Consider the following 288,358-nt stretch of genomic DNA (forward strand, 5'->3'; position numbering starts at 1 on the left):
GTTAATGAGATAAGGACAGATACAGCATAAACTAACTACAGAATAAAACTTACTCTATCTTGCACTCTCAGGCTAGTGACAGCACTGGTTGGATAACAGCAGTGCTCCCTTTGCACACTCCCATCATACACACTAGGCATAGGTTCAGAATGCAGCTGCTCCCCATGTGCTGAGAGGATTCTGTTTGCAAGTAGGAATCGTGGCTGGGAACCAAGTTCCCACATGCCAGACGATGCCTGCTGTCCCAGGGAAGGCCAGCAAATCCATCCCACCCATCTCCCAAGCACTCATTCATCTGGACAGGCTGTACACATGCTGGGCATTCTAAACTCTGGTGGTGGTGAGGGGGGGTGGGGGAGGAGGGACCAGCACCTTGGGAATGAGGAACAGTTACCACTTCAAGTCCAGGCCCTTCAATGGAACTGCATTCTAACGAAGGGTCTCAAACTTGAAACGGTAAGGGTTTTCGCTCTTCTCTGATGCTGCCCAACCCTTTCAGATTAAGGATTACCTTTATCTGTAACCTTTACATACAGTAACGTGTCTCCTTGTGTCAACGGACAACGCCGACCGAGGACCGTCTGTGGGTGTCGCCATGCTTCCGGTGCCAGCGTAGCACGCCCACGGCTTACTAACCGGAACCCGTCTGTTGTCGGAATGTGGAGGGCCCACGCACTCACGGAAAGAGCGCATCGCCAGAAACTGAACTCGGAACGCCAGCGCTGTAAAGCGTTGCGCTGACCGTCACGCCTCTGCACCCTCTGAGTGTTTCCAGTGCTTTCGCCTCTAATTTCAGAATTCCAGCGCCTGCAGTATTTCGAGTTTCAGGTTCAGAACAGTCTCCCCACACGTCACCTGAGAAACTTCACAGTGTCGGACAGAGTGAAGCTCCAGCTAGCTTGATTAGCACAAGTACAGCAAGCATTAAACACAGCTAGCTTCAGCCATATCAGAATTAGAATCATATGTCATGAAATGTGTTATTTTGCAGCAATACATCAAATGCCATAAGTTACAATGTACTATGTAGGTGTAGGCCTCCGTTAGTCTCGATAGACCATGGATTTGCACCTTGGAAAGTTTCCAGGGCGCAAGCCTGGGCAAGAGTTTTTTTTATGGAAGACCGGCAGTTACCCAAGCTGCAAGTCTCCCCTCTCCATAGGGAAGGACATTAGGACCCATACAGCTTGGCATACCATACTGGTGTTGTCGCAGAGCAATGTGTGGTTAAATGCCTTGCTCAAGGACACACACAGCCTCAGCCAAGGCTCGAACTAGCAACCTTCAGGTCACTAGATGAACACCTTAACCACTTGGCCACGTGCCACAACAAATATATAAATTGTGCAATTAAAAAAAAGCAAAATAATGAAGGTCCATTCATGGATTAAAGATTAAGGAACAAAGATCTGTTGTATTTATCATCTGTTCATTGAAAGATGCAATGAAAAGTGCTGTCTGCATCAACGACCAGCTCTGTCTGAGGACGTGCTGGGGGCAGCCCACAAGTACACCCATACTTCTGGATCCACTTGCTCATAATTTATTAACTCTAACCTGGACGTGTTTGGAATCTGAGAGAAACCAGAGCACCTGGAGGAAACTCACACGGTTATGGGGAGAACGTACAAACTGCTTATGGACAGCGGCGAGAATTGAACCCTGACCTGCGATTGCTGGTGCTGTAACTTCATGTCTGTGTGTGTATTTGCGTTAAGGAACCTTAGTCTGTCTCTACCAATTTATAGACTTCAGTTAAGAAAACATGAATCAGGATCAAATATTAACCCATTATACCTTCAATTCAGGGTCAGGAAGAAATTATAAACCAGGCTTAATGTCATTGTACTTGTTTTGAAATATTTATATAAATCAGCATCCCCACATTTGGGATCCAGATGTTATTCCAGTTTAAACACAGGGGTGAAGGAAAGGTTTCTCTGGCTGCTTCATTCAACTCAAGGAAAGAATTCTGAAACCTTGGATGCAGATTATAAATAGAAATTCTAGCTGTGCCTTTTTCTTCCTTAGTGACCCAGGGCACAAAGGACAATTTTGTGGCTGCCTTGGCATAGGTCAGCTAACTCTGGACAATATGGTACCAAGGTTGGAGTGGGCACGTGCAAACCGTGCCAGGCTGTCCGTGGATTAACCGAGCCACCCAGGACAAGCAGGATTTTAGAAATTCTGACTTTAAGGCTTTGTCAGTGACTGAGAAGGCTGCGAGGAAGAATGGATAGAAGTTTATCACTCGAGCAAGGGTAACTAAGAAGGTGACAGTCATAGTTGTGGAGTGTGTTGGGGATCTGTGGATTGTATGAAAGGTGACCTGTATGAAACCTGTATATACCTATATACCTGCATTGTATGAAAGGATGAAAGGTAACCTGATAGAGGTGTACAAGATGATGAGAGGCATTGATCGTGTGGATAGTTTCAGTGATTGATGTAGAGAGCTGCATTCTCAGGACTACGTGTGGGACTGCGTACTTCACGGGACTGTGTGTGTGTGTGTGTGTGTGTGTGTGTGTGTGTGTGTGTGTGTGTGTGTGTGTGTGTGTGTGTGTGTGTGTGTGTGTGTGTGTGTGTGTGTGTGTGTGTGTGTGTGTGTGAGATTCCAGAACTGTGCACGTTGCTTGTGGAAATGTGAATGGGGAGGTACTGTTATGTCTGGGATTGTGGAAGTTGGGGATCTGTGTTTGGGACTCAGCATTTTGGGAAGCTGTGTGGGCTGTTTAACTGCTCAGCACTCCATCTGAGACAGGGAACTGGTTGTGAATTTTGCCTGTGATTCTGTAATTTGGTTGGGCCTCTGAGACTTTGATCTATTAAGAACTCCGTGCAGGACTGCGGACGTTATTTTGGGGAGTTCGGCGACCCTGTGTCTTTTTAAAAGTACCGACCAGATGTAAAATTAGAAAGCTGAAAAAAAAGAATCGGGAAGAGAGACAAAAACAAAGAAAAAATTCATAAACACTTGAGCACAGATTGTAAAATAGTGGGAGGGTGATAAAAGGTATTTAGCAAGATTCCTATTAATTTAATCCCAGGCACACAAACGACCCCTTGACGGGAAGGGCAGAGCCGTTGCGAAAACATACAGAACTTTAGTTGCTATTCAGCTTTCCTGACGGCAGTTGGGGGGAAGACGGTCCAGGTTGCAACTTTAGTACAAACGAGCCCCCTAGAGCGGAGAAACTGACGTGAAGTTCTCATCTATAAACATATTGGGTAATCGCGAAAGTGTGACGGCTGGGTCCGGCCAGGGCGAGTATAGGGGGCTGCCTTGAAGACGGAGCGTCATTGGACCGACTGATGACGTCGAGTTACTATACCCCGCTTTTTTTTATAAAGTACAGTTATTAGGTTCCAGGATTTATTACAAGCTCTGGGATACAAAGGGACAGCATCACTTGCCAAAGAACTGGACTCTGAGCTTGCAGGAAACTTGAAGCAGAATTAGTCCAACGTTGTGAGTACAGGTTTACTGCCATTGCGAATTACCGCTCTTTCGTTGCACAATGCATTTCAAGTGTGTGGATGTGTAGGTTGATATAAATGCCAACCGAATATGGTTTATCGAAACAAAAACAACTGCAATTTTTTTTCCAGAGGCTTTTACAACTAGAGTGTGTGGGGGAAAGGGATGCAGATCGATAGTTGGTATGAGGACAGAGCGGAATGGGAGAAACGAAATATTCGTTCAGCACTGGGGTCCACCGTGGTTTTGGACAGATAAATCTGCGATTTCATTGTTTTAAAATGCGCGAACCAGTGCGAAAATTTAAACTTACGATGCATTTTCTTTGCAAATTCAGAAAATTAATTTTGAAAGTTTCGTTTTGTTAATTAAAATTATTAACCGAGTCATTCATTTGATGGTAATGAAGGATTGTTTGAAAAATGACTTTTCTGATAAATACAAGCTAAAACGAGAATAGACCGTATATGTATCAGATTGTGTTTAGGTATTTAAAATTTTTTATTACGGGGTAAAATTGTTACGAACTAAGTCTCATATTGCAGAATAAGAAAAAAAACGAGGGCACATGGAGGAAGAATAATCCCTGTTGATAGTCGGTTCGCGGTGCGTCTCAGAGGTCTGTGCGGAAGCGAAGTCCTGAAGTTTCTCAAACTCCAAAACTTTTGGAGGAGATTGAAAGAGTAAACTACTGTCTGCACCGCCCTCTCCTGGCGACACTGCCATACTGCAAGTGCGCCGCTGACGGAAAGAGCTCAGCTCTGACTTTTCTGTAAGGGTATTGAAACACCACAATACACATCGGATTAGTACTTCCATGGAAAAAAAGCAACACCTTCCAAATGCATTCAGGAATATGGTTTCAATTGCTTTGTGTGTGTGTGTGTGTGTGTGTGTGTGTGTGTGGCGTGCGTTGCAAGATTTTGACGGTTCGTTAGCTATTTTCTCCCCGGAGACTTTCCTATAAAGTAACGTTGAGAATCTTTTCACATCAGTTGCAGCATCTGTGTTTGGTTAAAACGCGCACACGCTGACAGCAACTAGCAATTACATTATCGCCTTTAACGTAGCAAAATATCTCAAGGCACTTTCAGGGCGATTAACAAACACAACTTGACCGAGGCAGATGTCAGGGCAACAGGACAGTCCACATCTGGGAACGATACCACGAGATGATTTGTAGTGGGTTAGACTTTCAAGTGGCGAGCAAAACAAAGATAATCTATTTTGGTGTCCAGTGTAAGCAATCACAGGTTTTAACGTGAGGTTATTTACTTATTCTCGAAAAGTTTAACTCAAGTGTACTTGGCGCCGAAGGTAAAGCCACCTCCGGAATCCAGACTGTAATCCACCCTGATACCACTCTGCACCGGGACGAGATGTACCCCCAGAGCTGTGGGCGATAGCGAATCTTGCCGACGAGAAGCCCAGTCCTCTTGGTGGCCTGATCGACATCCGACCCCCATCCAAAACGGCGATTCATTAGCTCCCTGTGGGATCTTACTCGGGAGAAATAGTGGCCCGTTTCCTGACATCGATCGCCTTACACTGGTTGTTCACCCCATCACCCAGGGCACATCTTCTTCTCATTACCACCATCAGGAACGCGATACAGAAGCCTGAAGACACGCTCAACGATTCAGGAACAGCTCCTAACCCCCTCTGCCTTCAGATTGCTGAATGGACAATGAACCAACGCATACAAAAGTCCTGCTCTCTTTCTGCGCTACTTATTTAATTTAATATTTCATACATTTTTCTCATTTTATGTATTGCACTGTACTGCTGCCACAAAAAATCACGACATATGTCAGCGATATTAAACTCGATTCTGTTAATTACAATAGGAGGAGAGTTGCAGCAATATCTCATCGCTTATGAGATGCGTTGTCGGTATAAACATCGTGTTGTTCTCATGTTTATATGTATAAAAACGTGCAAACTTTACACATTTTGCCAGTAAGCTTTTCCTAAGAGCCTCGAGATACTTTACAATGTTCAAATTCCAGTATTAATGTCAGCGCTGTTTTTATGTAGAACTCCCATTTCCTCTCTGGAGTCACGGGAGACTGACTGCAAGCTCTGCGGTCTGAGGCAAGAAACAATCTGCGCAAGGAACGGGTGTAGCGCTTTGACCTGTAATTGGGACAATCCCTCTTCCCCGCAGATGCAGCCCAAACCGCCGAGCTCCTCCAGCGGATGGTTTGTTGCTCCATTTCCCTTCTGGATGGCCCTGGAATTGGGATTAGCTGTTGGGAAGAGGTGTGGATTTTATCATTAGGATGACTCGTTTTTATGGTAACGTTAGCCAAGCTGGGAGGTGGGTCCCAACGGAGGGTCTGAGCACAAAACAGGGACTGTTTGTTCTTCCCCATAGATAATACCTGACTTGCTGAGTTCCACTAGCATTTTGTGTTTTTTTGCTCTGGATTTCCAGCATCCGCAGAATCTCCTGTGTGTGTTGGTGGCTTTGGTGACCTTGATTTGCCCAAAGGGGCAGGACCCAAGTGTTAATATAAGAAATTGGAAGACCTTATCTTCAAAAAGAAAAAATAGTTTGAAGAGGGTATGGGCCTACTCTTATTGAATAGTGGAACAGTCTTAAAGATCGGAATAGTTGATTCTTGCTCTTGTTTCCAATGTTCCTCTTAAAGAAATCTTTTAATTTTGTTTGGATGTGGGCTGGCAAGGCCAGAATTTATTGCCCACCCCTAACTGTCTTGGTTGACCTGCTAGAGTTCTGCCCTGGCAGTGCTGCTGGGGAGGGAGTTCGACCCAGCAGTGAGGAAGGAACAGTAAGGTAGTCCCAAGTTAGGATAGGATAGGTGTGACCTAATGGTAATTCTGTCAAAGGTCTTGACCTTGCAATGGGGGTGCCAACATCTTCACAGCAAGCGCCTGAGGCTGGTATTGAATCTGCTTTGTTGGAGTGATGAGGCACCTGTTGCTCCGCCATGAGCCCCTTCATTCCTTTAACCTCGAGCCTACAGGCAATGTAAGTGGAGCTTGTGACTTCCTTAGACACTGAGGTCGAACATTCCCAGCAGATGTTTGCTCCTTGTGCAGACGACTTATGAAGCTTAGGTAATGGGTTAAAGATCAAAGTAGCAATCCCTCCTCTTTAAAATTACAGACAAAATTTTCTCAAAAAATATAATGGTTGTAGGGTAAATAATAGATCATGGCTGGAGTTGATGCAAAGTGTGTGAACATCATTTATTAAGGACTAAAAATACTTAACAGGTCAGGCAGCAGCTGTGGAGAGAGAACTGAGTTAGTATTTTAGGTTGATATCAATCTTTCACTGAGAAAGTTTAAAGATTCAAAGTGTATTTATTATCAAAGCATGTTTGCAGTATACCACCCTTCCCCACAGACACTCACAAACCAAGAAGAGACATGGAACCTGTTCAAAGAAACACACTGACCCTCCCACAAGCAAAAACCAAATCACGCAAATGGCACCAAGAAGGAGTGAGCGAAACCCGCAGAATATAAAACACAAGATCAAACGGGTGCAGCTGAGTGTTTGTTATCTGCAGACTGCTCTGATTCTTCCAAAATAGAAAAAGGAGTGACCAGGAAGCAGGAACTCCAGAGCCCGATCCACAAGCCACAGACCCGGAACTTTGGTACCGTCCCCCAATGGCATTGAGGGGGTGACTGCCTGAATGCAGGGACCTTTCCCTGTGCGAGGATGGGGGAGAGAGACTGTCACATGCAGGCTCCCTCCTCCTGCAGCGAGCGAAAGGCTGGTAGACACTGCTGAACACTCGCTTGCTTTCAATTCCTGCCTCGATGTTTTCAATCTTCCTTGATGCTTTAATTGGCAGGAAATGGAGTTGATCATGGGCTCGCACCCCATCTCTAAGCTTCTTGGCCTCCAGGCCACTTGCCTCCTGGAGATAGCAAAGTACCAGATACCATCAAACTGTAGATCGCTGGCTCCAACAGTGGCAGAACCACACTTGAAAGAATAGGAAGACATAAAAGAAATGAGGGAAGTAGTTTCGTGGACCATCTGTAGGACGTCGCCTATGGTAACGTTGTTCACTGGCGCCATCTTCTTCTGGCAGACCTTTAGCGTTAAGTAAAAGCCAAAGGCTGCAGATGCTGGAAATCGCAAATAAAAAGAGGAGATGCTGGAATCACTCAGCAGGTCAGATATCATCTGTGGAAATAGAAACAGGGTGAACATTTTAGGTGAAAAACCCTTCTCCAGTTTTGCCAAGTTTTTATTTTAGACCCAAAGCATCAACTATTTATCTTGCTGCACAGATGCTGCCTAACCTCGAGTACGTTCCTCATTTTATGCTTTTATCTCAGATTTTCAGCATCTGCAGTTTTTCTGCTTTTCCAATGCTATCAAAAGTCTGACCATTGGATGTCAAGATATGGTGCTGGTGAGAGTGCCTGAGTGTTATTTCTCAATGAGTCAAGGCTGTACATACAAAAGGTGTTGTCCTTGACTCTGTGACAGTACCCCTACAGATGTCTCAGGCAATGACTGAGTCCAGAGCTCTGAAGTAAGCTCCTCTCCTTGCAGAGATGTTGAACCATCTAAATTGCTATCTCAAGCTTGAAACTCCTTGTTGGTCCACTCTAGAATTATCCAGATGGCCTCACTCTGCTCCTGTAACTTATGGTCTTATTTTGATTGGTCAGGGCATGATGGGATATGGGGAGAAAGGAAGAGATTGGGGCTGAGAGGGAAAATGGATCAGCCGTGAAGAAATAATGGAGCTCTAGCGATGGCCCAAATGGTCTAATTCTGCTCCTGTATCTTATGGTCTTACCCTTCCTTGTCTCTAAATACCTCCTGAGGCTTGTCTTGGGACACCTGGAGTTTGATACGGTGGAATGGTCTGCAATGTGTAAAATTGCTACTAATCTCCAAGTTATCTCATCGTAGAGATACAATGTACTCGGTGCTTTGCTGGGTTGAGTTTAGAAGCACGTGGTTGAAACACAGGAGACACCAAGTAGCAATGGACAGGCTGGCACTGTTAACCCTGGGGTGAAGGAGGATGAGAGGAGTCCTTGTAGGGTTGCACGCTAGCGTAGCAGTCAGCATAATGCTTCACAGTGCACTAGCTGTAAGATTATGGTTCAATTCCCACCACTGCCTCTAAGCAACTTGTCCATTCTCCCCATGTCTGGGTGCTCCGGTTTGTTCCCACATTCCAAAGATTGTGTGTATTCGTGTTCTGGAGTTGTGGGCATGCTACGTTGGCACCAGAAGCATGGCGACACTTGTGGGCTGCCCCCAACACAGGCCGCGTATTCCCCTGTATGTTTTGACGTACATGTGACAGATAAAGCTAATCTTTAATCCTTATCGAGGTTTATAAAGTCACGAGGGGTGTAGATGAAATGCATGATCCCTGGGTATTGAGAATTTAAAAGTAGACAGGGTGGTGGGTTCAAAGTGAGAGGGAAAAACTTAAGGGAACCTGAGATGTAGGTTTTTTTATTCCAAAGGTAGTGGGTGGGAATTTGCTGGAGAAGTTGGTGGAGATGGATAACATTATAATGTTTAAAGGATATTAAGGATGATGGATAAGGAAGGTTTAGAGGGATATGGGCCAAACGCAGGTGAGCCCAAGAAGGCACCTTGGTCAGGATGGAACGTTGTGCTGAAGAGCCAGTTTCTATGCTGTGCAAATCTGTGACGATGATAGTTATCAACATGTGGGGCAACATTAAACGAGTGGACAAGGGTCAGTCAGTTAAAACTGAGGGGCACAGGAAGTCTCTCTTGCAGTGGCTGGTAAATCTTTGGATTAGATAAAGATGAAGATTAGCTTAATTTGTCACGTGTACATCAAAACACCCAGTGTTTGTGTCAATGATCAACACAGTCCAAAGATGTTCAAAGTAAACTTTATTATCAAAGTACATGTATATCAGCATATACACTCCTGAGATTCATTTTCCTGCGGGCATACTCAGCAACTCTATGGAATTGTAACTACAACAGGATCAATGAAAGATCCACTGGAGTACAAAGGATAACAAACTGCGCAAACACTAATATAAATAAGTAGTAGGAAATAATGAGAACATGAGGTAATGAGATAAAGAGTCCTTAAAGTGAGATCGTTGGTTGTGGGAACATCTCAATGGATAGACCAGTGAGCGTAGTTGTCCCCTTTAGCCAGGGGTCCCCACGGTTCTGACGCCAACATAGCATGCCCGCAACTTACTGACCCTATCCCTAATCCAAGCTACTTTGGAATGTGGGAGGAAACCGGAGCACCCAGAGGAAACCTATGTGGTCATGGGAAGAACATAAATCTCCTTACAGATTGCGGTGGAATTTAATCCATGTCGATGGTGCTCTTATAGTGTTACACCAACTGCTACATGACCATGCCACCAACGATGATTCTCTATCATATAGACTGTGGAGAATGGATCTTTGGGATTATTAATGAGGAGGTGGATAACTGTTTGAAGGATCAGGGTATTGAAAGCAATGGGAAATTGGTATAGAGGAGCAGGTAAGATCTGGGGCAGATTACCTATGATCACATTTAAAGGTGGGACAGGATTGAGGGGCTGAGTGGCCTACTGCTTCTAAAGTGTATGCCTTATGAGGTGAGCTAGGGCTTTTCTCTCTGGAGTGAAGGAGGTTCGGAGGTGTCTTGATGGACATGTATAAGATGGTAAAAAGCATCGAGTGGATAGCTAAAGACTTCTTGGATGGCAATGTCTGATACGAGAGGATATAATTTTAAGGTGATTGGAGAAAAGAATAGTGGGGATAGGGCGGTGTAAATGCATGGAATGTCCTGCCAGGGGTGATGGTAGAATCAGATACATTAGGGATATTTGAGGGTCTCTTAGATAGGTAGGCACATGATGAAGATAAATGGTGGGAGGGAAGGGTTAGACTTGCTGAGATTGTAGTGCACCATTAGCACAAGAAACTTTGCAAGTCCTGGAAATCCAAAGCAACACATACAAAATGCTGGAGGAGCTCAGCAGGCCAGGCAGCTTCTGTGGAAATGAGCAAACAGTTGACGTTTCGGGCAGAGACCCTTCCTCAGGACTGAGAAGGAAGGGGGGGAGACACCAGAATAAAAAAGGTGAGAGGATGAGGGAAAGGAAGGTGGTAGGTGAAGCCAGGTGGGTGGGAAAGATAAAAGGCTGGACATGAAGGAATCTGATGTGAAAGGAGGGTGGACCATGGGAGAAAGAGAAGAAGGAGGGACACCAGGTGATAGGAGGTGAGATGAGGTAAGAAGCCAGAAGAAGGAAGGGGGAGAATTGTTTTTTACCGAAAGGAGAAATTGATATTCATGCCATCAGGTTGGAGGTTACCCAGATGGAATGTAAGGTGTAGCTCCTGCACCCTGAGAGTGGCTTCATCATGGCACGACACGTCGGAACGGGAGTAGGAATCGCAACGAAAGTGTTTGGTTACCGGGAAGTTCTGCTTTTGGCAGATGGAATGGGGCTGCTCAAAGAAGCAGTCCCCCAGTTTACAACGGGTTTCACCAATGTAGAAGAGGCTACATCGGGAGCATCGGATACAATAGACTACCCCAGCAGATTTGCAGGTGACATGTTGCCTCACCTGGAGGGATTGTTTGGGGCCCTGGATGGAGATGAGGGAGGAAGTGAATGGGCAGGTGTAGCACTTTAGCTGCTTCTAGGGATAAGTGATGGAGGGAGATTACTGGGAAGGAGCAAATGGATAAGGGAATTATGGAAGAAGTGATCCCCACAGAAGGTGGAAAGTTAGGGTGGGGGAGAGGTAAAGATGTGTTTGGTGGTAGGATCCCTTTAGAAATGGCGGAAGTTGCGCAGAATGATGTGTTGGATGCTGAGGCTCATGGGATGGTAGGCAAGGAGAAGAGGAACTCTATCACTGTTAAGGCAACAGCAAGATGGGGTGAGTGCGGATTTGGGAAATGGAGGAGTTGCGGGCGAGAGCAGCATCTATGGTGGAGGAAGAGAAACCCCATTCTTTGAAGAAGGAGGATATCTCTGATGTCCTGGAAAGGAAAGCATTATCCTGGGAATAGATGAGTTGGAGACAAAGGAAGTGAATAAAACGCATGGCATTTTTACAGGAGACCGGGTGGGAAGAGGTCTAGTCAACATAGAGGTGGAAATTGGTAGGTTTATCAAAGATGTCAGCTGACAGTTCGTCTCCAGAGATGAAGACAGGGAGATTGAGAAAGGGGAGGGAGGTGTCAGAAAAGGACCAAGTGAATTTAAGGGCAGGGTGGAAGTTGGAAGTAAAGTTGATGAGACTGATGAGCATGAAGCAGCCCCAATGCAGTCAGCAGTGCAGTGCAGGAAGTGTGGGAGAGCATTACTGGAGAAGGCTTGGAACATGGACTCTTCTACATTGCCAATGAAAAGGCCAGAAGACCTGGGGCCCATGCATGTGCCTATAGGACCACAAGACTCTAAGACTTAGGAGCAGAATTAGGCCATTCAGCCCATTGAGTCTGCTTCTCCATTCCATCATGGCTGATCTCGGCTCCCACTCAACCCCATACATCTGCCCTTTTGCTATATCCTTTGATACTCTGACCGGTCAGGAAACAATCAACTTCCACCTTAAATATACATACGGACTTGGCCTCCACTGCAGTCTGTAGCAGAGCATTCCACAGAATTACTACTCTCTGGCTAAAAAAAAATCCTCCTTACCTCTGTTCTAAAGGGTTGCCCCTCAATTTTGATGCTGTGCCCTCTAGTTCCAGATACCCCCACCAAAAGAAACATCCTTTCAATATTCACCTTATCTAGTCCCGTGGCTACTCCTCGAATCTGGAGAAAGTGGGAAGACCGAAGGGGAACTTGTTGGGGGTGAGGAGCAGACAGGGGAGGGGAATTTTCATTGAGAAAGAAGAGATCGAAGACCTTGTAGTGTGTGGCAGTCTGACCATGGGTGATGCCTTTGAAGACGAGTTATCTTTTCACTCTACTGCCCTCGTAGTGTGCATGTACAAAGCTAGGCAGGGAGGAGGAGGATCGCCAGCAGGAAGTGTTTAGTGGTGAACACACTGAGTTTTAGTTTGAGGAACAGTTAGCTGCTGGTCTCCCGCTCTCAGTGCAGGAGCGACCCCTCGCTCTGTCCCTCGCTGGTGAGAGAGAGGCTGTCTGAAATACCAGAGTGCTGGGTTATAGACTCTAGATTAAAATCCCTTTGGGGGGCTTTTGCTGTTGCTTGCTTGGTGGTGGGGAGGGGGTTGTTGCTTCTGCTGCTGCTTGTGCATGGGGGTGGGGGCTTTGGGATTCTGACTCTATTGTTATTCATTCCTTGGGGTTTCTTAGTTTTGTGGATGTCTCAATGAAGAGTGAGAATTTCAGTTTTTATACTGTACGATTTTTATTTTATTATATTGAACCATTTGAACCACCCTCTGTTTCTCTGAATGTAGGAGTCAATGGGTCGGAGCACGGAGTGTGGGTATAGACCAGAATCAGGCATGGACCTGATGGGCCAAATGGCCTCCTGTGATTATAAAAAACCTTAAGCTCAGTTGGGCGGTGGGATGGAGATACATCTCTACCAAAGGAGGTGTAAGGCACTCCTTCACTCTGCTAGACTGCAGGTCACTCTTGGGCAAGGTGTACCACCAGCTTAGTTGCCCCGATCAGGATCACATGAAGGCGTGGGAGCTGGTATGAGCAGCTGGTTCACATCACAAGTCCTGGTTATGCGACCACAGACGCCAGGCAGACAATCTCTGAAGAGTATTGGTAATGGGTGGGGCCACCTGTCCTGTAAAGACACTGACCAGAAGAAGGCAATGGCAAACCAGTTCTGTAGAAAAGTTCGACAAGAATAATCCTGGTCATGAGACCTTGATTGCCCAACGTCATACGGCAGGGCACATAATGCTGATGATGGTGAAGGCTCATTGTTGCTCAGGGAGACTGAGCTGATGTTGATTTATATCCTGAGCTAAGTCAATTGATGACCAAAGCTCAAGACAGCCCATTGAGCCTACACTGAAAAATCAAGAAGCTATTTCACTAAATCTGTTTTTATTCTCCCCACTTTTCCTGCAGTTCTTCTTGGAGTATCTTTAGCCAGAGGGTGGTGAATCTTTGGAATTCATGAGACTGTGACAGCCAAGCCGATTTAAAGTGGAGGATGCTAAGCCCTTGATTAGTCTGGGTGTCAAAATTTACAGGAAGAAGGCAGGAGGATGGGTTTGAGAGGGATAATTAATCAACCATGATGGAAGAGTGGAGCAGACACAATGAGCCGATTGGCCAAATTTTGGATTTATGCACCCACCCACACTAAGGGCAGTTTACAGTAGCTGATTAACCTATCAACCTGTACGTCTGTAGGATGTAGGAGGAGACCAGAACAACTGAGGGAACTCACGAGGTCATAGGGAGACGGTGCAAACTCCACACGGATGGCACCAGAGATCGGGATTGAACTTCTGGTGCTTTGAGACAGGATGGTGTACTAGCTATGCAAGAGATTATGCGGATGCTGGGAATCTGGATCAACATGGTGGAGGATCCTCTCCAAATAATCAAAAATGTCAACTTTAAAATTCACCTGCCATAGGTGTAGTGATGCAATAACACACACGAAACGCAGCCGGTCAGGCATTGCAGAATAGGCCCATCCGGCCCTTCGAGCTACGTTGCCCTAGCAACCCCTCACAACCCTGATTAACCCTATCCTATTCTCGGGAGAATTTACAATGACCATTTAGACTGTGGGAGGAAGCTAGAGCACTCGGGGTGGGTGGGGGGGGGGTGAGCCCACACATTTCACGGGGAGGACAAAGAGAGACTCCTTGCAGACGGTGCCGGAATTGAACTCTGAACTCTGATGCCCCGAGCTGTTATAGTTCCATGCTAACCACTGTGCTACCATTGTGACTTACCAGCTTTGCCAGCTCCGGAGGTGTCTACCAGCTGTGCCCACTGGTTATGTAGAGAAGGTTGAATAGTCTTCCACTGATTTTGTCAATGAGTCCACTCTACCAGGAAGCTTTAGTATTACCAAGGGAGGTTCCACCTTTTTTTTTTGTAATTTATTTTTTTATTGAAGTTCATCATCAAGTAAACATTTTCATAAGATGTATTTCAGACATTGTACATATATATCATATAATCATAGATATCACAAATCTCCACGAAGTATTTATCTGAGGTTTCAACAGGAGCGTTGTGGCTGTTGGTGTTCACACAACTGATATCTACTGCCATCTGCTGTTGGACACTAGACATCACACATACGGCAGCTCAAACTTCTCGAATTTTTAAGTTCTTTTTTCGAGTTTATTTTCACTGACATAGTCGTGAAATTTGTTGTTTTGCATCAGCAGCAGTGCAGTGCAAGTCAAATTTACTGTAAGTTTCAACAAATAAATCAAAAAGTAATAGCGAAGTAGTGTTCATGGTTCATGACCTGATTGTGGAGGGGAAGAAGCTGCCCCTAAAACATTGAGTGTAGATCTTCAGGCTTCTGTACCTCCTTGCTGATGGTATTAGTGAGGGGAGGGCATGTCATGGGGCTGAGGGTTCAAGTACTTCAAGTACTTAACAAAGTGGAGCCACTGGTATGCCTTCGTTTTATTGTGTCAATATGTTGGGCCAGAATAGGTCCTTTGAGATGTTGATGCCCAGGAACCTGAAGCTGCTCACCCTTTCCGCTTCCGACCCCTCAATTCTGGTGACTGGGACTGGAGATTTATCATTCTAAATGGGAAATACTTATTTCTGATAGATCTAGTTTAGGCCATCTGTTATAACGCTATTAAAGATTCTCCTAAACCTGTATCTCATATCAATGATACCTTTCAGAGTTCAATAACTGTCCTCCACATGAAAATTGTAAAGAGGCAGAGATGTGCATGCAGAGACTGATTTTTTTTTTAACATCACTTTTCCAGTATTTAATTTCAACCATTTTCGAGGGATTCAATCTGCAAAGCTGTTCTGTTTTCAGGAAAGACCTTGCCTATTCTCTTGGACTGGTGTAGATACTGGAAAGCTCTCTGCAGGTTGTGCAATATATATATATGTATATATATATATGTGTGTGTGTGTGTGTGTGTGTGTGTGTGTGTATATATATATATATATATATATATATATATATATAGATAGATATATAATATAGGGCCAAATAGAACTTCGACCTTTCCATTTCTGGCGCCAGGACCAAAGAGCTTGTTCTTCCTAATATTAGCCACCAGATGGCGAAGATGAGGCCATTCATGGTTCTCAGCAGCACTGCTGTGTGGCCAGAACCAGACATCAGAACAAAGCAGTGTGGTTCCATGCTCGCCACTGTGCATCTGTAGAAATTTGCTGCAGTCTTTGGTGGCATACCAAGTCTCCTCAAACTCTCAATGAAGTACAGCCACTAGCATGTCTTCTCAGTGACTATATCATTGTACTGGGCCCAGGATAGATCTCCGCAACCTCATCGACTCACCATTCCCCTCACCTGGTCTCACCTAACACCCGCCAGCTTGTACTCCTCTCTCTCCCCTCCCACCTTCTTATTCTGGACTCTGCCTCCTTGCTTTCCAGTCCGGATGAAGGTTCTCGGCCTGAAACGTCAAATGTTCATTCCCCTCCATAGATGCTGCCAGCATTGTGTGTGAGTGTGTGTGTGATACCAATGAGAGAAGGCACTACAGTACCACCACCCAGTGAATGCACGTTCATTCGGCAACAGAGAAGAGGTGTTGCTGACTATCTCAGGAAGAAGTCAGCAGGTCAAGCAGCATCTGGAGGAGGGAAGAAAGGGATAGTGGGTTATGTCGCTCATCCCACTGAGTTCTTTCAGCAGAAATGATTGTTGCTCTGGACTCCAGCATCTGCAGTCTCTTGTGACTCCAGATCCAAGGTGTTGTTTGCCTGTCAAGTTTCGCTTTTCCTTGGGCTGTATTGTTTTGTTAGAGTTGTTTCCAGTGATCTTCACTTGCAGAAGGAAAACTACACTGATGACACAGAAAAGTGGGCACGGAAAATACAACATGATTCATTGAGCAATAAAAATATAATGCAGTATTTTTTTACAAATAGCACATACAAATTAAAAATTTTGCAGAGCTGAATCCCTATAGCAACTTGTATTTTGTCAGCCAATGAAGTCAAAAAGGGGAACCTTGAAGCCTCAGAATGATAAGGACCAGATAATTTGTTCCAGTAAGGTCAAAGGGTTTCTCGATACACAGGATGGACTGCACTGCTGATTCGGAGAAGGCAAATATTGGGGGGTCTGTGTTCCATGATAAACTCTTTGTGGTGCTCAACGCAGTGGTCTTGTTGCACTCTTGATCCCCTGATCTGGAACATCTGATGATTAATTGCTGACCCTTCTACTTATCAAGAAAGTACTCCTCTTTGACCCTGACTACAATCTGCTAAAGGCAGATTTAATCAAACACTCGATGTATCGCATGCCGTGGTTAGCAAACAAGAAGCAGTCTACCTCACTGCTGTTCAAATCATTGTCGGGGATTTCAATCAGGGTTGTTTGAAGAAATCTCTGCCCAGTTATTATCAACATATCACCCTGAAGAACCAGGAGTCCCAACACACTTAGCCACTGTTAGACTACGATTACAAATGCCTACTGTTCCATTCCTAGATTATTATTGACTTCAGGAGGACGAAACCAGAGGTCCATGAGTCAGTCCTTATTGGGGAGATCATAGGTGGAGAGGTCAGCAACTTTAAATTCTTCATTGTTATCATTTCAGAGGATCTGTCCTGGGTCCAGCATGTAAGTGCCATTACAAAGAAAGCTTGGCAGTACCTCTACCTTCTTAGAAGTTTGTGAAGATCTGGATGTCATTTATAACTTCTGTAGATATGTGGAGGAGAGTATATTGACTGGTGCATCACTGCCTGGTATGGAAACACTAATGCCCTTGAATGGAAAGTCCTACCAAAAGTAGTGGATACAATGCAGACCATCGTGGGTAAAACCCTCTCCACCATTGAACACATCTACATGGAGTGCTGTTATAGGAAAGCAGCATCCATCATCAGGGAACTCTATCATCCAGGCCATGCTCTTTCTTGCTGCTACCATCAGGAAGAGGTACCAGAGCCTCAGGACTCACACCACCAGGTTCAGGAACAGTTCCTACCCCTCAACCATCAGGCTTTAGAATCCGAGGGGATAATTTCACTCAACCTTACTTGTCCCATCACTAAAATGTTCCCATAACCTATGGACTCACTTTCAAGGACTCTTCATCTCATGTTCTCGATATTTATTACTTATTTATTTACTATTATTTTGTGTTTGCATTGTTTGTTTTCTTTTTCTCATTGATTGTTTGCCCATCCTGTTGGACGCAGTGCTTCATTGATTCTATTGTGTTTCTTCTAGTTACTGTGAACGTCCACAGGAAAATGAATCTTCGTGTTTATATGGTGACAGGTATGTACTTTGATAATAAATTTACTTAGAAGTTTGAACTAGAGTAAAGAGTTAAATGGAACAGAAACAAGCTTATGTATGGCCCGCCCTGTAGATACAGGTAAAGTTCAAAAAGTTTAAAGTTCAAAGTAAAACTTAGTATTGGAGTACATACATGTCACCACATACGACCCTCAGTTCCTTTTTCCTACGGGTATATTTAGCAAATGAATGGAACAGTAACCGTAAAGAGGATCAATGAACAACATCTGAGCAAATGAAAGTATAAATAAATAACAATAAATTATGAAAGCATGAATCAACAAGATAAAGAATCCTTAAAGTGAGACCATCAGTTGTGGGAACACCAGAAATAGAATGAGTGTAGTTATCTCATTTTGTTCAAGAGCCTGATGGTTGAGGGGTAATAACTGTTCTTGAACCTGGTGCTGTGAGTCCTGAGGCTCTTGTACCTTCTACCTGATGGCGGCAGTGAGACAGTTGCATGCATTGTCACTAATCCCTTCTACTTGTGGTGCAGTCATAGCTTTCAGTGCCTTGGTGATTCAAGTTCCCGTCTAGATGCTTTGTAAATGCTGTGAGATCTCTGTCTCCACAACCACCTACTTGGGCAGCTCTGTCCAAATCTGTGTGAACAATACCTTCTCAGAAGCTCTCAAACTCTCGCACGTCTCATCTTCAACTTTTGCCCTCTTGCCTCAGACGTCCCGCAACATGGATAAAAATACTTAGTGTTGAATAGTTGGATTAATTGTGTGCACACTAGGAATAAAAACAAAAGCCTTGATTTTCTGAGTCATTGTCCTACACAACATGGGAACAGGCCCTTCTGCCCGTCTCATCCATGCTGACCAAGGCATCTACCTGAGCTTGCTCCATTTGCCTGCATTTGGAGCCTATCTCTGTGAACCTTTCTGATCCACGTATCAGTCTGGATGTCTTCTAAACATTGTACTTGTACCATCTCTACCACTTCCTTTGAGCTTGTTCCACATAGCTAACCAACTGTGTGAGAATCTTTACTCTCAGATCCCACTTTTATTTTTCTCCCCTCACCTTAAACCTGTGCCCTCTAGTTTTAGGCTCCTTTGCCCTTGTAAAGGAATTATGACTATTCACTTTAGTTATTCCCCCCTAAACTCGGAAGGGTCTACCATCAGTATCCTACAGTCCAGGGGAAAGAGGTCCCAGCCTCTCCAGTAGTAGTGGGATTCCAAGCACTAGAGAGAGCATCAGAACCCACATTAAGATCCCAATGACAAGAAATCACCATTGACTGGGTGGTATGTTGGCAGTCTGGCACCATAGCAGTTAGTGTAACGCTTTTCTGTGCCAGATGTAAGAATGGTTCAATACCTAGCAATGTCCATAAGCAATTTGTATGCTTTCCCTGTAACTGTGTGAGTTTCTTTCAGATGCTCCGATTTCCCTTGAATGGAAAATCCAACCAATATAACAGGTAAATCCTCCCCACCGTTAAGCACATCTACATGAAACGTTGTCACGGGAAAGCAACATTCATCGTCAGAGACCACCACCACCCTGGTCCTGACGAAGGGTCTCGGCCCGAAACATCGGCAGCGCTTCTCCCTATAGATGCTGCCTGGTCTGTTGTGTTCCACCAGCATTTTGTGTGTGATGCTCTCTTCTTGTTGCTGCCATCAGGAAGAAGATACAGGAGCCTCAGGACTCACACCACCAGGTCCAGGAGCAGTTATTACCCCTCAGGCATAAGGCTCTTGAACCAAAGGGGTAACTTCACTTCATCATTGAAATGTTCCCACAGCCTATGGACCACTTTCAGGGAATCTCATCACATGTTCTTGATATTTATTGCTTATTTTTGATTATTATTATTTCTTTTTGTATTTGCACAGTTTGTTGTCTTTTGCACACTGGTTGAATGCCCAAGTTGATGTGGTCTTTCATTGATTCTATTATGGTTATTATCCTATCATCGATTTATTGAGTACACTCACAAGAAAATAATCTCAGTTATATATGATGACATATACGCACTTCAGTAATAAATTTACTTTGAACTTTGAACTTCCACAGTCTGAAGACATCCAGGTTAAGCTTAGTCTTGGGCTTGCTATGTGGGTGTTGGAAGCAAGGTGACACCTGCAGGCTGCCTTTAGTACATCCCAGACTTTTGGTTATTGATGCAAATGACGCATATCACTGTATGTTTCGATGCTTTGATGCACATGTGACAAGTAAAGGTTTTTTCTTACTGCAGTATGCAAAAGAATGTCTACATAGACCTTGTGCTTATTTAAATCTGCAACCCTGGACTTGTAGGGAGAGTGTGTCAACTCGGAAATTGAAATCCCACCCAGTCGTAGGTTGCCTGTTGGGCTTCTAAACCCAAGCTTCGTGTCAGTTTACGACTAACGTCTGAGCCAATTGTTCTTCTGTTGTAGGTCAAGGATTCTCTACAATGAAGTTTACTCTGATGCTGGTGCTGCTCCTACAGTTGATCGGCTTGGCCTTGTGCTTGGCACAGAATGGTGCCTTCTACATCAACGGCAATGGCAACGGGAATGGAAACGGCGAGTGTAAGTATGGCCAACATTGGCAACTGGGCAGCATGTACTTCCTTCCAAGGATAATCAGTGTGAGATGGCTCTGTCTCCAGGCCCTGTATCTTCCGCTGAGCTTTCGCTAATCATGACTGATTGCATTGTGTAGGTTCTGGATTCAAATTGGCGTTGAAAACCCGGCACCCATTGAGAAAGGCCTAACATCCATTAAAAATCTGTATGATAAGATGGACTCTTGACCTCACAATCTACCTCATTATGGCCTTGCACTTTATTAAGACCATGAACCATAAGACATAGCAGCAGAATTAGGTCACTGGGTTTGCACCACCATTCCATCATCCCTCTCAAACCTATTCTCCTGCCATCGTCCCATAACCATTGACACCCATACTAATGAAGAAGCTTAATCAGGAATATTGCCTGCCTGCACTGCACTTTCTCTCATAACTGTAACTCTATATGAGTAAATGGCATTATGATAAGAATTCATCCTGATCTAACATTTGTTCCTCAACACTCGGGGAGCAAGTGGGCCAAAGAAACAAAATAATGGAAGAACTCAGCAGGTTGGGCAGCATCCGTGGAGGGAGATGGACAGTCGATGTTTCAGTCTTGGCCTTTCGTCTGGACTTGTCATTCAGATGAAGGGTCTGAGCCTGAAACAATGACTGCCTGTATTACTCTACAGATGCATTTGTGTATAGGACTGTGCAAAAGTCATAGACACAAATTATACATTAGACTGAGCAGAGTACTGTAAGCTGTTATTTACATCATTTCCTGCATTGGTTAATCTTAAATAGATTTGAAGCACATAACGGAAAGACATCTATCTCCATTCTCCATTTGCCCTTGAAACAGCAATATCCGTGAGTCGTAAGTTTTTGTTAATATATTGGTAAATATTTAGTAGATAGAGTCCTGTGCAATAGTCTTAAGTACCTTAGGTCTATGTATGTGCCTAATTTATAGGCATCCGTTAGTCTCGTGAGACCATGGCTTTTCCCCTTGGAAAGTTTTTCCAGGGCGCAGGCCTGGGCAGGGTTGTATGGGAGACCGGCAGTTGCCCATGCTACAAGTCTCCCCTCTCCATGCCACCGATGTTGTCCAAGGGAAGGCACTAGGACCCAAGCAACTTGGCACCGGTGTCTTCGCAGAGCAATGTGTGGTTAAGTGCCTTGCTCAAGGACACAACACGCAGCCTCAGCTGAGGCTTGAATCAGTGACCTTCAGATCACTAGGCCGATGCCTTATCCACTAGGCCTCGCACCAACCCATGTGGCTAATATTTTTGCACAAAACTGTATGTACAAATATTTGTATTCAGTTCAAGGCTCTTCATAGTCAATGGGCAGCACGATTAAGTTGCGGTTAGCAGAATACCATCACGACACCAGCGACCCAAGTTTAATTCCGTCACTCTCTATAAAGAGTTTGTATATTCTCCCCGTAACTGCATGGGTTTCCTCTGGGTGCTCCAGTTCCCTCTCACATTCCAAAGAAGTACGGGTTAGTAGGCTAATTGGTCACATGGGTGTAATTGGGTGGCATGGACTTGTCAGGTCGGAAGGACTGGTTACCACGTTGTATCTCTAAATAAAGAAAATGCTGCATTCTGTTATTGTTTCTCCTTGCACCTCTTGAGTGCACTGATAGAATGAAATGGCCTGTATAGATGACATTATACGTTGGTAGATGGGACAATAACTAACCCGTTTACCAAGTGAAAAAGAATGATCTAGGATTTATGTCGTCTGTCTTTTATGGCCAAAAGAGAATCCAGCCAATGAAATATTATTACAGAGGAGTAACTGATCTGATTATGGGAAATGCGGCGGACATTTTGCATTTGACTTGCCTCCACAATGGGGTGGTAACTGGCCAATCTGTTGTAGAGGTTTTAAATGAGAGATGGAACAGTGCCAGAGGATGACAAATGTTTAAGCTATCCAGCAAAAGGTACAGTGGCAAGTAGGGAATGGCCATTTGAGACACCAATCTTCCCATGTCCTAGTCTAACAGTTTGTTGTTGAAAATCACAAAACCATTAGACGTATAGTATTGTTCAAAAGTCTTAGGCTCATATATATAGCTGGGGTGCCTAAGACCTTTACCCAGTACTGTATCGGTCAGTGTGGGGCAGAGAACAACTTCGTAACTCTGGCAGGAGCAAACGATGTTGGGGAATGGAGAGGGTGGAGATCCGCAGGGGGGATGTGGGACAGGTGACAAAGACACCAGGCAAGGTTATATGATGTCAAACAATTGGTTTATTGATCATTACAGAATGTCTCTCTGGTGTTTCCTGCTCCCTCCCCTTTCCTCGACCATGATTCACCCCTCCCTTCCCGCTCTTAGTCCACAGTAGAGACCCACATCAGAGTCAGATTTATAATCACTCATATATATCATGAATTTTTTTTGTGGCAGCAGTATAATGCAATACATAAAATTACTACAACACTGTAGCATCCTAGCTATATATGCTTAATATTTTTGCACAGTATGATAGGAGCAGAATTAGGTAATTCAGTCCCTCACCATCCCTTTGGCAGAAGATTCAAAAGCTCGAGAAATCCGCCAAGCTCAGGGACAGTCAAAAGTTTAACGTTGTCATTGGCAAACATACACGGGGCAGAAAAACAGTGGAAATTAACTTTTTCCAGCAGAAGCCCTGTACATTGCAAAGTGAAGACAAGTGTAGTTATAATAAATTTAGATTAAATGGTACATAATTTGCATGGCCACAATGGTTCAAGCTGACAGGAAGGCAGAAGGCAACAGTAACTAAAATGACAGCACTTTACAACAGTACTGTGCTGAAGAGCATCTCTGAACGCACATATTGAACCTTGAAGTGGATGGGCTACAGCAGCAGAAGTCCATGAACATACACTCAGTGGCCACTTGATCATATACAGGAGGTGTAGAATAGTCTTTCATGCAAAACAACAGCTTTCCGCTGTAGCTTGGTAAACGTGGCAATAGTAAACCTATTTGTTTCCTAGATTACAATGGCATCAAGCTGCACATTGAGACCCAGCAAGACCGGCTCTTTGCCTACCGAGGGGAGAACGTAACACTGAGCTGTCGCTACCGCTACGAGCCACCGGTGAACAGCAGCCGCAAGGTCAGGGTGAAATGGTCCAAACTCAACATGGATTTTTCCAAGGAGTGCGACGTGATCGTGGCCATCGGGCTCCGGCACCGAAGTTTCGGGGAGTTCAAGGGGAGGGTCTACCTGCAGCAGCTGGACGAGAGGGAGGTGTCGCTGGTCATCACGGACGTGCGGCTGGAGGACTATGGGATGTACAAGTGCGAGGTGATTGATGGCCTGGAGGACGAGAGCAGCATCGTTGAGCTGGAGCTACGAGGTAATCGGTAGTGCTAATGGGTGGAGTGGAGTGTGCCTCACAGCCATCCTGTCGGAGCAGCTGGGGGAACAGACTCTCATAAAGTAAACTGGTGGAGGAACTCAGCAGGTCAAGCGGCACTTGTTTAGGCAAAGGGATGGTCATTATTCCATGTTGAGACCCTGCGACAGGACCAGCAACCGTTTCCCTTCACAGATGTTGCTCAATCCTCTGAGTTCCTCCAGGAGGTAGTGAATTGATTTCAGAGTTGACTTAAGACCCAGGAGCAGAATGAGGCCATTCAGCCCATCAAGCCTTCAAAGTCATTCCATTATGACCAATTTATTATCCCTCTCAATGCTATTATCCTGCCTTCTGTCTGTGACCTTGGATGCCCTTACTAATCAAACCTCCACCTTCAATGTACCCAGTGACTTGGCCTCCATAGCTGTCTGTGGCAATGAATTCCACATATTCAACAACCTCTGGCCAAAGCAGGGGTTCACGACCTTTTTTATGCCATGGACCAACACCATTAGTAAGGAGTCTGTGGACCCCAGGTTGGAAACCCCTGGGCTAAAGAAATTCCTCCTCAGCTCTGTTCTAATGAGACATCCTTTTATTTTGAGGCCACGCCCTCTGGTCCTATTTCTCCATGTCCACTCTATCTATGCCCTTCAATATCAGCCTCCAATCTGATGGCATGAACATTGACTTCTCTAACTTCCGTTAATGCCCTTCCTCCCCTTCGTACCCCATCCCTGATTTATTTATTTATTATTATCATTAAGTTTTTCCCTTTTTTTTCTCTCTCTCTCTTTTTTCTCCCTCTGTCCCCCTCACTGTAATTCCTTGCGCATCCTCTGGGCTCCCCTACCCCTTTCTTTCTCCCTACGCCTCCCATCCCATGATCCTCTCCCTTCTCCAGCCTCGTATCCCTTTTGTCAATCAACATTCCAGCTCTTAGCTCCATCCCTCCCCCTCCTGTCTTCTCCTATCATTTCGGATCTCCACCTCCCCCCCCCCACTTTCAAATCTCTTACTATCTCTTCTTTCAGTTAGTCCTGATGAAAGGTCTCCGCCTGAAACATCGATTGTACCTTCTTCCTATAGATGCTGCCTGGCCTGCTGCATTCACCAGCATTGTTTGTGTGTGTTGCTTGAATTTCCAGCATCTGCAGATTTCCTTGTGTTCGCCTTTCAATATTTGGTAGGTTTCATTAAGATCTGCCCTCATTCTTCTAACCTCCATTGAGTACTGGCAAAGGTGGTGGACGTGATGAAATGAATGGCCTCCTTTGCGCCGTTTCCATGAGACTTACAGCTGCTTGGACTTTGCCTTTCAGGTGTGGTCTTCCCTTACCAGCCGCGCCATGGCAGGTACCAGCTGAACTTCCACGACGCCAAGCTAGCCTGTGAGCAGCAAGATGCGATGATCGCCTCTTTCGAGCAGTTGTTCCAGGCGTGGGAAGAGGGCCTAGACTGGTGCAATGCTGGCTGGCTGATGGACGGGTCAGTCCAATACCCCATCACGGTGCCTCGAGGGCCCTGTGGCGGTGAGGGGAGCTCGGCCGGGCTCCGGAACTATGGGCTGCGCCACAAGAACCTGCACCGCTTCGATGTCTTCTGCTTTGCTTCGACTTTGAAAGGTGGGCGAACTTGGGGGCTGAGCAGAGCTTGTAATGTGGTGTGTGGGGATGGGGGGGGGGGGTGTAGGCAATGCCTTCAGATCTTGGGGTTGAGTGGGGTTACGGGGGGGGGGAGAGTGGACTGCTCCTGATCTTGCAGAGCGGGCATGAAGTAGATTGATTTTCCAAGGATGGAAAGACGTAGGAGTCATACAACAGAGAAACAGATCTTTCGGCCCCATTGCCAAGCAAGATTCCATCTAAGCTGGCCCCTGTGCACAAGTTTGGCCCATATCCCTCTAAATCAGGGGTTCTCAAAGTCTTCTTATGCAATGGACCAATACTATTAAGCAAGGGGTCCACAGACCCCAGGTTGGGAACCCCTGCTCTAAACCTTTCCTATCCATGTACATTTTAAAAGTTGCTAATGTTCCTACCCCTTCTTGTTGCTACTATCATGGAGGAGGTGGCTGAAGGCCCACGTTCAACAAATTAGGAACAGCTTCTTACTCTAGTGAACAGGTTTCTGAATGGTCCATGAGCTCAGGGGCACAATTTCATTATTCCTCCTTTGTGCAGAAGTCTTATGCTTCTTCCGGTGGTCTTAATGTAGTCTGGACTGAGGTGTTCCTCCGCTGAGCACTGATGGGGTTTGGAGAAGCTGGTGAATCTGTGGTCCCGAGCTGAGGCAGATTAGGACCTCATGGGGTTGCGTTTCAGGGCTCCTGAGATCAGCAATATAAATGCAAGTCTTCTTTTGTCAAATTTATTGTCCAATGCACAGGCGCAATGAAAAACTAACATAAGAGTCACATAGCATTAGATAGGTAACAGTCACAAGCAAAACATAAACTATACATCTTTTTTGTAGACAGAACACAAATGGAACATAAAAAACAAAGTCTGTTTTTATGCAACCTGATCTAAATGGTCACAATGTCGCAAAACTGTAGTGATTAGGGTTTTAAATAAAAACACAAAATGCTGGCAGAACTCAGCAGGCCAGACAGCATCTATGGGAGGAGGCAGTGATGACGTTTCGGGCTGAAACCCTTCATCTGGAGGGTAACCCTTCATTAGGGTTTTGCTGGTTGATTCAAGAAGCGAGGTTTGAAGGGAAGTAGATGTACTTGAAGCCGGTGGTGTGAGACTTCAGGCTCTTGTACCTCCTGCCCCCTGGTGCTTGTGAGAAGATGGCATAGTGCAGATGGTGGGGATCTTTGATGATAAATGTTGCCTTCTTAAGGCAATGCTTCATGTAGATTACATAGTGGTGGAGAAGGATGTCCCCTTGACATACCGGGGCGCCAACACTACTCTCAGCAGCTTCTACATTCCTGCTCATTCAAATTGCCCTACCAGACCATAAAGCAACCAGTTTCAAGGTTACATCTGTATAAGTTCATTAGAGAGTTTGGTGACAAGCTAAACCTCCAAAGAAAACGGGCAAGTTATGGAAGTAGAAACAGAAAAGAATGGAAACACTCAACCAGTCTGCTGAAAGAGGAACAGTTAACATTTCAGTTCGTTGTTCTGACAAAGAATTGCAGACCTTAAAAGTTCACAGTTTCTATTTCTTCATATGCTCACTGCCCTGCTGAGTGCTTCCAGTAATCTCGGTTTTTATCTCAGATTTCCAGCATCTGCAGCTCTTTGGTTTTCACTGGAGACCCAGGAGACTGCAGTTGCTGGAACCTTGACTAACAAACAATCTGCCGGAAGAACTCTGCATCCATGGGAGCAGAGGAACTGTCAACATTTTGGGTTGAAACTGATATTTTGGCCCAAACCGTCAACAGTTCCTTTCCTCCCGCAGATGCTGCCTGACTCACTGAGTTCTTCCATTGATTGTTTTGTTGCTTTGTTTTTGATTTGTGGATCAGGTTATTAAATGGACGCAGGTTTTCCTTGCACACATTTGGTCTGACTGCTTGGCACCTGTACTAACTCAAATTCCACTCATAGCTTTCCTCGTGTCTCGGTCTAGGTAAACTCTACTTCATGCGTCGCCCACTGAAGTTCAATTTTGATGAAGCCGTCAAGGCCTGCCAGGACGACGGGGGCGAGATGGCCAAGGTGGGCCAGCTCTACGCTGCCTGGAAGTTCCTCAAGTTCGACCGCTGCGAGGCTGGCTGGGTGGCCGATGGCAGTGTCCGTTACCCCATCAACTACCCCCGGCCCAAGTGCGGCCCTCCCGAGCCTGGGGTTCGTACCTTCGGCTTTCCCAATAAGCAGATCGGGAAGTTCGGGGTTTTCTGCTTCAAAATGACCTAAGCGGCAAGGGCAGCGGCTGTGTTGATCGCAGGCGAACCTTCCGTATTGTTTATTGAGCCAGTGTTAGTGCTCGTCTTTAAAGGTGAAATCAAGTTATTTAAAAAAAAAATTAAAATATAACCTTCCCTGATACTATCCCAGATCCATTTGAGAAAGAGTTACGTAGCACAGAAAGAGGCTGTTCATTCCATCCCATTTTTGTCCAAGCCAAGAGTTAATTTTTAAAATTTTTATTTAGAGGTACAGCACGGTAACAGGCCTTTCTGGCCCACTGCCCCATGCTAGCCAATTACACCAAAACACCAATATATCTACTATCCTGTATATCCTTGGGATGTGGGAGGAAACCGGAGCACCTGGAGGAAACCCAGGCAGCCAGGAGGAGAGCTTACAGACAGTGGCAGGAATTGAACCTGGGTTGTTGGCGCTGTATTATGTTATGCTGACCGCTATGCTACTGTGCCGCCCTTAACCAGCTGTTTATTCTGCTCCCATCTTTATTCTCACCACATTAACCTCGATCTCTCTCTCCCTGGTTCTACTACTCACCCATACTCCACGAGCAATTTGCAGTGGCCAGCTAATCTACCCTACACCTTCAGGGTGTGGGTGTACACAGAGGCAACCCGCGCAGATTGCAGGGAGATTGCAATCTCCGCACGGTCAGCACTGGAGGTCAGGATAAGACCCAGGTCACAGGGGCTGTGAGGCAGTGGTTCCACAAGCTGCACCATTTTGCATTCCCTTTTTTCTAATCAGTCTGAACGTCCTCATAATCGTCTGTGCTGTCTCTGAGTTTTGAGAGGCTATTAAAATGAAGCAGTAATAAAGCATTTAATACTGAAGGCTGGGATCTCAAGTCACTACACTGTCAGTTAATGTATATATGACCCAAAATGTTTCAGCTAATCCCTTACTCCAATCCTCAGCTCACTGCTTTCAGAAGTCCTTTCCTACTTTTGTTTTGCTATCCATTTTTAATTCCCTGTTAGTTCAGCCACGGTTGTGTCTTCAGCCAAGATTCTGGATAGATTCAGTGCTTCCTGCTACAACAGTAATCCCAGTGACCAGACGTTATTCAGGGGGAATGACCCTACTGTGTTGGAGTGTTGGCCTCAGAATTGGCAGGTACTTGAGCGAGAGTGAATACATCAAGCAAATCAAAGATCTGGGCCGTATCTTAGGATGCAAACCCTGACTTGCATATTTGTGAACTAAATGTATTTAATACACAGTTCTGCAAGGTTGCAGTCCAGGTTTTGACTGCAAATTTTGCATCCAGACAACTAGGCCCAGGCATTGTATGTCTAAATTAGGCCTTAAAATCAACTTGTATATTCAAGCCTCAATGTGAAGGCCCATTGAGGGTTCAATATGAACATTTCACAGATGATCAATCTTATGATAGATAACTTGTTGGGCGTTAGATACACTGAAGGTATTTCTAATCCCCATAGCAAGGTAACACTGGATCACATTCAGATGATTTCCCAACCTTAAACCATTGTACTTAATTGCCGCACGTTCCACCATGCTCAACCGGGATCAGTGCCCCAGCTGTAGTATGCCGCAAAGTCAACAAGGGAGTGTCCAGAGATGTAGAGAGGAACTTAACAAATAGAACAGATGCATGCAGATGCACAGGCGTACTCGCTATGTGTGTGTGCGTTTATCTTGGTCATATGTTCAATCATTTCTGAGTTGGTCTATCTCTGGCCTATTGGAAGTTGTCGTACACCTGCTTCACTCTCATTGATCAGCCTAAAGCAACCAAATCTGGTGAATCCTAGGTTTAGAAGAGCCCAGTTTAGAGTGGATGGAGCCTTTCCTGGCCCCGCTCAAGAGTTTCCCTGCTTTCTTAAGCTGGACAGGCCAGTACGCTCCAGTCTTGGTGTAATAGTAGCCTGAAGGCCATTTTATTGTTCTCCATCACGTTACAGTATGCAAGGAGCTGAGTAAAAAGCCAGTTCTTTACAGTGTTCTCACGAAATGTAGATTCAAATATTGATTTAAATTCCTCTGACTTCTAACACAGTGCTTCTAACTACTAGCGACCAAATGAAATGTACGAATGATATAAAATAGCCGACCTGATGACGAAGGTTAACTGTTTAACAGCATGGCAATAGGTAGTCAACAACAGCTATGAACTTACAAGTAAGCAGCGAGATTTCGTTATTAGAAATAAACCACCAAACCAAATCAGGAAGGACATAACAGAGCCAGTTGAATATTTCTTCTAGTGTTTTTCCCTTTATATCCTGAAGGCCTCAGCTCTGATTTGATTAGACATTTCTTTGGTACACTATTAAGAGATCACTTTCATGTATGAGGTAGAAAATGAGTTTTGGCTATTTAACCACAGGAAGGGGTACCATGGAACCAAATCCTTCCCTCATCCAATTTAAAAAAAAAGATTATAACCTTCTCTGATATCCCAGATCTGTTTGAATTAGAGATTCTTGCAGCATAGAAACAGGCTCTTTGTCTCACTCAGTCAGCTCCAAGAGCTGATATGTCCAATGATCATTGTTCATCGCTGGCCGATTCTCTGAGATCAGGAGCAACAAAGCTGATGGTGAAACTCTTGGACTCTTCCTTGCTTGACTGGTCATCAAGCCTGGACCCTTCAGGCACATCTGCTCCATGAGCCTTGAGGAACCAACGTTCCCTCCATGCTCCAGGTGTGGGACTCCAGGACCAGTTTACATTCAATGCTTTCCCAGAGCAATTTGTGTGATTTCACCTTTAGAGAGCGAGCAATTTGACCATCTGAGAAACCAATGGCTTCCATTGGCCTGTTATCCAGGAAGTAAAGCAGTGTAATGACTAGATATTCAGAGGGACTGCAACATGGGGCTTGTGAGGGTGGGAGTGGGGATGGGCTGGAGAGGGAGGGAAGAAGGTGGGGTATTAAATTTTTTACCAATTTTTATAGATATTTTATTACATTTTATTAGTTCAAAGCAGACTATATTATATCTCAAATCTATTTAGATGCTCTAGTCAACCACCATGCTGTAATGCTATTGAAGAGTACAATATTATTTCTGTCTTCTGACCCGATGCTCGGACACACAGGTATCTTCCAAAAGAGTCAAGAAATGGCAGAGAGAACGAATCCCAACACTTACCAAAATCTCAACCTGATAATGCTGACACCAATGGGGGAAAGGATGAATCATCCCAAGACAGCGTGGGGAGCCAGCTGAAATTGTCCTAGTATAGAGTGGGGAACAGGGTGAACTGTCCCTGTTTGCTGTGGGGACCAGGGTAAAATGTCCCAGTATACAGTGGAGAGCAGAGGTGAACTGTTCAGGCCAAATGGGGGAGCAGGGTGAAATATCCCAGCATACAGAACAAGAATAGAGGTGAGTACCCCAGTACAGAATGGGAACTGGAGTGAACTGCCCCCAGCACAGAGAGGGGAGCAGAGATGAACTGTCCCAGCACAGCACGAGAGCAGAAGTGAGCGAGCTAACCCAGTGCAGAGTGGGGACTGTTGTGAACTATCTCAACATAGAGTGGGGAAACATCACTTTTGGAAACAGTGCAGTTCTGTACAATGATCTGCCAACTGAGGTTGTGCATACTGTATTTGTGTAAACGTGGGTTTGAACGTACATTTGTACTAAATATTTCAAGCTGCCTTGTGGTATTTATTCAGTAATGTCACATCGCTGAAATTAATCTCATAAGGATTTCTAAAGCTGCAACCCTTCTCCACTGTGACACAGAGATCTACTATTATAGCACAGATTCGGTGGAATCTCCAAGAACTGTGTCTGTTTAAAATAAAAGGTAATTACTCTAAAGGGAAAGAACTCTCCACTTCTATTGTTATTTTTAATGCTCCCAGTTTAATTTCCTACAGTAGATGAACAGGTAATGTTAGGATAGTAAGTTCCCTACATTAGAGAGCATGGACTCTGAATGGTCTAGAAGATGGCTATTCCTTTCTACACCCCTGCTGTTCATTACAGCGAAGTGCCCCAACTCCTCTGATGGGTGCTGCCTGTTATCCACAAGACTGTGCTTTCTACACGCATGCCAAGTAGTACTTTACATAGTGTCAAATGCTCTTTTAGCCTTTTGGCTTCAAAGTTCAAAGTAAGATTTATTATCAAGAATACATACATGTCACCACATGTAGCCCTGAGATTCTTTTTCCTTGCGTCATACTCACCAAATCTATAGACTAGTAACTGTAAACAGGATCAATGAAAGAGCAAGAGCATTGAGGACAACAAACTGTGCAAATGCAAATATAAGTAAATAACATGAAATAATGAGATAGAGTCCTTAAAGTGAGATTATTGATTGTGGGAACATCTCAATTGTGAATGTAGTTATCTTCTTTTGTTCAAAAGCTTGATGGTTAAGGGGTAATAACTTCTTGTTTCAGAGGGAGGCATGGTGCTGTTCCTCTGTCCAATAAGCCTACTGCATTGGAATAAATCATTCTCAGAAATGGTGGTTTACTGTCCTTAATGCAAATTAAAAAATTACAACGAATATACTATAATTATGCACTGCAGTGCATATGTTTACTTTTGAAATTCTCGGGAATACAATTCCTGATTTCAGTTCCCAGGGGAAAATGTTTGCATTTGTATAATGCCTTTAATGCCTAACATACACCCAAGCTTTCCAAGAGGGAACACTGTGAAACAAAGATCAACAATGAGCCTCATGAGAAGATTATTTACTTGGTAAAAGAATTAGGTTTTAAAACATATTATGAAGGGAAGGAGAGAGGTAACTAGACAGAGATCTTTAGCAAGGAGGCTATAGACCTTGGAGTCCAGAGCAGTGCTATGGTGGTAGCACTGTTTGTTGAGTGGTGGCAATGGAGAAAAGCAGAATGCAAAGTTCTTAACAACGTGCATTTACACACTGCTTTTAATTATGGAAAATCAATGGTTGCTGTGATTTAATGGAATGTACAAAGAACATCCATTCCTACAAATGGAAAAAAATCCTGTTTCAGAAGCCTTTTTTTCTAATTGAAACCAAGAAATAGGAAATGTGTGGTGACCAAATCCCATTTGTATATTGAAAAGCTACTGAAGTTCACTTGGACTGAATGTAAATAGAGGCACGTGGGGCAAAAAAATCCTCCCGAGATGTCTTCAGATGCATTAGCACAAACCGGCTGGCGGCTTCTCTCGTACGTAACTGACGGCCTATAAACCTACTCACCTACAGGCACCACCAGTGCATAGGTGGAGACCAAGCTAATCTTTAGCTGGTTGTCAAGGAGATCCGCACATAAAGGTGAAATAAGGGTGATGCCGTACACTCAGTGGAAGATATGGATTGTAATCTTAAATTCACAATATATTGGCTGATCAGGGATCTTTCCAATACCTGGTGACTGCACAGAAGTTGAAGTGGGTGAAGTCAAACACCAAAATTCGTCATTGTGAGACCATCTTGGTCATGGTAATGATGTTCTTCATTTGGATCCATAGTTACTCTTCACTTTCCTGTTATCTCATGGTTACTGCATACTGTTGTATTAAGATGTTGCTTTTATTTTATATTAAAAAACATATCTATATACATTGTTGACTCTTTCACTATCTGCCCTTTCAATGACAAGACTTGTCTTCATTGTATAAACATGAAAACCAGCTTTGAGAGAATATACTGATAACAACACTGGTTTTAGGGTTGATTTTAAGCCGACTGAAATAAAATATTTCCACATCATAATGCTTTCTAAAAATTTAGGTAACTTCTGTCAACACACATATTTTCTGCTCATGGTCTCAACTTTAGACCAATACATGGAGTAGTATGGAGGGCTATGGTTCGGGTGCAGGTTGTTGGGACGAGGCAGATTAATAGTTCAGCACAGATTAGATGGGCCAAAGGGCTTGTTTCAGTTCTGTAGCATTCTATGACTATGCCATGTATTTTTACAATAAGAGTTTTCCTCTTTGCTTGATGCTAAGGGAAGTTCCTACTGTGAATGCTAGTGTTTCTATCCTACCATGAAGCATAAAAGTTTTATTAGTTATAACTGACTTTACCAGAGTGTATATTTGCTGCAACAAATTATGCAAATTCATTATCTTCTGGCTAGAGAAATTCCTCCTCATTTGAGTTTTAAAGGGAAGTCCCTTGATTCTGAGGCCTAGTCCTGAGATCCTATACTCTCCTACAAATAGAAATGTCCTGTATACAGTATGTCTAATTTATCTGGGCCTTTCAGTATCTGTAAGTCTTAATGAGATCCACCCTCATGCTTTTGAACTCTGTTGAGTTCAGGCCCAGAGACATAAAGCACTTCTTGTACATTAAGACTTTCATTCCAGCTTTCCCTCTTGTGAATGTTCTCTGAAACTCGTCCAGGGCCAGCACATCCTTCAATAGGAATGGGGCTAGAATGTGTTTTGACCAACACATTCTAAAGTCTTAGGATTACCTAAGATTACCTCATTTTAATGTTATATTCTTCTTGAAATGAATGCAGATATTGCATTTGTTCTCTTCACTGCTGAGTCAACCTGCAGGTTAGCCTTAGTTAAATCCTGAGGTAGGATTCCCATGTCTCTCTGTGCCTTCAATTTTTGAATTCTCTCCTCATTTAGAGAACAGTCCTTTCAATGGAATGGAGAGGAAGGAAGTAGTATTGAATCATTACGTGGGACAATTAGTTCATGTCATTGAGGCCCTCCGTTAGTCAGGGTCAACCATGGATGTTATGTCCTAGCTGTCTACGTGGTATGCAAGCGACTATGCAAGCCAGGGCAGTTCGATATGGAGAGTGAACTGTTGCCCATGTAGCAGGCTCACCCTCTCCATGGAGCTGGTGAATGGCAGAGATGGATACAGCTTTGTACCAGTGGCGTCGCAGGAGTTGCCGGTCACTGTTGACCTCACTGCAGGACTGCCTTAGGGAATCCATCTCCAGGTTTGTCCCTTGGGGTTTACTACTGAAGCCATCCCCATGAGTGGCTATAGCCGCAAGGCAGTGGGGATTTGAGAACAAAGTTTTCCTTCTGGATGAGCCCCATCTGCCGGAGGCGACTGGTTTTACGGCACCAGTAACCTATCTTTGCCCCTTCTTACTGTAGAAAAGATTTCACTGGGTTTTGTCACTAAGCCACATGTGAAGGCCAGGAGTTGGACGTGGTTGTCAGAGGCTATTTGAGATGCACACCATTAGGAGCATTTAATCAGTAGTGGGAGCTTGTCCCCACCACTAAACCCAGCTATAACACCCTTAAGGAACCATGTCATTGATTGTCAATTATATGGGCAATATGGGTATGGGCCAGACATTACTGTATAGAGTCATACAGCCCCTTTAGACACATCATTCAATGTCGATACCCAGTTATACTGATCCCATTAAGCAACTCTTGTCCCATAACCTACGATTGAAGAGTTAATCATCAGAACGATAAACTGCTTAAATTTATAAAGGGTGAGGAAGATTCTTTAACCACTGATGGTTAAATGTACTTGTTTTCTTTTTAAACTGAAATCAAAAGGTGAAAATGTAAGGATGCACATATCCTGTAAGTATTTTGAAAAACGACTGTAGTCCTCTTCACTGACTGTGAACAGAGGCACAAGGAGTGATAAGTCTCCCCCCTCCCCCACCCCCCGACAGGGAGGCAGCTTTCAAGTGCATTAGGATCAATACAGGAGCTTCATGGTACTGATGGCAAGATGTGCTTTCCTCAAGCCGCTCTGCTGAATGATGAAGTGCGGACTCAGGCCTCTTAGGAAAACAGACGATATCTCGGCAGGCTATCATTTGCCGTACCAATGCCAATCTTAGCATTTGCTCGTTATTTTTATATATATATACTTACTTGTTGCTCTTTTCTAATTTTGGTTAAGTTGGAATTGCAAGGTCCTGATATTCTCTCTGCTGAAGAAAAATGCTCATTACGGTGAAATACTTGACACCCCTGGTGTGTCTAACCAAGAGGATGCTAAGGAAGTGAGGTGCAAATACTTGGCATTATATTCTGTGATTAGGCTACTGGGTGACACAAGTGAGACATTATGTTAAAATGGATTGGAAATATGTTATTGCTGATATATAAGGAAAAAATGTAATGTGCTTACAATTAAATAATGGAGTGAAAGCTCTTTTGATATCAGTTTATATTGTCATAATACCCTTTAATTACCATTGATTGTTGGAGAAAGGTGTATTAGGGGGAGGCAGGCTGAAATAAATGCAAAGTAAAACCATTTTTTAGCCACTAACCTCTGGATTGTTAGAAGTCTGACAAAACATACAGTACAAAGTGTCAACTGCGGTATTTACAAGTAGGTCCAGGATTCAGCATTTTGAAGGTGAGTACAGATTAATTCTAAAGAATACATCATACAAGCAAATTACAGTGTGCAACACATGTACAGCATGACAAAGGAAGAATCACAAGAGAGAGATGCTACAACATGACTGACACATGCTATATTCATACCTATATTGTCTGTAGGTACCTCAATGAGTACAATGCAGAGGTATCTTCAACCACACAAAATAATGTATTACTAAATTTTACAAACAGAAGGATATATCTAAAATATTTTTGTATATTTCTTTTAAATTTGAACATTTTATCTACATATTTAACACAATGAAACCCATTTTAGTGAAAGTAGCTTTGGTTATGATAATAAGTAAAAGCAGTATCAATTTCAGGAAATAATCATATAATTTGTTAAATAAATAATCAAATAGTAATAGCGTTTCTCCTCCAGGTAATAGTCATATTAGTAGCATATGAAGTATGATTAAATGGGGGACGACCAAGTAAAGAGTTTCTATACCACTGCAGTATGTTGTTAATCCGAGCCTCCATTTAAATGCAACTTAATTGGATCAAAGAGGTTTTTATTTATTTGTTTGTTTGTTGAGACATAGCGCAACACAGGCTTTTCTGGCACTTCGAGCTGTGCCGTCCAGCAATCCCCAATTTAACCCTTGCCCAATCACAGGACAATTTACAATGACCAACTAACCTACCAACTGGTACGTCTTTTGGCAGTGGGAGGAAATCAGAGGACTCGGTGGGGGGGGGGGGGGGAAGCTACGCGGTTATGGGGAGAATGTAAAAACTCCTTATAGGCAGAGGTAGGAAATGAACCCGGGTCGCTGGTACTGTTAAGTGTTGTGCTAACCACCACACTGAGACAGCTGAATGAATAAAGACATAATGTACTAAAGATACAAACTATATTATACATAAAGCATAAGATAATCTCACACGGAATAGTAACTGATACATGATACATGATACTGATACATGAATTGGAGATGGTAGTTGGTGTGCGTTTGAAAACCTCAATCACCTTGGGCCTGAAGGGGGAAATATTGCCTGAGATTCCAATTCCTGGTCACTGTCCAAAGAAATTTGGAACAAAATTCATTATTTTCCAAGAACTGGACTGGCCGACAATATTTGAATAGCCTAATAGTACTCTCTGCTTGAAGAATAGTCTCTTGGACAAAATTGAGGATGATTCTTAAAGACATTCCGCCACAGGAGCCACAATCACCAGGGATTCTGCAGATACTGGAAATACAGAGAAACTGATACAAGATGCTGGAGGAACTCAGCAGGTCAGGCAAAGGAATAGCTGACATTTTGGGCCAAGACCCTTCGTCAAGACTGGAAAGGAAGAGGGGAGAAGCTAGAATAAGAAGTTGGGGCAGAAGGGAAAGAGTATGCGATAGAAGGTGAAGGCATGTGAGGGGGTCAGAAGATAGCTGGGTGGAGAGGGGCGATGAGATGAGAAGCTGGGAGGTGAAAGGGGGAAGGGCAAGAAATCTGATAGGAGAGGAGAGTGGACCATGGGAGAAAGGGGAGGAGGAGGGGCACCAGAGTGAGGTGATAGGCAGGTGAGAAGAGAAGAGGTAAGAAGGGAGCCAGAGTTGCGAATGGAAGAAGAGGAAAGGGGGAGGGGAGAGAAATTACCAGAAGTTAGAGAAATAGATGTTCATACCGTCAGGTTGGAGGCGACCCATATGGAATATAAGCTGTTGCTCCTCCAACCGGAGTGTGGCCTCATCATCACAGGCCCCACAGGAGCCATGTGTTTTTGGGCAGAGAAGGGAGAGGGTGGAGGAAGAGATACTGTAAATGTTCTTGGTGTTGTCCTTAAACAATAATCCTGCTACTGTGTGGTAGTTCTTTTGGCGAGAAGGACTTAACCAAGAGATGTGCTTGGGATAGAGAGGGAAGGATGAATTCAACACTGCAGTTTAGTCCCCTATATTAAAGTATGTGCCGTACAAAACACTTTGCCAAAAGTACAGTTAGATGCAACAAACTTTTCAATTTGATCCAATGGAATTTATTGACATTTCCAATTATACAGTGAGTGTGCTTGGAACTGAATTTAATTTTGGCATGGACTAGAGGGCAAAGGAATGCAAATATTGAGAGGATGGAATCAACATACCTAACTTCCACTGTGAACAGGAACTAGAAAGCTCAGGTAAACCTACTCTAAAGAACGCAAGAGATTGAAAGGAATGAGTTTCTCCATTGCATCCAAATGTGGAGCAGGCTTCCAGTAAAGACATCTGTGATTCTATGGCTGAAAGAATCAGAGAAAAGAAGAGGAAACATCCTTTCATTCGGACATTGATGGGGAAGTATAATTCATTGCTCTAAGGGAAAGAGGCAGACATTCTCATCATATTTAAACAGCGGTTACAGTATGTGTAATGGAAGATCAGTGAACCACAGCCAAGGCCGGATTAGACTTGGTGGCTCTTTCATGATTAGCACGGATGTAATGAGCCAAGTAGTCACATCTGTACATAACCGTTGCATGATTCTTTTAAGAAAGTCTTTCAGATATCAACTACTCTGTGTCTGGAAGCCAGATCAGAAGTTCTAGGGAAGGCACAACAGTGGCTATGCTATCTGAGGTGCTTAGGGAGAGCTAATCTACCTCAAAAATTGCTGGCCAGCTTTTATCGTTATGTGATAGAGAGCATACTGACATATGGAATGACAGTGTGGTACTCCAGCTGCAGCAAGACAGATCACAAGCTACCAGACCTGCAGACAATCTACAACTTTTGTTGCCTATGGTGCAATCGTAACGTCATTAAAGACCCATTCCATCTCAGACACTGTCTGTCCAATCTCCTGCCATCTGGTAGGAGATACAGAAACGTCTTATTCAAGACAGTAAGACTGAAGAACAGCTTCTTCCCGAGGGCTGTTGTGCAGCTGAATAATGCGACACCTCAGCTTGCCAATGACCTTTGAGTGTTATGGACTATCAAAGTCACATGTTGCATGTAAATATAGGAATTATAAAAAAAATTAACACGTACAAACAAGCTGGATGACCTCAGCAGGTCGGGCAGCATCCGTTGAAATGAGCAGTCAATGGATGCTGGCTGACCCTCTGAGTTTATCCAGCTTGTTTGTACGTGTTGATTTGACCACAGCATCTGCAGTGTACTTTGTGTTTAAAAAATTAAGCTGTTCTGCATGCATTGCAAAGATCTATTTTTGCACGGACTGGATAGCACCACAATCTCATTGTCTTGAGCAGTGGTAACAAAGGTCTGTTCAAGAAATAGACCAAGACTGAATACACTCCAAGCTGAACTGAGAAGTTAAAGATATTCTATGGTGGTTGCACTCTACAGTTCAATCAGATCTGAAAATCAATGGATGGAAAGTCCATCTCCCACCCCCCATCCTCATCACATTCTACAGGGGTTGTATTGAGAGCGTCCTGAGCAACTGCATCACTGCCTGGTTCGGAAATTGTACCAGCTCGGATCGCAAGATCCTGCAGCGGATAGTGAGGTCAGCTGAGAAGATCATCGGGGTCTCTCTTCCCACCATCATGGACATTTACACTACACGCTGCATCCACAAAGGAAACAGCATTATGAAGGACCCCACGCGCCCCACATACAATCTCTTCTCCCTCCTGCCATCCGGGAAAAGGCTCTGAAGCATTCGGACTCTTACGACCAGACTATATAAGTTTCTTCCCCCAAGCTATCAGACTCCTCAATACCCGAAGCATGGACTGACACCTTGCCCTACTGTCCTGTTTATTATTTATTGTAATGCTGGTACTGTTTTTGTGTACTTTACGCAGTCCTGTGTAGGTCTGTAGTCCTGTATAGCTTTCTCTGTGTTTTTTTTTATTACGTAGTTCAGTCTAGTTTTTTGTACTGTGTCATGCAAACCATAGTCCTGAAAAATGTTGTCTCATTTTTACTATGCACTGTACCAGCAGTTATGGTCGAAAAGACAATAAAAGTTGACTTGACTTGTTTTTATTCTGGGAATTTTGGAGAATTTCTTTAGCAGATTTAGTATGTTGAGGAATTCTAAAGTCAGATTATACAAGGGATGTGCCAGGAGTTCGTATGACTATTTAGATTGTGTACCCATATATACTTTCTGATCCTCATTGGAGCACATTATTACCTGCTCCCTTTCTGTAGGCATCTCTTACTTTGGATCTATGAATTACAGTATGAAACACTCACAAGGTATATTTTTAATGAAGTTGAATGCCCTTGTAAGTTTCAAAGTAGTTTAGAAAGGAAGCAGAAAAGGAGAAGCATGTACAAAGATAGTAATGAAGCAGATCAATCTTCAGGAAAGCAAATATGAAACAAAGATATAAAGTCAGAATCAGAATCAGGTTTCATATCACTCCACATGTCACGAAATTTGGTGATGCAATGAACTGCCGCTGCATAACAACAAATTTCATGACATATGCTAGTGATATTAAACCTGATTCTTGTTTCTGCTTCCCTTCTATACTACGATATAACATGATTTTATCATTCTGCATTACAGGAGCTTTTAGCTAGAATCGTATTTTTTATGACTATCTGTTAATTTGAAAATCAGAACTTTTTTGCTTCATCTGCAGGGCCAAGTATGCTATATAGTCACATCAGTATGTTATGTTCTGCCCCATCAGGCCATTTAATACAATCAGCTTCACAGACAAGAGTACAATGCTCTTATGCTACTAAATGTAAATTGATAAATATTTCATCAATTAATTTTGTATACTGGATTATGTTAATTATGTTTAAATGCCCAGCTAATAGGATGGGGGTTGTACTCCAGATCAATAAAGATTAAGGATTAGCTTTATTTGTCGTATGTACATCAAAGCATTCAAACATGCGGTGAAATTCATCACCTTGTGCCAACAGCCAACTGGGTTGTGCGGGGGCAGCCCGTGAGCATTGCTGCTCTTCTGGTCCCAAAATAGCATGCCCACAACTCACTAACCCCAACCTGCACGTCTTTGGAATGTGGGAGTACATTGGAGCACCCAGTGGAAACCCGTGTGGTGATGGGGAAACCGCACCAGTTCCTTCCAGATAGCAACAGGAACCAAACCCTGAATGTTGTTTGCTGGTGTTGTTAAGTGTCTGCACTAGCCATTACTCGACTATGCCACCATCATCATTGTTCAGGGGCTTGTATTATTGGGGCAGTAATATTGGCCATTATTCCACAAAGTCTCTTAAGTCCAAAATGGACCAAGTGTGGGTGGCTTAGAAACTAGAACATAATAAAGAGTCATTGGCTACATTGTAGTAACTTGATTAAGTACCTTACTAGCACATAATGAGGAAGGGCTGCTGAATATTCAAATAACATTTCAAACTGGGGTGGAGTACATATTTGCTTTGGATTATTTTGCCCAAATATTGTGGAATTCTGTCCAGAAGGGTTAAATAATTAAATAAACTGATTTCTTCCTGAATTGTAATACTAGTTGAATGACACTGCAGGTTATATCCATAAGAATAAAATTAATTTATTGTCCAAGTGCCTGAGAACACCCATAATTGCTCTTGTAACTACAGACCCGGGCCTTCATAAAGAGATCACAGAGAACACACTTAATACCTTAGTACTATTACCCATTGCATTGGTCACATTATTGAATAGATTGAATTTTGAGTTTTACGGATGCAGGCTTGATTTTTCATTTTGTTAATTTTATAATATGACATTTTTCTCTGTAGGGAAACTACATATGCATAAAAGAAACAGGGATATCAATGCATCATCGTGTTCAATGGAAATATTTGTGTATGGCCATGAAGTAGGCCATATCCCCAAATACAAAGGAGTCCAAGGAAGCAGCATGGGGAGACAAAAGCAGAATCAACTGTTGAAAGCTACACACTAAGAATAACACACACAAAATGCTGGAGGAACTCAGCAGGTCAGGCAGCAGCGATGGAAAGGAATAAAGAGTCCTTGTATCAGGCCAAGATGCTTCAACAGGATTGGAAAGGAAGAGAGAAGAAGTAAGAGTAAGAAGGTGGGGGGAAGGGAAGGAGAATAAGTTAGGTGAAGCCATGTGAAAGGGAAAGTAGTTGGGTGGACGAGGTGGATGATGAAGTAAGAAGCTGGGAGGTGATAGGTGGAAAACGTAAAGGGCTGAAGAAGAGGGAATCTGATAGGAGAGAACAGTGCACTGTGGAAGAAAGGGAGGGATGAGGAGCACCACAGGTGAACAGAAGAGAAGGGGTGAGAGAGGAGCCAGATGGGGAATGGAAAAAGAGAGCGGGGAGAGAGAACATTACAGAAGTTAGAGAAATTGAATGTTCTCTAAGATCCCAGCAGTTTTCAATCAGATCTGAAATTCCATCTTACAGAAACAAAGATGTCTCAACCACCTTCTCAGGAAGATTTCAAGTGGATGATTTAAGCTATGCTGGACTTATTGGCAACTATGAAGCATAACATGGGTTTATTTTGACATGATATATTGGCAAAAGGTCGGACATAAAAACTGGAGTATCACCATCCACCTATAGTGCACACCTATTCATGGCATATTTAAAATATACCCAGACACTGAGTTGTGGACCAGTCCTTGACAAGAGTGAAACACAACCCTGATTAAAAAGAGACATTGATTTGTAGAACCGTACAACTATCATCCACTGTGTTTTTTATGCTGGGTAACCAAAATAAAGAATCAGTTTTCCTGAATCCATGATATCCACTTTCTTAATCCCAACACCACTGTAAGTCCACAAATGAGTTTAAAATGTTGTTAGGGTAAGTGAGTCAGGAATCAAAAAGACACATGCAATGAATTAGTACTATGACTCTATGTCTGTAGAGTACGGTCCCTTGGTAGAGGGTGAAGGAGGAAGATTGCTTCCTAATCATTGCTATTCCTGAGCTTAATCACACTTCAAAGGATTCATCAACAATATATCCCACAGTATGTCCAGCAAACAACATGGCAGGCACCAAACTTAATACTGGAATCATTGAGGAACAAGAGAGAGCCATCAGAGTTGATTGTGCTTTTACATCCCCTCCCGTGTACACTCACTCTCCAGTACACATACCCTCCCGTGTACACTCACTCCCCAGTAGACATCCCTTCCCGTGTACACTCACTCCCCAGTAGACTTCCCCTCCCGTTCACACTCACTCCCCAGTAGACATCCCCTCCCGTGTACACTCACTCCCCAGCAGACATGCCCTCCGGTGTACACTCACTACCCAGTAGATATCCCCGCCCGTTCACACTCACACCCCAGCAGACATCCCCTCCTGTGTACACTCACTCCCCAGTAGACATCCCCTCCGGTGTACACTCACTCCCCAGTAGACATCCCCTCCCGTGTACACTCATTCCCCAGCAGACATGCCCTCCGGTGTACACTCACTACCCAGTAGATATCCCCGCCCGTTCACACTCACACCCCAGCAGCATCCCCTCCCATGTACACTCACTCCCCAGCAGACATCCCCTCCCGTGTACACTCACTCCCCAGTAGACATCCACTCTCCTGCACATCCACTCCACAGCAGATACCCCCTCCCATGATATACATATTAAAAAGAATTTTCCCTTAAGAGCATAAGTAAACGCAGGAGGAGTAGGCCGCTCCGTCCCTCAGTCCAGCCCCACCATTCAATATGATTGTGATGATTGGCTCCAGGCCACATCTCATCTTCTTTGCCAGTTATCCATCACTCTCTATTCCCCAGTCTTTTCCTAAAATTACCCACTTTCTCTTAAAATATCTCCAGAGATCTAGCATCCAAAACTCAACATGACAGAGAATTCCAGAGATACATCTCAGTATGTCCCAATATGGTAATTGCAAGTGTAAATTTATCTAAGGTTTCACAGCCGTTTGAAAGACAATAGACTGACCTCCTGCACATGTGCTTACAGGAATAAATTTTGGTGAAGGGAAATACGCGATGAAGGAGAATAAGGAAGACTGTTTTGATATTGGGATAGGCAATCAGCAAATGGACTATGAGTTCTTACCCGTAATTCATTGAATTTTCCAATCTGACCCATTCTCACTTTATTTCCAAAGCTATCTTTTCAGTAACATAATTAATGGCCTCTTGCCCTCACACCCTTGAATCAATCTGCTTCAATGGTAATTTGGCACCTAAATCAGGACTGACCAAACATTTTTCTCTGTGGTTGTATAGATGTCAGTGGAGAGCTTCATTGGTGGGACCTGTTTGAATATTGCAATGAAACATCAGCTGGGGGTCTGATGTCTACAAGTCTGAGAGACCACAGCCAAGGCAACCAGAGGTGGTCTTTCCTGGGTTTGGATACCTTTCAGTGTGTGTGAGGGGAGAAAGGATTTTGTTTTTTTTTTTGTTTGGTTGTTGTTGTTGTTGCTGTTGCTTGTGTTGGCCTGCTGAACATTGTAAGATGCTACGTTGGCGCCGGAATGTGTGGCAAAACCTGTGGGCTGTCCCCAGCACTCTGTGAGTTGTTAATGCAAATGATACGTTTCACAATGTTTCGACATACACGTGATATGTTATTGAATCTGCTCCTGAATGAAATGGTTCCTAATGATAACACTTGAGATTAGCAATGTGTCTCTCATAAGGACTGGGTTGCGTAGTTAGTAAAGCCATTCCTGACACCACTTACAATTTAACCAAAATTCTGTGCGTTCCATTAGAGGTCACTTCTGTAAGACTTCAAATGAGTGAAAACAGCTGAGCAAAGTAACTTTGAAGTATTGGAGGTTTTGCTTGTGGACAGATTAGTCTTGCTAAGGTACGTAACAAAGGCCATGGCTATTGTGTGATGGACAATAAATTGGCATTCTGCTTGTCCACTTTGGGATTTCTGATGAAAAGGTCCTGGACCCGTAGCATTAACCCTTTCCTCCAGGTGCTGTCTGATCTTATTTAATTGCATTTTAATTTAGAGATACAGAATGGCAACAGGCCTTTCCAATCCAATGAGAGAGTGCTACCCAATTACACCCATGTGGCCACTACACCCAAGTTACCAATTAATCTACTAACCCATACGTCTTTGGAATATCGAAGGAAACTGGAGCACCTGGAGGAAACCCATGCGATCACGGGAAGAAAGTACGTACTTCTTACAGATAGTGACATGAATTGAACCCAGGTCCTCTGCTGCATGTTTCCAGCATTTTTCATTTTATTACATATTTCCTACATCTTCTGTATTTTACTCTCAGACTGGGTGTTGCTGGGCCAAAATCTTTGGTACTTACCAAAATCTCCCAGCACACCTCTCTCAACTGAATGAGGACAATTAATATTAACTCTGGTTTTGCGCTGGGTAGAACTGCTGACAGAGTCATTGAGTCATAAAGTCATGCAGCACGGAAGGAGGCCCCTTGTACCAACTCAACTTCATGCCGACTAAGATTGTGAGTTCACCCCATTTGCCAGGTATAGTGGCATGGCTCTGTTCCCCCTGGAAACTGGATTGTAACTATTGAAATAAATTTTGTGAGGATACCAGACTTCAAAACAATGGCTGGAGTGAACTGGGAATATATTCTTTGCAATTTTTAAAAATCCTTCATTAGAATGCTCAATTCGCATTTCCAAGAATTCAGCAATTATACGACCAATGTATAATTGTGTAATTTATAGAGTAATTTACATTTGATTGTTTTCTTAACAATAGAAAATTTTAAATTTCACATTGGATTGGCAATGGACTTCAGGTAAAAGATTAGTTGTGCTTTTATTGAAGGTGGAGAACATGGTCCATCATCAAGGTCCCCCACAATCATGGTCCCCCACAATCCAGGCCAAGCTCTCTTCTCACTACAACCATTAGGCCTTTGGTCCCCACTCTACCCGGTTCAGGAACAGTTATCACCCTGCAACCATCAGGCTTCAGAGCTGGTGTGGATAACTTCACTCACCTCAACTCTGAACTGATTCCACAACCTATAGACTCACTTTCAAGATCTTCACAACCCAACAGTCTACAACTCATGTCTCAGTATTGCTCATTTTTATTTACTCAATGTGTTTTTGTTTGTACATTGGTTGTTTGTCAGTCTTTCTTTATGCATCGTAGTCTTTTCATATATTTGATTGGATTCTTTATTTTCCTATATATGCCTGCAAGAAAATTAATCTCAATGTAGTATATGACAACTTGACAGTAAATTTACTTTCACTTTGATCTTCCTCTGTTTGTAAGTGCCTCTAAACCTTTATTCATTGGAGAAAACTCTTCGCTACAAGTGAGGACTTGTTTTGAAATCCAAGTACCCTTATGAGCAATAACCTGTGAAATATTCAGCCGTAGGTTTGTGTTCATGTTCAAAAGTGCGGCTAGGTTTGTATTTGAAACAAAAACGAGAAGTTGGGGGTGGAGAGGTTTGTTGGCACTACACCGTTAAGCTTAACACATGGTCTAATAAAGAAGTCAAAACTTGCATGACTGTGCTCTCAGAGTTTCAGTTCTGTGACAGTGACTTTATTTAAATACATATGTGCACAGTCACAAGGCACATTAGAAACAAGTATTCACTTTCTGATGTTCAGCAGACAAAAGGCCCTTCTGTTGAACAGGCAACAATACACATGCATAACATGCACACAGAACTCCCAATATATTTCTCTCCAGCTGGGATCAGACATGCGGGAAGTCACCAGGTTAGTTGAGAGTTGGTGTCACATGGGATACAGTTTATTGCACACAATTCAATTTATGTGGATGTGCTCCTCATCTTAATACAGGGCCTCGTTCGAATGAACATCTGCATTGTTGGGCTGATGTTTTAAATAAAATAACATCTCTTACAAAATGGCAAAACACATAGATTTGGTACAATCCTATCATGCAGGGTGTACAATCAGTTCCTCTTACCAGCAAATACAATGCTCCGACTACAGACATTTAGAAGCGCTTGATTCAGGCTTGCTTAGAGTGTACATAGAACACCTAAAACAAGGTGTGCATATCCCCATTTCCCTCACAGCTTGCGTTGGAGAAATGATCTAAATCAATTCAAAAGCAGTTTTTACAAATTTGAAATTGGTTTAAAATAAAATTAATTACTATTTCTTAAGGTTGTTTGAATATAATTCCATTTTAACCACTTAATAGACTGGTGGAATCCATGATGCAATATTTCAGTGTTACTATTCAGAAAGAAGCAACTATAAATGCAGGCTATTGAGTCTAAGATTGCTGTGCAAGTGCTGGTGTTTGGTATCTTGAATGAGTTCTATTTAATAAATGAATTTTGACAGAAAGTTGAATGCTAATTTTTAACCTGTTGTCCTCATAATGATACAACAACCACCTAGAGGAATTCTGTTGCGTCATTAAGTTATCTCCAGGTATATTGTATCTGTTAAAAGAGGAAGAAGCAGGTCAGATATATTGCAAGCTGGTGCTGCTGGTGGGGCTCTAGCAGCTCTGGCCACTGAACCCAGCAAGAACGGACCCCCTTAACATCTCTGAGCTGTTTGCGCTGGGTTTCTTCAGTGATAGAACTGAATGGCAGACTTCACCAAGAGTCATCAGGAATGAAGCGAAAATGTGAAACAGAAGTAGCTGAAGAATGCAATGATCTGCAGAATGAAGATGTTTTAGTTTGCAATGCAATCTGGGAAACAAAGCCACAGGGCAATAAACGACTACCGCTTCACGGCTTCCTTTCAGCAATAAATGACCATTGCTCTAGGACTTTCCTTTCTTCTTGTATTCCTATCCCAAGGCTGTTTTTTGAAGAACTGGCACTGACTATCTGATGGTACCCTGCTCACTCCTCGCTTTCCTTTGCCAGCCAATTTTAGTCTGGAGTTGAATATGTCAGAGGGGAGAACTTTTTCACTGTGAGCAAGTTGATCCAGCAACTAACACAGTATTAATGGTGCTTCTGAAATAATGACTCACTCTGAAGGTTTGACTATCTTTTCTCACTGTTGGTGGAATGGGCTGTACCCACGTTGTCAGCACAAAGGGCTTGGAATCCACTCCAGCACAAGCAAGAAGAGACAGAATCCTCTGCACTAAGTTTGCATGAAACTCAATCTCCCGGTATAGGCTGCTTGCTTTGACCGTGCCTTTGCAACTGGCATGGAATCAAACCACTCAGCGCTGAAGACGCTGGCGTAAGATAACGGATGCTTTGAGATTATGGTAAACTGACTTGTGTTCAAGTTAATGAGTGTCAGAAAGAGGTCATGCCATCATTCTGTACCACACATCACACTACCAACTTTGTTGGGCAGGGGGCATTAGACCCTTAATGTGGATTCCTATCTCAGATGCTGTGAATGCATTGGTGGTGTCTAGCATAACCTGTTTCTTTTATACTGTCCTAATATCAGATTAGCTTTATCGATGCCAGTGTGATATTTCTGTTTCTGACGTCAGGATTTCCCGGGAGCATTTTGGGTATAATTCGACTGAAGACGGCCTGTCACCTTTGCATTTTGTTCAAGGAGTCTGGAAAGAGGGTTGAGGTTCATCCCAGTAACCTGGATCAGAGTTCCAGGCAGATGCAAGGATTAGCAGGACATTTCTTCACTTTAATTCTCTCTCAAAAAATTAGGTGGGCATTAAGAAGATCACTGAAGTGTAGATTATTCAATTTCTGCATCTTAAGGGATTTACTCGATAAAAAGGGAAACAGCTTTGTGGCTGCTAATACAGTATATTTCCCTTTAAAACAAAATAAATTCTCTGAGTTTAAGGTTCATATTTGGAAGAACGTCAATTAATCAATTATTTTTCACAAATTTCAAAAGCGGTTTACAGTTTCCAGTCCCCTTGAGCTGGCCAGTGCTGTTAAGGCATCCGCACTGGACTTTGAGGTGAGTGGTCTGGGGTTCGAATCTGGTCGGCTCCTTGCACACTTCCAATCTGTGATGGTCTGATTATCGAGCTGGCAACTTGGCCTCGTTAAAAAAAAGACAGACAAAAATGCTAAAGAAATTGCAAAGGTTGCCGCCCGATGCATCAGAATGCGCGGAAAGGAATAAGAAGAAGAATCTCCTAAAATTTAATAACAGCAAAGTTTCTTTTCCTGTACTTATTCTGGCTGCATACATACACCCTGGCTCCCAAACATTCACAGTTTCATTAAAATACACACAAATACACACACACACACACACACACACACACACACACACACTCTCTCTCTCTCTCTCTCTCTCTCTCTCTCTCTCTCTCCACTGAAATACATTTTTAAAGCTGTTATTGTTTTCTTTACTCAGGATAAAATATAACGTTCATATTTTATTTTACATGTTCAAGGACAAATTCCCCCCCCCTCACAGTTCTCTAAACATAAACCAAATCTTACTTTTTTTTGCTCGTTTTCCAGTTTGAAAGTTATGAAATGTTAGGTTTTTGTGCAACAAGACTTAGACTGGAAACCGTCTGCTGCAACTGACAATGGGGTTAGCACTCCAATTCCTACTACGCACCTCAACAAATAAGAGACCATAACACCATGCACCGCATGGTCCTGGTAGAATAGCATCAGGACAATTGTTCTGTTGCTTTTGTGTTCACAGCATAGAAACTATATTTTCATCTCATTTTGATAACAAATCTGTGAATGTGTTGCTTTTTTTTTGAATGATTCTGTTGGCATTTTACATTCCAACATTGTATTAAACTATGTTGATCTATCTCAGCTGGGAGGGTCCAGCTGTTAAAAGTTGATCCGGTATTCCTTATGACATGTGGCAGGTTGAAAAGAGAATCTTCAGCATCTCATCCCAAAGGCACAGTGACAGATTGAAGAGTTCAACCCAAGTGATAATGCTTGACTTGAAATCGAGAAAAAAAAGGCATTGGATCTAGGGATGCTTTGGTGTTTTATATATTGGCTGGGAAAACAAATCTCTTATCTGACAAAATTATTATTATTTTTTCTTAATATAAATGTTCTGAAATAGAATTACATCTTTTTTTTTTCCACTTAAGGGTCAGAGTTGTACGAAGCAACTGATTCTTTCTGAGGATGTGCCCTACTTGTAGCAACTCTCTTCTGGGGCCTGCGGACATATTTGACAGCTGCAAATAAAGAAATAAAAAGTTAGTGGTTTATCTTTGTATTGACCACACGTGAATTATTAATGGTGAGCATTATCAGTAGCATTTGGGCATGGTTTGTATCAGGTTTTATTGAAGATCAAATTTATCATAAGTACCCAGTTCAGGTTGAAAGAATGAGAAAGTTCGAGGGCATTTTTGTCCAGACCAACATGAATCAATCACTGTCTCTTGCTCTTGAAGCTGGAATACTTACAAAAATCTCAAACGGGAGGCCACCTACCACCACCATAATGGTCATAAAAGCCCTCCAAGACTCCTTTTAATAGAGGTGCACAAAATTACGAAGGTAGAGGTAGGGTAAATACAAGCACAGTTTTCCACAGAGGCTGGGTGAGATTGGAACTAGAGGTCATGCGTTACGGGTGAGATGTGAAATGTTTGAGGGGGTTCTTCACTCAGAATTGGCAGAGTTACTAGCAGCAATGCGGGAGGTGGGCTTGACTGCAAAATTCAAGAGCAGTTTGGTTAAGTACAGGGATGGGAGCAGTGTGGAGAGCAATGGTCTCGATGATAGTCGATGGGACTATGCAGAATAATAGTTCATCATAGAACAGACAGTCCAAAAGGCCTGCTCTGTGCTGTAATGCACTATGACTCTACAAAGAAGGCAAGGCAGTGGCTATATGCTATATTTCATCAGGAGTTTGAGGAGATTTTGTTTGTCACCTAAAGCACTCGAAAACTTTTATAGATGTATTGTGGAGAGCATTCTAACTGGCTGCATCACCATCTGGTAAGGGGGGAGAGGAGCTACTGCACAGGATTGGAGTAAGCTGCAGAGAGTTGTAAAATCGGTCAGCTCCATCATGGGTATTAGCCTCCGCAGTGTTCAAGATATCTTCAAGGAGTGGTGCCTCAGAAAAGAGGCGTCCGTCATCAAGGACCCTCGCCACCCAGGACATGCCCTCTTCTCGTTGTTAATATCGTGAAGGAGGTACTGAAGCCTGAAGACACACACTCAACCATTCAGGAACAGCTTCTTCCCCTCTGCCATCCGAGTTCTAAATGGACATTGAACCTGTGAGCACCACCTCACTACCTTTTTAAAAAAAATCTGTTTTCTTTTGAACTCACTACTGTTCTTAATTTAACTATTTAATCTACATATATGTGCTCACTGCAATTCAGTTTTTTTGTTTGTCATGTTTTACACTGTACTGCCACTGCAAAGATAACAAATTTCACGACTTATGCTGGTGATATTAAACCTGATTCTGACTCTACAACTCCAATTGACGCCCTCCCTAGATTGGAATCATCACCAGTGATTTGTAAACAAATTTGAGAAAAATATCACTGAACATGAAATCAATTTTAAATGCAACGTTCTCAGATTGTTGAATGAGCTAAAGTGGAAAAGCATGCCATTGGGTTCCAGTGAATTATTCCATTCACTAATAAATACCATTTCTTTGACACCTGTGTTTCTGGCAATAGCTTTGCATCCCTTGGTCCTTAATTCCACTAACTGTGACCATCCTACTGTAGAGTAGTTTAATAGATTGATAGACTGAAACTTTTGTTGGTGTTATTTCACCTATTAACTTCATCCTTGTCTGGACAAAAAGCTCTTCTTAGTTGAAGCCATCAGTTCTCAACCAAGGGAATTCTTAGCATAATTTGGTCTTAAATAGTAATTGTTTCCAATGAAAGAATGGAGGAATGGCAGAGCAGACTCAATGAGCCAAATGGCCTAATTCTGCTACTATGCCTTATGGGAAGTGCTCCAGTGGCCAACCCCTGCTTGTAATTTGCTATATTCTTTTCATTTGCTTAAACTAGGTTGCATGTATTATTTTACATTTTGAATCTTCATTCCAAATCTTCTAACAAAGCATACTGAGCTGCTCGATAGGTACAAAGAAACAGCCAATCATATCAGAATGATTGACATAACACACACAAAATACTGGAGGAACTCAGCAGGCCAGGCTATGGAGAAGAGTATAGTCGACGTTTCAGGCCGAGACCATTCAGTAGGACAGGAAGGCCGCAGAGATCACAGAGGGGGAGCAGTGAGAGAGCGTTTCACTGAACTCCCATCGAAAGGAAGATTTAAACTTCTTCAGGGTAGGCATCCCTGGAAGAGACTTCACTGTGTAGTAATCCAGTCACAAACAAGGGAAAATCTGCAGATGCTGGAAATCCAAGCGACAGACACAAAAGGCTGGTGGAACTCAGCAGGCCAGGCAGCATCTATGGAAAAGAGTACAGTGGATATTTCACGCGAAGAGCCTTCAGCAGGAGCATCTGCAGATTTTCTCTTGTCTGTGAATGACTAATGTGTCTCTTTCTTCTAGGAAGCTAGTCAAACCTGACTGAGCAACTGCCAAAGTAATATTTTAGTTCAATACTGGAACCCAAGAGATTCTGCAGATGCTGGAAATCCAGAATAACACATAAGTTGTGCTGGAGAAGCTCAGAAGGTCATGCAGCATGTAAGGAAAGGAATAAACAGACAGTGTTTCAGGCCACTGATGAAGGATCTTGGACTGAAACATTGACTGTTTATTCCTTTCCATAGATGGTGCCTGATCTGCTGACTTAAAATACCGGGGATTTTTTTGTAACATCATCAGAATTAGAATTAGACTTATTATCACTGGCGTATGTTGTTAATTTTTTAAATTTTACTGTAAGATCACTGCAGAACAGGCTCTTCCAGCCCTTAGAGACACACTGCCCAGCAACCCGCTGAACTCCAAACTCTGATGCTCTGTATTAGCATGATATCCACTTCAATGTATCACTGCTACCATGATACTGTGTTTGACGTTTGGTAGCTGCAGAACAGAACAGGACATAAAAACTATGATAAATTCCAATAAACAAATTAATAAATAAATAGTGGTAAGGAGGATTAGTAAAGCAGTGTTCATGGGTTCACGGTCTGTTCAGAAATCTGATGACGGGGTAAAAGCTGTTCTTAAAATGTTGAATGTTTGTCTTCAGCCACCTGCACCTTCTCTCTGTTGATAGTAATGAAAAGAGGGCATGTTCTGCGATGGAATTTAAATAAACGATCACCCTAAATCTCATAGATTAAATGCAACATTTTTGCTGCAGATGCTTGGTAACATGGAATGTTAAGTATTTTCGAATTGATAGCTATCTGGTTTCCAATTTCAGCCTTTTGAAAATGTGATTTTCTTTCTGCATCCCTTCAGGGTGTGGGACCAAGCTATTATGATCACTCGCACCACCTGCCCTTTTAATTTCATCCAAGTGGCAAGAAAGGAATCATGCTGTTGGATTTCCTGTCTGGAATAGAATGGAAAATATTTCCCAGGTATTCTCCTGTATTTGCATAGATCCTTCAGGAGGTTAATTTGGACAAAATGCAAGCACTATCAGAGTGCACAGTGGATTGAAAAGAATGGTGAGATTTATGTTCGTCACATAGGTATTCTTCAACTGCACATATCTCTCACACACAGTGATACCCTGAAGTGGAAGGAAAGGGATCATCTAGGTTCATCTAGGTTACCAGGTTCATAGTAACTTCAGATAGCAAGAGATGATTAAACAAAGTTGGAGCATAGGATAATAGGAACATTGAATGATCCTTCAACCCATTTCCACAGAACCAACCATACAGTCCTCCTATTACATCATCTCCATGACCTCTTTGCTATATTTTTTTTGGTTTATCAGAATTAATTGGAATACGTACTTTGAAGGTGGAGAGTGATGCAGGGAAGTGAGAACAGAGATTTCTTTAGCCAGAGCATGAGGGATCTATGCAAGTTATTGGGTATATTTAAAGCGGTATTTGATAGGTTCTTGATTAGCGAGGTGCCAAAGGTTATGGGCAGAAGGCAGGAGAATGGGGCTAAGAGGCATAATAAATCAGCTATGATCGAAAGGCGGAGCTGACTCGTTGGGCTGAATGGCTTTATTCTGCTCTGATATCTTGTGGTCTAAAAGAGAACATGGAAAAACTGAAGAGCAGTATAATTTGTACTTACTGTCTATGCAGACTATTCTTGGCTTCTCCCATTGGCCATCTGGCTGGCATTTGATATTGGGGAAATGACGCTGTAAGTACCCACTTTTACACTGATACCGTACCAAGGAGTTAATTTCAAAACGATCTTTCTTCTTTCCAAAGGTTTTGGCATGTTCCACCACTGGAGGTTGGCCACAAGCAACTGGTGGGTAGGGGAAGGGGAAAATGAAGACTGTTATTTAAAATGTCACGGATTGTTGATATCCCAAATCCATCTTAACCTATCTAACTCAAACAGCCAACTCATTCTTATTTTGTGCTGAGATGACCCATTGCTGATTACAATGTCTTTCTCCAGGAAAATTCATGCAACCAGACCCTCGGTTCAGATGGATGCTGAAGATCTCATTAACTTAATCTAAAAATTGAGAAACAAGCTCACACAACATTCTTCTCTCAAATTAACACCTGAAGAAAAAGAAATCAAAGATTAATTACTCAATAAACTCATTATTCATTGTGTTACTGGGTCCAAAGTGGCAGCACTGTTGACTAAGTTGTGAGTGATTATTGTGCTCGGATATAATTTGATTTGTGTGAAGCATTTATGAGGTGATATAAATAGATCTCTTTCAATGAAATCATCTGGGCATCTATCCGTATGCCTGATGTTTGCTGATATGTGTATATACTTGGTTAAATTAATTTTGCTTTAAAATATCATAACCCCTGTCTTTAATTTTGAGTAAGTGTCCACGAATGACCTTGGATCAGAAAGTGACTGGAAGTGTTAGTAGCTTTGAAAAGTCTATTCTACTTTTCAGGTAAATAGATCCTGTGTCAATGGTGGAGAGTTTTGAAATTGCCTCAAATTTTTGTCAAACATGCTTTCTTCTTTATCATCATCATCATGTGCCGTGTCATCTATTGTGGGCCATCACAGTCGTTTCATGACCATGATTGTTGACTGCAAATTTTTCTACCATTACAAGACGGGTGACCCCAGCCATTATCAATACTCTTCAGAGATTGTCTGCCTGGCGTCAGTGGGCGCAAAACCAGGATTTGTGATATGCACCAAAGTTCATATGACCATCCATCATCTGCTTCCTTGGCTTCTTGTGACCCTGATCGGGGCGGGGTTTGCTAAGCAGGTGCTACACTTTGTCCAAGGGTGACGTACAGGCTAATGGAGAGAAGAAGTGCCTTATACCTCCTCCACCCTACTGCCCATTCTTCTTTCTAATCTCAAAAAAAGGGAGTGAAAGTAGTATTACAACTATATAACTACCATGGGTATTCATGTGCCTGAATGTGTCCATTTTATTTTTGTTCTCCTACCCATTATGAAAGAGCTGCCTATACTCTAAAATTCAAATAAATCTTCAGGGCATTTATCCTTGGCTTATGGTTTTTATAATGCCCTTGATGGACCAATATTAGATGGCCATTTGCACATTTGCATCCAACCAAATAATCAGATGGATGGTTGTTTATTGCCTTCTTGTATCCTCTTGTTTAAAAAGATTTCTGAAATTGTAACTAACATCATTAAAATGATGCAACAAATTCACCATCTGTACTGTTGTAGGAGTCTAGAATCAGAGGCCACAGCCTCAAATAGGAGGACCCTTTAGAATAGAGATGAGGAGGAATTTCTTTAGCCAGAGGGTGGTGAATCTGTGGAGTTAATTTTGGAGGCCAAGTCATTGGTTACATTTAAAGCAAAGATTGAAAGGTTCTTGATTAATAAGGGCAGCAACGATTATGCGGAGAAGGCAAGAGAATGGGGTTGAGAGGGAAAATTAATCAGCCATGATCAAATGTGTGGTGGGGTGGAGACACCTCTCTACCAAAGGAGGTGTAAAATGCTCCTTCCCTCCACTAACCTACAGGTCACCCTTGCGCAAAGTGTAGCACCTGTTTGGCCTCCGCTGATCTGGGTCATGTGAAGCCATGGGAGCAAGCGATGGACGGTCGTATGAGCAGCTGGTCCATATCACAAATCCTGGTTATGCAACTACTGATGCCAGGCAGACAATCTCTGAAGTGTATTGATATCAGCTGAGGTCACCCGTCTCGTAAAGACACTGCCCAGAAGAAGACAATGGCAAACCACTTCTGTAGAAAAATTTTCCCAGAACAATCATAGCCATGGAAAGACCCTGATCATCCATGTCATATGATAAGGCACATAACAAATGAATGACAATTGAATTGAATTGACTTTATTTCTTACAGCCTTCACAAACATGAGGAGTAAAAATCTTTATGTTACGTCTCCATCTAAATGTGCAATGTTCAATCATAGTAATTTATAATAATTTATAATAAATAGACCAGTCAATGTAATATAGAGTACACGCGGATCAGTGTAAATTCATCAGACTGATGGCCTGGTGGAAGAAGCTGTCCTGGAGCCTGTTGGCCCTGGCTTTTATGCTGCAGCACCGCTTCCCAGATGGTAGCAGGTGGAATAGATTGTGGTTGGAATGACTTGGTTTCTAATGATACTACAGGCCCTTTTTACACACCTGTCCTTGTAAGTATCCTGAATCATGGGAAGTTCACAACTACAGATGTGCTGGGCTGTCCGCACCACTCTCTGCAGAGTCCTGCGATTAAGGGAGGTACAGTTCCCATACCAGGCAGTGATGCATCCAGTCAGGATGCTCTCAATTGTGCCTCTGTAGAAGGTTCTTAGAGTTTGGGGGCCCATACCAAAATTCCTCAGCTGTCTGAGGTGAAAGAGGTGCTGTTGTGCCCTTTTCACCACACAGCTGGTGTGTACAGAGTACGTGAGGTCCTTGGTGATGTGGGTGCTGAGGATCTTGAAGCGGTGCACCCTCTCAGCGGCAGATCCATTGATGTCAATAGGGGTTAGCCTGTCTCCATTCCTCCTGTAATCCACAACCAGCTCCTTTGTTTTTGTGACATTGATGGAGAGGTTGTTTTCTTGACACCACTGTGTCAGAGAGATGATTTCTTCCCTGTAGGCCACCTTGCTATTGTTTGAAATAAGGCCAATCAATGTAATGTCATTGGCAAATTTAATTAGCAGATTGGAGCTGTGGGCGGCGATACAGTCATGGGTATACAGGGAGTAAAAGAGGGGACACAGTACACAGCCCCGAGGAGCACCTGTATTGACAGTCAGAGGGGTGAAGGTGAGGGAGCCCACTCTTACAACCAGGAAGTCCAGGATGCAGCTGCACAAGGCAGGGTCAAGGCCGAGGTCTCTGAGCTTCCAGTCGAGCCTGGATGGAATCATGGTGTTGAATGCTGAACTGTAGTCCAAGAACAGCATTCTCACATAAGCATCCCTCCTCTCCAGATGTGTGAGGACAGTATGTAGAGCAGTGGCTATTGCATCATCTGTCGATCGGTTGTGTCGGTAGGTGAATTATAGGGGGTCTAGTATGGTGGGTAACAAGCTGCAGAAGAAATCCTTGACCAACCCCTCAAAGCATTTGCTTATTATTGAGGTGAGTGCAACAGACCACCATTCATTCAGGCACGTTACCTTGGTCTTTTTGGCACAGGGACAATGGTGGATAACTTGAAGCAGGAGGGCACTCTACACTGGGAGAGGGAGAGCTTAAAAATGTCAGTAAACACACCTGCCAGTTGTGCTGCACACATCCTGAGTACTCGCCTTGGGAGTACTGAATGGGCTGAATGACCTAATTCTGTTACTGTGCCTGAGTGTCTTATCTGCAGTCTCTTGGGCCGTCATTAAAATGATGGCTGCATGTCTACTATTGGCCTCCTCGTCAAGGGAATGAAACACAAATTGAGGCCAATGATTGTTGGATAGTGTGGTATCCTCCTTAGGAGTCAAGCATTATGGAAAAGTATCAAGCTGAAATGGGATTTACGACAGGAAGGCAGACAGTGAAAATGAAGAAAGATCAATGAGCTAAGTGGCCCCAATTGGCATAAAAATCTGTCAGTTTGTTGTTTTCAGATTTCTGCCAGGATCAGTGTGTGGAGAATATGTCTTTTATCAAATAGTTTCAGAGAACAGGATGCTGCCTGAAGGCTGATTTATGTTTGTGCATACGGGCTAAGCCGCAGCCTAAGCTGTAACCCTGATTTTCACTTCTGCGTCGCTCTACGCTGTAGCGAGCATGCGTTGGTGTGCGCCAAAATGCTAGTTGGCGGTGGGGTTTCAATGTCACTGTGTTGAGTTTCTTTGTGAGAGACATGGACGAGGAAATGCATTTCAAACATTTTCACATGTCGGCAGGTAGATTTGACAATTTGATTCATCTACTTCACATCGGTGTACGCACAGCCTACAGGCATGTTGGAGAAGAAGCAACCAGAAATGCGTAGGAAGAAATGTGATGCCACCAAATGGACCAATCACAGTTGTTGTGGTCTGCGTTGCCATGACACGTGAGGAACTTTTCTGGAGAGGTGCACGTCACCCTACAGCATAGGTTACGGTGTAGGTACGGCGTTGATGCAACGCACAAATATATATCAGAGAACGTGTTTTATGAGGGTAGGTTAAGAGAGCAAGGGCTTTTCTCTTTGGAACAAAGGAGGATGAGAGGTGTCTTGATAGATTTATATAAGATGATAAGAGGCATAGACAGAGTGGACAGCCAGCACCTTTTTCCCAGGGTGGAAGTGGTTAATATGAGAGGGCTTAAGGTAATTGGGGAAAAGTATAGGGGGAATGTCAGGGGGTTTGTTACACAGAGAGTGGTGGGTGCATTGAACATGCTGCTTGGGGTGGTGGTAGAGACAGATACATGGGGGATATTTATGAGTCTCTCAGATAGGCTCATGGATGAAAGAAAAATGGAGGGCTATAAGGGAGGGAAGGGTTAGATTGATCTTAGAGTAGGTTAAAAGGTCAGCACAACATCATGGACTGAGGGCCTGAATTGTGTTGTACTGTGTTCTACAGATGTTACAGCACAGGTGGTACCTAACTTACCCGTTCCCTTCTTACAGGTGTACGGCAAGTGGTAATTGCAGGGAACGTCATTCCACTGGCCGTTCTCGTGCCATATCATGACCACGCAATCTTCACCGGATCTGAAGAAGCTATCAGGTTGATTGGGCCGCCAGTTCTCGTATAACTATTTGAGAGAAAGAATGATTGACTGCATCCCGAAATAACAGCTACATAACAACACCACTTCACTACAGTGCACTGTGGGATCAAAATCAAACAAGCCTGAAGATGTTGGAAATAAAAACACAATAGGTTGAAACAGGAAAACTGATGTTGCTGAGTAATTAATGTTGCATATGTCAGTTCATTACTAACATCACTATGATTTTCAGCTCAGGATTTATATTTTATATTCTGGTAATCTTGGACTCTCCTTTAGAAATCTCTTTGAGAAGGTAATTTAAGGACCAGTATAGGTTCAGAAAAGTCCAATATGTGTATCAGAAGATCAGAAATTATGTGGATTGCTGGAATTTCCCTAGATCATGTGCTTCATTTACATAATTGGTAACATACAATATGGTTGAAATTTAACTCCAGGGTCTCCATGACACTAACTTTGCAGAAAAAAAGGACCATGTGAATATTATCACATTTAACATTTTGAACATGTCTGATCAATGAAAATATGACGTGAAATTATTTCTTCAACCATGGCCAGCCATTATTCCAATGTTGCTCTCTGAGGTGACTGCTTCGTCGTAGGGTAAAACAATGGCTTTATTTTGCAGCTGGCCTCTTCAACAATCAATTAAAGGTTCAATCAGTTATTCATTGCTAAATTTTGCTTTTCATTTCCACATGCTTCCCAGACAGTGTTCCTTGTTCTTATTTCTCCTGAGCTAACTTTACTCAGGAAAGCTATGCTTCCTTTTGAAAAATAAAAGATGGCCAGGTGATCTGAGGCCAAAAACTCACCAGAGGGCTGGCATCTGTCCATCGGAAATCTCCTTCTATTGTCTTATCATTCAATCCGATCCATTGGTAATCCTGGGCATAACCTGCAAGATGACAGTAAAAGGATCAGTGTCACTGGGAAAAGCTCTGACAGAAGAAATGTCATGAAATTACTTGCAAAACCAAAATAAACAGCTTGATATTTCTAATAAACTGATATTTCTTGATAGTATCTGAGCTAGTATTTGATCAACTATAGCCATCCAGCTCAACAATTCTCCAGTTTTATACATTGAGAGTTAGGCTAAATAGGCAGACCATCAGAGTACTAAGGAGGAAGAGAGGGGAGGTACATCACAGAACTGTCAGCAGTTGATAAATACACCCAGGTGCCACACTACTAGATACATCCTGTACCTAATAAAGTGTCCTCTGAGTGTACATTCATGGACCTCTGCTGCAGAGGCCCATCCTCTTCAAGGTTTGATGTGCTGTGTGCTCAGAAATGCTCTTCTGCTCACTACTGTTGTAACACATGGTTATTTGAGTTACAGTCGCCTTCCTGTCAGCTTGAACCAGTCTGGTCATTCTCCTCTGACCTCTCTCATTAAAGAGGCGTTTTCGCCCACAGAATTGCTGCCCTCTGGATGTTTGTTGCACCATCCTCTGTAAACTCTAGAGAAGGCTCTACGTGAAGATCCCAGGAGATCAGCAGTTTCTGAGATACTCAAACCACTCTGTCTGACACCAACAATCATTTCACAGTCAAAGTCACTTAGATCACACTTCTTCCACATTCTGGTGTTTGGTCTGAACAACTGAGCCTCTTGACCATGGCTCCATTCTTTTGTGCATTGAGTTGCTACCACATGATTGGCTGATCAAATATTTGCATTAATAAGCAGGTGTACAGGCATGCCTAATAAAGTAACCACTGAGTATGTATATATTTATAAGCAAAGACTGGAGGAGCCGATAGGTTATATTGAATATTAAAATAAATTACAGCAATATTAGTATATCTAAAAGATCCGACGTAGATTGGGAGACCGTTTTGCCGAGCACCTGTCTACCAGAAGAAGCGGGATCTCCCAGTGGCCAGCCATTTTAATTCCACTTCCCATTCCCATTCTGATATGTTAGTCCATTCCCTCCTCTACTGTCGCGATGAGGCCACACTCAGAATGGAGGAACAACTCCTTATATTCCGTTTGAGTAGCCACCAACCTGATGGCATAAACATCGATTTATCCAACTTCCGGTAATGCCCCCCTTTCACCATTCCCCATCCCCTTTTCCCTCTCTCACCTTATCTCCTTGCCTGCCCATCGCCTCCCTCTGGTGCTCCTCCCCTCTCTTCTTTCTTCCATGACCTTCTGTCCTCTCCTGTCAGACTCTTCCTTCTTCAGCCCTGTACCTCTTTCACCAACTTCCCAGCTCTTTACTTCATCCCTCCCCCTCCCGGTTTCACCCATCACCTTGAGCTTCTCTCTCCACTCCACTACCTTTTAAATCTGCACCCTCAACTCTTTGTCCTCCAAACCTGCTGAAGGGTCTCGGCCCGAAACGTCGACTGTACTTTTTTCCATAGATGCTGCCTGGTCTGCTGAGTTCCTCCAGCATTTTGTGTGTGCTGCAGGGCGAAGTGATGTGACTGACTGTAACATAAGGAGTGATCCGTATAAATATATCATATACTCACTGTTGACGAACGCCTGTTCCTCTGGAGTGACGAGACTGGCCAGGTGAGCTCGATGCTTCCTGCACTGGTGCTCCGCTTCTTCCCAGGTCTGTCTGTCAACGAAGTGCTTGTAACAGTGACCCTGAAACTTAGCCCAACCAACTTCACACTTCTCCACATCTACAGAACAAAATTTGTCCATTACACACTGCTCATTAAAACCCTCTACTACTGGGCTCAGCACCCGTCTGAAACATCATTCATGAGTACGATATCAAAAATCCAAATAAGCAGATTACAACACATTTAAGATTTCAGAAGCGCATTCCCTTAAACCCCAGAAGATTTAAAACAATGCTTTGAACAAAATCTTGCTGTGCTGTCACCCATTAACTCACGTGCAGTGCAATGCAAATGTGGTAAAGTTTAAACACTGGTCCAAATTGGACAATTGTCATGTGACTTGTGACATGTTAATTTGAGGTTTGTTCTTTTGAATGTTTTAAATATGACACATTTCATACCATTTCAATGATAGCTCCTACTCAAACAAAGCATATAGAAGAGGCAGCAGACTCTTTTGCTGCTGCACTGGATTTCACTTAATGCGCTCCTGCAGAAAGCTGATTTGCTATAGTGGTCTTGGCCTTCCAGTTCCCCCATACTTCTAAATGGCACACACTTGGTGCGTGTATTACAGTGAACGGGTGCAAATCCTTACCCTCTGAGCTCCTCTGTCAATGAAGCTCCTTCAGTTCCCTGTGAAATATGGGGCAAGCAGGTTGGCAGTGCCAGAACATGGCCTGCACAACGCTGGAGACCGGCAGTTCTTGTTCCATGCTGTCGGCCTCCTCATAGTCTCCTTTTGGGTGTGACGGCAGCTGCTGTATCTCCTCTACCACCATGCTTGTCATGGTAGAAAAATCCCTGGGCTGGGGAGAGCTGTGCAGACAAGCAAACAGCGGTGGAGATAACAGGTTCCATCCCACCCCAGAGAGAGCGAAGGATGTGGGTAGCCTGTCGTTGGAATCAGCTCGGTGAATACCCAGCAATGGCCCACGTTTCATTGCTGAAGGACCTTGACGCTTGTCCCATCGTGACCCCCACCAGGCCTCACTGAGCTGTGAAGAACTCATTGCTGGTTTCACTCCAGCTCCCTAGCAAAGTCAGCAATGCATCTCGGACATATAATACTCTAATAACGCTCCTTAATATTGATTCATTAATTCCTATTTTCCTGGAAATGAAACCCTAGAGCAAAACAACATATTAGAGCATCACGTTGCCCAGAATCATCTGCTTAATTATTTAAATCAGCATATAAAATGACATAAACCCAATGAATGCGGAACACAACTACTAAAATACTGGAGAAAGTTATTATCAACGATGAAAAGAGTTTAAAACTTCAAAGACGTCATCAGATCAACAGTAATATATATTCAATTAACACCACGAACCAGGCAAACCTGCAATAATTGTTAAGATTAATGGCAGAATTTTCACCTTGATCTGGCGTCAGTTCGGACAATATGACGAGTTAAGGACAGCATTGCCTGTTGCCCCTTGAAACCTGAAGCACTGGGAGGTGCAGATGGTTTAATGAAAAGACCACACTAAAATATTTATTTTGCTTGCTACGTGGATCATTGACAGATCAAAATCCTGCCGGAAGATTAGATAAGTGGATGATCTGAAAGCTGACCATAGGTGGACATCTTCAGGAGATGGCAGAAAGAAACAGATTAACTAACAATCTGTGCTGTGTATTTAATATTTTAGTAGTATTGTAAATATATTGTTTGATTAAGCATTCTTGTTTGTTTATATAATTCATTATGGGTTATATGTAAAAATAAGTGAACAGCATACGTCATGACACCACCACATTATATGTGCACACCTAACTTAAAGTAAACATGAAGTTAGATATGTTATTCCAGACATTTTACTTCGATTAGTCTTTATGTTTTGGCGTTACAAGACATAACAATCTGGGTATAAGATTCAAGCAAAATAAGTTGATATTAACACCAAGCAAGCTGTTGAAACCTTCATTCTTACAAACAGTATTATTGAAAGTAAAAGGGAGAGATGAAGATACACATCTGGTCATTAAATCTGTTGTAACATTAGGTATAGATGCCTATTATTTTCTTCAAACATAACTGTTAATTTTCTGAATTTACAATATTCACAGCGGGAATTGTTCACAAAATAAGAGCTCAATTGCTGTCCATAAAAATTGAGGGAAGCAATGCAAGAGCAAACAATAATCTGTCGCCATTTCCTCCTACAAGTTTCAGTGCAGGGTTTATCAAGAAACCAAAGGTACTGTCCCAGTCAGTGCTGGAGGAGAAACCACAGCAACAGCATGAAAAACAGAAATAAAAACTGCCAGTCAAGCAGCATTTCAGGAGAGACAAAACTGTTCTAACAAAAAGCCATCTACCTGAAATGTTAATTTTGTTCCACAGATCCAGTCTATTACCACTTATATTTCTACTTTTTTTAAAATTTCAGATTTTCTGTGTCTGCAGTGTTTTACTTTTGCAAGATGAAGCATTGCCGTTGAATCATGGTGAAAATTTTGCCAAAGGGACTATGAGCAATATTAGATGGAAAAGAAGACAATTGTTATAAAGGTTCAAATTTTAAGCAGCTTTACAAAGATCTAGGTGATCTATGATAGTTTGGCCACAACACATGAAGTGGAAAATGGGACCTTTTATACTGAGGTTGGATCATAAGTGAAGATTTATCCTTGTGCCTCATATCAACATTATAGCATAGGTTCTATTGTCCATTGGTAAAATTCTTAATCTCAATGAGCTAAAGTCTATTTATTTAACACTCTGCCAATGCTGACCAGCGAATTCATTTGCTTCAATTGAATGGAAGTCTCTCTCCTGACATACATCCTGAGCTGAGGCATCTTGTTAATACCCAGCTAACAGCCTTGACTCTAAACTAACTTAAACTTCAGATCCCTAAAATAAAATCAAATGTTTTTGATAAGGTTGATATCAAATTAGAGAGGCAATAGAAAGTGTAAATCACAACTCATAGGACTGTTGATTGTAAACTTTCATTATTGTAAACTTTATTAAAGTTATTCATATATCTAACCCATGCTCAGGATTTTTGTTCCACTGAAAGTTTCAGTTAATATGGCATTGAATGTGGGCTTAGTTGTTAATTTATGGACTAAAGTAAGCATTCAATCTTTTATCATGAACTTGTTAATCCAAGAGCCGAAGCAAAAGGGTATTGTGAGATGAAAATCCCAGTTTACAAAGTATGAATTCCATAGCAATAAGAGAGGGAACTTTGGATGATCAATAATGACAATAATAATGAGGTTGGATACAGTTTTTAAATAGGGATTCACTGGATCACTGACACCATCTTACACAACTTTTTTACACCTTTCTTCCAAACCTACTCATCGATGATAATCAGATGACCATTCTTCATATCTGCAGCCTTTGGTAATCTCAGCTGAGCCCAACCTAATAATACGTGGATGTGTGTTCTTTTTAGCATTATAGCTTCTCTCTGTGTGGAATTTGGCAGAGCAACTCTGAACATACGGTAGTTCGGTTGGAACAGAAAAACTTGGCCTTTCTGTTTATCATTTCTTTTGTGTCATACCAAAAGTACAAATGGGAGCCAAAGTCCCATCGTGGTTAGTGCAATGCTATTACAGCTCAGGCCTTCTTGAGTTCAGAATTCAATTCCAAACTCCAGCATTTTGTGCGTGTTGCTTGGCAATGAGGCATTCACCTTGTCTGAACTAAATAAAGATTAGACAATATCCCCAATGTCTAATCATGGATTGATTGATGGATTGAAATGGATTGATGCACAGAATTATTAGATTTATTGAAGTCTGAGAATGGGAATTTGCTATAATGTCTCAGATTCCCTTGGGTCACACATAATACTTTGCACTATAAAGGCGAATGCAAAGGGTCTTTGCTCCCTCCAGATCCCTGTACCTGACAGGTTAAAAACAAACATGGTGTAGTACAGGGCCATAAATAACAATTTGATTCCAGGTTTTATCTGCTGCATTTTTTTCCAACTTTGAGGATCTCGGTTTGGGCATTTCTGGAGAATTGGCTCAGCGCGTCTGGTCAGAAAAGGAATGCAAAGAAAGTATCAAGTATGTAAAACGGTCACAGCTGGCAACTGAAAGCTGAAGAAGAAAGCACCAATCAGTATCCTCAGGAGAGAGCGGGGAAAATGTATATTGGAACTGAGGAGAGTGGAGATGCAGACTTAAGGTACACTAACTTATCTCCTTGTTGGTCCACCCAGCTTGAATTTCCTTCTGGAAAAATTTACCAATAAAATCATCAGAAATTCATGAATCTGGGAGTCAGATCATTCCTCATTGCATTCTCATTAGCCCAGTGCTGATGTGCTTGAAAACTTGGCAAACTATAGTTGGCTATATTAATCACCACGCCAAAACTTATTTCTTACAAGTTCAAACATTATCGGTAACATATAATAATATTTAAAGTGAAACTTCTTATTTGGATAGAACAAAGTTTCACAGAGTAGTCTTAAGAAGTTAGTGGGCCTATCTTTTTGCCAGGGTATTGCTTTCTTGGGAAAGAGAGGAAGGGTTCCTTGCAGTGAATAGAACCATCTGGTACATTGAGAAGTTTGAGTGATTATTATCATTGTTGTGTACAAACTATCAGAAAAATCACAGTCCCTAAGAATGAAAGCGAAGGTTAATCTGAAACAAAAAGAAATACAATGAAAAGTCAAACCCAGAACAAGTTGCTCTCACGAAGTTGGGCTAGTGTTTGTAAGCTGTTAGTAGAATTAGCTGAAGCCTCTTTCTCGTACCAAATTCACAGAGGTCCCCTCCATAGCTGGGTAGGCACAAGCATTTGAAAGAGTCGATGCCATCGATACAGGTAGCTCCATTCTGACAAGGGCTCGAGTGGCACTCGTCAATGTCTGCAAGAAATCAAGTTCTGCCATTAGGATTTCAAGCAGGGAATACTTCGACAGGGATGGGAGAAAGAGAAAGAGAAAGGGGCTTCCTCTGTACACTTATTCTGGAGGCATCCATTTGCAGTCATGAGTGATGTTTTAGCCAGAGATACATGCTGAACAATTTAAACCTGACTATTTGCTTGAGGGAACCTCCGAATGGAAATGTTACCATTATCAGCTGGTAATCACTTTATTTATCTTTCCACTCAGTTCCCTATTTTTATTCTCATCTTGCTTCAGTTATGCTTGCCTGTTTACCTCCTAGGAATGTGAATTAAGGATTTTAGAACCCAAGTAGGGTGATAGAAAAGTTTTGCCTGGAATAGTGCTGTTTCATCTACTCCACTGGAATATTCACTTGGAATGACCTCTAACCACATATTTTGGAATGTAGAGGTGAAGTTACTGCACGCTATTAAGAAAATAGGTCTGAGCCCACTAATTCAATCGGTGTGGAGTGGGACCAGTTCAGAGCAACTTGTTCAGTCCAGTTGCCAGTTGGATTTTGTAATAATAACACATAGTCTTCAATATCAGTACCCTTAAATTCAAAAGTATCTAAATATCTAAAATTATATAACAGAACAGAGTTCTGAATTTATCAAAATAAGGAAAGCAATTGGGGAAGACGTAATCTGTATTTTTTTATGGAGAGTAAGCACAGACATAACGGGACAAAAGATTATCTTTTCTATTGAATGTTTGTCTACTTGAGGCAGTATTAACTTTTCCTCAGTCAATGGTTAGGCCAAGTCAAATTCCCTCTACAATGCTTCAGACTTGTGCATCATGACCTTTTGTGGAAGAATGACCCTTTGATTAGCAGACCAGTCAGTGGCCTTGTGCAAATTGCCAATTTATAGCCAATTAGTAATGAAGAAACTTTCATTGCATGTGATCTGACAGGAAAGGTTGATATTTGGAATGTGATGCAGGAGAAATAAGTGGAGTTAGATGTAATTTTAAGAGACCTTTCGATAGACATCTCTTTGAGCATAACTCTGGAAACAGTGTCCGTTTGGGGTTGTTTTACAATAATCCATCAGCGAAGAAATTACTGGATGTAACTATCCAGATTCATTCACTGATACCTAAGACAACATGTCATTTGTAGAATTGTTGCATAAGTTAGGATTCCTGATTCAAGGAATTGAAAGCAAAAACAGAACATTTTAAACATTGAAAATAATTGGGATTTTTAGGTGAACGTGTTTAAAGGCATAATCCTGCTTTGTTTGGATGAAGATTGAGGTGCTGGGCTGTATTGGAAAGATCGGGTACAGACCAAATTGAGGTGGCAGGGTGCAGGCCCCAGAGCATATTGAAGCGACTGAATCTGATGTTTGGATGATGATATAGGTGCTGGGCCAGATTGAAAAGGACATGACGTCAGGGCTTGAAGTGAGGGATGGGATGGTTAATCTCACTGCTCTGCTAAGGGTCTGGAGACGGACTCTGTGATCTTTAGTTTAGAACGCTTTTTTTTTGCATTTACTGTTTGCATGCTTTGTCTTTTTTTTTCTTTCTGTACATTGGGAGTTCAATGGTCCTCTTTTTTTTTATGGGTTCTTTCAGATTTCTTTGTTTTGTGGCTGCCTGTTTGGAGATGAATCTCAAGGTTGTATAATCTATACATACTTTAAAAATAAGTGTATTTTGAACTTAGACATTTAACTTTTAAAATATCTAACTTGTGAGCTAAATAGTCTATTTTTTTGCCTTGTTTATATTCTTAAAGCTACAGTCAACATGCATCTTTTCAGCAGTGTCATCACACATGGCTCAAGACGGAGGTCTGTAGAAAAGTACACAAGCGTCCCCCTTTCATTAGTACCTGCTAAAAGCAGAGTGTTACAGTGCTGCGAGAGTTTAGGGCTACAGAAGGTTGGATCAGGAGCATACATAGTATTCAAAATGGCGTCTAGGTCACTTCATGAGTCTGAGAGGTAAATGCGTTAGCTGACTTTAGCCTGCGGCAATGCAACACTGTCTGAAACTGTAAATTTTCAGTGTCTACATGAACCAAACCCTTAAAACCGAATGCAAATTTTTTGTAAAGGTAGAGCAAAATAACTGTTGAACAAACTAGCAAAAGAGTTAGTATCTACAAATACCAGAGCAATACCTTTTTCTTTACAAATGAGGGCAAAGAAACAAATAATTTAATGAGATCTAATCTTCCGGTGTGACAATTGCATTAGAGTTGAATTGACAACAATATAGAATCTTATGTTTGAAACCATTAGGTACTGCAGGCAACCCACATTTCCATTTCACACAAAACTTCATGTCTTATCCTGTAAAAGAACATCTCCAGATAAAAATATAAGACATCTTCATAACTTAATGCAAAGGAAACTGATTGCAGTGGGGAATCCCAAATTTTTTCTAAAAATAAGATGGAGGTTAGACTTTCATTCTTCAACCACCAGTTTTAGACTAACTTCATCTGTGCTTCCAGGCTGTCATTCATCGGAAGACCTTCATCTTCATTGTATAATGGGTATGCACAAAATAATACCGTGGCACTGCTTGTGTGCAATGCAAATAAGTTGGAAACGATGAGCACTGTTTCCTCCTTCGCTCTTAAACAAAAGCTTTGCTGAACATTACATCATGATGCAAAGCACAAAAGGATCATTCCTGAATTCTCAATATCACCAATCTGATCAGCCGGGAGCGCAGGAATTATTGAGATTTTAGGTATCCATACCTTTTGACTTTTAAGTATTCAATGCACCTGCAGACCAGTGTTTTGGTATTGCAATCTGCAATAGGTGCAGTCTTTTAAAGAAGTCTTGTAAACAGTAAAATTCAGGTTGCTATTTCATGAGTTTCCAATGCAGTTTGGGTAAATCTATCCAGAATGATCAAAGAGAACTGTGACTCAAAGTAAACACCACTGTTAGTCATCAATTGCATGCAATTCTGCTGTTAATGTGTTTTTGTTGGAACAATTTAAGCTGTTTCCATTTGATTTGCATATTTTGTGACACAGCAACTTGCAAAATCATTGTAAAGAAATTGCTGCTATTACCAAGAGTCTTAGCCTGTAGTTTAGCTGCTGTGGGGATAGAAATTTTAATACACCCCTTTTCTCAGATGTTCTATTGTCACGGACCTGCTCTGTGTCGGTGTATGCTGCTATATCTTTAGTGGCTTTGGCAAGAACGGAACACAGAACACAGAACTTTGAAGAGTACAACCCTGGAGCAGGCCATTTGGCCCACAATGTTGTGCCAGACCAGCTAAAAAGTGAAAAAAAACTCAAACATTAATCCCTCTTACCTACTCAATGTCCATTATCTCTCCATCTTCCTTAACCCAAGTGCCCATCCGAACATCTCTTAAAATGATGACTTACAGCAACAAGAACAAACTGGATTCTGTGGGGCTTCCATAATTATATTAATGATTTGGATATTTATTCCTTGTTTAGTGTCCATATGGAGCCCAAGATTTAACTCTTAGGTAAAATGTTTCCAAGAAAACTATTGGGAAATTTACCATTAGGTTGGATTGTTATGGTGATTTCCAGTGTTGAGCATTTTACAAAGGGCAACAGGTTGGAGAAAACTCCCCAGGTTCACTTACCCTGGACCATACACTGCGCATAGGCTTCCAGTGTGGTGAAGTGATCTTGTAAACAGACAATTAATTTGCACAACAATAAATTGCAGTTTGTTCAATGTACTATGGCCCACCAACTTACCCACATTCAATAGGAAATAAAAAAGATTGGTGGTAGGAGCATGAAAGGTATGAAGTTCAAATTACCCAAGCAAGTAAATGTTGACAGCGACACTCAACAGCACCATGACAGGCAAAACACAAACTCTCTTCACCACTTCTGTTTTTGCTGACTGTCTGGGCTCTGGCTTGTGATGTTTTCCGGGGCTAGCCTCTTCTGTAGTCAATGGAAAGGGAATGGAATGTTTGTGATGAGAAGGAATGACAACAGCCCATCTACCAATGGTACCTTGTAATATGAAATGGTAACTTTGAACAGCACCAAGATCCTTGAATAATATATCTCTCAAGGCAGAACTGAATCAGTCACAAACTGTGTTGAGCTGGACAATTAACCCGTGTCTTGCTTATACTTTCGAAAAGCAAAATGATTAAACTTTGGTAATAAAAAAAGATTAATTCAGAACAACAGACATCCAGACAGAAACAGATAAAGTTTTGGTATTCTTGAACACACCAATGAAGTGATGGCCCTTGGAAGGAGTAAATAGAAATACACAAAACAGAATGATTGGCAAATGCATTTTATTTTCACTGATATTCTCTTACAATCATTTTGATTCTTTTTTGCTTTTGTTCTTCCAGTAATCCCAATATTTATAATATGACCAAGTGCTGAGAACTAATCTAATGGCTCACAGCTTGGAGTTAGGAACGTTTCACTTTAATCCATCTGGGGCTTGGCACAAGGCTTGGTGCAAGTCCAGTACCTTAGGAATATATCTGTTGACTTCCTCATCCGGTATTATTCTTGTACAATGACGGTGCAATTTTACTTTGAGCTCTGCAGACTCTTCTTAATGCATGAAGATGAGAATGTCGCTGTCTTTGTCTGAGAATACTTAATATTTTCAAAGGGTATGTCAGTAGGGTTATTAAAATGCCTACTGTTCATATGGAAATCCTGGAATTATCCCAGAATGTATCTATAATGAAAATGTGTACATTCAGTATGTTTCCCCTCCCTGTCACTCTGTCTCCTCACGTGGTATACTGCAGGGTTTCCTAACCTGAGGTCCATAGACCTCTCGGTTAATGGTAGGGGTCCAGGGCAGAAAAAATGTTGGGAACCCCTGGTATAGAGATATAATATAGGATCTGAGGTAATCATTAAACATTTTGAACAGGCTGGAATTCTTCAGCAAATGGAAGTTGATAGTTTTGTGTCACTGTCTTGTAGCCAAGGTGAGAATAAGTCGAGGTTATTTCACTGGAGATATTGAATATTTTAGCATCTATTTATTCATCCTATAACCTCCTCCAGCTTTCCAGAATATTCATGTTCCTTCATTTCAGTATGTTACTCAGTTCTGAATTCAATTCTTATGGCCATTGGTGGCATGACTTTGGCTGTTAAACTCAAGAAATTCCCCTCTCACTCCCACTCCACAGTCCACTTTGTTCTCTACATGTACTCCTTAAAACCTACCTGTTTGACCAAGACTTTGGTCATGAGCTTATGTGACTCATTTTCTCAAGATTTTGTGATTCACCTGATGTTATATAAGAACAAGATGGTTTTGTTGTATCTGGTGCTGTATGTCTCTGTCTTTCAAGACTCAGAACCCTAGATTCCTTCAGAACAAACTTACATCTATGAATACCTTCAGAGTTGGAGAATCTCTGATGTTTAGAAGCGGTAAGAAATATTGACTACGCAATTCATTCACTTATAGATGAGAAAGTGCATCAAGTGCAATCAATAAGCAAGCCCAATTAGTGAAATTCAATATTATAGATACACAAAGTCACATAGAATTGAAACAGGTCCTTTGGCCCATTTTGTTCTTTCTGCTTGATAAATCTATCAACACGAATCCCATTTACCCACAAGCTGGACTTCCATTGCATCTGGATAGAACTTAAACTAAATGCCACAAAAAGCCGTCCTGCATGGAATTGAATGGACTTCCCACTTGGCTACGTAACAAAATAACTGGCTCACGTACCTATTTCACAATGTTTGCCTATCCATCCGGTTGGACATTTACAAACAAAGCTGTCGTTTCTCACCACACACGTTCCTGGACCACAGGCGCTGATTTGGCATAGATCATGGACAACTATGGAGAAACCGTTAAAATCACAGAGTGACACATATATTTAATATTGACACAAGCAATACTGAACATCTAAAGAACTATTCATCAATGAAGTTAAAATACACCAGCAAACAGTCTCTTGTGCATGAATTAAATTGCTTCTTTCCAGGATATTACTTTAAGATGAGTTGATCAAAATCTTCAGTTACATTAGTCCAAAAGACCACAAGACGTAGGAGCAAAATTAGGCCATTCAGCCCATTGAGTCTGCTCTGCCATTCCATTATGGCTGATTTATTATTCCTCTCAACCTTATTTTCCTGTGTCCCACCATAACCTTTGATGACTTTACTAATCAAAAACCTATCAACCACTTGTCCTCCACATCTGTACGTGGCAAAGAATTTCACAGATTCATCACCCTCCAGCTAAAGAAATTCCTCCACATCTCTGTTCTAAAGTGACATCCTTTTTTCAGAGGCTGTACCATCTGTCGTAGTCTTACCCACTATAGGAAACATCCTCTGCAGATCCACTCTATCTAGGCTTTTCAATATTTGGTAGATTCCAATGAGAGCTCCCCCTCCATTAATCTAAACTTCAGTGAGTACACGCCCAGAGACATCAAACGCTCTAAAAACATTTAAAAAGCCTGTGTGAAATTTTCCAAAAAATATTTTTTTAAACACGTGCCCAATTTGGAGTGGTTAAGTGCTTAGAAAATGCAGTACAAAGCACTTGAATGCCACCCCCTAAATTACAAGTTCAATTCCCACATTTGCATTTTACAGTAGCTCCTTATTCCCAAATATGGAACTTTGGAAATTCTTACTTCGGCTGCTGGTGATCAAACGTCTGGTAAAATAAGATGGATTTCTTTAAGGGAGGTAAAAATCAATATTAGTCTAGCCCATCTTCCTTGGAGGAAATCTCCATTGAAAAAAATGGTATCAGTCACCTCTTTAGAACAGTGGAGAGTAATTTATTCAGCTAAAGGTGGTGAAACTGTGGAATGCATCGCCACAGATGACCCATATCATTAGGAATATTTAAAGTGAAGATTAATTGGTTCTTGATCAGTAAAGGTGTCAAAGGTTATGGGGAGAATGCTGGAGAATGGGGTTGAGAGGGTAATAAAGCAGTCATAATGGAATGGCGGAGAAGACTCAATGGGCCAACTCTTATAGTCTTATGGCCTAATGGAGATATATAAAGAATGTACAAGTCTTGAGTTGACATGGTGACACTGTTCTCAGATAAAACTTTATAAAATTTAGGCAGTTGTATGACCTGATCATCCAGAAATCAAGGATCAATGCTTTGGAGAAGTATGTGAGAAAATATTCTGTGTGAGTGAAGCGATCAACATTGATGCAAGAACAGGATATGACCAGAACCTAGAATCCGTCTGAGGAAAACATAGCCATGGGCATGCAGTGTATGCTATAACAGTGAATATTTTCCATATTTCCCTACCATACAGGAGACTAATTGGTCCATGGAATTTATGCTGGCTCTCAGTGCAATCTCATCAGTCCAATCCATTCTCTATGTCCTTGCAACCTCTTCTCAGGTCCTCTGCCTCCTGATTCTCCTGCCCTCACCTAAACTAGGGGAATTTTTACAGAGGACAATTGATCTGCTGACGATCTGACCTACCAATCATACCGTAGGTGAAACCACAGTATCGATTGGACAACCACCTGTTTACAGAGTGGGATACGTGCAAACTGCACCCGAGGCCAGGATTGAACTACTGAAGTTTTCAGCAGTACTATGCTTCAGGAAATTGGCACAAGGTTTTAAGATGGGAACAAAGATTGTTCACTAGAATAAAATAGTGGGACTACAAGGAAAATGCTGAACAATGTGTAGGCGGTTGTGATTTCCATTGAAGCTAGATTTAAATGCTGAAACTCCCTATCCAGTAACATCAGTGGAAGTATTTTCTTCAGAAGGATTGCAAAAAACAACTCATTCCAATCTTTCTCAGGACCATTCAGGGCTAACCACAAACACGTTCCTCAGGAGTATTCTGCATATCCAAACCAATTAAATATTTAATAAATAATAAAAAGTTCTATACAGAGAAGCAATTGACCAAGCACCCCATTCAAGTATCTATTCTCAGCATGAGGTAACTGCCAGCAAGTCAGCTGTAAATTTGTTAATCCAGAATGTAAACATGAGATGAAAAGGATGATAAAGAACCGCAGATGCGGAAAGCCTGAAATCAAAGCAGATGACAGTGGAAATACTCAGCAGGTCAGGCAGCATCTTTAATGTTCAAAGTTCAAAATAATTTATTATCAAAGTATGTATATTCCACCATATACTACTCTGAGATTCATTTTCTTGCAGGCATTCACCATAGAACAAAGAAATACAATAGAATCAATGAAAAAAAATACACACAAAGACTGGCAACCAATGAGCAAAAGGAAACAAAGCATTCTTTGGAGAAAATAGAAATTAATGTTACAGGTCGATGACCTTCCCTTGCAAATGGGAAATTTTAGAAAACAGGTGTGTTTCAACTTGCTGAATTTGTTTCGAGTGGATGGTGAAATAGAGACACAGTAGCTTTGTTCCATTGTAGTCCATCCTAAGGCCATTGTGAATGCAATGTTCTGCTACAGCCAGCAGCACAGGAGGAGTATCAGTTTGAGTCACCCAGAGGAGCTGGTGGTCGCAGGACCTTGCATTTGCAGTGGGCATAGGATTGACTTTGATGGCACAAAGCTACTGTGCCATACCAGCGCCTGTTGGGACAGCCTGTTAATGGAAGCCATTGAAATAAAACTAGAGGAAATTTTTCTTTTTTAATCAAAGGTGGAAGTCTTGCTTGAAGAAACAACTGGAATTCGATTGTAAACAAGGTAGGAGAACAGACAACTGTTTGAATGAAGACTACCAATCAGGAGGCATGGACTACAGGGGTATAAATACCAGTGGGCTAGACATGCCAGGCATCAACCCTGATGAAAGATGGTAGAGTTTGCAATCAAAATGCCAGTTATTACCATATCTGTACCTGGCTGGAAGCCTGAGAAGAGTTTATTTGTCATATACATCCGGAAAGCACAAGATCCTTTTTCACTAGATTAATTGCTTTGACATAACACCCTTTTTTTCCCTACATCTCATTTTCTACAATATCTGATTTTTTTCCAATTCTGAAGAAAGATCATTGACCTGAGACCCTTTCTCCCATGCAACTTACCTCGTTGGTTATTTCCAGAATTTTCTGACTTTATTACTTAACCAAAAATGCCTTCTTTAAGATTGAAACTATTCTTGCAAAACTGGCATCAAGCCCTCAACGCTGATGTATGTAGTTCAAAGCTACATGTCAAATCCTGGGTGTCATAGAACCACAGAAACATAGAAAGCCTACTGCACAATACAGGCCCTTCAGCCCACAAAGTTGAGCCGAGCATGTCCCTACCTTAGAAATTACTAGGCTTACCTATAGCCCTCTATTTTTCTAAGCTCCATGTACCTATCCAAAATCTCTTAAAAGACCCTATCATATCCGCATCTCTGAAGATTTGTCCTTGGCCCAACATATTGATGCAATTACAAAGAAGGTACAACAGCAGGTATATTTCATTAGGAGTTTCAGGAGACTTTGGTATGTAACTGAAGACACACAAATTTCTGCAGATATGTCGTGGAGAACATCCTAACTGGTTACATCACCATCTGGTATAGCAGTGCCACTGCACAGGAATGGAAAACTCTGCAGGAAGTTGTAAGCTCAGCCAACTCCATCATGGGTACTAGTCCAACTCAGTACCCAGGACACCTTCAAAAGGCAATGCCTCAAAAAGGAGTCAATCATCATTAAGGGCCCCCATCACACCGGGCAGGCCTTCTTCTCATTGCTCCCATCAAGGAGACTGAAGACACACACTCAGCTTTTCAGGAACAGCTTCTTCCTCTTCACATTAGATCTCTGAATGGACAATGAGCCTATGTACACTACCTCACATTTTTTGCTCTCTTTTTGCACTATATATTTAACTTAATTTCTCCTATGTATTTCTTGTTGTAATTTATGACTTTTGATTATGTATTGCAATGGACTGCTGCTTCAAAACAACAGATTTGATTTCACAATAAATGCCATGGATATCAAACCTGATTCTGAGTAAATACCTTCATGCATTTCTTACTAGTATCCTGTGACACAGTTAAAAAATTTAAAGGTTTATAATCAGTATTTTATGAAGCATATTACTACTCCAAAAACAAATTATTTACTCAGACTCAGTCACTGGGATATTTAAAGTGGAGGTTGTTAGGGTCTTGATTAGTAAGGGTGTCAAAGTTTATGGGAAGAAGGAAGGAGAATGGGTTTGAGAGGGATAATAAATCAGACATGACGGAATGGCGGAGCAGACTCGATGGGCCAAATGGCCTACTCTGCTCCTATGTCTTATGGTCTTATGACCGCACTAGTATTTTTGTTTTAACCATGATGCAATGTCACAAGGCAATTTTGGGATTATAATCATTCAGAAGCATAACTAAGGAATGGAGTTTGTGGAGGAACCGAGGGAAATTTGCTCCAACCTTTCCAATATTTCATTGGAAGTAATCCCTTCCAATACATTCCAGGAGGTTTGACTCTTAACCTGAGGTGGAGCAGAGTTGTGGAGTCACAGAGCTTGTAAAGTGGCCTTTCAGTCCACCGAGTCTGTGCTAACATTCAGGCATCCATTCACAGTGATTCTATGTTTTACTCCCCCATATTCCCATCAATTTCCCCCATATATAAAACCATAAGACTATAAGTGATAGGAGCAGAATTAGGCCATTTGCTCCAGCCAGTCTACTCTGCCATTTCATCATGACTGATCCATTTTCCCTTGCAACTCGATTCTCCTGACTTCTCTCTGTAATCTTTCTTGCCCGGACTAATAAAGAACCTATCAATCTCTGCCTTAAATACACCAAATGACCTGGCCTCCACAGATGCCTTTGGCAAGGGATTCCAACGATTCACTACTCTCTGGCTAAAGTAATTCCTCCTCATTTCCGTTCTAAATGAATCTCTCATCATACTGAAGCTGTTCCCTCTAGTCCTAGACTTCCCCACTATAGAAAACATCCTCTCCACGTTCATTCTATCTAGGCCTTTCAACATTTGATAGGCTTCAATGAGATACGACCCTCATTCTTCTAAATTCCAGTGAGTACAGGCCCAGTGCTATCAAATGTCTCTAATATGATAACTCTTTCACTCACCTGCACACTAGGGCAACTTACAGTGACCACATGTCTTTGGGATGTGGGAGGAAGCCATGAAACAGCAGCTCTACCAATGTGCAGTGGACTAAGAGTTAGGAAAGTCCAGAGAGTGTCTCACAGTTGCTGACAAACACGTCAATGTCTCTATTCACTCTCTCCCTGAAGCAGAGTTGCCAAGAAAGCTGACATGGGAAAGTTCCGGCTGGAACATCTTCTCCATTGGAATATTCACTTGGAATTACTTCTAACCTTGTATTTTGGAATTAGCAGGCAAAGTTATTGCATGGTATGAAGAAAGAAGATCTGCCCGAGCCCATCAGTTCAACCAAAGTGGAGTGGAACCAAATCAGAGCAAGCTGTTCAGTTTAGTTACCAGTTGAATTTTGTAGAAACAACTCATAGTTTGTTTTATCAAAAACTTTAGTTAAAGTATTTAAATATCTAATATATATATATGAAAAAGCATCTTTGGGGGAGATATATGATGCATTTCTTGTGGAGGGCCAGCACAGACATAATGCACCAAATGAATTAGAGCTGCTAATATCTTTGGAACATAAACTCAGAACTGAACATGCTCTGCCATTCATTGTAATCATGGCAGACCCCTGCTCCTCATAATGATTGCCCAAAAGAAATGGATGTTACATTAATGAAAATGATCTAAATTCAAGCAGTGTCGACTCTTCACAGCAATGGGCCACATGCTTGTGAAAAATGTGTATGAACGCAACATTATTTCTTTTAGTGTGATAATAGATCCTTTTTGTTAATCGACAGTCGGATCTCTATGCGTTCGGTTTTGTTTAAGCCAATAGCAGCATATTTGGGCCCATTTTCAGTTAGGTCAGTTTTCATACAGTGAGTTCCTTCGCAAGCAATGTCCATGTAATCTGATATTTCAGATACTGATTTAGGAGTACATATAGAAATAAACAATGAATATACCGCTTACTTCGAGAAGCAGAGGGGTGGAATCTGTTACATTTACTCAAGGGGGTAAGGGGGGCTATTGTATAAAATATCATCTGATACCTAGGATGTATGACAGTGCAGCAGTCCCTCAGTGCTGGAGTGCCAACATGGATTGCGTATGACACAGCATGGGACTTGAACTCACAACCTTCTGACTCAGTACTGCCCACTGGGCACTGCTAGCACAATTGATGTATGACCAGGTAAAGATGGTTGGCTTCTATCCCTAATGGACAATTCCAACAAGAAGACAAATTTACATTTACAGACACTGTCTTTTTATCTCCTTGCTTTCAAATCTGCGTTCAAGTTCTCTAACTGAACTCATGGTCTGAAAGAGAACAGCATTTGAACTGACATGTGGTCTGCCCAATTATTAACCAGTTGGCCTATCTTGATTGGCAGAGGTTAGAAGTTATTTAATCATGGAAACTTGAGGTGAATCAGGACACTGAATAATCCTTACATCCACGGGGATAAATCTCATCTCTTCCTGATAGTGCAATCATAGGGGAAGGATTTTTGATAAAAGATTTGCTCTTTTGGTAACATCCTTTACAAGGTGTATAAAGATTATGCTAGTTCCCTGATAATTTATGCTGAATATTCTGAGAGAAAACCTAGATGGGTTAGGACACTGTCCTCTTAGCTTTAGGGTCTGGTCCTCATGTAACACGCTAAGGTGGGATGGATGGACTGCTATCTTACAGTCTGTGGGTGATCAGGAGGCCTTTGATCACTCCCATGGACCAACAATGGAAGCATTTTTGCCTTGTTCTTAGTAGCTTTGTCAGCTTCTAGTTGTTAGTAATGTCTATTTTACAGATCATGTAACATTGCACCTCATCGAGAGCAGCTACTTCCCTTCAGGCATTCAGTTCTTGAACCAACCTGTGCAACCCTAATCATTACTACAGCATACCAATACTACGACCACCTTGACCACTTTGCACTGCAATAGACTTTGTTATCTTTTATCTTAATTGTGTTTTTTTCTTTTCTAATTTTGCATAATTTAATTTATGTCTTTTTGTGAGCATTGAGCCTCCAATGCAATTTGCCTGTGCTGCTGCAAGTAAGTTTTTCATTGTATCTGCGCATACATCTACTTGTGCGTTCTGTATGACAGTAAACTTGACTTTGACTTCCTCTATTCCCCACTCTGACCTTTCACTTCTTCTCACCTGCCTATTACTTCCCCCGGGGTCTTCCTCTCCTTCCCTTTCTCCTGTGATCCATTGTCCTGCAAGATTCTTTCTTCACCAGCCCTTGACTTTTCCCACATGACTTTCACCTTCCAGCTAGCCTCCTTCTCCTCCCCCCCGATGCACCATCAATAACTCTCGGAGACGTGAGGCGAGATAGGCTTTTGTTAGCTGGAAGGGAGCAGTCAACAGCAAGAGACGATCACACATCCTGGAGACTGAGGGAGGAGCAGTGCCTCCAATTGCCTTTATACAGGGGTCTGTGGGAGGAGCCACAGGAGCAGTCAGCAGGGGGGGCGTGTCCAGACAGGTATATGTAGTTCACCACACCCCCATCATTTTATTCTGGCATTTTCCCCCTTTCTTCTCAGTCCTGAAGAAGCGTCTCATTCTGAAATGCTGACTGTTTACTCTTTTCTACTGATGCTACCCGCCCTACTGAGTTCCTCCAGCACTTTGGATGCCTTGCTTTGGATTTCCAGCATCTAAAGACTTTCTTGTGTGTGTGATTGACTTTGACTTTGGACTTTGAACAAAGACCCACTTTAATGGCAGTTAAACAAAACACAAATTCCCAAGAACCAACCAGATCTAAGAGGTATCTCCCAGTTGAATACACTGAAGACAATTGTGCCAAACCTCAGAGGAATTGTATTTTAGAGTGTTTTGAATAATAACCAGAACCAGAAGCATTATCCGTGCACCTGGGCTAGTTACTTATGCATTTTGTGCATTTTATGATGGATTAAGTGATGAGTTTCTATTCATCTGGGTTAAATACTGGAGAGAGATTTGATGACAATATTCTGGTGTTGCTGCATTTGGAACCATTGAGTTCAAGGAACTGAATGTCAGGATGGGAATAAAACCAGTACACTCATACCTTGGCAACAATTTTGTCCTCGTAATCAGGACATACAGTAAAAGGAAAAGTAAAGTTAACTATTGACTATGGATGCTCTGTCGATCCTCCAGTCATTCTTAAAACAGCCCTGATGAAGAGAATATGAATCAAAATATTTAATACCTTTATCTGGCAGAGGTTCAGTCACTACTTCAGGTGACACTTGAGGTGGGACTGTCGTGATGAGGGCTGGAGTGGCTGCAGTAACTTTCAGCATATCCATAGTCCTAGTAGGTTCTTGAGCTGTTGTACTGTCTACTGGTTTTGAAAGAACCTCATCCTTTTTATGTTGAGATTCTTCTGGTAATGAAACATCTGTAATACCAGGTGTTATAGGCAATGTCACCACAGGGGATTTGCTGGTAACTTCAGGAGATCCTAAAGGTTCTTCAATGTCTTCTGGTTCTTTACTTATGTCAATAATTCTTGATGCAATAATACTTTGGGAAACTTCAGAAGGCTCAACACTGACCTCATGTGGTTTTCCATTGACTTCTGAGTCCCTGCTTATAATTGGAATCCCAGATGGCTCCCCACTTATGTCTGGAATACCAGACGGCACCTCAGTTATTCTAGGAATCCCAGATGGCTCCCCACTTATGTCCGGAATACCAGACGGCACCTCGGTTATCCTGGGAATCTCAGATAGCTCCCCACTTACGTCTGGAATACCAGACAGCACCTTGGTTATTCTAGGAATCCCAGACGGCTCCCCACTTATGTCTGGAATACCAGACGGCACCTCGGTTATTATTGGAATCCCAGACGGCTCCGCACTAATGTCTGGAATACCAGATGGCACCTCAGTTATTCTAGGAATCTCAGATGGCTCCCCACTTATGTCTGGAATACCAGACGGCACCTCGGTTATTATAGGAATCCCAGACGGCTCCCCACTAATGTCTGGAATACCAGACGGCACCTCAATTATTCTAGGAATCCCGGATGGCTCCCCACTTATGTCTGGAATACCAGACGGCACCTCAGTTATTTCAAGAATTCCAGATGGTTCCCCACTTATGTCTAGAATTCCAGATGGCACCTCAATAATTTCAGGAATCCCAGATGGCTCCCCACTAACATCTGGAATTCCAGATGGCATCTCAATAATTTCAGGAATCCCAGATGGCTCCCCACTAATATCAGAAATCTTTGAAATATGTTCCTCAATTGGGCCTTTCCCAACTTCAGCAATTTTAGTTGCTGTTGTTGGATATTCCCACTCTTCTGTAGGTAGCAAGATTACCTGGATTCCAGAAGGTTCCCCACTTACATCAGATATCCCAGAAAGTTCCCCACTTATGTCAGGTATTCCAGAAGGTTCTCCACTAATATCAGGTATTCCAGAGGGTTCTCCACTAACATCTGGTATTCCAGAGGGTTCTCCACTAACATCTGGTATTCCAGAAGGTTCTCCACTAATATCAGGTATTCCAGAAGGTTCTCCACTAATATCAGGTATTCCAGTTGGTTCCCCACTAATTTCGGGAATTTCAGGTTTGCCACTAATATCAGGTATTCCAGAAGGTTCTCCACTAATATCTGGTATTCCAGAAGGTTCTCCGATAATATCAGGTATTCCAGAAGGTTCCCCACTAATATCAGGTATTCCAGAAGGTTCTCCGCTAATATCTGGTATTCCAGAAGGTTCTCCACTTATATCAGGTATTCCAGAAGGTTCCCCACTAATATCAGGTATTCCAGAAAGTTCTCCACTAATGTCAGGTATTCCAGAAGGTTCCCCACTAATATCGGGTATTCCAGTTGGTTCCCCACTAATTTCGGGAATTTCAGGTTCGCCACTAATATCAGGTATTCCAGAAGCTTTTCCGCTAATATCTGGTATTCCAGAAGGTTCTCCACTTATATCAGGTATTCCAGAAGGTTCCCCACTAATATCCGGTATTCCAGAAGGTTCTCCACTAATGTCAGGTATTCCAGAAGGTTCCTCACTAATATCAGGTATTCCAGAAGGTTCTCCACTTATATCAGGTATTCCAGAAGGCTCTCCACTAATATCGGATATTACAGAAGGTTCCCCACTAATATCTGGTATTCCAGAAGGTTCTTCGCTAACATCAGGTATTCCAGATGGTTCTCCACTAATATCTGGTAATCCAGAAGGTTCTCCACTAATATCAGGAATTCCAGAAGGTTCTCCACTAATATCAGGTAATCCAGAAGGTTCTCCACTAATATCTGGTAATCCAGAAGGTTCTCCACTAATATCTGGCAATCCAGAAGGTTCTCCACTAATATCAGGTAATCCAGAAGGTTCTCCGCTAATATCAGGTATTCCAGAGGGTTCTCCACTAACATCAGGAATTCCAGAAGGTTCTCCACTAATATCAGGTAATCCAGAAGGTTCTCCGCTAATATCTGGTAATCCAGAAGGTTCTCCACTAATATCTGGTAATCCAGAAGGTTCTCCACTAATATCTGGCAATCCAGAAGGTTCTCCACTAATATCAGGTAATCCAGAAGGTTCTCCGCTAATATCAGGTATTCCAGAGGGTTCTCCACTAACATCTGGTATTCCAGAAGGTTCTCCACTAATATCTGGTATTCCAGAAGGTTCACCACTTATTTCTGGAATTCCAGAAGGTTCTCCACTAATTTCCGGTAATCCAGAAGGTTCCCCGCTCACTTCAGCTTCTGGTACAGGTGTTACGTCAGCAGATCCTGAAAGAAAACATAAAAAAGGAGCTTAGAGATAGTGTACAGTATTCAGTTTTTACTTAGACAGCACTTTGGGCCCTCTTGCCTCTGAACATTCTCTCTTGCCATAGATCCCACATCCTGTATGTCTCTGTTATTTCAAAAAATGGGCTGCTTGAACAGAGTTTGCAGAACTTATAATGCACCGTTCCTGGACCATGTGTCTGGTTCCGTGCTCTCCACAAAACTATCAGAGAGCTGAGGGAAACATAGGAAAATGAAGAACAAAGCACGTCTGAATGTTCTGGCAGCACTCCTGTTTAGAGGCTGCTTGACCTGCTGGAGATAGTCTGAAGGTCAAGCAGCATTGTTGGAGGGCAATGAACAGCTGACAAGATCATTGCTTTGACCATGTGGATGACCTTTCATTTTCAGCTGCCATTGAGCCAAAATATTCAATGAACAGTTCATTGACAAGTTATAGAACTACGCAGTATAATTTCCTTACTGTGCTCAACGGTGAAGTTAAATAGTTTGGGAACAAATCCTTTGGCCCAACTCATCCATGCCAACCAAGATATCTACCCAAGCCAGTCCCATTTTTGCCCATATTTGGTCCATGCCTTTCGAAACCTGGAGCAGGCTGGAAGATGTGCATCTTTGCGGTGTGGTCCTGTGGATGACCCACTTCATTGCTGATGTTGCTAATTGAAGTGTCGTGGGAGACTAAAACATCGGGATAGCAGGTGGTGTGTACTGCTGTCAGAAGACGGCCCCTGTACTTGACTGACCCTCTCTCTTTTGATGGTGAACAAGAGCCCGTTGGCCCTTGAGCCGGTGGGGGGGGGGGGCCTGGAGAAGTGGCACGGAACAGCAAGCTCTCGCTGTTGCAGGAGCAAACTCTCTTCTCTTTCTCCCTCACTGGTGAGAAAGACCCTATCCGAGTTACCAAAGTGCTGGATCCTGGACTGAAGTTTTTGACGGACTCTAGATCAAGTTGGGGATTTTGGCTATTGCTTGCCTGGTTGGAGGGGCTTCAGTGTTTCTGCCGTTGCAAGTGGCGGGAGGGAGAGGGTGAGGGTCGATGCTTCTGCTGCTGCTTGCGTGTGGGAAGGTAGTGAGGGACTTTGGGGCTGAAGTACTCCTGTCCTTTATTCCTTTGGTTTTTTTGTTTCATGGATGTCTTTGAAGAGTAAGAATTTCAGGTTGCATACTGTATACGTTCTCTGATATGAAATTGAACCTCTGAACCTTTCTTATTCATTTGTCCGTATGACTGCCTTTGAAAAGTTGTTATTCTATTTTATCATATTTTCTTATGACAAAGGAAGGCATTCAGCCCATCGAATCTATGCCAGCTCTCAGATCATCTCTCTCACTTCCCCATTTCTATCTCATTTGTGTCCATCAAATTGCACCTCCCAGCCCCCGGATTTCTCTATCGCCCACCTACAGTAGGGGTAATTTACAACAGCCCAATAGTGCAGCAAGCTACACGTCTGTAAACTGAGAGGAAACTGGAGCACAAGGGGGAAATACAAACACAGCTGTAATAGTGTGAAGGCACCACACAGACAGTACCAAGGCCGAGACTGAACCTGTGTCGCCGCAAGCCCAAAGCCAGCCCAATCACTCAATTCTTTGTCTCCCAATGTAATGCAAGGTTCTCTCTCAGTATCACAACTTGCCAATCATTGTAAATCATCTGAGAGAAGGTGATTTAACCAACTATATCCATGCTAACTGCATGGGATGGTACGATAGTGCAGTGGTTAGCACAACGCTTCACAGTACCAGTGACCCAGGTTCAATTCCCGCTGCTGCCTGTAAAGAGCTTTGTACGTTCTCCCTGTGGCTTTCCACCGGGTGCTCAGGTTGCCTCCCACAGTCCAAAGATGTACTAGCTGGTAGGTTAATTAGTCACTGTAGATTGTCCTGTGACTGTCCTAGCATTAAATCCGGAGTTGCTGGGTAGTGTGAAGGGCCCACTGTGCACTGTTTCTCAATAAATAACAAACTGATTATGTCAATCAGTTTCTTGGCCTATAGGTTAGAACATGCCAAGTGCTCATCTTAAACACAGTGAGTTTCAGATGCCCACCATCAGTGAGTAGAAAGACTCATCTCCCTTTGCCCATTACCTTAAATCTGTTCCCCCAGTGATACAGTCCTCTCTGTTATAAAAATAGGTCTCTCCTGTAAAAACTGTGAATGTCTTCAATGATTTCTCAGTCACGTTTCTCTCCAGTTATTAACATAATGCCACCCGGCATCTTTAGAAATGAAGGGATAACTTTATAAATATATAATTTGCAGCTTTTTAATGGGAAAAAGTTCAGTTGCTCTAATATTTGGTTGCTTGGTTGTCAGCGTCAGTCAGTAACAATTTCCTGCCTTCTTGTCAACAAACTCACCAGGCTCTACTGTAGGCATTGCAGTTGGAAACAGTTCCTTATCCTCTTCGGTTATGGTATATAGATCTGGGATGGATTCAGTGGTGGCCTCAGAAATCTGGAATACTGTAGATAATTCAGGAGGTCGTATCTCCACCCGAGGCACCACCTGGGTTGCTATGGTCTCTTCAATCACACCGATTGTGACGGTGGGCTGCTCAGTAGTCTCCTTGACAAATACATCGGTTTTGCCTAGCTCGGCTTCCTCTGGCCTCACAGTCCTGGCTACCTCGAGCTCTACCACAGGAGTCTGTGTGACTTCACTCACTGGGATCACAGGTACTGTCAGCTTCTCGACCTCGGGCTTCTTCGTCACCACGGGAGTTATGGTATCTGGAACATATTAAAGAAATCAACAAAATCATTTTATTCTGAAGATTCATTTAAAATATTACTGTAAAATAAAAGCTTTTGCCTGTGAGAAAATGCCAAAAAGTACAATGGAAACTTTCCAAAGTGATTTCCCAATCTCACACTTCAACATCCTGTAATGGGTGACAAAGTTGCTTACACCTTTCCTGTGATGCCTCTGCTAATTCTGTACCAACATTATGGGAGAAGAAGAGGATGAATCTTGGGAGAAGTTGCTTTCTATCATAGCTGGTCACTAACCACAGTTAACTAATGCTTCTCAGTTTATGCCCACACTTCCTTTCAGCTCTTGAATCTTTAGGTCCATGGCCGACATCTCTCATAAGGCTTCATAATTCAGATAAAGCCTTTTCATACAAAATGCTGGTGGTGCACTGCATTTTGTGTGTGTTGCTTGAATTTCCAGCATCTGCAGATTTCCTCATGTAAAGCCTTTTCATGCTGTTTTTATCTTTTTGAGTGAGAAATCAGGAATGATGTACACAGGTGTGTTCTCTCTGTTCAAGAGAGGATATACTTACATTGGAGAAACTTGTTTACTACGCTGATTCCTGAGATGAATATGTTATATGAAGAATGGTTCAGCAAACGTATACATATTGGAATTTAAAAACTGAGAAGTCATGTCCTTGAATCTTTTAAAATTATAATACCTAAAATAATAATACTTCATTATTCATTTTTTACCCTGTTATTTATCTTTTGCATTATTTAGTAACTTTTATGTCTTGCACTGTACTGCTGCCGCGAAACAAGGAATTTCACGACATATGTGATGCACCATCAATAACTCTCCGAGACGTGAGGCGAGATATAGGTTTTTATTGACTGGAAGAAAGAACACGTAGCAATTGACCACCATGCTACATCCTGGAGACTGAGGGCCGGGCTCAGGCCGCAATCGCCTTTATACCGGGGTCTGTGGGAGGAGCCACAGGAACAGTCAGCGTGGGGGGGGGGCGGCGTATCCAGACAGGTATATGTAGTTCACCACAATATGTGAGTGACTGTAAACCTGCTACTGATTCTGATTCTTTGGGGCTCAGAAATGCAGATTCTGAGTGGGTGCTTTCCCTAGAGAACAACGCAGAAATAGGGTGCAGTTTCTCAAGATAAGGAGATGCCTATTTAAGACTGAGTTAAGGAGGAATTCTTCTGTCAGAGGGATGTGAATCTTTGGAATCCTCTACACAATAAGCTGTAGTGACTGAGTAATTGAATGTAATGGAATTTTGGACTGTTGGAAATTTGACAGACACTTGGGAACAAGGCAGAAAACTGCAGGCAAAGCCAAGGCCTGCAATCTTATTTAATGGCAGAGTAAGTCTGTGGAGCTATGTGGATTACTCAGCTCCGAATGACTCTGTTCTTGTGTTTTGTTTATTACTATCATGTTGAATAGCTGAGTTAATTGAGCATTTTTTTTGCCAGCATCATAGATACCTTATGCATCATATAATTCCACATAGACAGTCTCCTTCAGTGACAGTATATAAATTTATAATATACTACTATAAATAGTGTACATTTTTACTTATGGCATGGTTGTGTAGTGTTAGCACAATGCTTTACAGTACCAGTGACCAGGGTTCAATTCCAGCCGCTGCTTGTAATGAGTTTGTACATTCTCCCCGTGACTGCGTGGGTTTCCTCTAGATGCTCTGGAGATGTACTGGTTGGTAGGTTAATTAGTCATTGTAAATTGTCCTGTGATTAAGCAAGGGATAAGTTGGGAGATGACTGGGCTGTGTGGCTCGGAAGACTGGAAGGGCGTATTCAGTGCTGAATCTTAATAAACAGGCAAATAAATAAACAATTCCAACTAAACAGTGTCTTTCAGTGACAGTAAACTTATGATAGAATACCAATATACATTCTTTCCTAAAGTTTATCCTACTGCTTTATATTTGATAATTAATGCAGGCTACACTCAAATATAAAACGTAGATAAGGATAAACTTTCGCAAAGAACGTACTTTGGTGGTCTATTATGAATTTGTAAACCTTAGCAGAAGGAAACATTAACGACAAGTCAAAGAAACATTCTTTGACAGTATAGACTACTTTACCAGTGTAATAAGTAGATTGACTACATTAATTTTAATTGTATTTGAAGCTTAAACCTCAAATTTTCTTTCTTTTTTAATGATTTTTATAGCACAAATAAAAATACTTCAGGACTTTAGGCTCGCAAATTTAGTGTCAGGCTCACTCAGATGCCAACATAAATTGGGATAGAAAGAGAGCTAAATTTGCCCCTTCAGTTCTCAGAGACTTGTTACAAGGCACTGGTCCTGAGGATCAGATTCTTGTGTAAAGCAGACTGTACAATGTTCCAGTCACAAGCAACATATACTCAACTAAGGGTATGCGTCATAGTTGTGCAGACTGGGTCTGACCTCTGAAGACAGCTCTACCAGTTTGATCGTAACATTTTGCCATTTTCACACCAAGCATCCTTGTAGAGCCATTTTGCAATTTATGGCTTATCTTTCGGGAATACATGCAGACTGAATAAAATCTGTATCAGCTCCCTTGGAGATGAGTCCTCATTAAATAGTAAGCAGCCTACTAGAGGAAACCCAGTAGATCAAGCAGCAGCTGTGGGGGAATTGATTTGGGTTGAAACCCTGCATCAGTCCTGAAGCAGCATTTTGGCCCGAAACTCAGCCAATTCCTTTCCCCTCCACAGATGCTGCTCGGCCTGCTGAGTTCCTCAAGCAGACTGTTTGTCGTTCCAGAATCCAGCATCTGCAGTCTCTTGTGTCTTCATTCACTGAAGATGGGTGGGGTTATACTGCCCCAATACCATAACTGTTTCATCTTCCACATGTTTAGGAAATGGAAAGGCACTTCCTTCCTACATACCTCTAAAGCAGTAGACATCATAGCGTGACTCTGCGTCAGGGTATCCGGTCTGATCCAGGTTCAGGTACACCGTTCTCACTCCAGCTTGCCCGCTGCCGCAGTACGGTCTTGGAGTTTGGATGGGGTATCTAACACTGCCGTCTGACAGCCAGCCTGCTCGGCACCTATCCATGCCCTGTTTCCACGCTGCGTACAACTGGCCAGTGCTGGCTATCTTCGCGTTATGGCTGAGACAGTAGTCAACTGCTTCCTCGTAAGTGAATCCATCTGCCACAGTTGCGTGGAATACCTTCCCTGTGAAAAGCCGGCAGAGTGACACAAACTTAATGATGCCATTGTTTTGAATAAAGACTCATTTTAACTTTTGAATATATAGTATAATTTTGGAAATAGCATTCACAAAATTTTCAAGAGCTTTTTAAAATTTAAGTGGACAGGTTATATGGTGGTATCATCTTTTACTTTAATAAAGTATAATTTTTTTATAATTGTCTTTTTTATTTTAAAATCCTTTTTATTAATTATTATTGAAGATTAGCAAAAAAGATACATTAAGTCAATATGTCAGTATGTACAATAAGGAATTAAATTAGCAAATAACTGATTAACAAAGCTAAGTGATATATGAATAATAAGAAGAAAAAATAAAGTGTTAAGAATAAAAAATATATCATTGTCATTACATTTAACCAATTTATTAGCATGGAGATTATTATTTAGGATCTCTGGAATAATACTGTTTTGACACAACACAATCTGTCTATTCATCATTTGAAGTCTTTATTGTACACTTCAAGTCATGTGGTGTCTTATGTGCCTACCATTCTACAGCTTCAGCACTCTATAGGGTCATAAAGCCAGAGAGCATGACAGCACCGAAACAGGAACTTCAGACCATCTAATCCACATAGAACTGTTTTCCTGTCTGATCCCACTGGCCCATATCTGGACCAAAGCTCACCATACCCCTCCCATCGTTGTATTTATCCAAACTTCTCTTAAATGTTGCAGCCGAACCGGCATCCACTGCTTCCGCTGATATCCCGTTCCGCACTCGCACCACTCTCTGAAGAAATTCCCTCCCTCAGGTTCCCCTTAAACATTTCACCTTTTACCCTTAACCTATGACCTCTAGTTGTAGTCTTACCCAATCTCAGTACAAAAGGCCTGTTTGCATTCACCCTGTCTGTACCCCTCAGAATTCTGTACATCTCTATCAAATCTCCCTTTGTTCTCCTCTGCTCCATGGAAATAAAATCCTAACCTACTCAACCATTGGAGATCTGATCTATATATCTGATCATTGGAATAATGAAATACATCGTTGTATTCCTCTTGAAAAAGTTACGTATAATCTAAGAAATTAATATGATATATTTTTGAAAATTTGGTTCCCATACTTACAAAGAATAGGATTAAATAAAATAGGATCAAAGTGTCCTTTGAAGATAAAATTATAGTAATTGGGGAAAGTAAAAATAAATATCAAAATTATTTTGAACTCCATGGAGCATGTGGGGATCCACCAATATCCAGGCAATCCTTCTCTTCTTTCCTTTTTTTTTCTTTCTTTCTTTAGATAAGGGTTAAGGGGGGGGGGAGGGTCAATATTATTTTTCTTACTATTTTATTAACATATTTATTCTTTGTAATTTCTAAAATTTAATAAATAAATAATATTTAAAAAGACCTACTCAACCTTCTCCTATAACTCAGGTCCTAAGTTCATGCCAACATCTATGATAACCATTAAAAAAACAAATTAGTTTGTTATGAGGTTGTTGGATCTCTCCTGATATGATAAGATTTAGCTGTGCCTCTTTGATGCCGAGGAGGATAATTTAATCCTTCATTTTATGAGTTGAGATGAAATATATCTGCTTAATATAAAATATTAAACCTGTCACCTTCTCATTATTGGCCTCAAGTTTACTCTGTAAACATTTCCCTGTTTCTAGTTCCTTCATTGTTGCTGGGTCAAAATCCTGGGAGTCTCTCCCTAACAACATCACACATTCATAATATAATAACAGCATAACAGCATTAACACCTCTACTTCCTCAGGAGTCTGTGGAGATTGAGCATGTCATCAAAAACCTTGGCAAACTTCAATCAGTGTGTGGTGGAAAGTGTGATGACTGGCTGCATTATGGCCTGGTAAGGGAACACCAATGCCTTTGAGTGGAAAATCCTGTAAAAGGTAATTGATTTGTCCCAGTACATCATGGGTAAAACCCTCCCAACCATCGAGCACATCTACATGAATCATTGGTATAGGAAAGCAGCATCCATTATCAAAGATCCTCACGACCCAGGCGAAGCTCTTTTCTCGCTGCTGCCATCAGGTAGAAGGTACAGGTGCCTCAGGATTTGCACACCAGGTTCAAGAACAGTTATTACCCTTCAATCATCAGGCCTTTGAACAAAAGGGATAACTACACTCATTTAAGGACTCTTTTATCCTATTATTTCATGCTCATTATTTATTGCTTTTTTTTAATATCTGCATTTGCACAGTTTGCTGTCCATTGATCCTGTTTACAATTACTGTTCTATAGATTTGCAAAGTATGCGCACAGAGAAAGAATCTCAGGGTTGTATGTGATGACATGTAGAGACTCTGATAATACATTTTACTTTGACTTTGAAGTGTATACCCTCACCTCAAGGACCACAGTGGTTCAAGAAGGAAGGGCACCACCACCTTCTCAAAGGAAACTTGGAATGAGCAATTAAGTGCTGCCTGATCGAACGTCCCTTAAATGAATATACACGTGGCGGAATGGAGATACATCTCTACCGAAAGAGGTATAAAGTACTCCTTCCCTCCGCTAGCCTACAGGTCAGCCTTGGGCAAGGTGTACATCTGCTTACCCCCTGGTTAGGGTCACATGAAGCCACGGGAGCAGGTGGTGGATGTTTGTATAAGCAATTGGTGCATATCACAATTTCTGGCTATGCAACTACTGACATCATGTAGCGAATCTCTGAAGAATATTGATAATGGCTTGGGTCACCCATCTCGTAAAGACACTGCCCAGAAGAAGAAAATGACAAATAAGCCCTGCAGGAAAATTTGCCAAGAACAATTTTGCTCATGGAAAGGCCATAATTGCCTATGCCTATGAATGAATGAAAATAGCTAAATGAAGATGAAAATGATAAAGAATGTAAAGAACTGAAAACCCTATGAAAAGTAATGGAGATGGGCCATCATGGATAAAGTCCTCCCCACCATTGAGCACATCTACACCAAGCAGGAAAGCAGCCTCCATCAGCAGGGACCCCCACTCACTGCTGTCATCAGGAAGGAGGTACAGTAGCCTCAGGACTCATACCACCAGGTTCAGGAACAGTTATTACCCCTCAGCCATCAGATTCTTGAACCAAAGGAGATAACTTCACTGAATTTCACTTGCCCCATCATTGAAATGTTTCCACAACCCATGGATTCACTTTCAATGGCTTCTTATCTCATGCTCCTAATATATTGCTTATCTATCTATCTATCTATCTATCTATCTATCTATCTATTTATTATTTATTATTGTTATTTTTTTTTCTTTTGACATCGGTTGAATGCCTGAGTTGGTGAAGTCTTATATTGATTCTGTGATGGTTGTTATTCTATTACAGATCTACTGGGTTTGTCTACAAGAAAATTAATCTCAGGGTTGTATATAGTGACATATAGATATTTTGATAATAAATTTACTTTGAGCCTTGAGGGCATTGCAACAAAGTTGAATTTTTCACTATTGTTCAAATGAATTCTAAATGTTTTATGGCAATAATTTTGGCATCAACACATCATTTACTGTTTCTTACACTTCTTCTGTAGGTCTGCAAACCATGAAATTCAAACTCCTTATCTTTCGTACTTGTATCGATGACCTCTATATTAAGTTTGGGGTCACCCAAGCTATATTTCTCAATATACCACATCTCACATAAGCTGCCTGATTTGCTGAGTATTTCTAACAGTTTTTGTTTTTAACTTAAAGTTTTTTGTTTTTAACTAGAATCTCTGCTTTTACCTCTTATGTTGGGTTGGGGCGTGATTAATAGGATGACAAAGGGATTGGCACTATGGTTCCCAGGTAAATCTGCATACTGTACCTTCTAGAGCTTCAATGTAGCAGTAGACGTCGTAAGTTTCTTCTGGACTGCGAACACCGTAACTCCTTACACCCGGAAAGCCGCCTTTGTCACCAAAGCAACGATCACGAGGGTCAGCCATTGGGTACCTAAGAACAAGGAGTTTGAGATAAGCAAACTTTACAATGTTATCCCTAAGCAATATCAATTTTGCGGACAAAGAAAGAACAGAAAGGCCAGTTAGTAGGCAACTTGGATAACTTACTTCGGGGGATCTTTTGATTGAGAACATTATAGCATGAAAGTGATCAAAGCTGGGAGGAAGGTGAGTGCGGAAGTTATTTCTGTGTCGTCAGTTTTGTTGCATTAAAAAACAAAAACCTACATTTTTTTTGCTGTTCTATGCCACTGGTATTGTAGAAATGTGGACTGCAACAACTTAAAGTGGAGGATCATGACTGTCTTTAGGAATAGGCAATAAATGCTGGGAGAGGACAACCCAGTATGGATGGGAGGTCCAAACAACACACACACAAAATGCTGGTGCTGGTGCAGGCCAGGCAGCACCTATAGGGAAAAGCACTGTCGACATTTTGGGCCGAGACCCTTCATCAGATGGGAAGGCCCACTGTAGCCAGGCCAAAGTGAAGGGCACAATTATTGGCAAAGTCTTTTTCTGTTCTATAGATGTTTTAGATGCCTATTAAGACTGGTAATCTGTGAGGTTTCAGAAGAACGTAGTTAAATTTAGATCTTTGGCTTCTAACCCCTGACACATTGCTGGAATATCATGTCGATGATTCAGGATGAGGGTACTGTTAATAGGTACTCTTGAGGTGCTGGGGGTGTTGTTAGGGACTAATTAGGTCTCTATGTCCTATTTGTAAAGGCTCGTGCCAGGAAGGAAAGGACCCAGGTGTCATGGTAAAGAAGATGTATAAAACTGTAGATATTCACAGACAATTTTAGCTTGAGAGAAGAAGTTCCTCATTCACTAAGCCTCTTTTATAAGAAGATATCCATCTCTAGTTTAGAGTCAAGTTCGTTTTTTTCCTTTATGAAGTATTATCACTCTTGCAATGTACAAAACATGCCACCCAATTTGAGCACAATAACTACTTGTAGGACTGATAATAGACAGATAATTTTTTTATTTCAATGACTTTGGCTGAGATATAAATATGTACCGGGATACGGAGATAACTCCCATAATGCTTTACAGAATATTGGATGGAATCGTTGAGAGATCAGAAGAGAAATTCTCATCTGAAAGGCCCTCACTCTGGGGGAGGGGAGGGTTCTGTTGGAGAACATTAGCTCTCCAAGCTACTTCCAAAGCACCAAACCAGTGGAATCAGGAAGTCTTTTACGCATAAAAGAAAGTAAATAAAAATAAAACAAAATCCGATCACAAGGAAGTCTAGAGCCTACGTTTTTGTTTAATATTAAGGTCATGTAGCTATGGTGTGAAAGTGGTGCCAGGATTAGCCATGATCTAAGAAAATGGCTAACTAGATATGAGGGGCTCAATGGCCTCTAACTCTTATTGCTTTAATTACTTAAAAAATTGTAAATATTGACTTGATTTGCAGCTTAAGGTAGTACCAGCCCAGAGGATATCATCACTAAGTTCGTTGAAATAGAATAGTTATTAATAAATTTATGTTAATTTATGACAATTTATGTTGGTTTATTAATTTATGTTGATACATGTTTGTAGTTCCTCTGCTGTAAAAAAGCAAATTTCCATGACATTTATACCATGTGCAAGTATGCCTACGACAGCAAAAAATTGTCACATAACAACAAGTTTCAAGTCAGTGATAATCAGAATCAGAATCAGGTTTAATATCACAGGCATATGTCGTGAAATTTGTTAACTTAGCAGCAGCAATACAATGCAATAATAATAATAATAATAATGATAATACAGAAATATAAATAAATAAATCAATTACAGTAAATATATGTATATTAAGTAGTAAAATAAACAGTGCAAAAACGGAAATAAGAAAAAAAGAGTGAGGTAGCGTTCATGAGTTTGATGTCCATTTAGGATCAGATGGCAGAGGGGAAGAAGCTATTCCTGAAATGCTGAGTATGTGCCTTCAGGTTTCGGTACCTCCTTCCTGATGGTTATAATGAGATGAGGACATGCCCTGAATGATGGGGGTCCTTAGTAATCAACGTTGCCTTCCTGAGGCACCGTTCCTTGAAGATGTCTTGGATACAATGGAGACTAGTACCCATGTTGGGGGTTGACTAATTTTACAACTTTTACTGAGAGAACTGAGTCCGAACTTGAACATATCACATGATTACATAGCCACTGGGGCCAGGATTTCTAGTTTGCCAAATAAATGACCAAATAGAACTGAGAAGTGGGAAGCTTTACCTGACAGTCTGGTCAGAAAGCCAGCCTGCATCACACTGGTTGTATCCTTTCTCATAGGCTGCCTGCAGCTGCTCTGGAGTGGCAATAAAGGCATTGTTTTCTAAGCAGGCTAGCTGGGCCTGGGTGAAGTTAAAGCTATACCTGCTTGAAATGGCACGGTAATGGAATACAATCCCTGTTAAAGAAACAAATAAACAAGCAATTGAACTGAGCCGTATTAAGTTCAAGGTCAAGTTTATTGTCATTCAACATGTATATCTTCAAACAAAACAATGTTCTTCCAGACCAAGGTGCACAAAAGAGTACGTTTACCTCGCACACAAAACATAAAGTAATATTATGACAAATAAATTAACAGATAATAAAATATGTTCCAGAAGATTGACATTCACAATAATCATGTTGCAATGAAAATAAAGGATGCTGGAAATGCTCAGCAGGTCAGGCAGCATCTGTGAAGGGTGAAAAATAGATAACATTTCAGATTGATGACTTTTCATCATAACTTGAAATGTTAACTGTTTCTCTATCACAAAATGCTGCCTAACCTGCAGAATGTTTCTGGCATTTGCTACACTTCCATTTTGCTTTTAAAAGGAAGCACACACTTTTCCTTTATACTATATACGTATTCCTTAACATAAATGCATCTTAGGATTTCAGTAAGATAGAGATCAGATAAATCTTGTTGTTCATCCTTTGCCATCAAGCAGGGCTCCCAAAGATGTATGATATGGAAAGTTTCACTGTATTTTGAATAGAAAAATTATATAACAATTGTTGCCCTTCCAACTAGGATCACGAGCTCTCTATCATGTGCTCAAGAGAGTACCCAACAAAATTCCTATAATCTCTAGAAATATAAAAGAATATATACTAGATTTTTTAACCTGATAGAAGATGGGGTCACTATGTTTGTTGCAGTTTTAATCAAAAGAATGAGGACAAATTTTGATATTTGCATGTCACTCAACATTTGGATGAAATGAGAGCTATGTTTTGCTCAAAAACTAAATGATCATACCATAAGTGTGAAGTAAATTCCTTTAATTATCTCATCCCTAGTGCCTTAAATGGCACAAACAGTGAAACAGTAAGTGGAGAGCTAAGAATTTAATATGGGAAGCCAGGATCTAAATTTGGAATCCGTACGAGAACCATTAGAGGTTAAAACCAGATAGATCATACACAATAAGTTAAGAGACCTCAGAGTGTACTGCTCGGCCAACACCAAATTCCTAATAAAGGTAAATATATTTGGTGAATAAAGTTGATCCTTGATTCTTAATACCATGTAATTGCTGAAGTCAAGACAATCACAATTTTTAAAAGATAAACGATTCCTAAGAGGGTGTAAAGAAGGGCCAGTGCGATGTGATTAACTTTTGAATGCTTACTGTGTGAGGTATTTTAACTCACCGGTTGGAGCCATTGGGCTGATGGGACATAACGTTGAACTCTCATCCACCTTGATCAGTTTTTCGGTGATGGCTGCCGTAATTGGGGTCACTGTCTCAGGCGGAGCTGCTGTTAGCCCTTCGGGTGGCGTTGCCAGAACTTCTGGAGCTGCTGTTATCTTGGGAACAATCTCTTCTATGGTGTGTGGAGCAGGAGTTGGAATTTCTGTGACTTCTAGTCCTACAGTTCCTGTCAGTTCTTCGGCGGGTACTGAGACCCCGACAGTTGCTACCACAGATACTGGCACTTCTGGACTGGAGATCTCCTCAGGGGTGATCAGATCTTCGGGTAGGCCTGTAACGTTCAGAAGGATAATTCCCTCGGTAACAGGTTCTTCAGGAGGTGGGATTCTGACAGTTTCTGGGCTGAGGGATATGGTCAACTCAGGAGCTTCCTCAGTAGATGGCAGAGTCACTGGAGTGAAGGGACTTAATGTAAAAACGTCTCCCTTTGCTTCTCCCTCTTCAGTAGGCTTTGTGAAGAATACTTCTACCTTTTCAGGTATGGTTTGGATGGTAAAGGCGCTTCCCTCTTCGGTAAATACCTCTTCTGCCTCAGTGGCTAGGTAGGTGAGTGGGGTTTCTGTGATTGCTTCTATAGTAGGCTTTCCTGTTGAGAAATAGCAGAGCGTTGAAGAGATTATCAATGAGGGAGTCAAACAGCCCTGTGCAGGCTACCAACAAACTGAATTCTCTATCAATCAATGCGTGGTCGTGGCCTATCTTGCTTTCCTTATGGATGGTCAGCTCTTCTGTTGAGGTGGGGAACCAGCCACACTTAGACTATTGTGAGCAGTTTTGGGGGCCCCTATCTAAGGAAAGACGTACCTGCATTTGTGTGGGTCCAAAGGAGGTTTCCGGGAAAAAAATGATTAACATATGAGCAGCACATTTTGACGCAAGGTGTGTACTCGCTGGACTGGGAGGATCTCATTGAAACTTAGCAAATATTGAAAGGCCTAAATAGAGTGGATGTGCAGAGGATGTACAGTAGTGGGGGAGTCTAGGACCAGAGGGCACAACTTCAAAATACAAGGATGTCCCTTTAGAACAGAGATGAAGAGGATTCACTTTAGCTAGAGGGTGGTGAATCTGTGTAATTCATTGCCACAGGCAGCTGTGGACACCAGTCGTTGGGTGTGTTTAAAGGTAGGGATTGACAGGCTCTTGATTAGTAAGGGCGCCAAAGATTACAGGGAGAAGGCAGAAGAATGGGGTTGAGAGTGATAATAAATAAAGCATGGTTGAATGGTAGTGGAGACTTGATGAACTGAATGTTCTAATTCAGTTTCAATGTCTTATTTCAAATCCATTAGGACTCATTGGGATTTGCATGCTAGCCTTGAATGCTGGAAATGAAGTTTGAACTTTACCACTCTTGGGGGATGTAACAGATAGTGCGCATGGGGAAAAATAGGATGCTTGAAGATTATGTTTAGCATTGGTTTGGCTCTGAGGGAAGATCACTGGTTCCTTGGCTTCAATTGCATGTTCATTTCACTTTTTGTAGTGGCTGGCGTTTGGCTGCAGTCACCAGTACAAAACTCTAGAGTATGGGCTCTCAACCATTTTTTTATGTCATGGATGACTTCCATTAACCGAGGGGTCTGTGGACCCACGTTTGGAACCCTCAAGTCCCGTCCACTTGTCAGTCACCAAATCAATGCAAATATTCCATACGTCATTGTAACAGGTACCTTAATGTAATTCATTCAGGTGCATGTTACAATGATGTGTAGTGTGTAGGCCTCCGTTAGTCTCAATAGACTATGGATCTGCACCTTGGAAAGTTTCCAGGGCACAAGCCTGGGCAAGGTTTTTTAATGGAAGACCGGCAGTTACCCAAGCTGCAAGTCTCCCCTCTCCATGCCAGCGTTGTTGTCCAAGGGAAGGGCATTAGGACCCTTACAGCTTGACACTGTATTCATGATGATTGCTTTATACAGTCTGATTAATTTAGCTTCTTTGTAGTTTTATCAGAACATAAAAGTGGCAAATGGAATATGATGTTGGAAAATGCATGGTCATGCACTTTGGTTGTAGAAATAAATGTGCAAACGATTTTCTAAATGGGAGAAAATCCAAAAACTCTGAGATGCAAAGGGCCCTGGGAGACCTTGTGCAGAATAACCTAAAGGTTAACTTGCAGGTTGAGTCGTTGGTGAGGAAGGCAAATGCAATGTTAGCATTAATTTCAAGAAGTCTAGTATACAAGAGCAGGGATGTGATGCTGAGGCTTTATAAGGGACTGGTGAGGTCTCATCTTGAGTATTGTGAACAGTTTTGGGCTCCTCATCTTAGAGGAGATCAACTGGCATTGGAGAGGGTCCAGAGGAGGTTCACAAGGATGATTCCAGGAATGAAAGGGTTATCATACAAGGAATGTTTGATGGCTCTGGGTCTGTACTCTCTGGAATTTAGAATGATGAGGTGGGTTCTCAATGAAACCATTCGAATGTTGAAAGGCCTGGACAGAATAGATGTGGAAAGGATGTTTCATGTGGTGGGAGAATCTAGGACAAGAGGGCATAGCCTCATGAAAGAGGGCATCCATTCAAAACAGAGATGCAGAGAAATTACTTTAGCCGGAGGGTGGTGAATTTGTGGAATATGTTGCCACGGGCAGCTGTGGAGACCAGGTCATTGGGTGTATTTAAGGCAGAGATTGATAGATTCTTGATTGTACATGGCAACAAAGGTTGTGGGGAGAAGGCCAAGAAATGGAGTTGAGGAGGAGAGAAAAAAAGAATCTGCCATGTTTGAATGTTGGAAAAGACTTGATGGGCCAAATGGCCTAATTCTGCTCCTACGTCTTATGGTCTTATAAAGCAATATAGAACACAGCAGTGAAATGGGCTGTTTAGCTCAAGATGTCTGTATTGACCATTATGTCAAATTAAACTGATGCCTTCTGCTTGCACATATAACCATATAACCACTTAACAATTACAGCATGGAAACAGGCCATCTTGGCGCTTCTAGTCCATGCCGAACTCACCTAGTCCCACTGATCCGCACTCAGCCCATAACCCTCCATTCCTTTCCTGTCCATATACCTATCCAATTTTACTTTAAATGATAATACCGAACCTGCCTCTACCACTTCTACTGGAAGCTTGTTCCACACAGCTACCACTCTCTGAGTAAAGTAATTCCCCCTCGTGTTACCCTTAAACTTTTACCCCCTAACTCTCAACTCATGTCCTCTTGTTTGCATCTCCCCTACTCTCAATGGAAAAAGCCTATCTACGTCAACTCCATCTATCCCCCTCATAATTTTAAATACCTCTATCAAGTCCCCCCTCAACCTTCTACGCTCCAAAGAATAAAGACCTAACTTGTTCAATCTTTCCCTGTAACTTAGATGCTGAAACCCAGGTAACATTCTGGTAAATCTTCTCTGTACTCTCTCTATTTTGTTGACATCTTTCCTGTAATGCAGTGACCAGAACTGTACACAATACTCCAAATTTGGCCTTAACAATGCCTTGTACAATTTTAACATTACATCCCAACTCTTATACTCAATGCTCTGATTTATAAAGGCCAACATACCAAAAGCTTTCTTCACTATCCTATCCACATGAGATTCCACCTCCAGGGAACTATGCACCATTATTCCTAGATCACTCCGTTCTACTGCATTCTTCAATGCCCTACCATTTACCATGTATGTCCTATTTGGATTATTCCTACCAAAATGTAGCACCTCACACTTATCAGCATTAAACTCCATCTGCCATCGCTCAGCCCACTCTTCTAGCTGGCCTAAATCTCTCTGCAACCTTTGAAAACCTACTTCATTATCCACAACACCACCTACCTTAGTATCATCTGCACACTTACTAATCAAATTTACCACCCCATCATCCGGATCATTAATGTATATGACAAACAACATTGGACCCAGTACAGGTCCCTGAGGCACACCACCAGTCACCGGCCTCCAACCTGACAAACAGTTATCCACCACTACTCTCTGACATCTCCCATCCAGCCACTGTTGAATCCATTTTATTACTTCAATATTAATACTTAACGATTGAACCTTCCTAACTAACCTTCCATGTGGAACCTTGTCAAAGGCCTTACTGAAGTCCATATAGACAACATTCGCTGCTTTACCCTCATCAGCTTTCCTAGTAACCTCTTCAAAAAATTCAATAAGATTTGTCAAACATGACCTTCCATGCACAAATCCATGTTGACTGTTCCTAATCAGACCCTGTCTATCCAGATAATTATATATACCATCTCTAAGAATACTTTCCATTAATTTATCCACCACTGATGTCAAACTGACAGGCTTATAATTGCTAGTTTTACTCTTAGAGCCCTTCTTTGAACAATGGAACCACATGAGCAATACGCCAATCCTCCGGCACTATCCCCGTTTCTAATGACATTTGAAATATTTCTGTCAGAGCCCCTGCTATTTCTATACTAACCTCCCTCAAGGTCCTAGGGAATATCCTGTCAAAATCTGGAGATTTATCCACTTTTATATTCCTTAAAAGCGCCAGTACTTCCTCCTCTTTAATTGTCATAGTTTCCATAACTTCCCTACTTGCTTCCCTTACCTTACACAATTCAATATCCTTCTCCTTAGTGAATACCAAAGAAAAGAAATTGTTCAAAATCTGCCCCATCTCTTTCAGCTCCACACTTAGCTCTCCACTCTGATTCTCTAAGGGACCAATTTTATCCCTCACTATCCTTTTGTTATTAATATAACTGTAGAAACCCTTTGGTTTTATTTTCACCTTACTTGCCAAAGCAATCTCGTATCTTCTTCTAGCTTTTCTTATTTCCTTCTTAAGATTCCTCTTACATTCTTTATATTCCTTGAGCACCTCATTTACTCCATGCTGCCTATATTTATTGTAGATATCTCTCTTTTTCCTAATCAAGTTTCCAATATCCCTTGATACATGATACATATCCTACCATTCCTTGGATATTTATGTCTCTATCTCAAAGGCTTGTAAACAACCCTGTCAAATCTGCTTGAACCACCAACCCTAGAATCACATTTGAGGCACCCACCACTTACTGTGTAAAGAACCTTGCCTTGCACATCTCTTTTTAAACTTTCCTCTTCTCAGCTTAAAGCTATACCCTCTAGGACTCGGTATTTCTACCTGAGGATGTGTAATCTGATTGCCAACCCTATTTATGCCTCTCGTTATTTTATAAACCTCTCTCAGGTCTCCCCTTGGCCTCTGACACTCCAGAGAAAACCGACCTCTCCTTTTGCTCATACCCTGTAGTCCAGGTGTTCCCAACCTGGGGTCCACGGACACCTTAATTAACTGTATGGGTCTATGCCATTAAAAAAAGGTTGGTAGCTCTTGCTCTAATCCAAGCAGCATCCTAGTAAAAGCTTTATGCACCCTTTGCTTGTCGGGTTCAAACATTTCTTGCTCCTGAAAAGAATCATAGAAGCAATGTAGCTTCAGAGGAGGTCACTTATTCTATTAAGCCATGACAACTTCTGGTAAAACCTACCCAGTTTTTTTCCCTCTATTTTGTTAGCCTGTTCCCTGTGGTAATGCATTTATTTTTCTTTCAAGTACTTAACCAATTCTCTTTGGAAAGACATGTCTGACACCACAGGAATCCCATCCAAATCACCATAGCTCAGTCCTTGAAAATGGATCAAGGTGTAAAGCTTGCTAACAATTTTTAACTGGCTTTTCACCAAGTTCCTGACTCTTTGATGTGTGTCAGATGTTTTAAGAGATATAGTTGCACACATCACCTGTTTAACATACACAATGTAAGGGATGAACTCCAATATCTATGCCTATGTGTCCAAACAAAATTAATATTCTTAACATAAAGTTTTTGAAGTTGAAAACTGAAGAGGAATGTATCTTATCACACAGCTGGGCATGATGGAGCCTACCGGACTCAAAACTGGGTTTTTCAGTTTGAGATAGCTCACTCATTCCTTCTATTTGCATCAGAATGATGATTTCTGCCTGTCTTCATTTCAATAATAAAATAAATGACTATTTATATAGCACCTTTCATACATTAAGATGCTGGCTCAAAGTACTTTATACAGATTGTAAAGGTAAATTAATATAGTTATAAAAATACAAAACAAAATTGAAAATCGTAAGCAAAGACAAATACTTTGTAGACTAAAATGCAATTGAATATACCAAATTATATAAATATAATCAACATCAACAGGCATTAAGTAATCCTATAAGTAGGCCACATTTAAAAAAAAGTAGGTTTTTCAAAGTTTTTTGAAATGTTCCACAGTACTAAACTGGAATAACTCAATTGGTAGAGTATTCCAGATTTTTGGAGCATAAGAGCAAAATGTCACATTACTAGTTCCTATGTGCTTGCCTTTAGGAACATTAAGCAAACCAGTATTCGTAGATCTAAGATTACAACTTTGGCTATTTCTATTTCTTTTGTATAGTTGGACTTGTTGGGGATATTCCACAGATTCACTATTAATAATACAATCAAAATAGTGTAATGTGGTGATAACTGCCCCTATTAACCTTTTTGATCTCACTGTATTCAAGATATTTTCTTTGTTCCTCCCATTCTGCCCTAATCTTTGCTGCTACTGAAAGCTAACTAGAGTTTTCCTCTTTACCAGCTCCAAGTCCGAAACATTAACTGTTTCTCTTTACTTAGATCACGCCGTATTTGCTGAGTTTTCCCAGAATTTTCCATTTTTACTGTTGTCGTCCTTGGCTTACCACTGAAGCAGTAGGCATCATGGTGATCTGTGGGGTCAGGATAGCCAGTCTGGTTGATAAAACGGTACACGGTCCTAACTCCTAATAGGTTGCCGCCACAGTTGGGTCTTCGTTTTGAGATTGGGTATCTAACACTGCCGTCAGCCAGCCAGCCTGTATTGCACTGATCCATGCCATCTTTCCATGCCAGGTATAACTGCCCGGTGGTGGCTAACTGAGCTCCCTTGTCTAGGCAAGCTTCTATTGCTTCCCTGAAGGCGTATCTTCCAGTGGTAGTAATGTAGAAGACCTTGCCTAGAAACAAAAGGGCAGAAAGCAGACAATCAATGATCTAAAAATTCAAAAAATGCTCTTGACAAAAACTATTGACATGAAAAAATAAGGAGCTAGACATGGAAATGAAAGAGTATTCCTTTCTTCATTCTTATATAAACATGCGTATAGCTCTTTAGGTCAACCTGTCATTGTTCAATGTGCAGGGAATATCACTCGGAGGCTCTTATCTATCTATCTACCCGTCTCTTTATTTATTTGTTTGTTTGTTCCTATCTTAATCACAGGAACATTTACAATGACCAGACAATCTACTAACTGGTACATCTCTGGAATGTGGGGGGAAACTGGAGGAAACCCACGTATTCATAGGGAGGACATATAAACTCCATATAGAAGCTGCCAGATCCAAACCCTAATCTCCGACGCCCCGAGTTGTAATAGCATCAGGCTGATCACAACACTACCATTGTGCTATAATTTTTTTTGTGACTGTGTGTGCTGGATCATAGCTGCATGTTTTGTGTGTGACTATATGCAATGTGCTTTTACGCCTTGGTCCCAGAGGAATGATGTTTCATTTAGCTGCATACGTGTGTATGATTGAACGACGATAAACTTGAACTTGAATAAGATGGCAGCATCCAAGACAACCACAACTTCAGTAAAGCAGCGCTACATCTGCTTTTCACTATAATAGGCTTTGATTTTTTTTTGTTCCAATTGTATAAATGCGTCGAATGGGTATTTAATTTATGCTCTTCTTGGGAACGTTGTGCATCTGATGCAATGCATCTGTGCTACTGCAGGAAGTAATTTTTTTTCCTTGCACTTCTGTATGCATGTACTTGTGCATATGACAATAAATTTGACTTTGATTTTAACTAAAACACTAGCCCATTTTCTCCGTGAACCCATTTTCTCCTTCCATGCAACCTCATTTACGGATCTCAGAGTGAATTTCTCCAGACAAAAATATATCTCTCACCTTGCAATTCCTCTGCAAAGCAATAAACATCATAAGTTTCATTGGTGTCTCTAATGCCATATGATCTTACTCCTGGGTACTCATCCAAGTTACCATAGCATCCCTCTCGTGGTTTGTGAATTGGATACCTGTGAAAAGAATTTCAGAAATATGTCTCAGGGATTCTGTTAGCATTGTCTCTTTATTCACTGTAAATATTGGACTCAACTGTAAAAGATTAAAAGAAGACATAACAGGAACTAACAGTCTGAGCCCAAACTAACATCCTTCGTCTTCTGTCTCATTCTACGTTTTGGATTAAGACATATTTGGACAAGAAGCATGCTGGAGGAACTCAGAAGATTGGCAAGCATCTGTGCAGAGGAACGGACGGTCCATCAGTCCATGATCTGGGACTAGAAGAAGCACCCGATCCAAGACCTTGACTGTCCATTTCATTTCAGAGATCCTGCTGGACCAGTTGACTCCCTCTGACATTTTCTTTGTTGCTCCAGAATTAATCTTCCTGAGCTCTCGTGGTTGATATTTATTCACTTCATCCGCATGGTTTGTCTTGCCCTTATAGGGCTGAGAACCCTATGTTCAATTCAGTCGGACAATGCTATGGGTCCCATGGAACAGGGTGAGGAGATTTCCTTCCTCAATAACCATTTGCAAACTGCATAAGACCAGAAGATATAGGAGCAAAATTAGAGGATTTGCCCCATCAAGTCTGTTTCACCATTCCATCATGGCTGATATATTACTCTTCTCAACCCCATTCTTCTGTCTTCTCCCCTTAACCTTTGATGCCTTGACTAATCAAGAACCTATCAACCTCTGATTTAAATATGCTCAATGACTTAGCCTCCAGCAGGTTGTGGCCATGAATTCCAATGATTCAGCTTCTCTCTAAAGAAATTCCTTCCCACCTCAGTTCTAAATAGTCAGCTCTCTATTCTGAGGCTCTGTCCGCTCATACTGTACTGGATTCTCCCGCTATAGAAAACATCATCTCCACATCCACTCTATCTAGGCCTTTCAATATTTGATAGGTTTCAGCATTCGATAAGTTTCTTCTAAACTCTAGTAAGTACAGGCCTGGAGCCATCAAACGCTCCTCATACAGTATGTTAACCCATTCAGTCCCGGAAATATTCTCATGAACCTTCTCTGGACACTCTCGAGTGCCAGCGATGGTCAGCAAAATGCTGACCAGTGTATGTTTGAAGGGTAAGATTAGATAAAGATTAGCTGTATTGTCACATTGAAACATCAAAACATATAGTGAAATGCATTATTTGCATCAATGGCCAACATAGTCTGAGGGTGTGGTGTGGGCTGCCTGCAAGGGTCGCCATGCTTCCAGCACCAACGTGGCATGCCCATATCTTACTAACTAGCCCATACGTCTTTTTGGTGTGTGGGAGAAATCCTGAGCACCAAGAGGAAATCTACACGGTCACAGGCAGAACATACAGACTCCTTACAGATGTGAGATCATCTCTCACATGCTAAAGCATAAAGTGAACCACTCACTGTGTTTGTTCCAAAAGATAATCTGTACACTCACTTTCCACCCCACGTTGAAGAAAACAGTACTTTGCCAATGTCTTAGGCACGCATATATGGCTAGGGTGCCTAAGACTTTTGCACAGTACTGTATTTGTCAATGTGGAGCATAAAGCGAGTTGTAAATCCAGCAGGAGCAGTTGGGAATGCTGAGGGTGGAGTGCTACGGGAGGGGTGTGGGACATGTGGTAGAGGAGGAGTGCCAGGGATAGTGGGGGTGGTTGACACATCCAGTTCTGAGACACCAGGCAAGATCGTTTGACTCCAAACAACGGGTTTATTGATCATTACATAACATCTCTCTGGTGCTTCCCACTCCCTCACCCCTTTTCCAAACCACGAACCCCCTCTCCCTGCCCCCTTCCCACTCTCAGTCCACAACAGAGATTCATATTAGAATCAGGTTCATCATCACTCACGTCTGTCACGAAATTTGTTCTTTTTTGCAGCAGTACAGTGCAATACATAAAGTACAGTACTGTGCAAAAGCCTTAGGCACCGAAGATATATATAGATGTACACATAAAGATAAATGGTGACAAGTTCCTTTGGAATTAATGGAGCCTCACAATGCACTGGAAGTTTATGGACTGATTGCTTCCATAGAAGTTTGCTTCCCACTGTAGACCCTTCTCTCACATAGAGCACCCCCATTCCACAAAGGTTATTGAGGCAACACATGGAATCGGTCCAGACCTTACAGTTTGATCAGACATCCAGCCAGCATCACACTGATCAAATCCATCATCATAAGCTGCTTGTAGTTGTTCTGGGGTTGCAATGACAGCGGAGTTTTCGATACACGCCTGCTGAGCTTTGTAGAAGTTGAGGGTGTACCTGCTGGAGATGGCGCGATAATGGAAAACAACTCCTGGAATCAGAAAAGAAAAGACACATAACGACCACCTTCCTGGTTTGAACTATTGCATTTTTAAGAGTAAAAACAATCAAGCTTCTGGAAGAGCTCAACAGAGGGAAAAGGACATAGTACACACAGTACCGTGCAAAAGTCTTAAGGCATACAGTATATATATAGCTAGGGTGCCTAAGACCTTTGTACAGTACTGTATTTGTCAATGTGGAGCGGAGAGCGAGTTGCTAAATCTGGCAAGAGCAGAAGGTGATGGGAATGGTGAGAGTGGAGCAGGAGGGGTGTGGGACGGGTGGCAGAGAAGGTGCTGGGACACAGTCGGGGGCGGGGGGGAGAAGGCTGAGGTGGCGCGGGTGCTGATACTTCAAGCCCTGACACACCAGGCAAGGTCATTTGATTCCAATCTGCCTTATTAAGCCAATTAGTATGGCAAAAGTACCATTATGGTAAAATGGCGGTGCAGTTGTATACTGTGGTTTCCACGGGCCCAACCAAAGGTGTCTTTTTTAAACATAGGTTTTACAATCGCAAGACCCTGCTGGACATTAAGAACTTAAAGTACTGCAGGTCTACCCCATCAGTGAGCTGCTCATTGCCAAGGAGCTAGTCTTGGCGAGGATCGTGCTGCTGCCTGAGTCAGAGAGGCACCGGAGGAATCGGTGCGCGAAGGCGGTGTGCGGTCTAACAGCGAGAGATCTTCTCAGTCACTTTTCTTGTGATCAGACGACCCCACTGGATACTGTTAATGTGGAATGCTGCGAGTCCGACTCATGAACTTGTTGGTGGATGGCCAGAAGAGCCCTGTGATCGTGGTATAGTGAGGACTGGGCCCCAAGCTGCAGCCTTACCTGTTTACAGCCGCCCAGGAGAGGGGCGCTGGAGTTGGTGTGTTCCACCCAAGTGCTGGGGTGGCGTGGCGCAGTGTGCAAGCAGGAGTCGGGACAGCCTACCTGTGTTCACTCGGCAGAAGACAAGCCTTAGCGTGCTCAACTGCAGGCTGCTACACCATTCACAGACTCAGGGTCTTCGATTATATCTTTTTTGTGTGACGGCATTTTACTGATGACTTATATGTGATTGCTATCTCATATCTACTGTACGTGCCTTGTATTGTGTGTGACTACTGGTACTGTGATTTGCACCTTCACCCAGGGTAACGCTGTTTAATTTGTCTGTAGTTATGGGTACTCTCATATGGTTGAGTGACATTTGAACTCGACCTTGATTTAACTCGATGCCTAAAATGCGAGGCATGAGAACAATTAGAGTAACAGTAAATGAAGCTTTTCGTTTACCTTTGACAAGCAACTCTACAACGTCCTGGCTGTCCTCAATACCATGCATCACCTCACAGCGGTACATTCCAGAGTCATGTGACAGCAGTTTATCCAGCTGCAGGGTGGCATCTCCTGGAATTTCATGGTAACTTGGAAGCTGGACTCGCCCTTTGTACTCCTGGTTGATCTTAACTTTTCCGGAAATGGCAACCACGATGACCGTCTCTTTTCCGCCTTCGGTGATTTTGGTCCATTTGATTCTCGGGGAGAGCTGAGACGCCGGGGGAGAGTCCGGGGAGGAGGGTGTGGCGGAGATGAAGTAGCAGGGAATGGTCACGGAGCTTGCAAGCGCAGACTTCACTGGTGACTGCGCCGCAATCTTCACACTCAGTGCCCTAGCATTATCTAGCAAACGGGGAGAAAAGAAGACACTGTCTTACTCTGGGAATGAGCCATAACAGTTACTTCTGTACCTCTGCTGCACCATCAGTAGGAGCAAACTTTAGATTAGCTGAACTTTATTTGTCAGATGTACATCGAAATGTACAGTGAAATGTGGCGTTTTTCATCAGCGGCCAACAGAGTCTGAGGATTATGCTGGAGTGTTGTCATGCTTCCTGCATGGCATGCCCACACTTATCAACCCTAACCCAAATGCCTTTGGAATGTAGGAGGACACTGGAGCAGCCGGTAGAACTCCACCCGGTCACGGGGAGAACGTACAAGCTCCTTACAGTCAGCGGCGGGAATCGAACCCCGATTCCTGCCATTGTAAAGTGTTGCAATAACCACTCTGCTACTGTGCTGTCTTACTCCAAGAATGGACCACACAATACATCCTCCACATGAAACATTCACTCCTTACACTTCTGGCACACTTTTAGTGCATCATCTGTAAGATTCTCTGTAGCAACTTTCCAAGGCTTCCATCCCCAAACTGATATCCTCACCCACTTGGAGGTACAAGATCACAGAAGCAAGTCATGCATCATTCTGACTTGGAAATACATCGTCATCCCTTCACTATTGCTTCATCAATATCCTGAAAACACGCTCTCAACAACACTGGGAATACTCTCACCAGACTGTCAGGTCTTATGAAGGAGGTTCACCCCCAGCTTCTCAAGTGCACTCAGCGAAGGTTTATAAATGCTGGCATCAACAGTGAAGAACTCAAGAATTAAAAAGATGCAGTATGATAAAAATTGCAATCTCAAGTAATATTCTGAAAATTTGTAATGTGTAAATTCCTCAGGGTATCTTGACACTGGTTTGAAACTTTTCCTAGAAGCTTGCGAGCCCAAGTTATGCTGATGGCTTCCCGGTCAAGGCTCAGCATAGTTCATAGGCAGCTGGGTCTAAATATATATTGTGTCTCAGCAATGACTTGACATTAATCCACAGACTAATCTTAAAAACGATGTAGATGAAATTTGAAAAATCCCCATGTGTTTATTTGCACTGATAGAATCACTGCAGCTCCCAGAAATGACAAGTTGAATATCTGTTGAAAGTGTTAGAATTATTACAGATCGAGGTAAAACATAATTTCACAATTTAGATATTAATAAATAATCTTTAATGCATGACTTACCAGAAACTTCAACAGAAACAGTTGCTGCGATGACTCGCAAACATACAAATACTAAAAGCAGAGTGGTCATAATTTACCTAGAAAAAAGAAAGATAAAGAGTGAGTTAATGTCATTAGTCCTGAACAAATATTGATGAATGTCGAAGGGCTTTGTCCGATGGAGCAATAAACAAAGAGTCCCGATTTAGGGTCCCGGTACGAAACGTCGACTGTTTACTCTTTTCTACATATGCTGCCCGGCCTGCTGAGTTCCTCCTGCATTTTGTGTGTGTTGCTCTGGATTTCCCGTATCTGCAGTCTTTCTCATGATAGAAGGTATTGCCCACTTGGTGTATCATCAATTTATACCTCAAGGGAGTTCTAAGCTTGGAATAAGATTGGAAGAAATAGAAATATAGAAAACCTACAGCACAATACAGGCCCTTCGGTCCACAAAGCTGTGCTGAAAATGTCCTTACCTTAGCAATTACCTGGGGTTACCCATAGCCCTCTATTTTTCTAAGCTCCATGTACCTATTCAGGAGTCTCTTAAAAGACCCTATCGTATCTGCAATAAAAGACATGATTAAAGAAATGGCTTTTAACTATACAGTACTGTGCAAAATTCTTAGGCACATATATAGCTAGGGTGCTTAAGACTTGCACAGTACTGTGTTTGCCAATATGAAGCAGAGAGTTTGTTTGTAAATCTGGCGGGAGCAAAGCATGTTGGGAATGCCTAGGATGGAGCGCCATGAGAGGGGTTTGGGACAGATGGCAGAGAAGGAGAGGGTGGCACAGGTGCAGCCACACCCAGCTGTGAGACACCAGCCATGATTATTTGATCCCAAATGATTAGTTTATTGATCATTACATAATGTCTCCCTGGTACTTCCTGCATCCTCCCCTCTCCTTTCCTCTTTTCCCAACCATAATTCCCCTCTCCCTGTCCCCTTCCCACTCTCAGTCCACAATAGAGACCCATATCAGAATCAGGTTTATCATCACTCACATAGGTCACGAAATTTGTGGTGACAGTACAGTGCAATACATAAAATTACTATGGCACTGTGCAACAATCTTAGGCACCCTAGGCATATACATGTGTCTAAGACTTTTGCACAGTACTGTATTGCTCAAAGAAGACAAATGGTTTAAGATGGGAATTCAGAATTCTCCTTGCCCTTCCGTCATGAGGCACACGTGCTCGTCTCATCTGTTAGAGATATTGAGTGCTGCAGATTTGGAAATTCCTGAGATGAAGTAGGATTGGCCTGCTGAACTTAACAAGGAGACCCTGGGGTGTATTGCAGGACCATATCCCCCGTGGGCAGGGCCCAGAGATGGTCATTACACTCAACTTAGTAATGATGCCCTCATTCCTGATGTGCCCCTATGCATGTTTATCAGCTAGACAAGCTTATTTGGTTACTGTGGATATGTTCACCACACAGACTGTCAAAGGAAGTACGCCAGCAACTTCTCCGGGGCAATCAGCGATTGTAAGTATTTGCTGGCTGCACAATGGATGTCCACAAGCCACTCAAAAATGAGAAAAAAGATGCAGCATGATAAAGCTTACTAGGAAATATCCCTGTTATTACCTTGAAGGTATTACTCGCTTTCACAAATTCTACCGTCCGGCAGGAGAATGTGATGCATAAATACAGGAACGGTCAGGATGGGAAACAACTTCTTCCCTCAGGCCATTAGGCTTCTGAGTTCCCCACCACATCGCATGCAAAGTGTCACAGGATAATTTGTACTGTACCCTACAATATTTAATTTATCCACTTTTTAAAATCTATGTGTAATTCATTTGTAGATTTAATTCTTACTTTCTTAAGTTATTGTGTGTTATGTGTACCACTGTGCTTTACTCCCTGATTCAGAGAAATGTTGTCTCATTTGTTGGTATACACGTACATAGTTAAATAACAATAAACTTGACTTGACTTGATCTACGTAATACCAAATGATAGATAAAAGTTGATATGAAGGATAAAAGCAGATACAAACGTTCTGAGTGATCTACAGGGAAGAATACACTGAGTGACTCCTTACTGTGGGAAGTTAAAGCAATAATTGCAAATTCCCCCCCCCCACCCCCTCCTCATCTTACGAGGATGTTGCCTGGATTGGGGAGCATGCCTTATGAGAATATATTCAGTGAACTTGGCCATTTCTCCTTGGAGTGGTGGAGGATGAGAGGTGACCTGATAGAGGTGTACAAGATGATGAGAGGCATTGATCATGTGGATAGTCAGAGGATTTTTTTTTTCCCAGGGCTGAAATGGCTAGCACGAGAAGGCACAGTTTTAAGGTGTTTGGAAGCAGGTACAGAGGATTTGTCAGAGGTGAGTTTTTTACGCAGAGAGTGGGCAATGCATGGAATGGGCTCCCAGCAACGATGGTGGAGGCAGAAATGATAGGGTCTTTTAAGAGATTTCTGGATAGGTACACGGAGCTTAGAAAAATCTAGGGCCATGGGTGGCCCTAGGTGCTTTCTAAAGTAAGTACATGTTCAGCACAGCATTGTGGGCCGAAGGGCTTGTATGGTGCTGTAGGTTTTCTAAATGACACTGAGTATAGAGCATGGTCTCAGCATTCAGCTAAACAGTGAATCATTTATACCGATTATTTGCCGAGGGAGGGGAGGGACTTGTTTTGCTGTTGTTCTTGCTGCTTGTGGTAAATAAATGAATTAGACTTTGAATCTTAAGAAAGGAATAGAATCATTGTAGAAAGCTGGGTCAAGTGGATTCTATTTAGTCATTAAAGATGAGCTTCTGTCACTTAATTCTCCAACACACTCATACTCTGACTATTTTGGCTTCCTACTCTGCTCCAATGGAGGTCAAAGTAACACTCAGTTTACAGACCTGAACTGTTAACTCTGTTAACAGTTAGCTCTCTCCACAGGTTCTGCCTGACCTGGCCTGTATCTCCAACATTTTCTGTCCTAATCTCATATAAGTTATTTAGAATTTCTACTGATGTGGCCAGGTAGATTTTATTCAAACCTGTTCTGGTTTTTATAAACTAGTTTGATTTACAGTCTGAAGATTGACCAAGTGAAGAGTATCATGCAAATGCTCCCTCTAGCGGCTTGGTGTTGACATAGCAGGTCAGGTGGACTCAGCTTCTGTACAATAAGTCATTCTTGGCTGGGTCTGCAGTCCAGAAGATTAAATTCTGCTTCGCATCCCAGGGTTAAAGGGGAGGGAGAAACACGGCCTGCCATAGTTCTTGTCCCTGATTGCCTTCACTTTCAGCACCTGCACAAAATGAACTAAATGCGGATTCAATGGGGAGTGAGGCAGTACGATAAAAACAACAACAAAAAATGCTGGAAGTACTCAACAGGCTGGGCTGCATCTGTGGGAAGAGAAATAGAGCTCATGTTTTCTCAGAACTGGGAAGGAAACCAAAGTAGCTTTTTAAGCTGCAAGGAGTGTGGGGGAGTGGTATGTGTCTGAGAGCGTAAAACTGGGCCAGCCAAGGAGGTATGTTGAAATTAGTGATAGAGCATTGCTCGATTCTTAGGCTGAGTATGAGAGCATTGATGCATCTACATGAATTTGATTTTTACCACAGTAACTAGATTTAAATCCAGGTAATTCAATAAGGTGGCATAGTTGGTTGAACTGTGTCCTGTGGCTCCAGCGACCTGTTTTTCATCCTGTGCTGAAGTCTCAGTGATTGTGTTTTCTGTAGGTGCTCTAGTTTCCTCTCACATCCCAAAGTTGTGTTTGGTAGTAGATTAATTGGTCAATGTAATCTGGTGTGTAGGTGAGTGGTAGAACCACAGAAGGTGTTGATGGAAATATGGGAAGAAAAAAATGAGTTAAAGTGGGATTTGTGTCTAGCATAAAGATAAAGTAATAAAGGTCAACTTTATTTGTCACATGTACTGTACATTGAAACACTGAAACAGCGTCCTTTGTGTCAACAACAAATGTGGCATGGTAGCGTAATGGTTAGCACAATGATTTATAGCACAGGTGACCCAGGGTCATCTTCCGCCGCTGCCTGCGAGGAGTTTCTATGTTCTTCCCGTCACCGCATGGATTTCCTCCGGGTGCTCTGCTCTCCTCTCACCGTCCAAAGTCATACTGGTTGGTAGGTTAATTTGTCATTGTAAATTGTCCTGTGATTAGGCTAGGGTTAAGTTGGGGGGTTGATGGGTGGTGTGGCTCGAAGGGACAGAAGGGCCTATTCCATGATGTAGCTCAATAAATAAATACAAAGCTGAGCTGTGGGCAGCCCACAAGTGTTGCTAAGCTTCTAGAACCAAAGTAGAACACTCACAACTTACTAACACTAAACCATGTGTCAGATGGAAACTGGAACTCTCAGAGGAAACTCATGGGGTCACGAGGAGGATGTACAAACTCCTTACAGACAGTGGCAGGATTTAACCCTGTTGTTCCAGTTGCTGGCGCTGTAAAGCCTTATGCTAACCGTTACACTACCGTGTCGCCATCACAAACTTGGTGGGCCAAAGGGCTTGTTTCCGTGTTGTGTTTTTCTGTGATTCCATATCTGTAATTAAAACAATTCTCAGTAACAATAAACACAAATTTAGCTGATTGCATAGAACAAAAGGACTACAGCCATGTCATAGGGTTTGGAGGCTTGTTTGCCTCAACGACCCGGAGGACTATGTTGGTTGGAGTCAGGGCTTTATGCATTGGCTCTTGGTAGGGTCACCCATGGCAAAGGGTAGAGGCCAGACTAAGAGTGGTCCATTGGTCCTCCAGGTTTGGGGGTTCAGCTCAGGACTAACAACCCTGACTTGCAAAACAAAACTGTTATGGAAACAGCAGTGAAGAATTCTTCTACAACTGAATGGCCAAGGACTGACAGAGATGAAGGATCTTCATTGCTGCCCTAAACACCAGCAGCAGAACAGGCAGTAAGCAAGTAAAGTATTCTTATATTGAATGTTTAATGTAATTGCTGGGATGTGAGATGATTGCCTCTGTGTTTGGCATCAGATGAAGAGGAGGTCAAAGACAGGGTAATGATACCCAACGAAAGCAAATAGTGACTTAACACATCAGAAGCCTTTTGCCAATAGAGAGTCCCCATGCCTGAATAACCAAAGCTCCAAATTCAGAACCTTTGGGGGAGGAGATTTAAAATAGCAGAAACTTGAAAAGTGGTCTCAGCTAATCTCATATAACTATATAACAATTACAGCACGGAAACAGGCCATCTCAGCCCTTCTAGTCCGTGCCGATTTTTTTTATTTAAAAAAAAATATTTTAAAGTTAATGATTGGGGGAAGAATATCATGGGATTTTATTTATATCACTTTGCAGTTCATCACTAAGTTGGTTGCAATTTGAAATGTTGCAATGAGCACAACTTCCTGTTAATCATTTTATAACTCTGATCAACTAGTTACTGTCTGATCAACACCTGGTTCAGTCCACTAAAGCTTTAATTTTATAATCCTCAATCCTTCAATGGCTTTGATCGATCTAACACACTCCTTCAACCCAGCAACTCTCTGAGATACCTGCACCTCGCCACTTCTGACTCCTAAACCCCTTCCTATTTCAATTGCTCAACCAAAGACACCATTACTGCCAACTGGCTGGATCCACACATCGGAATTCTTCAATTAAAGCCAAAAGTGCTGGGAAAACTCAGCAGGTCAGACAGCGTCCGTGGAGATGCTGAGGGTGGTGGCTGAGGCTGATACACTTGAGACATTTACGAGACTCATTGGCATATGGATGAGTGAAAAATGGAGGGTTAAGGGGTGCGTAGGAGGCAGGGAGTCAGTTTATATAGGTCAGCACAACATTCATGAGCTGAGGGACACTACTGTTCTATGATTTATTTATCTAGAGCAGGGATTCCCAACCCTTTTTATGCCATTAACTATCATTAACTGAGGGGTCCAGTTAATCAACATCATCATCACCCATGGACACTAGGTGGGGAACCCCGTATGTAAAGATACAGTGTGGTCCAGGCCATTAGAGCCCAATGAGCCAAACTACCCAGCAAACCATCTCTTTATCACTAAACTATTTACAGGACGATTAACCAGGACCCATTAGCTTACTAACCAGTCAGTTTTTGGATTATGTGGGGAAACCGGAGCACCCGGAGGAAACCCAAGCGGTCACGGGGAAACTCCCTACTGACAACGCTGGGATTGAACTCCAAGCTCCAGAATGTGCTGAGCTGTAATCGCATTATGCTAACTACTATGCTACCACGGTGCCCATGTCCTACGTCAATCTCTCCCTGTTTCATCTGAAGTTCCCAACTGGTTTAAGAAGACTACTATCATTCCAGTATCTAAGAAAAAACAAGGTCACTTGCCTTAATCACTACTGTCTGGTAGTCTAATATTCACCATAATGAAGTGTTTCAAGAGGCTTGGAATGGACATGTGGAGCCAGATCTCATCTGGACCCTCCTAACGCATGCCAGCTTGTCCCCTCACTTCCTTACAATAGCTAGCTCTTTCAGTCTGGATAAAGGGTCTGAACTCAAAATGCTGACCTTTCCTTTCACAGGCACGGCATTATCAGCTGATTATCTACTGCTCCGGATTCTGGCATCTGCAGTGTCTTGCGTCTCCACTTCACACCTGGCCCGGCTTGTTTCTGCCGCACTCCCTTTGTTAGTATGTGCTCTGAAGGTGTCAGTGAGCTAAGCCCCTGGTAACTTCAAAAAACTAATACCATGCTCACCAGGTTATTTGACTGCTAGAGAGATGGCAGTTCAACAAAAACCCATCTTCCTCCTGTTTTCTAGCTCTGAACTATAAAGATAATTAAAACAAAAACAAAGAGAGCCTTGGATAACTTATGTACCTCAGTTTTTACTTTAAACGAGGCATGCATCATGTGGTGACATGATGACGTATGCCATTTACATACTTTTACAGATAATCCGCAAAGTATTATATAAACAACAAAGAATGCTGAATCAAACAACCTATTTACAAAATTACTCAAATATTAGTGAAATATTAGATACGCAACACACCTCCCTTTTCACTGCAGCTGGGACTCATGTGGTTGTGATTAGGGGCAGGTGCTGAAGCTCATTTTCTGTCTCCGAACCTGAGAGTTTAGCATTCAGCTGTAGCTTTGTAATTGCCACTAACTTCGAAGTCAGTCAATTCAAAAATGAGTGTGAATTGGCCTAAGAAATCATACTGTTCTACGTTTAACATAGAACATTACAGCACAGTACAGTCCCTTCAACCCATGATGTTGTGCCTACCTTTTAACCTACTCTAAAATCAATCTAACCCCTCCCTTCAACATAAACCTCCATTTTTCTATCATCTGTGTGCCTAAGAGTGCCCCAAATATGCAGGTATATTTCTCTACCACCACCCCTGGCAGGATGTTCTGGCACCCACCACTATAAGAGCTTACCTCTGACTCCCCCCCCCCCCCACACTTTCCTGCAATCACCTTAATATTAACCCCCCTGCTATAAACCAGTACTGCCCTAGGAAAATGTCTCTAGTTATCCACTCGATCTAAGCCTCTTATCATCTTGTACACCTCTATCAAATGCGTCTAGGACAATAGGGCACAGACTCAGGATAGAGGGGCATCCATTTAAAACAGAAATGTGAAGAAATTTCTTTAGCCAGTGGGTGGTGAATTTGTGGAATTTGTTACCACAGGCAGCTTGGAGGCCAGATTGTTGGGTGTATTTAAGGCAGAGCTTGATAGGTTCTTGATTGGACACGGCATCAAAGATGATGGGGAGAAGGCCAGGGAGTGAAGCTGAGGAGGGCAAAAAAGGATCAGCCATGATTGAATGGTGGAGCAGACTTGATGGGCCAAATGGCCTGATCTGCTCCTATGTCTTATGGTCACATCACCTCTCACCCTCCTTTGCTCCAAGGAGAAAACCCTACTCTCTCATCCTATCCTGATAAGCCAAAATTCATGTCATTCTGTTCCACAGAGCAAAGAACCAACATAGAAAGAACTCTTACACTTTTAGAATATTTCAAAGCCAGTTAAATATGTCCAATATATCGACCGTCACCCTTGTAATGATAAAGGTAGATGACTTGTACAGATTCCATTGAAATAGCTAAAATCTATTGATTGGACAGCCTACTTTCCAAACTATACACCCAATACTGAAGGAATTCAGCATGTCAGGCAGTATCTATTGTGGAGAATAAACAGCTGATACTTTTGTCTGAGACCTTTCATCAGGACCGAAGCATTGACTATTTATTCCACCACACCTCCCCGCCAACCCAAAGGTGTGACCTGACTTGCTGATTAACTCCACCATTTTGTGTGCGTTGCTCAGGATTTCCAGCATCTGCAGAATCTCTTGTGCTTTTGCTTACTGAACTATTGGTTTCCAGTTAAATGTTGGTCAGGATATTGTGGAAACCTTCTTTGCTCCTCACACAAAGAGCATCTAAGACAGGGGATCCCAGCCTGGGGTCCATGGAATAGTAGCAGATAATGGCATAAAAAAGTTTGAGAACCCCTGATCTAAGAGATATAATATCCGAAAATTAATTTTAAAAAGGACTGCAGATGATAGAAATCTGAAATAAAAATGGAAAATATTGGAAACACTCAGCAGGTCAGACAACATCCATGGAAAGAAAAACATCTTATATCACAGAATGTATGGTTTCTTTAGGTACTGCCTGACCTGCTGGGTGTCTCTAGTGTTTTTTTGTATATACTTGAGCTATACCTAGGAGACAAAGAAATATCTCATTTTTATTTCTCATTTGAAGGATTACACATTGGATTATCAGCCTGGGTTAGCACGCTCAAGTCTCTGCACGTTCGGAGTTAGAGGCAAAGCAGTAACCTGCTGTATCAATAGGGAGCACAAGGCTGATCACATCCTTAACAGGTAGCTGGAGGATTAGAAAATAAAACAAAGATGCCCTCTGACCACTAAAGGGCCGAAATGTGCCTGAAGTGAACTTGCACCTCTCTTAAGAATCTTACATCTACATAAGAAGGCTTTATGCATTAGGCTTAGCCCAGAATGAGCATGGCAGGACGGGTTGTAAAATAAATATTTGACGAAGCTACTGTCAGCGTCGTTTCCGCACCTTGGTGCCCTGAAGTACAGACTCAGCGCTGCGAGGGAAGAGAGGTCTCAGGCTGACGGAGAAGAGGGCTGGCATCGCAGGAATCTAAATAAATACTTCTGTGTACTTAGTGTTTTTCCAGCTGTTTTAGGAGAAAAATTCCATTAAATCCTTATTCAGTTTTGGTCTCCTTTTAAATACTGGCCCTTTATGCAATTTGTTTATTGTTCAAATTTCTGGCCAGAAGTATAAAATAAGAATTTAATGGTAAATGGATTGCATTTAACTGGGAATAAGGAACAGAGCTGTTCATTCAATCCTGTAAAACCCAACAGTGACTCACTGATGCTTCATGCTAATCCACTAGATGTGAAGTTGCCTCCATAAGTTTCCCTCTGCCTCCGTTTTCTGTACCCCTCCGAAACCTGCCGAGGTATGATTTTGCTAATGTCCTACCCGGGCACTGCACCTTGAGCCTATTCAACAGGGAAGAACTCTTTTCTCTTCCAAGTCCCCTATCAGCTTATTTGACAAATCCTAGCAGGTAGTCTTTGGATAAAATGGCTGGAAGAGTCTTATCCATCAATTGGTGGAGCCCCACTCTCTCTCATGAGCCCTAAGGGCATTGAGGCAAATTAGGGCATCCAAGATGTCATTGATGCTGAAATTAAACTAACTAACTCAGCACAAACCAAGAAATGACGCTGTGCCGGCTTGCCCATAGAAGTCCACCTTGTTTATGGTGTGGAATGATCTTTTCTCGACTTAACTGCAGTGGATAGAAATTCACTAAATTGGATCAGTATCTGGGACGGCCAAATGCAATTCTGAGGCACTGGGGGGTGGGTATTTGGGATCCAAATGAACCCCTCAAGCAGATCAGCTAAAGTCTGGGGAGGAATTTCCCTGATTTTATTTTCTCCCTGCAAATTATCATCAACTTTATGGTTATATTGAAGGTTAATAGAATTGCTGCCCCACGGGGCAACCTTGAATTCAGTTGCTGACTGGTGGATTTTGCACGTTCTCCCTGCGACCATATTGGTTTCCTTAGGTGCTCCAGTTTTCAGAATTCAAAGTAAAATTTATTATCAAAGTACATATATGTCACCATGAGAATCACTTTCTTGCAGATATTCACAGTAAAGCAAAGAAACACAATAGAATCAGTGAAAAAAAAACTATGGACAAGCAACCAATGTACAAAAGAAGACAACTTGTCCAAATACAAAATAGAAACAGATAATAAGTATATAAGTAACTAAACGAGACCATGAATTGCAGAGTCCTGGAAAGTGAATCTAGAGGCCGTGGAATCAGTTTGGTGTTGAGGTGACTAAGTTATCCATGCTGGTTCAGGAGCCTGATGGTTGAAAGGAAATAACTGCTCCTGAACCTGTTGGTGTGGGATCTAAGGATCTTTAACCACCTCCCCGATGACAGCAGAGAGGAGAGAGGATGGTCTGGATGGTGGGGCTCATGCTGATGGATGCTGTTTTCCTTCCACCTCCCAAAGCAGAGTGGTTTGGTAGGTTAATTGGCTATTATATACTGCCCCTGGTGTAGGTGAACGGTGGAATTTGGGGAGGAGTTTGATGAAAATGTGAAGAGGGAAAAAAGGGATTAATGTCAGTTTAGTGAGGATGACTGGTTGATGGTGCAGATTCAGAGGGATGAAGGGGCTGCTTGTCTTCTGACTCTAGGACACAAAGAGAATGTTTCATGGTATAAAAAGAGTGCACTACATGATCAGAAAGTCTTTCCCTGCCCATTGTGGTTTGTGTGCTTGTGAACTGGAAATTTGGAGCTGACCAAGTACAGTTACTGAAGATGTCCCACAGGCTACAGACAGCTCGTTATATTAATACCAATGATATCCCTCTGAATAACACTTAAATCAAACTAATCTGAGTTGGGAATGCCCTCTGCTGGGTTGGTATTGTAATTCATTTTGAGTTCCTCCACCATCTTGTGTGTGTTGCATTGGTTTTTGTCATTCTTTCTGTGTAGTCCTGAATTTAAGTAAACACAATTACAATGACACAAGGAAAGTTTTGCTTGTACAGATTGGAAAGTAGTTTAATGGGTCAGTCAGAATCAGGTTTACTTCACTCATGTGTGTCATGAAATTAGTGCAATGCTATCAGTTACAATAAAAATATATTTAAAAAAAATCATAAACATAAGAGATCTTGCAGGTGCTGGAAATCCAGAGCAATAGGGACAAAATGATGGAGAAACTCAATAGGTCATGCAGCATCTTTGGAGAGGAACAAACAGTCGATATTTCAGACCAAGATTCTTCATCAGAAGATGTTGAAGAAGGTATTTTGTAAATCTCAATATAAGTACTGTGCAAAAGTCTTGGGCTCACATATATAGCTAGGGATTATGCCTTTTGCACAGTCCTGTAGTAATTTTATGTATTGCACTGTACTGCTGCCACGAGAATAAAGCAGATTCTGTGATATATGTGAGTGATGATAAACCTGATTCTGATGTGGGCGTTGGACTTGAGGCTCCTTTTTCTCCGGCCCAATAGTAGAAGCGAGAAGAGCGCATAGGCTGCATCATGGGGGAACGTTGATGATGGATGTTGAGTTCTAGTGTCAACATTCCATGTAAGTGATGGATTTAATATACTTGACCCTCCACAATGCCCCAGGGGCAAAGATCTGCAGAGATTCCCAACCTTCTAGATCAAGGTGCTTCTTCTCATTTCAGTCCTTGGAGAGCAATATTTGTGAGGCAAAGAGTGGTCAGTATTGTGCACAACTCTCCCGATTTGTATCTAACACAGGCATATTCAGTTGTGCAGAAAAGCCCTCAGGGATGTTGTTGGCACATAGTCTTTGTTTCCCAGTAGTTATCTTTTGGCTCATTGTTCTGGGTATCACCACCGGTCCCAACAGCATAGAGTAAATGCACACCAAATCAGAATCAGGTTTATTATCACTGACACACACTCAGTGTCCACTTTATTAGGTACACCTGTACACTTGCGCTTTAACGTAAATATCTAATCAGCTAATCACGTGGCAATAACTCAGTGCAGAAAAGCATGCAGATATGGTCGAGAGGTTTAGTTGTTGTACAGATCAAGCATTGGAATTGTGAAGAAATGTTATCTAAGTGTCGTTGGCCATGAAATGATTGTTGGTGCCAGACAGGATAGTTGGAGTATCTCAGGAACTGTTGATCTCCTGGGGTTTTCATGCACAGCAGTCTCTAGAGGTCACAGGATGGTGCAGAAAGCAGAAAGAAAAACATCAGATGAGCAGCAGTTCTGTGGGCAAAAATGCTTGTTAATGAGCGGGTCAGAGGAGAATGGCCAGACTGGTTCAAGCTGACAGGAATGTAGCTCAAATAATGATGCATTACAACAGTGGTGTGCATGAAGAGCATCTCTAAATCCACAACACCTCAAACCTTGAGCTGGATGAGCTACAGCAGCAGAAGTCCATACCTGGCTCCACTTTTGTACCTAATAAGATGGTCATTGAATATATGTCATGAAATTTAGTGTTTGCAACAGCAGTACAGTGCAGTACGTCAAAAAAATATAAGTTACAATAAACAATATAAAAAAGACAAATAAGTAGTGAATAAAAGAGGACAAAATGGTAAGGTAGTGCTCTGGGTTCATGGACCATTGAGAAATCTGTTGTCAAAGAGGAAGAACAAGAAGCTGTTTCACAATTGGGTACATTTAAAGCAGATGTTGATACGTTCTTGATTAGTCAGTGTGTCAAAGGTTACTGGGTGAAGACATGAGAATGGGGTTGAGACGGGTAATAAATTAGCCATAATTGAATGGTGAAGTAGACTTGATGGGCCTAAAGGCCTAATTCTGCTCCTCTGTCTTATGGTCTGATGATCTTAGCAGCAACATTGAGTGTTGACTGCAGGATTAGTTGCCAAACATTGGACATGTATTGGACTGGGTGCAGTTATATATGCAGTGCCCACAAACCAGTGTGGTGTAGTTTCTGGAACCACACACTGGGGAAAACTGTGAATCTTGCAAACCCCTTTCTGTGCAGCCTGTAGCCTCCGACACAGAGAAAGAACTACAGGCTGCTCTTTTTAATAGAGAATCACTGTGATCTCCTTTCTGAGTTGGCATGTCCAACCACTAAGTGACTTCTCTCCCGCTGAAGCCTAGAAAGAGAACAGAAGAATGAAGGCATACTAAAACAAAAGCAGAGCAAGCTTCAGCTCATCAGCTCCTTCAGTTGGTTTATGGTTGATCCATTTTTGGTCCTGAACCCGTGTTGGTTTATGGTTGATCCATCTTTGGACCCAAACCCATGTTCCTTCCTGTCTTCGTGCTCTTTATCCTTTGTAAATTTAATGTTGACTAATTTTTCACCTGGAATATGTTCAATATCTCTGGGTAAAGGATTCCATTTCATTTTTCAATCTTTTTCATTGATTTTCAAATAAAGAATATACAAATCGGAAAAGGAGTTTAATAAGTAGCTAATATAAAAGACATAAAAATCTCAATCATTGAGAATCTACTCTTCTCAGGAGGGATGGGAGTATATTAAAATCTTAAAGTTAAGCCTACAGAATAAAATATTAAAGTTACACTGATTACTCAATAGGCAATTTTGAAGTATCTGCTGTATGAGTTGTTTATGGAGCTTTTGAGTTAAGTACATGCTATACCTTTTCATTCTCTGGTATGCGACGTGGTTGATTTAATTTTGTTTACCTTATTAATAATTAGTACATATATAACTGTTTTGTAGGGAACCTTTATGGTATTGTACTTTAGTGGTCCGTGTAGGACCTGTTGTGTATTAATCTTTTTATTTCTTTTATTTGTTTCAATATTTATAGTTTTAGGTCTGTTTTATATATACTCATTTACTTTTCTTTTTCGAGAGAAAGAATATTGTTTGTGACATTATTTGCTCGGATTTATTTCTTCTTTTGAATATGTGTTTAAGCTACTTTAGCTGATTCTAAGATGGCCGTTGCTGATTATGTTTTTATTAATGTTAGACATGACACGATAGTAGTTGAATTCTGTTTGTGCTTTTTATTATGGCTATTTTTCATGGGATTTTTGCTGTATTTTATTATACAGAGCTGCAAGATGGAGAACAGGGTCAAAGGTTATTAGTTAGCATGGGTAAAGGTTTCTGTACTACACAACACATTTTGTACCATGTGCAATTTCCTTAGCAAGCCACAGGTCTTGCAGCTTTCCTATAAATCCTTTATTTCCCTCATTGGAATACACAGGACTGTGAAAGGGTCTGAGGTGCATATGTATAGCTAGCATGCCTAAGACTTTTCCACAGTACTGTATTTCTCAATGTGGAGTGGAGAGCAACTTTGTAACTCTGGTAGGAGCCAAGGGTGTTGGGAATGGCGTGGGTGCAGCCACACCCAGCCCTGAGAGACCAGGCAAGATCACTTGATTCCAAACAACTGCTTTATTGATCATTACAGAATGTCTCTCTGGTGCTTGCCACTCCCTTCTCTCTTTTCCAATCATGATTCCTATCTTCCTGCCTCTTTGCCGCTCCACTGATTCTGCCTTCACCTGCATCTTCTCAGTATGCCAGAGATTCATGCTCACCCCATCTTTCTACCACCTTAGCAAGGATAGAGATCTTCTTGTCCTTATTTACCACCCCATGAAACTCTACATCCAACACATCATTCTCCGCAACTCCCATCATCTTCAATGGGATCCTACCAACAAAGTAATTTTACCTCCCTTCCAACTCTCTGCTTTCCGTAGGAATGGCTCCATGACTCCCTTGTTCATTTGTCCCTCCCCACTAACCTCCCTTCTGGCACATATCTTTGCAAGTGACAGAAATGCTACACCTTCCAATTCACCTCCACTCAGGGCTCCAAACAGCCCTTCCACATGAGGCAACACTTCACCCGTGAATCCGTTTGGATTGTCTATTGTATCCGGTGCTCCCAAAGCAGCCTCCTCTACACTGGTGCGATCTGACGGAAAACAGGGGGCCGCTTTGTTGAGCATCTCTGCTACGTATACCAAAGGCAGAGTTTCCCGGTGGCCAACCATTTTTAATTCCTTTTCCCATTTGCGTTCTGACATGTCTGTGCATGGTCTCCACTTTTACCACAGAGAGTCGCCCCCAAGGTGGAGGAGCAACACCTTGTATTCCATCTGGATAGCCTCCAAACTGATGGTATGAACATCAATTTCTCATTCTGGTAATTTTTTTCTCCTTCCACTTCCCACTTCTTCTATGACCCTCTCTGGCCTCTTACCTCTTCTCCTCACTTGCCTATCACATCTCCCTGGTACCCTTGCTTTACCACCTTCTCCCATTCTCCACACTCTTTTCCTGTCAGATTCCTCCTTCTCCAGCCCTTTACCTTTCTCATTCACCGTACCTCATCTATCATCTTCTAACTAGCCCTCCTCCCCTTCCCCCCATCTTTTTATTCTGGCATCTTCCCCCTTCAGGGTTGGGGGGACTGTCATATGTTGAAAGATTGGAGTGACTGGGCTTGTATACACTGGAATTAAGGAGGATGAGAGGGGATCTGATTGAAACATATAAGATTATTAAGGGATTAGACATGCTAGAACCAGTAAACATGTTCCCGATGTTGGGGGAGTCTAGAACCAGAGGCCACAGTTTAAGAATAAGGGGTAGGCCATTTAGAACAGAGTTCAGGAAGAACTTTTTCTCCCAGAGAGTTGTGGATCTATGGAATGCTCTGCTTCAGAAGGCAGTGGAGGCCAATTCTCTGGATGCTTTCAAGAAAGAGTTAGATAGAGCTCTTAAAGATAGTGGAGTCAAGGAATATGGGGAGAAGGCAGAAACAGGGTACTGATTGTGGATGATCAGCCATGATCACATTGAATGGCATTGGCCTACTCCTGCACCTATTGTCTATTGTCTTTCTTTCCAGTCCTGAAGAAGAGGCTCAGCCAGAAACATCAATTATTTATTCATTTCCATAGATGCTGCTTGACCTTCTGATTTTCTTCACCATTTTGGGTGTGTTGTTCCAGGAAAGGCCAGCACCCTCTCCCTTATGGGACAAACACATTTAAGTTATATCCCTCTCCTTCCAGCTGCACTGACTTTGTCAGTGGTTGCCATGCAATTTGTCTGGAAGATGTGACTTTCAGGGTTAAGTTGTTGGCAGAGTGTAAACGAGCCATGAGGTGCAAGAATGACAGGAGGGTGCAGAGGAGTGTATGAATGTGAGGTACAAGTCCTAACTGACAGTAGCGAAGCAGTTAGTGCAGTGCGTTACAGAGCCAGCTGTAAGGTCAGGGTTCAATCCTGCTGCTGACTGTAAAGAGTTTGAATATTCTCTCTGATAGGTGCTCCAGTCTCCTCTAATAATCCTGTAGTGTAAGGGTTCGAGTTAGTAAGTTGTGGGCATGCAGTGTTGGGGTCAGAAGCATGCCAATGCTTATGGGCTGCTCCCAGTATGTCTCAGACTGCATTGGTCATTGACACAGACAATGCATTTCACTGTATGTTTCGAGGTTTCAATGTACATGTGACAAAGAAAGCTAATCTCTTTAACCTCTCCTTATTTGATGGGAGGTGTGGCAAGAGGAGTGGCAAACAGCGCAGTGTTGTTTGCACGGCGAGTGGTGACGGGGGAGAGCAGTGGTTGGGATGTGGCTTGCAAAGATGCATCAACAATTCTCAATTGCTTGAGTGAGGTGTCTGAGATTTTTATGGTATTCTGGGGACCTGATGCCTGATCTCCTGAACTACTTGCTCCCATTACCTTCTGCAGACACAGGAGGTTCCAATTTCTTTCCACCAACTCTCTCAAGGCACTCCATTCTGCATTTTAAAATCTTCGGTCCTGCTCACTCCCACGATGCAGCTGTCTACTTGGTCACATGATGTTACAGATCATCTCCCAGTGACTGCTCCAATGTGAGTGGACTTCTCTCCTTCAAGAGACGGTGCTGGTTTTGAGGCCGGGACCAACCAATCAACCAATCACATTGTTGGCCTGAGTATGCAGCTAAACTTGGCCTGCTGACCTATTTCACTCGACGAGTGTGGGCTAATCATGTATTGCGATCATGCCGCCCGTTTCCAGAGGTTATTGAATTTGGCCCTCAGGATGCTTTTCCACCAGGCAGTCGGGTACGCAACCAGAGCTGCAGATATTTTGAATGACATTTGCTAAAAATATAAATCTGATTACTTTCTTTTCCAATTTATTCAAAGCCTCCTGTGAATCAAAGAATATCTTTGACTGCTGAGACCTGGTTGAAATTTATTATCTCCCCCAGATGCTTTCCAGATGGAATTGGAGAGGGAATGGGGCCTTTGGGGGTATTTTTGGAGAACAGAGTTCAGGTCGAGCTATCAAGAAGGCTCTGTAGCATGGCTGTGCTGTGGAGTAGATGGGCACAGGTTAAAGTTCTCAGTCAGCTGCATCTACCTGCATATCACCTATTCAGTCAAGTTGCTCGAACTCAGACCAGAGCAGGGGTTTCCAACCTCAGCTCCACAGACCATTGCTTAATGGTATTGGCCCATGGCATTGAAAAGATTGGGAACCCCTGGACTAGATGCTTTATCTTTGCCTGCATGAGTGGGAACTTGGGAACATGGAACCACCCACCTTTGGGATGACAGAGTGGAACATAGAACTGGAACATAGAATATAGAACATAGAACATAGAACACAGGTCATAGAACACAGAACATAGAACATAGAACTCAGGACATAGAACATAGAACACAGAACATAGAACATAGAACATAGAGCATAAACATAGAACACAGGACATAGAACAGTACAACACGGGAGCCGGTTCCTCGGCCCACAATATTGTGCAAATCAAATTACATTAGTAATCGAAAACCTAACTAAACTAATCGCTTCTGACTGCACAATGTCCATGTCCCTTCATTTTCTGCACATTCACGTGCCTATCTAAGAACCTCTTGAATGTCTCTATCATATTTGCCTCCAACACCACCCCAGGCAGTGCGTTTCAGGCACCCAACAATCTCTCTGTGTTAAAAAACATCTTGTTTGATGTCTTTTGCATTCAATTGCTGCATACCTTCTGATATCAGATATTTGAATCCTGGAAAAAAGATACTAGCTATCTACACGGTCTATGTCCCATGTAATCTTATAAATTTCTATCAGATCTCCCCTCAGCTTCTGCCACTGCAGAGAAAACAACCCAAGTTTGTCCAATCTCTCCCTATATCACATGCTTTCTAATCCAGAAAGCATCCTGGCAGGCTTCCTTTGCACGTTCTCAAATGCCTCGACTTGCATCCTGTAATGTGCCAACCAGAACAGAATGCAAAACTCCAGCTTAACTAGAGTTTATACTGTAACTTTATTAGTTCCTCAACTAATGAAGGCAAGCATTCCATATGCTTTCTTTATCGGCAACCATTCTTCGTTACCGTTTTCACTACTACGTAATCTGTAGGAGGTAATCAATTCTCTGAAAGATAAACTGTCTCATAGATATTTCAGGTCTTGCCAGCCTTATGTAAAGTTTGATGTTACAATCACTGGCCACTCGGAACATTCTCTCCCACCTTATCAACTATTATGCTCAAAATTTCCCCAGGGATTGTCCATTAAATATTAAGAAATGTCAGAATTTATCACCAAATTATGATTCATCAATTGCATTACTTTCCATAGCAAATTGGGAATGGAAACTAAGGGTGTATGTGCTCAGAAAGTGGAGGAAACACGATTCAATGAGTCAGAGAGTTAGAGAATCAGAGAAAAATACAGCACAGAAACAGGCCCTTTGGCCCATCAGTTCTGTGCCAAACCATTTAAAATACCTAGCCTCATTGACTTGAACCTGGACTATAGACCTCCATGTCCCTCCCACCCATCTAGCTAACCAAACTTCTCTTGACTATTGAAATCCAAATGGCATCCACCATTTGCACCGGCAGCTCGTTCCACACTCTCACCACTCTCTGAGTGAAAAAGCTTCCCCGCATGTTCCCCTTAAATATGAACCCTGAGGAATAGTGAAAATGGGGTATAAAGGAATTAGGGAAGTGAAACATTGTTTTATGCAATTCTAATGATAAAATATTGCCCATTGAAACTGCATATAAATAAATGATAGACTTCTCTCTATAATTTTTCCTTTGATGGCTTCAGGACGTTCCAGAATACCTCACAGACAATTAACTTACCAGGAAATACAGGCAGGGGTCTAAATATGGGGAGAAGAATAGGCAAGGATGGTGAAAAGTATCTGAAAGAGACTGCTGTGGCAGTTGCGTAAGTGAATGGTGTTTGAAAATTCAAGTGTGAACTCAATGCATACTTTTTGAAGGGAAGAAGGAGCAGGTGAACCTATTTTTAATCTTTGAACAAACAACTGCACTGCAGTGCTCCGATGATATACTTGGATGATTGCCATAGAGAAGTCGATTGTCCACACAAATTAGTTTTTCCCAATATTTGTCTTATTATCTCCTTTAAAACTTCCATTCAACTTTTTAAAATTTTTATGTCTATTTCAGTGAGCAAAACTGAACATTCTCTGTAACAGGCTGTTAACCCATAACATCACAATTTGCAATTAAAACAACAAATAGTTGTGTTTTTTTTAGTTTTCACAGCAATACAAAGAGGCATACTGTAACCTTAAGCTGCTAGGAGAAAATTATAGGGAGAATGTCAAAGGCAGGTATATTTTACACTGGGAGTGGTGGGAAGTGTTGCCGGGGGTGGTTGTAGGGGCAGATATATTAGGGACATTTAAGAGACTTAGGCACATGGATGAGAGAAAACTGGATGTCTGTGTGGGAGCGAAGGGTTAGAGTGAACTTGAAATAGGTTAAATGGTGGCACAACATCAAGGCCAAAGGGACTGCACTGTCCTCTATTCTATGTGCTAAATGACAATAACTTATCTGAGATAATTCACCACCTCTGTAAAGCACTTCCATACAACTGCAGTGGTTGGTTAGGAACAAACACCGAGTCTGTTCTCAGCTACACAAATTCAGGGGATGGTCACATGTATTTGGACTTTACCTTGTGTCATTAATAAAAATGTGTTTCGAATCTACTCTTCTCGGGCTTCCAGCAGCATACAGGTATCGACTAGAACCGATTTTTCGATGACAATCTCTGCTAGCTTCATCATGTATGAAGCCCGGGCATGTTTACTCTTGTGGCATTTATACCCCCGTAGTCTGTCCCTTCTGATTGGTTAGTCTTCATCCAATCAGGTTTTCACTCTCCCACCTTGTTTACAATCCAGCTCTTACTTAGAGCGAGAATTTTGCCTTTGTTAAAATTCTCTGTTAAAGCTACTTCAATGGTTTTCTTTACCAGATGGTCCCAAAAGCCATTGGCACAGCACAATAGTTTTGTGCTTTCAATGTCAATCCTATGGCCATTGCGAATGCAGAGCAGTGTATATCAGCCAGGTGGGATGCATGGTAGAAATCTGTATCAAGGAGCACAGGAGGTGTATCTGTTTGGGTTACTCAGAGAAATACTGCTGGTCTAGATATGCCCGTGCATCAAACCTGATGAAGATGGCAGAGTTAAACGTCAGTTATAATTGATACCTGTACCTGGCTGGAAGCCCAAGTTTATTCATTATATACATTGGGAAAGCACTAGATCCTTTTTCAAAAATGTACTTGTTTAAACAACCTGAAATAACTGCATGTGAAATTAAATTCTAAAACATACCTGATTCATTTGTGGTGTTAAAACTTAAGGAAGATTGCTTTGTGCAGTCTCAGGCTGGGCTGTTAACTGAAGCCATGATAAAAGTACATTCTCCTGAAATATTGAAAAGCTTTTTTTGATTTCCCAAACAGAAGAAATTCTGCAGATGCAGGATTGATTTTCCAATGTGACCAGTAGAAATCCAGCAGCTTGCATTAATCTTCTGCTGAATGGGTACTAGAAAAATGTGGTAAAATTCCCATCTCAAGCTTTCCCCAAATTGAAATAGTCACAATAGCTCCACGTAGTCAACGTAAGTGAAAATCAAAAAAAAAAACGACACATGCTGAAAATCTGAAATAAAACCAGAGAATACTGCTAACATTCAGCACACCAGACAGATTATATGGGAAGTAGTGAACACTGCAGGTCTGGGACCTTTCAAAAGAACAGCGGAAGAGATGATAAGAGTAAGTTTTAGTTGGGGAGGTGGGGTTGGTGGTTGGCAGGTAGAATAAGAAGAATATCTGTGATAGGGCAGGACCAAAGATATAACATCACCAGCACTGTTTCTAAGTGTTTGTAACTAGTGGCCTATTGAGATAACATTATTATCTGATAATATTATTATCCTAGTACCCATTCAGCAGAAGGGGACTGCAGGATTTCTGTTGCTCATGTTGGAAAACAATTCCGCATCTGGTGATAATATTATTATCTCAATAATACTATTAATAAAGGCTATGCTTAGACATGAAAGTTCCCACTAATACAAGCCTGCTCCATCTTACAAGACTAGCTCCGCCTATTCACATGTTCAGTTTCAGCTTTAGAACATAGTACAGTATAGGCCCTTCAGCCCACAATGTTGTGCCAGCCTTTGAATCTACTCTAAGATCAATTTAGCTCCTCTCTCCTCATAGGCCCTACTATATAGCCCTTCACTTATTTTTCATGTATGTGCCTATTTAAAAGTTTCTTAAATGTTCTTAATGTATCTTCTTCTATCACCACAAACAGGGTATTCCACGCATCCACTACTCTCTGTGTAAAAAAAACCTACCTCTAACATCCCTGCTGTTCTCTCCTCTTTAAAATGGAATTAGCCATTTCCACCCTAGGAAAAAGACTATGGCTGTCAGTCCTTCTTTTCTCTGGAGTCATCCCTCATGTTGTCTTCTTCAAATGTCGTTCCCCTGAAATGTACCTTGGCATATTATCCCGTAGAACTAAAGGATACCCTTGACATCGAGCCTAATCCTGCCTTTTCAGTTCCTGGTTTGGATTCACTTCCCATCGACCCTTTCACTGCAGGTAACCTTGAAAAACTAATGTCACTCTAAAATTTTACTTTTTTAATCCTTCTTCCTTGTCTTCCATTCCTACGATAAATTCTACGTCAGCGTTGAGTCAAATGAAGTTACTGAGCAACTCCAAGTTGCAGTTTCTGTCCACTGATCCTATCTGGCATGCTCAGTGGGCATCTGACCATTGGGTCCATGTTGGCTTCCAGGTTAGCAATCCCATTAAATACGCTCCCACCTCCACTTCCCCTATTTCCTTGCACTCCAGCAACTTATTTTCCCTCACACTCTCATCGAATCTTCCTTTGATTCCTTTGCCACTTACACTCACAGGCCACTTTATTAGGTACCTCCTGTACTTAATAAAGTGGCCACCAGTTGTAAGTTTGTTGTCTTCTGTGGCTGTAGTCCGTCTACTATAAGGTGCAATGTGTGTTTTCTCCGAGCTTTCCTCTGCATGGTTACCTAAGTCACCTTCCTGTCAGCTTGAAACAGTCTGGACATTATCTTCTGTGCTCTCTCATCATCAAGGAATTTTTGTTCACAAAACTGCCACTCACTGGATGATTTTTTTGTTTCTCACACCGTTCTTTGTAAGCTCCAGAGACTGTTTGTGCGTGAAAATCCCAGAACTCAAACTACCCCATCTGGCACCAATGATCATTCCATGGTCAAAGTCACTTTGATCGTACTTCCTCCCCGTTCTGATGATTGGTCTGAAAGATGACTAAACGTTTTGACCATGTCTGCATGCTTATATGCATTGAGTTGCTGCCACATGACTAGTTGAATAGATATTTGCATTAACAAGCAGTGTACAAGTGTACCTAATAAAGTGGTCACTGAGTGTACATACAGTACTGTACAAAAGTCTTAAGCACATATGTATAGCTAGGGTGCATAGTATTTTGCACAGTATTGTACTTGTCGATGTGGAGTGGAGAGCTAGTTTGTAAATCTGACAGGAGCAAAGGATATTGGGAATGGTGAGGGTGGAGCGCCAATGGTGTGGGTCAGGTGGCAGAGAAGGAGTGGGGTGTGGTGCAGGTGCAGACACACCCAGCCCAGAGATACGAGGAAAGGTAATTTGATTCCAAACAATTGGTTTATTGATCATTACAGGACACTTCTCTGGTGCTTTCCACTCCTTCTCCTCTCCCTTCCTCTTTTCCAAACCATGATTCCCCTCTCCCTCCAACTTTCCTACTTCTAGTCTACTATAGAGACCTATATCAGAATCAGGTTTATCATTACTCACATGTGTCATGAAATCTGTTTTTTTTTTGCAGCAACAGTACAGTGCAATACATAAAATTACTATACTGTGGATACTTTAGAGAGAGTGTAGAGGAGATTTACAAGGATGTTGCCTGGATTGGAGGGTGTACCTTATGAGAATAGGTTGAGTGAACTTGGCCTTTTCTCCTTGAAGTGACAGAGGATGAAAAGTGACCTGATAGAGGTGTATAAGGTGATGAGAGGCATTGATCGTGTGGATAGTCAGAGGCTTTTTTCCTGGGCTGAAATGGCTATCACAAGGGGGCATAGTTTTAAAGGGCTTGGCAATAGGTACCGAGGGGATGTCAGGGGTTTTTCTACACAGAGAATGGTGGGTGAGTGGAATACTCTGCTGGTGGCGGCAGTGGAAGGGGATACAATAGGGTCTTTTAAAAGCCTCTTAGATAGGTACATGAAGCTCAGAAAAATAGAGAGCTATGTCCTAGAGAAATTCTAGACAGTTATGGTCAGCATAACATTGTGGGCTGAAGGGCCTGTAATGTGCTATAGATTTCTATGTTCTGTGTTCTATGTACAATACTGTACAAAAGTCTTAGGCTCTCTAGCTATATCTAAAGATTGCACAGAGTGCAATGGATCTCTTATTGAAAAAAACACTTAGCTCTTTGACAATCCAGTTGTGCTTAAGGCTATGTGTTAAGTTCGTTTATGTGTTAATAAGTGTCACTGTGATGGGAAGCAACTGTCAGTAAAAAATATAATGCTCTATTTTGTTTCACCTAAAACAATGGTGGCATAGCAGTTAGTGCAACACATTTACAGCTTGGGTGTCTGAGTTCAATTCCAACGTCTTCTGTAATGTGTACATTCTGTGGAATGTGTAAGTTTTCGTCTGGGTGCCCCAGTTTCTTCTCACAGTCCAAAGGTATACTGGGTGGGTTAGTCAGTCATTGTAAATTGTCCCATGATCAAGTTAGGGTTGAATTGAGGCTTTTGAGGGCTGCCTGGGTGGCGCGGCTCAAAGGGCTGGAAAGACCTATTCCGTGCAGTATCTCTAAGTAAAAGAAACAGTGATATTGCTGTTCATAGAGTGTGCATTAAAAAGCAATTAGATCATTTGCTGCCTTATTATGGGGCAACGTAAGATCACCCTGGTAAACAGGCTTGCCACTTGCCAGTTGAGTGACCAGCTTAATAATAAGCAAAATTGTGCAGCGACTATAAATTCAAGCTTAAAATATAAAGAGGAAGAGTTGAAATTCATCAGCTGATTAGACAGCATCTATAGAGGGAGGAAATAGTTAACATTTATCTGAGGGGCTCTCACCTAAAACACTGACTTTACTTCTCCACAGATGCTGCTTAACCGTTTGAGTATTACTAATATTTTCTGTATTTACTGTATTTCTAATATTTTAGAGATAATGTTAACTAATCTATTGTAATTCTCTTTACCATTCTTAGGCAAACAATCCCACATCTCTCACCGATAATGCTTTGCACTCACATAATGGTATGTTACCCATTCTAAAAATTTCTCTTCAAATCCAAAAGAATTGCTTAGTACATTATACACCTCTTCTGTGATCTAGCAGCTCTACAAGTGTACACAATTTCCACTAGAGGGAGCATCTTGGGGTAACAGTGACTGGAGCCCTCCAATTCTAATATATAATCATTCTGCAGGCAATTTGTATCATGCTGCAGCTCCATATCAAAACCTCGGCTGATTCTTTAATATGAATTCTACACTGAGGCCACTGCCCTTATCTCAAAGGCATTTAATTCAAATAATGTGGCCCTTTGAATTTCATTACATTTTATTTTCACACTTTGCCATGTTACTTGCTTAATGCAAGTGATTGAATAATTGGTTTAAATATCAGTTAGCAGCAATGATCTACCCTGCATATAACTCCATGGTTCTCAGACCAAATTAATTCTTCCCAGTTGTAGATATCATTTTTTGGCTGTCTGTCTCTATAGCACAGATTCACATTCCTTTAGTCTATGAACACCATCAGGCTACCAAGTACTTTTACCCATTAGATTTTCATTTTGCTCACGTGAGCCTGACTGAATAGGAGCAGTTGGTTTTCACATTGAGGGCATTGGATCTAAGCCAGACTTACTTTAGCTCTGTCAGGGTTTACGAAAGCCAATCTTCACATAAATTACTTCACGATCTGCATCCTGCAGGAACAAGTGTAGACCGTACAGCATGGAAACAGGCTTTTCGGCCCAACTTATCCCTGTCTACCTGAGCTTGCCCCATTTGCCTGCATTTGGCCCATATCCTGCGACATCTTCCTTATCTATGTACCTGCTGAAATGAAGTTATGGAAGTAGTGTGAATATGTTGTATGCCGGACACCATAACGTACATGTAAAATTCCTTTTGTGTTTTCATGTTAGGTAAGATACATAGGATGGAGCTCAGATTACTTTGTAAATTTACCTGATATTCCCAACTTTCAACTGTGTCTGTTTCTTTATTAAAATTGTATCAGAGAAACATGGCACATGGTGATCCTATGTTTTTTTTTAGCAAATCTGTTAAATATTTTAACAGATTTTTGAAGAGTTCTTATTTAGTATTTATTTATTGAGCTACAGCATGGAATAGGTCCTTTGACCCATACTGCCCAGCAATCTCCAATCTAATCCAAGTCTAGTCACAGGACAGTTTACAATGACCAATTAACCTACCAACCAGCATGCCTTTGGACTGTGGGAGGGAACCGGAGCACCCAGAGGAAATCCACACGGTTATGGGGAGAATGTACAAACTCCTTATGAGCAGCAGAGAGAAATGAACTCAGGTATTACTACAACACCAAGAAGATAGGCGAATGCTAGAAATAATCTGCAAGTCAGGCAGCATCTGTGGAGGAAGAAACAGAGTTAGCATTACTGGTCAATAACCTATCATCGGATCTGTCAAGATCAACTCTGACAGAAGGTCATGGTCCTGACACATTAACTCCATTTCTCTCTGCACAAATACCGACTGACTAGCAGGGTATTTCCAGAAGATTCTTTTTTTTCAATATCTCAGCTCCCCACCATGTGCAGCTCTTTGAAATGCCTTAAGTTCCACCTGGCATGGCAGACTCACCAGCTTAATATCATATGCAACGGATGCACTGTATAGTATCCAACTAAAAGGAAAATAATAACATGGGGAGAAGGTGAGCATTTTCCAAAGAAAAAATTGAATTCAAAGTCAAGGTTGGAACCAAGTGTTCACAGTCTGACAGAAGAGTACAGTTGAACACCCAGACTAACACTTCTGCGCACTTCCAAGGGAATGCTGTCTTGTCAGATGTTCCACCCATTAGTGAAATTTTGAACTGTCAATGGAGGTGCAGAGGTTTCCAAACTAGGGTCTACAGACCCCTTGCTTAATAGTATTGGTCCATAAAGAAGTTGGGAACCCTGTTATAGAGTAATACACTACAGAAACAGGCCCTTTGGTCTACATGTCCATGCTGAGCATCAAGTGCTATCTAAACTAATCCCAATTATCACCACTTGATTGACACCTATTATACCTCATCCAAAAGAAAAAAAATAACTCCAAGGAAATTATGACCATAAAATTCCTCACCTTGTATTGGAAACTTCATTTACTTCCTCCAGAATTGCGCAATAAGATGGAACAAGTGCAAAACCATTGTTGTACATTTTCTAATTCCAAGTGTTGTGTAGTAATAGATGCTAGGGATTTCCATACCAACTTCCCATTGGCATTGTTACATTTTATGAGCAAAACCAAATTTTGGCTTTTGTCATCAGGTATAAACTCAGCCTAGTGACTTCTTGAGTTAACCCTTTAGGTATGAGTATTTTTTTACTCCTCTCTATTGTAGCTGTTTATTTATTTTTAAAAATATATTTTATTTATATACTTAGAGTTACAGCGTAGAGTAGACCTTTCTGGTCCTTTGAGTTGCCCCGACCAATCCGGTATATCTTTAAGCTGTGGGAGGAAAGCCGAGCACACGGGGAAAATCCACACATTCTTTGGGAAGGACGTACAGAAGCTCCTTACAGAGACCACCAGAATTGAACTCTGATGTCCATTGCCCCGGGCTGTAATAGTCATGTTAATTGCTATGCGATTCTGTTTTAAGCTTTCCAGATAACATGAGACCAGCTTTGCCAGCTTGCTACCTAACCACTAAACAACCTGCTTACAGAGTTCAATTTATCCAGTAATTACAAAGACCTCCAATGGTGTAATCTCAACTCTTCTGCTTGCATTGAAACTGTATGTTTGGTGGCCACTTTATTAGGTACACCTACTCACAAGCTCATTACTGTAAATATTCAATCAGCCAATCATGCAGCAATAATTCAACACACAAAAACATGCAGATGATCAAGAGGTTCAGTTGTCGCTCAGACCAAACATCAGAGTAGGGAAGAAATCTGGTCAAAGTGACTTTGAGCATGGGATGATTGTTGGTGTCAGATGGGGTAGTTTGAATATTCCAGAAACTGCTGATCTCCTGGGATTTTCACACTCAACACCCTCTAGAGTTTACAGGTAATGGTGCATAAAACAAAAATAAATCCAGTGAGCAGCTGTTCTGTGGGTGAAAATGCTTTTTTAATGAGAGAGGTCGAAGGAGAATGGCCAGACTTGTTCAAGCGGACACGAAGGTGACAGTAACTCAAATAAACACGTGCTGCAACAATGGAGTACGGAAGAGCATCTCTGAATACCCAACATGGCAAACCTTGAAATGGATGGGTTACAGCAGGAGACTACGAACATATACTCAGTGGCCACTTTATTAGGTACAGGAGCTATCTAATAAAGTGGCCAATGAGTGTGCAAGTTCCTTTTCAGGACGTGTAACCAAACTTAAGCCTCCCATTTGAGTTTTCCCACTTCTCATGCTGGCATAGACTTGAGGGGTTTATGGCCAGCTTCAGTGATAGAAATACTGTCGAAAGTTTCCTGTCACTCAGCAGTGGCACCGAATGTCAAGATGACAGCACAAAGATTGGGTGTTAAATTCCCTGAAAATTCCTACTCTACATTTTAGTTACTTTGCATGTCCCACTGAGATTATTCCAAGCAACAGTGGATTCAGATTCAACTAGAATTCTGCTCAGGATTGCTCTGATACCTATCATTGAATTTCTAAGATCTGAAGAACCTTTTTAATGAAAACAACATATTTTTTTAAAATAAATGTTCTTAAATCCACCTACACTTCCTGCCACCTCAGGAAAGCAGCCAATATAATCAAGGACCCTGGTCATATTCTCTTTTCTCTCCTCATATCAGGCAGAGGACTTAATAGCTTGAGAATACGTACCACCAGGCTCAAGGACGACATCTATCGCATTGTTAAAAAAACACTTGAATGGATTTCTCATGCACTAAAAGGTGAACCTTTGATTGGCCAGTTTACCTCGTCATCGTCCTTGCACTTTATCTGTCTAGCTGCTCTACCCTGCAAAGCAGCTGGTAGAGTAACGGTTAGCATAAAGCTTTACAGCACCTGTGACTGGGTTTGATCTCTGCCAGTACCTGAAAGGGGTTAGGATCTTCTCACCACGATTGTGTGGGTTTCCTCCAGGTGCTCCGGTTTCCTTCCTCATTCCAAAGACGTATGGTTTAGGGTTAATATATATATATATAAAAGGTATATGGAGAAATTTAAGGTGGGGGGTTATATGGGAGGCAGGGTTTGAGGGTTGGCACAACATTGTGGGCCGAAGGGCCTGTACTATTCTATGTTCTATGTGAACTATTGTGGGCATGCTATGTTGACTCTGGAATCATGGTGGCACCTGCGGTGCCCCCAGCACTTCTTTGTACTGTGCTGGTTAACGCAAGTGACCTATTTCACTGTATTTTTTGATGTTTTGATGTACATGTGACAAACAAAGCTAATCTTTAAATCTTTATTTCCTCTGTTCCTGTATATTCTTCACTCCATTTACGTTTTTACTAGCTTCAATACCATTATGTATGGGATAATCTGTAGGGATAGCATTAAAGCTTTCCTCTGTATCTTGGTAAATTGACAAGAAAAAATTAATTCAAAATCCAGAATGTTACTCAACTTCATGAACTTGAAGAAAATGTTAACTGACTCACTCTCTAGTCATTAATGATGCCAATTTTTGTTGAGTTACACTTCTACAGGTGATCTCAGCATTTCTCTCCCATTTTATATCATCATCATTCTGTGCCGAGTCGTATGACGTGGGTGATCATGGTCTGATGACCATGATTGTCCTTGGCAAATTTTCTTCAGTAGTGGTTTGCCATTGCCTTTTTCTGGGCAGTATCTTTACAAGAGGGATGACCCCAGCCATTATCAATACTCTTCAGAGATTGTCTCCCTAATGTCAGTGGCCCCATGTGAATCTACCTGGGGGACGGTGCTAAGCAGGTATTGCACCTTGTCCAAGGGTGACCTGTGGGCTAGTGGTGGGAAAGAATGCCTTACACCTCCTCTGGTAGAGACCTATCTCCACCTCACCACCCATTCTATATACCAGATCCAAAAAAGATAACCAGTTATTCATTCCTGAGAGGGAAGCCCAACAGCTCTCCACACTTCCTTTCCATGTGAAGAGTATGAACTGGATATTAATCAGGAACAGGAGCGCAGAATGATAATTCCCCTCACTGAATCAATTCATTGAATAGAGGCTGAGGTAAACTGATGAACTATTCATAGCACAATCTAAGTAATGGTTAAATAAAATCATCAGACTGGATGGTTGATGCCGAGATGTTTTGGCTAGTGTTTCTGAGTTTCCTACCCACACTGTCCAAACTTTCAGGGGAATTACCAAAGTTGTTCCAACAGAATGAACTTTCTCCTGACATTTTTACCGTGTTAAAGAATTACCTGACCCAGGTTAAGATTGAAGACTAAAGATGGTGTGGTGGTGCAGTTAGTGGAGCCAGATATAGCCCTGATTGTAGGTTCTCCCGTTGATCACATTCAGTAAGCTCCAGTTTCCTCAGATATCTCAAAGATGTGCTTATTAGTAGGTTAATTGCTCATTCAAATTGCCCATTGCATATTTTGCACATGAGAGAGAGAATTATGGAGAAGTTGATGAGAATATGGGAAGAATAAAACAAATGATAGAATTAAATAATTAAAAGGTATTTGTTTCTGTATCAGGCACTTAGGTCCATGGCCTCCTCTTGTGCCACAGTTAGTCCACCCTCTGGGTGGAGGAGCAATACCTTATATTCCATCTGCATAGCCTCCAACCTGATGGCATGAATACTGATTTCTTCCTGTAAAAAATAATGTCTTCCCCCTTTCCCTCTACTATTCTCTGCTATGGCCTCTTTCCTCTACTTGACTGCCTATCACTTCCAACTGGGTTCCTTTCTCCTTCCTTTTCTCCTATGGTCCACTTCCCTCTCCCATCAGATTCCTTCCTCTCCAGCCCTTTATCTTTTCAACCCACCTGGCTTTACCTACCACCTTCTATCCATCCATCTTCCCTTCTCCCACCTGGCGTCTTCTTTCCAGTTCTGAAGAAGGTTCTCGCCCTGAAACGCCAACGGTTTATTCATTTTTATCATTTATTTTTTATTTATTGAGATATGGCACTGAATAGGCCCTTGCAGCCTTTCGAGCTACACAGCCCAGCAATCCTCTAAATTAATCCTAGCCTAATCATGGGACATTTGCGAAGACCAATTAACCTACCAACTGTTACATCTTTGGAAAGTGGGAGGAATCCAGAGCACCTAGAGGAATCTCACTCGGTCATGGGGTGAACGTACAAACTCCTTCTGGGCAATGATGGGATTTGAACCTGGGCCGCTGGTACTGTAAAGCATTGGCCTAACCACTAAGCTACTGTGCTGCCATTGATGCTGCCTGACTTGCTGAGTTCCTCCAGCATTTTGTGTTTGTGGCTTTGGATTTCCTTCATCTGCAGATTTACTAGTGTTTATATTTCTGCACCATTCTAACGTCAGAACAAGATGCAGTGTGGAAATGAGCCCTTCGGCCCACCTGTCCATACTGGCCATCAACCTCTCATTCTACACTAATCTTACATTAATCTTATTATCGCCCAGATTTCTCCAGTCATCTGCAGTCTCGGGGCAATTAGGACAATCTACAGTGACCAAATAACCTCTAAACTTTCATTTCTTTAGGATTTAGGAAGACACCACAAATGCAGAGAACATGCAAACCCCACATACACAGCACTTGAGGTCAAGATTGAATCTGGGTCCCTGATGTTGGGGCAGCAGCAAGCACATCTTGTCTACATCATACTGGAACAGGGGGACTCATCATTTAAACAAGACTGAACTGGTACTGACACACAAGAGATTTCATACAGATCAGGAGTTGGAACTCTGGCTAATCCTTCCAATTTCCCTGCCCTGATTTATTTAGATCAATTGCACTTTCCTTATTACTACTACAGTTAAGACTCATGATCATATATTAATAATGGTTTGAGTTCAGGATTTGGTCAATACATGACCTATTACCTTTTCAACAGGAGGGCTTAACTAGGTGGGGGTAGCTGGTGAGCCTCATACCTCAGTGAGATTGGGAGGTGCCTGTCTTGACATGCAAAGTCAGCTCTGGTGGCCTGGGTAGATGAGATCAACAGTGAGTTCCAGGAACCTGGCCCTGCAATGCTTCATGGAGAGCGAAGGGCATGACAATGCAGATAAGAAGTCATGGTCATCCACTGTGACCAATGAAGACCCCAGATGTGATGACTACTTGCTCTATAGGATCAGCTTTCTGAAGTTGAGAAAGTGGAACTGCCCCAGTGTAATGGCTTTTCCAGTTAAAAAACTCTCCCACACAGGTTTCTTTATGCAGTTCAACATAATCTGGAACTGCACAAATCCAACTGTCATAATCGGATATGATGGGTAACCAATCACCTTTTGCACAGGAATCACTACAGTCCAATCAGTGTTAAGGCAGCTACATATCCTGTCCAGCACAGCAGTCTCATTAAGAGGAACAAAATATATTTGGGATTGTTTACTTGTACTCTTTAAAAAGTTTGAAGAACAACTCCAGTGTGTATTTGATCATGTGTCCTTAGGTGTAAAATTTGACTTTGGGAGCTGTAACTTGTTGACCTCTCTAAAAGTTATAATTGTACCAGAAATCTTCCCAAACTAATCAGACCTGGCATCTTGAAGGTAGTTTTCCTCGTATCTAATCAGCCAGCCATGTGGCAAACAACGAACATAAAAGTTCTTGACAGGTTTGACAGATAGCCAGGATTTAGACATGATTCATCCAGGCACCAATGTGATTTTTTTCCTGTTTCATGGGTGAGTATTGCTTGGCTCTTTCCCTTTAACAGTCCTGCACTATATGCAACAATCATGTGACAGCAGCTCAATGCACAAAGCATGCAGACATGGTCGAGAGATCCAATTGTTGTTCAGCCCAAATATCAGAATTGGGATGAAATGTGATCGAAGTGACTTTGACTGTGGAATGATTGTTGGTGCCTTGCAGGATGGTTTGTGTATCTCCGAAACTGCTGATCTCCACAAAACTGTCTCTGCAGTTTACAGAGAATCGTGTGAAAAACAAAAAAAAACTATTATTCAGTGAGCTGCTGTTCTGTAGATGAAAACACCTTGTTAATGAGAAAGGTCAGAAGAGAATTGCCAGACTGGTTCAAGCTGACAGGAGGGTGGCAGTAATTCAAATAACCACCCATTACAACAGTGGTAGGTAGAATAACAGTCCTGAACATACAACAAGGTGAACCTTGAAGCAGGTGGGCTATAGCAACAGAAAACCACAAACATACACTCTGTAGATTTCATTAATATTGATTGATATACTTCCAGGTCTCTTTGAATGTTTTCAAACATCGAAGTTCTTCTCAGGTTTGACAACTGGCCAAGATATAGACATAATTTATCCAGTTGTCAAAGTGATTTTTATCAGTTTCATGGGTGAGTATTTCCTGGCTCTTTGCCTTAAACAGTCCTGCACTTTATGCTGGTATTCACATAAAAGGGTGGGGCTTTGTTAAAGACAACTATCATAGCTGCCACCAAGAAGATGACTTTGGCCAATCCATGAATTGAAAGTTCTGATTTACTACACAAGCCACTGATGTGTCTGGGTGAAGGAATGGTGCCAAGAAATTCTGGGTGTCATTTACTGCATTGTGTCAAAGTGCTCTACACTTTAAGTCACATATTTAGTTATAATAATTGGGCCATTGTTTCTAGGTGACTGAAAGAATTAGGTCTACATTTTTGATGTCAGGGTTTATGGTTTTTGCTATCTTATTTGTAGTTTTCGGAGTGGGCCACCACACTGAAAGTCCAATTAACCTACTAACCTGTGCATATTTGGACTGTGGGAGAAAACGGGAGCAGCTGGAGGAAACTCGTGCCATCACCGGAAGAACATACAAACTCCTTACAGACAGCGATGGGAATTGAACCCGGGATGCTGATGATATAAAATTGATGCGCTAGTCGCTATGCTGTATTCCAAAAGTTCAGAATTCCCAGTTTAAGTTCAGAATTTTTGTTGGAGAAATGGTGTTGAACAGCTCGGTAATGTTAGCCATTGTGAAAGTGTCATCTAAATGCACATTGTTATCATCATATTAGCTGGGGCTGATGGGGTGGGGAGATCACAAGTAAATCACAGTAATGTTGTGCCTGATCAGTAGAGAGGGGCAACCCTGCTGGAGGCAGGGGTAGGGATTGTTTATTTGTCTGTCAACTCCTATGTACACAGGAAGTAATTACCCAGATTATTTTTGACTTATGTACAGCATGTGGAATGACCCCCCCAACAGAATATTTCAAAATGTTAAGAAACAAGAGAAGGAAAGAGAGCGAAACATGCAAATATCAAAGTACTGTACTTGTTGGGTGCAGAATAGTAAGAACGCTTTCTCATAGTGAAATAACACAGCAAGATATGAGCAAGAGATTTACATTGGTGATCAAGATCCTAGGCTGTGTATATCCTGCCTAAATTGTGTTAAGCTCACCTCAACATTGAACTGATCGTTGAACAGAAGCTTTGGACTCACTTTCATGGACTCTGTAGCTTATGTTCTCAGTATTATTTGTTTATTTAGTTATCTATCTATTTACTGTAGTTATTTTATCTTATTTTATTTAATCTTATCTGTTTTCTGTATTTGCAGAGTTTGTAGAGAGAGTTAAGTGCATCAGGTTCCTGGGAGTCCACATCACAGATGACCTCACCTGCTTCCTTAATATTACCTCCCTGAACAAGAAGGCACAGCAGCTTCTCCATTTCCTAAGGAGATTGAGGCAAGCAAAGATCCCCCCCTCATCTTAACTGTGTTTTACAGGAGCACCTTTGAAAGCATCCTGACAACTTGCATCTCCATCTGATATGCTGAGCATTGGACAGGAAGACCCTACAAATGACTGTGAGAACAGCTGAGAAGATCATAGGAATCTCCTTACCATCTATCAGGACCATTTATCAGGAGCGCAGCATGTGCAGGGCCCTTAGTATTGTTAAGGATCCCTCCCATCCTCTTTGAGTTTCTACCATCAGGCAGGGACTCCAGTGCATAAAAACAAGGACAGTCAGGTTGGGAAACAGTTTCTTTCCCTTGGCCGTTAGGCTTGACAGACAGACAGACATACTTTATTGATCCCGAGGGAAATTGGGTTTCGAGGCTTCTGAACTCCCTGCACATCGTATTCGAGAGTCACTGGTTAATCTGTTCTGTACCCTACAATTGTTATTTATGTATTATTCATCTGCAAATTTTATCCTTACCTTCATAAGTTATCATGTGTAATGTGTGTTATGTGCACTACTGTGCTTTGCACTCTGGTTCAGAGAAATGTTGTCCCTATGGCTAAATATATTATATATATGTATATTGTTTAATGGCAAAAAACTTGACACCTTGTCAGTTTTGTTCATTTGCCAGTCTTTATGTGTAACATTTCATGCATTCCACTGTATTTCTTTGTTCTACCGTGAATGCCTGCAAGAGAATCTGGTGACCTATTGTCCATACTTCGATAATAAATTTATTTTGAACTTTGAACTTTAAAATTCTCCACCTATCCAACTCCCTTAGGAGATCTAAAATATAAAGCTCTTTCGTGTCTTGTGGATATATTGCCTTGTGAGATTTGGTGTAAAACTTACTTTTTTAATATCAAACTGCTTCTACCATTTTGTATGTTAAAGGTACAACAGAAATGCAAGTTGTGCTTGTTGCTCAGCCTCGTCAAGCTGTCTGTAACACACTTTCTTGTGTTGTACTTTTCTCCACACAAGATTCACGATTGTTAATTGTCTATCTTCAGTATATGAGTGCAAAAGAGAACAAAATGATTGATACTCTGGATCCAAAGCGGCATGAAAGAACACAATAAATATAAGCAATCCTGTAAAACACAATGTACAAGTAACCATTTGAGTGTGGTCATATATACATAAGACTAGCTTATGTATGTTGACTGATTGTACATAAAGTGATGCTTCGTACAGGAGTATCTGCACTGTAGTGTCTGACTCTGACAGGAAATGACAAAGTGACAAAGTGACTTTTAGCAAGAGGAACTCTTCTACTTAGAGGCAGGGCAAATGAAAACATATTAAGACAGAAACTGTCAGTGTAGGTAAGAACTGTGGAGTGTAAATGAAAAGTGGTAGTCCATGAGGTGGATGAAGGAACTGAGGGGCTCTGGAGGGGAGTGTCTGATGTGGATGTAGTGGTGGGGTGGATTAATGGGTGGAAGTGTTCATTAGCCTGACAGCCACATGAGACTCTTACACTGTGGTCAAGATGTGAGTCCAGGACCCACCTCAGCAGGGTAAACAACTCTGTTTTGCCATATTTCACCACATGGCCTCCTACCTCCAATAAGTCATATGGCCCTTTAATTCAGCCTCCAATCTGCTTACCAAGACAATGAAGACAAAAGTGATAGTTTTCATTTGCAATGTTGGGGCCCATTCGGAGATTCACCTCCAATACTAAAAGACCCTGGTGTGATGTTGAAGAGCTGATAACTTGCTAACACAATCCCAAATTCCATCCATTTCTGTTCCTCCCATCAATGCCAAGGACAATGATGCACACAGGTACATAAAAGGTGATTTATTGGGGAGCATAAGCGTGGTCATCATAATATTTTGTAACTGAAATCTCAATTGCTGAACTATTTCCAGATTACATCATTCAGAAGATTTTGTAAATGTTATTGATAATTTATCAATAATCAAATCAATCTGTTAATAGTTTGCTCCCTTTTCTTTAATAACATATGGTATGCTGTTTGAAGTGTATGTAGTTATATCTGCTGTATATATTTCTTATTGTAATTCATAGTTTATTTTTGGCATCATATTGTGCTACTGCTACCAAACACCAATTTCATGACACCCTGTATGTCAATGATAATAAACCTAATTCTGTTTGTGTAGTGATATTCTGACTCTAAAGTGGTAGTTTATGTGGATTGCCTGTGTGCTATCTACATTATCTGCCTTTAAAGCTATCTTTGAGACCTGGAGGGCTACATAGGAGGGAAGAGTTAGATTGATCTTAGAGTCGGTTGTACGGTCAACACAACATAGTGGGCCGAAGGGCCTGTACTATGTTCTATGTTCCTGATACATGGTCATTGACCTGAAATATCAAATCTGTTTCTCTTTCCACACATACTGGCTAAACTGGTGGATATTTAAAGAATTTTCTGTGTTTATTGAAATCTATTTTTAATTTTCTGACCAATTATAGACCTACTGTTTGTGCTAATATGGTGGGAAGTTGTGGACGGATGTATTTCATAATGCCATTTGAAAATGCAAACATGTGTAAGCAAATAGGATAAGCACCAAAGTTTCATTGAATTAAACAGGGAGTTCTGGCAGTGATATTAATCATATATAACCAATCCATAAATATCCGCTTGTAGCACTTAAAGTAACATACTCGAGTAACATTTATTGCATGTTTTAATGTTTAATTTTCCCTGTTCATGCAAATAAATCGGGTTTTAGATTTAGTAGAGAAAATTAAACTGTGGAGCTATAAATATATTGCTAATATTACCTCCCATGCTATCAAACTGGGTTCTTGTCAGATCCTCTAATAGATTTGGCGCAGGCAAATATCTGATCTTGTACTATATGCTGTGTCTGTGGTGAGCAACACCAATCTCTGAGGCACTGCTTCGTTGTCCAGTGATGTGAGAGTACACACATATATAATTTTCATCTATCCAGCTGTAGCTGGAGATTCGTTTGCAATGGCTTCTCTTCTTGTGCCAGCACTGTTGCTCTGGTGCCTTTTCTATGCATGTCTACATTCCTATTCCAACCAGCTGCATGCTGGTCGTCGGCAGCAACACTTGAACGCACTCTAAGCTGCTGCTTAACAATGGGCAGCTCTACTTCACCACCCTGATCTCCTTATCCCAGTGACTGCTTGTCCCACTCGCATCAGGGAGGATGCTACGCAGCATCAACATCAGCGCTACCAGACTCAGAAACTTCCCCTAAGCAGTAAGGCTGATCAACATCTCCACCCACAAACCTACCCTACCACCAGAACTTTATCGTTTCCTATAAGAGTCACCATATGTACAGACACTCCTGTACCTAGCGTCACCTAATGTACATACAATCAATCTATGTATATAAGCTGTCTTCTGCATTTATATTTATCGTGTCTTTTTTTTTATTATTGTGTTCTTTATCTTATTGTGTTTTTCTTTGTGCTGCATCAGATCCAGAGTAACAATTATGTCATTCTGTTTTACACTTGCTACTGGAAATACCATTAAATAATCTTAAGCTATCTTGAAGTTACAGTCTGGTGATCACAGAAGGGCCAACTTCCCTTAACTAGTTATTGGAAACAATGAAACCTTTGCCTTGGTCTCTGCTCCTGAAGTTTGGGAGAAGCTTCAACCCACACGTACGATGACATTATTAAGGCTCTTCAGACCATCTGATTTACTCGCGACCCTTTGCTTTAGCTTAACTGCTACTGAAGCATTCATCTACGCCTTCACCACAATGCTGCCCCAGGGAAAGAGTACACTCTGTTTTTACAGATGTCCGATTTTATCTGTTAAGTCTGTAAATGCACAACAATCACTCAGTGTGGTGATTATACCTCCACAGTATTGTAACAAATGGCATCAAAAGGACTTCAGCCTGGTAAGAACAAATACTAAAAGTGGAGAGGAAAAGGGAAGTAGGACAAATGTATAGAAGTATTTCAGAGTTTTGAATTTAATAATATTGAGAGCTCAGTCACGAACACCTGACTTACTTGTGTCTTTAAGTTGGACACTCATAACAGGGCTGATCTGTACCATTCCAGCCCTAACCAAGCTGATCTGTCTCATTCTACTCCCTGAAAACCAAAAGTTCTGCTGCCTGCATCCAAAGTCCCATTGAGCTGTTCACCCATTACCCGAGCCCTGCTGAATTACATTGCCTCCTCGTTAGGCATTGCCTCACTTTCAAAGATCTCATCCTCATTGTCAAATTATTTCACCCCTTCCTCTCTCTGTAATCTGCTTCAGACCTCCAAGATATCCGTACTCATCCAGAGTTTAATCTTTTGTCCACCTTTAAATTTTACACCACACGTAATGGCTATGTCGCCAAAGCTGCTGATCCTAAACTCTGAAATTTCCATCACAAACCTGTCTGCATTTCTACCTCACATTCTTCCTCTGTGAAACTAATCAAACAAACCTATTTGCTCAATGGTTTGCTCACCCTGCCCTAACACCTCATTAGTAGCTGAAGTGGCTTAATGTCAAATTTCAGATCAGCTATGCTCCTGGGAAATACCCTTTGACATAACATTTGATTAAAGCAGCTGTACAATTACTGATTGTGTGATATACTTGAACACACTTTAATAGATGCATAATTTGCATTGTAAGATTCTGCCTTGAATGGCAGAATTTGGTGCCACTAGTGATGTGACCTGGGCAGGGTGCAAAATCATGTTGGGAAGGAAAGTAAGTAAATCATTAAATCAACAAGTGAAAGTTAAAACTAAATGCCAGCAAATCCCCTTCAAGCATTCTGACCTTAATTAAATGATTTTTAAAAATCTAACAGTTTATTTACTTGTTCAGTTGATATCCTTCTATAAGATCTAGGGAATTCACATATATGAGCTGTAATCTATGGTGAGTTTATTGATGGCATAGAGGGGTACATTTGGCCTCAGCATTGCTGAAAGATTGAGGGCAAATCTGGCCAAGTGTGTACTTGCTCGTTATCCAGTGGCGAGCAGCATTCATCAGTCCAGGACCTGGTTCAGCCTGGCTCAAGTACGATGAAGAAGTTCGCACTTGTTCGGCTTGGCTCACGGGATGAGGGATAGTTCCTTGAGTAGGCTACGGGAGAGAAATGGACAGCTCTGGATCCCAAACCACAGTATGAGGCACCGAGAAAGGACAGGAGAGAGGGGAAATAAACAAAACTCTTTGTACATTTGTTTACGAACAGCCCAATTTTGATAAGACAAACATTTATCACCCACCCCTAAGTGGCCTTGTACCGAGTACACACAAGAGATTCTGCAGGTGCTGGAAATTCAGAGAAACAGACACAAAATGCTGGAGGAACTCAACAGGTTGGGCAGCATCTATGGAGAGGAATAATTGTTGATGCCCTGTCCTGAAGAAGGGTCTCAGCCCAAAGGGCTGATTCTGTATTCCTCTCCACAGATGCTGCCTGACCTGCTGAGTTCCTCCAGGTTTTTGTGTGTTTGACAGAATAGCTTACTGAGCCATTATCCAAAGCACTTTGGAGTTAACCTTACTGCTGCTGTTTATGGGGCGAGACGAAAAACCAGGGGTAGGGGCCCAAATAATCATAAAGAAATGCACAATGGCATGTGTACATGTTTGCTTCAGAACACACTCTCTCTCTCTCTCTCTCAATGGGTGAAAGTTGTTACATTTCCTTTCCTTAACGTAGAACAGTGAACTCCATTAGGTTTTAAACCTGGTTGGCTCAGAGCCACCTTTACGGATCCCAATGGGAAAAGAAGAAATTTTAACATGTTTTCCATGTCACCAAAACGTATTTCTTAAAACAGTTGATTAATCCCAAAATTCCATGCTTCATTCGATTCTGCCCTCACCAGCTGATGCCATAGTGTGTCACTTGCAGTAATCTGATTTCTTTAGCTTGAATCTTCTGACTACTTATCCACCTAACAAAAGGTCCCTTCAGGTAAGTAATATTAATTTCCAAGGAGACACAGACTGTGTAGCAAGAGGGTGTGCAAAAAAGGAATGACTAATTTTTTCTTAAAAGTAAACTTCAGGTTTCCGTTTCTGTGTTGGATTCAGGGTGGAGGCATTTTTCTGTAAAAAAAATGCTCTTTTCTAGACCTTCGTTTTCCTGGCTTCTGCAATCAGTCCTTACTCTGTATGTGGTCCAAAGCTCACATGAAAACTACTTTTGTTACTTGCTTTGAGACTTGCTGGAGTGACATAGAGACCAGTGTATTTATGGAGAGAAGCCTGGCGTCATCTGGTGGCTGAACTGTTGTACACTAACGGCTGTTGAAGAGGGGGAAACGGATAATATGCTTGGGGGAAGAGCCAGGAGAATGTGATTCAGCATTAGCACCAAGCAAACCACATTTTCTCCCTTCTCAATGGTGCACTTAAAATGAGGAAGTAACCAAAACACATACTGCCATATAACTTTACCTTAGAAGCATAATAAATTAATAATAAATCAATTAAATGCAAATATACTTTGTTATTCCTTCATGTAGTGCTGGTTACTTCTATAAACTGCTTTTAAACATTCTTTTCTATTTGCGTCTAAAGCTCATACAGGCAAATTCAACATCTTGAGCTAAAACCATATGCTGGTATATCGAACAGCCACACACTATGCTGATCTTAGCCTGCAATATTTGAACATCTGTCTGAGAAAAGACCTTTAAGTTGCTCCCTGGTGCACATCACAGCAAACACTATCCGGACTATATCCTCAACATTTTCACAGGAATGACAAACTCCGGTGAACAGACAACATTATCAACCTATTCCTTCCTTTTTGCATCACTTAGAACACTAAAGTATTAGTTTGTGGAAACAATAACCTTGCCAGCAGTAATTCCTTTAATATTTGCTGTTGAATTATGCTGAAGTTAGTTACCAACTGCCAAATAGCATCTTAAATTTCTTCTAAGAATCTGGCATGTGAAAACCGGTTTAATTTACAACCTGCAGTTAGATATTTCAATATTATGCAGAACAGATTAATTGGCTTTTAACCGGCATGAAATTTTTACTCTGTTCATTTCCTTTACAACTGAAATAGCGGCACAGTCAGTGAAGAAGCTAAAACAAGTTGCTTCTAAAATCCAGTACATTTTCCTAAGCACTTTTTCTTAAATCTCTCTCTCTCTCTTCAAAATGCTAATTACCTTGTAGAATTCAGTGCCGTTGTTCAGAAATGTGAAAAGTACCATACACCTTGCAGAGAAACTAACTTCGCTTTAAATCTTGGATCCTGGTTCTCCTGGTCACGCTCCTTGCTTCGTTCGTTCCTTCCTTTTGTTTGTGTGTTGTGTTTTTTTTTCTTTTTGCTTGTCCTTCTGACAGATTATCCTTGCCCTGATAGACAGGATCCTTGAGAGAGGCAGAGAGGGAGCTAGAGCAGACTTCTCCAAGCCTGGATCAGCAGCCACAGAGTGGGCAGAGCTTGAGAACTGATGCTCGGCTCCTCCCGCCAGTTCGTGGGTATCTCCCCTGTGCTGGGAAATGACCAAATTTGTGGATCCGCCTCTGTGGAACGCCGGCTCTGGTCCAGAGGGTGACAGCTGTCACTAAGCTGTAGATCAGAGGCTGGAGGTGGAGCATGTGGAGTCTCTGAGTGGGGAGAGAGGGGTGGTGAAAGTATTCACCAGGGCAGGGCAGACCTAGAAGGAGACACTGACCCGACCAACCACTATGATTAATGCTGAGTAAGACTGCCCTGAATCTTCACTAAGATTTTATTTAAATATATTGTTGCTTTTTCCCACCAAATTGAAGGAACTAAATCAAATTCTTTGGCAATATTCATGTCAGAATTCACTTTTTATGAGGGGAAGCTGTAATAATTCATGATAATCACAAACAAGGAAGGATTTCAGCAGCAGGTTTATTTCCCATTAGTGAGCAATTACTTAGCACTTTAATCTTTGAAATAGAGCATTGAGCAACTGCAAATCATTATGAGGAATCGCTTGCTTCTGAGAAGGGAGGGGGGTGGAACGAACACCCTGGATTGTGAACTCTGTCGTGTTAAGAAGAGCAAGTAAAATAAAGAGGTTTGCAGAATGCAAGGGAGCGAAAGGAGATGAAAAGGTCAGAGAGTAGAATAGGATTGTGGGGGTTGATTGAGGGAGGGGTGGAGTCTGTGTGTATATAACAACCTTCAAGGATATTGTTGCTTTATCTGTACCATCTGAGCTTGAAGGTGAGCCCGCTCTTTGCTGGAAGCCACCAATCATAGAGCCGCACTGGTGTAATGCATGAAGCATAGTGGCACAATTCATGAAAGCAGAGATCCAGCACGTAATCACAATCTGCACCTCTGTTGCATTTACCAGCATCTTTCTAATTATTCATGTAGCTTTGGAATAAATTCTTCCGCACTTTTGAGATTGAAGTGACCCTGCTTAATATGTATTCCCATTGGGCCATTAACCAAAGGGAGTAGCGGCCTTAGTGGTTGGCTGCGAAGGAGACAGCCCCATGTAATTAAGGAGCCTGATGACCTGGTGGGTTATTAATTTGCTCATTGTGCTAGGCATTTATCAATGTCACCCTATCACATTAGCTTCATTCATTATTCAGTGGAATTTGTGAATAAGTAATATTAATGTGAACCCTTTGTGAAGGTGAACCTGGGCTTCATGTTTTGGACACTCACAAAATGCTGGAGGGGCTTGGTAAGTCAGGCAGCACCTGTGGAGGCGTATTAGCAATCGATGTTTCAGGTCGAGACCCTTCATCAGGGTCTAACCTGCTGAGAAGGCACGACTGCGGCTATAGTTTATTAGGAGTTTGAGGAGGTTAGTTATTTCACCAAAGGGCACTGGCAAATTTCTACAGATGTACCGTGGGGAGCATTCTGACTGGCTGTATCATTGTTTGGTATGTCGCACAGGATTGAAAGCAGCTGCAGAAAGTTGTGAACTCAGTTAGCTCCATCGTGGGCCTGTAGCATCCAGGACATATTCAAGGAGAAAAGCCTTAAAAAAGTGGTATCCATCATTGAGGACCCCTGCCACATAGGACATTACCTCTTCTCATTGCTACCATCAGGAAGGAGTTACAGGGGCTTGAAGACACAAACTTGGTGATTCAGGAACAGCTTCTTCCCCTCAGTCATCAGATTTCCGAATGGACATTGAACCCATAAATACTACCTCACTACTTTTTTTTTGCACTACTTATATAATTTAAGTATTTAATATATAGATACTTTCTATAGTTCATGTTTTTCTCTATTATTATGCATTACCTTGTACTGCTGCAGAAAGACAACAAATTCCATGACGTATACCTGTGATATCAAATCTGATTCTGATTCTAATTCTGAGTTCCTCCAACACTTTCTGTGTGTTACTCTGGATTTCCAGCATCTGCAGAATCTCTTATATATATGTTTTGGACACTGTTCACTTTGTAGAGCCCGAAACTCCCAGTTCCATTAAACCACAGACGTTTACCCAACTCCTAAGTAATCCCCTCTATGTTTTAACTTGCTGATCCATTAGAGCTCACAGATAAAGGAGGGGAACTTTATGTTGGCCACATTTCCCAATGGTTACCCAATGTAATTTTCACCCCTCTGCCTTACCTGCCTAGAGATAGTAGCCACCCCCATTTTCCCACGTTTCTCCGTTCCAGCATCTTTTTCAGTTTAAATTATAACAGGGTGTACTTTCCTGCAATTTATGATGGACTTTGGGAACCTCATCCATGACTTCATTTTATTACTGAAGCTGCTGTTACTGTTGAGCTGATTGGTCAGTAAGGAATACTTCTAAGAGACGATCAAGAAGGAAATATTGAGGATGCTTTGAACAATAGCGAAATTTCAGGAATGGTGTTTTGCTTCTGGGAAATGGAGTGGTTTCCAGAGTATGGGATTAAAAAAATACCTTAAAGCACAGGATAAAATGAATTTTGATATCAGGGGATGGGGAAATACAAGCTGTGTGATCATTGAAGAAGGAGCCAATGGGACAAAATGGTTCCCTTTTTAAATGAAGGGCAAGATGGTCGGACAGTGTACAAGATGGTAGCTCCTTTTCCACTTGCATCAGGATACCTTACACGATCTCCATCATATGGACAACTTCCAAGACCATGGTCCCATGGTCTTCACTGTGGATGCCCAGATTCAATGCAGTTCCCTCTCCCATCAGGGAGGTCTAAAAGATCACTGCTTCTTTCTGCCACAAAGATCTCTGTAACTCAGTTTCTCAATCTCCTTCACCAACACTCATTCGCCAGGCTGTGCCAACATTAAATAAATTTGTGCTTGACTCGTCGTGTTTTCTACAAATCACAGGTGTTGCAATGGGCACCAGCAAAGCCTGGCTTTTTGGTAGCTATAGCTCTGTGCCAAAATTCTTAGGCACCTATCGATAGCCAGGGTGTCTAAGACCTTCGCACAGTACTGCAGTTGTTAATGTAGAGCGGAGAGTGAGCTTGTAAATCTAGCGGGAGCAAAGGATGTTGGGAATGGTGAGAGTGAAGTGCCGTGGAAGGGGTGTGGGGCAGGTGGCAGAGGAGTGGTGCTGGGGGTTGTGATGCGATTGCAGGCACGCCCAGCCCTGAGACAAACGGCAAGGTAATTTGATTCCAATCCATTGGTTTATTGATCATTACAGAATGTCTCTCTGGTTCTTCCTGCTCCCTTCCCCATTTCGCAACCACGATTCCCCTCTCCCTACCCCCTTCCCACTTATAGTCCACAACAGGGTCCCATATCAGGATTAAGCTTTTAATCTCTCAATACAGAAGCCCCTCAGGGCTGTGTGCTGAGTCCCCTCTTTTACTCCCTGCATACCCATAGAACCATAGAACATTATAGCACAGAAACAGACCTTCTGGCCCTTTTTGGCTGTGCCGAACCACTTTCCTGCCAAGTCCCACTGACCTGCACCTGGACTATATCCCTCCATACAACTCTCATCCATGTACCTGTCCACGTTTTTCTTCAATGTTAAAAGTGAGCCTGCATTTACCACTTCATTTGGCAGCTCATTCCACACTCCCACCACTTACTATGTGAAGAAGACCCCTCCCCTAATGTTCCCTTTAAACTTTTCTCCCTTCACCCTTAACCCATGTCCTCTAGTTTTTTTTCTCCCCTAGCCTCAGTGGAAAAAGCCTGCTTGCATTCACTTTATCTATACCCATCATAATTTTATATACCTCTGTCAAATCTCCCCTCATTCTTCTACACTCCAGGGAATAAAGTCCTAACCTATTCAACCTTTCTCTGTAACTCAGTTTCTCAAGCCCCGGCAAGTCCTGGCTTTTATGCTGCGGCACTGCTTCCCAGATGGTAGCAGCTGGAATAGATTGTGGTTGGGATGACTTGGGTCCCCAATGATCCTACGGGCCCTTTTTACATACCTGTCATATTTACATATTATGCAAGGCATAATGCCCATGATTGCATCACCACCCACAGGTCCAATCTGCTAATTAAATTTGCTTAGTACACTATATTGATTGGCTCTATCTCAAACAATAGTGATCAATAACAAAAACAGGGAAGAAGTAATCTCTCTGACACAATGGTGTCAAGGAACAACCTTTCCCTCAATGTCGCAAAAACAAAGGAGCTGGTTGTAGATTATAAGGGGAATGGAGATGGGCTAACCCCTTCTGACATCAATGGATCTGCGGTTGAGAGGTGAACAGCTTCAAGTTCCTCGGCATCCACATCACTGAGGACCTCACGTGGTCTGTACACACCAGCTGTGTGGTGAGAAAGGCACAACAGCGCCTCTTTCACCTCAGATGGCTGAGGAATTTTGGTAGGGGCCCCCAAATCCTAAGAACTTTCTACAGGGGCAAAACTGTCTGGCTGCATGGGAACTGTACCTCCATTAATTGCAGGACTGCAGAGAGTGGTGCGGGCAGCCCAGCACATCTGTAGTTGTGAACTTCCCATGATTCAGGACATTTACAAGGACAGTTATATAAAAAGGGCTCGTAGAATCACTGGGGACCCAAGTCATCCCAACCACAATCTATTCCAGCTGCTACGACCCAGGAAGCAGTACCGCAGCATAAAAGCCAGGACCAACAGGCTCCGGGGACAGCTTCTTCCACCAAGCCATCAGACTAATGAACTCATGCTGATTTGAGGGCACTCTATATTATATTGACTGTTCTATTTATTATAAATTATTATAAATTACTATGATTGCACATGGCACATTTAGATGGAGACGTAACATAAAGATTTTGACTCATCGTGTATGTGAAGGCTGTAAGAAATAAAGTCAGTTCAAAGCTTACATATCTCATGAAATTTGTTTTATTTTGAGGCAGCAATACAGTGCAATACATAAAATTACTACAGTACTGTGCAGAAGTTTTAGGTACCCTAGCTATATATAGAGTATGTGCCTAAGAGCTTTTCACAGTACTGTATGTGAAACCATCCCCATCTCTTTCATGTACTCTAAAATGCCCCTCTCCTTCTGATCTTCCAGTTCTCCCATTGTTGCTCCTTGTCACCCATCTCAGTTTCCTTCCCCCTTCTGGCTCCATCCACCACTTCACACACAGGTACCCCCACAACCCTTACCACCCATGTAGTTCCAAGTGTTATTTGCCTCTTCTTTCTCCTCTGATCCAGCTTTGGTATCACTTTGCATTCCTGTTTGCCTCTCTCAGGCAGCTGCCTCCCATCTTCACTCTTCTACTTTGTAATATCTGTTGCTTTTCCCTCTCTCTCTTTGTCTGCTTCCATTTTACACCCCTCCTCATTCCACCAATCACCTCAGAATCCTTCCTTGACATTCCTCTTCTTCTTTCAATGCTGGTCACCTTGTCTCTGCACTCTTAGTCCTGATGCGTGGTTTTGACCCCAACTGTCGACATTTTTTTCCCTCCCACAGACAGAGATTAGCTTTATCTGTCACATGCACTTTGAAACATACAGTGAAATGTGTTGTTTGCGTCAATGACCAATACAATCAGAGCCTGCAAGTGTCACCATGTTTCTGGCGCTAACATAGCGTGCCCCCAAGTCACTAACTCTAACTTGTACATTTCTGGAAGTTGGGAGGAAACAAGAGCACCCAGAGGAAACCCACACGGTCAAAAGGGAACGTACAGACGCCTTAGGGACAGCGGCAGGAATCAAGCCCCAATCACTGCCACTGAGAAGTGTTGTGCTAACTGCTAAGCTAGTGGGCCATTCCACTGAGATGGTGCTGCTCGACCCGCTGAGTTCCTCCAGCAGATTTGTTGCTCCAGATTCTGGCGAGTGCATTCTCCTATTTGCAGTCTCCTTTGATTGCACTAGATCTTACAGAGTGTGGTCCTTGCATTGTCCAGTTGTTCACCCGTCAGGCAGGACTGGTTACTCAGTTGTAGTTTAGAAAAACAAAAGAGCTATATAGGAAAATATCAAGCCAACGATTATATCTGCTGTGACGTGATTGAACTGCTTCAAGTGACAGTATGACCAGCCACTGACCATTGTTTCTATGAGCTGTCAGTCAGATTGAGAATTACCATTTCAATTCAATTTCTCATTCCCAGTCTTACATAAATGTCCACGGCCTCCTCTATGGTCACAATGAGGCCAAACTTGCTGACTGAAGGCCGAAACATCAGGACAGCAGGCAGTGTGTGCTGCTGTTGGAAGAAGGCCGCTGTTATTCGAGTAATTCCTCTTTCTTTCTCTCACTTTTGATGGTGAGTGAGAGCTTGGGGAAGAGATGCAGAAGATTGCAATACTGGAGTGGTGATCTGCTGGTCTCTACAAGAGTGGAGGATCTCTCTCTCCCCCTTGCTGGTGGGAGAGACCCTGTTGAGATACCGAAGTGCCGGGTTATGGACTGTAATTTTTAATCCACTCTAGATCTCTTCGTGGATCTTTTGCTATTTCTTGCATGGTGGGCGGGGAGGTGGGGGTTTGTGGTTCTGCTGGTGCAAGAGGGGAGGGGGTAGAATGAGGGTCAGTGCTTCTGCTGCTGCTTTTGTATGGGAGGGGTTCAGATGTTTCAATCATTCATTCTTTGGTGTTCTCTGTTTAGCAGAGTCTGTGAAGATTAAGAATTTCAAGTTGCATATTGTATACATTTGCTGATATTAAATTGAACCTGTTGAAACTCAAATTGGAGAAGCAACACCTCATATTCTGTCTGGGCAGCCTCCAGCCTGTTGGAATGAATATAGGTTTCTCTAGCCTTCTTATTCCGGCTTCTACCCCTCTTTCTTTCCAGTCCTGATGAAGGGTCTGAGCCCAAAACATCAACAGTTTATCAGATGCCACCTGACATGCTGAGATGCTACAACATTTTGACTATTTTGCCATTCTTCTTTGTTGCCCTGATTCTTAAGCATCCACATTTGTTATTATTTGTTATGTCACAATTAATCACAGATTTTGGAGTTAAAACACAATCCAGACAAACTCAAAAGCATAAAACAACCGATTGTAACCAAACTATTTTTAAATCCATAATCTCCCTTTTGTTGTCCTGTGTGGGCTGATATCAAAGGAAGTCAAGCTTTATGACAGTGTTCCAATTCTTTGAAATGTTTGCACTTTAGAACAGTTTTTTTTTAAACTAATGTCTGCTTTTCTGAAGTGTTTGTTCTCTGCATTCTCATCTCCCACATCCTGAAGCAAGCAGGGACTTAGTATTGACAACAAAGGTCGGAGTTAAATCTCGTGAGGAATTCTCAGAGCAAATCAGTCAGAGATGAACCAACTGATCTCATCCTAGGGAAGCACTGAGGGGATTCCACTTCACTAGAGTAGCCATGTTAGGGTTAGGAAGAAGGTTAAACCAACTACAGGCTCGCTATTCAGTAAACATCAATGAAATGTAGACTTCTGGGGTTGTCTAACCCATAATGCATCATAGTGCAATGTCAGAGGAACATTGACTGGATTGAGCTGAGATTCGGGACATTACCTGGAATGACATGCATTGCTCCAGATATCCAGCATCTGCAGAATATCTTGTGCTTATGGTATAGTTGTTGTCATATATACTGACATATGGGTTGGACATACATTGCCACCTAAGGAGGTGTAAGTCACTCCTTCCCTTGGCTAGCCTGCAGGTCACCTTTGGGCATGGTGTAGGACCTGCTTACGATCAGGGCCAGGTGAAACCCCGGGAGCAGGTGGTGGATGGTCGTATGAGCAGCCGGTGCATATCCCAAGACCTGGTTATGTGACCACTGATGCCAGGTAGACAATCCCTGAAGAGTATTGGTAATGTCTGGGGTCATTAAGATACTGCCCAGAAGCAAGTAAGGGCAAGCAACTTCTGTAGAAAAATATGCCAAGAACAATCAAGGTCGTGGAAAGATCATGATCACCCACTTCATATAACACAACACATAAGGAATGAATGATCCTGACATACAGTGACAAGCTTTTGTTCTGCGTAATGCCTAGACAGATCATTCCATATATAATTACTATGAGACAACAAGAATAAAAACAGAATGCAGACTATATCATCACAATTACAGAGAACGTGCAATGTAATAGACAAATAAAGAATGAGGTAGATTTGGAGATCAAAACTGGTTAGAGAATGGGACAGGAGCATAGCGGTTAGCGAAACACTTTACAGCGCCAGCGACTGGGGTTTAATTCCTATAGCTATCTGTAAGGATTTTGCACATTCTCCCCATGGCTGATGGATTTCCTGTGGATGTTGTGCAGATTAGTGAGTGTTAGCAAGTTGTAAACGTGCAGTGTTGGTGCTGGAGACATGGTGACACTTGTGGCTGTCCCAAGTGTGCTTTCCGACTGCGCAGCCCGTTGATGTACATTAATCATTTCACAATATGAATTGATGTATATGCGACAAATAAAACTAAAAAAGGATCTAGTTCCCTCCTGGGGTATTTGATGAATAAACTCTTCTCGGGCTTCCAGCCGGGTACAGGTATCCATTTTAACCAACATTTCAACGACAAGCTCTGCCATCTTCATCATGTCATCGTACCAATAATCAAATGGTTCAATTTAATATCAGAGATATACAGTATAAAACTTGAAATTCTTACTCTTCATAGACATTTGCAATAAAAGAAACCCCAAAGAGTGAATGATAGAAACATCAGAACCCAAAGCACCCTCCCTCTCCCCCCACTTGCACGAGCAGAAGCACCAACCACACCTCACCCCCCCCACTATGCAAGCAATAGCAGAAACCCCCCCCCCCAAAGAAACCTTGACCTAAAGTCCATCCATAACCCAGCACTCTGGTATCTCAGACAGATTCTCTCTCACCAGCGAGGGAGAAAGAGATCACTCCTGCATCAACGAGAGCGGAGTCCAATGACCTGCTGTTTTGATGTTACAATCTTCCATGTCACTTCTCTAAGCACCCTGACTCAAGGACCGACAGGCTCTCACTCACCATCCGAGAGGGGGATCTCTCGAGTCCAGGGGCCTTCTTCTGACAGCAGCCAGCGATTAGCAAACACACCGTCTGCTGTCCCAATGTTTCAATATAATACAACATAATTCAATCAAATCAAAGGTTCAAAGGTCCAATTTAATAAATGTATCTAATATACACCCTGAAATGCTTTTTCTGTGCAAACATCCATGAAAACAGAGGAGTGCCCCAAAGAATGAACATCAGTTAAACGTAAGAACCCCAAAGATCCCCCCAGCTCCCCTCCCTCCCACGTGTAAGTGGCAGCAAGCAACGATCCCTCTTCCCCCCACGAGCAAAAAAAAGCATTATCACCCACCACCGAGTACTCAAGCCTGAGCAAGGCAACAGCAATGACACATACTTGCACTTACCCCAAAGACTTCGCGTGTCACCCAGCATTCGACATACTGCAGGTTTTCACTCTCCCTAAAAGGTGTTTCCGTTTCCCCCCCAGCGAGCGGGGAGAGATAACATCTCGCAGGTTTACGATGTTAAAAGTCCATTATGTCACTTTTTCTGAGCTCTGTTGACAAAGATCCCGGGTCTTTGGGCACACAGCAGTAGATTTCCGACTCCCCCGACGACACACGTGCCTCCTGCCGTGTCACTGACCGTCGAGCTGCCCGTCTCCAGAGCCCTGAGATCTTAGGCTTCCAAATCTGAGCCGGACTGTTAGGCCAAACCCTTGGCATGTTGAACAACGGCCAGTCCTGAAGCCCTGAGAACAGGTCCCATTCCCGCAAAGAACAAAGTCAGCGTGTAACTCCAGGTCAGGGTCTTCAAAAGAACCCTGAAACGGAAAAATAAAGATATAAAAGATGGAAATAGAGCTGCTTCCGAAGATGCATGCAAAGGAGTCGCCATTTACGAATCAAAAAAATCGTTGTCACATTGCATAATTCCAGAATAATTGAATACCAAAATTAAGCACATTGGAAATGCACATGTCCAACAACATCTGCAAAGAGGGTAAGAGTTAAATTTCCAGGCCCATGACATTTTTTCAGAAGCCTTTTTTGAGTATTCCAATGAATTCCTGTCCCTAATTTGGATTTGCAGCATCCACAGCATTTTTGCTTTTGTGTTTTAATTTGGATATTTAAAGGTTTCATCCTTTATGCAGCAGAAGATGGGATCGGGAGTGATGCAGGGATGCAGTAAGGTGGATTAGTGTAACGGCTACATTGTAAAGTACCACCTCTTGCATTGTTCTGGGCTATGTTTGTATGGAGGAAGATGAACGAGGAGCGACTCCTCTTCTTCCATGCAGCATTCTGTCCTTTGCCAGATGTACAGCACTGTGCAAAAGTTTGAGGCACTCATATACAACTAGGTTGCCTAAGACTTTTGCACACTTCTGCGATAATTTTATGTATTGCACTGTACTGCTGCTGCATACAAAAAATTCATGACATATATGAACGATGATAAACCTGATTCTGATATGGGTCTCAGTTGTGGATTGAGAGGGGGAAAGGGGTGTCATAGTTGGGAAAAGGGGAAAGGAGAGGGGAAGGAGCAGGAAGCACCCGAAGGACATTCTGTAATGATCAATTAACCAATTGTATGGAATCGAATGACCTTGCCTGGTGTCTCAGCGCTGGGTACGTCTGCACCCGCACCATGCCCCCCTACCCGCCCCTGGCACTCCTTCTCTTCCAGTTGTTCCACACTCATCCTGCGACGCTCCACTCTGCCATTCCCAGCATCCTTTGCCCCTGCCAGATTTACAGTGTCGCTCTCCACTCTACGCTGACAAATACAGTACTGTGTAAAAGTCTTAGGCACCCTAGCTATACATATGCCTATGACTTCTGCAGGGTACTGTATATATGCAATAATCTCTGCTGTTAGCATCCTCATTCAAAGGCCAGAGTAACATGGGCCCTTTTGCTGGGTAGAGTTGTTGCTACTGAGACACAGCTGGCAACAGACAAGGAAGTCACTTACTTAGCATTCATAGCTGACAGGTGTAGTGGCAATCATGCTGGACTTCGGGGCGAGTGAGCCAGGGTCTGAACCCAGCTGGCTCCTTGCATGCTTTCCATCCGTGCGGGGTCGAGCGTTGAGATAGCAACTCGGCCTCATAAAAAACAGACAAAAATGTTAAAGAACTGGCAAGGTTGCTGCCTGCTGTGCCACAAGATGCGGAAAGGAACAGCACCAACAAACTAGCCTTCATGCAATGCTCTTGCAATTCTCATTGTTACTTCCAACTTCAATGTTGTGCCATGGTATGTGACATCGTACTATTCAAACTGTAGTTTATACTTGGAATATACGGAAAATATGGATTTTCTATACACGTGCAATTCATTAATTTCATTCAGTCTCAATGCATTCATGCATAAACATCACCACACACATCCTAGATTTGCAGAGACTACAACGTAGGATCATGTATTAACAAGTTTAACCAGCCACAGATTTTCCGAGTATCTTTGATATTTTCAAAGGAACATGCACTGTTATTCTATCTGTTTGCTTATGAGGAAGATTTACCACTTATTTAGTTCAATAGAATCATAACTTACTAGGATTATCTTGGCGACACAGTGCTGCAGTGGCGGTTAGTGCAACGCTTCACAGCACTGGCTGTAAAATTGATTGGATTTCAATTTCCGTTGCTGTTTGTAAGGAGATTGTACATTCTCCCTGTTTCCGAGTGGTTTCCTCCAGATGCTCCAGGTTCCTCCTACAATCTAAAGACTGTAAGTTCTGGATATGCTATGCAGTCTGCAGGCTGCTCCCAGTGCATCCCTGATTCGAGTGACACATTTTTTTGCATCCAGTCTTCGGCAATCCAATTTCTGAATGCTGTAATTGCGATGCAGACTATTATATTGCCTCTCTCCATGATTTGAAATATAATTTTATTTCTATTGCAATTGCTTCTCATCCTCTCTCTTCTCAATATAAAGGCAAAGATGTAAATTTGAGGCTTTATGTGGCATTGATCAAACTGTAGCTGGAGTAGTTTGACCTTTTATCTAAGAAAGGTAGTGCTGGCTTTGGAGAAGGCCCAGAGGAGGCTAGTGAGATCGATCTCAGGATTGAAAGGGTTAGCTTCTGAGAAGTGTTTGATGGCTCTGGGCCTATACTCGCTGGAGTTTAGATGAATGAGTGGAGGGGATCTCATTGAAACCTATTGAATATTGAAAGATCTAGATAGAGTATATTCAAAGGTCTAGATAGAATGGATGTGGAGAGGATGTTTCCTGTACTGGGGGAACCTAGAAACAGAGGTCTCGAGAGAAGAAATGAGGAGGAATTAATTTAGCTAGAGGGTGCTGAATCTATGGAATTCATTGCCCAGGCATCTGTGAAGTCCAAGTCATTGGGTACATTTAAAACAGAGTTTGATAAGTTCTTGGTTAGCAAGGGTCTCAAAAGTTATGGGAAGATATTAGAAAAATGGAGTTGAAAGGGATAATAATTCAGCCACGATGGAATCGTGGAGCAGACTGATGGGCTGAATGGCCTAACCCTGCTCCTATGTCTTATGGTCTGAGATTTGGCTGAGCTAACTTTTAAAGTCTTTTATACAGGGGGATCTCAGCAGAAGCATAACCTGTCGTGGAATGTAGCATTATCCTATAACTGAGTAAGAAGTTTGCTACTCAACATTTCATAGCTAATCTTCAACTTCTTTCTGCATTTAGTGCATTTTCAACAATTCTCAACGACCGCTCAGCTGGTACCAATCGGCACAGGATGACGTGGTGAAATAAGAGTTTGTTTCATAAAAAACTCAAGTAAAAATGAACAAAACTGAAATTCATTTTCTGACACTGGCTCTTTGGTAAGCCTCAATAGAAGCAAATGGATCTCATCTCTTCAATCATACATCCTGTAGTGCAGGGTCCAAGAGGCTTCACTTCAATCCAATTTGAGAGACTGAGTACCAAGGACTTATTGACCCCTTTCTCATCTTAATCAATGCTTGCTCTTTGAAAATCCTCATTGGCTATTTCCAACTCTGTAAAGATGTCTTTACTTTAACAATTGTTTTCATGTTTGCTTTAACTGGTTGCAATCATTTGCATCAATTTCCAGTCCAAAATAAATAACCCCTCTTTGTGCGCACAAGCATATGAATGCACACTTGGCCCTTTTGAGTTTTACACTGTATTAATATAATTCTCTGAGCACTTCTGGCATTCAGAGATTCTTTTCTTTGGTACTTGGAACCATTTGGACATCATCTTCATTTCAGGGAATGATCTATATCTTGTACTGCCTCCTCTATAGCACCTTGTAAAATCTTTGGCAATGACCTCATGCTGAAAGTGGTTTCCTTTGGTGTAAAGATCATTATAAATACTAGTTGTTAAATGCTTTCAATTCTCCTTATCCACTTTCCAATCTGCACATGAATCTTGTTAAGGAGATGAACATTGCTAGTCATTGTCAGTAGTTTTATTCAAAGTCACCTTGTAGTCCCACCGGAGGCTAGAGGCCGAAGACGGCCTGTCCTAGGGTTGGACGACAGTGTGTTTGCGTGGTCGTGTGGGTGGGTGAGAGGGAAGAATGGGGGCTTGTTTTGCTGTGTTCGTTTTGTCACTTGTGTGCTGCGGCGTGGTTCTGCCAAACATTGTGGGCACGCTACGTTAGTGCCGGAATGTGCAGCCACAGTCCCCCGACACATGCTGAGGCGTGTTGGTTGATATCATAAGCGGTGCATTTTGCTGCTTGTTTCCATGTACAATATATGTCATATGTACTGGGGTGTCCGGGGACACATCTGGTGAAAGGGCTTTTCACGTCCTACCTGGGGCAGCTTGCTCACCTTTGGTCTCCACTGGACACTCAGCCTTCACCTGAGACTCCAAGTAGCTGCTTGCATGCAACAATGGCCTACCCAGGTACTCTGCTTTAACAAGTGGGCTAAACCAGGTGAGAGTAGTCGAGGGGGGGGGGAGCAGATGCTCATGAGTTAGGGACACGCCTGCCCAAGCATGTGAAGTCAGCTCCAGTGGACCGAGTAGATGAGATTTACCGTGAGATCCATTGGCCAGGAAAGCAGTACTGCAACACTCTGTACAGAACGAAGGGTGTGACAAGGCACAGAGACATTAAGGTCAAGGAAACAAGGAAGACCCCCAGTTTGTGATGCCTGTTTGTACAACTGGGACTTCTGAGGCCAAGGGAGTAGAACTGCCCCAGTGAAATGGTGTTACCATTTTAAAACCTGTCTTGTAAAGACACTGCCCGGAAGTAGGCAATGGTAAACCACTTCTGTAGAAAAATTTGCCAACAACAATGATGGTCAGAAGACCATGATTGCCCAAGTCAAATGACAAGGCACATAATGATGATAATGATGAATGCCATCATAAGCATCCTTGCATCCTGTATACCAGGGGTTCCCAGCTATTTTTATGCAATGAAACAATACCATTAAGCAAAAGGTCCATGGACACCATGTTGGGAAAATCTCCTATATGCTATCTCAACAGTATGCTTATGAATCATCCAAATTGCATGTCTTTCTTGAGACTAGGTTCATTTCTCTGAGCCAACCTTTTCCCTTCAAAGTCAGTCAAATAATATAAGTCAGCAAAGACCATTGGTAGTTGATGCACCATCAATAACTCATACTGAGACGTAAGGCGAGATATCGGCTTTTATTGACTGGAAGAAGGAACCAGGAGTGAGTGTCTATCATACAAGGTCTTGGAGACTGAGGCCGAGCGTCAGGCCGCAGATCTCCTTTATACAGGGGCCTGTGGGAGGAGCCACAGGAGCAGTCAGCAGGGGCGTGTCCCGACAGGCACATAGTTCACCACAGTAGTTCTATTTGATGATGGGGTGATGCATTAGCCCTTTGGCCTAAAACCTTTAGTATTTTGCGACTGCATTTTTGAGTTCATTGTACTCTTTGCCAGAGGTGCCTGGTTGAAATTACTTCACTATGTGGAGCTTGTGTGTTCTCCTTATGACTGCATAGGTTTCTTTCAGGTGCTCCGGTGTCCTCCCACAGTCCAAAGATGTAGCTGTTGGTAGGTTAATAGGTCATTGTAAGTTGTCCTGTGATTAGGCTAGGATTATGTTGTGGGATTGCTGGTGGCTTGGCCTGAAGTATTCTGTGCTGTATTGCAATCAATCAATTAATAACTAAATGAATGAATGAACAACAAACAAATAAATAAATCAGTCATTTCCCATCTACTGCTATATCAAACCCCTTGTTGATGAACGATGATATTAATAACATAGAAGGCAGCTATTTGGCCCATCAGGTCCATGCTGACTCCTAATGAAGCAATCCTATTAGTCGAATTCCTTGTCTCTTTCTCGCTCTTCACCATGCAATTTCTTCTTTCATGTATACCCATCAATGCCTTTGTCTTGATCGCATTCTACTTTCCACTGTGTTCCAAATGACATTAACCGATTTTTGACTTTTCATTTTGTGTCAACATGAAGGCATCTTCTCTGTGCTTTCCTTAAGTGAACATTTCCAACTGTGCAGATGAGGTTTCTTTGATTCACTGTGGGCTTATATCCTGAGGACCATGTCCCCTTTCCCCTAAATGTAAAACATGCTGCTCTTTTACTTTGTCACATGTGCTGTGTCCACTTCATCTACCTCACACAAACGCTTTGGTTTCACCACTGCTCCATAACTAAAAATTACAGCTGCATTTATAGCTAATTTTTGCAGCATTTTGTGAGTCTTTTCAGTCAATGTCATAATTTAGTGTGAAAGACTAATTGTGAGGTTCTGTATGTTTATTATCTTCAATTGAATTGATTTATATGCCACTTAACATACAGTTTGTGTAAACTTTGAAGATGAAACTTCAAGACATCCCTCAACACAATAATATACTTGCCTAAGTTTGATTGCTAGTTCCAAATTTGTTCTTCATAATTCTCTCTCTCTCTCTCTCCCTCTCTATCTCTTCTCTTTGTCTGTCTCTCTGTCCCTTTCTCTCTCTCGAACTCCCTCTCTCTCCCTTTCATTCTCTCTCTCCTCTCTCTCTCTCTCTCTCTCTCTCTCTCTCTCTCTCTCTCACTCTCTGTCTTTCTTCCCCCCCCCCCCCCCCCACCTCACGCTCTCTCTGTCTGTCTGGAGCAACTTAACCTTCTCCATCATTTTATTCAGTAACACTTTCTACCAAGTTCTTGAATGAAGCATGCGATAGGCTGCCTTTGAGTTTCTTGAAGCTTTAACATGCTGTGCATTTGGGCATAGGTGGAATGAGTCTGTACTTGCATTTGCATTTGTAACAGAAGCCTGATTACAGTGATCCATACATTTATTCACATGTTTCTGGAAACTTTGGCTCTGTCAGTGGATTTTACCCTCTGAATTCGAAAGTTGTTGATTTAGCTCTCTTTTCAGCTACACTGTAGTGATGGTACTGATAGAGTGCTGTTTTTTCGAGGGTGATGTTTTTCAGATGAGATGCTGAGCTGAGAACCTATTTAAAAACTTGCGACAATGTTAAATTGCCTGTAATGCAATTCAAAAAAGAGCAGAGATCCTTTGTGACAGCATCCGTCAGTCAATAAAACTCACCACAGACATTTCTCCACACGACAAAAGTCACAGCATGTCAAAGCAGTTCATTGAACATTAAATCCTTCCAAATGTTTCTTATTTATTTATTGAGATACAGCAACGAATAGGCCCTTCCGGCCCTTTGAACTGTGCCACCCAGCAATTCCCCCATTTATTGCTAGCCTAGTCACAGGACAATACGCATTGACCAATTAACCTACCAACCGGTATGTCTTTGGACTGTGGGAGGAAACCAGAGCACCCGGAGGAAACCCGTACTTTCACATGGAGAACATAGAGACTCCTTACAGGCAGTGGCGGGAATTGAACGCATATCACTGGTACTGTAAGGCTTTGTGCTAACCACTATGCTACCGTACCCCCACCCCTCAATGTCTCCAAATGTCTCCAAGATGTGACAAGGCTCTTTATCATTCAGGCCAGCCTCCTGTTTGTTCTTCTTTTGGGACCAAGGTCTCATTGACCCAAATTAAATAGTAAGTCACATAACAAATGATAATGTTTTGCAATCAAATGTGCATCATGATCTAATAAAGTGTCTCGGCCAGAAACATCAACTGTTTATTCCCCTCTATAGATGCTGCCTGACTGGTGAGCTCCTCCAGAATTTTGTGTGTGTTGGAATCAATGATGCTTTAATGTCGCTATAGCAGAATGATGCCAATTGGACAACTTGCTACCTCACAGCTCCTGTGACCAATCCTATCTTCTGGTGCTGTCGGCGTGGAGTTTGCACTTTCTACACTCATGACGGCATGGGGCTTCTGCAGGATGCTCAAGTCCCCTCTCACGTCCTGGATGTCCGTGGGTTGGTAGGCTAAATGGCCACTGTAATTTATTCCTAGTTTGCAGATGAGCAGTAGTACTGCAGGGTAGTTGATGGGAATGTGGGAAAAGCAAAACAGAATCATTGTGGGATTAGTATTAATAGGTGATTGATGTGGACATGAAGGGCTTAAAGGCAAGTTTCTGTTGAAGATAATATTGGTTTAATGTAATAAATTAATTTAATGCTTTTAGGTTAGGGCTTTAACATGGAGAAGAGTACTTCATGTTAGCCCACTGTACTGGAATTGGACCCTGTTGCCATAGGTAGAACAGGGCCTATATTTAACTGCAACACCACATCATTCCCCTTTTCAGCGAAGAACTCTGATTTTCCAGTAATCCTGTTGACAGAAAGCTCTCTGTGTCCTGTTCCATTCGGGAAGGTGCCAGATTTTTACACGATCAAATAGGGTTTATTTTACATGTAACGGCTGAGCATGTTGCACCACCCTAAGGAAATGCTGTGAAAAATGAATCAGAGACACAGGAAGATTAGTATATCAATTTTCAGAAGGATTCAATTCTAAAATTCCTTCTGGAGGGTAATAACCGTTGCTGGAAAATGGATTTCATAGCCAGCACTTTGGCTAAGAGACCCCCCCTTTACAAATTACCATAAGACCATACAATGTAGGAGTACAAAGCCCATTTGGCCCATTAAATCTGCTCCACCATTTGATCATAACTGCTTTATTTTTCCTTTTGACCTTATTCTGCTGCCTTCTCCCTGTCTTTCAACTCCCTTATCAATTACCTATCAAACTCAGCTTCAGATACACCCAATGATTTGGCCTTGAGAGCCGTCTGTGGAAATGAATATTGCAGATTCACCAATCCCTGGCTAAAGAAATTCCTCTTAAAGGGAAATTGTTCTATTCTGAGGCTGCATCTTAAGGTCGTAGACCCTCCCGCTATTGGAAACATCCTCTTCACATCCACTCTCTTGAGGCCTTTCAATATTGGGTAGGTTACAATGAGATACCCTTCATTCTTCTAAACTCCATTGAGTACAGACCCAAGCCATCAAACGCACTTCATATGTTAACCCCTTCATTCTTAGGATTATTCTTGTAAACCTCTTCTGGATCCTCTCTAATGTCAGCACAATCTTTTTTAGATATGAGGTCTTGGTTTAATCAAACATGTTCTGTAGTTCACATTGTGAAATATTTCTGGGTTCAGCTTGCTCCTTTTTAGTCGCTTTTTTGGGCGGTTTTGATCAGGGCGGACTGGCTCTGCGGCCTGCAGTCAGTAAATGACATAGCACAGCATTGACCGGAACTGAGCTGAACTGAACATTCCTGGACAGTTTCAATGACTTTGTGATTTGATGTTTTATATCCTGTATTTTTCCACTTGTTTTCTGCTGTTCATGCAATTTGCTCTTTTTATATTGCACTCTGGGGTTTGATGTTTTTCTAAGAAAAGGTTCCATAGCTTTCGTTGTTTCGCGGCTGTCTGCAGGAAGACAAATCTCAGTGATGTATGCTGCATACATACTTTGAGCCTTTGAATCAAAGCTGCTCACAGTACACAGTCAATCTCAATGGTGGGAGAGGATTTGATGCCGATTCTCAAGATCAAGGGAAACTTGGAATAAAAGCGACACCGCAGAATGTAACATCGAAACAGCGAGCTGTTTGTAGGGCTCCCCTCTCGCTGTGGAAGGGGTGACACCTCTCTCTCCCCCTTGTTAGTGAGTGAGAAAGAGAGAGAGAGAGAGAGAGAGAGAGAGAGAGAGAGAGAGAGAGAGAGAGAGAGAGAGAGAGAGAGAGAGGGAGTGGGAGCACGTGGCATGTTGAAGAGCTGTGTTGGTGGACCTAGATCATGGTCCCTTTGCGGGCTTTGTTAGTGCTTGCTTGGCGGGTGGGGGAGAGGACTGACGCTTTGCTGCTGCTTGTGCGGGGGAGGGCAGAGGGAGTGATTTGGAGTTCTAACGTCTTTCTATCATTCATTCTTTGGGGGTTTCTTCTGATTCATGGATGTCTGCAAAGAGTAGGAACTTCAGGTTGTACACTGTATACATTCTCTGATAGTAAACAGAAACATTGAACCAGGACCTTATAAAGCCACAGTATTAGGAGAGCATTGAATAATTCTGAGTGAATTGATCACTTACAATGAAGTCTAACTTAATTCAGTGTTAGTCAACTTCCTACCTATGTGTTGCAATCTGGTTAGTTCTGAATTCTTCATCCAAAGACGTAAGAAGTCAATTATACTATTGTTGCCCAGACAGGGAGATGAATAATAAGATGAAGGTATTTAAATTTGAAAATCTGCTACAGCAATATTATTTCTGCTGCTGAACCATTTTGGGCAAGCATTTAAATAAAGCACAATCTTTTTCCAAGTCTTATTGTGTAACGGTTCATGCCTTTACAGGGTGAGAACTTTAGAGGGCAAAGATAATGCATGAAATTAATTGATGAGAAGATGACAGCTGATTTATATTGTAAAATGCCATTCAGTAAGAGCTGGATCGCCCCTAATAAATTTTGTTTACTGCTTTCAAAACAGCAGAAAAAGAGGAACCTTTATGAAACTTGTCTGAAATGGATTCTAATCCTGAAATTAGAAAGAAAGCAGTCCTTGTTTTTAAGCTCACAAGTAGACCATTTACTGGGGTCAAGCAAGTATCAAAATTGGAATTTAAAAATAAAATAATATTTAAAAGAACAAGACACATATTTTGGATGGTTTACCTCGGACTTCAGAAAAATCTTGGTAACTTGTTCGATCATTCGTTATGTGTCATGTTGTATAATGTGGGCGATCATAGTCTTTCCATGACCGTGATTGTTCTTGACTAGTTTTTCTACAGAAGTGTTTTGCCATTACCTTCTTCTGGGCAATGTCTTTACAAGATGGGTGACCCCAGATGTTCTCAATCCTCTTTAGAGATTGTCTACCTGGCATCAGTGGTCACATAACCAGGGCTTGTGATATGCATCAGCTGCTCATATGACCATCCACCACCTGCTCCCATGGCTTCACGTGACGATGATCAGGGGACTAAGCAGGTGCTACACCTTGTCCAAGGGTGACCTGCAGGGTAGTAGAGTAAAAGAGTGCCTTACACCTGCTTTGCTAGAGATGAATATCCACCCCACTTCCTGCCTTTAACCTGTACATAAGAAATAAAATAGCAGTGAAAACTATTTTAAAAAAACATCCATGGAATGTTGTTTGAATGCCTGAGTGTTGTTGTTTGAATTTCCAGCATCTGCAGATTTTCTTGTGTTTGTCCATGGATTGTGATGGGTTTGCAAAGTCAACATTTAATGCCCATCCTTAACTGGCCTTGAGAGTGTATAACTGATTTCCCTTCATGAAACACTGGGATTTTACGAGAAGTTCTTTTGATACAATTGAGTACTTTGCGAAACTCATTTTGGAGAACATTTGCTGGGCATCCAGTATCAAAGTACTGCAGATGCAGAAATCCTGAAATTAAAAAAAACAGAGCTGAATAACATAAGCAGACCATACAAGGAACAATATGTGATTTAGAAACCAGGCTCCTCTATCAGTCCCAATGGGAGCTATCAGGTTTTGGTTGGCTTGTGTACGTTACTGATAAAACATTTGGGTTTGGCCCAAACCATGCCATCCAGCTTGGTGCTTTATCCGGTTCAGGGTGAATTGCTTAGTTTTACCACAGATGTCTTTTGTTCTTGCACATTTGACATTGTTTTCCTTAGAGCGATAGTTGGCTTGGGTATGGAAAATAGTTCTTTGGCTCAGTGTGGAGCTTAGATTGGCCTTGGTCTGGAGTTAATTTTATACCCAGACAGACTTCCAATCTGATTGAATTTTTATCAAACTTTGATAACTTGGGAAAGAACCTATTCAGACTTTCCATCACTGTATGGCCATTACTCTCTGGGAAGTATTTTTTCAGTTTTTTTTCATGTATCTCATGGACCCTGTCATAGAAGTGTCTGCTTGTATGAAGTTGTAAATGTTTTAATTAGCAGTACTAAACATGTTGAGATATATTCTGCCTGTTCCTATAGAGCTTATTTTAATTACACAGGGTTGTAGGATGTATTGGGCTCTGACTGTGAGCACTGAATTTCTGGACCATGTTGAGATGGTGCTATGCGGGTGATGGTTAAAATATGAGCTTTAAATTACTGGGTTTCAATCAACTTCTATTTTTATAGTACTGTTCATTTAAAACAGTGCCAAACATTCCTCAGAAGGCACCTGGAGGAAAAAATTTCAAGTGCATGGGTTACAATTTTCATTAAAAATAAAATGAGGCATTTGGCACTTTAGTGACATGCAGCCCTGACAAGAACCTGCTGCTATAGTCTATTGGCTTCAGGCCTGTGATATCAAATGCAAAACCCAAATGGCAGGGCCATATACCAGAACTACAACAAGGCACATGGGAAGTTAGTCCGCTACCCCTGTGTGCACCATCATTGGTCACGCTGAGGGAGGAAAAGCTCTTCAGTATGCTAAGGACTAAAAGTGTCCATACAGTCATTTTCTAGCATGGTTCTGACACCTTAAAGGAGCACCAGAATCTCATTTAACATCACTGACATATGTTTTGAAATATATTGCTCTGTGGCAGCAATACCTTGTAATACACAGCAATAAAAACAATAAATTACAAAAAGAAATTTGTATGAAAATAAAAAAAATAAGTAATGAACCAACAGAGCGAAAATTGCTGAGGAAGTGCTCAGGGATTCATTGCCCATTCAGGAATCTGATGGTGGAGGAGAATATAAGATTATCAACCTGAAACGTTAGTGCTGAGACTGCTTGACCTGCTGAGTATTTCCAGCAATCTCTTAGATTGCTAAGATTATCTTAGATTTGCAGGTTTTAGTTCCTTTAGGATGAAAGTTACAGCGGTGTAGCAGTGAACGCAATTGTCTTACGGCCCCAGCAATCACCAGTCAGGGTTCAGTTCATTGAGACTCTAAGATATAGGAGCAGAGTTATGCCATTTGGACCATCAAGTCTGCTCTGCCATTTCATCATGGCTGACCCATTTTTCCTCTCAGCTCCAATTTCACTCCTCTTCCCCATATCCCTTCATGCCCTGACCAATCAAGAATCAATCAACTTCTGCTTAAATATACATGAAGATTTGGCCTGCACAGCTGCCTATGGCAAAGAATTCCACAGATCAACCACTCTCTGGGTAAAGAAATTCCTCCTCATCTCCATTCTAAAAGGATACCCCTCTATTTCAAGACTGTGTCCTCTGATCTTAGACACTCCCACCACAGGACACATCCTCTCCACATCCACTCTATCAAGGTCTTTCACCATCCGATAGGTTTCAATTTGGTCACCCCTCATTCTTCTAAAGTCCAGTGAATACAGGCCCAGAACCATCAAACACTCCTCTTATGACAAGCCATTCAATCCTGGAATCATTTCTGTGAACCTCCTTTGAACCTCTCCAGTTTCAGCACAAACTTTCTAAGACAAGGTGTTCAAAACTGCTCACAATACTCCAAGTGAGGCCTCAGCAGTGCTTTATAAAGCATCAACATTACGTCCTTGCTTTTATATTCTAGTCCTCTTTAAATGAATGCTAACATTGTATTTGCCTTCCTCACCACAGATTCAACCTGCAAATTAACCTTTAGGGAATCCTACACAAGGACTCCTAAATCCCTTTGCACCTCAGACTTTTGTATTTTCTCTCCATTTAGAAAATAGTCTACCCTTTTACTTCTTCTACCAAAGTGCATGGCCACACACTTCCCAACACTGTGTTCCATCTACCACTTCTTTGCCTATTCTCCTAATCCAAATCATTCACATATAACATAAAAACAATTGGTCCAACACAGACCCCTGTGGAACACCACTAGTCACTGAAAGCAAAACAGAAAAGGCTCCCGTTCTTTCCACACTTTGCCTCCTGCCAATCAGCTACTGCTTTATCCATGCTGGAATCATTCCTGTAATACCATGGGCTTGTAGCTTGTTAAGCAGCCTCATTTGTGGCGCCTTGTAAAAGGTCTTCTGAAAACCCAAGTTACCAACATCAACCATGTCTCCTTTGTTTATCCTGCCTATTATTTCTTCAAAGAATTCCATATGATTTGTCAGGTAAGATATTCCCTTGAGGAAAGCATTTTATCATTTGCCTCCAAGTAGCCCAAAACCACATCCTTAACAATCAACTCCAATATCTTCCCAACCACTGAGGTCTGGCCTATAATTTCCTTTCTTCTGCCTCTCTCCCCTCTTGAAATGTGGAGTGACATTTGCAATTTTCCATTCTTCCAGAACCATTTAGAATCTAGTGATTCTTTGAAGGTAATTACTAGTGCCTCCACAATCTCTCCAGCCACCTCTTTCAGAACTCTGGGGTGCACACCATCTGATCCAGGTGACTTATCTACTTTCAGACCTTTTAATTTTCCAAGAACCTTCTCCCTAGCGATGGTAACTTCACACACTTCATGACCCCTGACACCTGGAACTTCCACCATACTGCTCGTGTCTTCCACAGTGAAGACTGATGCAAAATACTCTATTACTACCTCTCCAGCATCGTTTTCCAGCAGTCTGATATCCACCTTTGCCTCTCTTTTACACTTTATGTATTTGAAGAAACGTTTGGTATCTTCTTCAATGTTATTGGCTAGCTTACTTTCACATTTCATCTTTACCTTCCTAAAGACTTTTTTCATTGCCTTTTGTTGGTTTTTAAAAGCTTCCCAATCCTCTAACTTCCCATTTATTTTTGCCCTCTCCTTGGCTTTTTTGTTGGTACTGGCTTCCCTTGTTTGCCATGGATGTGTCATCTTGACTTTGGGATACTTCTTTGGGATGTATATATCCTATGTCTTCTGAATTGCTTCCGGAACTTCCGGCCATTGCTACTCAGCTGTCATCCCTGCCAGTGTTCTTTTCCAATTAATTCTGGCCAACTCCTCTCTCATGCCTCTGTAATTTCCTTTACTCCACTGTAATACTGATACATCTGACTTTAGTTTCTCCTTCTCAAATTTCAGGTGAATTCGATCATATTATGATCACTTTCCCCTAAGGGGCAAGTTATTTTACCTTAAGCTCACTAATCAATTCTGGTTCATTGCACAACGCCCAATTCAGAATAGTTGATCCCCTAGTGGGCTCAACCATGAGCTGCTCTAAAAAGCCATCTCATAGGCACTCTAGAAAATCCCTCCCCCTTGAAATCTCATGCCAACCTGATTTTCCCAATCTACCTGCATATTGAAATCCCAAATGACTATTGCAATATTATCCTTTTGGCGTGCATGTTCTATCTCCCATTGTAATTTGTAGACCGCATCCTTACTACTGTTTAGGGATCTGTATATAACTCCCATCAGAGTCTTTTCACCCTTGCAGTTCCTTAGCTCTATCCAGAATGATCAAACATGTTCCGACCCTGTCAGCTCTTTCTAATGATTTGATTTCATTTTTTACCAATAGAGTCACGCCAGCCCTTCTGCCTTCCCGCTTACCCGTTCGATACAATGTATATCCTTGGATATTCAGCTTTCAGCTATAATTTTCTTTCAGCCATGATGCCTACAACACCATACTTGCTGATCTGTAACTGTGCTACAGGTTGATCAAATTTATTCCGTATACTGCGTGCGTACAAATATAACACCTTTAGTCCTTTATTCACCTTTTTCTATTCTGTCTGCCTTTTATGTTGCAGCTCATCCTGTTGACTGCAATTTTGCCCTATCATCATACAAACTCCACTCATATGGCAACAGAAGTTGGGATTGAACCTGTCTCTGGAGGTGTGAGGCAAACAGCTCTACTTGTTGGACTATTCTGTCATCCATAATGCAATGAATATCTCTCTAACACACGTGTATTGACTTCCTATTGTTATAAAATACTGTCAAAATTGAATGAAAACATTATAAAAATACTCAACTTAAGTGACAATATTTATGAAGGGAAGACAGTAGCTTGGTATGAACTTGTACAAAGCTAGAAAAAATGGTGTATCATAAATTATAGAGGTCCATTAATGAGTATTCACCAAAATTACAAATTACTAGATTCAAACCTTCAATGACTCTATAGTAGTTAGAAATGTGCTCTGATTACAGAAAAAGTCACCTTATAAACGAAAACAAAAAACAACAAATTTCGTGACATATTCCAGTGACGTTAAATCTGATTCTGAGCAATTAAGAAGATAGAAAAGATTTAGAGGACGGTTGGCAAAACATGGACAGATGGAACTAGCTCACTGGGCAACATGGTGGACATGGACAAGTTGCTCTGAAGGTCCTGTTCCCATTCTGTAAGATGTTATGACTCTAAGATCCTTGAATACTTTCCTTCATTCCCTCCGGTGATCTCTTGAAGTGTTGGAGCTCAGATGGAGTGCACATTTTGGGAGTCTGGCATGGAGTATGCAAATTATGTTGCTTGCCCATCGGAGCCAGTTGAGGTTGCTTATGGTCTCAGTGCTTGGATATTGGCTTGGGAGAACAAGTCCAATCATTTTGATCATCCTACCAGTGAATTTGGAGAGTTTTGCAGAGACGTCCACTGCTTTAAGGCAACCTGTTTCTTAGAAGCACTTGGATGTGGACAAGATGTCTCCTATATTTGGGGAGTCTAGGACCAGAGAACACAAGGATGAGGCCACACTCAGGTTGGAGGAGCTACACCTAATATTTTGTCTGATAGCTTCCATCCTGATGGCATGAGTCCATAGTCGCCTCTATTGCCATGATGAGGCCACACGCAGGCTGGACGAGCAGCATCTTATATTCCATCTCATTAGCTGCCAACTTGATGGCATAATTATTGATCTCTCAAACCTCCGGTATTTGCCACCCACCCCCCATTTTGCTTTCTCATCTTATCTCCTTATCACCTCCCCCTTTCCTTCTACCCTCTCCTATCAGATTCCTCCTTCTCCAACCCTTTATCTCTTTCACCGATCAACTTCCCTTCTCCCCTCTCCCAGTTTCACCTATCACCTACCACCTTGTACTTATTTCTCTCCTCCTCCCACTTTCTTGCTCTGACTTCTCATCTTTTTTTCCATTACTGATGAAGGTCTCGGCCTGAAATGTCAACTGTTTACTCTTTTCCATAGATGCTGCCCGGCCTGCTGAGTTTCTCCAGCATTTTGTGTGTGTTGCTTGGATTTCAGCATCTGTAGATGTTCTTGTGTCAGAATACAAGGATGTCCCTTTAGAAGAGAGATAGGGCAGAATTTGTTTCAATGCTACAGACATCTGTGGAGGCCAAGTCATTGGGTATATTTAGAGCGGAGGTTGACATATTCTTGATTAGTAATCGTCAAAGGTTACGAGCAAAATGCAGGGGAATGGGGTTGGGCCTTTATTATCAGAAGGCAGTTTTTTGGGACAGGGTCAGGTTTGTAAAGGACTTTTGACTTGCAGATGTTAAGTGAGAGGTCCTCTCTCTCATTTGCATTATTGAATGAGTAGATGACAACCTGAATCTCCAATCTCAAATAATAACATATGCAAGTCAGAGTAATGCAGCCCAATGACTGATATTGAGGAGATGTTGGTTTAGGAATGGAGATGATGTAGTCACCAGAGTAACACAGTTCCTATTTGTCGTCGTGATTAGATTTACACCAGTAGCAAGTTTGCGGGAAATGAGGTACAACACTTCAGTGAGAAAGATGGGGAAAAGTATTGGGAGTTGACACAGCCTTCCAGCATTGAGTTTGATTCTGCAATAGATAAGTTGTTTATGATCAGCTTGCTTGTGTCGTCACTGAGAAATAACTTTAGCGTGTGACAGACAATCCTTTTCTTATCAAAGTTTTAGATGTTATTATACTTAATTTGAAATACAACTAATTCACTCAACCTCCTCCTCTCCCCACACATTCTTGCTCTGACTTCTCATCTTCTTTTTCCAGTTTTGATGAAGGGTCTTGGTCCAAAACATCGACTGTTTACTCTTCTCCATAGTTGCTGCCAGATCTGCTGAGTACCTCCAGCATTTTGTGTGTGTTGCTTTAATTCTCCCAATGACTCAGTTTCTTCTTGTTAGATACTGTAAGTTAACATTAAAAAGTCTTACAGGGTGGTGGGGTGGAGACATATCCCTACCAAAGGAGGTGTAAGGCACTCTCTCTGCTAGCCTGCAGATCACCTTTGAACAAGGAGTAGAACCTGTTATTCCCCCGATCAGGGTCACGTGAAGCCATGGGAGCAGGTGCTGGATGGTCGTATGAGCAGCCGGTGCAGATCACAAGTCCGGGTTATGTGACCACTGATGCAAGGCAGATAACCCCTGAAGAGTATTGATAATGGCTGGGCTCACCTGTTTTGTAAAGACACTGTCCAGAAGGAGGCAAGTGCAAGCCACTTCTGTTAAAAAAAAATTGCCCAGAACAATCATGGTCATAGAAGAACATGATCACCCACGTTATACGGCATGGCACATAATGACGATGATGATGATTGGCAGTTCAGTACTGTGGTCACACAGAAATAAATATTAGTTACATATTTCTGGAGCTAAAGTTTTTCCAAGTTCAAATTCCAGCCATCTATCTGTCTACATAACAGCAGTAAGTGTACTTTACAAGAATTAGTCTGTATAGATCCTATATGGATATTTCAAAACTTTGAAATATATATATTTTCAAGTTGTTTTCTTTCACATTTGGGCTTGGACATTACCTCATAGGGACAGGATGTGGTAGTACTAATACAGAACACTAGATGGAGCACTTTAAGATGAAAGGGACTTCCTGTTTTCCTTCCCTACTCTTCATATCAGATGAAACAACTGGAACTTCACAGGTGAGTTTTCAATGTTAGTATCGGATCAGTGGGCAGGAATGAGGGCGGTGCATGTATTATCACTCCGAGGGGTCATAGAGATATAAAAAAAATTACCCACATATGTGGCAGCAGTTACAGGATTAACTTTTATTAAAATTCATTTGGGGAGTGTGGGCTCAGCCAGCATTTAATTGCTTATCTTTATTTGTCCTTGAGAAGGTAGTGGCAGGGGGCATTCTTGAGCCACTGCAGTCCCTGAGTATGGATATACTCACAATGCTATTGGGGAGGGAGTTTCAGGATTTCACCTCAGCAACACTGAAGGAATGGCAATATGTTTCCAACTCAGGGTTGTGTGTGGCTTGGAGGGTAGATTCCAGCTGGTGGTGTTCCATTTGCATTTTCTCCCCTTGTCCTTCTTGGTGGAAGAGGTCATGGCTGTGGAAAGTGGCATCTAAGGAATATTGCAGAAACTGGATTAAAAATGACAACACAGATTCAAATCCCACCACAGCTGCCTGAACCTTTAATTCATCTGATATGGAATTATGGGTGTGGGGGGGGGGGGTGGTTGGTTTGGAGATACGACTGTACCAAAGGAGGTGTAAGGCTCTCCTTCCCTCTGCTAGACTGCAGGCCACCCTTGGGCAAGGTGTAGCTCCTGTTTAACCCCACATTCAGGAACGTAAAGCCATGGGAGCAGGTGGTGGGTGGCTGTATGAGCAGCTGGTGCATATTACAAGTTCTTGGCTACATGACCACTGGCACCAGGCAGATAATCTCTGAAGAGTATTGATAATGGCTGGGGTCACCTGTCTTGTAAAGACACTGCCCAGAAGAAGGCAATGGCAAACCGTTTCTGTAGAAAAATTTGCCAGGAACAATCATGGTCATGAAAAGTCCATGACTGCCCGTGTAATACGACATGGCACATGATGAATGAATGAATATGGAATTGTCATTTGCATTGCCCCAATGCTAGGGGTAGTGGTATGTTGATATATTAAGGTATTTAAGAAACTCTTAGACAGGCACATGGATGATATAAAAATGGAGTGGCATGTAGGAGGGAAAGGTTTGACTGATCTTAGAGTAGGTTAAGAGCTCAGCACAACATCATGGGCCAAAGGGACTGTACTGTGCTGTACTGTTCTATGTTCTACACTTTCTAAAAGCAACAACAATGGCAACCACAACTGAATAACCATCAATTTGATCCTCTAATGTCCCTTACCCAGTCTGGCCAACAGCAATATGTTTAACTCCTGATTGTTCTTTGCAGTGTCCAAGAAAGCTTAGTTGGTAGTTTCAAACAGTTATGTGATTGTGGTGATTCATGAGGACAGATCACCATCACGTCTCCAGGGCTGACAATAAATGCTGGCTCTGCCAGTGATGACCATATGCTTTGAATAAATAAACTGAATGTCCACACAGGCCAAAAAATGATAGAATACCATGGTCATCTAGATTGAAATTCAACCTACTCATACCGTAGGCATTAACTGAGAACCCACAAAGGCAGCCTGCCAAAAATAATCCACAAAAGCTCATTCAGTGTATATGCTCACTGGACATTGAATTACATATGTGTCTACAGGCTTCCCTTGTCTGAAGATAAGAGTCAATAGTGACAGTCAGTTTTCAGACGCCAAATGGGATGATAATATAATACTGGACAGAAGTCATAAGCACATGTTAAAAAATTCTGTAAAGCAAAGATGCTTTCAAAAATAGTGTAATGAAAAGTTTCTAAATATCAAAAAATTACTACAAAGAACAGTAAACAGTAAAAGGTGAAATCAAATCAATAATTGGTATGACTACCCTTTGCACAGTGTCCACACCAAGATGAAACTGTACCAGAGCTGTGAACTGTCCTCGCTATTGTATGGGTCAGAATGTTGATGCATGACAGAGAGTGACCTTGTCCAGCTGTAGTCATTCCACACCATGAGCCTTCAGAAGATCCTTGATATTTTCTGGCCAAGAAAGATCTCCAACCATACCATGTCACCAAGAGGAAACACTGGAGACGGATCGGGCACGTGACGAGAGGAGAGGCCAACTCCATCATCAAAGCAGCCCTTCATTGGACCTCTGAAGGATGGAGGAGATGCAGGAGATGAAATCCAACTTGGTTCCGTACAGTAGGGGCAGAAATGAGGAAAACCACACCTGGGACACAATGGAGGAGATGGCCAAGGACAGATAGCGATAGAGGACCTTCATTGCTGCCAGCGGAGTAACAAGAATTAACTACTGCTGCTACCCTGTGCATTTCAAATAGCATCAGTTCTCTTAGGTACACAGTGGTGCTGTTTTATAAGGAAATCAGCTGGTAACAGAAGCAGTAATTGTCTCAGTAATCTGAAATTTCAGCTTAATTTAGAGGGAAAAGTATAAAATACATACAATAAATATATAGAAATTTATATTTTATAATATGACCATTGGTTCCTTCAGGTTGTTATAATCAGGGGTGGTAATGGGGACAAGCTCCCACTACCTATTTAATGCTCCTAATAGCATGTACTTCAAATACTCCCTAACAACCAAATGTAGCTTTTGGCCTTCATGTGTGCCTTAGCTACCAAGCCAGGTGAATTCTTTCTACTGCCAGGAGAAGGGGCATAGGCGGGTTACTGGCGCCTTAAAACCTCTCACTTTGCGCAGATGGGGCTCGTTAACCATGGTTGGCAGCTCAACTCAGTGAAGGAAAACGCTGATCTCAAACCTCCACTGCCTTGCAGCTATACCCACACATGGGAAATGCTTTGGGAATAAACCCAGAAGGGAAAGTCTGGAGCTGGGGTCCCTGAGGCAGTCCTACATTGATTTCAATGTTGACTGGCCACTCCTGTGACGCTGCCAGTGCCAAACTGCATCAGTGTTTGTCGTTCCTTTGGGTTCATCAGATGCATGGAGCGGGGGAGATTTGCTACATGGCAGCAGCTTTTTCTCCATATTGCATGGCCCAGGCTTGCACATCTAGACAGCCAGTCCGACCCTGAGCAATGGGGGTCACAGAAATATGACTACAGCACCCATAACGTGCTGTATTGTCCTATAACTAAACTTTATTTAGGATCAGATACAGCATGTGAATAAAGCACAGCTCAAGTACGCATCTGAAGGAAGCATTTCAGATACTGCAAAGAATGAAGTGGGGAAATGGTCTGTCAATAGAGGGGTGTTCAGTACTAATTCAGTCTTGGTAAATTCCATTTGTTAGCATATCTATGGTGATTAGCAATGCTTTGAAGTAAAAAGACAGCCAGTCTGAAGTGTTCCTCAAATGTTTAGATTCGCTTTGATTCCTAACCATTATGACCCTTTCTGCTAATTGTCTCCACTCTATTGCAGACCTTTGTTAGCCTTTGTTATTTATTGTTTTTCATAAATTCTATTGCATTTTTTAATATTCCTGTAAATGCCTGCAAGAAAATGAATCTCAAAGTAGAAATGGTAACTTCTGCAAACATTTGTATATTCTTTGACATTAAATTTACTTTGATCTTTTATTGATCAATTAAAAATCTGACAAAATTCAATGATCAGGCGTCTAATACAAAACAGATGTCCTTGGGCACACCCAAATGTAAACACACCAAGAGGATAGCATCCCATTAGAGACCTTTTCTATTTGTCCTCAAGTACTAGATTATATCTGCAGGAAAAATGTTATCCTAACATATCCAACTTGCTGTTTCTCTTTCTTTATGTTTCTTTTGAGATACCATATTGTTCAAAAGACTTAGGTATAAACACAGACACAGACAGACAGACACACACACACACACACACACACACACACACACACACACACACACACACACACACACACACACACACACACACACACACACACACACACACACAGTGAGGAAGGGGCAGGGAGAGAGGAATCGTGGCCTGGAAAGGGGAAGGAATTGGGGAGGTAGTGGGAAACACCAGAGAGACATTCTGTAATGATCAATAAACTATTTGTTTGGAATCAAATGACCTTGCCTAGTATCTCAGGACTGGGTGTGTCTGCACCCAGGCCACCTTACCTCCCGGCACTCCTTCTCTGTCACTTGTTGCACAACCCTACCTCGATGCTCCACCCTCACCATTCCCAACATTGTTTGCTCCCATTTACAAACTCACTCTTTGCTCCATGTTGAAAAATACCCTAGTGTTGCAGCCCCTTCCAAGGAGTCCATACAGCCCAATTACACCCATGTCACCAATTAACCTACTGAGGTGCACACCTTTGGAAAATAGGAGTAAAGCAGAGTGCCTGGAAGAAACCCATGTGGAGAACATACAAGTTCTTTATAGACAGCTATGGAACTGAACCCCGGTTGCAGGTATTGTAACTGCTATTGACTGTGCTACCTCTGGCTCACCTCACAACTGTATTGCTCATTTGTGTCTAATTCTGTAAAATATGTCTAGAGTTTTATCCTGGTAAATCCAAACTGTTCGTGTATGGCAATGACATGTAGCTTGACTCTTTCTGCTCGGTCGATGGGTCCGACTGTGCTCACTCTGTACAGAGTCCATGCAGGAAAACCAGAGGCTCCTTCTCCTTTGCTCTCCAGCTTCTGTCGAAGTTGCACGCCTGCACGTCAGAAAGGCAATCCGAAGCAAGCAGGAGGTCAAGTACCACTCAACCGATTCTCTTTCACTCTTTGGCTCAAAATGGAGTCCAGCAGCAGAACCCTGACGTAGTGAGCAGAAGGTCCTTGGGCACACCCTTCACATCCAGCCCCTCTGGGAAGTTTGGAATATGTGGCATCTCCTGAATACCTGCACTCAGTGATTCGGAAAAGGCTTCTATCCCTCCCATCCCATTCCCGCCATCCGAGTGGTCCATGAATCCATGCACACTACCTCGTTACTCATTTTTGATTCAATTTCAGTTTAATTGTCATGCAACCATACATGAAAACCCATGATTACAACCAAACAACACAACGTTACTCAGGGACCAAGGTGCAAAACACAGTACCAACAGTCACTTACAGCACAAAGTACATATAAACACATATGGAATAGCAAGCACGTTTAAGATATCAGTAAAATACAGCCACACGGATAAAAAGTAGTCCAGACCCTGAGTCCACGAATTCTGCAGAAATCTGCAGTCAACCACGATATAATTTGTCTTCTGCAAAATGATTAGTGTGGTGGGAGTGGAGGCAGCACCAACTCCAGCCTGGACATCGTGCTATACCAGCCCCTATGGAGCACTCCAGCTTCGACGCCTCTCTCCTGGCGGCGGTATGCATTTGACACATTGGCTTGAGGTCTAGTCCTTACTATGAATGAGGCCAGCCAGCTGCCCTGTGTCCATCCCCGCCATCTGCCAATAAAGCAGTGAATCAGACTTACAGCATTCCCCTTCAACAATGCCTTAATGTCTTATGCACAATTATTTCTGCAAATTATAGCAATTCTATATCTTTTTACTGTACTGCTCCCACAAATCAATAAATTTTTCCATCATATGTCAGTGATAATAACTCTGGGCTTCATCTGAATGTGGTTTCTGGCCTGAAGCAAAAATTAAGTGTAGAAAATGATTTAATTAATATCCTTCGATTGAGGGGCATCAATAAGTTGAATAGCTGAAGTATTTTCATAAGGTTATGTAGGTTTAAAGTAAAGGGGAAAGATTTAAAAGGGATTTGAACGGCAACGTTATATTCATGGATGGTATATAGAATGAGCTTCCAGAGGTACTATAGAGTTGGGTACAATTACAGCATTTAAAAAACTCTTGGACAGGCTGACTGATAGGGAAGACACAGATGGATAGGGATCAAATACAGGCAAATGGGACTAGGTTAGTCAGGAAACAGTCAGCATGGATGAATTGGGATAAAGGGCTGTTTGACTCTATGACATAACCTTAATAGTTTAATTTAATTTCTTATCTTTAATGTGTTTAAGCTGATAATTTTGGATGTATTTTTTTTATTTAATTTGCTTTTCAGTGACGTGAGGGGTGATTGATAAATTAGCATCTAAGGTAGAAGGAATCAATTTTTGAAAACCTAGCCCATTTATTTTTCCTACATTTACACACTTAGTCCAGCAGTCATGGAGCATACGGATCTCTTCTTTGTAGAAGTCAACATCTTGGACCTTCAGAAGTGGTCCACAGCTGGGGTGGTTGATAAGTTTGTGGACTAAGGTAGAAGGAGATGAATTATTAACTTCAAATTTTTTGCATAATCACTCAAAGAGTTTAACTGGATGTGCATGTAACAAGAGCTGTATAACTCATCTCCTTCTACCTTAGGCCATGAACTTATCAATCACCCCTCAATACTTAAAAGCAGGCTGTTCAAGGAATTGAGTTAAAGCGAATCGAGCAATTCAGAAAATGTGTAGCTCAGGTGGATGATGGTGGAGTTGTTCTCTGCTCTTGGCAATTTTCTTGCAAACATTTCGTGACAATACGAGAAGATATCAACAGGGCACTAATGCTGTCTCCTCATTGGTGATGAAACATCTGCAAGTAAATTGACAAAATCACAGAACAGCTCACCCCAACCAGGAATCAAAAAAGTTTTGTGGATGAGTTATAGATTCACAAGAGAAGGCTGAGTTGCCACTAGCATCTCCGTCTCTCTGGTGGTTCCACACACATAACTACTGGAAGAACTCAGCAAGTCAGGCAACATCTATGGAGGTGAATAAACAGCTGGCATTTTGGACCATCTCAGACAACTCTCTAACCTTCCTCAATCTCTCTGTGGCCGTCTCTGGCATCTTTAACAAACCTTGGGCTTCCACAGTTATATGTTGACTGCTTATTCCCATCAATAGACACTGCCTGACTTGCTGAGTTCCTCCAGCATTTTGTGTTTGTTGCCCATGCCTTTGCAGAATCTCTAGTGTTTTATTTCTTGTGGGCGCAGTCAATTAGCTTTGATCACATCTGGCTCAGGGTATTGAGGGAATAGGGGATGGGAATTGCTATTGATGGGGATGCATGGCTGGCCAAATCCAATAAAGATCCAATCTAGTAAACGAGGGATGATAATCAAACTGTTCTTTTTACACTTAGCATCACCTCGGCTGATCCAGTCTGCCCCGCTCCCTCCAGAAATTTAGCACTGAAGTCCCAGATTCCATCTCCTGTCATAGTGATCGATGATTCCCTCAACAGAACCAGAGAAGCATTCTGCAATGATCAATAAATCAGTTGTTTGGATCAAGTGACCTTGCCTGGCGTTGCAGTGCTGGGTGAGTCTGCCCCTGCGCCACCCCTGTCCCTGACAATCCTTCTCTGCAGTCTGCCCACACCTCCCCTATATATATATTTGTGTGTGTGTGTGTGTGTGTGTGTGTGTGTGCCTAAGACTTTTTCACAGTACTGTGTACATTGAAGCATACATTGAAATGCATCGTTTTGCATCAAGAATAAGCTGAGGGCAGCCCACAAGTGTCACCATGCTTCAGGCACTGACATTTACACTCACAGTTTACTAATCCTAACTTGTATGTCTTTGGAATGCAGGAAGAAACCGGAACACCTGAGGGAAAAAACATACACAAAATGCTGGAAGAATTCAGCAGGCCAGGCAGCATCCATGGAAAAAAGTACAGTCGGTGTCTCAGGCGGCATTTTGTGTGTGTTGCTCTCATTTCTAGCACTTGAAGATTTTCTCTTGTTTGGCACCTGAAGGAACCCACATAGTCACAGGAGAATGTACAAACACCTTACAGACAGCAGTGGAAATAGAATGCTGATCTAGCAGATTGCACTGTATAGTGTTATGATAATTGCTGTGCCACCATGCCACCCATACATATGTACGCTGATAATAAATTTACTTTGAACTTTGAGTGGTAAAGTATAGTAAGTGCTAATGGGAATATGGGGAGATAAACATGGGACTAGAACATATTATTTATTCCTTGTCCCCATGACCTTGAGAAATTAGTAGTGAGCTCGCTTTACAAACTACTGCAGTCCATGTGGAAAAGGTACTGGCAAGGGCTGTTGAGGAGGGAGTTCCAAGAGTTGGTCTCAGTGACAATGGAAATATAACATTGTAGTTCCTAATAAAGAAGGTGCAGTGCTTGGAGATGATGCAATCACGTGTGCATCAAACTATGTACCTCATTTGATGAAAGAGGTGAAAAGTCCTGATGAAAGGTCTCAACCCAAAATGTCAACTGTCTATTCCCCTCCATAGATGCTGCCTGACCTGCTAAGTTCCTCGAATATTTTGTGTGTGTTACTCTGGACTTCCAGCATCTGCAGAATCTTCTGTGTTTATGGTATGCCTCCCTTAAAAGATGAAATGCAGGTGACAACTCCATCAATGGCAGTAGGGTTGGGGGTGGGGGGGTCTTTTCCTGATAAGGGAAAACATCTAGGAGTAGAAGACCTTATCACAAGATATGGCAAGATGGAGGAACTGAGAAGAGGGAATGATAAATGGCAGGGTAGGAGGAAGTGTTGTTTTTTGTCAAGGTTCCACACATGAGGTTGCTTTCCAATTTAAGGGCCCATGGTATTACATTGAAGTTTAGAGCATTGGCTGGTTGGTAGGAGGCAGCAAATGGGAATAAAAGGATCCTTTTCTGAATGGCTGCCAGTGACTAGTGGTGTTCTGCAAGGGTTGGTGTTGGGACCACTTCTTTTTATGCTGTGTGTCGATGATTTAGCTGATGGAATAGATGGCTTTGTTGCCAAGTTTGCAGATGATATAAAGATTGGTGGAGGGGCAGGTAGTGTTGAGGAAACAGGTAGGCTGCAGAAGGATTTAGACAGATTAGGAGAATGGGCAAGAGAGTGGCAAATGAAATACATTGTTGGAAAATGCATGGTCATACACTTTGGTAGTAGAAATATATTTACAGATTTTTTTCTAAACGGGGAGAAAATCCAAAAATCTGAGATGCAAAGGGAATTGGGAGTCTTTGTGCAGAACACCCTAAAGGTTAACTTGCAGGTTGAGATGGTGGTAAGGAAGGCAAATGGAATGTTATCATTCATTTCAAGAGGTCCAGAATACAAGAGCAGAGAAGTGATGCTGAGGCTTTATAAGGCACTGGTGTCCTCACCTTCAGTATTGTGAAACATTTTGGGCTCCTCATCTGGCATTGGAGAAGATTCAAAGGAAGTTCACAAGGATGATTTCAGGAATGAAAGGGTTATTATACGAGGAACATTTGTTAGCTCTGGGTCTGTACTCACTGAAATTTAGAAGGATGAGGGGGGATCTTTCAAATGTTGAAAGGCCTAGACAGAGTAGATATGGAAAGGATGTTTCCCTTGGTGGGGTGTCTAGGTCAAGAGAGCACAGCCTCAGGATAGAGGGGCATCCATTTAACACAGAGATGCAGGTAAAGGATGGTAATTTTGTGGAATTCATTACCACAGGCAGTTGTGGAGGCCAGGTGTACTTAAGGCAGAGCTTTATAGGTTCTTGATTGGACACGGCATCAAAGTTTCCAGAAAGAAGTACGGGGAATGGGGCTGAGGAGGGGAGAAAAGGATCAGCCATGTTTGAATGGTGGAACTGACTCGATGGGCCAAATGGCCTAATTCTGCTCCTATGTCTTACGGTCTTATGGTCTTATAGTCGAGGTAACCATGGGAGTCAGAGAGCTTGTAGTGGATGGTTTGACATGGTAAATGCCAAGATCAATCCCCTCTAGCCAGCGAGTCCAGTTAAATGAGCAGAATCAGCATGAATTTAAGAGGAGAAAATAATTCTGGTTTAACTTATCAGAAATAATCTGGGGATTTAACTCAGAGGAACGATAAAGAAAATCTAGCAGGCATGGTGTATTTAGAATGACCAGAAAGATTTGAGGAGATGCCATACAGGAGGCTGGATTCTGAGGTAATGAACTGACGTATATTGAGAACTGGTAAACAAATAGAGTGTGAATGAGTGGATCGTTCTGGGTTGGGTGGTGTACTGGAGGGGGATGTTATGGTATTGGTTTAGATTTCTGTGTACTAGGATAGAGTGAAAACCATTATTTACGTGCCATCCAGGCAGATCATGCTACACGCAACTACACTGATGTCCTAACAAGAAAACAGAATGCAAAATATAGTGTTACAGCTACTGAGGAAGTTCAGGGCATGGAAATTGGGAAATAGCCACAACAAGGTTAATTGGGTGATCGAAAATTCATCTTTAATGTAGAAAGGTCTACTCTATAGTCAAAAGGTCAAGATAGCAATGGAGAAGGTGTTCCCAACCTGGGGTCCATGGACTACTTGGTTAATGGTAGAGGTTTATGGCATAAAAAAGGGTGGGGTGTGGTGACTCTTTTTGAGCTGTCCTCAGCAGTTGCTCTCTTTGCATTACTGCAGTGACAAAGGGATCAGTGCTTGGGGCTCCAGCAATTCACAGTCCATATCAATGACCATTCTCCAAGGTTTGCTGGCCATGTAAAGCTGGGCAGAATTGTGAGTCATGAGATGGATATAAAAAGGCTTCAGCAAGATATAGATGAGCAGAGTAGGTGTGAGTTTGGCAGAAGGCGTATAATGTGGAAAAATGCGTGGTGACCTATATTAATGAACAAACAAATAAAGCAAAGATGTTTTTAAATAGTGATAGAAAGAGAAACATTGAGGTTGAGAAGGACCAAGTTGTTTTATACACAAGTCACTGAAAGCTAACTTGTAGAAAAAACAAGCAGTTAGAATGCTTTTGCCACAAGTCACCATCATCATTTTGTGTCTTTTCGTATGACGCAGGTGATCATGGTCTACAACCATGATTTTCTTGGCAAACTTTTCTACAGAAGTGGTTTGCCATTGCCTTCTTCTGGGCAGTGACTTTACAAGATGGGTGACCCCAGCCATTATCAATACTCTTCAGAGATTGTCTGTCTGGTGTCAGTGGTTGCATAACCAGGACTTCTGATATGCACCAACTGCTCATACAACTATCCACCACCTGCTCCCATGGCTTCACGAGACCCTGATCTTGGGACCAACAGAAGGGTAACAGAAGGAAGGAGTGCCTTACACCTCCTTTGGTAGAGTCCAATTTTCAACCTGACACATTACAAGTAGATGAGAATATAGAAGTAAAAAGGGCTTACTTTAATTTCATTAGGACTTGTGAGACACCAACTAGAATAATGCCTCTGGTTTTGTTCTCTTTACCTAAGGGAGGATGAACTTGACAGAGGAGTGCATCAATTATTCACCGGCTCTTGGAGTGGTGGGTTTGCCATATGAGAAAAGAATGAGTGGAATGGGCCGGTATCAAGTTCAGAAGATTGATCGATAGTCTCATTGAAATTCCCAGAGTTTTTCAGGACTTGGAAAGAATATATTTCAACTGAGGAGTCTAGAACCTGAGGTCACAGTAAGGGGCTGAGCATTTAGAACCGTGCTGAAAAGAAATTACTTCACACAGAAGGTGGTGAATGTCCAAATGACAGTGTGGGCTCAGTTGTTAGGTTCATTCAAAGCCATGATTCTGACATGACCGGATGTTGACAGAGTGGATGTGGAGAGGATATTTCCTAAAGTGGGCACGTCTAAGACCAGAGGACACAGCTTCAGAATAGAGGGGACTCCTTTTACAATGGAGATGAGGAGGAATTTCTTCAGTGAGAAATTAGTGAATTTGTTTAATTGGTTGCCACAGGTAACTGTGGAGGCCATGTCATTGGGTATGTTTAAAGCAGAGGGTGATAGATTCTTGATTAGTCTTATGTCCTTATGTGCTGGGCACATAGCGACATTTGTAACTGCCCTGCAGTACAATCCTTAGACTGTGTTGGTTGTTGATGCAAAGCAACTAATTTTACCATATGTTTTGATGTATGTATGATAAATAATGCTAAGTTTTCTTCCTATCTTTCTAAATTAGCATTGATTATTCCAAGATTATCCTTGAAACGAAAGTTCTTTCCCTTTGACGTGCAGAATATTCCTATGTGGTTTTGGGATAAAATGCTGCAGATGGTGGAATCTTGAAATAAAAAAATAGATATGCAGAAAGCAATAAGTGAAAAATGAAGTTGGTATTTCGGACTGATGATCTTTATTCACTACAGGGAAAATTTAGAAAATAGGCATTTGTCAACTTATAGAGAATGTTCAAAGTTCAAAGTAAATTGACTGGAGGTTTTAGTGATGGTAAATTAAAGAGATATCTTTATTGTTATTGGTTATTGTTATTGTGTTATTGGTTGGAGAGCAAGAGGTGATGGAAGATTGGTTTTGGCAATGGAATGATACTGAAAAGATCGTTAATGACTGGTCTTTCTGGGGCAGTATAAACAGAGGATGGACAGAGGAAAAAAATTACTGGATCTATGAGATGCAGAATATAGCAGCGCCGAGAAAAAAGAGAATCATAGAAAGCTTAGCAGGTCAGGCAGCATCTGTGAATAGAGAGACATAGAGTTCTATCAAATTTGACTGTAGACTAGAAAGCCAAACCACTGCAGATGTTGGAAACCTGAAACAAGATCAGATAATGCATATAACTCAAATGAGAATCTCCAACATTTGATTTGGATTTCCAGTGATGGCTATGCTCCATATCACCATTTGTTGTAAATAGAACATCCATTCTCCATCTCCATCCATTTACACCTTCTTCAGACAGATTAGCTGCCATTAGTGAGGTTTCAGCACTCCCTCCTAATGTTACCTATCTTGGTCTCCACTCTGTTACAAACATACCTTTTTTTTCTGACTGTTCTTGTCTCCTTGTGGAGAGGATGTTTCCTATGGTGGGAGAGTCTAAGACCAGAGGACACAGCCTCAGAATAGAGGGGCATCCTTTTAGAATGGTGATGAGGAGCAATTGCTTTAGCTGGAGAGTGGTGAATCTGTGCAATTTGTTGCCACTGGTGGCTGTGGAGGTTGTCTTTGGGTATATTTAAGGTACAGGTTAATAAATTCTTGATTGGTCAGGGCATGAAGGGATATGGAGATAAAGCAGGAGATTGGAGCTGAGAGGAAAATTGGATCGGCCATGATGAAATGGTGGAACAGACTTGATGGGCCAAATGGCCTAATTCTGCTGCTCTATCATATGGTCTCATGGTCTCCTCTCCTGTAACTTAATTTTCACAGTTTTTAATGAAATGTTGCTCTGAAATTTACTCTCTCTGAAGATGCCTCCTAATCTGCTAAAAATTTCCAGCATGTTGTGTAATCTTTGTCTGCCTTCAGGAGCAAATTATTGTTGATGCTGCATTGAAACTGGCATTCAGTTTAAATCACATTTTGAAGTTACACTGAATGATTTCATCACACTTTTGTACTGGATTCCATTGTCTGATTTTTGAATGTAGTTACTAGCATCGACTGACAAGACTAGCAGAGAGATAAGCACAGTTGAAGGGGGAGCAGTACTTGGCAGCTGCTATATTGATGCCTGCAGGCCTGATCTTTGAGCTCTAGGTTCAAAATAAATCTGGCAGGACTGAGGGAAGTAGAAAAGAGCTGAGTATCAACAATAATAAAAACGAAATCCCCATTGTGTCGTGTTCACTCTCGGCCATGCTAACTGACATGTTCTAATGCTCTTCTTCTGGAAGGTGCGCATAGTCCTGTTTATTGATTAAACCTTTTTGTGCAAATAGACTATTGGCAGCAAGGTGACCAATGTTGAGGCTATCATGTGCATGCTTGAAAGGTTCTGCCCTCTGCAGTGGGAAACACAGTGAAAATATATATTATGTGTGGATTTGGTTTGAAAACTCTTTAATAATTATTTTTGGAAACAATATGAATTGAGCACATGGGTTCATACACATTGAAAGGAGGTCTTGAACCATTAGAGATTATCTGGAACTGGACTGTGATTGAAATTTGCATTCAGTATCAACTGCTAAATCATTGATAATGTGTAGCACAGTAGAGTAGCAGCTACGGCAATGGTATTACATTGCCAGCAACCAGATTCAAATCCACCTCTTTCTCCAAGTTAGAAGTTTGACTGATTTCTCCATCACTGCACGTGTCTCCCCCAGCTGCTCCAATTTCCTCCCATATTCCAAAGACGTACTGGTTAGTCATAAGGATTGGTCATAAGGGTGTGATTGGGCTGTGTAGGTTCATTGGGCTGGAAGGGCCTATTACCGTGCTGTATCTACAAATAAAAAAAAAATTGTCCTCCACACTTCCTTGAATATCAATAGTTTTAGGTCACCTGCATGATTTTAGAATTATTTTTAGTATCGTCATTATTATTAAGGTTTTCCTTGAACCTTAGCCCAAACTACCGCTATGAGTACCCAGGAGAAAAATTAAAAAAGGAAAACATTAGAGATGCTAGAAATATGAAATGAAGATAGAAAATTCCAGAAATTCCAGATAGAAAGCAAAGGGTAGCAGTGAATGGGTGTTTCTCAATAGAAAGCAAAGGGTAGCAGTGAATGGGTGTTTCTCAGACTGGCTGGAGGTGACTAGTGGGGTACCACAGGGCTCTGTATTGGGACCACAGCTCTTTACGATTTATGTCAATGATTTAGATGAGGGCATTGAAAACTATATCAGCAAGTTTGCTGACGATACTAAACTGGGTGGCAGTGTGACATGCGAAGAGGATGTTAGGAGAATACAGGGAGACTTGGATAGGCTGAGTGAGTGGGCAGATACTTGGCAGATGTCATTCAATGTGAATAAATGTGAAGTTATCCACTTTGGAAGCAGGAACAAGAGGGCAGAGTATTGTCTGAACGGTGTAGAGTTAGGTAAGGGAGAAATGCAAAGAGACCTAGGAGTCCTAGTTCACCAGTCAATGAAGGTGAATGAGCAAGTGCAACAGGCAGTGAAGAGGGCAAATGGAATGTTGGCCTTTGTTACAAGGGGAATTGAATACAAGAGCAAGGATGTTCTTTTGCATTTGTACAGGGCCCTGGTGAGACCACACCTGGAATATTGTGTACAGTTTTGGTCTCCAGGTTTAAGGAAGGACATTCTGGCAATTGAGGAAGTGCAGCGTAGATTCACTAGGTTGATTCCTGGGATGGCAGGGCTGTCTTACGCAGAGAGATTGGAGAGATTGGGCTTGTACACGCTGGAATTGAGGAGATTGAGAGGGGATCTGATTGAAACGTTTAAGATAATTAAAGGATTTGATACGATTGAGGCAGGAAATATGTTCCAGATGTTGGGAGAGTCCAGTACCAGAGGGCATGGATTGAGAATAAGAGGTCAGTTATTTAAAACAGAGTTGAGGAAGAGCTTCTTCTCCCAGAGAGTTGTGGAGGTGTGGAATGCACTGCCTCGGAAGATGGTGGAGGCCAATTCTCTGGATGCTTTCAAGAAGGAGCTGGATAGATATCTGATGGATAGGGGAATCAAGGGATATGGGGACAAGGCAGGGACTGGGTATTGATAGTGAATGATCAGCCATGATCTCAGAATGGCGGTGCAGACTGGAGGGGCCGAATGGTCTACTTCTGCACCTATTGTCTATTGTCTAAATGTTCAGCTGGTCAAGCAGCATCTGTGAACAGAGAATCTTGGTTAACATTTCAGTCTGATGGTGAAATTCCGATGAAGAGCCTTCAATCTGAAAGATAAATTCTGCTGTTGCCTAACCTGCTGAGTATCTCCTGCATTTCTTGTTTTTCTGATTACAAAAGAAACATAGAAACATAGAAAACCTACAGCACAATACAAGCCCTTCGGTCCACAAAGCTGTGCCAAACATGTCCTTACCTGAGAAATTACCTAGGGTTACCCATAGCCCTCTATTTTTCTGAGATCTAGATACCTGTCCAGGAGTCTCTTAAAAGACCCTATTGTATCCACTTCCACCACTGTCGCCAAAATATATAGTGGCAATGACTGTGGCCATCATAACAAACAATGTCCCATGACTAAATAAACGGCAGGCATTGGGCAAAGGTGGTTGAGTGACAGCCCTGAGTCATCCACATCAGTCCACCTGAAGGATCTATTGGCCTGCTATTTGACGCACTGGGAAGGTGGCATTTTGGGCAGCCAATGGCAGGAGTATAAGTGTAGGACCATCACACCAGGAAGTCATGTGACAAGGCCTCCAGGAATCTGTCCAGCAGAAGGCTGATAGTCCAAGACTGAGATGAAATAAGAATGGTCCATTGGGCATAGTTATTAAAAGTGTATACTTTTGCTGCAAAAAAACAGAAAATTTTAATCTCACATACAAGATAGAGCAGGGGTTCCCAAACTTTTTAATGGAGTAGACCCCTACCTTTAACTGAGGTGTCTGTGGATCCCAACTTGGGAACCCCCTGGGCTAGAGGTTTACTGATGTAAGTAGATAAATTGAAAATGTAAGACCAACTCTTAGAGCCACACTTCAGCTCAATTTGTTCATGCTGATCAGGATGCCCATACAAGCCAGTCGCATTTGCCTGTGTTTGATCCATAACCTTCTTCACCTTTCCTCTCCAAATCCCTTTAAAATATTGTTTTTGTATCTACCTCAAACACTTCCTCTAGCAGCTGGTTCCATAGGTGTACCACCTTCTGTGTGATAAAGTTGCTCTCAGGTTCCTTAAATGCTTCTCCTCTCACCTTAAACCTATGTCCTCCAATTCTTGATTCTTCAACCCCGGGAAAAGTCATACAGGATTATGCCATGAATAGATTAGCATATTAGATGATAGAGGTTACAAAATGACTTTAATCATGTTAGTGACTTAGGATCTGTTCATGTTAACTGGGACCTTGGGGGAGGGTGCATGTGAAAAATGTTCCCATTCTTGGCCAAGGTTTCCTTTATCTTGGCAATCACAGTTTACCAAAACATAATTCTCCTGTAAAGGTTTAGAAACAGTAAATAAGGTGAAACTGTTTTCATTGGCAGTAAACAGAAAGCATACATTTAATTGCAAACAAGAGAAAATTTGCAGAAGCCTGAAATCCGAGCAACACACAGAAAAAGCTGGAGGAACTCAACAGGCCTGGGCTGCTGAGGTTCTCCAGCATTCTGGGTGTGTTGCATACATTTAATTGATTTCAGAAGAGGAGCAAAGGGTGAAGGATATGTTTAATTTACGGAAGTGTTGTTAAGAGCTAAGGAGTCATGCAGCAGGAAACATGGCCCTTCAACCTAATTTATCCATGCCAATTATGATGTCTATTTGAGTTAGCTTTAATTGTCTGCATTTTACTAATATCCCTCAATGCCCTTTATATTCTTGTATCTGCCCAATTGCCTTTGAAACATTATAATTTTACTGACCTCTGCAGTTACACCAACTGCTAATGACAACAAACAGATGGTGTGAGATTCCTGTTTTCCATTTACTTTTCCATTCAGTGACTGGATATTTTATTAAATTCCTATCTTTGACGAACTACCTTCACGAGACGGTGCTGGGAATTTTTCTCCTAGCCTCTAAGGTGGTGGGTGTGGTGAAACTTTAACCATGTTTAGAAAGGGGGTGTTTATGACTCATGGCCACACCAGCCATTAAAGACCTACCGCTATTCCCTGGAGAAGAGGAATTTGAGGGGATAGTAGGATGAGGGGAGATTTGGTTGAGGTACACAAAATTATGAGGGGTATAGATAGGGTAAATGCAAGCAGACTTTTTCCACTGAATTGAGACTAGAACTAGCAGTAATAGGTTAAGGGTGAAAGGTGAAATATTCAAGTGCAACCTGAGGGTGGTGAGAGTGTGGAAGGAGCTGCCAGTGCAAGTGGTGGATATGGGTTTGATTGAAACATTTGGGAGAATGTTTGATACGTACATGGATGAGAGCGGTGGGGAAGGCACAAGTTGATGGGAATAAGCAGAATAATAGTTCAGCATGTACTAGCTGGGCCAAAGGGCCTATTTCTATGCTGTAGTCCTGTATGTCTTTAAAATAAATCCAAGTTCTAATTCTGTAGCCTTGTGATACATTAGGTGCTCATCCAGCTACTTTGAAAACATACTGAAGTTTTTTCACCTCCATCACCCCATCTGGGCATTGAGGTCTGGAGCCCCAACCACTCTTCTGATCTCAAACTTTTCCTCAGCTCTCCTCTCAACCATGGAAACAGGCTCTTCAGTCCACTGTCCACACTAACCATAAGGCACCCATTTACTTTGATTTTACACTGATCTCACTTAATTCTTCCCATATTCCTATAAATTTCTAGCAACTATGTTGTACCACCACTCTCCTACACTCCTACACATAGTGGCCAACTAACCAGACAAACTGCTCATCTTCAGGATGTGGAAGGTTGTATAATGTATACATACTTTGAATGTTGAAACTGGAACAGCAAAGAGAAATTCATTCAGTCCAAGGTTAAAAGTTCAAAGTCAATTTTTTATCAATGTACGTATACGCCCCCACATACTACCTTGAGATTTATTTTCTTGCAGGCATTTACAGTAGAACAAAGAAATACGCAGTAGAGTCAATGAAAGTAGACACAAATAAAAACAAACTAACAGTGTGCAAAAGAAGAACAAGTGTGAATAAAGTAACTAATAATAAATAAGTAAGTGAATAATATTGGGAACATGATTTGTAGAGTTCTTGAAAGTTAGTTCATAGAATGTGGAATCAGTTCAATGCTGATGTGAATGAAGCTATCCCTGCTGGTTCAGGAGTCTAACGGTTGAAGGGTAACTTGGTGGTGTGGGACCTAAGGCAACAGTACATCCTGCCCGATGGTAGCAGTGAGAAGAGCTTGGATGGTGAGAAGTCTTGATGTTGGATGCTGACCTTTGTAGAAATGTTCAGTGGTGCTCCCTGTGATGGACCAGGCTGTATCCACAACATTTTGTAGACTTTTTGTGCACAGGGCAACCAGCAAGTTCCAGACAGACTGCAGTGGAGGTCAGGATGCAACCAGGCCCCTGGAAGTGTGAGGTAGCAGTTCTACTACCTGCACAAATGTATTTCTGCAAAAATCTTGGGCACATATAAGTATACAGCTAGGGCGCCTATGACTTTTGCTCAGTACTGTAGTAACTTTACATAATGTTCTGTACTGCTGCCACAAAAAAAAAATCCTGAGATATGTGAGTGATGATAAAGCTGATTCTGATATGGATCTCTATAGTGGACTGACAGTGGGAAGGGAACAGTGAAAGGGGAATCGTGGTTGGGAATAGGAGAAGGGAGAGAGGAGGGAATGAGAAACACTAGAGAGACATTCTGTAATGATCAATAAACTAATTGTTTGGAATCAAATGACCCTGCCTGGTGTCTCAGGACTGGGTTCGTTTGCGTCCATGCCATCCCCATCCCTGGTACTCCTTCTCTGCCACCTGTCCCACAGCACTTCACTCTTGCCATTCCCAACATGCTTTACTCCCGCCAGAATTACAAACTCGCTGTCCGCTCCACATTGACAAATACAGTACTGTGCTAAAGTCTTAGGCACTCTCGCCATGTATGTGCCTACGACTTTTGCACAGTATTGGATATCTCTATAAGCCATAAACCTATTACCTATGCAATAGTTGAACACTACAGTTTGTGGAGTTGAATAGAGAATCAGATAGAAGTGTGCTGGAGAGTAGGGAATTAATATCATGAGTGAATCCTTCAGAAGAATGGATGATGTAACTGCAAATGCGCAAAATCAAAGTTCTGTGGATACCAGACGTCTAAGCAAATAAAGTGAGCAATGCTCAAAACATCAGGTAGTACCTGCAGAGGGAGAGAAATAGTTAACATTCAAGCCCAATCAGTTCTAAGGAAACATCATCAGACTGAAACATTAACTGTTTCCCTCTCCATGTCTTGCTGGTTATTTGGTTGTCACATGTAGTCAAAGTAAGTTTCTGATCAAATTATGCATATGTAACCACATACAACTTTCAGATTCATTTTCTTGCAGGCATTAATAAGAAAATAAAGAAATACAATAGAACTTACTAAAAGAATTTCCATAAACCAAGAATGACAAATAACTAATACAAAAGGAAAAAAATTGTGCAAATAAGAAAATACTGAGTATACGAGTTGTAGAATCCTTGAAAGTGAATCTGCAGATTGTGGAATCAGTTTAGAGTTGTGGTGTGTGAAGTTATCCACACCAATTCATCAGTCTGATGGTTGCAGTGAAATAACAGGTCCTCAACCTGGTGTTGTTAAACCGAAAGCTCCAGTGCCTCCTGCCCAATGGTAGTAGTGAGAAGACAGCATCTTGTGGATGGTGGAGATCCTTGCCGATGGACTGAGATATATTGAAAAGTTTGTCTTGTATCCCCTTTGTACAGATCAGATCATTACACGGTGCATTCAGATAGAAGAAGGTGAGCCAATACAATGGAGAATATACAGCTGCAGTGAAAGTATAGTGCAAATAAACACTAAGGCACAAGATCATATCGAGGTAGGTCGTGAGGTCAAGAGTTCAAATGATCATTTTAGGAAACTATTTAATAGTCTTATCTCAGCTGGGTAGAAGCTGTCCTTGAGCCTTGAGCTTTTAGGCTTCTGTGACTTGTATAAAGTTATATCATATGTAGGCCTCTGTTAGTCTTGATAGACCATGGATTGGCGCCTTGGAAAGTTTCCAGGGCACAAGCCTGGACAAGGTTCTTTTTTAATGGAAGACCGGCAGTCGCCCAAGCTGCAAGTCTCCCCTCTCCACGCCACCAATGTTGTCCAAGGGAAGGGCATGATATATCATATATAAATTATATTGTGTATAAAGTCATGAGAGGCAAAGATAGAATGAATGGACACACTAGGGAAGGGGAAGCAAAAACTAGAGGGCATAGGTTAAAGGTGAGAGGGGAAATAACTAAAGGGGACCTGAGGGGCACCTTCTTCCCACAGAGAATGGTGGGTATGTAGGGTGAGCAGTCAGAGAAAGTGATTGAGACAAGAATGATAACAACATTTAAAAGACATTTGGATAAGTAGATGGATAGGAAAAGTTTAGAGCAGGGTTTTCTAACCTTTTTTTTATGCCATGCACCCCTGCCACTAACTGACGGGTCTGTAGACCCCAAGTTGGGAACCTCTGATCTAGAGGGTCATGGCAAATGGGACTAGCTTAGATGGATGTCTTGGCCAGCATGGGCAAGTTGGGCGGAAGGGCCTATTTCTGTGATGTATTACTCTAAAACCCCACTATGTCACCTGACCTCCAGTATTCCTGACATTTCCAGAAAAGTACATGGGGATGAGGCATAACAACTGCTTTGAAACAGAATCTACTGAAATGCATTGAACCCGTGAAGCTCACTCCTCCGAGGTCAGGTTTTTTTTTTGTGTGTGACCATGGAGAGAAAAGGTTATTTTTAAATTATTTGCTGTCGGTTGCCAGGAAGATTGTTGTCAGCAAGTGAAGTGGTAAAAATAGCCTTGCAGGCAGTGACATTTATTTCAGGAGAGGCTAAGCAAACATAAAAATCTGAGGCTCCTGGGCAACGGTCTTGTAATAAAAATAATAATAAATAGATGAGGAAACATTAGAGTGGTAGTGTTGGATCGTGAAAAGGGCTCTGAGCTGTGGAATTCCCTTCCTGGTACTTTACACCTCTTCTGCTCTCTTTCCAGATGTTTTGCACCTCCTCTCCTCTCCTTCCTCAACTTTTCAATCCACCTTTGCATTATTTTCCTTTTATGTTTTGTTTTATATTTCCTTCTGACAGATAAGGAGGCTATTCGGCCAGTTAGGTCTATACTGGCTCTCAGTGTTATCCTGTCACTCACATGACAACAGTGATCTCCTCATTCTCATTACTTAATTCTATTTATTTATATTTGCACTTGCAGAGGTTGTTGTCTTCTGGCTGATCTTTCATTGATCCAGTTATAGTTATTATTTTATAGATTTGCTGAGTATGCTCACAGAACAATGAATCTCAGGGTTGTATGTGGTAACAGATATGAACAGTGAGAGTAAAATTTACATTGTCCTTTTCACTTTCTACTTTGTATAACATATCCTGTCGCATATGACCAGAAATGCCACCCAAATTCTTCTCCCATACACCAAAACTGGGGATAATTTACAGTTTCCAGTTAATCTACTGACTTGGAATATTTAACCCAAAGGGAAAACACATGCAAACTCCACCCATACAGCTCCAGAGGTCAGGATTGAACTCAGGTTACTGGGACTGTGAGCGTTGTAGAATTTCTTCTAGTTGTTCTCAAATGTTTAACTTTTTTTTACATGTACTGATGACCGATCATAAGACCAAAAGAGATCAGAACTTAATAGGCCATTCAACCCATCACGTCTGCTCTAGCGTTTGATCATTTTCGATTTATTACCCTTTTAATCCCATTCCCCTGCTTTTTTCCCATAACCATAAGACCATAAGATGTAGGAGCAGAATAAATCCATTTGGCCCATCGAGACATCTCCGCCATTCCATCATGGCTAATTTATTATCCCTCTAAAGCCAATTCTCCTGCCTTCTCCCTGTAACTTTTGACACCCTGATTAATCAAAAATCTATCAATCTTTGCCTTAAACATACCCAAAGACTTGGCCTGCACAGACATCTGTGGCAACAAAATCCACAGATTCACCACCTTCTGGCAAAATAAGATTTTCCTCATCTCTGTTCTAAATGGACATACCTTAATTCCGAGGCTGTGCTCCACTATAGGAAACATCCTTTCCACATCCACTCTATCTAGGCCTATCAATATTCAATAGTTTTCAATGAGATTTCCTTCATTCATCTAACCTCCAATAAGTACAGGCCTTGAGCCATCAAATGCTCTTCATATGTTAACACTTTCATTCTTAGGATAATCCTCATGAATCTCCTCTGAAACTTCTCCAATGCTGGCACATCTTTTCTTAGATAAGGAGCCCAAAACAACTCACAGTAGTCCAAGTGAGGTCTGATCAATGCCTTATTATTCCTCAGCATTACATCCTTGCTTTCGTATTCTCGTCCTCCAGTGCCTCAAGCTGCAAGTTAACCTTTAGGGAATCCCAAACAAGGACTTTAAGTTCTTTTGCAACTCTGATTTTTGAATATTTTCTAGATTTAGAAAATAGGTCATGCCGTTATTCCATCTGCCAAAGAGAATGACTATACACTATATTCCATCTGCCACTTCGTTGTCTATTCCTCAATCTCTCCAAGTCCTTTCGCAGGCACCCTGCTTCCTCAATACTACATGCCCCTCCACTTATCTTAGTATTGTCCACAAATTTGACCATAAAGCCATCAATTTTTTCATCCAAATACTGATCAGCGGTAGCCAACCAGAAAAGGCCCTGTTATTTGAACTCTTGTTGCCTGCCAGATGGCCAGTCTTCTTTCCTGTAATGCCACGGCTCTTATCTTGTTAAGCAGCCTCATGAGCAGCACCTTGTGAAAGCCCTTCTGAAAATCCAAATAAACATCATCCACTAACTCTCCTGTGTCTACCCTGTTGGTTACTTCCTCAAAGAATTCCAACAGAATTGTCAGGCAAATTTCCACTTTAGAAAACCATACTGTTTTTGGCTTATTTATCATGTGCCTCCAAATGTCCTGAAATAATAGATTCCAACATCATTCCAATCACTGAAGTAAGGCTAACTAGCCTATAATTTCCTGTCTTCTGCCTCTTTCCCTTAAAGAGTGGTGTGGCATTTGCAATTTTCCAGTTGTCAGGAACAATTTTAGAATCTAATAATTCTTGAAAGATCATTATTAATGATGCCACAATCTCTTCAGCTACCTCTTTCAGAATTCTGGAATATTGTCCATCTGGTCCAGGTAATTTATCTAGCTTCAGACTTTTCAGCTTCCCCATCATTTTCTCATTAGTAATAGCAATGACACTCACTTCTGTCCCCTGATACTCTTGCATTTCTTGCATTCTGCTAGTGTCTTACACAGTGAAGACAGATGCAAAATACATATTAAGTTCCTTTGCCATTTCTTTGTTCCCCATTACTGCCATCATTTTCCAGCAGTCTGATATCCACTCTCATCTCTCTTTTACTCTTTATAGATCTGAAAAGACTTTTTGTATCCTCTTTTATATTAATGAATAAATTACCTTCAAATTTCAACTTTTCTCTCTTCATGGCATTTTTAGTTGCCTTCTGCTGGTTTTTAAAAGCTTCCCAATCTTCCACCTTCCCACTAAGTTTTGCTATATTATATAACCATATAACAATCACAGCACAGAAACAGGCCATCTCGGCCCTCCTAGTCCGTGCTGAACTCTTAATCTCACCCAGTCCCACCTACCCGCACTCAGCCCATAACCCTCCACTCCTTTCCTGTCCATGTACCTATCCAATTTTACCTTAAATGACACAACTGAACTGGCCTCTACTACTTCTACAGGAAGCTCATTCCACACAGCTATCACTCTCTGAGTAAAGAAATACCCCCTCATGTTTCCCTTAAACTTCTGCCCCCTAACTCTCAAATCATGTCCTCTCCTTTGAATCTCACCTACTCTCAATGGAAACAGCCTATTCACGTCAACTCTATCTATCCCTCTCAAAATTTTAAATACCTCGATCAAATCCCCCCTCAACCTTCTACGCTCCAATGAATAGAGACCTAACTTGTTCAACCTTTCTCGGTAACTTAAGTGCTGAAACCCAGGTAACAACCTAGTAAATCGTCTCTGCACTCTCTCTAATTTATTGATATCTTTCCTATAATTCGGTGACCAGAACTGCACACAATATTCTAAATTTGGCCTTACCAATGCCTTGTACAATTTTAACATTACGTGCCAACTTCTGTACTCAGTGCTTTGATTTATAAAGGCCAGCGTTCCAAAAGCCTTCTTCACCACCCTATCTACATGAGACTCCACCTTTAGGGAACTATGCACTGTTATTCCTAGATCTCTCTGTTCTTCTGCATTCCTCAATGCCCTACCATTTACCCTGTATGTTCTATTTGGATTATTCCTGCCAAAATGTAGAACCTCACACTTCTCAGCATTAAACTCCATCTGCCAATGTTAAGCCCATTCTTCTAACCGGCATAAATCTCCCTACAAGCTTTGAAAACCCACCTCATTATCCACAACACCTCCTACCTTAGTATCATCGGCATACTTACTAATCCAATTTACCACCCCATCATCCAGATCATTTATGTATATTACAAACAACATTGGGCCCAAAACAGATCCCTGAGGCACCCCGCTAGTCACCGGCCTCCATCCCGATAAACAATTATCCACCACTACTCTCTGGCATCTCCCATCTAGCCACTGTTGAATCCATTTTATTATTCCAGCATTAATACCTAACGACTGAACCTTCTTAACTAACCTTCCATGTGGAACTTTGTCAAAGGCTTTGCTGAAGTCCATATAGACTACATCCACGGCCTTACCCTCGTCAACATTTCTCGTAACTTCTTCAAAAAATTCAATAAGGTTTGTCAAACATGACCTTCCACGCACAAATCCATGCTGGCTACTCCTAATCAGATCCTGTCTATCCAGATAATTATTAATACTATCTCTAAGAATACTTTCCATTAATTTACCCACCACTGATGTCAAACTGACAGGTCTATAATTGCTAGGCTTACTTCTAGAACCCTTTTTAAACAATGGAACCACATGAGCAATACACCAATCCTCCAGCACAATCCCCGTTTCTAATGACATCTTAAAGATCTCCATCAGAACTCCTGCTATCTCTACACAAACTTCCCTCAAGGTCCTGGGGAATATCCTGTCAGGATCCGGAGATTTATCCACTTTTAAATTTCTTAAAAGCGTCAGTACTTCCACCTCTTTAATTGTCATAGGTTGCATAACTTCCTTACTTGTTTCCCACACCTTACACAAGTCAATATCCTTCTCCTTAGTGAATACCGAAGAGAAGAAATCGTTCAAAATCTCTCCCATCTCCCTCGGCTCCACACATAGCTGACCACTCTGATTCTCTAAGAATCCAATTTTATCCCTCACTATCCTCTTGCTTTTAATATAACTGTAGAAACCTTTTGGATTTACTTTCACCTTATTTGCCAAACCAACCTCGTATCTTCTTTTAGCTTTTCTAATCTCTTTCTTAAGATTCCTTTTACATTCTTTATATTCCTCGAGCAATTCCTTTACTCCATGCTGCCTATATCTATTGTAGACATCCCTCTTTTTCTGAACCAAATTTCTAATATCCCTTGGAAACCATGGTGCTTTCAAACCTTTAACCTTTCCTTTCAACCTAACAGGAACATAAAGATTCTGTACCCTCATAATTTCACCCTTAAATGACCTCCATTTCTCTATTACATCCTTCCCATAAAACAACTTGACCTAATCCACTCTCTCTAAATCCCTTCACATCTCCTCAAAGTTAGCCTTTCTCCAATCAAAAATCTCAACTCTAGGTCCTGTCCTGTCCTTCTCCATAATTATATTGAAGCTAATGCTATTGTGATCACTGGACCCGAAGTGCTCCCCAACACATACATCTGTCAGCTGACCTATCGCATTCCCTAACAGGAGATCCAACACTGCCCCATCTCTAGTCGGTACTTCTATGTATTGTTGCAAAAAACTATCCTGCACACATTTCACAAACTCTAAACCATCCAGCCCTTTTACAGAATGAGCTTCCCAGTCTACGTGTGGAAAATTAAAATCTCCCACAATCACCACCTTGTGTTTACTACAAATATCTGCTATCTCCTTACACATTTGCTCTTCCAACTCACGCTCCCCATTAGGTGGCCTATAATACACTCCTATCAGTGTTACTACACCTTTCCCATTCCTCAATTCCACCCAAATAGCCTCCCTAGAGGAGCTCTCTAATCTATCCTTCCAAAGCACCGCCATAAGATTTTCTCGGACAAGCAATGCAACACCTCCTCCTCTGGCCCCTCCTACTCTATCACACCTGAAGCAACTAAATCCAGGAATATTTAGTTGCCAATCACACCCTTCCTGCAACCATGTATCACTAATAGCTACAACATCATAATTCCAGGTATCAATCCACGCTTTAAGCTCATCCACCTTTCTTACAATGCTCCTCGCATTAAAATAGATACATTTAAGATACTCTCCATCCCCTCCTCTCTTTTCATCCCTAACAATGCATTCAAATTTATTATCCTTTTCTTTCTTCTCCCCTACATCTTCAGGTTGAGCGCACCCCTTCTCTATCACCTGCCTTTCCCCCCTCACACACTCTCTATTTACTTGCTCTACTGGTGAACTAACCTCCCCTCCCATAGTTTCCTCAAATTGATTCCCGCCCCCCCATCTTACTAGTTTAAAGTCTGCCCTGTAGCCCTAGCAAACCTCCCCGCTAGGATATTGGTCCCCCCAGGATTCAAGTGTAACCCGTCCTTCTTGAACAGGTCACGCCTGCCCCAGAAGAGGTCCCAATGATCCAGAAACTTGAATCCCTGCCCCCTGCACCAATCCCACAGCCACGCATTCATCCTCCACCTAATTCCATTTCTACTCTCACTGTTGCGTGGCACAGGCAGTAATCCCGAGATTACTACCTTTGTGGTCCTTCTTCTTAACTGCCTTCCTAACTCCCTATACTCACGTTTCAGGACCTCTTCCCCTTTCCTACCTATGTTATTGGTACCTACATGTACCACCACCTCTGGCTCCTCACCCTCCCACTTCAGGATATCTTGGACGTGATCAGAAACGTCCCGAACCCTGGCACCAGGGAGGCAAATGCCCTCTCTTCAGCTTTTATGCTGTCTTTGACTTCCCTTGTCAGCCGTGGTTACCTTATCCTCCCTTTAGAATATTTTTTCATCTTTGGGGTGTACCTTTCCTGCACCTTCTGATGTTCACCTGGAAACACCAGCCATTGCTGTTCTGCTGTCATCACTGCTGGTGTTCCCTTCTAATCAGCTTTGGCCAGCTCCTCTCTCATGCTTCTGTAATTCTCTTTACTCCACTGTAATACTGATACATCTGATTTTAGCTTCTCCCTCTCAAACCGCAGAGTGAATTCTGTCATATTATGATCACTGCCTCTTAACGATTTCTTTACCTTGAGCTCATTAATCAAATCTGGGTCATTATATAACACCCAATCCAGAATTGCTGTTCCTCTAGTGGGCTCAACCACAAGCTGATCTAAAAAACATCTCCTACGCATTCTACAAATTCCCTTTCCTGGGATCCAGCACCAACTTGATTTTGCCCATCTATCTACATATTGAAATCTCGCTTGATTATTACAACTCTTTCCTTTTTACATGTCTTTTCTATCTCCTGTTGTAATTTGCAGCCCACATCCTTGCTACTGTTTGGTGGCATGTGCATAACTCCTATCAGGGTCTTTTTACCTTTGCAGTTTCTTAACTTTACCCCCAAGGAATCTACATCTTCCAACCCTATGTCACATTGGTCTTAGGATTTGTTTCAATTTTTTACCAATAGTGCCACCCCACACCCTCTGCCTATCTTTTCAATACAATGTGTATCCATGGATGTTAAATTTCCAACTATGATCTTCTTTCAGCTACAACTCAGAGAAGTCCACCACATCGTACTTGTCACTCCCCTGGGAAGACAACATCGATGAAGCACATGAGCACAAGTTAAGTAAGTATGCAGAATTGAGATCAGAGTACAGAGACAGAGGGTGGAAGGTCTCATGCTATCCATTCGAAGTAGGTTGCTGTGGCTTTATTGCGTTCACTTTCCAGAAGCGGCTGCGTGACCTTGGCTTCACTAGAAGAGAGATCAAGTCAACCAGCAGGGCTGTAGCTGAGGCAGCAGAGACAGGATCATCATGGGTGTGGACCAAGTATGTCCAGAGGGGCAGATAGTCAGACAGTGTGTCCATCTTTTGCAAACCCTTCAGTAGTTGCATAGATACCTGAAGAGTAGACTATCTGTTGGATGGAGGCAACCAACAACTCTGAAAGTGGCCAATGCCAAGTTGTTAAGCTCATCAGTGGGAGGTGGTGCTTTAGCACTGCTGGCCCACCACCTCGAGGGAGTCTTTGTCATAAGCGGGCCGAAACAGGTGGCAGATCAACTGATGATCCCACCGGTGATAACACAGGACAGTTAACATCTTAGTCCACGTGTATCTTCAATTCTAATTCTGTGCATTTGAATATAACTCCTGTATTCAACCCTCTTTTTGATTTTGGCCCCATGTTACACTTTAACTCATCCCATTGACTGCAATTTCACCCTATCCTCACCGTCTCAGTATACATTGCATCTAGTTGTCTATCAACTGCCCCATCCTCAGCTCTAATACTCTAGTTCTGGCCAAATTAGCTTATATCCTCCCCAACTGCTCGAGCAAACCTGCTGCAAGGATGTTGTTACCCTTTAGGTTCAGGTGTAACCCATTCTTTTTGTGCAGTCATACCTTCCCCATTAGAGATCCCAATGATCCAGAAATCTGAATCACAGCCCCCTGCATCAAACCCGCAGTAACCTTTGACTCCCTCTCTAATCAAGGACCAATCAGCCTCCACTTCAAATACACACAATGACTTTGCCTCCATAACTGTCTCTGGCAATTCATTCCACAGATTCACCACGTATTGGTTAAAGAAATTTCTCCTCATCTCTGTTCTAAAGGGACATTCTCCCTCCCTCTCTCATTCTCTTTTGGACTTCCTTACTATCTTCATTATTGTCTTCAGGACCTCCCTCTTCCTGTACCTTTGGGCTTCTCAGATCCTTTTCTTTCTTCATTTGGTGCATCATCCATGGTCCCTGCTTCCTACAATTTGTGTTCTAAGTGTTGTAAGCCACTTTCATACTCCACTGTTTTCACACGCTTCTTAATGAAAACACAGTTAAATAAAATTTAATCTATACCGCCAATGAAAATCTGGCAAAAGGACAGTATTTTCAAAACTAAAGTTAGATTATGGAAGGACATTCTATTCTAGAATCAGGAATTTTGAACCAGGATGTTATGTTTGGATTAGGAACCCTTACAATGGCTTTGAGAGGGATATAATTGGCTGGAAGACTATATTTGGTGGTGTGAACCTTGAAAACTTGAACTTTGTGCCATTATTGCACAAGAATTAACATTTGGTTCTCAGGAGCACACTGTGGGCAGGATATTTTTGAATGATAATATTTTAGTGTCTTTAGCTGTTCAGTTCACATGACCAAACATATTTCTTATATGGCATTGGCATGCCTGATCTGACCCTGAACTCAGATTAACCAGGAATTCAATAGTTTAAGGAAACTGCCTCACCGTGAATGAGCTGGAATAGGTGTGTATTGGTGGGAAGGAACTGGAAAGACTTCAGCCAAAATTGAAGTATTAATGGTAGAATTTCAATGAAATCATTTCCATACTTTAGAGTATAATTTAGGCAATCACTGAAGAAGGTGAGAATTATGTTTACACCACCACTTTGCTGAGAGGTGTGGTGTGTGGCCAAGTGGATAAGGCGTTGGCCTAGTGATCTGAAGGTCGCTAGTTCAAGCCTTAGCTGAGGCTACGTGTGTAATCTTGAGCAAGGCACTTAACCACACATTGCTCTGCGACAACACCGGTGCCAAGTTAATGCCTTTATCCTAATGCCCTTCCCTTGGACAACATCGGTAGTGTGGAGAGGGGAGACTTGCAGCATGGGCAACCTAGGCAACTGCAGGTCCTCCATACAACCTTGCCCAGGCCTCAGTCATCATCGAAAATCGATGGACAGCCGACGAAGAAGAAGCTGAGAAGTTCTCAGGTAAACCGCAAAACTAAGTTGGAAATGGTTCTAGCAGAATACAAGAAAAATATTTTTTAGTTTGGTGTGTGACTACGATACCTACTGAAGAAGCCTGAACAGGTATACATTTAAAAAACGTTGATGCATATTTGAGGCATTGGCTGGGAGCCATTTAAATGGGCTTAATTCAAGTTTAAGTTTATTGTCATTCAACTGTACTCATGTATACAGCTGAATGAAACATTGTTCCTCAGGGGCCATTGTTCAAAACACAGTACATATAGTCACACACAGCACAAGTGGTTATGATCCAGTATGTACAGTCACAAAATACAGATACTACACCAGTTATTTTGTTCAATCCAAATACTTCTTATTTCACAGAAAATAACCTGACAGCAAAATATATACTTGCACAATTCAGATAAATTAAGGTAAAAGGTATAGTTGATAGACATCACATTTTAGCATTTTACATAGTTAAAATCAATGTAGTCATACAATAAAATTGTTGAGCAAATATTTATGGAAAATACTACTAACACTTTCTCTAAAATATTTCAAATTCGCTTGAAAGACAAGTAAACCAATGTCTGTGTTGCTTTGCTCTCCCCCAGCCAACGTGCCAACGTGCCAAGTTATATTCAATCGGTTATGCTGAGCAGGTCACGTTGTTCACAGTCCTGACTCCAGACTACCAAAGCAGTCACTCTGTTCTGAAATCTGTCGTGAGAAGAGATTACCTGGCTCATAAAGGAACAGATTCAAGGATGTGCTCAAAGCCTTCTTGAAGAAATCCAATATCCTCACTGACTCCTGGGAATCCCAGGCACTTGGCTGCTCAGTTTGGAAAGAAGGGGCAATTCAGGATGTTATTGAGAACCTTGGGTCAAATTATTGGGAACTCACAGAGGACCTGTGTAGGTAGTACAAACACTGCACCAGTTAGTTTTTCCAATCCAAATACTTTTTATTCCACTGAAAATATTCTAATAGGCAGAATACATATATGCACAATTCATATATATTAACACAATATTATAATTATAGACATTATATTTTACTATTTTACATAGTTAGACAATACAACTGTGGAGAGAGTACTGATGGAAAAATACCACCAATGCCTTCTCTGTAAAATCTTCCAGTGAAGAATAGACTGCCTGACAAGCTGCCCAAATGGCCCCATCAGAAACCAGTGGAATTTATTTATTTATTGAGATACAATGTGGATTAGGCCCTTCCGGCCCTTCAAGCTGCACCGCCCAGCGATCCTCCGTTATTTTTTTAAATCCTAGCCTAATCACAGGACAACTTACAGTGCCCAATTAACCTGCCAACTGGAATGTCTTTGGACTGTGGGAGGAAACCAGATTCCCAGGAGGAAACCTATACACTCACGGGAAGAACATACAAACTCCTTACAGGTAGTGGTGGGCACTGAGTCTGGGTCACTGGACATGTAAAGTGTTGTGCTAATCACTATGCTCCTGGGGCAGATTGAAGAGTCTATATTTTGCACACTGGCATCATTACTGATGAAACTTGACCAGAAAAAAGCCTTCCTCCATTCCAAGGGATGTTTAGGAAAGAGACAAAATGAAATCATTCAATGTGCTGTCTTTATTTAGATAACCTCAAATGGACTGTGGCCTCTCACATATCTTGTGAACATATGATGTAGTACAGAAAGCATTGGATATAAGTCACTTATTTGACCTTGTATACTCTTGCTGAGGATATCCTCTTACCAATTAGCATCGTTTTGTAGTCTACAAATGTTGCATCTCCATCCTGTTAAACAATCCTAATGTCGATTTCATAAGTGTTAAAAAGGAATGAACAGATATAGGAATAAACTTGAACACAGTTTTCAAATTAAGACCAAGACTGTGTGAAAATATAAGTTGAACAAAGGCCACTTACTGTATTGAACTTGGCAATAGTTCATTATGCCTTACTCAGCTATTTTTGAACATTGGTGCATCTGGACTGATGTTCTCAAGGTGAGATCACAAGTTTGAAGGTCGTCAATGTATTGACCTAAGTTTTGTGCTTATTTTTTCTCTCTTTGCCAGGGTGTGTGGGAATACCACACCACACTTTTCTGAAACTAGATCCTCTGCCACAGTTGATAGAAATCTTGAGATAATTGCATGTTAACACAGAACAAGTTAATAATAGAATCAATAGGAGTTCGAGATTGGCAACAGATCAATCCAACCTGAAACAGTGAATGAGGAGGGGGAGCTTCTTCAAGCAGATTGTGGAATGATCTGCCAATGGAAGTGATAGGTATGGGTTTGATTTCAACATTTAAGAGAATAATTACTGACATTTCCACATTGTCCTCGCATACAAATAACACAAATCAGGAAAGTGTCTGGACGTTGAATTGCACAATCAATCATACTCAGAATGAATCACCTCACTGATAGTTTCTGAGTATAGTTTGACCTTGACAGAATTGGACCAGGCACAGCAGTCAGGGTCATCACACTCTGCAGAAGAGAAAGAGTTAACGTTTTAGGTCCAAGAGCTGTGTCAAAACTGGGAAAGAGAGATAAGGTGATAGATAGGGGTAGAGAGAGATAGAACAAAGTGAATGCATCTGCAAGACATTGAGGCCAAGGTTGCCATGGAGACGAATTGTTAATATGACATTTAGAGGAAGACAAATGTGATGTGTATGAAGAGGGATAAAATAAATTAATATAATTGAAAATAACCTGAACTAACAATGATAACAACAGCAGAAATGACTATTTCTGATATGATTGTTTTGGGCCCTGCGGACCTCTGCAGCTTGTCATAGAACGTTGATCTTCTAGGTTTCTTGAGCCCCCGTATTTTCTAACTTTTATCTTAACTACAGCCATTAAGCACTCATGCTTTTGATTTAATCTTATCAAGTTAATTGTGACTGGCATGTGTTTCCCATATTCTATGATTATTTGAAGGGGTTTCTAGTTAGCTCTTTAGTGGAGTCCTACTATGTTACAGAGAATGGGTTGTCTTGCTTAACCTATTTCCATCCCTTCAAGGGTATTCTGCTCCACTCCTGGGCCAATGTGTGGGCCTACTGTCTTCTCCTAGGTTGGGCTGGTGACGGTGACCACTGTGATAGAGAGAGTCAGCAATTCCTCTGAACTTGTGTCCAATCCTGTGAGTGCACATTGACAGAGAAAGCAAATTGGTGACAGTTAGAGAATTCATTGTTTTAATACATTAATATTTTGAGAAGCCATTTGAAGGCTATAATATGATAAATAATCAAAAATCTATCCAAGAAGAAAGGAAAGATCAATCATTGACCATGGGAAGGTTAGAACAGGAGTAACTTAAACACTTTTCAATTTTGCTATTCAATGAAAACATGTTTAATATGTAATCTATCCCCTTCACTTTTTGTAATCTTTGGTTGAAAAAAAATTACCTGGTCTCAAACTGAAAACTAACCAGGCTTATTCAGCTACTGGTGGATGACATTTCTGTTTGTTTGTATTCCATAAAGTCTTCCAGCAAAAGTAATCACAGGGGAATTAGGAAGAATAGTAGGGGGAATATAAGACACAGGAGCAGAAGTAGGCCATTTGGCTTATTGAGTCTGCTCCACTGTTCAATCATGGGTTGATCCAATTCTTTCAATCATCCCCAGTCCCCTGCTTTCACCCCATATCACAATATCAGAAAGTAGCTGGAGCAATAGAGGGACAGTGACTAACCATGAGACCATAAAACATGTGAGCAGACTTGGGCCATTTTGTTCATTGAGTCTGCTCTACCATTTCATTACAATGAATAGCTGATTCATTTCCCTTTCAACCCCATTTTCCTGCCTTCTCCATGCCCTGAATAATCAGAGCATATCAACCTCTGCCTTAAGTACACTGAATGACCTAGCAACAATTTCACAGATTCATCACGCTCTGCCTAAAGAAAGTTCTCCTTATCTCCAATCCAAAATTATACCCCTATATTCTGAGGCTGTGCCTTTTTGTCTTAAACTCCCTCAATATAGGAAACATCTTCTCCACATTCACTATATGTAGGCCTTTCAACATTTGATTGGTTTCAAAAAGGTCCCCCCTCATTCTTCTAAATTCTGGTGAAAAAAGGCCGAAAGCCTGGGCTGGACTTTAGGCAGGGCTAGGCTGGGCTGCAGAGGGACCCAAAATAGGTAGCTATTATCATGGTGGACAAAAAAAATACGAGTGGAGCACAGAAAAGAAACCAGAAAAAGAGGACACAGAGAAAGAAGTATTAAAAAAGACGTTGAAATTGACAGAATTTTTTAAGCCTGTTCTTGATGATGCAGCAGTACCATCGCTCTTGTCACAGTCTGAAACCGGTGGACAAATGGAGACTTGTTCAACAGCTAGCGCTAGCACCAGCGTTAGCACAGGACCACTGTCCTTGCCACAGTCAGCAGCTAACGTTGAAGAGGCAGAGAGCATGACTTTGGGATTCCCGACCGCAGAGGCCTCCGAACAAACAAGTTGGGCCGCCATTAAGGTTAACATTACTGCTACTGAGGATCCTTACAGCTCTGATCCTGCTCGCTGGGGAAAGGAAACGTTAGAAGATTCAGTCCGAGCATACTGGACTAAGAAAGGGCCAGAGCCCTGCTAGAATAAGGATGTGGATATCAAAGCTTCGGAACGAGTATACAAACAGCAGAGACGTTTTTTTCTCCAAATTTCACTTCAAACACAAGCTCATAAATGGTGAGTATATATTAAGGCAATGGCTCTTGTATTCCCCTTCCACTGGCTGTGCGTTTCGTTTTGCATGCCGCATCTTTAGTGATGGTAACTGTCAAACGCAAGCATTGCTTTGAGGCTTTACCTGACTCTCCCTGTCACGGGGTGATTGATCTTTCTCCAAGCTGAAGCTGGTGAAGAATAGGCTCAGATCCACAATGGGACAGGACAGACAGAATCATCTTACTCTGATCTCACTTGAAAGTGGATTTCAGCGATCTGATCAAGGACTTTGCTGCAAAGAAATCCAGAAGAACTAGGTTTAATTTTGAAAAACAAGCATCTGACTTTGTAAATATCTAGGCTTGTGGTGTCAGTGCTATTCCTGTTTTTGTGGCAATAGGCTAATAGTTGACTGTTTACAAACCTAGTAAGTAATAAGTGGTCTTTACTCTGCAAGCCACACAGCACAGCAATAGGTTAGTATGTGCTAAATCTAATTTTTCCAAGAGATTGTTGGAGTATTGCAAAGTTTCCTAGTTTGCCATAGTGCCATCTCTCTTGGCCTTTATGTCTCTCATTTCCATTTTTACTTTCTCAGAACCCACAGTTGAGAAAAATACCTAGATAAAAATGCTTTGGTATTTGAGAATTATGGCCTATGGTATATGCAGCAATAGCTAAGTAAAGATTTAAGATTGGGTACATCCTACTTTGTCTCTGATGCACCATCAATAACTCTCAGAGACGGGAGGCGAACAATAGGCTTTCATTAACAGCAAAACGGAGCACAGCACCTCAGAGACTGAGGGGGGAGCAGTGCCTCCAATCGCCTTTATACCGGGGTCTGTGGGAGGAGCCACAGGAGCAGTCAGCAGAGGGGCATGTCCAGACAGGTATACATAGTTTACCACAGTCTACCTCATAACTTTACTAAGCCTAGGTCAATTTTTGAGTGCTTTAGATGCTGTCTTTCAAGCTAAGAATCTGCATTACTTTCTGTCCTCCCTTTTAAGGCTTGTAAGTTTATAGCCTACATATTGGACTAAACCAATGTCTTGGTCCACAGCTTCGATACTTAGACCAGTAGAACCTTTGCTCTTGTTCTTGCCTTTATTTTTGCTTGGTACAGCAGCATTTTACAGTGTCGGCAGGGGCCCTGGCCCCACAAAATCCGGCCCTGCCCAGAGCTATAAATCACTTCTCATATGATAAGCTTTTCATTCTTAGAATCATTCTCGTGAACCTCCTCTGAACCTGACCAATGTCAGCACATCTTCTTCCAGAATTGCTCACAATACTTCAAATGAGGCCCAACAAGTACATTATAAGGCTACGGCATTACATCCTTGCTTTCATATCCTAGTCCTCTCGAAGTGAATAGTAACATAACATTTGCCCCCTTCGTCACCTACTCAACCTGAAGATTAACCTTTAGGGAACCCTGCTTGCTGACTGGCCAGACAGCTATCAAATTCACCATCTGAAATGTCCCAGAGCATTTCCTTTTCCTTTGTAATATCAGTCAGGATACGTCAAGGTAAACAAACTTGCAGTCATTTTGTCAAGTTTACGTTAAAGGTTTGGAGGGTTGGCCAGGATGAAACAGGTGACATCAAAGGTTAAAGTCTAGGACTTTGATAGTTTCAGAAACCCGTTGAAAGCAATAAATAATCAAAATCCCAAAATGAAAGAACACCAGTCCTGCAAGATCAGCCACTGACACTGGGAAAGAGGGTCTCAGAAAACAAATGGGAAACATCTTCTAGGGGGTTGGAGAAGTCCAATGCTTATTGGGAAGGTAATCTTGATTATCTTGGATCTGTAGGAGTACAAATTGTGTGTGCCTATGGTGTAAATGAGATAGTTAATATAGAACATGGATTAATACAACACAGTACAGGCCACGTGGCCTAATATGTTGTATTGACTTTTTGACCTATTCTAAGATCAGTCGAACCGTTCCCTTTCACAATGCCCTCCATTTTTCTTTATTTTTCTTTGTTGTTGTGTTATTAGTTTCTTGGACCAACACACTGGAAGCTGAACTGGGCTTACTTCTGTAATAATAAATAAATCATTGGACCAGCATCCAGTCATGAGTTTGAACGGCAAATGGAGAATTTATGCTTAATTCATCGGAACTAAATTAAATTTATTGTTAATAAAACCTTGAAACTATTGTCCTGAGCTCTAAATCTGAAGCCAGTCAGAACCAAACTGAATTGGAAGCCCATTTAATTCAGGCACCATTTAAGGATGAATGATAAATAATGACCATACCATTTAATGATTAAACTTCTAAATATCTACTTTCCTTTGTATGTTTTTTTAGCTTTGCTCTTCAAAAAAAAGCTCTTTTTAACATATGGGCTATTTTCACTCACCCTGCTTTCCTTCCCAAACCAGTAGAAGTAAATTATCTCCTTCCATCACATCAACTTCACTCAAAATCCTCAATGTTATTCCATAGTTGTAAACATGCTACAGAATGCTTTTGCAATTTGGCTGATCCCTACTTTAATAGTTAAATGACAAGGCACTTGAAGGAGCAGAGATTAGGATAGAAGTCATTATTTAGATGTTGTAGTACAGTCCTAGGAGGTGATTAAAGATTAGCTTTATTTGTCACATGTAAGTTGAAACATCAAAGCACACAGTGAAATGTGTCATCTTGCATCAATGGCCAATGTAGCCTGAACAACACACACAAAATGCTGGTGGAACGCAGCAGGCCAGGTAGCACCTATAACCATATAACCATATAACAATCACAGCACGGAAACAGGCCATCTCGGCCCTCCTAGTCCGTGCCGAACTCTTAATCTCACCTAGTCCCACCTACCCGCACTCAGCCCATAACCCTCCACTCCTTTCCTGTCCATATACCTATCCACTTTTACCTTAAGTGACACATCTGAACTGGCCTCTACTACTTCTACAGGAAGCTCATTCCACACAGCTATCAGTCTCTGAGTAAAGAAATATCCCCTCGTGTTTCCCTTAAACTTCTGCCCCCTAACTGTCAAATCATGTCCTCTCGTTTGAATCTCCCCTACTCTCAATGGAAACAGCCTGTTCACGTCAACTCGATCTATCCCTCTCAAAATTTTAAATACCTCGATCAAATCCCCCCTCAACCTTTTACGCTCCAATGAATAGAGACCTAACTTGTTCAACCTTTCTCTGTAACTTAAGTGCTGAAACCCAGGTAACATCCTAGTAAATCGTCTCTGCACTCTCTCTAATTTATTGATATCTTTCCTATAATTCGGTGACCAGAACTGCACACAATATTCTAAATTTGGCCTTACCTATGCCTTGTACAATTTTAACATTACATTCCAACTTCTGTACTCAATGCTGTGATTTATAAAGGCCAGCGTTCCAAAAGCCTTCTTCACCACCCTATCTACATGAGACTCCACCTTCAGGGAACTATGCACTGTTATTCTTAGATCTCTCTGTTCTTCTGCATTCCTCAATGCCCTACCATTTACCCTGTATGTTCTATTTGGATTTATCCTGCCAAAATGTAGAACGTCACACTTCTCAGCATTAAACTCCATCTGCCAACGTTCAGCCCATTCTTCTAACTGGCATAAATCTCCCTGCAAGCTTTGAAAACCCACCTCATTATCCACAACACCTCCTACCTTAGTATCATCGGCATACTTACTAATCCAATTTACCATCCCATCATCCAGATCATTTATGTATATTACAAACAACATTGGGCCCAAAACAGATCCCTGAGGCACCCCGCTAGTCACCAGCCTCCATCCCGATAAACAATTATCCACCACTACTCTCTGGCATCTTCCATCTAGCCACTGTTGAATCCATTTCATTACTCCAGCATTAATACCTAACGACTGAGCCTTCTTAACTAACCTTCCATATGGAACTTTGTCAAAGGCTTTGCTGAAGTCCATATAGACTACATCCACTGCCTTACCCTCGTCAACATTCCTTGTAACTTCTTCAAAAAATTCAATAAGGTTTGTCAAACATGACCTTCCACGCACAAATCCATGCTGGCTACTCCTAATCAGATCCTGTCTATCCAGATAATTATTAATACTATCTCTAAGAATACTTTCCATTAATTTACCCACCACTGATGTCAAACTGACAGGTCTATAATTGCTAGGCTTACTTCTAGAACCCTTTTTAAACAATGGAACCACATGAGCAATACACCAATCCTCCAGCACAATCCCCATTTCTAATGACATCTTAAAGATCTCCGTCAGAGCTCCTGCTATTTCTACACAAACTTCCCTGAAGGTCCTGGGGAATATCCTGTCAGGACCCGGAGATTGATCCACTTTTAAATTTCTTAAAAGCGCCAGTACTTCCACCTCTTTAATTGTCATAGGTTCCATAACTTCCTTACTTGTTTCCCACACCTTACACAAATCAATATCCTTCTCCTTAATGAATACCGAAAAGAAGAAATCGTTCAAAATCTCTCCCATCTCCCTCGGCTCCACACATAGCTGACCACTCTGATTCTCTAAGAATCCAATTTTATCCCTCACTATCCTCTTGCTTTTAATATAACTGTAGAAACCTTTTGGATTTACTTTCATCTTATTTGCCAAACCAACCTCGTATCTTCTTTTAGCTTTTCTAATCTCTTTCTTAAGATTCCTTTTACATTCTTTATATTCCTCGAGCAATTCCTTTACTCCATGCTGCCTATATCTATTGTAGACATCCCTCTTTTTCCGAACCAAATTTCTAATATCCCTTGAAAACCATGGTGCTTTCAAACCTTTAACCTTTCCTTTCAACTTAACAGGAACATAAAGATTCTGTACCCTCATAATTTCACCCTTAAATGACCTCCATTTCTCTATTACATCCTTCCCATAAAACAACTTGACCCAATCCACTCTCTCTAAATCCCTTCACATCTCCTCAAAGTTAGCCTTTCTCCATTCAAAAATCTCAACTCTAGGTCCTGTCCTGTCCTTCTCCATAATTATATTGAAGCTAATGCTATTGTGATCACTGGACCCGAAGTGCTCCCCAACACGTACATCTGTCAGCTGACCTATCGCATTCCCTAACAGGAAATCCAACACTGCCCCATCTCTAGTCAGTACTTCTATGTATTGTTGCAAAAAACTATCCTGCACACATTTCACAAACTCTAAACCATCCAGCCCTTTTACAGAATGAGCTTCCCAGTCTACATGTGGAAAATTAAAATCTCCCACAATCACCACCTTGTGTTTACTACAAATATCTGCTATCTCCTTACACATTTGCTCTTCCAACTCACGCTCCCCATTAGGTGGCCTATAATACACTCCTATCAGTGTTACTACACCCTTCCCATTCCTCAGTTCCACCCAAATAGCCTCCCTAGAGGAGCTCTCTAATCTATCCTTCCAAAGCACCGCCATAAGATTTTCTCGGACAAGCAATGCAACACCTCCTCCTCTGGCCCCTCCTACTCTATCACACCTGAAGCAACTAAATCCAGGAATATTTAGTTGCCAATCACACCCTTCCTGCAACCATGTTTCAATAATAGCTACAACATCATAATTCTATAGGGAGTACAGTCGACGTTTCGGGCCAAGACCCTTTGTCAGGACTAACCGAAAGGAAAGATAGTAAGAGATTTGAAAGTAGTGGGGGGAGGGGGAAATGTGAAATGATAGGAGAAGACTGGAGGGGGTGGGATGAAGCTAAGAGCTGGAAAAGTGATTGGTGAAAGTGATACTGAGCTGGAGAAGGGAAAGGATCATGGGACAGGAGGCCTCAGGAGAAAGAGGGGGTGGGGGGGGGAAGCACCAGAAATAGATGGAGAACAGGCAAACAACTAAATATGTCAAGGATGGGGTAAGAAGGGGAGGGCATTAATAGAAGTTAGAGAAGTCAATGTTCATGCCATCAGGTTGGAGGCTACCCAGCCGGTATATAAGGTGTTCCTCCAACCTGAGTTTGGATTCATTTTGACAGTAGAGAAGGCCATGGGTAGACATATCAGAATTTGAATGGACGTGGAATTAAAATGTCTGCTCTTTAAATACAGCCTGAAGATGTGCTGGGGAGCTTACTAAGGGTCTCCATGCTTTCTGCGCCAACATAGTATGCCCATAACTTACCAACGCTAATCCCTGCATCTTTTTGGAATGTGGGTGGAAACTGGAGCACACAGAGAAAATCAAAGTGTTCGCAAGGAGAATGTACTAATTCCTTACAGACCGCAGTGGGAATTGATCCGCTATCTCTGAATCATTGGCGCTCTAAAGCGTTATGGCACAATGTACCATGCCGCTCATCCAATGAAGTGGCCAATTAATCATGAATGTATGAGATGCAGGTAAAACATTGCCAGGTGGTCATATTTCCTTTGATTGGCTATTGTCTTTGTGAATATCACCAATGCAAAGTTTAAAATGTTATGGATTATTTTAGGTGGGAACTTGGTATTTGTAGAACGCATAGGCTCGGAATCTGGCCCAAAGCCTCCAACACTATTTCAATTCAACAATTGTTCTTGTCATTCTTCTGTGCAGATGCAAGGAGCTGAATGATGTTAGGAAAATATGGCATAAAATAGCCTTGAAACTTAACTCAATCCTAATGTTCGGAAAAGCACAGTGACTGTGCCAAAGAAAGCTGGGGAACAGAATCTAAACAGCTTCTTCAAATCCCAGTGATCTCTGACAGTTTATGACCCTATTTTGGATTGAGCCTACAGTACTGTTCAAATGTGCTGTGCACATTTATATAGTTAGGGTGGCTAAGATTTTTGCACAGTACTGTAGTAATTTTGTGCACTGCACTGCTGCCGCGAAATAAGAATAATTATGTGAGTGATGAATGTGATTCTGATATGTGTCTCTGTTGTGGACTGAGAGTGGGAAGGGGGCAGGGAGAAGGGGATTGTGGTTGGGAGAAGGAGGGAAGCACCAGAGAGACATTCTGTAATGATCAATAAACCAATTGTTTTGAATCAAATTACCTTGCCTGGTGTCTCAGGGCTGAGTGTGTCTGCACCCAAGTCACCCACTGCCCCTCGCACTCCTTCTCTGCCGCCTGTCCAATGCACTCCTGTGGCACTCCACCCTCTCCATTCCCAGCATCCTTTGCTCTTGGCAGATTTACGAGCTCAATTCACTCCACATTGACAAACAGTACTGTACACAAGCCTTAAGCACCCTAGCTATAGTATATATATGTGACTAAGACATTTGCACAGTACTATAGATGCTCAATTTTTTTTAATTGAACTAAATGCTGTGTAAAATGTCCTAGCAAGCAGCCCCATTGAATCTATTATTGACGTGTACTCTGTGCAGGGAATTGGAGTGGATATTTCCATTATTGGCATTAAAGGGGGTGCTGAGTTTCTGCAATGATTACTGTTTACATTCAGACTCCAAGATGAGAGTTCTGTTTGCACACTTGGGCCATTTCATTTTCTGTTCATAAGTGACATACCCACTATACTGTTGGATGTCTTGAGGATGCCCCATCCAACTGTAAACCACAAAGAAAGCAGACAAAAATAGAGAAAGCATTTGAAACTCAGGGTACCTTGAGTACATAAAACATTTTGATACTTTAGAACACCTTCATTTTTCAGTTCACCTTTCAAAGTTCGAAGTAAATTTATTATCAAAGTATGTATATGCTACCACTTATGAACTATCCTGAGATTCATTTTCTTGCAGGCATTCACAACAGAACAAAGAAATACAATAGAACAAACTACACACAAAGACTTGCAAACATCCAATGTGCAAAAGAGGACAAACTGTGCGAAATCATAAAAACAAATAATAATACTGAGAACATGAGTTGTTGAGTCCTTGAAAGTGAGTCTATTAGTTCAAATCCAATTACAAGTTTATTGTTATTCAATCACGCATCTAAACAAAATATTGTTTCTCCTTGGCCAGAGGACCAACTGTATATATAGCCACACACAGCACATATAGTTACAAGTAATATTAGCACAAGTCCCTGAGATTAACAGGTTGGCATGCAGTGCGAGATGCATATTTATGTAAGACAGTATGATGTGACTGGTACTTCTATAACTGTTTGTTTTATTATAATAGTATGTGAAATGCAGCAATAAAAGATGTAGCATGAGAGGGTCTGTAAGCTGGAGAGTAAGAGTGGTGACGGCATTAGGTCAGGGTGTGCATGTGTGCAGGGTATTAACAGGTGGAATCAGTTCAGTGCTGAGGTGAGTGAGGGTATCCACGCTGGTCCAGAGAACTGATCATTGATAACTATTTCCTTTATTTCTTTCACTTATTCCACCAACTGGTCTTTTCTAATCCCTACCTCAATTAGGGAGACTGAATCAAAGTCAGTTTTAGCTACAACTTCTGTGTGTAGCTCTGTTACTGCAAAACTAATGGTTTCTGGCTTAAAGTCTCACTCGATAATCTTGTGCACAAACCTTTCTGTGGGCACTATTAAAGGAGTGCTGCAAAACCTGATTTTTTTTCTCCCCCAAAGGAGAGCAGGGTTTTCTCACTGGTGTCTCTAATTAATCTTCCAGCCAACGTCAAAGAGAAACAGATTCTGTTACCATCAATTCTTGCTGTTTGTAAGAGCTTGCTAATTGCTACTTGGCTGCCTTGTTTCCAATATTGCTACAACAGCCTTAATTCAGCAGTACTTTATTGGGCTGTGAAATGCTTTCGGGGAGATCTAAAAGACACGTGAATGGCATTATGCGTATTGACTTTACCAAAGTATTGCATGCTGTAAACTCAGCCAGTTCCATTGTGGGCAATAGGCTTCCTGCCTTCAAGGAAATCTTCAACAAGCAATGCCTTAAAAAGGTGGTATCACTTATTAAGGACTCCCACCACGCAGAACATGCCCTCTTCTTATTACAACCACCAGGAGGTGGTACAGGAGCCTGAAGACACCCAGTCAATATTTTCTTCCCCTCCGTCATCAAATTTCTGAACAGGTCATGAGCCCATTTATGCTACACTACCTCAATATTTTTGCTCTTTTTTTGTACTACCTATTTAATTTTAAAATATATTTTTATTGTTGTTGATTACAGTTTATTTTATGTTTCGCGCTGCTGCCACAAAGCAACAAGTTCAGGCATGATGCTATTACAGCTCGAGGGCATTGGAGTTCGGAGTTTAAATCTGATGCCATCTGTAAGGAATCTATACATCCTCTCCATGGAATGCATGTGTTCCCTCCCACAGTCAAAAGAAATACTGGTTAATAGCGTGGTCATTGTAAATTGTTCCCGTGATTAGACTTGGGTTAAATCGGGGGTTCGAATGGCCAGAAGGACCTATTCCGCACTGTATCTCTAAATAAAATAATATCAGTAGAACTAATCAAATTGGTTGCAATGTCATTATAAAAGTTCTGCCTCCAAATTTCAATCTATTGAAGTCAATGTAGCAAATCTCAGGGCAAGTGCAATACTCTTGATGCAGGTTTAGAAAGAATCTCTAGCTAATTTATTTCCACTGCCTGTGCTCAATGATACACAACTTTGCAAAGGATACAATTCTTAAATTCAGATCCATGTTTTCTAATCAGCCTATGACCTCAGCATCCATATGTTAGTTATTGCCAACAATTCAATAGCCTTCCACACACTCATCATCTGAAAATCTATTTATTAGGAAGTTGCTGTATTCATATAAATTGAAGTTTTGCATCTGTGACATGAACATATCATGTGGCTGATATTCTTTGTAAAGGGGTAACTAATGTCAAAAAGTACTGCTTCTGATATGAAAATTGATTGTGAATTGGAAAATCCTAAAGGCATACAAGATAGAGAAATGCAAATTTTATCTTTGACTCTAGATGAGACATTATAGTGTCCATATGTTTGCTGAATATTAGGTCCAGATTCGCTCATTTTCCCCTCAGTCTACAGCAGGGGTTCCCAACCTGGTGTCTGTGGACCCTTCAGTTAAGGGCAGTGGCCCATGGCATAAAAAAGGTTGGGAACCCTGGTCTACATGCATGAGATAGCTGCAATTGCCCCAGTGCCACAATGCATCAAAACATATAACAAGTCAAACAGTCCATTCATATTCATTGACTAGATGTACGTATGAGGAAATGCTTCTTGAGCATGTGATGCCTCCTGGCACCTTTGCTGACTACACGGTGACCCAAAGGCAGGATGTTCTTGACATCTGTGGATTAATAACATAACAGAAACTTACAGCTCTGGAGGAGGTTATTAGGTCTTAAACTCGGTGGAAAAAACCCATTAGATTTAGTCCTATTTGTTCACACTGATCTGCAATATCCAAAAGGTAATTGTGAGGGAAGACTTGACAACCATCCATTAATTGGTTACATTGCATACTGTGTTAACATGGAACATCTCAACCTACTACAACACACACAAAATACTGGAAGAACTCAGTAGGTCAGGCAGCATCTATGGGATAAACGGTCAACGTTTTGGACTGAGACCCTTCTTCAGGATTGGGAATTAAGGGGGAAGATGCCAGAATTAAATGGTGGGGAGAGGGGAAAGAGGATAGTTAGAAGATGGTAGGTGAACCCAGGTGGGTGGGAAAGGTGAAGTGCTGAATAGGAAGGAATCTGATAGGAAAAGGAAGTGGCCCATAGGAAAAAGGGAAGGAGGAGGGGCACCAGGAATGGTGATAGGCAAGTGAGAAGAGGTAATGGGCCAGAGTGGGGAAAAATAAGTGGGGGGGGGGGGGAAGTTTTTTTTACTGAAAGGAAAAAATTGCTATTCATGCCATCAGATTAGAGGCTACCCAAACCTGATTGTGGCCTCATCGTAGCACAAGAGGAGGCCAAGGATCAACATGTTGGAATGGGAATTGAAATCGGAATTAAAATGCTTGGCCTCCAGGAAATTCCGCTTTTGGTGGATAGAGTGGAAGTGCCCAACAAAGCAGTTGCCCAGATTAAGACAGATCTCAGAAATGTAGAGGAGGACTCACCAGGAGATCTAGACACAATAGACAAGCCCTGCAGATTCACAGGTGAAACGTTGCCTCACTGGGAGGACTGGTTATGGCCCTGACTGGAGGTGAGGGAAGAGATGAATGGGCAGGTTGCAGGGATAAGTGCCAGGAGATTAGTGGTGATGGAAGAATGGACAGGGGAATCACAAAGGAAGCTGTGGAAAGTTGCGGGGGGCGGGGGGGAGAGATTGCAGAAATTCTCATGTTTGTTATCTCAACCTGCTTCTGTACTTACAACTAAAAATTACAAGATGTGTTCCCACAGAAATAACATGGCACCACTAGAACAGTGACTAAACTAGAATCCAGTGACCTTGATTAATGATAATAAGACAAAAGGTCAAATCCTAAGACAGCACTTAGAAAAGTTAAATTCAAATAACTGGAATAAGCACTTCAATGGTAAACAGTAAATGACAGATATTCATGAAAGGTCTGTGATTTATTATCAGGTTTATCTGAGACTCTGGGTTCACTGCTATTACAGATTTAAACATTTTTAACTGTGGTGCTACAGTACCGTAGCAGTTAGTGTGAAGCTATTACAGCTTGGGACACTGTAGTTCAGAGTTCAATTCTGCACTGTCTGTAAGGAGTTTGTACATTATCCCTGCCCTGTGACCGTATTGGTTTCATCCAGGTGCTCCAGGTTCCTCTCTCACTCCAAAGAAGTACTGGTTAGTTGGTTAATTGATCATTGTAAATTGTCCTGTGATTGGACAATGTTTAAAAAGGTGGGTTGCCAGGCGACACAGCCCATTGAGCCAGAAGAGCCTATTCCTCACTGTATCTCTAATAAATAAATAAATAAATAAATAAATAAATAAATAGATAAATAAATAAATAAATAAATACATGCCCTCTGAATTGGCTGAGCAGGCCAATTGATTGAAAGGGCCATTAGATATGGAGGGAAAATACACAGTATCACTGAATTTAAAAAAATCCATCAACATCTATTTAATCTGACAAGTCTGTTGTACCACTCAGCTTGAAAATGGTCGCTCTTTATATTGAATTCTTTCAGCTATTTTGGTTAGAACCATAGAACATTACAGCACAGAAACAGACCTTTTGGCCCTTCTTGGCTGTGCTGAACCATTTTTCTGCCTAGTCCCACTGACCTGCACCTGGGCCATATCTCTCCAAACCCCTCTCATCCAAATACCTGTCCAAGTTTTTCTTAAATGTCAAAAGTGAGCCCGCATTCACCACTTCATCTGGCAGCTCATTCCACACTCCCACCACTCTCTGCGTGAAGAAGCCTCCCCCATATTCCCTTTAAACTTACCCCCTTCACCCTTAACACATGACCTCTGGGTTTTTTCTCCCCTAGCCTCAGTGGTTCTTTGATTTTATTCCCATTGCCTAACAATAACAGATTGAAATTTTCAATGAAATTCCAGTCTTTAAATCATTTCGGTTGAAATGATTTCAGGTTTCCACTGTTCTATTTGAGAAGTGTTCAACATCAGCCTTGAGTGGTTCCACCTTTAGAAGGGTTGATTTCCATTGATTCTTCACTGGATGGAGAGCATAGTCTTTGTTAATCTCTCTTTTTCTGCTGGACAATTATCACAGATAGGTCCTGTAACTTCGGTTTGGATTTTGGGGCAAATTGATGTGGCAGAACCAATTCAAGGCAACAGGTCCATCGCCAAGAGTGAGGAAGACCTGGGGTTCGATTGATTTAAGCACTGGGCCAAATTGGAAAGATCAGGTAGAGGTCAAATTGAGGCAGTGGGGTCCAGCTCCCAGAGCGGACTTGAATGACTGAACCTGATGTTTTGGCGACAAGTTAAGAGCTGGGTCAGATTTAAAAGGTTAAGGTGTTGGGACCTGAGGTGAGGGATATGGTGGTTTGCCAGCTCTGTACTGAACTAAGGGTCTGTGGACGTCAGAATGCTATTTGCTTGGGTTTATTTTTTTTGCATGATTTCGTTTTGTTTATCTCTGTGCACATTGGGTGTTTGAAAGTCTTTTTTTTTAATGGGTTCTTCTGAGTTTCATTGTTTTGTTAGGAGAATAATTTCAAGGTTGTATAATGTATACATACTTCGATAATAAATGCACTTCAGACTTTGGTCTATGTAGAAGCTTGAGAAACAGTGATTTTGAAGGACGCTGTCTTTTATCCAACAGAGGGGAATCACTGAAGCTCCAGCCATGTTGATTACATGCCTTCTATTGGAACAATTAAGCTCTACTGAAAAGCTTATAAATGATCTTTCCTTTCAGGTATCAATCCTTCATCCAGCATTACTTTCTTAGCTCTCATGAACTCGTGCCTTGTGACAGAAACGTGAGCGGAGACATAATAATATAGGCTGACCCCATAACTGTTCTGTATTGTCAAAGATTTCATCTTTCAGATGAGGTAATAAAATCAATGTCAAAATAAGATTTATTTAAGTATGTGTATGTTACCATAAATTACTTTGAGATTCATTTTATTGTAAGCATTTATTGGAAAATAAAGAAATGCAATAGAATTTATAAAAAAAACTATACATAAAGTGACAAATAACTAATGTGTAAAAGAAGACAGGTTGTGCTAATAATAATTTAAAAAAAGTACTGGGAGCATGAGTTGTAAAGAGACCTTGAAAGAGAGTCTGCAAGTTGTAGAATATGGTGGGTGTAGTTATCTTTGCCAGTTCAAGAGTCTGATAGTTGCAGGGTAATAACTGCTCCTGAACCTAATGGCGTAGGGTTTAAGGGTTCCACACCTCGGTAGTAGTGAGAAGACAACTCAGCTGGATGATGGTTCTCCTTGATAATAGATGGTACTTTCTTGTGGCTGTGCTCCAAGTAAATGTGCTCTGTGGTGGAGACAGCTTTGCCTGTGATGGACTGGGCCGTATCCACCGCTAACACAAACCTCAAACAAGCTTTCAGCACTAATTCATGTCAAGAAGCCTACAGTGCTATTTAAGGAAGAACATGGTTAGCGTCTCTTTGTGCTGAAGAAACCAGTTTAGCTCTTTGTGGTTGCATTACTGACATTGGGAATGTGTGCGCACATTAGCTGCTGCAAGCCGACATCAGAATCGTTACAAGAAAGGAAGCACGTCTGAGGAGTAGACACCTCCAGGATGGTCTGTGGCCATGAAAGGTGTTAAATAAATGGACATGAAATGGGCTTCTTCACATTTGTAAGTTGTCATGGTCATAAGTGTATGTGTGTGTGTTTGAGAGACGGGTTGGCTTTATGCATGCATAAAGCAGTCTTGTTGACATCAATAAGAGACACAGTCACATTTGTATGACTTCTGAATTTACTTGAAATCATCCAAAGTATACATGCAACATGGTTTTTATATCTGAGGGATTAAAAGAAATGATTTCTTTGAAATCATTGAATAACCATCTCTAAAACTGGGCTCCCACTCAAACCACATGGGTGGTCTGCTTATCCAGAATTCAACCACACTGATTACAGTGCAGGATAACGTTTAGTTCTTATTTCTGTCCCGTGGAGCATGAACCGACTGATCCCACCACAAGATAGTCTTCGAGATTGTAAGCTCAAAGCAGAAAATTAACATTTAATGATTTTTAAGACGTATACTTGAGGCTATTTTTGTGAGGGTTAACAAACTGTTTTAGTTTAAAAAAATTTAAAAAGCCTAAATGATTTTAAAATGTCTTCTTGCTGATTTTATTTATAAATGTGTTTAATTACAGAGAGTGTTTAATTTTTTTGCAAAGCAGACTTCCGAAGTGTAGTATTGTCTAAATCTGTTGGCATAATATATAGACTTGATTTGAAAGAATACTGCTCAATAATAAGGTACACAAGAAATTCTGCAAATGATGGGAACTCAGAGTAACACACATAAAATGCTGGAGGAACTCAGCATGTCAGGCAGCTTCTATGGCAAGGAAGAAGCAGTCGACGTATCAGGCCAAGTTCCTTCATTAGAACTAATGATGAATCCCAATGAGGGGTCTCAGCCCGAAATATCATCTGTTTCTTCCCCTCCATGGATGTTGCCTCACCTGCTGAGTTCTCGAACATTTTGTATGCATTATTCCATAATAAGGCAGCCACATCAAGTGACTTAAATGCACACTAAAAAAAAATCACTCCACATGAGAAAACAGAAATATAGAACATAGAAATATAGCACAGTACAGGCCCTTTGGTCCATAATGTTGCGTTTACCTTTTAACCTAATCTAAGACAACCTAAACCATCCTTTCTACATAGCTCTCCATTTTCTATCATCCATGCGCCTTTCTAAGAGTTTCTTAAATGCCCCTAATGTATCTACCTGTGGTGAACTACATATACCTGTCTGGATGCGCCTCCCCTGCTGACTGCTCCTGTGGCTCCTCCCACAGACCCCTGTATAAAGGCGATTGAGGCCTGAGCCCAGCCCTCAGTCTCCAGGATGTAGCACGGTGGTCAATTACTGCATGTTCTTTCTTCCAGTCAATAATAGCCGATATCTTGCCTCCCGATATCATTGTCTCAGAGAGTTATTGATGGTGCATCACTACCTTTATCATCATCCCTGGGAGATCGTTCTTCTGCAATCAATCGTACCTCTGACATCCCACCTACACTATCTTCCAATCACATCCCCCTTGTGTCAACCATTTCCATGCTGGGAAAATGTCTTTGGCTATCCACTTGATCAAAGTGCAGAAAATTTTGGAAGCATTCTGTAGGCTAGCAGGGACTTAATAACTTAAATGGAATTCTTAGAATGGTGACAATCAGGCATGTGAAGGGTCTCTGTCGAGTTGACTAAAAAAAGTAACATAGTATGAAAGACATTAAATCTGGGTTTTCAGAGATATTGTACAAATATTATTGTACACATGCTTCACATATTTTTGCGCTGTGACTATTTTTACTCAGTGGCCACTTTATTAGGTACAGTTGTACACTTGCTCATTAATGCAGCTACCTAATCAGCCAATCATGTAGAAGCAACTGGATGCATAAAAAGCATGCAGATATGGTCAAGAGGTTCAGTTGTTCAGACCAAACATCAGAATGGGGAAGAAATGTGATCTAATTGACTTTGACTGTGGAGTGATTGTTGGTGCTGGACAGGATGGTTTGAGTTTCTCAGAAACTGCTGCTGTCCTTGGGTTTTCATGCACACTGGTCTCTAGAGAATGAGGAGTGTTTCATGGCTCTGGGCCTGTATTCATTGGAACCTCAGTTGAAATTTCATTGAAATCTGCTAAATATTGGAGGCTCTGGGTAGGGTGAACGTGGAGAGAATGTAAGCGACTCTAAGGTCAGAAGGCACTGCCTCAGAATATAAGGACAACCTTTAGAAGAGAAATGTGGAGGAATTTCTTTCGCTAGAGTAGGTGAATCTGTGGAATTAATTGCCATGGATGGCTGTGGAGGCCAAGCCATTGGGTATATTTAAAGGGAAAGGTGATAGGTTCATGGTGGGTAAGGATGTAAATGGTTAAGGGGAGAAGGCAGGAGAATGGGGTTGAGATGGATAATAAATCAACTGTGATGGAAGGACAGAATGGCTAAGGTTTATAGGAAGAAGGCAGAAAAATGGGTTTGAAAAAATTCAACCTTGATTGAATTGTAGAGCAGGCTATATGGGCTTAACTGGGCTAACTCTGCTCCTATATCTTATGGTCTGTGTGTTGGTAAAATCTATGCACCCGAGATGCAGCTGCAAGCAAGTTCTTCATTGTACCTGTACTCCGAACTTGTACAAATTACAGTAAACTTGAGAAGTCTTTTTAGGTTCTGGCTGGAACAGTAGATAGGGATGATGCATAGATCAAGTGAAACTTATGAGATGTCAACTAACTCCATAGAAAGCACACCTAGGGATCAGTGCTGAAAGGGTTTATGGAAAATTGCTCATGGTTCAGCAATTTCTGATTCAGAGAAACAAAAAAAGTAACAAGTAACAGCACTGTGTTAACATAATTCAGTCATAAATATCACTGGACAACAAATATTTTTGAAAGTGTTTCTTCCTCTGAATTTTTTTGTGGTTATGGTGGACGGCTTGAAGCTGAACACAAATATAATTTCAGACTACATGTATTATGTAGGAATTTGGAGAAAGAAGCAATTAGTTTTTATTGCATACAATGTGTCTAGTTGCATAACTGTACTGATGCTTTGCAACAGTTCAACTAAGCCAAAATGTTTTGATGATGATTTTCATTTGTACTCAGTGTCTGAGGCTTCTCATTTGAATGTCCAACAATAGTCAGCATCGATGGATTCCAGTTGCCCTGATCCCATTTATAATTAAATTCCTTTAGAATAACCATTAAAAGCCAGTTTCACTAATATGCTACAGGAAGAAAGAATGTCCTTCACAATATCTGATAAATAAAAGCTAGTAGTCTTTGATTTTCTGATAATGTGCAAGTTGTGAGGAATGACTTCAGAGTCAACAGATGATCTTCATGTCCAACATTTGTTATATTTTATTGGTGAGTATTATTCTCAATCCAACTTCCCACCTTAGTGTTCAGACACTGAATAAACAGCGAGGCATAAATAGTTCAGATTTGGGAAAAGATTCAAAATACCTCTGAAATAATAAGGCACTGTGTGCCTTTGGTGCAATGCCAAAGAAAATAACCGTTATTGCTATTAGGCCAGCAATGAAATGCTGACTAATGTAAAATTGATGGTCACTTGGATGCAGCACCTCAAATGCACTGTCCTTGAAAAACCTTCCAGTTACTGGCTGACTCTCATTCAGGGTGCCGTGGTAGCATTGCGGTTAGAGTGACTCCGGAGGTTGGACTTCAATTCTGGTGCCATTCTGGAAGGAGCATCTGTATGTCCTCCCCTTGGAATATGTGGGTTCCCCCAGGTCTTCAGGTTTCCTCCCACCATCTAAAGATGTACCTGGTAGGTTAATTGTTCATTATAAATGGTCCTGTGATTGGAGTAGGGTTAGTCGAGATTGTGAGGTTGCTGGGGCAGCATGACTAGAAGGACTGAAGGACCTACTCTATGCTGTATTGCTTTATAAATAAACAAATAAAATTTAAAAAATCATAATATATTGATAAAGAGAGTTGAATTAATCTGAATCTTATCTGATTAAAGGGCACATCAAGAATGATCTCTATTTTCAGCAACCTAAGTCTTTTATGTTTTTGAGTGCAAGAGCTAGGGATTCATTTGTCACTTCATTTTAAATATAAAAACGTTGTAGGAAATAAATATTTGATTTTCAATGCTGTTGCTCAACAGATGAGATAAGAATTATGGAGCCATGGAATATTACAACATGAAAACAGGTCACTTGGCCCAACTCATGAAGTTGTATATTATATGTAACTTTGATAATAGACTTAAACTTTGAACACATCCATGCCACCATGGTACCCACCAAGCTATCCCCATTTCCCTGCATTTGGCCATATTCAAAGTTCAAAGTAAACCTATTACCAAAGTACGTAAATGTCACCATATACGACCATGAGATTCATTTTCTTGCAGGCATTCATGGCAGAACAAAGAAATACAATAGAATCAATGAAAAACTACACACAAATCAAGACTGGCAAAAAACTAATATGCAAAAGAAGACATGCTATGCAGATACAAAAAATGACAAATCATAATAAATAAGTAAGTAAGTAATGCTGAAAACCTCTAAACCCTTCCTATACCAGGTACTTATTGATAGTGTCAGGGAAGAGGTACAACATGGAAACAGTCCCTTTGGCCCAGTAAGTCAGAGACACCCAACATTAATCGCATTTATATTTTCCCTGTATTCTCATCATCTCCGTACAGGTCCTTCCACTCATACATGCAGTAAAATATCCGGTAGCCAATTAAGCTGCCGATCTGCACCTTTTGAAATGTGGAAAGAAACTGGAGTATCTGGGCGAACCCAAGCAGTCACAGGGAGAACATGCAAATTCCACACAGACAAAAACCCAAGTCAGGATTATTTGGTGTCCAGGAGTTTTCTTGGATGGAGGTAGATCAGTCAAGTCTAACTAGACTCTGGCACTTCCTCAGATCCTGTCACTGACATGGAAAAAGAACTGGGAATAAAAATGGAGAAGACAGAAGGGACAGAGAGGACAATTTATAGAATTGAGATTATCTGCCACCTTTTTTTCCTCTAAAAATAGACTTAGTTATATTAGTCCAACTGATCACTACCTTCACATACTAAACATCAAGTCTGTTTCAGTCTGCTTGACACTCAAGCACATGAGATCCTTGCAACCAATCAGCCAGCAATTGGACTGAGGGACAGATCTGCTGTGAAATGAACACACACTACAGTAATTGTGGTGTTTTGGGAAATGAGACACTAATTATACACAGAGTTATTTTGGAACTTAGAATTAAATAAAGCAAAAAGTGCAGATTTTAAAGCACTTTACCTGATTTGAAGTGTTACTTTTATTTAGAAGCCCCACATTGAATGATTCTGGTTTATTTAATTGAGCTACCTATTTTTGAATCATTCTTCTTTCAAGGTAATTATTTTTACTGCAGCAGACAGCTTTAAAGTTGTAATCATGAAACAGGATTTTATTTTATGAAAAGCAGGGTTATAAACATTGCCGTATAATCTCTTTGTCTGGTGCTGAATTTCACAGCTTGTTATTCACGGAATACATCCAGCATAATTGCCACTCCTGCCTAAGCAAATAATAAGCAACTGCTCTTGTGCACGTATGTGAGATCTAGCTGATTTCTCAGTCAGACCCTAGGGCAAACAGATTAAGTGCACTGAGGTTGCACCATTGTCTCACTACATCCCCAGATACTTCAGTAATGTAAGATTCACCTTAGATTATAACAATAACAGAGGCACCACAGTAGCACAATGCTATTACAGCTAGGGGCTTTCCAGAGTTTGAGCATCAGTTTCATCACTGCTCTGTAAGGACTCTCTGTACATCCTCTCCGTGGAATGTGTGGGTTTTCTCTGTGTCCTCCGGTTTCCTCCCATAGTCCAAAGACATACCAAGTAGGTCAACTGGTCGTTGTAAATTGTCACCCTGATTGGGATTAGGGTTAATTGGGTTTGTTGGGGGTTGCCGGGTGGTGTGGCTTGAAGGACTGGAAGGGCATATTCCATGTTGTATCGCTAAATAAAATCAAATTGGGTGAAGCATCATTGAACTGAAATATTGACTCTGTTTCTTCTTCCAGATGCTAATGGACCTCAGAGTTCAACATTCAAAGTTCAAAGTGATTTTTCTTAATCAGAGTAACACACAGAGAAAATATTGAAGGAACGCAGCAGGTCAGGCAGCATCTATACAAGTGAATAAACCGTCGAAGTTTCTGACAGAGACCCTTCTTCAGGGCTGGAGAGGAAAGGGGAAGATGCCAGAATAAAAAAGTGAGGGGAGGAGGAGGAGTATAGTTAGAAAGTGATAGACAAAGACTGGTCAGTAGGAAAGATAAAGGGCTGGAGAGGAGAGTGGACCAAAGTAGAAAGGAAAGGAGGAGAAACACCAGGAGGAGGTGATAGGCAGGCGAGAAGAGGTAAGAAACGAAAGTGGGGAATAGAAGAGGGGAGGGGGAGAAATCAATATTAATTCCATCAGGTTGGTGGTTACCCAGACAGAGTATAAAGTGTTGCTCCTCCTCCCGGAGAATAGCCTCATCTTGGCACAAGAGAAGGCCACGCACCAACAATTTACCACGACCAATTGACCTACTAACTGGTACAGCTTTGAATTGTGGGAGGAAACCAGAGAACCCAAAGGAAGCCCTCACATTTCATGAGGAGGAAGTACAGATGACATTGGAATTGAACTCCAAACTCCGAAGTGCCAAGCTGTGATATCATCTTGCTAACCACTAGACAATTGTGGCGCCTAACTGCTGAATTATATGAGAAACCCCCCCCCCCCACCCCAAGTGACTCCCTACATCGGCGAGACTGAAGGCCAAGGCTAGTGCTCGGGTCTTTGAAATTGGTGAGTGTGCCCAGCACAATCTATTGTTGCAATAACAAACAACACATCCTAAAGTTGTGTTGGTTGTTAATGCTAACAGTGTATTTCACTGTATGTTTTGATGTACATGTGTGTTAAATAAATGAATCTGAATTGAACTATTTCCAGCGGGTTTTAAATCATTGATGATGCACGGACATAATTTCACTGGGCAGAAGAGTCTCTGCATACAGTTTGGTAACTCTAGTGTGAAAACTTGATGTTCCTGAGGTACATATCAGGGGAAATTACATGAAATGAAGAGCATATATATATTTTTTATTTGTCTCTGCCAGGCATGCTTTCATGCTCTGTATTTTGCAAATCTCACATTTGCTTGTATATATTCTCTCTGTTTAACTGTTTTATTCACTCATTCATCTCATGTTAGACTCAACTCATGTTCTTGATATTTATTGCTTATCTATTTGTTGTCTTTTTTTCTTTTTCTGCTTGCACTGTTTTTTGTCTTTTGCACACTCATTGAACCCCCAAGTTGGTGTGTTTTTTCACTGATTCTGCTTTGGTGGTTATTCTATGAATTTATTGAATATGCCAGCAAGAAAATGAATCTCAGGGTTGTACTGTATATGTACTTTGATAATAAATTTACTTGAATTTTGAACTTAGACCAGGTAATATTGCTTCCAGGTTATACTTATTGTATGGCAAACAATTAGTGGTGCAAGTGATAAGTTGACCTTTATTGCATAAAAGCTTGATAACAAAAAATGAAGACATCTTACTGCAGTAAGATCACAAGATATAGGAACAGAATTAGGCCATTCATCCCATCATACCTTCTCTGTTATTTGATAATGGCTGATTTTTTTTCCCTCTTAACCACATTCTCCTGCCTTCTCCCCATAACTTTTGAGTCCCTTACTAATCAAGATCCTATTGAACTCTATTTTAAACATACCCAGTGACTTTTCCTCCATGGCTGCCCGTGGCAATGAATTCACAGGTTCATCACCCTTTGGCTAAATAAATTACTCCTCATCTGTTCTAAAGTGACATCCATTTGTTCTAAGTATATGCCTCTGGTCCTAGACTCTCCCATTATAAGAAACACCTTCTCTACATCTACTCTATCTAGGCCTTTCAAAATTTGGTAGGTTTCAATAAGATATACCCCCCCCCCCCATTCTTCAAAAACATGAAACCCCAGTGTGGCTAGGCCTAGAATACTGTAAATAACTCCTGTTCCATTTACCAATGTAATACAGTGAGTGAAATAAATCTGCACCATATTAATGATTCACCAGTTTTCACCTGCATGGGCAAGTAATCTTCTGGGTTTAGGAGAATGAGAAGTACTCTTATTGAAATGTAATATCCTTGCAGGTCTTAAAGAGCTAGGTGCGAAATGGTATTTCCTCATAATTGCTGCCATTTCGCTCCTCATTCTTATTGGAAACTTCCAGGAAGCATGGGAATTTCATGGAGCAACCGATGGCATCTAAAAATCCTATTTATGTAGCTGCAATAGAATTGTTTGCAAACTGAAGTTAATGACCATCCTCTTATGAGAAGATTACTTGCAGTTTAACAGGGGAGGGGTCAATTTGCTGGTTCTGGTCTTCTGACCAGCTTGCATCTTCTTGAGCTTCACCCTTTGAAAACCAGAACCCACACTTACTCACATTAAAATACCTTCCCCAGGTAAGGAAACAATATTGGAGATATTAGTGACACTATACTCCAAGACTTGATGTTCCGCATTTCAAGGTGGCTAAAGAGATAGTGGGTGCAACTGTCATCAACTGCTAATATTTTATATATTTCAGAAAGAGGTCCTGCACATTCAAAGAAAGCAAAAGCAATCTCACTGTTTAAGAAGACATAAGGAGAGAGGATGAGCAACTATAGACCGGCTGGTCAAACATCAGTAGTGAGAAAAAAATTTCGATCTATTATTTATGACATGCGGTAGGGCATTTAGAAAATAAATTGCTTGGAGTCAGTATGGATTTATGAAAAGAAAATTGCATTTGACAAATCTGTTAGCATATTTTGAAGGTTATAACTTGTGGAATAGATAAGTGTGAACTGGTAACCATGATGTTTTTGTACCTTCAGAAGGTCTATGATCAGGTGATCAAAGAAAAGACCATCATTAGGTGCCATGTCACATGACATGGGCGATCATGACCATGATTGTTCTTGCAAATTTTTCTACAGAAGGGATTTGTCATTGCTGCCTTCTGGGCCGTGTCTTTAAAATATAGGCGACCTCTGCCATTATCAATACTCTTCAGAGATTGTCTGCCTGGTGTCAGTGTTGAGTAACCAGGACGTGATATACACCAGCTACTCATACGACCATCCACCACCTACTCCCATGGCTTCACCTGACCCTGTTCGGGGGGGCTAAGCAGGTGCTTAAGGTGATCTGCAGGCTAGTGGAGGGAAAGAGTGCCTTACACCTCCTTTGGTAGTGGCATATCTCCACTCTGCCACCCAAACAAAAGAGGTAGTTGATCAGAATATAACCGTACAGCACAGTACAGGCCTTTCAGCTATGATATTATAGTGACCTTTTAACCTACTTCAAGATCAATCTAACTCTTCCCTCCCACATAGTCCTCCATTTGTATATCATCTATGTACCTCAGGGACTCATAAATATCCCTAATACATCCACCTCTACCACTACCCCCAGCCATATGTTCCATGCACTTGCCACTCTCTGTGTCGAACACGCAGATCTGATCCATATAAAGTCCATTTGATACCAGTCAGGACTTCATTTAGCAACTACCACAAAGCATAAACAGTTCATTAATGTAAACATAAGGAAATCTGCAGGTGATGGAAATTCAAGCAACACACACAAAATGCTGGTGGAACACAGCAGGCCAGGCAGCATCTATAGGAAGAAGTACATTCGACTTTTTGGGCCGAGACGTCGACTGTACTTCTTCCTATAGATGCTGCCTAGCCTGCTGCGTTCCACCAGCATTTTGTGTGTGTTCATTAATGTAAAGTTCTTTTCCTACTGCACTACAGTGCAGTCTAGAATTATGCATTCAGTTTTGATATTGGGGCTAAAGATTAAGTTATGACAAAGGGTAGCATGATAGCATAGCAACTAGTGTAATGCACCACCAATCAGTGATTGGGGTTCAAGTACCATTGCTACCTGCAAGGATTGTACATGTTCTCTCCATGACCATGTGTGTCTCCTCCTTGTGTTCCACTTTCCTCCCACATTCCAAAGATGTATGGGTTAAGCTTAGTAAATTCTGGTCAATTGTGGTTGCCCTACGTTGGCACCGGAAACATGGAAATACTTGCAGGCTGCCCCCAGCACATCCTCGGACTATGTTGGTTATTGACACAAATGACACATTTCACTATATGCTTTGATGTGCTTGTGAAAAATAAAGCTAATCTTTCTTTACTTAATTCAAAAACAATGGTGGACTAAATTGAACCATCAACATTTATGAAATAATTCCATTTCTCATGTCTAACCGGTAAAGGAGTCAACTATTTTGATGAAATATGTGGAACTTCCGAAGATATTTGCTGAAGGAAGAATGCAAAGAAAAGGATGCTTTAAGGTCTTTTGTTTTACTTCTCCTCTGGATGGAATGCTGCTGACTTCCATGCCAGTTCTGTCAGTTTGTGGTGGCTGATGAGGCTGTTAAATGGAGTTGAATTCCTATGGGTAGTGGAATTTGAGGAAGCTGTTGCATGGTACCTTCTGATTCATGAACTCAATAACTTTGTTGAAGTTGAAGACCTTGGCTACTGTGCTCCCTGCATTTTCCTGGAGTCGACAGAAGTAAGGGATCATGTCCTTTGACCCTTGATAAATGGGATCCACATTGTGATTCAAGGATTAGGTCTTCAAGCACTGTCTATTTCCAAATTAATGATACCAGCTTTCGGCTGTTCAAGACGACCCTGGAGTTGACTTTCTTGCATTGTTCACTGTCTTTTCCTGTTAAATTCCTCCTCCTTCAGCCCTTTACCTTCCACATGTCTCCTCCCATCTTCTCACATCACCCTCCCCAACCCCAGGTGTCCACCTGGCCTCTCCTGGTCTCACCTATCACATACCAGTTTGTACTCCTCTCCCTTTCTGTACCTTTTTATTCTGGCTGAGCTCCTTAAATTTCCAGTCCTGATAAATGATCATCATCATCATCATCATCATGTGCTGAGTTGTATGACACGGGTGATCATGGTCTTTCATCTGCCTTTAATCTGAGAAGTACTAATAAGTTTTGCAAAACTTTTACCTGTCCATCTTTTGATGTAACTCATGAATACCATGCGCTGTCAATCACAACTTCTTCTTTCATCAATTTTTCCCATCACTGCAGGATTTTTGAGCATTAGGAATGGATAGGTAAACACAGAGTAAGCTAAGGTATACACAGAGGGATTTTGACATGTGAACAAAGCTGACGTCTGCCTAAAAACAAATATTTGTAAATTCTAGACCTCTGTGCTCATCTTCTCAAAAATCTCACGCTTATCATATGGCTACTGTCCAGAATTTTAAGATATTGATCTGACTGAATATTGCAGCTGTATTATATTGAACTGACACTAAAATTAAAGGCAGGGAACATGGTAAAGGTTTGCAAGATATCATCAAAAATAATCTTGAGTTGCACAAGCCTAACTTTATTGCTCTGCTGCTTCTTATCACACTTTTTGCTTCACACCTGTATCCTTTGGTAATTTTGGAATATCAGTCTGGGACTGAACAGATTAATTGAGGTATAGTTGCCTGAATTACTGGATCTCTACCCTATTGATTATAAGAGAGAAGCACAGAAAATTAGTCAGATATCCAACTCTGTTGTGAGAATACCTTGAATTATGGAACACTAAGGACCCTCACGATGTATCAGAAAGCCCATATAAAGAAAGCTAAGCGCATTTCAGAAACTTGCATTATGCAAATGGAAGCTTCAGTCCTTCCCTGTAGACATCCTGTCTGTATGAGTCGTTGCAATGACCGTGACTGGAAAAGTCACCTTATCCCACTATTCCCTTCCCCTCCAAAATGTTAGTTCCTCCTGCAGTTTGTTTTATGATCCTATCTGCATTGGTAGCTGTAACATTAGCAGTCTCCCTTTGCACTTCAGGTTCTGTGGTTGCTCACAGTGTCACTCTGTTTCTGATCTGAGCGGAACGGACCATTTAACTGAGGAAGTTGAAGTTTAAGTTTCTAACCTAGAGATCTGACCCCATACTGTTAGGTCGTTCAGCACCATGTGCCTTGGCTTAGATCTATTAGTAACAGGCACAAAATGCTGGAGGAACTCAGCAGGTCAAGCTGCATCTATGGAAAATAGCTAGATCTGAATACTCAGTCCTGAAGGAGGATTTCCACCGAAACATTGACTGTTTACTCTTTTCCACAGATGCTGTCTGACCTGCTGAATTTCTCCAGCATTTTGAGTGTGTTGCTTTCCAGAAACTGCAGATTTCCTTGTGTCTTAGATCTGTTATTTCAGAAGGCTAAACTCTTGTTCATTAAAGTGTGGGTATATCATACAAAAATTATTTTTTCTAGATAAAACAATGTACATATAAACTGTCTATCTAGGAATTTAAAATCTGATCATCTGGAGGCACGGATTTAATTAGTAATTGGTTTATTAATTTCACATGTACTGAGATGCAGTGAAAAGATTTGTTTTTTAGTCCATCCAGACATTATTCTATACATAAATACATTCAATATATACACCTGCTTGTTAATGCAAATAGCTAATTAACCAATTATGCAGCAGCAACTCCATCCATAACAATAAGCGGAGATGGTCAAGAGGTTCATTTGCTGTTCAGCCCAAACAAGAATTGGGAAGAAATGTGAGCTAAGTGACTTTACCGTAGAATGATTGTTGGTGCCAGATTGGGTGGTTTGAGTATCTCAGAGATCTCCAGGGATTTTCACGCACAGCAGTCCCTAGAGTTTGCAGAAGATGGTGCGAGAAACAAAAAACTTCCAGTGAGCGACAGTTTTATTGGTGAAAATACCTTGTTAATGGAAAAGGTCAGAGGAGAATGGCCAGACTGGTTCAAGCTGACAGGAAGGTGACACTAACTCAAATAACCACATGTTACAACAGCGGTGTGACGATGAGGATTTATGAATGCACAACACGTTTAACCTTGAAGTGGATGGGCTACAGCAGCAGAAGATCGCAAGCTTACACTCAGTATCCATTTTATTAGGAAGTAACTAATAAAGTGGCCGCCGAATATGCGTCAAAGTAGTATGGAAGGAAAATCAACTGATAAAGTTGCAGAATAAGCAAGATTCCAGCTTATTTATCATACAAAGGGTGATTGATAAGTTCGTGGCCTAAGGTAGAAGGAGTCAATTTTAGAACACCTAGCATATTTATTTTTCAGCATAATCCCCTCCTACATTTACACACTTGGTTCAGCGGTGGTGGGGCATACGGATCCCTTCTTTGTAGAAGTTAGCGTCTTGGACCTCCAGAAGTAGTCCACAGCAGGGGTGATTGGTAAGTTTGTAGCCTAAGGTAGAAGGAGATAAGTTATTAACTTGAAACTTTCTGCATAATTACTCAGAGTTGAACAGCACATGCATGTAATGAGAGCTGTATTCCTCCTCATCTCCATTCTAAAAGGATGCCCTTCTGTTCTGAGGCTGCATCCAATGATCTTAGACTCTCCCACAATAGGAGACATCCTCTCCACATCGTCTCTACCAAGGTCTTTTAGTATTCGATAGGTTTCAATGAGGTCACCCTTCATTCTTCTGAGTTCTAGTAAATACAGGCCCAAAGGTATCAGACGCTCTCTATATGACAAATTATTCAATCCTGGAATCATTTTAGTGAACCTCCTTTGAACCCTCTCCAGTTTCAGCAAATCCTTTCTCAGATAAGGGGCCCATATTTGCTCACAGTACTACAAGTGAGGCCTCACCAAAGCTTTACAAAGTTTCAACATTGCATCCTTGCTATTATGTTCTAATCCTCTTGAAGTGAATGTTAACATTGCATTTACCTTCCTCACCACAGACTTAAACTGCAAATTAATTTTTAGGGAATCCTGCACGAGGACTCCCAAGTCCCTCTGCACCTCTGTTTTTTGTATTTTCTCGCCATTTAGACAATAGTCAACCCTTTCGTTTCTTTTACCAAAGTGCATGACCATCCACTTTCCAACATCATATTCCATCTCTCATTTCTTTGCAGATTTTCATAATCTGTCTGTCCTTCTATAGCCCCTCCACCTGACTTCATATCGTCTGCAAAGTTTGCAACAAAGCCATCAATCCCATCATCTAAATCATTGACATATAAAGAATGGGTCCCAACACCGACCTCTGTGGAACACCGTTCGTCACAGGCAGCTAACCAGAAAAGGCTCCCTTTAATTTCTATTCTTTGCTTCCAGCTAATCAGCCACTGCTTTATCCATGCTAAATCATTCCTGTAATATCATGGGCTCATAGCAGCCTCTTGTGTAGAAAATGTAGGTTTCCTCCCATAGTCCAAAGATGTGTGGAGGGCTAGTTGATTAATTGGTTGGAAAATGGTAACTCAGGTGGTTGATGGCTGGGGTGAATTGTTCTCCAATCTTGGCAATCCATTTGCAAATGTTTCCTCACCATACCAGCGCACTGATGATGTTTCCTTCCTGCAGACGGATTGCCAGGGTTAGGGAACAACTCAACTCAACCGGGTTAATTGGTCATTGTAAATTGTCTCGTGATTAGGCCAAGTTAAAATTGGGGGTTGCTGGGCAGCACAACCTGAAAGGCCAGAAAGGCCTATTCTGTGCTGTATCTCTAAATAAAATAAATAATCCAAGTAAACTTAGTAAAGTACTGAGGAACTGCAATCCTTTGGATTCAAAGTTAAACCTAGACCTTCTATACCAGTTGGGTAGATGTGCATGAGACAATTTTCTCTCCTGGTGAACTGCCCAAACCAAATAGAAATAAGCTGAATGCTAGTTTCATTACTGTAGGGAAGTTGGTTGTTAAACCTGCTTATGAAATAATGATTATATTTTGGGATTTATTTGTTACATTTCATGAAAAGTAAATGCAGCATCACGAGCTGAGAGATGTGATTGAGTTTCTTTCTCAATAAACCTAATGTCTCCTTTATATCTTGGAACCATTTCTGTTCCAACTGAAGTTGTTGTTAACCTGGAAGCCAGCCATTTATATTGTGAGGCAGTTGTCCAAGCAGTAGCATAACAAGGAAACATCTATACCGGCACAAAATCATGCCAGTTGATAAGTCAATAATTCTGATTTTATTTTCTTGACCAGAGTTTTTATACAATGGTAACCCACATACACGCTGTAGAACACCTACCTGACCTCTACACATGTCATCTACGCTTTCTCTTTCAGAGACCAATGGCCTGCTGTGCATAGCAAATCTTTTAGTTTTTTTTGTTGAACTTTTATACATTTGCAGCTCTAACCCTGAATGTCCCAAGCAACACACGCAAAATGCTGGAGGAACTCACGGGCAGCATCTATGGAAATGAATAAACAGTCGAATGTTTCGGGCCGAGACCCATCTTCAGCACTGAAAAGGAAGAGGGAAGACGCCAGAATAAAATGGTGGGGGGAGGGGAAGGAGACTAGCTAGAAGCTGATAGGTGGAAAGGTAAAGGGCTGGAGAAGAAGGAACCTGACAGAAGAGGAGAGTGGATTATAGAGAAACAGAAGGAGGAGACCAGCCAAAGGGAAGTGATGGGCAGGTGAGAAAAAGTAAAAGGCCAGAGTGGGGAATAGAATTGGGGGGGGGGTGGAGGGAATTTTTCTTTACCAGAAAGAGAATCGATATTCATGTCATCAGGTTGGAGGCTACCCATAAGATGTTGTTGCTTCATCCTGAGTGTGGCCTCAAGTTGCCACAAGAGGAGGCAATGGACTGACATTCTGGAATGGGAATAAGAAACAGGATTAAAATGTTTGGCACTGGGAGGTTCCACATTTTGTGAATGGAGCAGAGGAGCTCAACAAAGCGGTCTCACCAATGTTGAGGAAGAGCATCGGGAGCACCAGACGCGATACATGACCCCAGCAGATTTACAAGTGAAGTGTTGCCTCACATGGAAGGACTGTTAGGGACCCTGAATGTAGTTGAGGTAGGAATGTCCCAATGGTTTTCCTGGGGAAGAGGCCAATTAAGCTTTCAAGGTGCCACTTGGTAGCGGGGAGAATAGAAATTAGATTAGTGTAGGATTAGACACACTTATTATCAACAGCTCTATAGTCAGCACTGTTTCAGCATTCAGGTTCTTGGGCATTGTTATTTCACAAGACTTCCTGTGGGAGAACCATATCTCCTTCATTTACAAAGAAGCTTGGCAGAATATTTACTCATTGTACTTGCAGCAGCTGGTAAAATTCCATCTTCCTCTGAACATATTGGCACACTTCTATGCTGCCATCATAGAGAGCATCCTTACATTGGCTATTGGTTTGGTGCAGACTCCTCTTGCAATGTAGGAGACCTACAGTGAACAGCCAGCACAGCAGGAAACACCAATGGCTGCAGTCTATCATCACCGCAGGACTTGTATGTGTTCAGCACAAAGAAGCAGGAAGGAAAAATCATTGAAGGCACAACCCTCCTTACAAATCGCCTTTTCCAAAAGCTCACTTCTGGAAAGTGCTTCAGGGATGTTTAAACCCAAACTACACACCATTTTAAACTTTTCTTCCCCAAAGCAGTTAATCTGCTCAATCCATTCTGTTTCACTCCTCCCAGCCTCCCCTCTATATGTTACTCTCATCACTGCACTGCTCTGTAAACACTTTAAACCACTTTTTGTAATGCTGTTTACATGTAACCACATGCTGGTATTTATGTATTTATGCACATTATATTCTATATCCATACTTTAATGTCTAACTTAATTTTTTTTATTACATATTTTTGTATTCTTATTATTGTTGAATGTTGTTTGATGTTGCATGTCATGCCCTGACCGTCACATTACAGGAAATTCCTAATACATGGTGAATAAAGTTGATCTTGATTCTTGATTATTGTAAATGGATGGTTGAATGACTTGGTGGCTAGATGTCTTTTTGACTCCATGACAGCATGAGGCTTTAACGGCACAACGTTGTGGGCTGAATAGCCTGTGCTGTACCATACTATTTTATGTTTTATGATTGGGCGGGGTCTACTTTTCGTATTTAATCTCTTAACAACAAATGTTATCTAATTATTTAATTAAACATTATCTAATTTTTTAGTGTCTTTGTGATACTTTTGCACTCTCTGCAGTACTACAGCAGTTGCCCTCTGGTAGTATAATTGAGGGTGGCAATGTTCTTGTTTTCAAGTATCTTAGGTCAAATCGTGGAAGCTCATGACTGCTTCTTTAAGTAAAAGTTTCAAATACTTGGACTTTACTCATTGCCCAGACATTTGGTGGCCACCCAATATGTATCAAGACTACACCATGTGGTGCTCTGTTCTGCAGATAACCCAGATGCACGGACCAGATTTGGTGTACGGTTGTTGAAACAATAGATGAAAAGGGGACACTTCTTTCTCTCTAAACTTCTCTTTGCTGGTATGGGAACACCAATGCCTTTGAGTGGAAAATCCTACAAAAGGTCGTGGATTTGGCCCAGTTCATCACAGGAGACCCTCCCAACAACCAAGCACATCTACATGAAACATTGCCATAGAAAAGCAGCATCAATCATTAAAAAGCCTCACCTCCCAAAACATGCTCTTTTTTTGCTGCTGCCATAGGGTAGAAGGTAAAAGTGCTTCAGGACCAGATTCCTGAAGTCACCACCCGGTTCAAGGGCAGTTACCACCCTTCAACCATAAGGCTGTTAAACAAGAGATGATAACTACACTCATTTAAGGACTCTTCTACCCTGTTACTTCATGCTTATTATTTATTGCTATTTATTTATATTTACATTTGCACAGTTTGGTGTCCATTGGTCCTGCTTAAAGTTACTGTTCTATAGATTTGTTAAGTATGCCCGCAGACAAAAGAATCCAGGGTTGTATGTGGTGACATGTATGTACTCTGATGATAGATTTTACTTTGAACTTTGATCACCCTGTAGCTACTGAACATTTGATTGGAGTATTGGATTATGTATACACTTGGAGTACTGTGTTCCATTCTTGTCACCTCATTTTAGGAAGCATGTGGAAGCTTTAGGGAGGGCGCAGAGGAGACTTATCATGATTCTGCTTGGATTAGACAGCATAGTCTTATAAGAAAAGGTTGAATGAACTATGGCTTTTCTCCTTGGAGAGGAGGAGGATGAAAAGTGACTTGATAGAGGTGTACAAAATGATAAGGGGCCTAGATAGAGCAGACAGCCAGAGATTTTTTTCCCAGGGCAGAAATGGTAGAGGGGGCATAACTTTAAGGTGTTCAGTGGCAGGTTTTTTTTTACAGAGAGAGTCGTAGGTGACATTGTCAGGGGAGGTAGTAGAGGCAGATACCGTAGAGACATTTACGAGACTCTTAGATACATGGATGAAAGAAAAGTGGAGAAAGGACTACGTGGGAGGGAAGGGTTGGATCGGTCTTAGAGTAGGTTAAATTTTGGCACAACCTCGTGGGCTGAGTAGCCTGTGCTGTGTCATGCTGTTTTATGTTTAATGATTGGGCAGGGTCTACCTTTCAACAACAAACGTTATCTAATTATTTTCCCAAAGAATTTCATTGGAATCCCTGATCTGAGGAAATTGGGTTGGATGGAAAAAGAAGTGGGTGGAGGAGTGGTGAATGAATCAGTAATCCTCAGGCATGGGATTGCTAATATAGAACTTCTATTTTTCATTAAAGATGACAAATATCAGTTAGGAAAGGTAACTTTGGTAACTTGCTTCTAATTTATGATTGAAGTGGTTGATATAGTAAATTGGTTTGTTATTGTCACACCTACCATGGTGCAGTTAAGATCCATGTCTTGCATGCCATTCATACAGATAATTTCATTACAGCAATCCATTGAGGTCCTCCAAGAGGATCACAACCTTATTGTAGGATTTGTAGGCTTGCCTGCCTCAAAGGCCCAGAGAGCTATGTTGGCTGGAGTCAGAGTCTAGTGCTTTGGCTCTTGGTAGGGTTACCCATACCAAACAGATCAAAGTGTAGAAGCCAGACTAAGAGTGGTCCACCATTCATCCATGTTCAGGGGTTCAGTTCAAGGCTAACAACCCTCACTACTCAAAACAAGTTGTTATGGAAACAGTAATGAGGAATCTTCTATACAGACAGAGATGGAGGATATTCATTGCTGCCCTAAACGCCAATGGCGTAACAGGCAGTGAGTAAGTACATTGAGTTAGTGCAAGGGAAAAACAATAACAAAATGCAGAATAAAGTGTTACAGTTATTGAGAAAGTATCATGCAGGCAAACAATAAGTGAAAAGTCCTGATGAGGTGGATTGTAAAATCAAGAGTAGATCTTATCATACAAAAGATCTGGTCAATAGTCTTATAAAGAGTGGGACAGAAGCTGTCCTTGAGCCTGGTGATTAGTTCTTTCAGGCTTTGATATCTTCTGTTGACAGGAGTGGGGAGAAAAATGAATGTCTATGGTGGGTCGGGTCTTTAATTATGTTGGCTGCTTTACAGAGGCAGTGAGAAGAGGCTAGTTTTCAAATATGCTGAACTGTGTATACAGCCCTCTGTAGTTCTTTTTTGAAAAGTACAGCACAGAAATAGGCCCTTTGGCCCAGCTGGCCCCTGCTGAACAATTTAAACTGCCTACTCCTATTGACTTGTACTGGGAACATAGCCTGCTGTACCCTCCCCCCCCCCCCACCCACCCATGTACTTATCCAAACTTCTGCTAAATGTTGAAATCGGGCTTGCATGCACCACTTGCACTGGCAAATCTTTCCACACTCTCATAATCCTCTGAATTAAAGCATTTCCACTCATGTTTCTCTTAAACTTTTTGAGAACTCTGGCTAGACTGCAATCATTTCCAATTGCTTTGTTAGAGGAAGAATGCGGAGGCTTTTGAGAGGATGCAGAGAACGCTGACGTACAAAAAAGCTGGATGAACTCAGCAGGTCGGGCAGCATCCGTTGAAAGGAGCAGTCAACGTTTCGGGTCGAGACCCTTCTTTAGGACTCAATGTTGCAGGTTGACTGCTTCTTTCAACGGATGCTGCCCGACCTGCTGAGTTCATCCAGCTTTTTTATATGTCTTGATTTGACCACAGCATCTGCAGTGTACTTTATGTTTGCAGAGAATGCTGCCTGAGAGAATTAGAGAGACTGTGCTCTGAGGAGAGTTTAGACAAACTTAGGCTCTCTTCTCGGGAGTGACAAAGACTGAGGTAAAACTTTAAAAGAAGTTTATAAGATCAAGAGAGGCATAGATAGAGTAGGCAGTCAGTATCTTTCTCCCAGGGGTCATAATATTAGATGAAGTGCATTTAAAATGAGAGGGAAGAGTTTAAATGAGATGTGCAGGGCAGGTGTTTTTTTTACACAGAGAGTGATGGGTGCCTGGAGTGTAATGCCATAGTAGTGGTGGTTGGAGCAGGAATGATGAGCATCCGACTGGAAGTCCTTATGGAGGACTGTTGGAATGGCTGAAAGGATCATAGGGGTCTCCCTATCATCCATTGGGGACATCTAACAGCAGCACTGCATACGCAAGGCCTTTAGTATTATTAAGAATCCCACCCACCCATCCAGCATCTTCTTTGAATTTCTACCATCAGGCAGGAGACTCCAATACATAAAAACAAGAACGGTCAGGATGGGAAACTGTTTCTTGCCTCAGGCCATTAGGCTTCTGAACTCCCTGTCGCATCGCATTTGAAAGTCACTGGTTGATCTGTTCTGTACTTTACAAAATTTAATTTTGGCACTTTAGTTTGTTTATGTATTTGTAGATTTTATCCTTGCTTTCATAAGTTAGGGTGTGTTATGTGTAATACTGTGCTTCACACTGTGGTTCGGAGAAACATTGTCTCATTTGAAGGTGTACATGTATATAGTTAAATGACAATAGACTCCAATTGACTTGAAGTTTACAGAGGCACTTAAATGCTGTTAGATTGGCATGTGAATGAGCAGAAAATAGAAGGAAATGGACTATCTGCAGGCAGAAGGGACTAATATAATGAGACAACTTTAGCTTAATTAGCTTGGTTACAGCCTGATGGGCTGAATGGCCTGTACTGTTCTCTGTTCTATATTAATTATCCATCAGGTCATGAAACAGGAAGATTTTGATTGATAGGGTTCCATGCATGACTATATAAAACACTTGCGCACTGAAGCTGTCAGACTAAACTGTGCGTTCAAAATCTGGAACATTGGTTAAACAAACAAGATTTTGACAACCCGAGTTGAACAGGTTGTCAACTGAGCCAAGGTAAAGAAACACAAGCACTAAATAATATAGGTTAAAAGCTTCTCCGGAGAATGAAGTCTAATGTTCCAATTCAGAGTTGATCATAGAAAGACTGAAATAATTGGCCAAAATAATATCAATTAGCAAGCATTCATAAGTGTGTACTAGGAAGCTCAAGGACTCTGTATAGACGGATGTTAAAGGAAAATTAGGAGTGTCATTAATGCCAGGAAACACTGTGCCCTATTCATAATATCATTAATACTCCTTTCCTTGTATCCCTGAAGAGGTCATTGTGGCATCTTGTGCAATAAATGATTGAGTTAGAACCACTCTACAATGAAAGGCTTGGAGCTGATTAAACGAAGCTTTGTGCTTCTAACAAACAAGCATGTTGCAATCGCAGTGTGGAACCTTGACAAGTAAGTGTACAGTGAACTGAGAAAGCCTCTGGAACTTTTCACAGGACTTGCACAGTGCAGCACGTTGAGTACGTTAACAGAATGATTTTTTTATATGCCTTCAGATTCAGATTAATTGATTTATTTATCAGATGTACATTGAAACATGTCACCATTTGAGCTCATAACCAACACGACCCAATGAGGTGCCGGGGGCAGCCTGCAAGTGTTACCATATACTCTGGTTCTAACATAGCATTCCCACAATGCTTGGCATAGCAACACAGGAGCAGAACAAAACAGAACTCAACAAGCAACAAAACAACAAAGGGTTTTGGTCCCAAATGTTGAATGTTTATCTATTTCCATAGATGCTGCCCGACCTGCTGAGTTCCTCCAGCGTTTTGTGTGTGTTGCTCTGGATTTCCAGCATCTGCAGACTTTCTCATGTTTATGAAGAGTGAAACATGTCCCACCCTCCATCCCATACATGGACAATCCTGAAACTCCTAGCAGCCTTACAGAATCCAGGCTTCTGCCACTGGGCTAAAGCCTCTGGGGTTCCAATCGAATTTCAGGCTTCAATCTTCAGTATTGGCTCAGGACTAGCTGATGACGAGATGTTGAACTCTAGGCTCGAACTCTGGGCACACCGAATGACTGGCCCACATGCCTTCCGCTTGCTTGGATATCCAATCCCCAGACCGACCTGGGAAAGCCCAGGTCCGCAGATGTCCTTTGTCAACCGAACGCATTGCCAGACCTCACCCTGCCCTTTGTGCATGGAACCCTGAGGCTTGACTTGGACAAACAACTTCCTTAATCAAACCTAGGAAGCCTCTGGATCTAAAGTGAAGTACCTGAAAGTTCTAGGGGACTACAGAGAGAACTCTATGCCAGTGTATGAGATAAGGTCTATCGTACTCCCAAACTGGACATGGACAGCAAGTTATAGGGTATAGTAAATTCCCAAGTATGACAGAGGCAAGAAAGCTACCATGCGAACCACAGCTAACATGGCACTGGATTTAGAGCTGGAGACGTACCCAGAAGATTCCACCTACATCAGATTTTCCTTGGAAACATTCAACGCCCAATCTGTTCTGCTTTTCCCTGTGGCTTCACGTAAAGATAATGTCACCTTTCCTCATGTTAAACAGTTTTGTTTTCCGCAAAGAAACATTCCAATAACAAAGCTGAACTCACACAGGAAACCAAAGAGATAGCTTCCAATTTGCAGTAAAATAATCACAGAAAGGGACAGTAATAGAATAAAACTTTGACAGTGAGTCCACAAAACTGGTTTCAGCAGTTTGAGCAGAGGGAGTGAAGATGGCTTTGGAGTGGTGCCAACGTCAAGGTTTAACTGATTTACTGCTTGGCCGTACACATGTGGCAAAGTTTACCCTAACGTGGGTGGTTTATTTAATTTGGTGTGCGTGAGTTAACCCGAGAATTACGCATTTCCCTTGTTGAAAATGATTTTCCTTTTCATAGCTGAGCTACAGTACTGTGCAGAAGTCTTAGGCACCTATTAATAGCTAGGGTGCTCAAGACTTTTGCACACAACTGTATTCGTCAATGTGGAGTGGAAAGCAAGTTTGTAAGTCTGGTACAATCAAAGGATGCTGGGAATGGTGAGGGTGGAGTGCCATAGGAGGAGTGTGGAGCAGGTGGAAGAGTGCTGGGGCGGGGAGGGGCACGCGGTGTGGGCGCAAACTCACCTAGCCCTGAGACACTAGGCAAGGTCATTTGATTCCAAGCAATTGGTTTATTGATCATTTCAGAGTATCTTTCTGGTGCTTCCTGGTTCCTCCCCTCTCCCTTGCCCTTCTTCCAACTATGATTCCCCTCTCCCTGCCCCCTTCCTATTCTTAGTCCAAAATAGAGACACATAGAAGAATCAGGTTTATCAGCACTCACTTATGTCATGAAATTTGTTTTTTTTTGTGGCAGCAGAATAGTGCAATATGTAAGATTACTGCAGTCTTAGGCACCCTAGCACCTTGGGCTTTTGCAAAATACTGTATTTAACACCACAGATCTAAAGTGGCTAATTCAAATTTTATAGACTCTATAATCAGAGTTACTGAGAATGTTTTGACTTCTGTTCCATTGCTATGATGTTAAGATGTACAATAGAAATATTTAAGGTTATGAAAGGATGGGTGAGCTGGATAACATGGTGCGAAATTTGATACCTCTCTGAAAATAAGCCTGGGGACTAAGAAGGGTTTCATCCTAAAATGTTGACTGTCCATTTTCCTCCATTGAATCTGCCTGACTCGCCAAGTTCCTCCAGCATCCTGTGTGTTGCTTGGAGACCGTGATGCCCTAGTTAGTCACAGCTATCAAGTCCATGCAAGTAACACGAGGAAATCTGCAGATGCTGGAAATTCAAGCAACAGTCCTGATGAAGGGTCTCGGCCCGAAACGTCGACAGCGCTTCTCCCTATAGATGCTGCCTGGCCTGCTGTGTTCCACCAGCATTTTGTCCATGAAAGTAACACTCTCACTTCATTTGCTCATACTATGTTTCACCAACATCTACTGTGGGACACAGACTGGGCAGCTGTGAGTGATTAATGTAAGAAACTTTCTTTTTCAATCTTTTTATTATTGTTATTGATATCACCAAAGTACAATTGATACATAGATAATGGGATTACAAACATACACATTTCAACTGCACATGAAAGAATACATAAACAATGATTACAGTATAAATGAGTATTCCCAAATCATGGATGATACAATATATAAATAAACAAGGCAAATCTAGGTATATCATAATATATAATAAAAAACAGAAAAAAGAAAAAGAAAAAAAAATTATGTAAAAAAAACTAAACTAATAATCTAATAACTAATAAAGAAAAAACAAAAAAGAAAAAAGAGAAAAAGAAAAACTGGAAAAAGAAAAAAGGGCTTGTAATATCTCACAAGAATACAAAATCATCAGTGTCGTGATTAGTGTAAGAAACTGAAGCAGGAGTAGGCTATTTGTCCCTTGATCACCATTTGACAAGAACATGAACAATCATTGGGACTTGGCACCATTCTCCTCCTTTAATCTGTGATTCCCCTAATACCTAAATATCTATTAACTTTGGTCTGGAATGCACACAGCCTTTGGAGTAGAGAATTCCCAAGATTCATCACTTGTGTTTCATCCTGGGTGAAGAAATGTATAGTTTTGAATTCTGAATTCATGAAGAATGCTTCCTGTGCCATCCCATACCCACAGTTCGAAGAGTCCAGCCACCTGGCTGTATTTTATTCCCAGCGTATGGGCAGAGACTGAAGACCGCAGCACCGGCGGTGAGGACCAAGAAAGCGTGGCCCAGAGAGGAGGAGGAATGCCGACAGGACTGCTTTGAGTAGGTGAATTAGACAATATTCAGGAATTTGTCTTCAAATATGAATGAATAGGCCACATTTGTCACCCGACATCATCAAGAGCTGTGTGGATGACTGTATGCCTTTGAGAACATACCGGGCGTACCCAAACTAAAAGCCGTGGATGAACCAAGAGCCTTGTGATCTGCTGAGGGCTAGATCAGTGGCATTGGGGATTGTTGACCTATAACTATACAAGATGTCTAGGTACAACCTATGGAAGCCTATTGTAAGATCAAGGAAACAATTCTGATTGAAGTTAGAAACCAAATTGGATGCACATCAGCACATTGCAGGCTAAAAACCAAAAAACCAAAACCTGACATCACGAATGGCTGTGATGTTTCACTCCCAGATGAGCTCAATGCCTTTTATGAATGCTTTGAAAAGGAGAATAAAACTACACCTGTGTGTATCCCTGCAGCATCTGAGGACCTTGAGATTTCTGTCTTGGAGTCTGAGGTCAGCACATCTTTCAAGAAGGTGAACCCTCACAAGGCATCAGGTCCTGGTGGTGTACCTGGTAGGGCAATGTCAATCTGTGCCAACCAACTGGCAGAAGTGTTCAAAGACATCTTCAGTCTCTCTTTGCTACAGTCAGAGGTTCCCACCTACTTCAAAAGGGCGACAACTATACCAGTGCCCAAGAGGAGCAGGGTGACCTACCTCAATGACTATCACACAATTGCACTCACATCTACTGTGATTAAGTGCTTTGAGAAGTTACTCATAGCTAGAATCAACTCCTACCTATTGCAACAATAGTTCTACAGTGTATGTAATCTCACTGGCTCTCTTATTGGCCTTGGATCACCTGGGCTGACAGGCTGCTGTTCATTGATTACAGCTCAGTGTTCAACAGCCATACCCTCAGTCCTAGTCAACAAGCTCTGAAACCTGGGCCTCCATTCTTCCATCTGCAACTGGATCTTTAAATTCCTCACTGGAAGGCCACAGTCAATGTGGATTGGAAATAACATCTCCTCCTCGCTGACCATCAACTGTCGTTCACCTCAAGGATGCACGCTCAGCAACTGCTCTACTCTCTTCACACCCACGACTGTGTGGCTAGCTCAAATGCCATATATAAATTGCCTGATGACACAATTATTGTTGGCAGAATTTCAGATAGTGACGAGAAGATGTACGGGAGTGAAATAGATCAGCAACTGTAACCTTGCACTCAACACCAGTAAGACCTAGGAAGTGATTGTGGATTTCAGGAAGGGGAAGTTGAGGGAACACATACTAGTCCACATTGAGGGATCAACAATGGAAAGATCCTGGGTGTCACATCTTCAAAGATCTATCCTGAGCCCAACTATTGATGCAATTACAAAGAAGTCATGACAGCAACTGTAGTTCATCAGGAGTTTGAGGAGACTTGGTAAGTCATCAAAGACTCTCACAAATTTATACATGTGTACCATGGAGAGCATTCTAACTGATTGCATCACCATCTGGCATGGAGGGGCCACTGTGCAGGATTGAAAAAAGCTGCAGAAAGTTGTAAACTCCATCATGGCCACTAGCCTCCACAGCATTGAGGAGATCTTCAATAGGCAATGCCTCAAAAAGGCAGCATCCTCCATTAATGACCCCTATCACCCAGAATAAGGCTTCTTCTCACTGCTACCATCAACTGGGAGCCTAAAGACACACACTCAACATTTCTGAAACAGCTTCTTCCCCCTCTACCATCAGATTTCTGAATGGAGGATGAACCCATATACTCTACCTCACTATTTTCTTACTATCTTCTTGCACTAATTAATTTAAATTTTCATATATATTTCTCATTGTAATTTATATATTTTTATTATTATGTATTGCAATGTACTGCCTCCACAAAACAACACATTTCACAGCAAATGCCAGTGATACTAAACCTTAATCAGATTCTGGTTCTGATTTTTGAATGACCCCTTACTTGACACTGATGCCCAGGAAGGGCAAATGTCAACTCAACATCCACACCCACAAACCCAAAAGAATTTTGTATGTTTCAGTGAGATCACTTGGTAATGAACAACACTGTTTAAAGTCAGCTTACACTGTTTAGGGAGGTGTATTATGAAGTCCTTCAAAAGTAATCATCAGGGAAAAAAAAATGCTGGATTATTAGACATGGAAGCCAATGTGCTGAGATGTAATTTTGAGGTGCTTATGGAGGAGATATATAAAAAAAGAGGCTGCTATTGCATCCACAGAGGACCTGGAAGATCTGCAGGGATCTTCAGAGTTTGAAGATGGTACAAGAAGCTCCATCAGCACACAGCAGACCAGTAAATGCTTTATGCCACCATCAGCTTAGACATTGCTGAAGTACCACACACAAAATGCCGGAGATCTTAGAAAGTCAGGCAGCATCTATGGAAAGGAATACATTGTTGATGTTTTGGGCTGAGATGCCACATCAGGACCCTGTGACCTCCATCATTGCAAAATGCACCATACTCCTACCAATTATCCATCTCCAGTCTCCATCAACCAGAGATTTTTAAAATTTCCTTTGAAAAGAGAAATAGAGTAGAAAATCCTGTGTTTATAGAAAGGGAAACGCTGACTGTTTCCCTTTCTATATTGCATAGCCAGCATATTGTCTTCTGTTTTAATTTCAGATTTCCAGCACCTGCAGCTTTTAATTTGTTTATATTTAACCTTTGTGTGTTTCACTATATCTGCATGCACTTACACCCAGTAGCTACTTTATCAGGTACATCTGTACACCTGCTCTTTAATGCAAATATTTAATCAGCAATCATGTGGCAGCAACTCAATGCAAAAAAACATGCAGCCAATGTCAAGAGGTTCAGTTGTTGCTCAGACCAAACAACAGAATGGGGAAAAAGTGATCTAAGTGACTTTGAGTTTGGAATGATTGTTGGCGCCAGGCAGGGTGGTTGGAGTATTTCAAAAACCGCTGATCACCAGGGATTTTCATGCACAACATATTCTAGTCTGGAGATTATAGAGAATAGTGTGAAAGCTAAAAACATCCAGTGAATGGCAGTTCTGTGGGTGGAAATGCCTTGTTGATGAAAGGGAGAGTAGAGAATAATGGCCAGACTGGTTCAAGCTGACAGGAGGGGTACAGTAACTCAAATAACCACGTTATATCACTAGTGTGCAGAAGAGAATCTCTGAACACCCAATACGACAAACACACAAATACAAAAACTAAATGGCCACAAACAGACTCAGTGGCCATTTCATTAGGAGGTACCTAATGAAGTGGCCTCTGAGCGGCCCTATTGTAAGTACCATCCATTCATTCACTTTGTACAGCATTGTTCAACCATACCAACCACATCCTCTGTCTAACGTGCCTTCTAGTCCCTAACGTGACTGGAAGTGGGAGGAACTGATTCACTGATGTATATGCAGGTCTCCATGTTCTAGTATTCATGAAGGGAACAGTGTTGATGAACATTGCAACTCTTGTTGCTCAAAATCAAAGTAAATTTATTTTCAAAGTGCAGGTCTTCTTGAGATTCATTTTCTTTCAGGAATTTACAGGAAAATAAAGAAATACAATTTGTGGAAAACTATACATGAGCAAAGAGTGAGAAGCAGCCAGTGTGCAAAAGAAGAGAAATCGTGTAAATAAAAACAAACAAAACTGAGAACATGAGTTTCAGAGTCCTTGAAAGTGAGTCGGTAGATTGTGGAATCAGTTTGGTGTTGAGAAGAGTGACGTTCTCCACGCTTGTTCAGGAACCTGATGGTTGCAGGGTAAAAACACATAATGCTGGCGGAACTCAGCAGGCCAGACAGCATCTACGGGAGGAGGAAGTGATGACGTTTCGGGCTGAAACCCTTCATCAGGAGTTGCAGGGTAATAACTGTTTCTGAATCTGGAGGTGTGGGACCTATGGCTCCTGGTGCTTCCTGCTCGACGGTAGTAGCGAGAAGAGAACTTGGCCTGGAAGGTGAGGGTCCTTGATGATGGATGCTGCCTTTTCATGGCAGAACTCCTTGTAAATGTGCTCAGTAGCAGGGAAGGCTTTGCCTGTGATGCACTGGGCTGTATCCATCAATTTCTGTAGTTTGGGAATTAGAGTTTCCATATCAGGGTGTGATGCAAACAGTCAGGATGCACTTCACTGTGCATCTATCAAAGTTTGTCAAAGTCTTAGAAGAGCTGGACTGAAACCATCGATGATATTGATTGCTTCTTCTCTTAACCTCCTTCACATTTCTCAACAAACATACTTCTGAAAGAATATAAACTTGTTAATTATACTTTCTCTTGTGATTTACAGACTGCAAGTGGTTTATAACAAGAATCTCTCACTTTCCCACATTACCTTTATCACTTTCTCCTATCAGATATCTGGGTACAGGTGACGACAGTCAATACATGCGGTCACTCAAATTAGCCCTCAAAAGGATAGGTGGTCTTATTCTATGCTTTGTTCTGCACCAAACATTCCTAGCAATTGCAGAACCAACAATAAATTACATTAGATTGAAGATTAAATAAAAGCGATCTGCAGTAAAGGACGTAAAATGGTTCAGAGAAAGTTTAAGGATTGTGGTACAAGTTTCCAGAGTTAATGTTTGAAGCAGAAACTATCCCAGAATTCAAGGTTAAACTTGATTGATAGATGATGGAAAATAATTGAACTGAGTATGGGATTAACATTGATAATTATTTTCACAGAATTTTCTCAGATTATTTTCTTAGAATTCTTAAGAAAAATTCTTAACGGTAGCCAATGTGCACTTGGAATGGAAGTTCGCATCTGTGCCTGCACTGTGTAAATGTTACAGCTTTGTACAATAAAGAATTGTCCTTTTAATTCTGACACGCCCACTTATTTACCTTCAGGTTTCCTGTTGAGCTCACAGTGGGATTTACACATCTTGTACAGATTATCAGCTAGGAAAAGGACAGAAAAATTTGCCAAATATTCCTATCCCCCTTTTGACTTCAGACATGAAACGTGGCCCTCAGGAGGATCAGAGTAAGAGAGAGAGATAGCACAGGTCAGACCCTTCGGCCCACCAAGCCCACACTGACCACCAACCACACATTTTCACTAATCCTAGTTTAATACCATTTTAGTTTTCAATTCTTATAAACTGTCTCACTCTACATTCCAGGTTCTGCCACCTATCCACACAACAGAAGCCGCTTAACCCAAGGCCCTGCACCCTTTTGAGATTTGGGCAGAAATTGGATTGCCCAAAGGAATCCCTCAGTCATAGGGGAAATGTTCAAACTCCACACAGGCAGTATCCAAGATCAGAACTGAATCCAGATCTCTGGGCACTGTGAAGCAGTTACACCTGTCAGAGTTTTTAAAAAATCAGTTAAGCGCTGTTCCGCCCACCAGCCACTCCTCCTCCCACCTCGGTAATACATTTTAATTCCACACAGGAGTTGGGAGGGCAGCATGGGATAGCGAGGAAGGGAAGCCACATTATGTCTATGAAGGTTCTCATTTATCCAGGTCATTGTATATCAAGCAGTAGTAAACCAAGGCAACTGGACTTGCTGTGTTGTCTAAGAGACGTTTCGCCACTCATCTGAGCTTTTCGGATCAGTGATGAAACGTCTTCTACACAATACAGCAAGTCCAGTTTCCCCGATTTACTATTGCTTGAAGCCATTTTACTTAACTTGTGGCCATTGTTTCTGTCTCTCGGCCAATGTCTAGAAGCAAGTCACTAGACTTTGCGACTTGGAGATGTCTTGGAGCACAAGTAAGGAAAAACAGGCTGGAAAACAATGGTAGGAGTATCCATAGACTTGTTCATGCAGTTATACAACACAAGAATAGATTCTTCTTCCCACTGAACCTACTCTAACTGTCATGCAACCATTTACTACAATACTATTTTATTTTCCCCAAATTCTTATCAACTCCCTCTAAAGTATAACACTCGTCTATACTAGGAGAAATTTTGCCAGAAGCTTGGCAACACTTGTGGGCTGTCTCCAGCAAATCATCGGACTGTGTTGGTCATTGCTGCAAATGATGCTTTACATTGTATGTGTTTATGTTAGAATCAGAATAAGGTTTATTATCACTGGCATGTGTCGTGAAATTTGTTAAGTTAGCAGCAGCAGTTCAGTGCAATATATCATACAGAAGAAGAGGGGAAAAATAATAATAAGTAAATCAATTTCAGTATACGTATAATTGAATAGATTAAAATCATGCAAAAATACAGAAATAATATTTATTAAAAAATGAGGTAGTTTTCACAGGTTCAATGTCCATTCAGGAATTGGATGGCAGAGGGAAAGAAGCTGTTCCTGAATCGCTGAGTGTGACCCTTCAGGCTACCTGATGAGAAAAAGGAATGCCCTGGGTGCTGGAGGTCCTTAATAATGGACGCTGCCTTTCTAAGAAAGCGCTCTTTGAAGATGTACTGGGTACTTCGTAGGCTAGTACCCAAGAAGGAGCGGGCCAAATTTAAAACCCTCTGCAGCTTCTTTTGGTCCTGTGTAGTAGCCCCTTCATACCAGACAGTGATGTAGCCTGTCAGAATGCTCTCCACGGTACATCTATAGAAGTTTTTGTGTATTTGTTGATGCACCAGTCTCTTAAAACTCCTAATGAAGTATAGTCACTGTCTTGCCTTCCTTATAACTGCAGAGATAAGTTGGGACCAGGTCCTCAGAGATCTTGACACCCAGGAATTTGAAACTGCTCACTGTCTCCACTTCTATGAGGATTGGTTTGTGTTCCTTCATCTTACCCTTCCTGAAGCCCACAATCAACTCTTTCATTTTACAAACGTTGAGTGCAAGGTTGTTGCTGCAACATCACTCCACTAGTTGGCATATCTCGCTCCTGTACGCCCTTTCATCTCCATCTCAGATTCTACCAACAATGGCTATATCACTAGCAAATTTATAGATGGTATTTGAGCTATGCCTAGCCACATGTTATGACGTACATGTGACAAATAAAGCTAACCTTTAATCTTTAATTTTGCAAAGACAATTTAACCTGGTACCTGCATGTCTTTAGGACTTAGGAGGAAACCAGATCACGCAGGGAAAAGCTCACATAGTCACAGGGAGAACCTACAAGCTCCACACAGACAGCAGTGAATTGAACCTGAGTATCTGGAAACTGTGAGGGAGCCGTTGGGCTGACTATGATCTAACAAACCTCTCTGCAAGCACAGTTCCAACCAGCTCCAATAATTTATTCATGGCATGGTAGCAACACTTTACAGCACCAACTGTAAGATCAGGGTGTAATTATGTTTTGTAACTTCTAAACATTAAATTAATTTAAAGGAACTCATGGGAATCTAAAAAATACTGGTGTTTACTTTAAGCCTGGCGCATACATATCGCATTGTAATGTGATGCAGTATGTGTGTAATATATTTTTACATATAATCCATAACTAATTATGCAAAAGAACAAGAAAATTTAATCAATAACATATTTACAAATTACTCAAATATTATTGAAATATTAAATTCCCAGCAGGTCTGATTCTTGCCCCTGTCTGTATTTATTTAAGTTATTTAGAGATACAGCAGGGTTACAGGCCTTTCCGGCTCAATGACCTCATGCCACCCAATTATGCCCATGTGACCAATTAACCTACTAACCCACATGTCTTTGGACTGTGGGAGAAATCTGGAGCACGCGGAGGAAACCCACAAGGTCACGGGGAGGACATACAAACTCCTTACAGACAGTGGCAGAAAAAAGAATCTGGGTCACCGGTGCTGTAAAGCTCTATGGTAACTGCGGTGCTGCAGTGCCGTCTCTGTAAGTAGATTGCCCGCTCTACTGGGCAGGATTAATGAGTTCTGGGCATGCTATGTTGGCACCAGAAGCGTGACGACACTCCAACACAATCCTTGCTGATTTGATTTGATGCAAACAACATGTGATAAATCTAGCCAATGTTTCTTTTGTTATTGTTGTTCAGTCAATTTATTTCAGAATATGCATGATGATGGCAGGTTAATCATCATGCCTTTCTTAATGTCCCCCAGCTTAAGTGTTTCACTAGACCATTTAAAATAAACATTCAGCAACAGAACTATAGGTTGGGCTTGGTAGATAGCAGATTTTCTTCTCTACATTCTGGGGTGAATTCATTTTCATCATGACGTAAAAGATAAGATGATATGGCATTATCAAAGCTATAACATCAGAAAAATCTGGATATATTTATCAGGTTAGGCAGCATCTGTGGAAAAACAAACAAAGTTAATGTTTCAGGCCAAAGACTTAGTGGCTTGGCTGGTGACATGCAATGCTGCTAAGGATGGGAGTGAGTTAAATTGATTTGAAGGACGTTTGACTTCAGGCATTCAACGTGTTTCTCTTTTTCAGCCATTTTGAAGGCCAAACAAACTAATTTCAATGTAACAAACACAAAATGTTGGAGGAACTCAGCAGGTCAGGCAGCATCTATGGAACTGAAAAAAGAGTCGTTGTTTTACTGGGACCCTTCTTCAGGACTGAGAAGGAAGGGGGAAGACACCAGAATAAAAAGATTAGGGAGGGGAAGGTGATAGGTGAAGCCAAGTGGGTGCGAAAGGCCAATGGCTGGAGAAGAAGGAATCTAACTGGAGAGGTGAGTGGGCCATAGGAGAAAAGGAAGGGGACCCATGGGGAAGTGATAGGCAGGTGAGAAGAGTTAAAAGGCTGTGATACAACCAATCAGAATGGTTCTCCACGGTACATTTGCAGACTTTCTCGTGTTTATAATTTCAATGTAATTCATTGAAACTGGAATCAGTCTTGGACTGGTCAGGAATCTGTCAGAATATATCTCTAATTGGTTGCACTGATAATAGTCCAATTGGTTCATTGGCAAAACAACCCTAAAAGATTTTATATCAATCACTGCATACAGTTCTGTTTGCTGCACTGGAGAAAAAATGTGGTTAGAAGTAAAGAGAGTGCAGAAGAGATTCACCAGGATATTGCCTGGAATGGAGGGCTGTAGCTGTAAGGAGAGACTGGATAGGCTGCAAACTAGGATACCGAGGGGGTAATGTTATAGAAATTTATAAAACTGAGGGACGTAGATAAGATAGGTAGTCATCATGTTTTCCGAGGTCAGGTAAATCTCGAATTAAAAGCCATAGGCTTAAGGCAAGAAGAAAGAAAATTAAAGCAAAGTTGATGAATAAGTTTTCTCACACAGAGGGTGGTGGTTAACTGGAATGAACTGCTACAAGAGGTGTTGCAGACAGATACAATTATAACATTTAAAAGGCATTTGCACAGGTGTTCAGGCAGAAAATTTGGAGAGCAATATGGGTGGGCCAAATTCAGGCAGCAAGGTTAGAATAGACAAGTTGGACTAAAGGGGCCTCTTTCTGTACCTTATGATTCTGTCACCATATTTAAAGTCTTGCATCATTTGCACCCTGTAAATGAATATTCAAAGCACTGGAGATCCAACATAAAAACAGAAAATTCTGGAAATACTTGCAGGCCAGTTTGCATTGTGTGCCTCCCTTTCACTACTTTTCATTTTGTTTTATACTTTCATTCATTTTCAATCATATTTTCTTGATTGCTTTAGAATTAAGCTAAAAGTAAGAGCAAACAGTTGGGCCTAAAACCTGCAAAGAACCTTGTTCTGAGAACTCTGTAAAGTATCTAATCTGCTAGAACTGGTAAACAGAATCACACTACCACTCCCACAAGGGAAATACAGTAAGTGCTTTCTGCAAAAATCCTAGCTTTCTTTTCAAAATTACCAAAACATAAACTGGGTTTTAAAATATGTAGTAAGAATTACGTACTTTACATTTAGATTCTCCTTTTGGAGTCTATGAATGTTCCTTGAAAGCCTCCACCTCTCCAATTTGCTTGGGGTAGGTTATTTTGTCCATTCCCGTCAACACCTTATCTAAGTGCAGGTCTAGTAGTCTAAGATATATTCAGGGTACATTATTCATACAAGATGCAACAGGAGAACTCGGACATTCCAAGATCCTGTGAGATAAATTACTGTCAATTAAAGAGGAGAGAGAAAAAGAGACTTGGAGTTAGGCACATTGACGAAAGAAAAATGGAGGACCATGTGGAAGGGAAGGACTAGATTGATCTTAGAGCAAATTAAATGTTGGCTCCCCATCATGGGCTGAATGGCCGGTACTGTTCTATGTTCTAAAATCCTTTCAAATGATGACACAGTAATAACTTCAACAAAGAAAAACTAATCTATTTGTCAGCAGCTTTTGTTTATCAACACATCTGAAGACATCAATGGACCTGGCATTGAGAGGGTGAACAGCTTCAAGTTCCTTGGCATAAACATCGCTGAGGTTCTCACGTGGTCTGTACGTACAGGCTGTGTGGTGAAAGAAGCACAGCAGCATCTCTTTAACCTCAGACGGTTGAAGAATTTTGGTATGGCCCCCCAACTTATAAGAACTTTCTATAGGGGCATGATTGAGAGCATCCTGATGGCCTGCATCACTGCCTGGTATTGGAAACTGTACTTTCCTCAATCGCAGGGCTCTGCAGAGAGTGGTACGGACAGCCCAATGCATCTGTAGATGTGAACTTTCCACTATTCAGGACATTTGCAAAGACAGGTAAGTAAAATGGGCGTGAAGGATCATTGGAGACCTGAGTCACCCCAGCCACAAACTGTTCCTTCCTGTCAGATCCTCAACAGGTGGTAAAAGTGGGCTTCCTCACCTCTGACGCTCAACACAGGTGCCCCTCAGAGCATGTGTACTAAGCCCCCTTCTTTCTTCTCTATATACCCGTGGTTATGTTTCCATCCAGAGCTCCAATCTACTAATTAAATTTGCTGATGACTCTACACTAATTGGCTTAATCTCAAATAATAATGAGGCAGCCTACAGAGAAGAAGTCATCACCGTGACATAGTGATGTCAAGAAAATAGCCTCTCCCTCAACATCGCAAAACCAAAGGAGCTGGTTGTGGACTACAGGAGGAATGGAGACAGGCTCACTGTTACAACTGCTACCATCTGGGAAGCAATACCACAGCATAAAAGCCAGGACCAACAGGCTGCAGGATACCTTCTTCCACCAGGCCATCTGCTTGCTTAATTCATGCTGATGCAACTGTATTTCTATGTTATATTGACTATTCTGTTATACATAATATTTGTTATAAATTACTATAATTGCATATTGCACATTTGAATGGAGATGTAATGTAAAGATATTTACTCCTTGTGTATATGAAGGATGTAAGTAATAAAGTCAATTTGAATTCAATTTAGTTCAATACTCCCTCACATAGAGTTGCTTTTGGCAATGCAGAACCTTGGCGTAAGTTGGAAAAAATGGTCAAAATCCACCAGATGCTCTGCAAAGACACACACATATTGTTAAAAGCAAAATACCTGAGAAATATGTGAGGCAGTATGAACCCGTGAGTGCAGGATGGCAAATGGACAACCAGAGGGAATGCCAGTAATGAGGAAAGATTTCAGAACTTTAAGGCAGAAGTGAGGCAGCAACTTGGAGGAGGAAGAGAATAACTTGGGAATAATAATGTCGGTTTTTCAGAAGGCTGATGAACCTGCAGAGTGAAAATAGTCAAGACAGATAAGTTAGGTCGAACTTATTGTCATTTGACCAAAGACCGTACACCATCAAATGAGACAATGTTTCTCCAACCAGGTATAAAGCACAATAGTACACATAACACACATAGCATACACTAATTTATGAAAGTAAGGATAAAATCAAAGGTTCAAAGGTCCAATTTATTTCAGAGAAATATAAACAATATACATCCTGAAATGCTTTTCTTTGCAAACATCCACAAAAACAGAGAAGTGCCCCAAAGAATGAATGACAGTTAAACATGAGAACCACACAACTCCCCCAGCCCCCCTGCATGTAAATGGCAGCAAGCAACAAACCACCCTCCCTCCAGCTGTATTAAGTTTAAATAAACAAAATAAAGTGAATAAATTAAATATTGTAAGGTACAGAACAGATTAACCAGAGACACTTCAAATGCAATGCAGGGAGTTCAGAAGCCATGGTCTGAGGGAAGAAACTGCTTCCCATTCTGACTGTTCTTGTTTTTATGCACTGGAGTCTCCTGCCTGATGATAGGAAGTCAAAGAGGATGCTGGATGGATGGGTGGGATCCTTAATAATATTAAGACCCTGTGTGCGTAGCAGTCCTGATAAATGTTCTCGATGCATGGCAGGGAAAACCCTATGATCCTCTCAGCCATTCTCACAATCATTAGTAGGGACCTCCATCTACTTAGGAAGTGGAGGCATTGCTGTGCCTTCTTGTTCAGGGAGGTGATATTAAGGTCATCCATGTTTTGAGATCCCAGGTACTTAACTCTCTCTATGGAGGAGCCATGTATTCACAGAGGGGGGTGGCTCACCTGCACCTTCCTGAAGTCCATTGTTTTCCTTGGTCATCTCTACATTCAGACTTGGGATGGTCTTCTCCCACCAGTCCACCAGCCACTTCACTTCCAAATTATCATTATTGTTGATGAGGCCAGCCACTGTTGTGTCATCTGCAAATTTGATGACAAGGTTTCAGCAGAATCCTCCGATATAGTCATGCATCAGCAAGTGGGCTGAGCACACAGCCTTGGGGAGTCGCCAGTGTTTAGCATAATAGAACTAGAGACATTGCTGCTGAACATATGGGGAACACTCAGGATTGGGCAATCTTCCTGAAAATACTCAAGGAAGGGCTGAACTCAGCCCACTAGGAAATTTTAGACTTGGGGATAATTGTGGGATCCAGTTTTGGGTTTTTCCTTGGGCTTTCTCCCAAAGCCTTCCCCATGATTATGGGAATGGAGGTTTGAAATCAGAGTTCTCTTTCTCCTAGATGACCTGCCAACCACAGCTGATGAGCTCCATCTGCCTGAAGCAAATGGTTTTAAGGTACCAGTAACCCACTTTTGTCCTTTCTCTGCTAGACCTCTCTGCTAGGCACTGTGGGGCAATGCTGAGTGTTTTGAAGTATTACAGCACTAAGGATTTAAGATCAACACATGCAAAGCCCAAATAGGAAAGCAAAATGTGCAATAGCTGGGACTTGTTATCTCATACAGTAGAAAGGATATTTCAGATGACAGAAGGACAACAGTTAGTTCCATGCCCTCTCCAGTCAATATGAGGGGAGAAAGGAAGGTAATGGGACTGTTCAATTATTGCCGCAACTTCTTACCAGGACTTGCAGCTCTGTTGCAGCTAGCAAACCAGCCATGGTCAAGAGGGCCCTGGAAAAACATCCAGATGGAATTCATGGGGTCCCCTGCCAAAAAGCAGGGGGAAAAGGTACTGTCTGTTGATCATGGATCTCTTCACCCTGTGGGTAGAGGCTTTCCCAATGAGAGATTGTACCTTCACCTTAGAACAAAGTTTCCCAACCTGGCGTTCATGGATTCCTCAGTTATTGGTAAGACTCCATGGCTTAAATAAGGTTGAGAACCCCTGTCTTAGGGGGACAACAGTAAACATGGCCTGGACTACCTCAGGATTTCCCCAATAGCCCTGCTGTCCTCCATAAAGTCACGGCATGGAGCTCGGGCAAACTTGACTTGACGCCATACCTTAGTGCAGTTCTACGTAGATGATTATGTCATTGTAACTATTGAAATTGCATTGAATCATCTGTTATCTTTGATCATAAGGGTATAAAAAATTGATGTATTTTTGGGTTTGTGAGCCTCTACTGAGAGTATCTCCAGAAGGATGCCTGCTTGTGGTGATGAATAAAGAACCAACTTCAGTGCCTCAGTCACAATCGTAACATGTATAAACTAGTTTTGTTACTGCAAAATGTGTGACAAATAGATATATAGAGAAAAGGAAAACGATGATGACCAATAAATGTGTTTTGTATGGCAAAACACATAGATTTATGTATGTATTTTATTCATATCTCTGAGTTTGCATTGACAATAACATTCATACCTATTAGTTTGAGTTCGCCCCTTTTTTTCCTGCAAACTTAAATTTGTCCTGTGTGTTCCATTGTGAGTCCCTTTGAAGTATGGCTATGCTGAGCAAGTTTAAATACTTTCATCAACAGGCATTCAGTATGACCTCTCTCACTGCTCCCCCTCTGAGATCTCTGCTATTCTTTTCCGGTTTCTTCCCTCTTCCTTTCCAGACATAATGAAGGGTCTTGGCCCAAAACATTGACTGTTTAATCTCTCCATTGATGCTGCCTGATCTGCTGAGTTCCTCTAGCCTTGTATGTGTGTGTTACTCCAATTAACCAATTGTTTTAAAAATGTTTCTCTATGTGGCGACAGCTTGCACCCTATTGACAGTTAAAAAGGCAGATGTGACCTAACATCAACAGTCTCAAAGTTAGAGACTACTGAAAGAACCAGAACAAATACCATAGCCTCCATTATTCATTTCTTACCATTTTTCTCCCTCCTCGGTTAGACTGACCTAATGTTGGCCGATTGTGTCAGGCTGACAACCAGCCAAGCTGGACCCCTGCCATTTATAATTGATGCATCTGGCAATTGCCCAGGCATTTAAAAGAGGGAAAATACAAAGCTCTTCATTGACTGGTCTGAACTCTTTCCAATTTGTTTTCAAGTGCATTCAAACCAGAATACAATATTATTGTTTGCAACTTATACTGAATTCCAGGGCTGAACAAAAGAATTATTTGTGTCAAACAAGCTACTTTAGTCAATTTTGCTGCCGATATTAAAAGGAATATAACTTTTTTTCAACTGAATCCAAATACGGCAAAGTCATAGTGTATCAGAGTATTGTAGCACACAGTCAAGTCCCTTGGTCTATTGTGTTCATGCTGACCTTTAGCCACTGTGTTTACATTAATCTAACACCAATCCTATTTTATCTTTCCCACATTTCCATCAATTCTGCCCAGATTCTCTTACTTCACTACATTTTATGGACTTCAATAACCTAGAGAGAACTATGTTGGCTAGAGTCAGAGAATTATGTTTTGGCTCTTGGTAGGGTGACTCATGCCAAACAGGTCAAAGGGTAGAGGCCAGACTAAGAGTGCTTCATCGGTCCTCCAGGTTCAAGGGTTCCGTTCAGGGCTAATAACCATGATACTATGCAGCCGTCGATCCCAGATGATCATGGGTTTGCACCTCTGGTGGACTGCGTCCTCTCCAGGGCGCAAGCCTAGGCAAGAAGATTTGAAGAACCGGCTGTTGCCCGTGGAGCAGGTTCCCCCTCTCCATGACACTAATGTAGTCCAATGGAAGGGCAAGCGCCGATACAGCTTGGCACCAGTGTTGTTGCAAAGGTTGCCAGAGTGAAATTGTAATCAACATCAAACTGCCTTTAGGACCCCGGCTCTGGATGTCTTCCTCAGGGTTTACTCCCGAAGCCTTTCCCATGGGTGGGTACGGTCACAAGGCAGTGCAGGTTTAAAATCACAGATTTCCTTCTCCTAGGCGGGCCGCCGTCCAAGGCTGACGAGCCCCACCTGCCTAAAGCAACTGGTTTTGTGGCGCCAGTGGTTCACCTTTGCCCCTTCTCTTGCCAGTAGAAACAGTTCTGCTGGGCCTAGTAACTAAGCCACATGTGAAGGCCAAGAGTTGGACTTGGTTGTCAGAGGCTGTTAGAGTCGCACAGCATTTGGAGCACTTTATAGATAGTGGGAGCCTACCCCCACTACCACCCCCGGTTACGACAACGTTAGGAACCTAATAACAGTGACTGGTAATACAGAATTGTCATGGAAACAGTAATGAGTGCGATGGTATTCTTGCATGACTGACAGTAGTGAAAACCAAGTGGAAGCTACTGACACGATGAAGGAAGCCCTGAACACCGCCAGAGAAGAATGACTTTCATTGCTACCGTGAACACCAGTGGCATAACAGGCAGTAAGCTGCAATGTCCTGTTAACCTGTCAGTCACAGGTCCTCAGAGTATGGAAGGAAACAAGACTCCATTGTCAGAGGAAGTATGTGCAAACTCCACATGGACAGACCTGAGGTCAGGTATTGAATCGGGCTGCTGGAAGTGTAAGGCAGTAGTTCTACCAGTTGTGCACTGTGAAGCTGCTTGGACAGTTTAATTAATATTGATTAGTATATTATATTAATAAACATTTTTAATTCATTTATGGGATGTGAGCGTCACCAGCTAAGCCAGAATTTATTGCCCATCCCTGGTTGCTTTTGAGAAGGTGGTCTTGAGCTGCCTTCTTGAACCGCTGCAGTCCCTGAAGTGTATAAATATATTTGTGATTATTCTTAATATATTAATTATTATATTAATTAATTAATAGAACACAGTTCTTTTTCTCAGTACCACTGAGTTCTGTGTTCTTAAAAGAGAATCCCTGACATGAAATAAATCCACATGGACAAGTCTTCCTTTAACAACTAATAGGAACAGCCCACTGACCATATTGTCCACATCTTTCAACGCTTCACCCTAACTCACAAAGTGCCCAAGGTTAGTCTGCATTCCATCTAGACCAGACTTGAAGAAACATTTTCTACCATCAATCTCCATTGGCATTTTGCTACTGCCAGCAATATGACCGCAGCTGAATGTCTGTGGCACCCATGACAGGGTGGAATCCAAACTGGACTCTTGAATTAGCATGAAAACCAAAATAAATATGAAATTGAGTTTTTTTTAATTTATTTACTTATGGGACGTGGGCATCACTGCAAACTCAGCAGTTAATGCTCATCGCTAATGGTCTTGAGAATGTTTATTCAAGCCTTATGTTGACATAGGACTGAGTAACGTGATACTGACATGCACAAACTGAGAAGACCAAGGTTTGGTCCACAAGCTGATTTCAGTATCTAGAATGAAGCTATGACTGGTGCCACAATATATATAGATATGCTATAAAATTTACTACATAGGTATATCTTCATAATTGATTAAAGCAGATAAAAATCTGGAAGACTCCTTCTCTTTTACTTTTCCCCATGACAAGATTATCATTATCAAGGAAAACATTTAATGTCCATCTCTAATTTTCATTGAGAAGGTGTACTGTCTTAATGATGCAAATCTGCTACATTTCCAAGTCAGCATGGTGTGTGTGGCTTGAAGTAGCACTCCAAAAATTCAAAAGATTCAAAGATTCAAAGTACATTTATTATCAAAGTATGCATACAGGACACAGCTCTGAGATTTGTCCTCCCACAAGCAACCACAAAACAAAGAAACATCATGGAAGCTGTTCAAGAAAAGGTCAAACACCCAATGAGCGAAAAAAGAACAAATTGTGCAAATGGTCAAAAGTGAGTGAACAACACATAGAAAGCATAACAAACATCAAAGCAGGAGAACAGTAGCATTCAGTTTAATTCAGTCCAATGCCGTGCTGCTAGCCCTCTGCAGGCTGCAGGGACATTTTTTTGCCAAAATGCCTCAGCCTGCTTCGATCTCCTTGATCAAACCGCTCAAAAACAGCAATGAAAAAAGTAGCCAGTATCAGACCGCATGCACCATGAACCTCAAAATGAGTCCACAGCCTTGCTGATTCAATCTTTGCAACATGGATCCCAAGACTCCTGCACTTTCCTCCGACAGCAGTGAGTGAGGCGGAGAGGAAGACTAGTCGAATGTTGGCAGATGGCTCAGAACACCCGCCCGTCCTCCGCTCTTGTCCTCATCAATTTCTACCTTGCTCAATGCCTCTGTCGGAGAAAAATAATAGAGTTGATCATGGGCGCACACCTTCGACACCTCAATCAGAGAGAAGCAAAAGAGTCAATCATGGGCACCCCATCTCAGGGCTTCCAGGTTTCAAGGCTGCATGCACACTTTACTCCAAACCTCACCGAACTCATTCAGAGACAGCAAAGTGCCAGACTGCTCAATCGGCCCAAGAACACGCCATCAGAATGTAAATCAGAGTCCAACCACAGAAACAAAATATTTTTGAAAAGAAGAAGTAAAAGAAACAGTTTTGTGAACTGTGCGCAGGATGTTACTGTTGGTTGTGTTGTTTGCTGGCACCATCTTGAAGATCTGCTTCTTTACCTGAGGTTATCTATGTCCAGCTATGTAGCTGAGAGAGAGGTTACTGGTATAGAGATGTTGTAGACCTTTCTTTTCAGTATACTCTGCAGTAGACAGCATCTTGCAGTATTGATAGAGGGAGGAAAGGTTTTAAGTGGTGGGTGGGCAGTCTGTCCATCAGGTATGCTGTTTGGCCTTGAATTTTGATGAAGCTGCCCTTATCCAGGAGCATATTAAATCACACACAGTATTTGCTCCTCATAGATAGTATAAAGACTTTGGGCAATCTGTGACTCAGCTACACAATATTCGATTTGTAGTTACAGTTTTTATATTACAAGTCCAGACGAGATTCTGGGTAGTGGTGACACATAGGATATCGATGTTGATGGTGGCTTTGGTGACAGAAGAACTCTTGAAAGTCAAAGGTTAAAGGTTATATCCTATTTTGTTGGTCACTGGCATTCTTAAGGTGCAAATGTTGCATCACTAATCAGCCTATGATTCAATATTGTACAAGTAGGTATTAACTTGAAAAAGGATCTCGTGCTTTCCTGACGATATGACGAATAAACTTTTCCAGGGCTTTGAGCTGGGTACAGGTATCAAAGATAACTGATATTTCGATGACGAACTCTGCCATCTTCTTTAGGGACACCTGAAGAAAATGGCAGAGTTTGTTATCAAACATTGGTTATAATCGATACCTGTACTCGGCTTGAAGTCCTAAGAGAGTTTATTAGGCATTAACTTCTTCATTTTAGTGTGAAATAGTGAATAAAACAGAAAACTAGACATTTAGGCACTTCTGGTCTCCTAACAGAAGGAAGGATATTGATTAAGTCTTTGAAGATAAATGGATGTGGGAGGCAGCTTTGAAGAACTGCAAGCATGCCTTAGGATAGAGATGATTTACCAACAGAAGATTACATTCAGGTTAAATGTGATCACAGCCAGAGAAGTGATGCTCACAGTTTTGCTAGGAATGAAAACCGAAATCTTCTAGTGCCACTCTAATTGTTAGGCAGCGTGCTTGGCAAGAGAAGTAGAATTAAAATTTCAGGCCAAGTCAAGTCAAGTCAATAACTATATACATGCATTCCGTCAAATGAGACAATGTTTCTCCGAACCAGGGTGTAGAGCACTGTGGCATAAATAATACACATAACTTATAATAACTTATGAAATTAAAAATGTAATCTCCAGATGGATTACATATAAATAAACTAACAAAAGTGCATAAGGACCTTTCACTGGTTTTCTTAGTGCTCACTGAATTCTCATTCTGTCCAATTGCTTCCTCAAGGCCAGGGGCTCTCTCTGGAATTCAGTGAGTTAATTCATATTTAAGTATGGGCTGCAGAGAGGCCTGAAACAAGAGCAGTCCAAATGAATTGCAAAATGAAGCAGAGAATTAGAAATCAGTTTATAGTAGGATAATGATTAAAGATTGTTGATGCTGGTTGACAAGGGAGTGTAGAGTGTTATATATTGAGTCTTTGCCATTAAGGCAACTGAAAGGAAAATGGTTGGTAAAGATTGAATGTAAAAGAATATTGGGTGGGGGGAGACCAGATATATGGCTTTGGTGTCAATACCTCCCTTTGAGGAACTGGCACAAGAATCTTTTTGGGTGTAATTATTAGCAACATCAGATTTCCTGCTCCATTTCCAAAAGTAATTCTGACAACTCAACAGGTGAAAGAACATTTGACAAAGTCCATGGAGCGATAGTGTGGGGGAAGAGCCTAACACAAGCGGTAAGCTTTCCCAGGGGACAGTCTGCATCATCTCACTTCTCACTTTCCATTAAAATGTGTCTGATCTGCAGATGGCATTGTCCAGAAGGTTCTTCAGAAGTCAAAAATGCAGCATAGATCTGTGGTTACAGCTGTTTTATTAGACGTTTACAACAAAGGTAGTTCCTTAAGGTTGTTATAGCTGGGGGGTGGTAATGGGGACAAGCTCCCACTACCTATTAAATGCTTTCAATGGCGAGCACCACAAAAAACCTCTGATAACCAAGCACAGCTCCTGGCCTTCAGGTGTGGCTTAGCTACTAAGCCCAGCAGAACTGTTTCTACTGACAAAAGAAGAGGTAAAGTCAGGGGTACTAGCACCATAAAACCCACTGCTTCGGGTAGATGGGGCTCATTAGCTTGGCAGCTCATCTAGGAGAAGGAAAACTCTGATCTCAGACCTCCACAGCCTTGTGACTATAACCCCTCACGGGGAAGTTGTTGTTTCTTCCCGTGCCTTGTGGTACATCAGGCAGCAACTTTGCCATTTCTTTAGCATTTTTGTCTTTTTTTTTACAAGGTCAGGTTGCGAGCTTGATGCTCAACCCAGCACAGATGGAAAGCGTGCCAGGAGCTGGTCCGATTCGAACCCGGATCAACGAGCCTTGACGTCCGGTGTGCGCACCACTACACAACTGGCAAGCTAATTCACGGGGAAGGCTTTGGGAGAAAACCCCTTGAGAAAATTCCGGAGCTGGAGTCCCAAAGGCAGTTGTACATTTGAGTTCAACGTTGACTGGTATCTTCTGAAATGCTACTGGTGCCAAACTGTTTCAGTCTCTGCCGTTGCTTTGGGTTCATCAGATGTGGAGAGGGTGGGCTTGCTACGTGGGCAACAGCTTGTTCTTCGTGTTGCACTGCTCAGACTAATGTACATAGACAACTAGGACACACGGTTGATCTTAAGTAGCAGAGGGTTCAGACATGACAAAGGAATAACAGTAACTAACTCACTCTACCATAAATAAAAAGAAACAACGAAAGAACTGAAGAAAGAAGGAAGAGAAGAAGAAAGAAAAATAGCAAAGAACTCATGGACTTTTTTATACTGAAACCAGACAGGTAAGAAAATTCTGAAAAGGAAATGATCAGCTCTATTTGTCACATGTACAATCAACACAAATCAGTGAGCATTGTTCTGGGGCAGCCTGCAAGTGTCACTGTGCTTCTGACGCCCACATAGCATGCCCACAACTTGCTAACCCTAACCATATGTTTTTGGAATGTTGGAAAAAACTGGAACTCCTGGAGGAACCTGCCATGGTCATGCAAAGAAAGTACAGACTCCATACAGATAGCAGCAAGAAATGGCTCCCAGTCTTACAGCTGGCTGTGTAATAGCATTATGCTAACAGCTGCTCTGATGTGTCATCCTTTGATAAGAACAGCCTATGAGTGTTCAGTTTATTCAGTGATACAGAACGTAGGCAATGGAATTACAAAAAATACTGAAGCATCCATACTGCAGACTACTAAAATATACTGAACATTACCAGGCAAGCAAGTGATTATGCCATATAAGCAAGCTAAACTACAACTTAAAGGACAGTTTTGGCCCTAATCCGACAACCGTATTCCCTGGTGTACGTGAGTGGTGATCTGATGCAGATTTACTACTAAGACTAAGAAAGGGTTGATCACCAATGATAGTGGACATCCAGATGCCACATGAGAATAACACCATTTAAAATCACTGAAAAAACACACGGAGATGTGCAACAGTACACTTAGTGGGCACAGGTCTATAATATGAAAATTCTTTAAATTATTCTAATGATGTTTCTTCCTTTTCATAAATAAGGCAGCCTGAAGAACCTTTCTTGAAGGCAATTGCAATCCTTGGTCATTTCAGTGAGAGACCCTCTGCCTGATGAACCGAACCGTGAAGGAATGTTAAGATCACAGAATACAAGATCGTAAATTGTTTGGGGTGTAACTTAAGTTTAGCTCTGTCTCATGAGACTTGAACTATGTTAAAAGAATGAACAGATATTTCATATCATAGAGTTAGATTCAAAGACTTGTACAGAATGGAAACAGACTCTTTGGCCCATCTGGTCCATTCTGACCAAGATGCCCTATTCAAGCTAGTCATGTATTAAAATTTTAGAATTTTTTTTAGATAACATTAGGAAATCTGAAGTTCTTCATAGTTAATTAATTGCTATTAAATGCTGTCAATTAACATGAGCAAATATGGCAGCCAATTTGTATATACTTTGCACAAACTAAATAATATTTTGAGTGACCAGCCAGCTTACAAATTGGTATTGGTTGAAGGAGGAATGCTTACTCAACACTACCAACATTCCCCTTACCAGTGCTTTAGCACCATGTCTGAAGAGGAGGCCATGGACCATGGGCAATCTACCTATCAACGCATGTTATTTTTTGTTTTGGATGTGGGATGAAACTAGGCTGCTCAGAAGAAACCAGTGCATTCTAGGGGCAACGTACAAACTTCCACCCAGACAGCAACGGAGGTCAGGCTTCAACCTGTGTCACTGCAACTGAGGGAATAAAGACTTCTCTGTACATCCAGAGAATACGTAAGATATGGTGTAACACATACAAAATGCCAGAGAACTCAGCAACTATGGAAAGGAATAAACAGTTGACGTTTTGGGCCAAGATCCTTCATCAGGACTTTGAAGGGTCATTGAAGGCTCTTGGCCCAAAGCATCAATTGTTTATTCCTTTCCATAGGTGAAGCCTGACCTACCGATTTCCTTCAGTATTTTGTATGTGTTACTCTGGATTTCTAGCATCCACAGAATTCCTTGTACTTAAGATATGGTGGTATTCTCTGCTTGTAAAGGTGCACTGGAAGGAGAAATCTTTTCCCTTCCTTCTCAGTCCTGGAGAAGTGTCTCGGCTCGAAACATTGACTCCTTATTCATTTCCATAGATGCTGCCTGACCTGCCAAGTTCCTCCAGTATTTTGTACACATTTCTTTGGATTTCCAGCATCTGCAGACCTCTTGTGTTTATGAAATGCAATTAATGTCTTGGAAAGGAATAGAATGCTTTTCAGATTGGTTGGGAAAAGGTGGGAAATAGGACACATAGGACTTCTATACCAGAAGCTGTTGTAAACTTAATGGGTCACACAGCCTCCTTCTGTTCTGTAATTCTCTGAATTCCAAACTAGTTTGGGATGCATCCTGTTTGAGTTAGGTACATTAGGTACAGAACTGCTTGTAGTATGTGTCACATTCTAGGTGCAGTGCTGCATGAATCACTCAGCTCCAGCATGATGCAGCTAGCACCACGTCCGACATTACAGAGGCTCTCAGTTACTGCGAGGACCCAAGAGATGACAAATTTCATTCAGATAATTAAGAGGTCGGAGAAGTGGCTGCAGGACAACAACAGCACTGAAATCAGGCCTCCTGACTAGAAACTGCCTAAACACTTTACTTGTCCCTGTCTGCGTATGATTGATGGTTGAAAACCACAGGCTTGTTCTAAGGAGGCTCTGTCCATGTAGCTGGAGGAGACAGAATAGATGCTAAAACACACTCTATTTCCCCGAGAAGGCAAGGGCTAAGTTTACACCTTATAACTCAAATTTGCCAAAACATTCCCAGGACTTTAATAATTATTTTAGTGGGGAAAATCACAGCTCATCACACAAACCAATCTTCCATCCTTGGACACACTTTACACCGCACGCTGTCGGAGCAGTGCTGCCAGGATAATCAAGGACATGACCCACCCAGCCAATACACTTTTTGTCCCTCTTCCCTCCGGGAGAAGGTTCAGGAGCTTGAAGATTCATACAGCCAGATTTGGGAACAGCTTCTTTCCAACTGTGATAAGACTGCTGAATGGATCCTGACCCAGGTCTGGGCCATACCTTCCAAACATCCAGACCTGACTTGCACTACCTAACTTTCCCTTTTCTATATTCTAATTATGATTTATAATTTAAATTTTTATTATATTTACTTGGATTTGTACTTCAGGGAGCGCGAAGCGCAGAACCAAATATCTCTGTGATGATTGTACACTCTCCCCGTATCAATTGTTTGGTGACAATAAAAGTAAAGCAAAAAAGTAAAGATTGTCTATACAGTGAAAGATGTCGTTTGATCTGCCCGAAACTTATTGATCCGTCAGCACGTTCTGGGCTGCGGGAATACAATGCTGAGGGGCAGAAGCTTGGTGCAGCTGCCACAGAGGCTCAGAGGGGAAGGACTTCAGGGTTCTTCCATTACTCGACAGGGAGGGGCCAGGATGGATGAAGAAGCCCCTCAATTATTGTGGCAGTGAACAACTCCGGGGGGTCATGTGAGAGGCAACAATGCTATTAGTTTTAAGAAATGTATTAGAACATTACTTAATATATTGTCTATTGCAAAAGCTTTGTACAATCTATTCTTGTAAATTATTTTTTATTGTGAATAAAGTTTATTTTGACTGAAAAAAACTTCATGCCTCGAGTGGATACAGCATTCAATATCCTCTCCAGACTCCTTGCGAGCATCTCCTACCTAATTATTGTGGTATCCATTCATACAGTGAGGCTCCATGTGCCACCTAGGCACTAGTGGGTTCAGACAACGATTCATTCCGTAGCAACTGCCCCTTGTAGACAGAAAGGCTTTGCTTGTATTGTGTCCCATTGAAATCGTGCTGCAAAAATCCTGTTTATTGGCCTACAGGTGCAAGACAGTGGCTATATTTCACCAGGAGTTTGAGAAGATTTGCTTTGTTACTTAAAAACTTGAAAACTTCTACAGATGTACCATGGAGAGCATTCTGACAGGCTGCATCACTGACTGGCATGGGGGTAGGGGGCTTCTGCGCAGGATCGAAGTGAGCCTCGGAAAGTTCTAAAATTAGTCAGCTCCGTTATGGGTACAGGCCTCCCTAGTATCCAAGCAGCAAGAAAGCAGCATCCATCAGTAACGACCCCCACTTCCTGATGGAAGGAGGTACAGGAGCCTGAGGGCACACACTCAGCAATTCAGCACCAACTTCTTCCCCTCTGTCAGCTGATTTCGAAATGGACATTGAACCGATACTTTCTTTTCAATTTCTGTTTCTTCACTACTTACTTCAACTTCGTTATCTTATATATAATGACTCTAATTCAGTCTTTTTCAATATTTATCATGCATTGCATTGCACTGTTCCCACAAAGTTATCAAATTTCACAATATTAAACCTGATTCTGAAGTCAACAGGAAACACCTGCATCAAGCTGACTGTGCCAGTTTCGGCATACGTTACACAGGGCAACCTGGAGGCTTCTTTTGTTAACCCTGCATTTGAAGTTTCAGCTAGTAATGTAACTTCTGAGGTGACTTAGCTTGCACAGTGAATGGTAGGGCCTTGAGAAGAGCAGCAGAAAAAGGGATCTGTAAATACAGACCTATAATTCATCAGAAGTTGTGTCACAGGTAGATTGGATTGTAAAGAGAGCCTTTGGCACATTGGCCTTCATCTATCAGTGTACAGAGTACAGCTGTTGGGATGTTATGTTCTTTAAGACATTGATAGGATCAGATTTGGAGTATTATGTGCAGTTCTGGTCACCTTCCTACAGGAAAGACACCAATAAGATTGAAAGAATAGAGAAATTTCTCAAGCATATTCCCAGGACTAGAGGACATGAGCTACAGGGAAAGGTTGAATAGGTTTGGACTTTTTCCCTCGGAGCAGAGAAAGATGAGGGGGCATTTGATAGAGATATAGAAAATTATGAGGCAGGCTTTTTCCACTGAGATTGGGTGAGACTAGAACTAGAGGCAATAGGTTAAGGGTCAAAGGTGAAATAGGGAACCTGAGGGGGATCTTCTTCACTCAGAGGCAGTGCAAGTGTGGAACTTGCCAACGGAAGTGGTGGATGTGGGTTTGATTGCAAACTATAAGAATAGAAATGGATGGGAGTGTTTTGGAGGACCAAGTGTAGGTCAATGGGACTAGGCAGAATAATAGCTCGGCATGGGCTAGATGGGCTGAAAGACATGTTTCTGTGTAGTCGTCCTCCATGGCTCTATGTTTTTTTCCATGATTGTACCTGATTACTTCTGAACTGTTGAAGGCTCAGTGCTTGATTGCGGTGATGAGAAACGGTGGGCAGGGAGAGGAAGGCCGGTAGTGGTGAATGAGTGCATTTCTGTTCATTCAGCTTGAAGGCTGGTCCATTTATTGGCTGCAGCAAAAGATCTGCCACTATATTAAGTGGAACTGAATGCACTATGAGGGTGCATGAGAGACAATAAATTACATTCAAATCAGTGGGAAAGTGGGACTGATGGGAAAAGTTGAACTCTGTGGGCTGTATGGTCTTCTTCCAGGTCAAAGAATATAAGGATTTTACACTGGAAATAGCCAAAATGGATCCATGAGGAAAGGAAGAGAAATGCTGATAGCTGTAGTGAGATGCAGAACAGGCCTTGTCAATGGACTCACAGTACAGATACAGACACTACAGCCGTCTGTGGCTGTTCCTATTACAAAGCACCCTTCCTACATTAGTCCTGAACTAATTCTAATTTTATTTTCATTCTGCCCACCTTCTCATCAACTTGCCTCCCCCCCAAGATTTTTCCACAGCATGGGCAATTTCCCAGCACCCAGGACATGCTCTCTTCCCATCAGGAAGAAGGTATAGAAGCCTCAGGACCCACACTACCAGGTTCAGGAACAGTTATTACCCCCCCAACCATCAAGCTCTTGAACCAGAGGGAATAACTTCACTCAGCTGTACTCACCCCATCACTGAACAGTTCCCACAACTTCATCTCATATTTTTGATATTTATTGCTTATTAATGTATTCATTTTTTCTCTTTTGTATTTGCACAGTTTGTTGTTTTTTGCTCAGTGGCTGTATGGGTCCTAATGCCCTTCCCTTGGACAACAGCGGTGGTGTGGAGAGGGGAGACTTGCAGCATGGGCAACTGCTGGTCTTCCATTAAAAAAATGGAAACTTGTGCCCTGGAAACTTTCCAAGGTGCAAATCCATGGTCTATCGAGACTAACAGAGGCCTATCAAGCTGTTTATTCGTACCATTAGATGCATCCCATCTTGGATTTACTGTGAATGTCTGAAAGAAAATGAATCTCAGGGTTGTATATGATGACATGTATGTACATTGATAATAAATTTACTTTGAACTTTGAATTAATACGCCAACTCATGCATACTTGGATGTGAAAAGCAGCCTGCGCACTCAAGCAAAATTCATGTGACTGCAGGGAGAATGGGCCATCCCCACAAAGGCAGCAAACTATGTCATCGAAGCTGTGAGGCAGCAATTCTATTGGCAGTATCACTGCACCAGCCTCTGTTTATTTGTTAGATCAATCTCCAATCCCAAAGAAATAATACTTCCACTGTCAAAGTTGGAGTATTCATTTTCACACTTAGAAACATGCACAGGTTTTTGAATCTGAAACAGAATTAGGTTTATTGCCATTGATATTAGTGGTGAAATTTGTTGTTTTGTGGCACCAATACAATGCATGCAAAATGTTACAATAAAAAAAAGTTCATGGGTTCATGGACCCCATCAGAAATCTGATAGTTTCTTCCTTCCCCAGACTTTCTCCATTTTTAAAAATAATTTCTAATAAGACCATAAGACCAAAAGATTTTGGAGCAGAATTAGCCAATCGGTCCATCAGTTCTGCTCTGCTATTTCATCATTGCTGCTCAATTTTCCCCCTCAGCCCCAATCTCCTGCCTTTTCCCTGTATTCCTTTATGCTATGGCTAATCAAAAATATATCAAGCCCTGCCTTGAATATACCCGATGACTTGGCCTCCACAGCCGTTTGTAACAACATATTTCATGAATTTACCACTCCCTGGCTAAAGATATTCCTCCTCATCTCCATTCTAAAAGAACACCCCTTTCTTCTGAGGCTGTGTCCTCTGATCCTAGACTCCTCCACCATAGGAACCATCCTCTCCACATCCACTCTTTCGAGGCCTTTCAACACTCGGTATGTTTCAATAAGGTCACCCCTCATTCGTCTGAATTCCAGTGAGCAGAGGTCCAGAGCTGTCAAATTCTCCTCATGTGATAAGCCTTTCAATCATCCTTTAGCATGACAATCATGGAGCCCCCCGCCCCACCTTTTTTTGCAGGACTTTTCTGCCATGCCCAACCTATTAATTTTGAATTGGGGGTGGGGGAAACCTGCTTAGTGGCCAGGTTCAGTTTGATTGAGGCATGGTTTTGCACCGAGCTACACTCTCCCAAAGATTGCTAAAAATTTGTGCCTGCTGCTTTAAGTGGTATTAGCAGAAACCTCCACTGTTATTTAAAGTTCTTTCTCTCCCCCCCCCAATGAGAGAACAGTGTCAGTTAAGTTTCAAGTTAATGTGGTTGAAAGTATTAAACAAATTTTGGACATTGCACTACTATTGACATTATATGGGTGATGCACCATCAATAACTCTCGGAGATGTGAGGCGAGATATAGGCTTTATTGGCTGGAAGAAAGAACAAGCAGCAAGTGACCATCACACAACATCCTGGAGACTGAGGCCATGGCTGTGCCTCCAATCGCCTTTATACCGGAGTCCGTGGGAGAAGCCACAGGAGCAGTCAGCGGGGGGGGGAGGTGTCCAGACAGGTATATGTAGTTCACCACAATGGGCAACCTAGATTCCAAAAGGAACAGCAAAATGGTACACAAAATTTGAAATAAGAATTCTAGCCTTTTCAATATCCAGTTTTAACTTATGTAGAAACATAGAACAAATTTCTTTAATGCTGTGTTGATGTTAATTTTTACTTATTAATGCTAGTTTTTGGCCATCTTCTATATCGGGGGTTCCCAACCTGGGATCCATTGACCCCTTGCTTAAAGGTATTGGTCCATGTCATAAAATAGGTGGGGAATGCTGATCTAGATAGACAAATTTCTAGGCCATTGTTTCAGCCCAGTGATCTGTGGCAGAATTGCAAAAGGGTTTTTTTTAACAGTGGCCAATTATCCTGCCATCTTTTAATTGTCCATTATCATTTAACCCTTTTCATTTTTCCTGCATTCCTATTAACTCCCCTAGATTTTATTTCATACTGTGGACAACTTATGGTGACTGATTAACCAAACCAGCAGGTCTTTTGGACAATGGAGCAAACTGGAGCACCCAGAGTTTCCCCTGAGTCGCAAGGAAGCTAGGGGTTGGGGTAGTGGGGAGAGAGACTGAGGTGTCAACAGAAAGGTCTGCAAGAAATTTTGTTTATTTATTTACTTAGATACAGAGCAGAATAGGCCATTCCAGCCCTTTGAGGCCTGTTGCCCACCAATCCCCTAATTTGATTTTAGCCTAATCACAGGACAGTTTACAATGAGCAATTAACCTGTCAACCGGTTCGTGTTTGGGCTGTGGGAGGAAACCGGAGCATTCAGATGAACCACACACAGTCGCAGGGAGAACTGCGGGATTTGAACCCTGGTCACCTGTACTGTAAATCATTGTGCTGACCATTACACTACTATGCCACCCATGGAAGCAAGAGAGATTTAATGCATAGCAGAAGCATTGGTGATCTGAAAAAAGATAATACTGGTTAGCTGTTGTCTCAAACTGCTGCATGGGTGGGGGCAGCGAGGAAGGTACTATAACCCATTCCTTCCTATTATATGCATTAGGCTCTGCATGAAAAGAGGCTGCAATAAAAAAATCATCTTGAAGATTGTCTTGTGATTAGATAGAAACACCTGTTCTTGACTTTATGTATTTTGAACAATATTGAAAAGCCAAGAGTTATATGAGGGCATTTAAAGCCTCTTTTGGGCAGAATGCTTAATGAAATTAATGGAACGAGAAAAAAAAAACAGCCAAAATAACCACTTCCCACAAGTGCAAGCAATTTTTCCGTACGTTTTAATGCAAGGAAGTTGGGTAAGCTTTTGGAGAAAAACTAAAACCATCTTCGAAAAGCCCCTTGTTTTGTAAGCTTCTGATCAACTGCTGTTAATGTTTTTTTTATAAACCAGGAATTGATGGAGACAGTTGAAGTAGGGGCGGGTAAGAGTTGGGTTTGAAAATGACTGCTGAGCAGCCAGAAAGAGTTAACAGGAGTTGAAATCCCTTGCCCGCTCATTGAATTAGAGCACAGTGCTTAGTTTTTAACAAGCTGCCACATTATGAATCTGGGCATTCTCCCGGAATGTTTGTATTGGAAGTGATTCAGGATTTTCCTCCCTTAACCTCAGAGGCCATGGAAGAAGGAGACAGACTGCTGCCTGTGTCTGACCACATCCATATAACATGGCTGATTGATTTTTCAGAACGGCAATTTATCCTCGGAGTTTTGCACAGGAAATTATTGGGGTTGGTTCAGTCTTCACTTTACCCTGCTGTGGCCAGTGAGTAATTAGTACTTTCAATTTCGGAGTAAAAATGATTTTGTACCTGATCAACGCTCTGTTAGCCTCACCACAGATACGTTAAGGACTGTGGACTTTAGTTCAAGTAGGTCCGTAAATTTTTAAGCTCTCTGTTAATTTCAGTGAAGCAGAATTAACCTTAAAATGAACGTTTTTCCATTAAATGATCTTCTATATACAAAGTGAGTGGAAAGCTGAAACCTGCTGATGATGGAAGAGAGGGAAAATTGATACTGCCGACTCTGAGATTCAGGACAAAGAATTCTGCAGAAGCTGGAAATCCAGAATAAAAACACACTCTCAAAATGCTGGAGAAAACCCTCAGCAGGCTGGGCAGCATCTATGGAAAGGAATAAAGAGTCAATGTTTTGGGCCCAGACCCTTCATTAAGACCCTGGACTCCTGATAAAGGGTTTGGATCTGAAACATTGACTCTTTATTCTTTTCCATAGATCCAGCCTGACCTATTGAATTCCTTCCACATCTTGTGTGTGTTATTGAGATTCACGTCTTTGCTATGTGGTATTGATGGTCGTGGAATGTGGATGAACAGATGAAGACAAGTCACAATCACAATCGAACTCAGTCACAATTGAACTGAATAGATTTGTGAAGATGAACAAGCTATGCCTCTACCCATTACAGGTGATGCCCGTTCCTAATTTTCTTCCCTTATTCCTTGTCCTCAGGAGTAGACTTCTTTGGATGCTGACTGCCTTTCAGCAATTCAGCTAACAAGCTCCCTGTTCATGGAAAGCTTACCAGTGAGAGTAGGGCTGGGTTAGCCTCCCAAACTAAACTAACCACAGGATTGGGTTAGGTTGCAAAACCTCCCTCACTAATACTGGCTTCCCAATGCCCTACTCCTCCATGCATGTTCCAGCAGTGCTAGCCATGGGGAGGGGAACTCTGGCTCATCGTCCTCTGTAGCTCATGCAGGCTAAGCCCTGCCAATGGTCAGTCAATACAGAGCTGACTTGTTGAGTGGGAGATGGGAACAAACATAAGAAAAAGGAGCTGAAGCAAACCTTTGAAGTTGTTCCATTAGATCAGCTTATAGAACTCCCTTGCAATTTAACTTTCGGTCAGTATCCATCTTGAATACACTGAACAACATTCTGGATTAGAGAATTCCAAAGATTCATGAACCTCAGAGAGAAAATGGTTCTCACCAAGGGACAGATCAGTTCAGCATGCACCCTCTCAATCCCCCTCAGGATCTCTTTTTCTTCTGTACTCCAATAAGTGTAGGCTCAATCTGACTTTATGCAATTATTCATTTCAATCCACAACATTCTCTCTTAACTTGCTGCCCGTTACATCGCCGGCATTTAGGGCAGCAATGAAGGTCCTTCATCTCTGGCAGTTTTCAGGGCTTCCTTCATCGTTGTCAGTAGCTTTCTCTCAGTTTTCACTACTGTCAGGTATGCAAGTCTGGGATGAAAACTCAGGAATACCATCACACTCAGATATAGAAGGATTCTTCATTGCTGTTTCCGTAACAGTTTTGTTTTACCAATCTCGGTTGTTCGCACTGAGCTGAACCCCCAAACCTGGAGGACTGGTGGGCGACTCTTCGTTTGGCCTCCACCCTGTGACATGTTTTGGCATGGGTGACCCTACCAAGAGCTAAAGCATAAAGCCCTGCCTCCAGCCAATATAGCTCTCTGGATCACTGAGGCACACAAACCCCCAAATCACATCACGGTTGTGGTCGTCTTGGAGGAAAAGTTCTCTGCAGGACTTCCAAAACAATCAGATACTTCTGTAAATATGGAGACCAAGACTGTGAGAAGTTCCCTGGAAATGATCCTATGTTTGACCTGTAAAGGTGCATCCACACTTTTGTAGTCCATATCTTACCAAATTATTTGCTGTAATTACTTGCTAACATTTTCTGTTTTGTCTTCTCGATCCACGGATCTCTTTGTACTCCAACTTTCTGTTATCTGTTTTTAACGAGGATAAATTCCCATTTTCCCACATTAGTTTACATCTGCCAACTTCTTGTCCACACATTTAACTGTTCCTTTATGTCATGACAACTTGCTAAACTGTCTTTGCATCATCAGAAACATTGGTTACCAAGACTAATTTCCTTTATGCAAATCACTATCATAAGTTGTAGACAAATGACTCCCAGCTCTGATCCCTAAGGCACAACACCAGTTACAGATTATCAGTCCAACAAAGATCTATTTATCCTGACTCCTTATGTTTTTTTTTTGTTAGCCTCTCCCATATCCATGCCAATCCATCCAATCTCATGCACTCTTAATCTGAGCTCATCTATAAGGGGCACTGCCACCAACACCCACCATCAAGGACATATACCATCCAGGCCATGCTCTTATCTCACAGATGCCATTAAGAATGAGATATGGGAGTCTTTGGCCTCACACCACCAGTTTCAGGAACAGTTATCAATCATCAGGCTCCTGAACCAGTGTGGATAACTTCACCCAACCCAACACTGAACTGATTCCACAACCTATGGACTCACTTTCAAGGACTCTACAACTCATGTTCTTACTATTATTTTACTTATTTATTATTTTTCTTTTGGATTTACACAGTTTATACTCTTGCATATTGGCTACTTGCCAGTATTTGTGTGCAGTATTTCCTTAATTTACAGTGAATACCTGCAAGGAAATTAATCTTAGGGTAGTATATGATGACATATATGTACTTTGATAATAAATTTACTTTGTTCTTTGAATTTTGTTCAGTAACCTTCTATGAAAGATTTTGTCAAATGCTTTTTAGCAATGCTATCTTCTAGCTACCCTTTATTCACCCAAGGAACTTCAACAAATTTGTTAAAACATTCCTTTTTATAAAACTATGTTGTCTGCTTGATTACCTTATAATTTTCTAAATGTCCTGCTATTTCCTCTTTAATAATGGAATTATTCATGTTCCCACCGATAGATGTTTGGTTAACTGACCATGATTTCCTGCCTGCTCTCTCCTTTCTGAATAGTTGTGTTACAATTATCGTTGAAAGGAAAACTGGGGCTGGAGATTTGATGTTTGTTTTACTTCTGTTAAGAATTATTTGAAAGCCTTGATTAATACCTTGCAGTGTCTTATTTAATGAGACAGGTCACCATAGTGTGGGGAGGAGTAAGGGTGGGAAGAGAGGAAATAATGAACATTGATCCAATTGAATTTTTATTTATTTTATTTTATTTAGAGACACAAAGTGGAATAGGCCTTTCTGATCTTTTGAGCAGCATCATCCTCAGCAATCCCAATTTAACCCTAATCACAGGACTGGTTACGATAACCAATTAACCTACCGATTACATCTTTGGGTTGTGAGAGAAAACTGGAGGAGATAAGCCCATGCATTCCACGGGAAGGATGAAAGAGACTCCTTACAGAGGACACTAGGATTGAACACCGAACATCGATGCCCCGAGCTGTAATAAGACCATACGATATAGGAGCAGAAGTAGGCCATTCAGCCCATTTAGCCTGCTCCACCATTCACACATGGGCTGATCCAGTTCTTCCAGTCATCCCCGCTCCCCTGCCTTCTCCCCATACC

General features: G+C 41.7%; 2 protein-coding genes and 1 long non-coding RNA gene across 7 annotated transcripts; 2 read left to right on the forward strand and 1 right to left on the reverse strand.

Moving 5' to 3' along the window:
- The first annotated feature begins 3,136 nt into the window (after nt 1-3,136).
- LOC132382570 (hyaluronan and proteoglycan link protein 3-like) lies at nt 3,137-59,071 on the forward strand. Of its 3 annotated transcripts, XM_059952909.1 has the most exons (7): nt 3,137-3,472; nt 17,835-17,885; nt 20,312-20,446; nt 23,443-23,808; nt 25,134-25,436; nt 27,403-27,620; nt 58,984-59,071. In XM_059952909.1, the coding sequence occupies exons 2-7, from the start codon at nt 17,858-17,860 to the stop codon at nt 58,999-59,001; spliced, it is 1,068 nt and encodes a 355-aa protein (XP_059808892.1). In that variant the 5' UTR covers nt 3,137-3,472; nt 17,835-17,857; the 3' UTR covers nt 59,002-59,071. The 3 variants fall into 3 exon arrangements, with proteins under 3 accessions (XP_059808892.1, XP_059808890.1, XP_059808891.1); XM_059952907.1 differs by lacking the exon at nt 58,984-59,071 and having other exon boundaries at nt 3,138-3,472; nt 27,403-33,252; XM_059952908.1 differs by lacking the exons at nt 17,835-17,885; nt 58,984-59,071 and having other exon boundaries at nt 3,139-3,472; nt 27,403-33,252.
- Nucleotides 46,179-152,423, reverse strand: LOC132382569 (aggrecan core protein-like). Of its 3 annotated transcripts, none has more exons than XM_059952905.1 (19): nt 152,096-152,421; nt 110,303-110,379; nt 108,727-109,113; nt 107,257-107,431; nt 105,010-105,137; nt 103,749-104,042; nt 96,980-97,627; nt 95,561-95,735; nt 93,187-93,314; nt 89,068-89,361; nt 85,789-86,160; nt 80,840-83,398; nt 72,284-72,397; nt 66,432-66,545; nt 61,587-61,745; nt 59,906-59,988; nt 58,967-59,111; nt 54,035-54,217; nt 46,179-50,024 (listed from the first exon to the last, which is right to left on the reverse strand). In XM_059952905.1, exons 2-19 carry the CDS (start codon nt 110,370-110,372, stop codon nt 49,930-49,932), a joined length of 6,123 nt encoding a protein of 2,040 aa, XP_059808888.1. In that variant the 5' UTR covers nt 110,373-110,379; nt 152,096-152,421; the 3' UTR covers nt 46,179-49,929. The 3 variants fall into 3 exon arrangements, with proteins under 3 accessions (XP_059808888.1, XP_059808887.1, XP_059808889.1); XM_059952904.1 differs by having other exon boundaries at nt 152,030-152,421; XM_059952906.1 differs by lacking the exon at nt 66,432-66,545 and having other exon boundaries at nt 152,030-152,423.
- A 27,919-nt stretch (nt 152,424-180,342) lies between these two features.
- Nucleotides 180,343-188,214, forward strand: LOC132382359 (uncharacterized). Its single transcript, XR_009508291.1, has 3 exons — nt 180,343-180,415; nt 187,464-187,642; nt 187,917-188,214. It is a non-coding gene; the product is annotated as an uncharacterized LOC132382359 (long non-coding RNA).
- The last annotated feature ends 100,144 nt before the right edge of the window (nt 188,215-288,358 follow it).

Source organism: Hypanus sabinus, chromosome 28, assembly GCF_030144855.1.
Source record: "Hypanus sabinus isolate sHypSab1 chromosome 28, sHypSab1.hap1, whole genome shotgun sequence".
NCBI classification, from domain to species: Eukaryota; Metazoa; Chordata; class Chondrichthyes; order Myliobatiformes; family Dasyatidae; genus Hypanus; species Hypanus sabinus.

Coding starts and splice junctions, on each gene's coding strand:
- LOC132382570 (XM_059952907.1), top strand. CDS start 17,858: ATGAATCTTCGTGTTTATATGGTGACAG. Junction 17,886..20,311: donor TCGTGTTTATATGGTGACAG/GTATGTACTTTG, acceptor CTTCTGTTGTAG/GTCAAGGATTCTCTACAATG. Junction 20,447..23,442: donor CGGGAATGGAAACGGCGAGT/GTAAGTATGGCC, acceptor TTTGTTTCCTAG/ATTACAATGGCATCAAGCTG.
- LOC132382569 (XM_059952905.1), bottom strand. CDS start 110,372: ATGACCACTCTGCTTTTAGTATTTGTATGTTTGCGAGTCATCGCAGCA. Junction 72,398..80,839: donor TGAACCTCTGCCAGATAAAG/GTATTAAATATT, acceptor GTTTCTCCATAG/TTGTCCATGATCTATGCCAA. Junction 54,218..58,966: donor CACCTGTAAGAAGGGAACGG/GTAAGTTAGGTA, acceptor CCTACCCACCAG/TTGCTTGTGGCCAACCTCCA.